The sequence below is a fragment of the Pempheris klunzingeri genome, chromosome 12, assembly GCF_042242105.1.
Source record: "Pempheris klunzingeri isolate RE-2024b chromosome 12, fPemKlu1.hap1, whole genome shotgun sequence".
Taxonomy (NCBI): Eukaryota; Metazoa; Chordata; class Actinopteri; order Acropomatiformes; family Pempheridae; genus Pempheris; species Pempheris klunzingeri.
Genome location: NC_092023.1, coordinates 6,772,116 through 7,033,116, shown reverse-complemented (window position 1 = coordinate 7,033,116; position 261,001 = coordinate 6,772,116). Strand labels below are relative to the sequence as shown.

General features: G+C 40.8%; 3 protein-coding genes across 4 annotated transcripts; 2 read left to right on the top strand and 1 right to left on the bottom strand.

The window, feature by feature from the left end:
* The first annotated feature begins 14,559 nt into the window (after positions 1–14,559).
* LOC139210926 (cGMP-dependent protein kinase 1) lies at positions 14,560–86,260 on the top strand. 2 transcript variants are annotated; one of them, XM_070841135.1, is made up of 18 exons: positions 14,560–14,886; positions 23,487–23,653; positions 38,595–38,708; positions 58,689–58,794; positions 61,572–61,635; positions 66,639–66,716; positions 68,496–68,590; positions 76,211–76,276; positions 78,218–78,292; positions 82,679–82,775; positions 82,893–83,032; positions 83,606–83,695; positions 83,936–84,077; positions 84,534–84,697; positions 84,889–85,011; positions 85,115–85,177; positions 85,284–85,350; positions 85,481–86,260. In XM_070841135.1, the coding sequence occupies exons 1-18, from the start codon at positions 14,630–14,632 to the stop codon at positions 85,577–85,579; spliced, it is 2,007 nt and encodes a 668-aa protein (XP_070697236.1). In that variant the 5' UTR covers positions 14,560–14,629; the 3' UTR covers positions 85,580–86,260. The 2 variants fall into 2 exon arrangements, with proteins under 2 accessions (XP_070697236.1, XP_070697235.1); XM_070841134.1 differs by lacking the exon at positions 14,560–14,886 and adding an exon at positions 17,936–18,462.
* Positions 86,261–90,078: 3,818 nt separating this feature from the next.
* On the top strand, positions 90,079–91,595 carry LOC139211175 (dickkopf-related protein 1-like). Its single transcript, XM_070841451.1, has 4 exons — positions 90,079–90,294; positions 90,420–90,564; positions 90,780–90,914; positions 91,034–91,595. The coding sequence occupies exons 1-4, from the start codon at positions 90,079–90,081 to the stop codon at positions 91,297–91,299; spliced, it is 762 nt and encodes a 253-aa protein (XP_070697552.1). The 3' UTR covers positions 91,300–91,595.
* A 31,518-nt stretch (positions 91,596–123,113) lies between these two features.
* LOC139210929 (protocadherin-15-like) lies at positions 123,114–255,366 on the bottom strand. Its single transcript, XM_070841140.1, has 36 exons — positions 255,276–255,366; positions 243,869–243,883; positions 242,661–242,726; positions 223,650–223,810; positions 221,483–221,638; positions 219,945–220,064; positions 219,707–219,817; positions 217,349–217,519; positions 213,977–214,085; positions 213,704–213,816; positions 209,427–209,633; positions 209,190–209,210; positions 207,021–207,155; positions 203,200–203,349; positions 201,627–201,820; positions 200,487–200,619; positions 200,186–200,265; positions 195,252–195,345; positions 189,647–189,775; positions 182,539–182,844; positions 180,485–180,715; positions 177,516–177,632; positions 174,342–174,482; positions 171,241–171,353; positions 155,537–155,646; positions 154,303–154,443; positions 150,299–150,426; positions 144,321–144,536; positions 143,008–143,096; positions 141,695–141,871; positions 139,088–139,306; positions 137,777–137,785; positions 136,421–136,540; positions 126,625–126,711; positions 125,520–125,550; positions 123,114–123,728 (listed from the first exon to the last, which is right to left on the bottom strand). Exons 1-36 carry the CDS (start codon positions 255,364–255,366, stop codon positions 123,114–123,116), a joined length of 5,106 nt encoding a protein of 1,701 aa, XP_070697241.1.
* Between the last annotated feature and the right edge of the window lie 5,635 nt (positions 255,367–261,001).

The following is a 261,001-nucleotide window of genomic DNA, read 5'->3' as shown; positions in this document are numbered from 1 at the left end:
GAGTACAAATGGAGTTTTGCCTATTAATGGATGGCTCTGAAAGTGGGTGGCATGAGAAAAAGGGATTAGGGTAATAAAACTGCCATGGTGTATACAATCGTGTCCTCGACTGCTGTCCTGATCCCCTCCTGTGCTTGTACTGGTGATAGTTAATGGACAAAAAGACACACACACACACACACACACACACACACACACACACACACACACACATTTAAATGCATGAAGTCCATTGATTGTCTAATGTCCTGTGAAGATTAATAATTTATCGGTTTGAACTTGATGAATTTCTCCATTTTCTCTCTGCGTTTTCAATCATTTTTGTGAGTGTTGTTTTTGGGTTGCATGTGAATGACAAAGCATTTCCTCCTCTGACTGATATCTACGGTATAATAGGTGATGTTGCTCGCCCTCATCAGAATATACTCAAATCTGCAATAACTTACTTTTTTGGCCTCTTGGGGGCAGCAGAAACACGTCCTCAACACAACATTGACAAATCATTCCTTTTTAAGTTGATACAGTGAACATATAGCAAACAGTTTAGCAGTTCAGCAGTTATGGGGGGGCCATTGTCTCTCATTTGGAGTCGTGCTTAATGGACATCTGATGAATGGAGTCCAAAATCAACTCTCTTTTAGCTCTGATTTTGGTCTCCACCAACCCCTGAGGGAAATATCGGGCTCTTTAGCTGCTGAACGCCTTACTGTGTTCACCGGCTTTTATTGTGACTGTCTGCTGGTAGTGTACAGTGGGTGTTTAGTGATTGATGCTAAGAAAATGATGCTATGAGAGCGATGAGTGTGAACCAAAACAGTAAAGAGAGCCAGACACTGACACAATGAACTTCAATGCTACGAACCTCCGTAAAGCCAAGTGGAGCTACAGATTAATTTAATAATTCTCTGTAGGTTCATCACTAGAGACCCCTATTCATACGGTCACACTGCTCATTGTTGTAAAAATGTTGACTATAAACATTTTCAGCAGCTTAATATTTTTTGTGCTGTTTCAGTCTACTTTGGATTAGAAGGACTGCAAAAAAAGAGTAAAACGGCAGCATTAAAAACATCACATCAGGAGTGAAATCAGCAGTGAAACAACACTACACAGACTGGAGGCCTCTTGTACAGAGAGATTTTCATTTCAAGTTTCCTCTCAAGAGACTTGATTTCGTCGAAGCACTCCAGGCCCAGAGCGAATATGGATGCTGCTACTGAAGACGGCAACAGCTGTAATGATGATAGTTATTTTCATCACTCACACCATTATCAGAGCTGGTGGGCTGTAATGCAACTCGGTCCACCATCAGGGCTCCACACACATCTCGAGAGGCCATGAAATGACCAGAGCTTAAAGAGGCCACCGTGTCATCCCCCCTGCGAGCCACTGAAGTTTGTTCTCGCTTCAGAGCTTGCTCATCTCGTCACGCTTTGTCAGTTGGGTGTCCCTACAGCTTCTGAGCACTTGAAACTGCTTTGCAGTTTTAGTCCATCTACCACTGGTGACTCAGTAGCTGGCAGTCATAACAGCCAACATGACAAGGTGGTGATTTTCAGTGGTGGAGGTCACCCCTAGGTCATGTCGCACTCTAAGAGGGTCTGAGGCTGAAAGTCAAACTGCAGCTCAGACTGTGCTGTTAATCTGGGAAATGGTACATGACTTTCCCTCCACTGCCTTTAACAGTCTTGGACCGAGTCCCTGGCTGAGCGGGAATCGTCTCAGTGAACAACATAGTGTGTGATGTAACATGTCAAAAGTCAACTTGAGCCAACTGAGGGGACGCTCTCGTAACTGATGGAAACAGTTTCTGTGCCATCTGTCGACAGTCCTTGCCACCAGTGCTGGCACAGCGGAACGAACAAATAGAGTCATACTCAGTCACGTCATTGCTCAACCTGCAAGGCCGATTGTCAACGCATCATCCTTGAACAGACACTTTGATCTGTGGCCGCTGAGTAGATTTATTTTTGTTGAAGGGATTCTGGAAATGGGCCATGTGGCCGACACGTTTGTGTGGGCAGATGGCAGAGTGAGTCCTGTCAGATCCTGGTAGTCAAAGTGTCATTTAGAGACCACACCACTGCTGAACTGTGACTTTACTGGCATCTATTGATCGCAGTAATATAGATTTACTTTGTCCACCTAGCTCAGTGACAATACTAATATATGACTTACTTTAAAGAGTAACGTACCACCAGGTTGAAGGAGGCAAGTCCCTCTGACGGACCTCTCTTTGACCACTTGGAGGCGACACAACAAGCTGTAGACACAACAGTGACATATTAATATGTTATATCTTAATAAGATGAAGTTGATATGACGAGCATGTTAGCAAGCAGTTGCTTATATCCAGCAGTTATGGAGCAACATCATTTGAGGTCATATCTCTGGCCACCTGAAAACTGTATGTTGAATGATCGCTCTCTTTTAGCTATGGTTTGGTCTCCACCAACTCCTGAGGGAAATACTTAGCTCTAAAACATAATCATTTGATCCACTGATCAAAAAATATTGATTAGAGCAGGTAGTGATTATACTCTTCATACTCTCACTCTATTGGTGGGCAGAGGGCCATCAGTAAAGGCCTGTAATGAAAAGTTAATGTGTCTAAACTCAGAAAATGTTCCTTTTTCCATCAGTAAATGTTGAGTCAGAAACCAGACCTGAACAGGCTCTGAAAGGCCCATCAGCAGGGAATCAATCAATACAGAATGATTTTGAAATATGGCTGCCAACTGCAACTTCGACTGAAGGCGTGCTTCCCTCCTCCTATGATGATTCTCAGCTGTGCAGCACTGATGATGTTTCTTGGCAGTCACTGTGTGCTCTTGCTTTGTATCCATCCTCGCTGTCTGACTGACTGCTGCACGTGGATCATTTTCAAACACCAAAAGCCTCAAAAAGTCACAGAGGCAGAGCTGCCTTTGATCTGAGATGTCATCGTGACTGTTTTTGTAGCTTTGGGATGGCATTTGGGCGCTATGACAGAAGAACAAAGCTTTGGCCAGCAGATGGGGAAACGGTGAAATGTCAGCAATAAGTTCAGACTGCAAAGTCTTATGCAGCAATGCGTGTGACTGTCATGTTAGTTCAGTAAGTTACAGCAGTACCAGGGACAAATTAATGACCATATATAAAAGTACTGGGGCTGTTAAAGCCAGAAAACCCTGCATGAAGTGTCCTTGAGCAAAATACTGGAGCACTACCCGCTTCATGAGTTGTTGTAATTCAGTGGAGCAGCAGAGCACATGGCTGAAGAGATCTCAAGCCACAGAACAATCTTCAAGACAACTGTTCTTACTAGCTGTGAGACTGCGGCCATGTCCACGTCTGTGTAAAAGAAGTGGACACAGCCATGTCGTGATGCCACCTGTTGGTTTGTGGTCTGCCGTTTTGAAGCCTTGATATTGGCTTTATGGTCGTCGTAATCTTGGTATTTTGGAGAGTGCCTTTGATTGATTAGCCACAATGTAGTCCTGATGTAAGCGTATCCTGCTTTATCTTTATCTCTAAATGGGGACCATCATTTACTACATGAACATCATGCTGTGTTAAAGAAGACTTGAAACCACCTACTGAGACCATAAAGAGTTTACTGAGGTAATAAATCAAATGAGAAGTAAGCTTATTTTGTCATAGACTTCCATTCATTCAGACTTCTTTTTGCAACCAACAGAGGTGCCCCCTATTGGCCATTAGAAAGAATGCAGGTTTAAGGCACTTCTGCATTTTGTCAACTCAATTCTGTCACAACCGTGCAAGAAGCAGCCATGAAACTGTGCAGGCTGAGTTCAGAGTTCATGGGTGGGAAGAGAAAGGGTTTCCCCACTTCACACCCCTGGCCAACATTCAGATCACTGTTTCTCAGTTTCAATGAGTTTTTCCTGTCCACTGATCCAGTGCAATCTAGATAACATTTAACCTTTATTGTAACAACTACCAACAGCAACTACCTTGATAAAACCTCCATAGTCTACACAGTCAACATAGTCAACATCTTTTTAAGACAATTACATCCTTACAAAATATTATTGGCGTAATAAACCTTTACTTGGATGTCCCTTATCCATGTGAGGATGGTTTGGCAGACTGAATTAATCTGTTCCACTGCACCACATACACCGATTTGTCACAGAATGTCTGAATCTGAATCTTTGATATTTAAAGGAGACTGAAAAGTAGAACCTGTAGAAGCAGGTTCAGTCACTGTTTCATCTTTATTGTATTTCTTAAAAGCTGATTTATGTATCTGAACCTTTCAAGTCCTTTGTGTTAAGTATTCATGCTTTTTAGACTGTGGGAACATTACCTTTTGCTCTGCTGTATGAGAGTAGGAAAGTGGTTGGTGTAACACAGTGGAGTTCAGATAAAAAGAAATATATAGGTTTGACATGGCTTAAAAGGCAATGGTAGAAATCAGGGAAACGCTGCAGACGAAATCTCTTCTGGATGATGAGTGTGTCCACTGAGTGATGCTGTTTGTCTTGATGAGCATGTACAAGGTCAATGGGTTTCCATAATGGAGACCTGCATGGCTGATTTACTGCAGCACACGCAAATGAAGAGTGATCACGCCTGCAACATGAAGACACGGGAGTGTTTCCCGGCAGCCATGCCTTGACTTTGAACCAGAACTCCTTCAGGCTGAGTCATCCACAAGTTTTTTTTTTCCCCACAGAGATATGCTCTCATCCAGAAAACATGGTCAGATTTTTTTTTAATGCATTTGCAAAGTTGTAAGGGTCTCTCTTAACTCAATGCTGGGTGAATATAATGTGTGCTGTTACGTAATACAGGCACAGAAGCATCCAAGCGTCTATGAAGAACGTCTTCCAGTTTCGGTTAATAATTCTCACACCAACTCTGCCGTGATAGCCGTGAAAGAGAAGGCCACTCAGCTCGTATATATTACATTAGCGAGCAGTTGCCTCTGGAGGCCTGTCCAGTTATTCTGGGTGAGCTCCTCTGGCGCCATGTGATGTCGATTGGAGATGAAGAGGGCGTCAGTGGCTACTAGGCAACTGCAATGCAGCGCAAATCAGCAACAACGCGAGAGGAGCTGCAGATAAGATCGCAATCTCTCCTAATATCTATCAGTCTTGTTTTTGTTATGCAAATTTGGAAATTATATTTGTACATAATTAACAGTGAGCCAGCTCCTTCTTGCTGGAGGATGGTTTCTTGAATTCGACATCAAAGCAGATCGGCACATTCAGCTGCCAAAGAAAATTAATGATGCTTTTTTTATCGCAGTCACTCAATCTTGGGAAAACACTCAGAACTCCTTTGGGCCGCACACTGACTCACGTCCATCTGAGTGAGACAACAATAAGAAAGAGACAAAGCGACGGAGAGAAAACAAAAGATGTTCCAATGTGGAGTTATCAAGGTGGTGGATGGGATCTCAGTGTGTGGATGTGACTGTGTGGGCATTTTTCTCACATTTTCCCACCGCGGGCTCAGAAGTGACAGCTGAGACAAGACACCGTTTCTCTCCTTCCCCCACTGTTCCCGCTCAGCCATGGGCAAATGTCAGTCAAAGACGTCAGCCTTTTATTTTGAGCTTTAACCGAATCATCTGCATCCATGGCATCTCTGGATGTTTGGTGTTGCACAGTATAATCTCTTCTCAGTGCTTTGTGTGTTGCTGTATATCTTAAAATGATCACTTTTCTTAATTTTCCTTGTTTATATTTTCAATTTAACCTCTTCTGCCTCTGCTGTTTCTATTATTTCACATATTACTGGACAGTGTTCACCAACACGTCCTGTAAGTGCTTCAAGACACTATTTTTACAGCACCTTCTCGTTATGGTGGCGGTAAATGGTTTCACAGTGAGTGGGGGGGGGGTTGTTAACCTTGTGTAGTTTGTTGACATGCTGCAGGTGGTGGCCTGTTGAATGTCCAGCTGAGCCAGGAATGTGGAGGCCCTTTGGGTGCTAGGCAGCTAGGATGAACCGTGCAGGCTGCAGAGGGTTCTCCTAAAGAGCTAATGCTAAATATGACAATATGACACATCTTCAAATCAACGTTTGCAATATAAAAGCACCATAATAGGTTTATCTGCAAACCAAAGATACAACCCGTCCAGGTCTTTAGTTCAGTGACAAGCGGAGGATGAGCATAATTGCAGCCAGCTCAGCTAGACCATCTGAGGACCCTTTCTTGTCGGGCCCTGGGGGTCTCCTACTGATTTATTGCCGTCCCTCTGACCGCCCGTGTCTATCTTTAGCCGCACAGACTTTTATGAGCTTGTTGAAGCGAAGGCGTGCTGTGGCTGTGTTGTCAGAGCTCGCTCCAGACGCTCCGACCGACCTCCGCCATGACTTGTCCTTCCATAGGTTGTGCAAAGCTTGCTTAGTTTGCTGGAAACCCTGCAGAGATAGGCATGTGCCAGAGGAATTCAGGGGTCCAGTGGCTGTGCTTTTAGACTTCTATAGCTCACAACTGCTACTGTCTTCCAGCTACAAAGTGGTAGTACATTTATATTTAAGTACATTTACGCGAGTATTTCCATTTCATCACAATTCATACTGGAAATATTGCACTTTTTACTCCACTACATTAATTTGTCATAGTGTAACTACACAGATTAGGATTTTTAACACGATTTTTAAAAAATAAATTACATTATCATACATTAAACTACTTGACAGGCTTTAAAACTAGAGTTGAAACTGAAACAAGACTCTATTCTGATAGTGATCAGATTTTTTTGTGTGCAAAATGACAAATATTTCATGGTTCTAGCCCTCAAACTGAGGCACCACTGCAGCTACATATAATCTCACCTTCTCCACATGCTAATCAGAACATAATATGAGGAGTTATTAACGTCTAAACATGGAGTCCTCTTGTTATAGGAGGAGGTGGCTGCTTTTAAGCACAGGTCGGGTCAGGGTTGGATTAATAAATATTCTGAGACTACACTCTGACAGCTCAGAGAGCTTTGAAGTGATTCAGGAACGTTTTCAGAGCAACATGGAGCAACAGGAGCAGTCAAAACCTTTCATCTCACTGAAGAGGTACCATGCTCTCTGTCAGACGCCGCCATTGGTCAGAATCCCAGCACGCCTCCTAATCATTCATTCATAATGCCCCCAGTGTTATAGAGGATCATTTAACCTACGTGTGTTCATCTGTGAGTACTCAACATTTAAACATTTAAACAAAAGCTTCATTTTTAACATTCTTGTTAACAGTCTACATGGATTTGGTGATATCAGTGCTAATCAATGTGGAGATGGTTTGACACCCATTTTGGCATTTCTTTATAAACAGGCTAGTTGAACATGAGATGAAGAATTTAGTTTTGAAGAATTTTGTGTAAAATGTTCCCAAACTGTGGAAGAAACCTCCAAGAGGAAATTCAACCAGCCAATTCAAAGACTTAGAAAACCTAGAAAACTCATCTAGTAATAATCAGCCTGCGTGTCTTCAGTAGTCGCCTGTTGTTGTTTTAAGATCTGTTCTTATATACTATTTATTGTTTGTGCACATTATTATTCCAAATTCTTGTTTTATCATTCCTAGTTTTAAGGTCTGTGCAAGTTTTTTTTCATTTTCATGTTTCTATTTGAGTAAAGTTGACTGCTGCATATCTACTACTCATTTTTATTGAGTTGGAAAATGGATTAAATCAACCATGAGCCTCCTGACATTTAGCTTTTGGAGAACATTTGTCTTGCCCCAGCTTCGTCTGGCTATTTTCTTTTCTTTTTTTTCGCTTGAGAGATACGCTTAAAGATAAATGAAACTTCATCTGAGCCACATAAAACATTTTTGCAGAATAAAGGGGTCATGGTGCCTTGTAAAAGCTTTACAGGAATTTCATTTTCATTTTTTAGAGAAACTTCTGTACAGAAAAAAAAAAATCTCAGTTCCAGTTCAAACAACAAAAAACATTTTTTCAACTGTCACAGATTTTTTTTTAATTATGAGACTCTGCCAAACAGTAGATATGTCAAATTACAGTAAATTTGGATGCACTTTTTGTGCAGGAGTTGCACAACCTCCACTGATCAGAGTGAAGTTTGTCAAACGCATATTATTGTTCTTAAATTTGGCTTTTTTCAATCATTATTACCAATATCAGTGACTGTACCTTTTATCATATATGAAATTATGAAAGAATAATCGATTTTTCATATTACCAACAGCTCATAATAAGAAGACTCTGTGCTGCATAATTGCCATTCAGCGTTTACAATTTTTTCCATTAATGGATATTTCTACCGATCAATGATGCATAGTTTTGCAGTAGAGGAAATACTTTTCTGTTCAGTAACCGTTCTAAAACTAAACTAAATCAAACAAACATAATTAGCTGTGTAAACATCATCCCAGACAGACCACATGCTGGGAGTGATTTTTCCACCACAAACTTCCTGGAAAAGAAGCTATTGTTTTGAAAACTGCTGTGCTTCTTTTTGGCCAAACATACTTCATCTCATCAGTCAGGTTGGGTAAAGCACAGCAAATATTTCAACGGCTCAAAAGCTGCTCAACTAAACAGTTGAGACGACCACTGAAGGGCTAAGAAAACAGCCTAAATCACCTCAATTGAATCATCTCATTGTATGTGAACGCTTTGTGCATACAGTCCCGTATCTATCTCCTGACCCTCACAGAGGAAAGCCTGGCATGTAGCCTCCATATGGTATGGTTTACACCGGGGGAGGAACGTGCTCTCTCAAACTAGCTTCCATTAAACGCATTCCTTGCAAACAGCCCGATAACGGCACGCTAGGAGGTCCGAGGTCTCCAGTGATGTGACTCATCACTCAGGTGTGTTTACAGCTTATTACGTAAGAGAAAGAGGCTTCTCAGGAGACAGACTGCCGCGCTTTGTAACACACGTTTCGAGCTCCAAGAAAAAGTCAAAACCACTCATCCTCTCGGGCGGTTATTCACTGCAAATGTGTCGCAGGTGACAACCTTTTCAAACATGCGCTTTCACCAACACAAACACACAGGAGAGGCGGAGATGGAGAGAGTGAGACCGTGTCCATGTACATGTGTGGGGCTGAGAGGCTTGAGGTGAGTTAGAGACATCAACAGGGTCATTTCATTTCACACTGAACCATCAATTACATCCCACCTCTACAGACTGTATTAGTTTGTTGCTTTAGTGCAGCGGCTGCACGGCCGGCTGGGGAGGAGAGGCGGCTGTTTGTTGTCTTTCAGCCTGAGAGTTATTCTCTACAACTTGTGTTACATATCTATTTTCATTCAATGCAGGCAGGGCTTTGACCATTACACTCTAGACGGGTATCAATACTGTGACTGGGAGCGTGCAGGAATTTTTCTTTACAGATATGGCAACAAATCTGATGACCCAAATGAACGGACTAAGATACACAACAAACCCAAGTTTGTCTGCAGAATGTGTAAATAAAACCTGATCTTCATCTTCATACTTTATTTACACGGACACAGCCGTCACATGCCTCACTGCACTTCAAGTAAACACGCGCAGGAAACAAAAAGGTAAACAGTTAAGATATATGTGACGACAGCATGTGTCGCTGCGCCTTGATGGTTCACTGTCAGACAGCTTGGGACGGGAGAGAAAAGAGAAACCTCTGTTACACCCAAAAATTATTGTAGGGGCAGAAAATAATCCTGTTCCGAGCGAGCGAGCGAGCACAGAGCGAGCATCTTCTCCAGAACAATTAGCTGATATGGGAGTGATATGGAGCGAGTTTGGAGGAATGATGGGCAGAGGGATAACAGCTCGTGATGATGTCTGTTTGTATGTCTTCTCCTGTTTCCGTGTGTTTATCCATGAAGCAAACACTTCCTGAGGCATGCGCTCGTCATGACTAGAGACTGAGACTGCGACAACAATGCCAAACAAAAATGTCCTGTCTTCTTGTCAGATGAACATTTTCTACTGGGACTTTGTTTGATACCATAAAAACAAAAAGAATTCATGAGTCATTTGATTGTTGATAGTAAGTAGAAATTAAATACCTGTTGTGTGCAAGGAATAAATATTCCAGTCTCCCAAATTGTTATTTTCACGTGCATTTCTGAGACAGAGCTCCATATGACTGTGGCCATTAAAACGTTAGTCACCCAGCACACCTGGAAGATGACGGGAACGCAGCATTCCTGCCAGTGACCCCTGACCGTCTGTTCACCTCTCTGACACATTTCTTCTCTCAGCAACACCAGAGCCTATTCTCACACTCACTGTCCTGTCATCTTTGGATCACGGTGCACCTTTTTTTTCATCACTTTCTTGTTCAAGCAGAGTTTAGGTCGGGCTGTGACGATAGCTGCATTACCTCAATACTGTGGTCATGTGACACAGACCACACAGGGATGAGCTCAGAACACCCATCGCTGCAAATTTTTCTTTTATATTTCAGTTTTTTTGCTGGTGCGTGCAGGATGGCCACGGCTTCACTTGGCTGATTCTTTGCTAAGGTGCTGGAAGCATAAAAACAGCAAAATGATGAAAAAGGTTTCCGCACTCTTAAACCTGTGCAGTGAATCACTTTAATAGCTAAGCTTTCGGCCTATCAGACCTCCATCAGAGCACACATGAAACAACAATGGACAGGCAGGTCCTGCCTGCCTGAAGGTCTGGTAGACCGAAAAGCTTAGCAATTAAAGTGATTCACTGCATAGATCGAAGTGTGCGTAAACCGTTCTCATCTGTTTTTTTGCTGGTGAAAGTTACAGGAGTGTGTATCAATTGTGATATACAAACATTGTCCTCATCATTGATTGATCCACTCTGTGCTAAAACACAGTTTCCATGCAGGTACTCCTGCTTGCTTCTACAAACTGGGAAAAGTCCATTAAACATATGGGAGATTTTCTTTTGTGTCTCCAGTTATTACCAGCTTGTATTACTCATGTTGTTTTTGAATAACAAAATCTATACCGTCACAGCTAAAGTGTTTATTGCTGAAGTAGTTGGAGGATGAAATGATCAGTAAACTGACTAAAAAAGACTAAAGTTTTTTGTAACTTACATCTTTGGGTTTTGAGCAAATGAGCAATTTAAAGAGGTCAAATTGTGATGGCATTTTTCATTATTTGGGTCATTTTATAGTTTTTTTTTAATGGATTATATGAATCAATTATTCATTGACAGCTGAAAGTGCTAAATCAAAGGCGACTGGGCTTCTTAAACGAGCAATGGGGGGCAGTGGAAACAAGCTGTGAGCACAGCACTGACATATTATCTTGTTGAACTGATATGGTGAATTTGTCAGCAAACTGATGTCTAATTAAACATCGAACAGCCCCATGCAAGCCCAATATTCACTCTGTTTGCAAAGTCACTACCTTTGTCTTTCTGCTATTTGGTGCTGGACGGTGGGTTTATCACACTTTACGCTTAAGCTCAGGTGAGCCATTGTTAATATGAAAATATCGATTTTAGGCGCTTCAAAGATAATTATTCTCTTCTTAGACAACCTACCACAAGTCCAGCTGCCTTTGGTCAGGAATCTTCAGACAGATTCGAGGATAGATTAATTAATAAATAATGAAAATAACAGTTAGTTGCAGAAAAGCTGAAATACACCCAATCCTCACCTATCTGGTTTTGACAGTACTAATGCAGGCAGGAAGGAAGTATCATTACTGCGTTTGCTAAGTCAATTTCCTGGGCTCTGGCTCGATCCATCTCCAGCATGAGCTGAGTGATCAATTTGCAGCTCTGGATATGATATCATGTTACAATGCGAGACTACATCGATGTAATGTGAAGTCGGCGTATTGATATTGCTGCTAAAGTGCAGGATTTGCTGTAGTTTTTTTTAACGGGACTGGAGAGGCTCAGAAATAGATTGCCTCGGGGTAAAGCATCTCTCTCCCGTCCTCGCCCCACTGATGTCTCTCTTTCTCTCTCTCCCTCTCACTTCGTCTTTCACCTCCTCCCAGCGCTCATCTCACCTCTCCTGGGATGGATGGCCCAGGCAGGCGGCCAGCTGGTGGCGTCTCACTGGGACGGCAGCAGACAAACCAAAAGCACAGTCAGATGTAGTATCAAAGGCATCAGGGGCTCAGAGGGGAAGATTCTCCAGAGACGTACACCTCTCCTACCACTGCACTTACAGTAATCCCCTCTACTGTTTCCATACGGGATGCTGGCATGATCGTGTTTGTGTGTCTGCTGGGATTTTAGCTTCGTGAATGGTTACATAAATCTTTGTATGCAAGTGTGTGCGTGGGTGATAATGATGTGCAAGCATATGTCTGGGTATACCCAAGATACCTCTCTCCATTTCTTCTCTGTGTGTATGTGTGTGATGTGTGTGTGTGTGAGTGAGTGAGTGTATTACAGGAAAACAGTGACTAATGTCTGCCCTCTTCGCTTCCGTAAGCTGATCTGTCCCTGAGGCGAACGAGAGGGCACCGGCTTTTCTCTGCCCAGAGGCGCTTTGGAAACACTGCAAAGGCAGCACATGAGCCCTTTATTAGAGCGCGACCAGACTCAGCAATTATGAACTCCATGGCGCTCCTGAATGACCACTCTTGCGCGCACTGAGCCTCTATCGCTGTGTGCCGTGAAGTTGACTTGGCTCCATTACCTAACCCACAACATCCAAGGGAGATGACCCATGTAGAGCTCAGACAACATGAGCTGAAACTGGAAGTGCAGCATTACTCGCTCTGTTTAAACATGGGGACGGTGGAGTGTGGAGGCAACACAGATGCACCTTTCAGGCCAGTGATGCTGGTGCAGTCATGGTGATGATGTATTAGGCCCATATAGGCACCGACAGAGGGTATTTATTGTGATAATAACACAAAATCAAATAAATTTTAATGAAGAACTGGCAATATTCTGCATCTTTTTGTCCAAATGCCCTTTTCTTGAACGTCATTAGCGCTTTTTTCCAGTGCAGCCATATTCTCCGAGGATATGGACATGGTCACAGAAGGTGACACTTAATTTACCACAGTCATAATGGGCACAGTTTCTGCTGCATACATAATTAATCAATCACTGTTTTCCACATTGATAACAGCACGACCCCGGCCCTCACCTTGTCTTTGAATGCTGATTTGCATTCACTTTAGTGCTGTGAAACATGTAACACACTCCCCGGGCTCAGAAACAGCAGTTAAGAAGTGGATCCAATGTGAACCACCACAATCTACACCTGATAGCGACAATTTACATGTCGTCACAAGTCGTATAATCAGTTGTGAACTGGGAACATGCTACTCCAAGATGCATTTGGAGAGGTCCAGTTTAAAGGGAGGAAGAAAATGTCCAACAATGTGTTTTGCTTTCCAGCAACAAGCATTCATCTCAGACCCGATAAGAGGTGGTTGGAATAATAAGAAGGCAAGCGGTAGACAAGGGTGAAGTATGTTGAACTACACCAGCAAGGGGAAGATCTGTTCACTCTATTTTTAACTCAGAATCTTAATGAAACATCCCCCTAGCGCCCATGAGCTCCCTTTTTTTTTTTTCCTCCCTTCAATGAATTCATTGAGTTGAAACAGACTTAGGCAGCAGAATGAAAAATGGTGCAGAGAAATGACTGGCTGGGTTCGGAGATTAATATTACAGAGACAAGTGATGATCTATTACTGAGCTCTCTGCGGTCTGCTCTGCATGCTGAGGATGAAAGTGATGAGCACTGTTGTTGCCAAAGTGTGTAATTACTGATTACACTAATCAGTTAGATAACACACTCCGAATGTGTTGTGTAATTAACTTTACTTTAAGTTGGATGCATACAGTTTTTTTATCTTCTGCAACTATGAATCATCCATTTTGTTCTGTGAAGTCTAGAATAATTTCATTACATACGCGTTTTTCATCAAACGGATGAATTTGACGTTTTGTTATTTTTTTGTGACCAAACTTTAATCAACTTTAATCCTTTAAAAGTCTGACGGATCAATCCAACAATCATCTTGATATAAAAAAGGTACAAATGCATGTTCCAAATACCCATGCCCATCCAGAACCCCAGAAGGTCATTAGCCTTGTAGGGAGATTACTTTCACTTCACTGATATGCGTTTAATCAATATATAAAATGTGACCATTGCAAACAAGCTGCAGCCCAGTCCACTCCAGCAAGTGAGGGACAATTGATTTTTACAATAGGTTAGGTCAGGGTGGTGATGCGGGTGTTTAACATTGTGCCTTTGTCGCTCAAAGGGGGCTGATAGACGGTAAACAAATATTTGACAGCAGCAGCAGCAGCAGCAGCACTGGGCTTCTTCTGAGGCGTGTTTGCTGTGTGAGAGGCGGTGAACTACAGGAGTTGTCTCGGCTCCTTAGTGCCCAGTTTGACGGCCTCCCTGCGTCCTCGGAGAGGAAGAGCTGCTGTAATTGGTTTCTCAATGAAGGATCATCATCAGCTCCCCGGAGGCTCGGTGGACTGTAGCGCAGCGCTGCTCTATCAATCGTCCGCTGGCCGGCTTTAAACACCGCTTTGCTCTTTTCCTTCTGAAATAAACAAGTGGGCAGTGAAGGGGACACTCGGAGCATCATCACCCTGCGCGTCTCGGGAGAGAGAGAGAAGGGGGGGGGGGGGAGATTTGTGTCCGTCCCCACGACGTGCGCGAGTGTGCTGGGAGTGAAATCGCTTCGTCCTCTTCGCGGAGAATCGCGGCAAAGTTTAACGCAGATTTCAACATGAGTGACCTGGAGGAGGACTTTGCCAAGATCATGCTGCTGAAGGAGGAGAGGATACGGGACTTGGAGAGGCGTCTGGCGGACAGGGAGGACGAGATTCAAGAGCTGAAGAGGAAATTACACAAATGTCAGTCTGTTCTGCCCAGCGCTCAACTTATTGGACCGAGGACCCGCAGGGCGCAGGGCATCTCCGCGGAACCGCAGACGCACCAGGACCTGTCAAGGCAGACCTTTCGGAAATATGCCAAGTCCGACTGGTAAGACTTTACTGTCCATGTGTCAGCTTTGTGTCTTGTGTTTTTCTTTTCTCTACCACATCCAAAATGTTTGCCATGAATGGTGTGAATCGACACTCTGTTATTATGAAGCACCACTCATCAGAAATGCGGTTGGAAATGAACGTGCATGTGCTGATTGTAACTCCACACACTCAAAACGGGCACTTCGGCGCACCGTGTGCTCGAAGCTCCTCTTTCTGTCTGTTTTCCACCTTTTCTTTCTTCTAAATGGGAGATGGAGACGTTTGTCATGAATGGACGAGTACTTTCATTCTTGGGGCCGATGACGCAGCTCCAAGGCGAGCTTCTGAAAGAGCTCCTAATTGATCGGATCCATCATGGCAGTCCCACGGGACTCAGACAGGAGGAAGTGCGATGCATTATTGGCTTTTAGTAGCTGGACGCTGAGGACCCGAAGTGCATGTCTGAGGATATTTAATACTCCATTAGAAAACGCTTTGTTTGACCATATGCTTCCTTCATCACCTTTAGGTGCTCGTTTTAGCCTCACAGTTTGGTGTTCCTGATTTTGCATGTTTCACCTGAGGCCTTTACCTGGTTAGTTAGTTAGTATCACACACTTTCACTTAGTTTAAGTCAGACACACACACACACACACACACACACACACACACACACACACACACACACACACACACACACACACACACACTGCTGACTGCTACTGGGGTTAATGTCATTAAGGTGGCTAGACAATTTCCAGTCTTCACTTGCATTAATAAACTGCAGGCAGGGCAGGTCCTCACTTACACTCATTAACTGATGCTCATTGTGCCTTCAAACAAGCACAAAAGACAACAAAAGAAGTAAAAACACTTGAGTGACATATGGTGTTTATGAATGACCCAGTTTCATTGAGAAATAATGACTAAGAAGCTGTTAGCCGGACTCAGACAGTCAAGTTGTACACCTTTCTATATGACCAGGGTTCATTCAGAAAATGGTCAAATTAAGTATCAGCTGATGAGGCATAATAAGTGGTTGCCTGGGCCCTTTGTGGACAAAAAGACTGATTGCATGTGGCCACACACCCTGTGCAGTGAAACGGAAGTAAACCTGTTTGCATTTGTAAAAGTACCTGTGAGGTGACGTGTTAGCTCTCGGTGCCATCGGCGTGTGCAGGAGGGTCCCACCTGTGCCGCCGTGGGGTCGGAGACGGCGTGACCCCCCCATTAGAGTCAGGACGTGGCACCAGCCGGCGGCCCGCCCCGCTCATCGGATTACCGCAGCATGGAGCAACGGATCCTGTTTCTATTGATCTGCATAGGAAAAGGGCTGAGCTGGATGGTTGGAGAGGTGAAATTTAAAGCGCAGAGGTGCTTTGAAGGACAGTGGGAGGGCCTTTTGATGATGGGAGGATGTGGGGACGCAACTCTGGCCTGGAAAGAGTGTAAATCTCCAGGCAACTGCAGTTTCCTGATATGAGGGAAACTTTGCTGCTGCTCAGGCTCGTCGTCCTGTGCCCTTCCCCTGACAGAGATAAAAGAAAATTTGATGGTTTTTAATTAGCTCAGAGGAGAAAGGCCGTCATGGCTTCATTAGAAGTTTGGATTTAGAGGGAAGCACAAGAAAACAAATCTTGAATGAATGAATGAAACTGACCTAAACAGACAACAGCTGCTATGTTTGTTGAGCAGATGCTCCTCACAGTTATATTATCTCTTTTAAAGTCTCATAAAAAGCTGTTTTATACTTCTTTCTCTTCCTCTCTGTGATGTCTGAAAACAAGTTTGGCACTGTTTGCTAAGCTGCCGTAGTACATGTGTTCCTGCACATGCCAGTATTTGTAACCAGTTGTTCATTACCACACAACACATTGCTCAGTCATCCACTAATACAAGTGTTGGCTCAATAACTGTTGGACGTTATTGGCTGCAGAGCACAGAGATGTCACCTTGTTGTTGTTTGCCCGAGTTGATGCTTTAAACCACCACAAGAGGGCAGCTGTGATCTTTTATGAGACTAACTGTGTCTCTCCGGGGTTGTTTATGTGCTTTTTGTTAGGAAAAAGATGCTTTTCAACACCACACCAAAAACACATATTGTAACATCCAACAAAGCATCTATGACCCCTCTTTTTGTCCTCGCCGCCAGCCTGTGACTCCCCATCCTCTCGGCACAGTAATTGTTATTTTAGCCTCAGTGACTCCTCATCCTATCAGATTGTCCTTAGCAGTTTATCCTCCTCTGAATTTGTCCAGAGCACGAGGCCAAATGCTGCTTGCTGCGCTTCAGATGACTCATTTGGATAATGTGGACGGAGACCAGCAGCTCCGTCCACACGCAACACAAGATTAGATGAGGAATGTGGCGCAGCTTTGGCCTTGTCAAATCATTTCTTGCCTGTAGCACCTTTAGGCCACTTGCTCAAAATGAATAGTTGTTGGACACAGATTTGGAAACAGAGAAGTTCATTCCTGTCCACTGTAACATACATCATACACCTACCAAAGTATCATTTGTGTTCAAATAGAACATTGGTGTTCACATTGTCAGATATTTTCTAAAATTGGACTTCTATCCATGTCCAACACAAACTACAGAAGCTCCTTCCCCATTAGATGAACAACGGGTTGTTTATTTTTACATAGAGGTTCATTAAGTTTCCATCACCTTCACTTTCCATTAAGGCCCCGGTGCTCATCTATTCGTAACTCAGCAGCCTCGGGGCGACTTGGTGAGGTATGATGACATGGTTCTCCGCGCAGTGGCTCTCTCACGCAGTCCATTATTCATGTGAGACGAGCGCGGCTCTCTCTGGAGTGGCAGACTGCATTGTGCCACAGATTCCTGTAGGCGCCCTTCTCGCCATGCGCTCTCTCCGGGTCGCAGCCTGACGCACTCGGGGAGGACGATCCTCCGCTGTCACACCGCCGAGGGAGGGAGGAAGAGAGACAGGAAGAGAGAGAGAGAGAGAGAGAGAGAGAGAGAGAGAGGGAGGGAGGGAGGGAGAGAGAGAGAGAGAGGGGGGACAAACTTTGCGTGGCTGTGACGCTTTCACCTTGGCAATCGCGGCAACTAGCGAACATACCTCCGCTTAAATTCCCAACATCCGCTGGTGACGGACAGCGGAGAGGAATCCCCCTCAGGAGAAACAGGGGCTGCACCCTCTGAAGCCGTTCATGCCGGATAAAGTTTACAGGCAGCGTGGTAGAGGAGAGAGGATAAAGACTCGGCTGCATACCTTTCGATAAACTTATCGGGAAGTCGCTCGTCGCCGCCAACTGAAATGGGCACCTTGCGCGACCTCCAGTACGCGCTCCAGGAGAAGATCGAGGAGCTGCGCCAGAGGGACGCGCTCATCGACGAGCTGGAACTGGAGCTCGACCAGAAGGACGAGCTTATACAGAAACTACAGAACGAGCTGGACAAATACCGCTCCGTGATCAAACCGGCAACCCAGCAGGTCCACAAGCAAAATGAGCTGCATGAGCAGCAGCGGACGAAGAGGCAGGCAATTTCGGCCGAACCCACTGCCTTCGACATCCAGGATCTTAGCCATGTCACCCTACCTTTCTACCCCAAAAGCCCACAGTAGGTGTCCAGATTACAAACGCATAACATGCACTTTTAATAATGGCTGTAATTACATTTAGCACAGGCTGCTGCGCTCCAGTACGAGCTAAGTCATCCTTTGTCACCTGTCTGATCTCTGTGCGTAATGTTACGTGTGGCGCAGCAGGTACGACACCTGTAGCACATATGGATGAGGTGACGCGCTCTAACACACACACACACACACACACACACAAACACACACACACACACACACACACACACTAGATATAAGGGAAATGTAACATGATGTCTTCAAGTATGACAATGACATAAAAGAAATACCAGAAGGGAACTGTCATCAGTAACAGTTATCAATAAAGTTACCAGGAGCCTGCTGATGAAAGGCTGAATATCAACAAGTCTGATCACTGGCCAACCGGAGGGACGGGTGAAATGTCACCCAGTGATGGTAAATTATAGGTTTACAGAGCTGGTGGTGGCAGCTCTGTGTTATGTACCAGTGCCTATTTTATACAAGCTGTGATTCTGTGACAGGCAGTACTAACAGGCTCTCTGTGTGTGTTTACCTTAAGATTTGTCCAGAGCGTCTCTCTCTCTCTCTCTCTCTCTCTCTCTCCTTTCCAAACTCTCAAGCAAACACCTCTTTCCTGCTCAACTTGCTCTGGAACATGAGGTCTGGCTCTCAAACTGATACTGGCACTAAAATAGCCCTCTGTTGTGAAATAATCCAGCTGTCTGATGGGTTTGAATTTAAAGGTTGCGTTATTATAAATCAATACACTTACCCCTCTGGTGGGCAAGAAGAATATCTACTCCTCATCCTGCCAGCACAGTAAAAAAAAAAAGAACAGAAATATTGAATATCATAGGTGCATTTTTAGAACCAAATCCAGCTTTGAAATGCATCATAGGAAGATAAGCAGAATGAAGTGATCAACTTTAAATTATTGGTAAATTACCTACTTTAAAATCCATTATAAGATGCGTTTCTATTCTAATGGTTATCGGACTTTGCAGAGAGATCAGCCGTGTCGGATGAACGTCTTTATTCTGTTCACATGCAAACAGACGAAGCTCTAAGAATTTCCTCGCAGAAGATTAATGAATGAAGGCGATTATTCATCTGAGCTGAAAATGGATATTTGTCTTTGTTGTACCTGTCAGCTCTGTGTGTTGGAAAGCACAAAGAAAACCTTCTCTTTTCTTGTGTGTGTTTTTGTTTTTTTTTGGATTTCTTTGTCTCAGTGTCGTAACTAAACGTGGGACCTTGGACACTGGCTTGGAATGACAGATGAGGAAAACACAACAGAGTGACCATTTCATTACGATAATCGTCTTCATTCTAAAGCTTCTGCCGCTCGTGCTTATATTTCCATTTAGAGATTTCCAAAAGAGGCTTTTAGAGAGACCTTGATGGGAAGTTTCTTATTATCAGGCTTTTCCAAAAATAACAAAATTTTCCTGCTTTTTGACATTTTGATGAAGAGTTTGATGTCTCGGCCTTTAAAGAGTTTCAATCATGTGTGGATTACGATGGGAAAAGGGTAGTTTGAGACTTGACATTGAGGTTGATGGGTGACAGCAGTTTTGAATGATTTCATTATTTCTGATGATAATCCTCACTGGATGGAAATTTTGGACGATGGAAGTGAAAACTCCTTCTTGCCAAGAGGCTGCTTGAACGTCCATCAAAGCCTCTCAGCTACAGCTTCAATTTTCCGCTGAGCGTCTGCCACACCTTTTCTCTCTCTCCGCTTGGCCGAGAGTGACACTTTGCTCAATACTTCTCTTCTAACATGCGCACACACACGAAAAATATTAAAAAGCAAACCGACTGCTGAATGCAAATGAAACGAGCGTGTGTGCGTGTGTCTCTTATTAGTTCAGCATTGTTATCATTATTCAGCTTGTTTGGACATCTGTGCTTCAGCAATTTGCAAACATTCACATATTTTTTCTTTATACGAAGCACGACTTTAAAATCCAAATTATTTTGTTTTTATGTGACTCCTCTAACTTTTGTTATTGCTCAACTGAGAACAGTGTTTTTCGTTTTTCCATGTTTAATAAGATATGCAAGTGCTCTCATGGGATAAAAACAGGTCCATTACGTTCTCATTTTGTTTTGGTTAGCGAAGAGTAGCGATAATGCCTGTTGGATCTGGCCAAGTGTTTATATTTTTCTTTCATTCTCACCCACTTTATCTTCTTTACAAGGCCCATAGAGCGTTCCTTACACATACGCTATCCATCCCTCTCCCTCCGGCAGCCTCTTATTTCCGTTAGCCTCTCCCACTTTTCTGCCACCCCTCTTCTTTTTTCCTCCTAAAAGAGCATATTTTCTCCTTTTAAGGAAAGCTGAACTTGCTCAGCCCCAAACTTCACTGGTGGATGAAGACAAATATATCATTCTCACAAAGTGGAGGAAGGCAGATGTTTTTTTAAGGGTCTGGTCGGAGGATATTGCTCAATGTTGCCATCGGAGGCTCAAGTCAGGGGTCCTGATCAGGGTGAAAGAGGCCAGTAATCTCCTGGTTGTAAATGTAACAGAAACAGGCTCAATGGGGCACATTTCTAGAGAAGTGGAGGTCAACTTTGGAAAATAATGCATTTCCAATTTGTTTCTGTTAGTGTAGTTAAACATACGTGGCATTCAGCTAGTTCTGCATGAAATGAAGCTTATTTTAAAGCATCTTGAACTCAGGAAGAATCACAAGATTCTATCTATTATTGTCTGATAAATAAATGAATTATGTTATCTATTAAATCACACCAAAAAATACCTCTACCAATTTGAGAGCTGTCAACATTCAATCTTACTCATCCTCTCCTCCTTGTGCAATCGCTGCTGAAAAATGAAGGAGGTTCGGGAGGCACAGTACACATCTGAACATAGATTGTGGGGTGTGAATATAAAAATAGGTGCAACACTTCAGCCTTATTTATTCAATTCCCCCAGGTGACTCTGGACGGGAGAATAAAGAATATCTAATCAGGTACAATAGGATCATGTTGGTTATTCTGTTGGAGTGGCGACTGCACTGTCTGAGGTACAAATAAGACAAAATGCCGAGACTTTGGACACTCCAAAAAGATCTCCACAAATGACAGGGGAGTTTGGGACAATGATGTAGGAATGGTACAGTGGCATATACATGTCTTTTCAGGGGAGAAATGCAACATCTGAGGATCTCTGACCTCCTACTGAGATGCACTTTGTGTAAAGGACTCATGCTAGTCAGATGTGTTTTCCATTAGATTGTGACTACTAGCTAATGCCGGTCTTTTGTAATTTAGTTCGTTACTTTTGTCAACAAATACCACTAGTGTCAGAAAGTAAAAGCTGAGCTGTTTGGGGATCCAAGGCCTTGAAACCCGGATTGAATTAAATTCATCAGACTCCTGAATGCAAAAAAAAACACATCATGAGAACCTCGTTACTGATATTCCAGCGTGCTATTTGAGACCCAAACTGAAACCCATTCAGCTGAAGGTGTAACACAGATGCGCTTGAAATCTGTAGATGGGTGGCCAGCAGGCCAAGGTTGAAATTTGTATTTATGTGCCAGCTGTGATAGCTGCAGAGATTGGCATCTCTCACAGTTTTTCATCTGAGGGAGCAACACTGTTTCTTCACAGATTCGATAATGTGTCTCAAGATTTGATGGAGACGCGTTCAAGTGACCTTAAAAGTGTGCCCTTGAAAAGAAGTAAGACTCGGGCTATAAAAAACATCACCACTGACAGACCAAAAACGCAGGCATGCGCATAACCCCTCAGTATATAAATCTAAAAAAAACCCTGGCACTGCTGATATTCTATGGTGTCAGAAAATTTAGTTTGAGTTGGTTTGTTCAGGACTTAGCTGCAGGCTGGCAGCAGGGCAGAGACGTCTATGTGAGGTGGGAGCACTGCTTCATAAATGCCTACCAGGTTATTTGCTCTTTTAGCTATAAGCTCCTCAGGTGAGCTTTCTGAAAAGGGCACCAAGCACAAAAAGCCAAGAGGCAGTTCACTAGTGCCGTTAAGTCCTTCTAACAGGGGCGAGAGTTTCTTATGAATCAGGGTATAAAAGCTTTACTTCTCGGCAGGAGGGAACTCCTTGTTAGATCAACCTTGATACATATTATTAACTTCATTCATCCAGTCGACACTGTCAAAATCAGCTACGCTGCGCTCTGGTGATGACAAGCTTCAGTGAATGACTGATCTTGACTCACTCGTTAGAATCAAGTCAGATTCCTGTCCCATCTCTTGACACTCGTCTTTGCGTCCGAGACGATAAGAGCGACGCTTAATTTGACGTTCTCAGCCGTCACTGCGTCTGGCCTTTGTTCCCCTGTCGTCACCACACGGAGAACAAATGTCTCTCTTCTGTCGATGGTACATCAAAAGCATCTGATGTGTGCACCTTGACTTAAATGATAATTTGACATAATGTCCTCTGTCACAATTTCATTTGCCCTGCGTTTGCTTTTAACCTGCCTGACAAAGTGCTCTTTCACCTGTACACCGAGCTGCACCTCGGCGGCTGCACATTATCTTTACAGTTAATTGCATTTCATCTTTTCCTTGCATAGTCATTGCAAAAAATCCTTATGTGTGGAGTGGCCTAATGACTCTGCAGCCTGAAGGCCAATTTGGCTTTCAGAAGTGCACCCATGAATGGAAACAATCAGCCTCCATTAGGCATGGATTTTGCTGTTTATTGACTTGTTCCAGCATCTGGAGGGAATAAAAAAAAGCTTCACACTGATGTCATTGAAATGAGGATATGTTTTTTGAAAAGCTACTGAGTGTGACTTTAATTGCCTTAGAAGTAAGAAACATGCACGTCTGTTGAACTGATCGACATCCTTCACTGGATTTTGTTTGAGGAGTGATGAATTTAGACTTTTGTTGTAATTTCTTTCTCTCATCTACCTCATCTTGTCATCCCACAATAAAGAACGGCACACAGGAATGTGTGTTTGTACAGGTCAGTGCATGAACAGTGTGTTTCACACTGTGATTCACACTGTGTTTCACCTTGTCTCCAGGTCCAAGGATCTGATCAAGGAGGCCATCTTGGACAATGATTTCATGAAGAACCTGGAGCTGTCGCAGATCCAAGAGATCGTGGACTGCATGTACCCTGTGGAGTATGGAAAGGACAGCTGTATCATTAAGGAGGGCGATGTGGGCTCACTGGTCTACGTCATGGAAGGTAAAAGCACACATGCACAGAGGTAGAATGCAGATCCTGTGGAAACACAAATCTATTCAAATGAGAACCAAAAGGTGTACGTGTAAACTATGTATGTCTTTTTAAAAAAGTTTTTAACTGGATCAGAAGGGGTGTGTCTGGAGAGCTTCAAAGGCACCATCATGACAAAGATGGAAAAGAACTCAAAGGGCATTATTGATGGGCTTCTGCAGGGAACTAAAACTCAAAACCATATCACTTAGCTGTAGGATTCACTCATGTCCAACTGGTTTTATTTTGTATGATGCTGTGTGCCCACTGAGTCCTTTCTGCTTCATTCTTTTTTAGCAGTATAATTTCAGCATGTGGCTTTTATTTTCATTTCACAACAGCACGACGCTAGCACTGATGAGATTTGTGAAAGGGCATTTTTGCTACATGATTTGTGTCACTACTGCTATAAAATGTTCAGAGAGCCATCATCCGTCCCTGACAATAGATTTGACCTCTGAGAAAATGGCTTCAGTCAATGCCTGCGCAATGTAACTTATCGTTTTATAGAGATGGACTTGGACATTCACAGACATAATACAAATTAAAATATAGAAATATAGGACGCAGAGATTACCATTATCGCTCACTCTCTCTCCTTTATAACTTGCACTTGACCTAAATCTAAACAACATGACGAGAGAGAAGAGAGTAAAGAAACTGAGAACCAATGAGCTTGTTGGTTGGCATATAGACAGTGGCATTTAAAGGTTATTATTTCACTAGGAGGAATGCCGATATTGATTGTTGCTGCTATTTCTCCATGCCGGCCACCTATTTCAATTATTAGGTTGGCGAGATATTTCCTAGATGCCCCATTCAGCAAAGCATTGTTAAAAAGAGAGCTGTGAGAAAGTGCAATAATGAGCAATTTTTATCAAACTAAGACAACAACACTACAGATCCATGAAAACATAATCTGGTCTCGGTTCTCTTCAAGCAGAGGCAGGTAGGATTTGTCACAGCTGAAAGGACTCCAGAGACGTGCAGCGTCTCTGTTTGGATGCCAGCAGAAGTGTTATGACTGCACTCTGTCTTCATCTGGTCTTAAATGAGTCGCTAAGTCTGAATTCAAAAACCTTTTGTGGTGCATCTTTGAACTATGACTCTATAGGTTATTGTGTTAGGTAGATATTGATAGATATGAACACTGCTGTCTTTGAAAAACAGACAAGTGTAATTCTATAAAGGTAACAAAAAGAAGAGGACAGACATATTTCTTAAACTGAACTTTTTGGCAGGGTGGCTCTAGAGATGACAATGCCGTCGGCCCACCACTTTTGTCCAGACTGAAATATCGTACAAATAGTGAATAGATGTGTTCAGAGGATGAATCCTACTGACTTTATGACCAAATACTTAACTGATACTAGTTGATATTAGCATTTCACAGAGCTGCTATTATGGCCTCACTTATTATACACACATTTTCTGCAGGTGTATTTATATTTTGCGGATAATGATTTGCTGACTGGTCCTGTACTTTTACTTAACCAAATATCTGACTACCTCATCTCTCACTGTTCATTTCCCTGTTGGAAGAGGACATCACTTTTTGCCCTTATCTGTAGACTGCAGAGATAAGTTGGATATGTAAAGAGGCTCACATGTAACTGGCTTGATGTAAATTAAATGCAAAACACAACCGGGGCCTGTACAACGATGACCTGAGACCATTTTTTTTTTTAAATTTGGGGAAATATTGTGCGCTGTAACAAAATCAGTGATTGTATTGTTAATTCACTGACGACCAGTGAAAGAAAAGAGAAACCACAACCATCATTAATGCATCAAAATGTTATGTTACAGTCCAAGAGTCGGGGAAGAAAACAGGGAAAATAAACAGGTGCAGTTTTCAAAGAAAGCCAGGGTGTGAATCTCCAGATGCTGAGCCGATGGTCTGATAATCTGTGGTCTTTAACTGAACGCCGGTCAACCTTTCTGTAGGTAACGAGTACAGTCGGTGTGACGAGGGCTGTGTGAAAACGATGGTACAAAAGGTGACTGGTGTCACGCTGACATGATGAAAAGGTTCCTACAGCCAAAAGTTATAAATCTATAAGAGATCTGTAAGAGAATTGTTGAGGGGCTTTGCGAGTTCCTCTTTGACAGTGATGAAGGATAGAGCTGTAGGGTAACTGGATAGAGGGGCTCCACTTTAATGGTGTTACGTCACCAATATCATACATTCGGCTTGCTCGCCCTGGACTCCTCTGGACGCCACTTTCTGTCCATTTTGTTTCTCTCTCTCCCACAGTGTCTCTTGCCTGCAGTTTTCACAGTATCTGTCCGTGGTCTTGGCTGTTTTGCATAAAAAAACCAAATGTTAAAAGCATTAGCCCAAGGGGTGATGACATTGTGCTAAGGTCTGTGAAAGCTCATCACAGTTTGTGGCTTTTTAATCCAAGCTGACAGGATGTCTGACTGGGCCATGCCATGTCAACCACACACTGTACATCATTTTCCTTGCAAATGAAGTGTTCACTGCTCAGGCAGTTGTGTCATTTCTTTTTGAGACTTGGCTGGCTAATCATTAAGGTTTTGCTATGGAGCAAACCGACTTTATCATGCATCATATAACCATAAGAGGCAATATAATTGCGGTCAACATTTTGATATAACATTTGGCGTAACTTATTTTCCCCTAGTGAGACTGATATTTCAGAGCCACAACCTCTTTGTTTAAAAAAACCACAGAGTTGGTAGCTTTTGTTTAAGAAGCACCTGATAATTAATTAATAATATATATAATTAATAATTAACTGATGAATACAGAACGGATTCCAGCACTGGCTTGCTGCTATGATGAGGCCATCTGTCTGGCCGTAGTTGCTATAATGAAAATTTCTTGTATTTTGGTTGCATCCGCTCGGCTGTAACTGACACCGGCCCTCTTTAAAATACTAATTGCAGCTGAGACAAAAGCCTACATTTCCATGGAGATGAGAGCGGACTTTGATTGGCTGTGTCATCCGCGAAGACCCATACAGGTGGCTAATGATGATAATAACAAGTATAATCACATCCAATTACTATCAAGTACTTCCTCGACAGTAAAACCCTCATGATTTCCTTCATAGTCGTCATTCAACTTAATCTAATGGAACTGTGGATGCTAACACAAATAGGTAGCTGTGCTTCAACCTATCCTCTAGGAATATTCTGCCGTAACAGTGTTACATGCTACAAGTAAGCTTGTTAAAGGTGTAAGTGAGCCTTTGAGAATGGAGATCTGATGATTAGTTTCAATGGCGTAAAACGCACTGAAAACTGGGCCGAGGCCAAAATGCAAGCGCATGAAGAGTTTAGTCTAATTGGCAATAAAATGGTGATCATCACTGCACTTGTCAGCTAGGGAGTTTTAAAATTACTCACAGTAAATGGTTTTGTGTTGTTAACCATAAAAAGCTCATGTTTAAAGTTTAAGAAGATCACGTGAGTTATGGTAAGTAACCCTGACCTGCCAAATCTGAAGCTCAGCTGGAGGCGGAAGTTTAAAAATGTTTATGCTAATGTCTTTTTTATGCTTATGTTTGACATAATGATCAATCTGCCGGTTCGTTCCTAAATTAATCAATTGATCATTTGGTAAACATAATGAAAGAAAAGAGTGAAAAACGGCCATCACAATTCCCACAGCCCAAGTCGACGTCCAAAACCCAAAGACAACAATTTACGTTCACAGAAGATCAAGATGCCAACAAATATTCCTATTTGAGAGGCTCGAAAAAAAATGGTTCAAATGATTAACTGATTCTCAAAATTGTCGCAGAACATTTTCCCTTGATTGACTAATTGATTATTTGACTAACTTTTAAATATTAGCCTTGCGGTGATTTTTGAACTGTACCTCTGCCTCTGCTCATACATAAATACAGCTTGTCACCTTTATGTGATAACAGGACATATTCCCCAGCCCTTTTAGGGAGACCTAGCTGTCTGCCCTCCTTGTATATTTTATTAGTTCTGCTAAACGTGCAGGGAGGGCATATAGAAAAGTAAGGAAAGTGAGGAAAAAGAGCAGTAACATTACAGTGTGACTCAGCTCTAAACCCCAACTGCTCACAGGACATTGACAGCTTCTTTGACAGGCTACTCCATTCAATGCAACCATTGATGCACTGTAGGCTGCTTCATTCAGGTGGATGTGTTAAGGAGATCTAAAAATACACCCAGGATTTGACATTTTCTCAACACAAATTGGATAGAGTCCCAATTATTTTGTTTGACCAGCTGTTAGGTGGAGCAAATACAATATTCTGACAGATGTCTCAGAGAAGACCTGAAGTTTGAAGTAAGGCTTAAATGTTATCCTTTGATGTCTGAATGTGACAGAAACTAACAATGTGATGTTTTGAGGCTTATGCTGAACCACTCCAGTCGTTTCCCTTTTCCTGCTGCTTTTACTGAGATATACCTTTGAATAACAATGAATGGCAATGTTTACCCACAGTGGCACCATACTAGTTTCTCTCTCAATGGGGAGCATTTGATGGTTTTTGACTCCTTATGACATGACACTCAGGATGTTTGGTAAATATGAATGTTCCTATTAAGCATCGAACACTGATTTGTGTGCATGCATCTCTAATCAAATTTAAACAACATGAGGAAATGAGAGGCACAGGTCTCTGTTTACATTTCATTTCATGGCATATTTTATCCTGTGATAATCCCTTTTAGCTTCTACTAGCACCATATCACCCCTCTGTCACCTTGTACTCCACCTTACAGGCTAAAACCTGACATGAAAACAGATCTTAAGAGCACCTTAACATTCACTTTATTTTTTTTTCATGCTTATTAGGGAAACGTCAGCCCTACTATAAAGTGTATTACCCCTTGACATAACTATCATCTTAACTAGTCTAGCAGCAGACTAAGTATCGAGCCAATTTCCAAAAGAATCTGTGAGAGTCAAAATGAATGAATGTCTCTGTCTGAGACTCTGACAGCAGTTACGGTTTAAAGGACTCATCCTCTCACTGTGCTGTAGGCTGGAGTCTTCAGAGAGATGCCCTCTGTGCTCACTGGTCAATGAGGCAGAGTAAAGGGAGATGGGCTTCTCTCTCATCTTTAGCAGAGCATAGAGATGTAATCAACTGGGGCGCCTGAGTGTGACTCAGTGTCATAGGTGTGACAGGACATGCCACGTTAAGAAAATTAGAAACACTATCTAACATTACTACAGCTTCTATTACCGCCACTCCTAGTACAACTACTACAGATATTTCTAAACTACTGGCTGGATTTTGTAATTATTATGATATATTTGCATATTAATAGGCTGTTATGAAAAAATAGAGAATGCACTGGGTGACAGAAACGTGAGTGCACAAATCCACTGCACTACATTGTTGCCTGGCAACTTAACTAATGCAGCTCTGCAAAGTAAAATGTTGAGGCTCACAGATTTTGGTTTGATTGGCCCGGGAGAATACAACATGTAGCCAACATTCATAACGACTGCTGCCTTTTGATTCCTGACAGCTCTGTACAGCAGCCATCTGTAGGTTAATAAAGAACCGTAACCCACTGCGGAGGCTCAGGCTCACCCTGTCTGCTGGAAAAGCATCTCAATATCCACTACTTGAGACTGAAATTGAATGCAACTCTATGCATGTGCGTGTCTGTTTATGTGTACTTATACAACATGGCATGCAGTACCATTATTAACATGGTTCAGTCACAAAGTTTATCTTCTTGGCGGCTATCGGCTTTCATGATAGCTCTAATGAGGTTCTCAGTGGAGGGTTATTAAGGCATCCTCAGGGGAAGAGGTGAGGGGGTCTGTAATTGGAATGACATTTAAACACTCTCCCTTGTTATCTCGCACAAACACGTCAAAAATAAGGGTCAGTGTTGGGTCATAGGTGTATCTGTCCGCTTAAAATGTGTCACACCGACCCCCCCCCTCCTCTCATAATGTAACAGAAGCAAGTGCAGAGACACTACAGTGACAAGGTTTCACAGCACTAAATGACATACGTTTTTCTATGCTGCTGTTGCCTTAAATGTCACAGATATATAACTTACACCTTTAGACATGTGTATGCCTACAGTGTGCGTATGTAATTATTTAAATTCACTCGACTGACGGCATTGTTGATGAATCAGGCATGAACAACCAGCGCTACATCAGAGATGGATTTTTTATTTATGAGCAGCAGTGTCAAGAGGAGAAAACATGAAGTCAAATTCACATTCACACTAAAATTCACACCGCTGCATCATATCCAGGTAGCTTATTTATTGGGTAAACATCTACCTGTATTTGCTAACATATAGCAGCCTAATGATGTGAAATACTTTTATCAAGAAGAATATAACTGTCATTTATGTGCAAATAGTGTGTATGCGTGTGTTGAAGCCTGATACTCTTACCTACGCTGAGTAGTGCACTGTCTGCCCTGAACACCAAGTGAAAATAGTCCTTCTCTGGCAAGTGTCTTTTCTCATTTGCCCTCTCCGCCTCCAAGTTGTTCCCTTTGTCGCTTTCTCTCTTTTGTTCTCTCACTTACTTAAACACACACACACACACACACACACACACACACATACAGATATGAGTTAGCACTTCAAAATGCTTAAATACTAGACCAGAGATGTGCTGTTCACTGCTCACATTTTACAGATTTTGACCCCAATCTGTCCTCTAGTCCTCCTACTTTTCCTCTACTGTATTCATCTTTTCTCTTTATTGCGCTTCACCTATCTGTCCATTTCATTCTGCTTTTCCCCCTTGTTTATATTGTCTGCCTTTTTTCGCCAATTGCCCCCTTTTGTTGTCTTTTCCTTCTCTCTGATTGGTGAGGTGCCGTTTGTTTTTTTCCCCTCTGAACTCGAGAATAAGAATTGATCCCCGTCCTCACTCCACAGACGCCAATGAATACACCTCAGAACAAGAATTAATGAGTAATTTGTGAATGATCCCTTTATCCCCTTTGTGGCTAACCCTGCTTTTGAGAGCTCCTCATCTGGAAAGATGATGAAAGCGAAAGAGTGTGTATGTGTGTGTTTGTGTGAGGAACGAAAGGCAGACAGACAAAAAGAGCTCATGAGCGTCATATGAGCTGAATGTTACATTTGAAACCCTTATTGTAGGTAAATATGAGCTGTACTGTGCTGCATGCATGCTGCTGTGGGGTGTGTGTGTCTCTATGTACCTGTGTGTGTGTGAGGAGTAGGTTTGGAGTAATGCTGAGAGTCTGCTGTGACTGGATAAGCTCTGTGTTTGCTGTGGTTCAGACTTGAGGATACAAGATAGGGCCACAGTAATCTGCTCTGCTACAGTGACGGACAAATCCCCCCCTCATCCGAGACGAACACGTGCACACCACACACACACACACACACACACACACACACACACACACACACACAGACACACACACACATACATGTACTGTATATATACAGGTGGAGTTACTGCAGAAATAAAGACAATGCTATACGCTCTGAACAACAATGTCACCTGAGGACAGTTTGACATATAGTCCGGTCTTGAAGGTTGATTCGTGTTCTTGGCTTTTATTGTAAACTTACATACTTGAAGAAGCCTGAGTTTAGTGAGCTTGTAAAGGCCAGTTCCATCAATCAGTGTCAGTAGAGTCAAGGTTTACAGGACTTGGAGCTAAGGCTTTCTTTTACATTTCTCTTCTCTCACTGCAGACTTTTTTATTGGGTCTCCTGAGTTAAAATTCATCTCTTTGATCTGTTTTTGAACTTTGATTGTGCCCGCTAAATACTCTAGCGTGGGGACTCTCAAAGTCCAAGTCACTGTTCTGATCTGATTTTGTGCGTATATGTGTGTATATGTGGAAGGATCATAGTGCTGTTGGATCTTAATTATCTCAACTTTCCAAAAATAAGAAAAATATTACTGTTTTAAGTTAGACAACAAAGCTTTTTTTGTCTAAAGCAGCTTGAAATGATTACATGAGTCAAGGAGGTTGAACAGCTCTCGGCACACGGAGCATGCAAGCCTTACACAATCAGAAGAAATGAAAAGATAGAAAAATAACCTTTTCAGCCCGCAATGACAGTACACAACATGGATCTGTGGACGGCAGTGTCGGTCAGTCCACCGCTTTGGTTCAGAGTGAAATATCTCAGCAACTAAAAGATGGATGGATTTCCCTGGAGATGGCTCCTCATGCCTGTTGTGATACAGCGGGCAACTGATATCAGAGCAGGTTGCAGAAATGAGGTCTATTACGGTTGTACTCGACATGCCATATTAATCTGTATTCTGGTTTTGAAGCTGTTTGATTAAGTCTGATCTAACTGCGAATTACAATGCTGTATTTTGGTCTGTGAATACAAAATGATCATTTTCACTGCCCCCTGCTCAGGCTATCAATCAGCCTGTCAACACAGCAGCTGTAATCAGCGTGTGATGACTGGGAGAGGAGCAGAGATGAAACTAGGCCTGTTATAATGTTTTAATAAAATCAAGAGATAGGAGAGGGGTTCCTGGTGACAGAGTTTAACTGTCGTGTCTCACCTCACATGTCCTATTACATCCAGTGAATGAAATTAACCACCAATATGAGGCCGAAAGGCTCTAAAAGTAGACATATGCTGCTACACTATGTTCCCTGTCTCCAAGGTAAAATGATGTAAAAAGGATGAAACCAGCTGTCCGCCATGTCCCGTCCGCAACACACTGTTTAGTGTCTTTACGTCTCACAAACCACTTGTGTAAGTGCAAGTGCAGTGTAATTTTCCACCGTGCCAATGGCAGGCAGCCCGGCGTGAGGGTGCCTGAGTTGAACTGAAAAAGATGTGAAGTGCTCTCATCTCAATTGATACGATGCTCGGCAGTGCTCACCATCAGGTGTCCTTCCTCGTCTCTCTCCCCCGCTGTCCCTCTGTTTCTCGTATCCTCTCTTCACGCTGCCTTTTTACATTTCTCACCCAACTCCTCCTTATGAGGTTTCTGTAATAAAAATGGCATACGTTTAAAAAGACAGCTTGATGTCAGCTAGTTTGCACTCAGATCCAACGCACAGAGCAGTGCATATATACAAAATGTTCTGCTCTGTAAAGGAATGGCAGCATCAGGGTTTCTTGTGAACGGAGGGCACTGAGTGCACTCCAGCCATCATAGCTGAAAGTTGTGCCACACTAGTCACTCAGGAAATTTTCAACTCAACTTTATTTTTAATCTTAAATGTACTCCTGTGCAGTTGTCACTCGGTTAAAGAAACGGAAGGAAGTTCTGATAGAAAACAGATGACATGACCACAACAACGACTAAAGTGATTCCCAAAGCGTCCTGAATCAGTGTTGATCACTCGCTTGCTTGAATGCAGGCAGTTGAAATATTTTGGTAGCACTACAACGTGATCATTAGTGGATTACAGTGAAGTACAAGAACTGCAATCTCCCTCCTCTTCCTTGGTAAGATTCCCGAAGCTGCAGAAGGCTACCCCGAAGTTTGTTGACAGAGAGCTGATAACAGCCAACAAGCATCGATTTTGGAGATTATACAGACGTGTTGCACTGTGGAACAAAGATGGATGACTCTAGGCAAACATCACACTGTCTTTATGTGTACAGGCTGCTACTTTCACAACATCACATGGCGAAATAGAGCAGGTGGTAGCTGATGGTATAGAAAATGCTCACAAATTCAACACAGTTAATTTGGTAGTTTTTTAGGCACACTTATCTTAAACTGATGCAGTCTAATATAACTGCCTACAATAAATCCAACCCTCATGATGGTTATAATGTAATCATTTTGAGGCTGCAGTTTGTAGTGTTGTTGTATTGTATTACATAATACAGACTGTTTCTATTGTTGTCACGTCAGCTGTTTAGCTACATCATAATGTGGTTAGAGTAGGTGGATAGCAGACGGCTGTAGCATATAGCACGGGTTGTTAGTAGCATCGGATTAAGCTGGTAGCTGTGACGGCAGAGCTGCACCCTGCTGCCGCCGCTTCAAAACGCGGAACACCAACATCACTGGGTGGCAGGTGCAAAAAATAACCATTCGCTGTCTGAAAATATCTAAACATTTGCATTCCACAAGTCAAAGACAACACATCTTTCATTCAAAGTCTATTGTCAACACCCTCTATCCCCGTTCATCATCCTGCTGCTTGTATTCTTTCAGCCAGCAGCGACAGATTCAGGGGTTCTCTGAGACAACAACACTCAGTTTGAGTTTTGAGTTACACAGAGATGCCGCAATGTCGCCGTAAAGAAGACTTGCAGTTAAACTGCCTATGCTTTTTTACGCTGGACCAAACAACGCCGGTGTAATGCTGCTCCACTGTGTGATTTTACATAGCATGTGGGCAACACAAGAGTCACGAAGGGCTATGACATGTATCACAACAGCGTCAGTGTATAGTGTAGTCCCAACCTGCCTCTTGGGACTGCTGTTTTTACACCAATGTTTATTCTGCTCTGTTACTACTTTTCTGCAGCTGGTTTCAAGGCAGAACAACAATAATCCTCCATTCTGTCTTAACACATTTTAGCACCGACGGTGAGGCAGAATAACAGCGCAACATTCCCACTTTGAAAAGGCAGCGTTAAAGCAGCTAATGTTTGTCATTTTCAGTGCAGGGCTGCTTTGAACCAATAAGTCTCATTCCCCTCCTGAGCCATCCTCCCTGATAAATAACAGTATTTATTTCTGCCGTTCCCTTTGTGTTTGGTCGCAGCCAAATTCAAACGTTAAAATTGTTAAATTAAGAGAAAAAGTCTGACTTGCTCGTGAATGCTGCTGCAGAACAACAGGTCTTACTGAACATGGCCATAGTTCTGAGATTAGCAGGAATTAGATGTTTTTAGATTTGAGTGATTTGATCAGTAGGCCTCAAACCCAAAGGTTTTGACATTCAGCCCTTTGAATATATTTTCACTGAATGTCAAATAGAGCACTGCATTTATCTTCGCCTATTTATTTATTTTCCTCCTCACTGTGGTGATTCATGTGTCTCATTTTTCATAACTGGGCAGCTATGAATATTTGTTCTGCTGAAAGTGTTTTTTGAGAGGTCACATTGTGAGCTTTGAAAAACAAGGTGAAAACAAATAACCGCTCAGGGCTGATGTACTATCAAAGACTACCATTTCAGGCCTATTTCAGTCACACTTTTGAATAGATTGCAATTTACAAGATGTTTCAAACAAACATCTTTTGATAAGACATAAAGAGCAGGTGATTTATAAACCCTGGAATTTTCTGAACCCATTTCAGTTGTTGAATAGATCCCATGCTGAGCATTGTTTCTCCCATGGATTTTCCTCCAACAAACAATCAAACTGTTGCTGTATCATTGCTGATGTGTCGACTTGACGGTTGTACCATCTACAACAGCCAACGGTAATTACCCAATCTTTTAGCTTTTGGGGGCAGGATGAAGCAATATTATACTTAATCTAGTATCAGTGTTTCTCCATTGCTTTAGTGGATAGAGATAGGACCGGGTAATCTGACCCTTGAGCAGTGACGGAAGAACAAGGCTTATCACGATGGGATTGTGGTTGTATGCTATCCCCTGGGGGATTTGAACTCCCCCACATCCTGTTTCTTGATGTCTGTTTTTCTGCTGCTTGAAAAACATAAAAACTATCAATGGAAGAAGAGGAGGAGGTATTAAACCGTATCCTGCGCCTGACCCCTGAAACTCAGCTTTATTTACAGACACAGGCTAATGGCCTTGCCGTGAAAGACTCCATGTGGACGTCAGCAGATGTCCTTTTCTCCGAATTCATTTGGGGGTAATTAAGAAACTTGTGTCACACATCTGCTTACAGAGGCACAATTGAGTAGACTTTTAAAAAACTGCGTTTATCTTTAATGGTGTTAATCGTGGCCATGGGGTTTTGTCTAAAAGACAGATATTTTAATGGCAATAGCTGATAATTTAGTCAGTTATCCTTCGGATCATAGATGACTATTTAAATCAATCTGTGAAGTCTTCAGCACTAGTGTGAGATAAAGTCATGCAGGGTTTTTTGATTTGGAACGCAGCCAGAATCACATCTGATGATCTTGAGCCAGAGGGTTGTCTGCACCGAGGTCTGTCCTGATGACCTGCTTTGTGGAACGCACCACTCTGTGCATTCAAATGATCGGCCATTAACACAGCTACACCGCCTCAGGGGAAGAAGACATGCTGTGATACACTGACAGTGAAATCCTAGTTAACATAACACAAAAGATATTTTATGAATTTTTAAGTTTTCAGTTCTTCCTCTTATCATTATTTTTATTTGCCTAGAGAAAGACAGTATACAGCTGTTGGCTCAAAGAGTATCAAATTGATATGAGATCGGCCGCCTGTTGAAGGAGTGTGTATTTGCCTGTTGTGTTATTTGAATAAGATCTGAATAGCATATGATATGTGAATGTCAAGTGACTTTGGAGCTACTTTAATAAATAAGTGCGATGAAAGCAGGTCCAAGACACAAAAATGGGAAATGAGCTAGACCCTGTGATGACGTATGTGGATGGAATCATGTGAACTTATAAATAACAGTTTCTTATAAAGAAAGAAAAAAAGACCATTTGTGAAATTCCAATAAGCTAATAATTGCACTACTTAATTTCCTAGTAATTCCCACAGAGCCTGTATTCAGTGAGTTTCAAAACAGGCACCGTGCTCTGACTGCTCACCTTTCTCAGGAATTAATTACATGTCCTACCACAGGAAATTATTAGCTCTGTCCATAGTGAGGCGTGACGTTTTTTTCTGTGTGGTTGTCTTTATCCCTCCATGAACCCATCCACAAGACGCTGCTGTTATTAAACCACAGGGCGCTTTTTCATTGCACTTAATGAAGTTCTGTGTCTTGTTTCCTTTCGAATAGGGCAGGAATAATCTGTACTGATACACACATACTGTATTGTATTTATTTCTATCTATCCATGACTGCACAGACCTAAAAGTGCATGTTGCCACCCTTTTGATGATGGATCAAAGCCTCCCAGCAACACTAATATGATATGGTGAAGCTCAATAGGCACTTCAAATGGGGTGTACAATTGATGACAGACAGCTCCCCCCTTCACTTCGAGATCAACATGAACCTTTGCTACACCTCATTAGATAAAGGCACCAAACACCGGGGCTCGTCTTAGGTCTTAACTTGCAGTTTTTGAATTGGATAAACATGGAAGCAATTGCGAAATTCTATAGCACCTATATTTAATAGTTTGGTATAAAGGGTCAGGAGTTTTAAGAGGTGACGAGTCACATCATCAACATCTCAGCACCTTTTACAAATCACAATTACTCTAGCACATATTTACTGGGCTCAATCGATTCTCACTGGCTGCTCTCCAGACTTGAATCTTGCAGTGAATTGAGCTCAATAATCATTGTCTTTATAGACTTTGCGCGACTGGATTGACACTACAAAACACATTTCAACTACGCTCAGTTCTTGTAACACTGAACAACTGCTCTGGTTAACAAGCATCAGGGGTTCCCTCTTCACTGAGAGAAATATTGAGGTATGTTTTCTATTTCATCCTCATGAAAGTGACAAACATCAGCTTGTTTTGGAGGAGTAGTAAACAGAAGGAAAAATACAAGAAACTACAGACCACAATAAATGTTTTATGTGTTTTTCTATGTGCGTTGAGAAGCAAACTTCAAATGCGTTGTTACTGTAAACGTCAAACGGACGTTTCTGAAAGCGAGTAGCCCGTGATTTTTTGTACCATTGTTATGAAATCTGAAAGCCTCTCAGTGAGAGATTTGAAAGAGAGTTTTGACGTGAGTATGTTTTTCAATCAATGTGAGACCGCTCTTGTGAATACTTAAGCTGACGATAATGAAAGATTCACAAGCGCTGCATTGTTAGAAATCGGAATGCAGCTTTTTAATGGCGGGACAACTTAATTCGTTTTTTGGATTTTCAACAATGTCGTTTAAGTGGAATGAGAGCAGAGTGCTGCTCCAACACAAAAGAAGGCTGTTGAGCAGGGCCAGTGAAAACAGCAGGGAAGTAAGATGGAGTAAGACTACACTAGAGTAAGACAGTAACATGGTGACACACTTAAAGAGCTGAGGATTTTCTCTGCTTGTGTTGTTTCATACTGGGTGTTTGTTGGTAATGTAATGTTAACCATGGTGAATAAAATGTATTGTTGTTCCAATAAGGTGGAAAAAAACTACAAAATGGTACATAATTAGTCATGAAACAGTTCTTTTTATTGAGGTGTTTTTTCCAAAGGGTTCACAGCCCTGTCTAACAAGATAACGAGTCAAACTGATTCCTTTGTGGATGACTTGCCGGCTCTTATCAACCTTCCCAATTTCATCAGGAGCCTAAAGGTGGTTTTAACTGTTTTCTTTGGGTTTTTATTCTCTGTAAATCAGAGTGATGGTCTGCTGGAGTGCTGAGTTTCTGAGAAACAAACATGAAAGAATATGAATTTATTGATGTAAATGGATGGGTACTTAGGCTCTTAATGGTCTGTGGTAAAATGTATGTTTATGTGTGTCTCTGCAACAGCATAATTCCAGCTTAAGTGCTTTTTTAGTATGCAGTTTTGTTAGCAAACACCTCTTGTTATTCCTTAAGTATCGCTCTTCATATGTCAGAAATAGTAGGTAATACTTTTCATATACACATTAACACATACACATTTTGTATATTGATGCACTGGCCGTAGTAGGAGGACAGTAAATTCCACATAGCAAAATAATATGGTTTTTTTCTAGCCCAGTGAGTCAAGAGCACTCTGTCTGGGTACCCAAAACAAAGCAAAAGCCCTCAGACACCTATCATCCACTCCATTTCATCACTGAAACTGTGTTTGCTATACACATTAAATGAGCAGAGGAGTCACACACTTGAGTAATCAGGTAGGAAAATAAATAATTTGAAAAGCATTAAGGTTAATGGTGTACCTGTATTTGTGTGCATGTTTCAGATGGGAAGGTGGAGGTGACGAAGGAGAGCCTGAAGCTCTGCACCATGGGGCCAGGGAAGGTGTTTGGAGAGCTGGCTATTCTCTACAACTGCACCAGGACTGCCACTGTCAAGAGTGAGTCTCCGCAGGCACCTGGAAAAACATCCAAAATGCTCACATGAGTCTGTGTTGAATGTCCATGTTCCCCAGGTGACAGATAATATCACCTGTTCACACACACACACACACACACATAGCTCCCTTTGTGTGGAGGATTAGAGGTCTTTCTGCCTGTAAGATATTAGTCCTACGTCGACACAGAGAGGGAGGGATCACACGATCACTGTATGAATGGGGAACACAGCGGTCAAGATGAAACACTACCCATCGCCGCTCAATGTTTTCACAACATTCTAGTTAAGTGGCTTGTGAGACCCCCAGTGAGCTGAATGTCAGGGCTTACTGCCTCTGCTCTTTCATGTGTCAAAGCTCCAGCTCTATGAAGGATGCACAGTGGGTGAGTAGGTGGTCTATCAGACTTGCAATTGAAATAGTCAGCCTAATGGAGAAAGGAAAGGAGACTGAGAAAGGGCAGGACAGATGGCGTACTACACACATTTGAAACCTAGTGTGTTAGTGCGTAGTGTGTGTGTCAGGATGAAAAATGTGTGTTTATGTGGAGCAGGAAGTGGGAAATAGCTGGAAATGTGTCTTTGAATAGAATAATAAACAGACAAAAGGTGAGATGAGATGACATGAGGTCTGGTGGGTGAAAGTGATTTTGTGCACAGAAACGCAGTTCAAATCAAAATCCATGAATGTAGGTCAGTGCTGTAGAGTGAGTGCTCCAGTTGTCACTAAAGAACATACTCCATCATAATTCTGTGTAATCACTATTGACCTGGTAAGTAATTCCACACACACCGTGAGCTGTTTGATTTTTCTCTGCTTTGGGATGAAAATCTATATTTGACCCAGGCATGAATGAATGCATGAAGGGCAGGGGGTCCCTCTGGGCCTGTAGACCAGCGGAGAGGAGGCCTGAGTTGAAGTATGAAGGAAACGCGGGTTGATGATGAAGGCTGTGGAAAGGTTGCATGGCCCTTGATGGCCCCCTTCATGTCCCGTGATCCCCCTACCACTGACCAGCCAACCTGAAGGAACTCCCAGCTTCCGTTACTATGGCAACAAGTGCCCACAGGGAGATGAGCCAACTCTTACGGGATAAAATATTCCCCTTCCCACAGGCGACAGACTGTCTGTCTTCTTCTTTTGTATATTCTTTTGCCTTCAACCAGCCCACCGGCCCGTACTTCCTGTCACGATCTTTTGAGGTATACGTCAGTACTTTGCTGGTGAGAGGGCTGCTTAATAAAAACTGCCTGGAACAGATGATGTAATTGTCTACATGGGAAGAAGTGTGTTTACAGCCTAGCAGGGTCACTGGTACCGTCTCTGAGTGTGACTGTCTTGTTTTAATGTATGTCTCTAAACACGAATGCACAGAGGGATTCAGCTGCCTCATTAAATATTAGAGGGGTGTCCAATGGAAATGTGCAACCACCTGACGAGCGTGCATATGGGGTTCAGCTTCTAATCATCCAATTAAATGTGATCTGTCTGTGGTGCTCTGTATGAGGACTTATCCTCAGTGTAATTGCAATTTACATTGCATGGTCTCCTAAGTCATATGCACGAGTAATTAAACCTTGACGGAATTTAGATGATGAACCTGTTATTGTAGACTCAGAGGAGCTCATCCATAAAACACACAGTATCCTCCCTCCATGCTTTAACTGCAAAGGTTACTCACAATATAATGACTTTATGGCTAACTTTGATAAAGAGATTATTAGTGCGTCACCTGCTATGAAAACTCAGAAAGAATTAAGAGCTGTTTTGTGAATGGCTCATTTAGAGAAAGTGTTTGCCGTCATAGTCAGACCAACTAAGAACTCAAAGCTTTTTCACCATAAAGTTTAGCTAGCTGACATACTAATGGCATTTTCGCCATTTCTTTGTTGTGGTGGAGTGTGCAGCTTTTTGTGTTATTTTACAATGAAACAGACCCAAATGTTTAAAATTTGAGCAGAATTTGGAAGTCAGCCCCAAAAATAGATTTAATTAGTTCCAAAGTAAAGTAAAATGAGCTTGAAATATTGTAGCAGCTGATTTTAACAGTGTTACAGCATATTTTATCCCATTTACTTTAAATTAGTGCGAACCATTTCAGTCCCAAAGCATACTTCCTGCATTTCCTATCTTCCAGGCATCATTTGAGTTCTATTCATTCACAGCCTTGAAACTGGCTTGATTTCAATAATTCATCACACACAAATCAATCTGCACTTACTACCGTCGTACAATACAGGGATAACATGACAGTAAAAAACAATGAGAGCAGACATATCGTCCACTAAGACAGATTGTCAATTACACACTTCATTTTTGATTCTCTGTACACTAGTGTATGAAAACCACAGTTAGGAAAATGGTTAGCAATAATGGAATGAGCAATATTTGTGATAGTGTCTAAAATAAGCAAAATCCCTGCTATAGTCTGTTAAATTACAATAACAACAAACAGAAAACACGGTAAAACCATTTTGATCCATTTTTAAAAACCTGTGTTGGATGATTTTATGTTGGAAACTGTTTTGTTTGGCAAAATATGCAAGCATTTGGATGAGACAAAATTTCAAGCTCTCCCAAATAATATGAGGATTAGTTGAATTTTGATTAATTTGTGCATTTCCATAATTGCAAATCCCTGGATTGACAGATGAGGATATTCATTTTCCATCAATCTTTGAGGTGATTTCATGCGTGAGCACTTGCTTGCATTCTCCCAAGAGGATCCTGTGAAGTAAGTTTTTTGTTGACTTGAGCATGTCGAGTAGCACTTAACTCCCAGGCTGTGTAGTGCTCCCAGCAAGCTCCACCAATCAATATGTTATGTTTAGTTTCTCGTCACAGACACTTAAGTGTAGAGTTATGGGCACGTTTGGGATTTGGCCCTGCCAACCTTTACAAATGAGGTGGGATTTGGCAGTCTAAGAGAAAAACTTTGCCAGCGATACAGCATACAAAAAAGCCTGTCATCAAATCCATATCACATCATTTTCACATGAGAACAATCGGGAGGTGATAAACACAGGACAGCAGTGACAGCAAAATGAGGAAGCCGCCTCAAGGTACGCGAGAGAAAAGTGGTATTTTTTGTCTGTGGACAAACATGAGCGAAGGACATTGACCTTCTGCTTTTCTGCTTTATAGCATCAAAATGTCACTGTCTTATGTAAACTTGGACTAGACAGCTTAACAGGATGCAATTCAGCAGACAGAAAGCTGTGTAGCAACTGACAGCGGTAAGCAAGACTGACAATTATCTGTCAATTATATTCTTGAATAATTGTTTGGTGTATAAAATATTGCAATTTTCTATGTTCAGTTTACAATGAGCTAAGTGATTAATGGATAACCAGAAGAGTTAATATGCTGTCGATTGATTCAACAATTAATTAATTGATCATTTTAGCACTACACATGGTTAAACACTAGTGCACTTTACTCTGTTGGCCCCATAATTCAATCTAAATTGACATTTTTTCTAAACTTACTTGCTCTAGATATTCAATCACAGAGCAGATGCTGTTTGCAGACCTCGCTAAATACTCTACAACGGAAAAATAGATCTTTGACAAAATAAAATCTTCCCTTTTTAAACTAAAATCATAGCTTTTAACTACATCCCAGGGTCTTTCTAAAACAATAACTAAAACTACTGTTTCCAAAGTCAAGAATGAAGTACAGACCCTTATTATTAGCAAATCAAAAGGTAAAAACAAAATTATGGCTCTAACACATACTATACCTGAACGTGACACTCACACACAGCACAAAAACATAAGGACTCTAAACAGGCATTGGGAATCCTGGCATTGTTTTGGACCAGAGTGAGGTCACTGCCAGTCACTACTAACATAATCAGTGAGACTGATTATCAATGTGTTCCATCTTAATGACAGTGGTGGAAAAAGCAGTCTCAGACGTCATTGCAGGAACCCAGCTGTGCTCTCAGTTGTAGTCATACCTAATGTACACGAATGCTTTCACATATGATTAGATCACTTTTCCAATAGCAATGTCATAATTCACTTTGAGAAGTTCTGGGCCACTTTGAACATTTAAAGGGAGAGGGGGGGGTTGGTGTTTTCCGGCAGGAGACACACGGGACACACATTTCTCTCTTTCTGTCAGTCTCTGTCACTCACTGTGTCACACACATACAGACACAATGTCGTACAGTGCAGTCGGGTTTGACAAGCATTTATTTGGATGATGATCAATGTCCAACATGGGCTGGCCATTTTTACACCAGCACGCCTACCCCTTCACGCACCCTTGCACATTGGAGAATTAGGTCTCCGTTTCAGCTGTTTAAAGGAGCGCGGCTCTGCAGGTATCAGAGAAAAACAAAAAATGGCTAACAAAATGGTAGTATTAAATTGACTGGAAACTAAATGACTGGGGATTAAAAACAACAGAGAGCTGTTGCATAGCAAACTTGTGTTTTGCAAACCAAACAAGCCACAGAGGAGTCAGCTCCTATAATGTTTTGGATGACCAGAGCGACTTATGCTGGTCAGAGTTAATAGCTTCATTTATGGATCGTAGTATAATTATTGCTGTAATCCTAGAAACTGCTTCATAATTGGGTGAAGATGATAATTGTTTTAGTTTTCTTCCAAATGCTTTTGAGAATTAACCTAGAATGAAAATAAACACACACTAGCGTGATGTTGATCTTTGTTGTATTTAGCCACAGTTACGAAGAGACTACCAGCTATGATATAACGTCTCATTTATGACACCATGGCACCAATAGTAATTGAGAATACATTCAAACTAGTTAGTCAGAGACGTCAAAACAAAAATATCTAGGGGAAATAAGAATCAATAGTGTTAAATAACATCCAGTTTAAAACAAGTTGCAAAAGAACACATTTGGAAGATATGACAGAAAATCCAAAGCATAAATATATCAGATGCTTATTGATGCCAACCAGTCTGTACATATACAATATATACTGTGCATCAGATATTAATCTCCAATTGACATTTACTTCCTCCTAATAATTCCCATTATTTGACATTTATATTCTATCTCCCCCAGCAAATGGGGACTTGAGATAAAAGTGAACACACAGGTCTTAATTAATATGATGGAAGATTTTCATTTCCCACGGAAGGGAGTCATCCAAGCCATGACTGAGCCTGTCCTTTAAGATTAAGGGCTCTATTTTCACAAGGATGCATGTTGGGTAATGGGACTTTGCAACATGCACCACTGATTCATTAAATGGATACAGAGCTCTTGCCGTCTTCCTGCCAGGTTATTTGTCCTTATGACTATTGTTTTTCTAGAACATGTGAATGAATTCAGTCGTCTGAGGTTCACCGACTGTCTTCCGAAAGCACCTTCTAACCCCTATAGACAGCACAGACATGCATAACTACATACTTTCTGATGTACGCACACTTGCTTACATTTTGACAGGTGCAATTTCATCTTCAAGGATGAAATATGACAGCTAGCAGAGGGCCAATACTTGGGCATCAGTATTCACACACACACACACACACACACACACACACACACACACACACCCACCCAAATGTATTACTAAAAACAGTGCTTTATATTACGGTATCACAGAGAGAAAATTACACCACAGAAGCAGCATTGTTCTTGAGGCGTCTGAAAATGGCCCCTGTGACAGAGTGATAGCTCAGCTGCATAAAAACCCTTCCTTCCGCTGGGAGTGAGCAAACAGTTGTCTGTCTAATCAGTCTGAGAGAAGATAATGTGCATGCGAGTGTGTGTAAATGTGTGAGCGTGTGTGTAGTAGACTACATCTGCTTAGTCTCAGGGATCGCCCTGTCCACACTGAGCGAACCTTGTTTTGGCAGAAAGAGATAAGTTACAGCTTTCACTCCTTGGAGAACCAGGCACCAAGTTAAACATTATGACTGGTGCGGAAGGCAGAGAATGGCAGCTTTTTTGCTGGGGACTCTCTGGTGTTTAAATAATAAAGCATGTTGCTTGTAAGAGAGTCGGTGTGCCCTCTAAGTCTGTTACTCTCGGGTCCGTACATAACAAAACATTCTTGCTTCATTTTAACATTTTTCACACGACTTAACACTGAAACACAAGATCACTTCGAGCCTTTGTTTGACCCAGGAGTGTGATTCCCCAACTCTAGTAACCTGTCTTGACCTCACACTCACTGGTGCAGAATACCAACCACCATCTATTTTCTTGGCCAGCAGAGAGCGGAAAAAAACAACAGCAATTAATAAAATTTGTTTTCAGTGCGATTAAGATCAAGTGAGTGCTGAATATAAAAGCACCCTCCTAACAAATGCCATTATTTCTGTGCCTTTTCAAGACTGGAAAGAGTACTTTCAATTTGCACTTTGAATATGGCAATTCCCTATAAATTCAGCTGCATATAATGTAGGAAAATATTGGAGGGAGTGTTAGTGCTGTCTTGCATTAAAGCTACAGTGTGTAGGATTTAGAAGGATCTTTCAGAAACTGACTATAATGTTATGTGTTCGTTCGCATTTAATCACTTATCACAATTGTTGTGTTTGCAATCTGCAACCTCACTTATGTCACTTAATCCTACACACTGGTCCTTTAAGTCTAATAATCATGAACTGTTAGTAGCCATGTTAGCTACATTTAGCATCAAAGCAAACAGCAGTATCTTGCTGATGATATAAGGCAAGCATAAGCATTAGTTAGCAGAAACTAGTATCTGTTTTGTGGCAGAATGAGCCATAAATGTTGCCATCCTTGGTTTACTACTCCCAGGGTGACACCCCCATTAAAACTATCCATGTCTGACTAGCCAGTTAATGCTGGAATTACAACAAATGACTTTATAAGTGATTTCACTGACATTAAAAACATTAGATTTCAGCCTGTCAGTGGATTCTTTTAGCATCTTACTTTTACCAGAGTGGAAAAAGTTTGATTATGATCGGTCTCTGATTAGTGAAGTCAATGATGTCTCACGTCTTATTTCCCGTAACGTTATCCACTTCTGTCTTTTTAAAGGCTTGTTTTTTTTTTGTACAGTTCAGCAGTTCATAAAACTCTCTCTCCTCGATTGTTTGCTTTAGCCAGACATAGCTCAGTCTTAACCCTTTCAGACCTGAGCGCTGCGTTTCAAATGAGTGCCTTGAAAAGTGGGTATTTTCTTAAGTTAATTTAAATGACACCAAAACTGGGGTATCCCAATGCATGAAATCTTATCTTACCTGATCAAGGTAACGGAGATTGTGAAACTGTCATTTCAGTGACCTTATTTTGAGGAGCATTAAAGAGAGTTATGTAACCTTGCTTCCTTCAACTAAGAAATGCATTTAAAATCAAGCCATTTTATCTAATGCTGCCATATTTAAAAGATCATCTAAGTGACATGACGAAGTGTCCTTGGTGTCCCTGGACCCATCTGAGGAGAAAGTTAATAGTAGCGTCATAAAGTCTCTGTATCCATGGGAAGATAACCTGAAAGCCCCATTCCATAGCCCTTCATGACCGAGACATTTACATTAAAGTTATGGCAACATTAAGCATTATATAGACACTGTCAATTTCATTGGATGTGAATAAAGTGCTATAATAAAGGGTAATAAAGGTGGTATTTAAGAAATATATCATGTTTTTTCACAAAGGCGTTGTGGGCAGCATGGTGGTGCACTGTTGCCTCACATCAAGCAGGTTGGCAGGTTTGCGGTTTGAGCCTTGAACCTCTCTGTGTGGAGTTTGCATGTTCTCCCCGTGCTTGCGTGGGTTTTCTCCAGGTACTCCGGCTTCCTCCCACAGTCCAAACACATGCAGGTTAGGTTAATTGGTAACTCTAAATTGCCCGTAGGTGTGAATGTGAGCGTGAATGGTTGTCTGTCACTATGTGTTGGCCATGTGATTGAAAGGCAACTAGTCTTGGATGTACCCCACCTCTCGCCCAAAGTCAGCTGGGATTGGCTCCAGCCTCCACGTGACCCTGAAGGATAACACAACTGATCAATTGATGGATTGATGGATGGGTGGATGGATGGATGGATGGATTGCACTGTTGTAATTTCATCTTCTTTAAAAGATCTTATTATAGTCTTCTAGTGTACGATAGGCGAATTATTTGTGGTGCGAGCTCAAGTGATGGTACAGTCAGAAGAAAACAGTATGTGTTTCTCCAACTTGACACATGTCAAGTTAAAGAAGCATGTAGTCATTATTTTTTTTAATTTGAGAGATTAATTTCACAGATGTAAGCCTGCCTCAATGAATATCAAATTTTGAAATATCTGAAGAACATTGCTTCATAAAAGGTAGAGTGTTCCTTCAAATTTAGCAGCTGTTTTATGTTTATCAAAAGAACACCATGCAGATTGAAAACCCATACTTAACAGAAACAACATATAATATTCATTGTTGTGAACCAAGGGTGGTTATATGAGGACCTGAGCACCATCATTAGGCAAGGCAGGGCTGTGTGGAGCTGGAGATAAGGGCTCTTAGCATCAGGAAAGAGAGTGCACCCTGAATAAGGAACACAGAGGCACCACCTACTGTGCTGCTTAAGCTACTCATCATAATTAGAGGTGCAACCAAAAGCAGGAAAATGACAGACTGGTGAGGGAGACATACAAATGTGCTATGCAAATGCAAAAAACGAGAGAAATGGCAAATGGACTGTGCAGTCTTTGTAAGCATAGTACATCAGAATTATGACAAGCAATTAGACAAGAAGAGAAATGGCAATAACACATCTGAAAATGCACAACAGAAAGAAAAAGAACTTTAAAGAATAAAAAAGCTCATAAATTGTCGTTTCATTTGCTGTGACTGAAATGTCCATCATGTTTTGTTGCAAAAGTTAAGGCAGTATCATTCTCTCTTCATTATCTTGTTCTGATGTGTGCAAGGGCTCAGGAGAACTGCATTGCCATGGGACGTGGGATTTCATTGGATAACTGAAAAAAAAAAATGCAGAAACAGTGACGGAGAGAAGAAGACAGAAAGAAAAGAGTGGCTTTGGTAGATAGAATTCCAGCGGGACAGAACGGGGAAAAATCTTCTCTATTTCCATGGCTGCCATGGTAACACTGTTGCCAGAGAGCAGCAAGAAATGTGGTGGTAATATGGTGATGGCGGCAGGGTAGCTCTCACCCAGCTGTTTAAAGTCATGGTTGGTCACTGTGTGCAAGAATGTGCCTATAACTTGACAGTGTGGCTTGTTTTAGTTGGATGAAGGCATCTGAATTTTTATGTGCTTATGTGTGTAAGTGCATGTGCTACAGGTTGTCCCAGTGTGAGTGTGTGTGTGTTTGTATGTGTGCCAGTGTGTTTCGTCAGAGGGCCCCTGCTGCTGCTGTTGTCCTGATTCTCAGTTGGAGCGCAGGTGTGAGCCCAGAGCTAGCGGCTCTTCTGGGGCTCCAGATGACTTGAAAGGTTAAAACAACCAGAGAGAGGAAACCTCAGCCCGCTGTAATATACAGCAGTCAGTCAGTAAGAAAACAACCCTGCAGGTGTAGCTTTACAACAACTGCTTTCATTGGCGTGTTTTTTGCTAATAGTCTCATGTGATGATATGCACAGACTAATCATATGACTGTGAATTTTGCCCTGGGAGAATGTCAGCTAACTTAGAGAGTGCTGTGTATTGATTATTTTGTCTTTCTAACGGTTTCGTATTATAATGGAGACATTTGCACTGCTTGCCTTTTTAAATACAGTTTTATGACACATTTGCATTAAAAAGGTGAAGCTGTACCTCAGTATCAGTGGGGGAATGTGGCTCAGGAAGCTTTGTGGGCCTGAATTTCCCCTGATGAAGATGATGAACAGCATCACTTCAAGCCTTGAAAACTACAAATTAACTCAAAACTTGCTGCTTATTCACCCTTTCACCTAACACACAGTTTCACAGTGTAACACTTGCACTTATACACATACGCACTCCACTCTTAATTACTTATTTAGCAACTTAGAATAACAAAACACATTTATATTGACAATAATGAATAATGCTGCTGAATCAGCAGATGTGAGTTTCTCTGATACCAGAGAATAAAACATAGTAACCTTCAATGACACGCATGTAAATATTTTACAGCCTTCGAATTTCTGAACATGCACAGGGCCGATTATCAAGTCCATTGCTCCTCCTACCAGGGGTGCAGTACTTGGTGCAACTACAGATTACATACTCTCTCCTTGAGCTAAAAACAGCACATAGATGCGAAGACAAATGAAGTTCACAAACGGTGTGTATACATGTTGATATATAACCTACTCTTCAAGCGTGAATGACACTAAAATTCGACAACACGTTAGGCTAATTTACGAGTATCACAAAAGTCTTTGTAAACAAGTTCCCTAGTGAGTGACTGACAGCTGACTGACTGAGCAAGAAGTCATTTACAAACAATTAAATCTTGTTTTTCTTTTTAATGTGTGAATAACAACAATCAGAAACACAATACATGAGCTGTACATGATTACGGGTTTTCAACTTATGTCAGCAATAAATGTCAAGTTTTTCTTTATATTCATATATGGTAATAAGAAACAAATAAATGAAATCGATGATCAGAGTTAGAAGAAGACAATACAGTGCTTTGTATATATTTATGTATCAGTTTCATTTTATAGTTAAAGCTGGATGACCTTTAAAGGTTTTTACTGGAAGAAACGATGACATATATGTCAAATATGACACAATGGCAGTAATTACAAATAAAAAAAGATAAGACATCATAAAGAAGAGTTAGACTGAAAGAAATGTAAAAATTAATCAGCTCAGTAAGAAGAAAGCTTGTATAGAAAGTTAGTGGTAGTCCTCAGGCAGTAAAGCCTTTTTCCCCCCAATGGTGTAAACTGCCACAAAACAGCTTTAAGAAATGAAGTATCAACAAATAACAGTCCAGCAAGGGTATTTAGAATGTAGATAAACGATACCTGTCAATGTCAGAGATCTGTTTAAAGAGTGGATGTATTAAGTAAAGGATAAAGTACAGTGAGCTGGTCATTATTGCAAAACAAACACCTACCTAAATCATCCTGGGTCGTTTTGCACTAATGATCTGCTTGCTGTACATTATCCCGCTAATTACGCAGCTTCCTTCAAAAGAATTTGATACAAAATACTGACGTTAAAATGATTTTATTGATTAATCAATGATTTTATTGCTTCTGCTATCCATATTAACCGCCTGATGTGCATGCCAGCAGTCTGCTATACAGAAATAACAGACTGCAGGATGCCGTAATTGACCCATCTGAATCGAGAATTAAACAAAGCCATGTAATAATGCCAGTTAAACTGCTGTGGATCAGTACTACTATTGGTTGCTACTAGCAACAGTATGTTACACCGAGACCAACTGCTGCTGGAAGAATAATAACAGTGTACTGTACATAGGATGACCAGTAAGACGATGGTAGCAGAAACTGGAGTTAAGACAAATATTAAGGGACACAGACTCTTATGTAATCATGGATTATGTAATCATGTAGTTTTAATTTATTGGTTAGATGTTATAATATTTGAATATCTGTTTCCCTGAACAGAGGGAGACATTTATAATCTCTGGGCCACTCATTACTTCGATTAATATTTGCATGATTATACATCTTTCCCTCTTATAATGAACAGTTTCTAAATGGATTTCACAGAAACAGAACTGAATGTAGAACTCCTGCAGCGTAAAGAGGCCTCTTGTCAGAATAATTGCCACTTTTTGAAAAAAAGAAAAGATGAGAGGCATACAGACATATACAGTGATGACTATGTGCACACATGCTGGCAGTCAGTCAGTATCTCAGTCAGTCAGTCAGTCAGACAGTATCTCAGTCAGTCAGTCAGTATCTCAGTCAGTCAGTCAGTATCTCAGTCAGTCAGTATCTCAGTCAGTCAGTCACAAAACAAATGTATTCACCACATCCTGTCAAAGCAGAATGAAAACTATCATTCTGCCTTTGCTCTATATTTTTGAATGCAGAGATTTTATGTTTTCGCCTCAGCGGGTTGCAAAACATTAGCTTTGACTGACAGAAATTCAACAAGTTAGGTCTGTTTCTTCTTCTTGTCCAAAAAAGAAAATACTAATATGTTTGTAGTCACTTTAGTGTAGAAAGCATGGTCAACTCATTCAGTAGGTTATTATCTTGTTGCAGTGTATGTATATTGTAAATCTGACACTGTGTGGTACATGGTTTTGCATTATTCTCAGGATATTCAACTGCCTTACAAATCAATAATATGGCAGATTTCAATGTGGAGTTTGTGCAGACCACAGAACCAGCTATATAGAGAAATGCACAACCTCATACAACCTGGACCAAGGACTTAAAATAACTCACTTGTTGATGAATAGCAATCACACTTAATTTCCTCCATTTGATTTTCTACATCCGGGCAGACTGATCTCACCAGGTTATTCAAACTAATTTCCTCTGTAGCAAATAGTTTCTGTTTAACTGTCTATAATGACGAGGACAATAATTAAAATCTATCTCACAAACCAACGAAAAAGCAATTTATGCTGAAAAGGTAATTTTTTAATTGGGGTTGGGTGGTGCAGCGGGAGCAGACAGCACAGACGTTTCTATTATTCCCCGAACACAGAAGCAGTTGTCCTTACCATTGATGTCATCAGCTCAGGTAGCAGCGCTTCCATCCTGACACCGTGAAATGAAATCTGTGTAGAAAAGATGAGATGAATTGCTTTTAATGAAAAACATTTTGAACAAAAGTGAGGATCCTGTTCAAAATGTATAATGCTAATAGAACGTTAACAGAGTTCCCTCTGATTTTCGTTAACACATTTTTCTTTTTTTTTTTCTTATTCATTCATTACAATACGTCTACTATTCATTAAGTGCTTTTTTCTTCTTGACCTTTGACCTGTGACCCCCTGACCCATCACTGTTTGTTGTGGTGAAACATATATCATTGGAGAGGCTGTCACTGTGAATCTACATTAAAAGGACCATGAAGACTTCAAGGTCCAAATGAAGATATGCACAATGCGTGGTATTTCACCATGTAATTTGTTTCCCAAATTTACCCCCTTAATTACAATGCTTACATATTTGTCTGCAAATGTGTTTTTGCTGTTATTATTAGTATATTTTCCCCTGCTGCATTCCCCCTCTGCTTTTTCCAGACTTGCATTTCAAACCCAAACAGTAAACTTAAAAAAAAAAAAAAAAAGCTTAGGTAATGGCAAATGCAAACGGCCTTTGTTGTGACAATACCATCCAATATGACAGACAGACAGCACATTCAGTTTAGAGAAGCTGCTGCTTGAATGACTACGATGAGTCAGATGAGGTCCAGTGTTTACTGCTTTGCTTCAGGTATGAATAACATTAGCAAATCTACCGTCGCAAATCTAACTTAAGATGGACCACTCTCTTTTCAGGATAATGGAATACTTATTTAAACTGACCAAACTCCAGTCTTCTAAATGTGTGCATGTTTATGATAAACCTCCAAACAAGATCAGCTATAATTGATGAATAAAGGTTGGGAGTGAGGTTTGTTGATGTTACAGAGATGAGTGGTCAATGGTATTTTTATCTTTGGACTCTCTAAAACAGAGAAAGCTAAAAGCACACTTTTAGGGATACTGCTACTCAATCAGCCTCTGACAGGAATAAGACAGAAAGGTAACGAGAATATCCTGTCCATGCTCACTGTTAGATTTATGTGTTTAAATATTATGACTCCCACGTGTCATTTTTAATGCCCGACATTGTTGGACATAGATGGTTTTGAAATAAAACCCCTTTTATATCCCCACAGCCGAAACAGAAACAGCAATTGAATGTTTTATTCTCGAAAAAACAAAGCACGGGTTATCCTCTGTGCTCAGTAGAACGAGGCGTGGGTGAGCGCTGTGGATGGGTGGCGGGTGGCGGGTGGGATGGCGTTCAGTTCCGATCAATCTCAAGCAACTGCTGCTCCAAGCCCATGGAGTCCTGTCTCCAACGTGGGGCGAGCATTGGCAGAACTGGCAGCTGGAGACGGCATCTGATTAAGCCAGCTAGTTTTCTCTGGTGGGATTCGCCGAGATGTGAAAGCTGTCAGAAGAGCACACGCTACCACCCTAACTACTAACATGCAACGCTCCAGTTCACAACAAATCATGTAAATCAAAGGTTGCTGTTCTGTAGTGTAGAAATATCAGCAATTTATTACACATTTCAGCTACTGCCAAACATGACTCAGTGTATCTGTTTTCTTTCTTATGTTCCTTTAAGCCTCAATACAAATAAACATAGTTCCATTATTATGAAGAGAATTCCTCTAATGTTTTCCTTTTTTTTTTTTAAGGCTCTCTCCGAAATGGACACAGTCTGGTGTAAATGACCTGTCCTGCTTTCTCACGCTCTAAAGAGCTCATCCAGATGTAATCAGACTTGGCTGATGTTATTAATGACTTAGGGGGAAAGGAGATTACACTCCTCCACCCTGCAGCCCTGACAGCATGGCTCTCCAAACGCTTTCCATAACAACACATGTAGGAAGCCTCGATGGAGTGGAGCTCACGTGACTGTGTGATTTCAAGTGTGTTTGTAGCTCTGCGTGCTCTGTGTGTGTGTCTCTCTCAGAGTCAGCGAGAAGAGAATGGTTCATTTTCTCATTTTCTTAGATATTACAGGAAAGGAAAGAGGGGTGCTTTTAGGAGAAAATGTTGATGAGAAGAATTACAGATTTGACAGTGGGGAAAGTTTCTGGCATGATGGTGAAAATTCAAATGCCCTCAATCAAAAAACATTACAACAGTATTCCAGAGTGAAAATTCTTATGGTGGATGCTCTCACTAATTAGTTTGGAGACACTACTCTGTCTCTCAGAGCTGTACTACCCCAGGTTAATCATGTACGAGTGCGAAACCGATAATTCATAGTCGAGAACGTCCTAATAACCAATACAGCACTAAAGACACATGGTGATTAATATTTCCAGGGTTTTCAAACACATTTTCTTTGCTGTGTGACAATGATTTGATTACCAGCATGGTTGTGAAAGTGGGATAGAAGGATGAAAAGAAATCACAACTGTAGACACGGGTGAGAAATTAGCAACAGCTACCAGCCAAATGCTGATAAAATGTGAAAAAGGCTGGTCGATTTCAGACAAAAAAAAATACTTAAAATACTGATTTACTACAGAGTGGCAGAATTTGAACATTTCTCCGTTAATTTTTCCCCATTATAAACCATGCTGTGAATAGTAGTATAGCAGTATAGTGTGAAAACACATATCTTCTGTTCTGATATTATTATGATATTATTTTCTTCTTCTAGAAGGCAGGCAAATGATAAACGCATTTCGCCTGCATCTATTAGACAGATGACCGAGGAGTGAGAGAGAAAGCTTATTTCAGAAGTTGGCAGTGCATTTTAATGAGTTGAAACTATGTTGCAAACAAATATAATTCCTGTCATTAAGGTATACAAGTTTCCTTGCACACTTCACTGCTTGAGACTCTGGTCTAATCTTCATTTAAGCACCACTTTCATGTAGCCCTGTGGTGCTTTTGGAAAGGAAGGTGGATTTTCTACAGTGCAAGTAGCAGATGCTTTATACGTCAGCTGAATCATCATTGGCCAGACGTAGACCAGTTTGAGTCATTTTAAACCTCCACTAAAACTCATGGCACTCACAACAGAAATCAAGATTACAGTCGCAGTAACGCACAAGTTTTGATGTTTCCAAACCCCCACGCTGTCTGGATGTAAATTGGCATGACCGGAGTGCAGAGAAGAAATGTTGTTGATCTCATCCTATAGTTATATAATTTAATGAGCAAAAATTAGATTACAAGAACAAACACACATGCAGCATTTGCATAATGCCCTTGGCTGAAATCCAGTTACAATGAATGATGACTGAGGCGAATAAATGAGTGATTCCTTCCACTGCGTACATGTCCTGTCCTGCATTCAATCTCAATGGCAAGGGGGTAATGGCAATGGCCCCAGGTTTAAACACAGATCCTTGCTTTTGGGGCCAAGCATGCCAAGGGAGCTAGGTGCCAATTTTTCACAATCAACACTATTGATCTATTATTGCAAAAAATTGGGAGAAATTGAGGGGTGACTGATTACAATCACTGCATCAAAGAGAAGGAAGGAAAGGAGGAGCACAAGCAAATGATAATGACAACATGCTCTGCTGTGGGCATGGCTATGAATAACCATCCTTTATTCTGAGGTGGGATTACATTCATTTAGAGGAGCTTTCAGGGGCAAAGAAAAAATATCTGTTAAACCGTTGGCACCAGGGAGTAAATTTAACAAGTTATAATACAAATGTATATCAATTAACACACTTTATATAGACATACAAAACCCTGCCACTGTAAAGTTTGAAGGGACTACCATATTGTGATATTTGAGATACAATGAATGGTAAAGTGCAGCACACAGGGCACACTGGTTGGTACATTTCGAGAGGTCAATTTTGCACAAAAGCAGCAATTTATCACATTTGCTCCCCAGATCAGCACATTCTGACTACTGTGCTAATAGCTACTTTTTCCATCTGTATGACAGCATGTATGCTACAAGTATCAATTTGACATATGTGGCACTGAAATCATTTTTTCTGCATTTTCTTACCTTCTTGAAAGAGAATGGATGCATGCATTTTAAACTTTTCAGTTATATAAAGCTTTATATATAAAAAGCTATATATGTTCACAGGCTAAGACTGTGGCAAAGTAACACTAATTAATTCAATACATTTGTCATGTGCTGCATATGATGAACATCACATGAAGTGGGTTACAATATTACAGCAGTTGAATGTGATCTGGAGCAACTGGTCTTCACTATGCTCAATAACAAATTATCTCAAAGGTGGTACTTGTTGTCTGGCCTTTATCAAATGGCATTAATTTGCACAGGTCTTTTTTGACTTTCTCCTGTGCACAGTTCACACATGTTACATATATTTACAGTCCACTGTGACTGTGACTGTTAAGGCCTAATTAATCATCCTACTGGGACAGCACACTGCCCAATTCATCAAAACCTTTCACAGACAACATCCTTGCAGCACTGCCCCGGGTGTTATGTCGATTCAGAAAGCTGTGGAACTAATGGTCAGCAACCCATAAGCATTAGGACATTCATCTCATCCTCACTACAGGATAACTAGGTCCCTGAGTCACACTGCAATTTAGTCAAGCCTCGAATAATACGTTTACCTACTGCAGTGCGCTGCAGGCTCTCTACATATCTTATTTCCCAGTGCCTCATGCTCCCACTCTCTTTCCAAGCACTGCACACTGCATAGTGGGCAACAATGACTAACCTCCCACTCTTGTTGCTTCAGGGTCAAATTAGAAGGCTACTCTAATAATTTCTCTCTAGACCTATCTCTATTGACAAGTTTTGTTGGGTCTGCAGTCTATCCTGGAGTAATTTGTCCACATCACCCCTACAGAAATATCCTGTTTGATTGGATAAAACATAAATACATCCAGGCATTGTTGGAATTTTTTTTTTTTTTTAAATAATGCATTTGGAAAGCTTGCAAGGATGAGGAATTCAAAATATTGTGGAGTCAGTTTTAAAATCCACTGTGTTGACAGCATTTCAGTGTATGGTTTTATATTTTTCCTTTGCGTGCCTGAAGATTGCTCAATGTTTTTGTGCATATGTGTATATGTGTGTGCACACAGCAGCATGTGTGTATTTAAATGTAGAACTACATACTTGTGTGTATCTGTGTGCATCATGTACAGCATGTGTATTTCTGTGTGTATCTCATATCTGTGCGTGCATGTACAGGATGTCTGCATAGCTGTGTATCCACACATCTGTGTGTATACATTTTTATGTCATGCTGTGTGTTTTGAGGTTCCAGCACCAAGAAAATGTTTCTGACTAAAAACAGTGTCAGACTGCGTAATGAGGGCATTTCTCCCGTGGTTTGGCCTTATTTTAATATGCTGTCAAACTCTTGTGCTGCAGAGAAAGATTTGTGGAAGAGCATTCACTCGCTCATGTATGTGCATAAAAATCTGGAGTATATGTGTTTGTAGGTTACCACTGGTATGTATTTTTGTGTAACTGCTTGCTCCTGAAGCTTCATTTAAAGTATTTGCCAGGTTCATCTCTAACTTTAACCCTCAACTGGTCAGTCGTCTACATTAGCCGTTATCCTAAAGTTATCCTACCAAAAAGCCATTCTAAACACTGTAAGATATTGCCTTGAAGAAATGACAAATGCAAAAATATCCTCCCTCTCATGAGGTAACCTGCTCACACGGATAGAAACAAAGGTTGGTGTGCTCTATGTGTGATTAAGTGGGCATTACACTGACTAAGTATCATGTACATATATAACATTATTGGTGTATGCTCATTAAACTGCAGATCTAGACCCAGCAATCAAATGCAGTGGTGCCGTCCTGTAGCCAAGTCTGCGCTGTGACTTCACTGTTGACGACCTATAATCAATAACTAGCACTTTGTTTTTTTAACAAAAATCGAATTTATCTTTAAAACTCTGTGAAGGGGTGTCACACTGGGAAGATGAGATGAGCTCTGGCAACAGACACACAATCAGACCATGTAGACCGACTCTTATCTGATGACTTTTTTTCTAATATTACTACATGTCCCTGTGGCTAAAAGACTCCCTGGGGATCTCCAGATTTGTTTTGGGGTCAGACTATGGATTCTCTCCATCTTTTTTCTTATTACTCTCACAGTCTACTGTAAAACTGCACAAATGAAACACTCAAGTTGAAATAAGGTCCTTTCTTGCAGAACATAATGATACTGGCAATTGTAAGAAACACCAAAGTTATTTTGAAATAATTATCCCCAAACTGCTACTACCAAAGCGAAGCACTGAATTCTGGAGGTTGCTTTACAATGTGATTCAGCCAAATTAAATATGAGGTTTTGACATTTTTCTAATTAAGTTTCGACCCCAACAACCCAATTCATTCTATGATGAGGGGTTGTAAATAGAATGACATTCAGGTGTGGGTTAGAGGTCCATTGCTCTAATGAGAACCCACATGGCTTTAGTCCACTTGATTTTCTTCACAGCAGAGATCTGCTGAGGTGAAACATATTCTGACCAAAAGTGACTACAGAGGACCCAAGAGAAAGAGCTGCTGAGGCTCAAAACACTGGGAATGTCAAGACCCAGGCCTCCATCAATCAACAGCCCAGCATAAAAATGAAAAAAGAAGACAAGACAAGATTAAACATGAGATTTTAGACAGGCCATCTTTGGAGGACTGGGTATTCTGCAAAGATTGCTGCAATGCTATATTTAAACGAGAAAAAAAACAAAAACAACTCCATACCACCATAAATGCATACCACCATTGTAATGATTGTAATCATTGAAAGAACAATTAATTCCAAATTATTCCAGGAAATTGTACAAAATACCAGGGTAGCTGTTTGTGATTTGACTTAAACATTCGTCACAGTTTGATAATTGCCTTTAACACGCAGAGCAATCAGTAACTCAAGGGCTTTAACTAATAAAAACAAAGGTTGGCATAGTAAAGTTAGATTCCTGACCTTAAAGCAATTAAAATGCTGTAGCATGACTTGAAGCAAGCCACCCATGCAAGCTATTTGAAAAACACCAATTAACTCCAGCTGGTGAGTAAAGAGTAATTGTCCGCAATTCCTCCCGTTTGCTGAGCAGGCCTGATCAGCAGCTACAGAAAACATTTGAATGACAGTTATTGGTGCTACAAGAGTAGGTAAACCTAAAAGATCACAGGCTTTTCCACCTGACCTGTGATTTCAGTAAGGTTTTAGTTTAAATTCACTCATAAATGTCACATGCCATGACGTGTCTTCCCACATTTCAAGTTCAATATCAAACACTTAAAAAGTGTATATGATATCCACTACGTTCATATCATACATACAACACTGTTGCGGGGCATACATAATGCGTAAATATGCTGTTTTATTATTCAGATTGCCTGAGGGTAAAAACTGTCTTTCACAACATTGCTTACGTGTCTCCTTCTTTCCAGCTCTAACAAATGTGAAGCTGTGGGCCATTGACCGACAATGTTTTCAGACGATCATGATGAGGACGGGTCTCATCAAGCACACGGAGTATATGGAGTTTCTAAAAAGGTGAGGATGCAGGGTAAATTGCCCCACAGTGACAGACAAATAGCCTGGGTAGGGCTTTGATCTGAAATCCAATGAATGAATTAACAAAATGAATTCGGGTGAATATGTGTGAGCCGTTTGTCACAGGATTCCATACTCCTCATTTTTGCCAAAAAATTGTCTTCAGCACTAATTGCTGGTGCGTCACTGCAGGGGTCATTCATCCCACTTTAAAATACCTTGAACCAATCATCTTTCTTTAATGTCCCTATCTGTATCAGGGAGCACTACTCCCCTACTGCTTCTCTATAGAAAAGCTTATTATCACTTAAAAGGCCTGCATGGAGCATAGGATAAAAGAAAGTCTCATCAAAAGACAGAGAGAGAGAGCAGTGAATGTTGAATTACCATTATAGTAGAAATCTCTGCCATTCCCTTTCTCTGTTCGACTTTCCTGTAAGCCACTTTGGTCTTCATCAAGCCAATTATGAAAATGATATCACATCTTCCCTGTATTACAGGGGCCAATCCATTTTGACCCAATTCTGTTTCAGGGCCGATATTGGAAGTTGCTCCTATGTCTTGTCCCTCCCTCTCACATGTGCACTCCGATGTATTTATGTGTGTGTTTAAAGTTCCCAAGTGATCATTTCTACTGAAGAAAACCTCATGAACGACTATGAACATGATCAGATTCTGACACAACTTGCCAGAGTTGTTATCGTTGGACATAGCACATAGAAAACCAGATTTTCTCTAGACATTACAAGCAAATCCTCATAACTTAACTACAAAATCAGTTGTATGCCATAATAATTCAAAATGACACATTTCACCATTTCAAAAATGTGTCCTAAATGTGACCTTTAAAGTAAAGGCACAGCTGTATGTGGAAAATTAAACAAATTGGTTAAGGATAGGGCAACATGGGTAAAAGTAACCACTGTTTACTGTGATGTCAGAGTCACGTGGACATAATGACAAATGTTGTCGTTTGTCTAGTGGGGACAGTCAAGAGGTCAGTCACAATAAGGCAAATTCAGCCATTTCTGTACAGTACCCTGTCAACATGAAGAAAGACTTTAAGATATCTACATCTCTACGGCACCAAAAATATGTTTCCAACCAGATGAAAAACACTCTATTAATCTTGACTGAAGCTATTTTAGTAATGTCTTTGACCAAAAAAAGACAAAAACATTTGCTATCTCTTGCTGAGTGCACGAGCGTGTACTGTACGGCATCTCAGGGGCCCTTGCATAACAGTCCAGCAGATAAGTAAATATTTAATAGTACGTATTGCTTGGTTTGAGCTCACGCTGTGTGTCTGGGGTATCTAGTGAGGAAACCAGAGATTTATAGCAACATTTGTTAATTCACAATATGTAAATAATTACAATGCTGTTTTATTTCCAAGAGTCAGATCTAATAAAAGTGCAGTATTGAGCGTAAGAACACGTGCTCATCCCTGTGAGTCTTCTACCCACTCTTTAACTGCTGTCAAATTATATATTTGCGCTCACAAGTTGTGGAGGTGGAGCACAAATGAAAAACTCACCAAGAAATCCCACATTGTACTACATATGAGGAATGAGTGCACTTGTGAAGGCTTTAACTCACACTCTGGGAAGAGTAAAAGCAAGGGTAGTATCTAATAAATTGTCAGACATCACCTACAAAATGTGCATTGCTGTGAATTGATATTACTCGGTTGATATACTCAACCCTCTGCCCTTTTACTTTAGGTAGGTGCTATAAGGCATAGAATAAAAACAGAGACATCCAGCGATTTGCCAAAAGGCATGGGGAATGAGCACTGGAAAATGTTAGTCAAATTCAGGTTTTTCTGGGTGTTTACAAGATAAACATGGAAATTGTCAGAGGTTATCTTATGCTTTACTCACAATCACACAGCGCCATATAAATGATGTTTAAAATGACCAAAAAAAAAACTCATTAGTAAAACCACACTTCCCCATTGGCCTTGTATAATCAATTAATGTGATGTAACACAATTAAGCTGCTGCATTGTAAATTTACTACAACAGAGGCTTTTTGCTTGTGTCAACAGCTTCACAGCTCAAGGGATTGGAAACTCCATATGTTTCAAGCAGAGTAGGGTCATCTGTTCACTGCCTAGCTGATTAGTTAGTGCCTCTGTAGAAGAAGCAGTGACAGGGCCTGAGGTTGGGGGGCTGAGACAAGATGGTTCAGATTACTGTAATAAAGCTTTGAAAATGAGGGGGAGAGGGAGATGGAGAACAGAGAGACAGAGAGAGAGATGATATGGGGAGATAAGTCCTTTGTGCGGCTACACGGGTTGTTTTCTCTCCTCCTTGATAAACATTTGGCCAGTTTTATTTAGTAGGCTTGATAACAGGCAGATAGCCTCCATTGAAGCTGCCGGGAACCAAACGGAACAAACATTAGAGCCTCATACTGGTGCATTCACCCTTAGGATCTGACGGCCTGCTGTGTAACTAGACACGTTGCCCAGTTTGTGCTGAAATATTTACATACATATACTGTAATACACTGTACAGGCCATCTCCCTTAGCATAATATTTTTTTAATGTGTTGTTGTTCCCTATATGTATGTCATTCATTTCAGATCACAGGCCTGCTTTAATTCTGGTGAACTGTTTCAAAGCCAGTATATATGCTGAGCTGCCAGCTACACAGCTGTCTACATCTTTTTTTAATCTGACAACCGCAAAGGCTCAATCAGTGATACATTTAGTATGTATGAACTTATCTATTCCTTTATCTGAATGCTATTTTTTTCCTTTCTCCTGCAGCGTCCCCACATTCCACGGTCTGCAGGAGGATATTCTGAGCAAGCTTGCCGATGTCCTTGAGGAGGTGAGTGCCTTGCTCCATGTGATATCTGCAGCACAAAGCCTACGCCACACATCGTAATAGATTTCCATGAGTTCTGTTACTGCAGTCAGAGGAGGGAGCCAGAGGGGGCATGAAGGCACATACCACATAATGCATATAGACAATTGAGATTTTTTTGGGAGGTTTAATGAAACAAAGTGTTGACTATTGGGATTTCAGAGCAGCTATTGCGCTTTAGTATGTGCAGAGTGTGGTGATCCAACGGTGAACCAAATGGTCCATTTACCGATGAAGTGTTTTTCAAACCTGGTCCTGGGCCAAATGAATGGGTCGACATCAAGCTCTGCAGAAGCCTGATAACAGCCCATTCATTTAAATCTGGTGTGTTGGAAGAGGGAAACATCTAAAAACATGAAGGGAACAGGACCAAGCTTCAGAAACACTGTACGAACTAACAGTTAGGTCCTGTTCATGCCTGGCATTGTTCCATGTGTCTCGGGTTATCTGCTCACAAGCGGACATGTGCCTGGAGTGACCACTTGTGGTCACACATAAGCACATACATCAGTTGTACAAACATTTATGAGTGTGAATATTTTATTTAAAATAATTTAACATTTTAAAAAACAGCAGTCTCTCCTCTATTCAAACAAGGGCTCCGTTTTAAAAGTCTGCGCTTGCGTGCAACAATATCACAGCATCACTTCTGTTTAACATTATTATCCCATCTTTAATATCACAATCCAAATCATATCCATAAAGTTGACTACTCTGATGGAGTGCAGAGCAAAGTTTTGGTGAGCAGGCATATGGAGAATGGAGATCTGTGCTAATTAACAGGGCTCAGGATGCAGACATGCCACATCTCTATATGCAAAGTAAGATGCAAATTCTTGCCACCTACATATATAAATATATGTGGAAATCTGACATCAGAGTCAGTGCATTTCATCCACTCCATCTACAAGAATCTCTTGATGCTGTTTTACATACAGACGTTGTACGCCGTAGGTACCACTTGTGATCGGATGAGGCAAGACACGTGTTAATGCCAGGTCTTAGTATCATGAACCTGCTGCCAGAAGCCATTTCAGCTTTCAAAGGGAATCAGACAATCTAAGCAATCTGAGACACGTTGCAATACATTTTATTTAATGTTGTTGGTGACAAACATTTTGACATAATGTCATAGAAACCTAGGTTCAGCACATTCTCTTCATAGAAAATCATTTTTTTTGTAAACCATTTTCCATTGTGCATCCATAGTTTTCCATTCATTTCTGCAGATGTGGTAATCACCCCATTATTAATATTTGCTCGAGTGTAATCCATCAAAGTGAGCAAAATAATTCTAGACTTCCATTATTATAATGTGGTGATACGGTGAAATAGCTGCACTGCATTATCTCATACAACAACGAAAATGAATACAGACTCAATGTTTACGGTGATGAACTACAAAACTCTATATTTCTAGAGTCTGATAATAGATTTTTGCTGAACAAACGGAACAAATGGAAACCAATGGCTGCCCGGAAGGCAGAAAAATACATATAAAAACACGACATGCATTTTTACGTTTAGCAAAATGAAACATGAAAAGTCACTGGTATGTTTTTCTTACTGCAGTTTTGCAGAATGTTCTCCTCACACCGGTGAGAGACTGCATTTTGTGCCTCAGTGTCACATTTTCTGACCATCTGCACACTTCTTTGATGTTTTCTCCAGCATAATTTAGTTATGCAAACACATTCTCATTTACACTTTTGATGTGTGTTGTTAACATTGAGGTTTTCAGTATGTTGAACTGCACTCAAATATGGCTGCTTTCTATTTCAATGTCTATGAGTGTGTCTGTGCAATCATTTATGTAACTATGAGAAATTAGATCCAGATCCTTTTGCTGTAAAGAAAGGATAAAGAAAGACATTCATTACGCAGACCTAGGAACTCAGACTTACCCTGAGGAATGAAGTGACCATGTAGGGTTTACACGGGTTTCGGGCTGGAGTTTCTAGTTGTGCAGCCTGCAAAAAATGATGAAGATGACGATTGTTACTCTTAAGAACCAGACATATTTTAAATCTGCTACTATTTACTCTTTTAATACTGATATGACAACAAAGATGGAAGCACACTCAAATCTTCATTAACTTTGTGTAAAGATTTTTGTTTCCCTGGTTGCAAAGTGTAAAATGGCATAAAGGCTTCATGGTTCAAGCAATACAAATTGACAAAACAAATCGATTTATTCATACAGCATGAAAAAGCTGTGCTAAAACATCATAATCAAGGATAAACTACATACCAGAAACAGCAGGGGAGGTCCGCCTGTGTACACTCGTGAGGCTGGACAGTCAAATAGGAAACAGAAAATCAGTGTAAAAGCTACAATAGCTAACAGCTCGCTAACTTCATTTTAGGCTCATAATATTCAACTAAGCATTAATATGACATTGCTTGGGACGTCCTTGGTGTCTCTATGTAACTTTGCCTGATTTTATCAGCGTCAAAATCAAGATTTGCTTCCTCACTCTTCGTAAACAGACCGCCGCCACAAAAATGGAAACACCTGCTTTTAGCTTGTGGCTAATGCTAGCTAACATTTTAACCGTAAAGTTAAGCTAACGTTTTTAAGCTAACGTTAGCGTTACCAAGCTAACATTCTAACCGTAAAGTTAAGCTAACATTTTAAGCTAACGTTAGCGTTACCAATGGGGTAATAATGTCTGTAATGTTTTGGTGGTGATACCTTTTATACTAAGTCCTCTTTGTAGTTTTCAAGCTGAGGCGAGCGCACCTGTTCACGGTAATATTTCACATCCACTGTCTAAATATGGAAGAACGAGTCACATTATTAGTACCGACTAGCGTTATCCTAGCTAGCTTGATTATAATTAGCCTACACTTGTTGTAGTACTGTTAATTTGGACTGTGGTGATTCTTGATGTCCACGTTACGTGATGGAGCTTTAAATCGTGGATGGTTTATTTAAATGGATGGTCAGCAGCATGTTTTAGTTCTTGCCCAGATTTCTTGCATCCTTGGCCGCAATCACATGTATACATGTATGTGCTAAATAATCATCATGCTAGAGGGATCTTTTGTACTGTGTTCGTTTTATTTGTTGTGTAAGCTTAAGGTTACATAAGGATGAGCAAAATCAAAGCAGTGCTTTCATTTGACACTGACATGCCATTCACATTTTAGGCACCATGCAGTTAGTTGTCTGTTCCATAACACAGTATTTCACTTCCACCCTCACTGGCTGGAACATTTCTTCAGGTGGTTGATGTAAAGTATTGACAATACTGCAATCACCTTACAAGATCAGCTTTAGAATAAAGGGGTCAGTAGGGTGACAGTGAAACTCAAGAGAAGCAGTTTAATTCAGCACGGGGTTGGGATTATTGAAGGACAGGGGAATAAAGAAAAAGAAAGCTATAACAACCTGTATGGCGAAGGACGACTCCATCAAGGTAAAGAAAGATGCTGTGGGAAAGCATGTTGGCATGAGGAGGCTGCAAACGATGGCACCCACAGCATAGCACAGTGTCAGTGGCTGTATTGGAAAGTGTAAAGGGTGCTGTGGCGAATGGAAGATGACAAAAAGTAGTTTAACAAATTTTATTTTAAGATTTTTTTTGTCAGCACGTAAAAACAAGCCTGTGTGATGATAAATGATGCACCTGCAGTGACCCACAGTCTTATACCAACTTCACATTCCCATGATCAATGTTTGAAAGGTGCAAACTGTTTTGCCAGCAACTAAAATAATGAGATAATCATTTAGAGTTGTTGCTGGACAAGATGTGTGTGTGTGTGTGTGTGAGCTGAGAGAGTAGTAATGTTAAGCCTGTGATTATGATTTGTTCAGCGTGACCTTCTAGACGTGCCTGTAAATGTACTCTGATTAATGTGTTTGCACTATTGGCTGAGGGAGATGTTGGTAATGGGTAGTTAATTGAATTTGTGTCTATAAGCTTCATAGACAAATCAATTGGCAAACTTGAAATTGATGCTAAAATAATTAAAACCTCTAAACAATTGGTTTTATTCACTTCTTTGCTGTCATTGGTTGCATTGGTTTGTGGAGGTGACAGTGTGGTGTTGCATGGTGTTTTGACTCCAAGGTTGCTCCTGTTTTTGAAAATAAGTTTTTATTTTTATTCTATGTGGAAAAACGCTATAGCTTGGTGGTGCTGGGTCACATAACGGTTGAATCCATCAGGCTGTCCTATGTTTTGTCCTCTACTATAATTGATCATTTTGGTCTGCGATTGATTTTTTTATTAGATAGATCTAGCTAGTTTTCTTCTGTTTTCCATTTCTTCAAAGACATGCATGAGAGATGGCATTACATTATATAAATAAATAAACCTGACCTGAAGATGTCAGTTACCTTTCCAGTGTGAGAATAAAAACCTGGTAAATGCAGTGTGGAATCTGCTCTTGATCTAGCAGAAAATGTTGAACTTTATCCTGCACCGAAGGTTATTTTCAACACAAGGTGTGAATGTGTGTGTTTTTTCTATCTCTGTTAGTCTTGTGACTGCTGACCAATATGGAGCATAGCCTATTCAATGCATGCTAGGATTGGCTCGAGCTCCCACAACCCTCAATAGGATTACTGCTATGAAAAATAGATTGATGGATGGATATCCTGTATTAATTTTACCCTTGGAAAGGAGCTGTGATTTTTACCTCAGATTTGATGCAGTAGCATTCCTTTATTTACTCATTTTCTTTGCCTGCTTATTCATACTCAAGGTTACAGTGCATAGTCAAGCAAGCAGTGGGTGGAAGACAGCTTGGCAGTCTTTGGTATTAACAAGAAAAGCCATTTAATTTTGATTTATCTCACTACACCCAATTAAGCCTTTCGTATGAAGAGCACATTTTTGTCTCTGGTCATAGAGTCTCCCTCCCAGTGTGAGAAAGGGGACAAAAGAGGGAAATCATAATGTGCCTGAATAACACTTCTCTTGTCCTCTCTTCTATTTTCTTCTCTTCTTTTTTGACAGACGCATTATGGAGACGGAGAGTACATCATCAGACAGGGGGCTAGAGGAGACACCTTCTTCATCATCAGTAAGGGAAAGGTAAGAACTCTGCCTCTAGCCACCCACCACCCAAATAACACACAACACAGGGTATCATGATACAGATGGCATACATGGCATAAAAGACACCTGTCTTTGAAGCAAAGTGGTAGTATTTTTGGGAGGAAGTTGGTTGTCATCCATCATCTTGAGATAGGGGAAAGGAGAGACGTAAGCGCCGCCTCTTTCATCAGCTCTTGCAGCCGCAGTGGGAGCATCTAGAAACGAGAGGAGTCACTTTCGTTTCACCTTTCTGCCATAAACACTGGCTCTCACACTGTGCACAAATGACACACCTTCCCATGCAGCATCAACGCCGTTGAAAGGCTTTCATGTGCATGCATCCATTCATCCATTGTCTATACCGCTTATCCTTCAGGGTCGCAGGGGGGGGGCTGGAGCCAATCCCAGCTGACTTTGGGTGAGAGGCACGTGGCTTAAACATAGAGATAGACAGCCATTCCTGCTCACACTCACACCTACGGGCAATTAACAGTGACCAGTTAACTTAACCTGCATGTCTTTGGCCTGCGGGACGAAGCCGGAGTATCCGGAAACAACCAACGCAATCACGGGGAGAGCATGCAAACTCCACACAGAAAAACAGGGCTAACCACCCCACCACCGTTGCTGCCCCATGTGCATGTATGATTAACGTATTTTGAGTTCCTCCACCTGCCACCTCTCCTCCTCTCATCATCATTATGTACATTTGTCAACAACATAATTTTCAGGCTTAACTGTCTCTTAAATCCACAAAAGGTAAGATTTAAATATGTCTTGCTAAAGATGCAGGAATGGGATAATCAGAGTGTGCACACACATATCCAGGATGCAGGCGTCATTGTAAAAGATGAAGATGAATGTTTCCTGCTGTTTTTTTTGTTTGTTTGTTTTTTTTTTTACTTTCCTGCACCTGACCCCAAACAGTTGCAGCCCACTTCAAGGTCAGCACAACTACATCACAAACAAATGCGCTCAGGGACATGGAAGCAGACACACACATCCATACACACACACACACACACACACACACACACACACACACACTCCTGACCTTATCAATGCTTTCGGCTTGGCTGTTCCCACATTTCTCGCTTTGTCTCTATCTAAACTACAGACAGTGCACTTTGTCTGGAGGACATTCCACCAAATTTAGGCATCCCACAACACACGCACAATCTGCCCTTTGGTCTACAAGGTCTATAAGTCCCTCTGCTTCCTCTCTTTGCTCCCATGTCATGATATTAGATCATGAATAGGTGCAGACAGCTTCACAGTGTGCTGGTGCTGGATACGCTGCTGCTGCTGCGGAGCTGACTAATGGATGAAGACGAAAGCCTTCACTAGGCAAAACAACAGTTTCCATCCGCTTCCTCTAAAATCTATTTAAGTGCCATCACTTTGATTGGTAAAGTCTACCAGCGCAACACAGTGCCATCACTCACATGTCATCTGGCTAATGAAGTGGCTAGATGCTGCACAGAGATGGCAGTCCCCTGTTCTGTAACAGACTACCCATGTACAGAGATATCTGCCACACCAGTGCTTCTCCTCTCTTTGCAAGACAGTTTAAATAGTTGTCTGTTTCTTTTGGAACCATCTCTAAATGAAATGTATCCCTTTCAAATGAAACCTTCTCTCCCTTACCCGCCACTTCACTTCAACCTTACTTCATACTGTTACACGTCACACTTTTTTTTTCCTTCTTGTTCCATCTTCCTCCCTGTCACACAACTGTTCACACCTTCTCCTCCTGAATTTCTATTCTTTTGCCAGGTTAATGTGACCAGGGAAGACTTGCCCAATGGAGAGCCTGTATACCTGCGCAGCCTCGGGAAAGGAGACTGGTTTGGGGAGAAAGCACTGCAAGGGTAAGATTGCCCCTGATAACACTGCCTCCTTCCATTTAAATCTCCTTTTCTTCCACTGTCTTTGTCACCGTCACCCACTTCCCCTCTAATTTTCACTGGCAACCTGTCTTTAATACCCTTCCTCTTACGCTTAACAAGCAGCTATGCTTTCTAATTTTCTATCATTCAGCCTCCAGCTTTTATCTGTCCCTATTTTTTTCCGCCATTCACTCTTCTTTAGAGGCGTGATAACATGCTAGATGTTTGGAGAAGCTGAATGCTACAAAACTTCGGGCTTCATTTACTGTTCTCGTCTGACACTTTTGTGAGATGTGACACAAAAATTCTATCTCTGAACCAAAGAAAGCTTATTAAATTTGAGCTGATCAGACAGACAGAGTCTAAATGGTCGTAGAAATCAAAATGTTTTTTATTAAGTTTTATTCTGCATAAATACATTTTGAGCAGTACTTTTTGAAGAATTGGTTATGGAATCATATTGCTCGCTGATATTATATAAACAGCATGAATATCTGAAGATGCAGCTGTTTGAACACAACAAACCCCTTTGCAGAAAGTACAAATGAGAGCATGTAGAATTACTGTGACATGCTCTTCTCTCTCAAACTCTGTTTATTGCCCAAATGTAAAGACAAAAGTGAATCGCTCACTACCACATGCTAGTGACAGCCTAACTTTGCTATATTTTCCACACAGCTATGCCACACAGAAAAGAAACTACAGTGAAAACATCATTTATTGTGAGTGGACTATAAGTGGTGTTATATGCTCATCTGATGTGCTCTCAGCTGAGGACTCATTTCATTAAGGCAATATTATCTATCCGCTTCTTATATTCTTTCTTGTCTTCTCACTTCCTTGTCTTGTCATGATGTCAGGGACATCTTCTTTCTGTCCTTGACTTTAATGCTTTTATTTTATTTTACATTTGTAGTAAATATGTGAGACATAGGCTCACACAGTGCAGATGTTTGTAACTCTTGGGATGGTTCGTGCTTGACTTGACTGCTCCAGGAACGTCCTCTCGACGTACTGAGGCAAGTTTGACGTAACCAGGCTGAATATACTGTAAGGATCAATTGATTCACGGCCACTGCTGATATTCAGTGCCGTCTAAGTCGCAAATCACAAATACTTTAACTGAAATAACACCTCAGTGTAATAAAATATTTCATTGTAATAAAAAAAGTTTTATATGGCTTCTGGCACAAAAGACCTTTGCCCTGAAGCGATGTTTTTATCTTGCTGTTTGTCTTGTTATGAATATATGCCTCCATGGACAGTATATTACAAAAAATAGAGGTAGGCTAGAGATAGAAACTAGTCTGAAGGGTATTATGGCTGGATAGGGGTCAGATAAAAACAGAGAAACGGAGAACATATGTACCCATACCTGTACATGCATGCACATAACCCACAGTGTCGTCATGAAAAAAGTGGAGATGTCACCATCTTGTGGCAGCTATATGTGAGCGCCACCTCAAATTAGCTCCCAAGCCCTTGACAATCATACGTCAAGAGCATATAATAAACACTTGAATAAGAGACTTCAAGCTCGTCTAAAGCAGTATCCTGTGAAAAGAAGATACCAGCTTATGAGCTGTCAAAACACATTGTAAGCCATTATTTTTAATTCAAGAAAGAACACTCTAGATGTGATGTTTGAGCGACAGCTGGAATTTCTCAGATGGCTGGGCTTTCCCTACATGTTAAAGCTAATAACGATAGGATATAAAATATGACAGACCATTAAAATGCATGCGTGATATGTGAGACATGGTAAGCTTGATCTCGAAGCAGTGGGAGGAGAGGGCTGTTCCAAATAGAAACTTGATCCTTTTACACTAATGACGCGCAAAAAGCGTGCTGTTTGATGAATGAGAGCCTGACACAAAGTCCTGATTTATAATGGATTGAGCAGCTGTGCTACTTTTGTGTCGAGCTATTTATATTTTCCAGAAATGTGGTTTCTTTCTTGTAAGTGCTGTTGAAATTACCTGTAAGGAAGAAATCTATTATCATGCCGATGATGTACATGCGCACACATATACACGTACTTCATGATACTCATTAAGAATATATGATTTACCACGTATGTATTTACGTCAGAGCGTTTGTAGTGTTTCCAGGAATAAACCTTCAAGTGGTGTGCGCTTTTGAAAAGCTCTTCAAAGCATCTTCAAGAGTGCCACGCACTTAGTTCAATCAAGAAAACCTTATCTTTTCCACATCCTACGAAAACAAAGTGCTCTCCACACTTCTGCATCTTTTTGGTATTGTTATCATATGATGCCACAAACGCCTTTTGTTTTGGAGTGTCCTGAGCGAGACTACACCTTTGATGGCCAAGCATATCCCCAAATTTAAATGATTGAGATGCTGGCTATCTTCGAACCAGGCTTTTGATCTAGAGGGCTCTTCTGCGGGCCCATCTATCTAATTAGAAGTTAACTATGTGTCCTCGCTCATGAAACTCAATAGCCCCTACTCAAAGGCTACTCTGTCCATCTGAAGACGTTCCCTTTGATCTGTGAGAACAACGTATTTACAAATCAAAGTCTGTTCTCCTGCCAGCCATAATGGTTTGTTAGAGGTTGTGTGAGTGTGTGCGTATGGTGTGTGCATGCGCGCATTAAAGCAGCTGAAGAAATATCAGGTCGCATGTTTTCTCTAAGGGTTGTGTAACACGACAATATGTGTCCTATCCTAATAGGTGGGTGTTACAGGAAAAGATAAAACTGTTGTTTGGACATAGCCAACGAAATATCTCATGTCAGATTCTTCCTGTTGTGGTGGAGTGTGAACTTTCAGTTGAGGTGTAGATCCATCAAGAGCACAGACAATGTGTGCCCTGACCTCCTCTCCCAAGTGTATTGTGTGTGTGTATTTGTAGAGGTGTTTCTATAGAGGATGACAGATTGTTAGTGAAAAATGTGTGATGTCACTGGCAGAGATGTGATTGATGTCCGTGTCAGGACACTTTCAGACCAGCAACAGCTCCTCTGGTAAATCACATGGAGACGTTGTGTTGTGGGCATGTTACCACAGATACCGGTGAGATGATGAAACAAACCAGGAAGTCCAATTTGAAGGTTTAGCAGATACCAACATGACACAGTAGTTTTTACTCATTTGTGGCATGGCTTCACAGATCTGGAAAGTTAACTCCACATCACAAGTTTCTCTGTCTGCCTGTCCATCACTTTGGTCCAGACTGAAATATCTTATTGGGTGTCTTATTGCCCTAAAAGATTTGACAGACTTTGATGTTTTCAAGATGATGTGTCCTGATGAGTCAAGTGATCCTCTGACTTTTCCTGTAGCACCACCATGAGATTCATATTTGTAGTTTTGAGTGAAATGTCTCAACTGTTGGATGGATTGCCGTGACCTTAATACACATACTCATGCCCACTATATGTATCACAGTGGTGATCCCTTCATTTTTCATCTAGTGCCATCATCAAGTCAATTTCTTAAATTTGTCCCGTACTTGTAAAAATGACTTGCCCATCAGCCTTAGCTGTACTTTTTGTTTTGTGCTAAATGGCTATCTCAGCATGCACATAAACATTATACCTGCTAAGCATCAGTATGGAAATATTGTCAGCACGTTAACATTTAGCTCAGCCTTTAGTCCGGCCTAACGGAGCCGATAGCACGACTTCAGAGCCGGTCTGTATGCTTACACATATATTCTTTGGCCAGTGCAGTGCATTTTTAGATGGCACTGCACAGTGCTGCTGTAGAATTGGAGCCAGAATCAACCTTTTTGCTGTTTTTTCCCCAGAGTTTGCTACGATGGTGCCCATACTGAACCAACACAGTGGTCTCATTGAAATGCCCGTGGGTCTGAATGGAGCTTTGTATGATCATCACTCAGTTCGCTCCAAACCATACCCCAGTCTTTTAATAGCTCATCACACATGAATCAAAACATTCATTTCTGCCATTTCTCTGCAAATCTATATATTTTAGATACCACTACTTTATAGACTGAAGCCATTTCTTATTTTATACAGCCACTGCTCTCAGTTCATACCACCATAGTATAAAAATCAACTACTAAAGATTTCAAGCTTTTGTTTTTTAGAATGCTTGAGAAGTACTTTTTCAAAGTGAATCCCATGGACTTTGGAGGTATACAGTTGTTGTGCGGTTATGAACAGGGACTGTTCCTTCAGAGTTTCCCACAGGCCAAACATTTATTTTAGGTGTTGGAGTAGGCGGGGGGGGCTGAAAACAGCATTAAGCATCAAGAGTCAGCTGCAGCTAGAGCCCTGAATTCACAAAATATTTCACAAGTGTGTACCATTCTGCCAGACGGTTCTGTCAACTCCATGTCCAACAGTGAGGAATAATAAATACAAACACTGCCACAAATGGTTTATTTTTGGGTATGCCACTAGAATAAATGTTATACATAAACAATACTGACTCGTAGTTAGTGTGTTTGTGCTAAGCTCAGATATCTGAGGCTTGATAGTAACCTTTATTTTTTTCACATTGTTTTGTTGTTCTACCAACATAGCTTGTGACTGAAATAATGTTCAGCAACTAACACTCAAATCTTGGATGTTGGAGCTTAAAAAGAAAATAACGTGAATGCACTGATTAAAAGACACTTTTAGAGCATTCTTAGTTTTTATAAACTGAAGCAGGTGGCTGCCTGGAATAGTGGGTAAATATATTCATAAATGTAAAAATGCATGGTATGCCTTGGAAAGTGGTCCTACTCCGCAGTTATGTGGAAAAATGCACAATTTGTAGTTAATGGGGAAAAGCTGCACAAACACTGGCACATTCACTTACTGAAGAGCTTTAATACCAACCTGTGAAGTTGCATATACAGCCATCCAGGCCCACCTGAATACCTCTCAGTTACAGAAGCGAAGCACAAACCGTTGGCCGCTTGCCCCAGTCCTGACCAAAGCTTTGCATCCCTGACTGCAGCCCATGCAGCCCTGTAGCTACTGCCGCGCTCTCAGCCTCCAACCCTGTACGTTATTTTCATAACCCCCTTCCCAGGACACCAGATCACTGTCCAATTACCAGGTTCATTTCAACTATTTACTGGAAATCAACACCACAGGCTCCCTTCTGTGTAAGTCCAAAGGACATTCCAGACACAGCACGCAGCTGCTTTTAGTGCATCTGTGCTTGAGCATGTGCGTGCTTGCGTATCTGTTTTCCAGTGCAAGTCTTGTTGCACTTCAATTAACAAGCGCGGGGCCATCTTTGGCTTAGTGGAAGTCTTACGTTCAGCAGTGTGCAAATTAATCATCCTGGCAGATATTGTTTAGCGATTGTGTTTCACTCAGAACATCGCTAGTATCAACGCAATGGCACTCTAAGTTGTTTGCCTCAGCTACAGTTGAGCAGCAGGGGACAGGTGTAACAAGCTGCTCTCTAATATAAAACCCTTGAGGTCTCTTAAGGATGACTCATGCTTATGTAAACACTATTTCAATATCGAGCAACGTGTTGTGTTGTTTTGTTGTATCACCATGGTTAGTAAGTGACACAAACACTGTACAGTTCCTTTGATGAGACAGTTGAACTCATGTAACAGATTGTGTTGCTGAAGTTGTAGCTCATTATCACAGATGAGAAAACTGATGCATGTCTGCCTGATGCGTAGGTTTCTATTTTAATATCTATCAATCAATCAAGTTTTATCTATATAGCGCCAATTCATAACAAGTGTTATCTCAAGATGCTTTCCATAAAGAGCAGGTCTAGACCAAACTCTTAAGTTAAGGGATTTAAGTTAACTTAAATTAAGAGAGACCCAAGAATTCAAAATTAAGGATTCAAGAATCCTCACATGAGCAGGCATCAGGTTTTAGGCAACAGTGGCGAAATAATCTAAAACTAAAATCTTGGGTTAAAGTTGAAATAAAAATAATTCTAAATTGTTTAAATCCTTTAATATTTGAATTATTGATGCATGACTGCTTAACATTTTGAATGAAGATCTACTAACTGAGATGCATTGTGCTGGGTCCTTGATACATCCAGTATATGTTCCAGCTAGAAGCAAAAAGAGGGAGGTAAATGGAGAAAGAGGGGCGATAACTTCTGAAAAGTGACTCGACAGCTGGCGGATTGTCACTGGCAAATTCACTCCTGGCACACCAGAGTGTCACATTTGTGCCTCAGCAGCCCTTCACAATGCAAATTAACTCCCTATTCAACTTCTAAGTAACCATCACATTAAACCTATGTTATGAGTGTTTCTTATGATTCCCTTTATGAATTGGACAAATCCAAAAATCTCATCTTTTCTCTCAATGAGAATTCACTCTCACTGACTGCCTTTCACAGAGACTGTTTCCTGAGCTAATTATCATATAATCAATCAAACCACAGTGTCTTTATCCAAACTGGGGTGTTCTTTAACCCATTAATCTGGTTATGAATACTGTAAACATGCGTATTTAAATGATGTTGAATGCTGTTGTTGCCAAACAGAAGAACAGGTGGAGCAGTGGTTGCCAGATTATTGTGTTAAGAGTATGAATGCAGGTCATAGGAGATTATCAGAGGTGAATGAAATACTGTATGTGCTATGCTAGCTAGAGGGCTCCGATGTTCGTCTGTTAATAGATCCTCAGCCTCTGACAAACACTGCCTTCCTCTCCTCCGCTCTCTCCTCCTCACCTTTCAAAAGTTGTTGTTCCCCCTACCAGCTGTGACCTTTATTCAAAGGGGTCAGCAGAAAGTGTGAGGCCGAGTGTGTGTCTGTCCATGTGGGAGTTTGTGTATGAGGAGGGAGGGTTGCGCATGTGTGTGTTTGGAAGAGGGAAGGCAGAGGGAGTTGACATTGCACGAGTAGGAATTGTCACCTCAGCTCATTGAAATAGGTTGCCACATGTCTGCGTTCAGATCAGAGTGATTGTCAGACACCGTCGACTGAATTGAATCAATTCTTTTCAAATCTAGAACAGAGACTGCTTTAGCTTTTTATTTGCTCCCCTTTGGATATTAAATTCATCCAAAGTCTGATCTTTTTTTTTTTTCTTTTTCAAAATATGTGGTATGAAATTACCTGCTTAGAAGACATCCCCTGAAGAATTTCCTGTCTTTTTGCAATATTTCAGCGTTAAAGTGTGTAACCCCACACTTGGATTGGAGATTTGTATACAAGTACTACAAGCGTGTCTTTTGTTGGAGGGCTGCCCTGGGCAGTGCACTGGTTCAGAGTCAGAGCCTATCGCTGTGGGACTCTGTGTGCAGAAATCCTTTTGCAGTGAAGGATGGATTCTTGGGATACAGACTCAGAGGATTCATGTGATTGGGGCGACTCTTCTGTAGAAGCGTCATCATCAGAGGAAGATGAACTTGATGTCAAATATAATAAAGAGTAATGCCAATCATGCAGTGATGTGTGTTGCCTGTTGAGAGTGAAGTTTTCGTTGTGTGTCGGTGCCATTTATGGAGTAAATGAAATTCATTAAGACATAACTGATGTACATGAGTTTAGTTTTAACTGCTTCCATCATCACAACTCCGATAAAGCATTTGATTAATGATATGATTTGATTACAGCGTGTGATCATGTCATAGATGTGCCAATTTTACCTCTGTGTGAATGTGTCGTATGCTCTTTTTGTCCAGGGAGGACATCAGGACGGCCAACGTCATTGCAGCAGAAGCAGTCACCTGTCTAGTCATCGATAGAGAGTGAGTATCAATAAAATTAATCCTCACAGAGCATAAAAATCCTTTTCTTTCTTTAGCATTAAAAAGAAAAATACATTTGGCCAGTGGTACATGAGCCCAGTGGCTGAATGAAAGAATGTCTGCCTGTATGCAAAAGTAGCCCACAAATTCTGCTTTGCTCACTATATACAAGTGCTTCTTTTACTGAGACATCAACATGAACCTTCTTCTCCTCCTTTGTGGATGACCATTGCACACGTTTAGACATTTCATGGAAATGTCAAATATATCCAATAAATTGAAATTCAAATAAGTTCAAACAAATTCAATAAATAAACTTTGCTAGCAAAGCTTCAAAACAACTAAAGTAAAAAAAAAAATTTGATTTATGTAAGGGTTATTTTTTCACTGATGTTTGGAGGACATTAAAAAAAGATTAATTTGGTCTTTATACCAATCTCATCAGTGCTTTATTACAATGTTTATTCATATGATAAAAACGTTCTATACTTCCAAAGAAGTTCATATCGGGTCACAGGCTCTGAGCATCTCCGTCTCTAGCATTAAGTCATGTAGTGAGATCAGAGAGACAGATTGATAAATGGGCGTGGGGGTGGGAGGTCAATGGTATCAGCTTACCCAGGGCCTCCCTCTGGCCTCAGGGAACATGGCAGGCACAAATGGGCCATCCTCAAAGCGAGCAGCAGGGATAGTGAGTGAGTCATCCAGCACAGGTGATTACCACAGCCTTTCACTCTGCCTGCTTTAGAAGCAGCTAATGCTGTCATAGCCCACAAATCTAGCTCAGTCTATGTGTAAGTCACCCAGCCAGGCCAAATCGGTGCAAATGCCAGGTTGTTAGTGTTTAAAACTTTCCCGTGTGCATTTATTAATTTTCCGTATGTCCATGTATGTGTGAGGCGTCAACAGTGCAGCTTAAGAGTCAAAATAAGGATAATTGCAGGACCTGTGCTGGAGAAAAGGGAAGAGATAGACAGTGGGAAAGAAGTGAGGAATAAATACAAGAGGCAGGGAGTCACTGACTGAGGGCAGGAGACACTGTAAGCAGCCAAACATTTAAAGAGAAGCTCAGAAACGGTCCCAGCTCACAGTCATTATGCTCTCAACAGGAGAAAACACAAGATGTGTTCATCTTCTGGCTGACAGCTTGATGAGCCTTGTATGAAATCTCTGTTAGCTGTTCTTCCAGGTTATTGGAATCTCTTTTTACAGAGGGCCATTCTTTAGAGAGAAATGAGCTGGAGTAATTATTTTTTTTATGTACCAGATCTCCTCTTAAGTGCCACTTAAGAGGATTTTATTTCAGCAAGTAAGCATATTAATGTAGCTTATTATCCTCCACTTCACCCCCCATTGTAATCTTTCTTTAACTTTCATAGCATCTGTAGTTATACAAACAATGATTAATTAATTTCTGATATATCCAGTGAGGACATTATTTTATTATTGCAGCCTGAAAATAACTCGGTTGCATTATTCTTTTTAGTTATATAACTTTACTGACATAATACTAAAAGAATAGAAAATATCCTCATTGGGATTTTGTATCTGATGATAACATACCCATAATATTCACTAACTTTTTTCCTTCAATGAAAAACATCATGCACAGCCTCTAAAATTCCCACTAAACCCCCGCCTGCTATCATAGTACTTTACACCTTTTCAGGGTAGCTCTGTCCTCTCGTCCGCTCTCAGTGTTTTTAGAGGCTTGTCTCTAAAAGCAGACTGCTGAATATTTAATAGTAACTGGCGCTGTTTTTATGACAGTGTGGCCATATTGTACCAGATTCTTGTACGGCTCGCCGGGAGTGTACAAACTGCTTCACATCCTTTAACCATAAGCTGTTCAATCATTACACACTGTGAGTGGAGAACTCAGAAAAGATCTCAGAAAAGTTTGATGGTGTGCTGTTTTAACATTTACTGCCTGTGTTGCAGTTCATTCAAGCACCTGATCGGAGGCTTGGAGGACGTGTCCAGTAAAGGCCACGAGGATGCTGATGCCAAAGCCAAGTAAGACAATTAGAAATGTATTAATTTGCAGGGAGTTAATTAAAAAAACCCACTGAGCAAATGTATCCTATCGCTTTGGGCTTTGGACATGACTTTTATTTTGTTTGTCTTTTCTTTTCTAATTTCGCAGCCTCAGTAACCTTTTAAAACATTGTGCCATGTCGTGACCAGCTGTAACATTTCAGAAAGAGATGCGCTCTCAGCCAGCCATAGATGCATCGCGCCTGTAGGTCTGTTGCGTAACCGCACAATACCCGTGTGGCAGGCCAGAAAGCAGAGGCTATGACCTCCGCCTCTATTTGTGGAGGAATTAATATGTACTCTATTTATTGTTGCCATGGAAACAAGAGAATAACACTGTAGAAGGCACCTTGGCAATGAGGTGGGCATCTTGGGATAAAGGCAGCTACATATTGGTATAATCTGATACCTCGCTCGCTTGGTGCTGTGGTGTGAGTGAAGGTGAGGAGAAACAGGAACCCGGTAATGACAGATTACAGCGAGCAAGGGAGCAGGGACAGCTTATCGCCACGGAGAGAGATGCACTGTAGATAGATGGACGGAGTGAGGAGAGACGGCGAGAGAGCCAGATGGGTGACAAATCAGACTAGACTTGTGTCTGATGCTTTGGATTTCTGGCCGACTGCAGACATGTCAGCTAGTGTCAGTCATGTTCTGCAAGTTAGCGGAGTTTAGTCACCAAAGAGCAGAACATAACACTAGTTACTGTGTTGGACAGAGACGCTGAGGGAAGAGAGGCGACAGGTATAAAGGAGAGTGCAGTGGCTCGCCTCTGGCATTCAGCCCTGGCTAGATTCCCCTTATGGCTCACTACCACTGATGAGTGTTCTGCCAGCAGATGTGTGTGATATTGGCAGTGTGCTGTTCTCTAACCCCTTCTTCCCATCACTAGGTCTTTAGGGGAGCTACTTTAAGATTGATTTTATGAAAATGAGCAACAAATTATGCCTCTGCATGGCTATTACTCATAACCTTATCATCAACCTCATTCTCTCCAGAGCTGAATCTCCTCGCTCCCTCTGCTCCCTGAAATCTGTCACATCAAAGCGGTTCTCACCCTGATTAAGGTAGCTTTCCCTGTCGTATGCTGTGTTTATATCGTCTCTCGCTGGCGCTCCCCACCCAGCAGAGCCTATTTGTTTCTTGGTGAGGAAAGCCTGAGTCAGATTCCCACGGTGATGGAAACTATCTCTAATTGGTCACAGCGGATAAGCACCACGCAGCAGTATTGTAACTATACAGCAAACTACAGCTGCTCTCTGTGAGGGTGACAGGTCTGAGGTTCTTCAAAGGCTGCCTCCCTGCCACGTGCTATACACACACATTGCTTTTGATCAAGCTGCTGCTTTTCTCCGCAGGAGGGGCTTTCACACTACACAATGCAAAGCGAATACATCCAGCTCTGTTGTAATCTTATTCTCACATTTCTGCACAAATGTAAGCATTCTATTTAGTGGCAGGTGAACCTAATGCAGGTAACCTAACCTGCATGTCTTTGGACTGTGGGAGGAGGCCGGAATAAGGAGAGAATCAACAAAAGCACATAACATACAATAGACTTCTTGTCTATAAACCACACAAAGAAAGCCTCCAAGTTCAAACTGCAAACCAGCTGGTCGGCAGATTCAAACCTGGAACCTTCTTGGTGTGAGGCGTCCTGGTGGTCTATGGGTTGAAGCTCTGACTCTGAACTGAGATTCCTCCGGTTTGCATCCAGTCAGGGAGCTTGTTGCATGTGATTCCTGCACTCCCCCCCCCTCATGCCCCGTCATCTATACTACTGACTGTTTACAAAGGCATAAAATGTCTACAATAATAATAAGAATTAAAGAAATTCTGTTTCCTGGTACTCAGATTGAACAAGTAATTGAGATTATCCTCTGATAGGTCAACAGCTGCTTTCATTTTATGTTCTGTCATGAAATTAGTCTAATTTTCCTTCCAAATTAAAGTATCTAAAATATGACTTCATCAAACTTGCTGTTTTGAGTATGAATAATTTACTTCCCACTTACTGCCGGTCAGAGCCCGTCCGGCAAGAAACCTCTTTGATTGAAGATGGATGAGAAAAAATGAGCGAGTATGGAGCAGCACGCCCCACGTCTATTGAGCAGCTGTAGGAGTTCAATAACCAGGAATCACTGAATAGAAGTGGCATTTAATGAGTCAACTCTGTGGTCAGACATACTGTCCTCTCCTCTCTCCTGAGGTCAGAAGAACCGGAGCAAAGGAAATGAAGATAATAACACACACACACACACACACTCTCACATGTACACCCACACACTTGGGCACATGGGAATTGCATCATTTTTTATGATCTCATCCATTCTCTGATACACATTATCACCCACTGGGGTGCTACTTGACCCGCAGTGGAAAACGTTGTATTGCAGGGCTAGTGCTGGATTTGTAACAGAAATAAGTAACGTGCCATTTCAGCCTCATAGAAGGGGCCTCAAAATACATGTACTATTTAACTGACCAGGATGACATTACAGTGTTGGATGTAGCTGAGCTCTGTGTTAGTTTTCATTCAAGGTCATGATTTAGACGTCTATTTAGGGAGGATGTATGGTTCCAGTCCCTCTGGGATTGCTCACCAGTATCATATTCCATCTACTGCTTGAGTCATGGACATACACGTGTAGTGTACTTCTTATACAGATTTTTCTTTTTTCAGATGAGTATTGTTTGTTGCTTTCATCACATCAACTATTCACTGACTTGTGTGTTCGGTTGAGACAGAGTGATGGAAAGTGTTTTTGGTGAGACAAAACTAATTATTAAAACTATTTTTAATGGCAGTGGATTGATAACATTACCATCTGTTTACAGGGTTGTCCTATTTTATTTGCTGAAAGATGGGTTGATTCTTCCATTGCCTTCTTAAAAAAAATAGCCTCATTTTGTGGCTCAGCCTTCAAAGGCACACTTTAGTCCATCAGCTCAAAGTATTTACTCCTCACCTTGATGCTCCTAATGGAACAATGCTGCCATCTGCTGGTCAATTGTTATTATTACTATGAAACCTCGTAAAAGACCTGCATAATGTAAAATGATCCGCTCACTCCTGGGTCCTTCACATCTTCAAATAATTTGCGAGGATTTCTTCATTAACAGGACCCAAACACCTCATGTCCTCACCTCATAGATTTTGTGTGCAGATGTCTGATGTGTGTGCACGTGCTGGTCACCCTGATATTATTAATAACTCTGTCCCACATGCAGCAGTTCATGTGCTCTCGGTTACTTCTTTCCATCCTTTTGTTAAGCAGAGAGCATTTTGGGATTTGGAGTGTTTTCTTGGCCGGCTTCCAGGCGATGGGAGGGGAGAAAAAGATGAAAGGATCACCTGTAAATCTTACATGCTAGTAGTAGTGACCTTATATACACAAATAAACAGCGAGTGTCCTAGTAACCTGACGTGTTTCTGAGAAACACTGTGCTCAGTGACCTGCCAACACGTGGTGCCACTGTGCCAACAGGCATGCAGCTTAGAGAAAAGGTTTAATTGTTCCCACTTGTGAGTAACTGATGTCTTTTGTGGATCTGATGGACTAAAATTCTCTTTTGACATTACAAATGACCACATAAGGTAAAATGTATTTATCACATTCTGACCGTGAACAGTACACAGAACATTGTTTAAATGTTTTGTAAATAAATGTAACCCCTGCTGCTCCATGAAAGAAGACGACTTATCTTCCTTTTAGGGGTATTTTTTGTTCAATATCTGTTATTGGCAGATAGCTGTACTGTTGTTGTGCGAGAAAAGGCCTGACGTTGAGGCGATAGTCTGTTCTGAGTGACCCAGAAAGGGCTGCCCAGGCTCAGATCTGTCCTAAGCCCACTGATCCAGAGACTGAGCTGATGAAACTCTGTCTGGATCAAACAATAACCAAAGAAGACACGGGGCATCTGGGGATAAGGGGTGGACACGTGGAAACAATCTTCGCTGCCAGCGTGTGCAGGTCTGCAGTGGCATGTTGGGGTGTTCGGTGGCAGCTGAGTAGTGAGCAGCTCGTGTGACGGATGTCCCGTCTTTGCTCTGTCCTATCAAGAGTGAGAACATACTGGGGACAGATAGTCTGTGTTCAAAGAGAGGTCACGGTGATTTGCCGGTGGGCTGGACTCAAACACATCCTGTTCACATGTTCACATTTCTATTCTCCACATCCTCAATAACATCCTTGATAGATTACTATGACTTAAATCCTCTAAGATTTGCAAACAAATAGACTGAAGGAGAGACGGATATTTTGTCTCAGGTTGTTGAAAGTGGATTATCTCTTCTTTCATCCTTCATCTCATCTCTAATCCTGTTCCCATTCTGCCTTTTTTCCCCTTTCCCCGGCACCACAGGTATGAAGCAGAAAATGCGTTTTTCTTCAATCTCAACCTAGCCGATTTCAACATCATCGACACTCTGGGCGTTGGTGGCTTTGGTCGTGTTGAGCTGGTAGGGGACATTGCACTGTGACAGTGAAATGGGTGATTTATTACACGTCTGTGCAGGTTCATGTGCAGACCAGGCTGACCTGCGTATTTGTGTTTCTTTATTTCTGTCACTCTGCAGGTTCAGCTCAAGAGTGATGAGGACAAAACCTTCGCTATGAAGATCCTGAAGAAGCGGCACATTGTCGACACAAGACAGCAAGAGCACATTCGTTCAGAGAAACTCATCATGCAGGAGGCCCACTCTGACTTCATTGTTAGGTACGACTGCTGAACGGCTTCACTGACAGACAATAGAAACAGTCTACTGTATACGCTGTACATACTATATGGCCCTGATCACCAAAACGTTCTTTGAGGAGCTTGTATGTTCTCTCCTCTATACACGATACACGATCATAATAGATCCGTGTAATTGAAAAGGTTCTGACTTCTTTTGACCCTGAAATAAAATAGTAAGGGCCCTTGAGTTTTACAATACATATAATGTATATGTACACAATGTCAAAGTTGTTGTCCCTGTAAGCTCCAAATAAATAAAGCTGTTCATTCATTTGGATAGGAAAACTCTAAACGAAACAAAAACATATGGCTCTATACTGACCACATACTGTGTTTAAAATAGATAACTGAGGTATTTTTGATCAAAAATGGCTTCCCTAAACAGCTGGAGATTGTATTTGTGTTAATTAGATAATTACATTCCAAAGCCTAAAGCAAAGCATAAAGGTGCTTTAACTGATGCACATTTCGAACTAAACATCCATCAAATATTTTTACATTTAAAAGTTTTTAATAACAAGTTTGGAACATCATCCACTTTTGTGTTTTCAGACTCTATAGAACATTCAAGGACAGCAAGTACCTCTACATGTTGATGGAAGCTTGTTTAGGAGGAGAGCTGTGGACCATTCTTCGAGACCGGTAAGCTTTATTTCACCAGGATATCAGATATAACTGAATATGTTCGCGGTGTCATATTTCTGTTCATGCCAGTGATACAAAGAGTAAGTATGATGACATGTTGAGAGCTGCAGTTCTAGTAATAATTCTAAAACCTCAAGTTTTTGAGCCATGTTTTGAGAAAAGGTGTTTTTGCTGAACTAGTGCAGTTGTCTACCACACAGTTCACAGGTCGGCTCTGTTGTCCTGCTGTCTTTCCAGGGGTTCTTTTGAGGACTCGACCACCAGGTTTTACACAGCTTGTGTGGTGGAGGCCTTCGCCTACCTGCATTCCAAAGGAATCATCTACAGAGACCTCAAACCAGAGAACCTTATATTGGACCACAGGGGCTATGCCAAACTGGTAGGTAAACTGGAGATCAATAAGTGATTACCACCCAAAAACCTTCTGAATCACATTTTCTGTCTGTTGTGACAGTCCGAAATGCTGCAGATAAGAGAAATCAACTCTTTCTATGATGCTACATTTGAACATTTGGCCCATGTTGGTTGTAAATAAAAGGATAATCATAGTATAAAGAAAAGTAAATAATTGCGGTTGGGTTCTGTGTTTGTGTTTTTGTGGTACGTCATTCCTTTCTCTCCTCACACAGAAACACATTTGTAGATTTTGGCAAAGCAGCAACCAGCTGCTCAACTCTTTCTATCCATCATGCCAAAGCATTAAGATACGACTGTAAAATTGAAATCCATGATTACATGAATACGATCATATTCATTCTTATATCATTATAGAATGATTATGATCCAAGAAAAATACAGACAGTTCCTCAACTGCGTCTGACTGTGTTTTCCTCAGGTTGACTTTGGCTTTGCCAAGAAGATCGGGTTTGGGAAGAAGACGTGGACTTTCTGTGGGACGCCAGAGTATGTAGCACCAGAGATCATTCTGAACAAGGGCCACGACATCTCAGCTGACTACTGGTCTCTAGGAATCCTCATGTTTGAGCTCTTAACTGGCAGGTACACACAAGCCCGGGCATGTCCATACAACAAATATCTTCAGTTTGCCTGAAAGACTTTCCTGAAAAAGAAGTGACCATCAAACGTGACAGTTCAGCGCACTAGCACACCGCTGAACGCAGCCACTTTATTAAAACTCTTCCATCCTAATGCGTTTTTCATTCAAGACTAAAATCTTTGCCTCTATGCAGCCCTCCATTCTCTGGCCCTGATCCCATGAAAACCTACAACATCATCCTGAGAGGCATCGACATGATCGAATTTCCAAAGAAAATTACCAAAAATGCTGCCAACCTAATCAAAAAGCTATGCAGGTGTGAATATGGTTGCTTTCAACAGTTTAAACTCTTGAGTCGTTCACTTGCCTGGTCTGTATGCTGATTCATCATATATGTTGTTTTTTTTCCTCTACTGCAGGGATAATCCTTCTGAACGACTGGGAAACTTGAAAAATGGTGTCAAAGACATCCAAAAGCACAAGTAAGCATGCCTATAAATGTACATAATCCTCTTATTTATTCACTTCTCGTCACAGTATAATTTTGCAGTAAAACATAATGAGGAAGTGATGCTGTTTTTCCTTCAGATGGTTCGAGGGCTTTAACTGGGAGGGCTTGAAGAAGGGGACATTGACGCCTCCTATTATCCCTAATGTAAGTGCACACTGCCGATAGCCTCACTCCTTACAATTTTCTTTCTAGTTGCTTTTTTTGTTAGTCTCATTCTCATTTGCTGTTTGCTTGTTCTGTCTTTCTGTGAATTACTCTTCTGCCTTTCTACCAGGTCACATCAGCAGTCGACACAAGTAACTTCGACAGCTTCCCAGAGGACAACGAGGACCCTCCTCCTGACGACAACTCCGGCTGGGACGGTGATTTTTGAAGCCCTCCTCTTCCCATAAAACCATCAGAAACTCTTCTTTTGCTGGCTTGGGGGCAATCTCGAGGACATGGATGTGTTGTAAAAAAAAAAAAAAACTGCTTTAAAAATGAAAGAGAGCAAATGGAAAAGAAGATAAATGGATGGATGGCAAACCCTCTGGGTCACCGATATGCCTTTATTTCACTGTGGCTCTGGATCAAGCATTTATAATGGGACTGCTGTAGCACTTCTTCAGTGTTGTCTTACACTCGGCTCTAAAGGCAAAGAAAGTGCAGGGATACACGCATATACACAAAATACAACAGGCTGGTGATGGAGCCAGGCTTTCCCATGTAACAGGGAAAGATGTTTGGTGGGTGAATGCTCAATAGTCTGTCTTTAGTTTTGGTTCAAGGATAATTATGAGTGTGATGATGGACTCCTCAAAAAGAGGAGGCTGATGATTGATTGTTTTGTTTGTTTCTTCACAATTGGTGAATTATTTGGTGGACTTTGGGAGGGTAAAAGATGTTACTGCAGTCGCTCCCTGGTTTTTGACCTGCAGCTCCTTGCTGCAATCTCCGATACTTTCCAGAGATCAAGACACTACAGTTTGCAAGTAAAACTGGTATCAAGTGCTCAAGACTAACCTGAATGTCACTGATTTTCTTCTTATTTAATATCCATATGGCATACAGCATGTACGGTTTTACAAGCTACATTCTCACACATGAACACAACCCGGACTAAAATCAAATACCAAGTACACTTTATATAAGATTAATCTACCTTGAAAAGCACAAGCACTGTGCATTCAGTGGAAAGAGTTGTGACTCTAAGTGCCCTGCTTAAAATTTAATGAATCACAAACTGACGCACACAAAATGTCAGCTAGTATTCCTATGAAGCAATGTGTTATTATGCACTTAAGACCATTAACTGGGAAAATCAGCAGTTACAGCTCATTTTAAGCTTCGGTTACTGAAGTCACACTTTTTTTCGTTCTTTAAAATGCTTTCAGTCACGCATACGAATGCTTCTCTACTCACACTCTTCTTCATTTTGTTTTCAAATCACCCAAATGCCTCGTCCTCTGTTTCGCTCCTGTATAGTTCTGACATAACTGTGAACATGGTTTCAATGTCTTTGGTGCTGTTATTGATAAATTATAATGAGCGACGGTGAGAAGACAGTACTGGTTATTGTTTTTGTATAGTAGTTTTTTTTTTGTGCTTGATTTCTTTGTAACGTACTTGACTTCCTTCCTTAGAAAATTGGAGACTTGTGTCAATTTGTAAATTTGAGTGAAGATTTGTTTTATATCACTTAACACCATGTTACGTAGTGCTAAGTAATGTTCTCCAGGTTTTTAAACAGGTTTCACCATGTTAAGTTCAATAACTATCCAAACAACCATTGGAGGCAAAATTCACCACATTCACATTATCTTGACTTACCATCATCATCATCATCATCATCATCATCACCATAATCACATATGGAAATGATAGAACGTCTCCTAGAGACAGATGGCGAAAGAGAAAAAGGAGACTATGCTTTGTGAAACAACTTTGACCACTAGCACCACGATCTCACACCCAGCCCATCACCTCACATCCAAGAATCAGAACATAAAATCAGAAGAAATGCAAGTGCCTTAAATCAATGGCATACAAAATTAACATCACGAGTCCTTTCCGATGCTGCATGAACACATATACACCTCAACACTTATGTGTCCTCTTAGATGGCTGCTTCTCATCCTTTGCTATACCTAATAAATACATTTATCACTGTGGACAGAATTTCTAGTCATTTGCTGGAAGACAAAACTCTATGGAATAAATTCCCTGCTTACACTTTTGACATATCTCACAGGAACATTTATTAAGAGCAAAACGATACAATTCTGTCATATCTGATGTGGCTGCAATGACATGCTGTTCTCTACAAATCTGATATGGTACGTAATGAAGTCATCCACAGCTGGCCTGATAAAAAAAAAAAAGTGAACAATAAATCACCCGTCACCTTTGGAGCATTTAGAGATGGCAAGAATGATTTGCAGTGTCGAACACTTCACAAACACACAAATGATATTATTGTTTACCACTGTTGACAATCTTTGATGGTACGATAGCATCGATCACCATCATCCCAATTCTCATTTTATTGTTTGGCTTGAATAAAGCCGAACAGCTCGACTCATATTTCATTCCACGGAAGCCGAACAGTCTGACACGCTTACATTTATATCATATAAATCATCGAATAATGTTGACAGGAAGCTAAAATGAGAAGAATCTTACTTCTGTGGGCAAACCATGAGCATTTTACTGTACTGAGGGCAGGTTACGTTTATCACAATGCCTTATGTATGCCATCACTTTACAAACCACTGGTTTTGAGTCTTATATTGACGCCTTCTGCAATGTTACCCGATATCTGCCTTGTGTTATGTTGTTTATTCTGCTGTAAATTGATTTTGAGTGCCACATGTAAGATTTTTAAAATTATAGAGTAAAAACAATACTTTTGAGTGGTGTTTGTCTCTTAGTTATTTGAGATTGGATTGGAAGCGCGTGCTGTGGAGTTTGCAGTAGTTGCCACAGGAGGGAGCTGCAGGTAAGACAGCCACCTCAGCCTGAAGTGAGCTGGTTAAGGTCGCCTGAGATCTAATAATCAGCCCTGGAGTTAATGTCATCCACTTAGATGATTCAGCTTCTCTGGTCTCAGTGTTATTCGCACAACAAATCTGTTTGGGGGGACAGGAGAATGGCTTCAGCCATAACAACAGGGTGACACTTCTGCCACATCAAAGGGGATCAAAGTGCATCAAAGGAGCTCACCTTACCAGCACTGACATTTAGTAAAGTGGGGATAAAAGCTGTACTTCAAAAGATATACAGCAATTCAAACGAGCAAAGTGCTACAGTGTGTTTGTCAGGTGTCTATGGCGCATCTCTCTCTCATGCGCGCACACACACACACACACACACACACACACACACACACACACACACACACACACACGCTCATCCTCACACTCAAACGTGTGCTACGTGACCAGCAGATGACGTCCGAGTGCCAAGATGTCTTCAGAGAAACTAAAGGGCTCGTTTTCATCACGCATTTCAGCACCTGTAACCTTTTTCCTCAGACGCATAAACGCATTTCACAAATTACAGATCGAGGACAAATATTCATGTTGATTTCGACTGTTTATTGGAAAAATGTGCCACTATCTGGCTTTGGCTGCCAGACTGAAGCCTAATACACATTTTTAAGGCTCGATTTGAATATTATTCCCCCGAGGATGAACATTCCTCGCGGTGGAGGAGCCCAAAAGGGTCAGAAAGCAGGACAGAACAGAGCTGCCTTTAATCTCAAAGTGCCAGTCAACCCTGAAAGGCCTCGCCACGGAAGTCCATTAATTGGGTAAACTTTTCACACCCCTTAATGGTCTGCATATCCTACACATTGATGTCCGCCACTGGTGTAATCAAGCACACTTTGGAGGGTAATTGCCCCCTTTGCAATCAGAAGGATCAAATGAAGTAGTTAATCGACGCAAGTAACTTCAATCACTGTCTCCACGCAGCCAAAGGGCAGCAGGCTGCTTGAATGTCAAAGAAAGAGGATCAGCTTTTTTTATAAGGAAGGCTAACGGAGTTTATGGGGAAAGAAAATTCCTACAATGTGAGGAACAAAATGTGCTACCACATTTAGTAGAATGGTGATTTGCTCTTTTAGAATAGTATCAAAGTCATTATAATAAAACAGCTAATAGTGACTGTTAAAGTGTTGGCTTCAGTGTGTTTGGAAAAACAAAGGGATTTTGATCATTTGAATAAGTTACCAAAAAAAAAGAAGTTATTTTGTCTCATGTAGAGTTTTTTTTAAAGAGGTTAACAGGTTAATTAATATCACACTATAATATATCTATAGTGTGGCGAGTCTATCAGTGTTAGTATCTAGAATAAATAACACGACTGGTGGATTTTAACACAATTTACTCTTCTTTTTAAGAAAAAAATACATTTCAGAGAATAACCTGCATAATATCTTCGCTGTTTTTCATTTAAAGTGTGATTTTGATGCTGACTTTATTGGGTAAGTCCTGACAATAAGTCCTGGCTAGTTTATTTCCACTAAGCGATGGGCATTCAGACGGACTTGGCAGGTCATTATCATCACACAAACATTGTGAAACGCGGTCCTGTGCAGGGAGAATAGATGGCCATTTCCGTACAGTGGGGCTCTCTTTGAAATTCCACCCCTCCGCCTTTGTTGTGCACAGCGAGGGGCGGGAAGACAAACAGGTCCACATGTATAAAGAGATCATCCCAGGACTGAGAGGCAGGAGGCTTCGAAAGCATCGTGCCGAAACTCTCTGGAAACTTTGGGATTCAGTACTCAAGGCCGCTCTGGACTTTGTCACTCGGTCACTTTTCCAGCTTAAACAGAGGGGATTTTTTTTCCGCGTGTTTGCAGCACAACAGAGTTTTAAGGGGAGAATCATGCAGATACCGTCCGCGCATCGCTTCTTGGCTGTGTATCTCACGCTGTTTGGATACCTTGGGGATGTTTACACGGGGACTGTCCTGATGAACTCCAACGCCATCAAAAACCTACCCGGTGTCTCGGGTAGCAAAGGAGCAGACACTGTCAGCCCGAGTCCGCGCACCTCTCCCTCCGGTAGCATGGGACACAAATCACCGCCAGACACCTTGCAGGTAATTCCCGTGCGTAAAAGTCAACTCCGTGCGCCATGACAAAAGTTGCGTTTCTGTAAGTTTGCTAAGTAATACTCTAGTGCTTCAATGACAAGCGGTCTGTTTGTTTTTTTCTTGAATTATAGCAGTCAGGTGTTTGTACATATGATGAAGACTGCGGAGGTGATGAATACTGCAACGACGCCCGAGGCGCCTGCCTGCCCTGCCGAAAGAGCCGGAAGCGTTGCGCACGGGACTCCATGTGTTGCGCAGGAAACCGCTGCAGCAACGGTGAGCAGAGGCATCCCGTTTGAAATGAATACCGATATTTATTAAGTTGCTGATGATATTTTGATTGCTGGGAAAAGTCACGCTATCCTAATGTCTGCACGTTTACTGATATCCATTCATTCTAATGTATACATCCAAGGCGGATGACTTATTGTCTGCTGTGGTAAATACAGAACCTAAATGCATCTCTTTCCTTCACTCTTGGACCTTTGTAGGTGTGTGTCAGGCAAATGACATAGATGGTACAGATGCATCCATCATCACTGGCTGGCACAAACAAAACAACACTATGGAGCATCATGTCAAAAGGCCTCCCACTGCCCATGGCCATCAGCCTCAAGCTGTGAAAGGTGAGTGTCCTGTTAGGATTATCAGTCTTACTTAGGTTCATGCAAAACCATCATAAGTTTTCAGCGAGGTCTGTTTCATCTAACATATTTTCATCTCTTTCTCTTCCTTCCATCTCCAGGCCAAGAGGGGGATACTTGCCTGAGATCTGCAGACTGCTCCGAGGGTCTGTGCTGCGCCAGACACTTCTGGTCCCGCATCTGTAAGCCTGTGCTGACGGAGGGCCAGGTGTGTACGCGCCACCGCAGAAAAGGCACCCATGGCTTGGAGCTGTTCCAGCGCTGCGACTGTGGTGATGGCATGGCATGCCGACCAGAGAAAGGAGAGCGAGACCACAGTGTCAGCAGGACTGCAGCCCGGAACCTACACACCTGTCAGAGGCGCTGACACAAACGTGTGGACACACACACACACACACACACACACACAGACACCCACTCAGCAAACCCAACAAATCAGTCACATACACTGACAAACACTTCTCCGCCTTGCATACACCTGAGATGCTGACACACACACATAGACACCCAACACCTAAGACATTCTTTCCTGCCAAAGTTGCTGACACAAACGACACCCGGAAGGATAGACATGATTTCTGGAAAAGTGATACATCCCGAGGGATTCAACAGTGCTAAACGGACTGATCCAATTCCACATCAAAAGATGAGGAGTCAGAAGTTAGGAAGTGACATTTCAGAAATCTTGGGAAGATCAATTTATGTTGTTGGTAATGGCAGAGCTGTTTTGTTTCTCTTTTTATGGAACTTCAAGCCTCAGTTATTGCAGTAAATTACTGTATTGTAAATATTACCCAGTAGGTGGCACTTACTTGAGCTATTGAATTCTGTCAACACCAGTATTATAGCCATGGTGCATGCATTGTAAATATGTTGTATATTATATGTTTTATAAGCAAATGTTATATATAGAAAATATGGAATATATTTGTTTTATTAAATACTTATGATAACCTCATTCCTTCTATTTGCACCTCTTATTTTTTGCGATATCTCATCTATTGTATGACAAAAACAAAAGAAATGTCTTTTGGAAAATTGTTTCAGTGAGTTTTCCCTCAGTGTATATAAATTCTCCTGCAGTCGTTAGGCTCTAAATTATTTAGTCCAGATATTCACTGACTGGTTGGTACTGACGGTAAATGTTTTTGGATAAATAACAATGACCCCCCTGTGCAGAGCAAGAGTTATTTGAATAATTACTCAGGGGTTTTTAACTCGTAGCCTAGTCTTCACAAATCGGTGGTTGAGGTTGAGTGGATAGTTTAAATGTTTGGCCCAGATATGCCTCTCAAAACTCATTACACACATTTGCAGAACTATGTGCCAGCACACACTCAGAGAAAACATTCTTACAACAAACATACAAGTCTAATGAGTCATCACTGGAGCCTCAACAGGCCACATCCTGCTCTGGAAGCAGAGGACGGTCCATCAGACCTATGTCATCAGACAAACACTAAAAACAGGACAGGATGCCACAGTATCAAATGATAACTGCAAAGAGGTAATAACAAAGTATGTGTGTCCTGGCGAGTGTTTGCCACCTAACCCTTTGGTGTTGCTGGCTAGTTTCTAATTATAACTTCCCTGCCTTCATGTGCCACAGAGCAGATAGTTAGCTATCCAAACTAAAGCCTCTAATTACTTCATCTTACTCAATCTACACATGGATTCATGAAATGAGGTGCACCGCAGCACCTACGTTTCTGTGATGCAACTAAAAAAAAAGGATCTTGGCTCTCAGTCCGTCCAATTGCACAGCACACCCCATTTCCTGGCTGTTGTGCAATAGATGTGCTCTAATGTGTAGGCTATGAATCCACCCAAATACACCTTGGTGCCTGTAATTAGACCTGTTAAGATTAGAAGATGGTGAGGAAATTACTGTACTTTCTGCTTGATTTTCGTGTCAGATCAAAAGGAACGCAAGACACTCTTGATATCTGACCAAGCCAGATAACCTTTTTATCTGTTTGCATTCATAGACGTGTATTTGCAGTTTGAGGAAGACAAGGTGAGGTTTACTCTGGCTGTCACTGAAAAAGCAAGTAAGGCCATTTACTCAAGTGCTGCACTTTCTCTCGGGTACTTGTACTTTACTTGAATGTTTCCCTTTTATGCTACCTTATACTTCTACTTCACTACATTTTGGAGGGAAGCATTGTAATTTTTACTCCATTACATTTATTTGACAGCTAATTTGTAGATAAAGCTTTTTAAAAAGCTATAACGAGCCTATAAAACACAAAGCATTGGTGTAACAGCACAATAAACTACATAACAGTAAGAATAATAGTTAAAAAATGCTATTTAAATATTAAATCATCAGAAATAATTTTGCTGACTTAAAAATAGCATTGAAATTAAAGTTTGAATACAAGCATTTCATTTGTAATGGAGTATTTTTACATTGTAGTACTTATTGACAAGGAGGTAGGCAGACATACAGAGAGACACACTGCACTTAAACAATTTAGTGTCCATTCTTCAGAGTAATTAAGAGTAATGGGAGCATTGTCAGCAGCACAGTATACCATGCAGCCTCAGCCAAGTCATGTTTGTGGGGGTCCTGGAATCCGTATTTGTGTGTGAGCCTGTCATCATTACTCCAACCACAGACTAACACAGGCCACAGGCATGTGTCCTAACTCAAGGAGGGCCAGGGTGTGTGTGTGTGTGTGTGTGTGTGTGTGTTTGTGTGTTTGTGTGCTTGTGTGTGTGTGCAGCCACGGCACATTTAGTGGACTCCAGCAACAACAATAGCATCCACGTTAACAGACGCAATCAAGTCCCCACATGTCACCTCATAGCTATTACATGTATGCAAATATGTAACCACACACCCATACTAATTCACACGCCCTTATAGGGGCAAATCTTGGGGTGTGAGAGGTTTGGACTAAAAACATACTCGCCCACACACTGACAACCCAACAAACAACATTTGGTGTTGTCAAACCACAATAATGAATCAGGATTTCCACTGACTGATCATGTCCACAAACTGGAAACAAGTAACTACAGCAACAACTTTTACCTTGACAACACACACGCTTGCTACAATAAATGAAACTACTAGTTAACACATGTAAAGTTTGTTGTCTTTCATTCCGCTTCTTATGTGTATTTTATGTGCATCGCCCAATCTTTAATTCAAAGTATATTCCGATCCAGCTGGATTGATATTCATGGAGTGAAGTGTATTATGGTAACCCCTAATGGGCAATAAAACCCAGAACTTATTTGTTTATACTGCAGTCTTAAAATCTGCTATCTCCCTTCACATCTGAGGGCTACAATAAAGCTTTTCTCTGCTCCAGTATCTGGCGTATCTGCCATTGTTATTCTAACATTTCTGCCAAACACCCTTGACAGACAGCCCTGAGTTAACAAACTCATGAGTGAACCATCAGAGATGAAAGGGTAAAGAAACAAGGCAGTGTACACAGAGGCAATGCATGTTATTTTGTCAGATGAAAGAGACGGCATACTTCTGGAATGAGCATTCGGATCAAAACCAAGCTCTTATGTAAACAAAATTTCACAGGGAGGTGTCAAACTTCTCGGTGCTGGCAGTGATCACTTCATAGGGATGAAGCACAATGCTCACTATTCATCTTTGTGGGATGACAATCTGCCTGATTGGGCAATAAGGGGAAATCTCCCTGTCCTTGGGAAATAATAATTAAACAAAGGACAACTCATTCAGCACAATGCGCTGAGTGTGTGAATGCAGGTGAAGAACAGGTTTGCTCTGCTCATTTAACTTCAGGGTGATGTCAACACAACACTGGAAACAAGGGGTTTCACAGAGCAAGATGATGACGTACTGTACTTTGATTGGGTCTTATGTTACATTCCAGGTAATTCACCAGCGACAATTGTTCTCACTCACCTCCTATGTGTTAGCATATCGTATTTCACCTCTTGGGCTCTCTTTCCGTCTATTTCTCTATCTTTTGCAGTGGATTTGGGGCCAATTTAAAGGCAGTGAGATGAGAAGATCACCATCACTCATGAAAGTAAGGATTTTGGCTTCGATTCGTTTAGCGTAAAGGCTGCAGCAGCGGTCTGGCTCTGGCTACGTGACATGAGTCTACAAACCTAGAATAGAGAATAGAATAGAGTTTATTGCCATTTGCACGAGTAGGAACAGGTACAGTGGAATTCTTTGTGCTTTTCTCTGAGTCAACTTTGTAAGAAAAAAAAAAACATATAGGGGGATTTACATGTTGGGGCTATTTCTTGACAAAAAAACTTCACCTATTTGGCAAGCACTTCTGTGCAGCATCTCCGGCTACAGTGTAGTTTGTTGCCAGCCACAGCCTGTAAGCACAGGTTTTGTTTTTGTCAGGCACAGTGGCATCAAATCTGATGATGATGACGACCAGTACTTTAGGTTGCAGCACTGCAGTCACTGTGCCAGCTCTGATTCGTCAAGAGAGAGGCTCATACCAAACACAATTAGACATTTTTACAGTTTTTTAGTGTGGATTGAACATAAAAGAAACAAGGTGTTGATAAGTGAGCTTTACATGTGCCGGTTTGGTTTCTCACCCAGACTTGCTGAACTAGGCTAAACATGTTCAGGTTCTAGATTCGTGCTTAAAGCAGTAGTTTGATATTTTGGTTAATATACTTATCCAATTTTTTCTTCTAACTCAGGAGTAAGTGTATTTTGGGAAATACTCTTCTTTACATTTCCACTTAATCAGAGGACTGTGTGTGGGGCTTTTCATGTGACGACCACGGGGCCCAGCCTGTCTCTCAATGCTACCCGAGGAACAGAGCTAAGACACTGGGTTCAATCACCAGGGGAGGCTCACAAACGCCTGGTTTGATCCATCCTGGTGTTCCTTCCATCTGCAGCCGACACCTCCTCTGTGGTCTCAGGTCCCTCTCTGATGATGTCATACCACGTCTGAGTCTCCATTTACCACATGAAGGAAACTCCACTGCCCTGACTTCAGCTGTGAAGGCCCGTGCTTGGTAAGTGTGTTGGGCTAAAACAGAAACAAGTGGTCGTATTATGTTGCGTAAGCTGCCTGTTACAGCAACACTGTATGAAAGCTCAAGTAAAGAGATACCTGACCACAATATCCTGTGTTTTGCTATGCTCTGTTGCCCTCTGGACTCATGTTTATTTTCCCATTGCTACTGGCTTTTTCAGCAAAGCTGGTAGTGGCAGGACTGGAGGAGCATGTAGGCGCTTCAGTTCATCCTCCACCACCTGTATCCTTCAGGTGGATTTCCCTCACTCTCTCCAGTTTCTTCATGTGCAACATATCCAAATGCTTACACAGCTGTGACCAATTTAGTGCAAACAAACAATCTGCCCATTGTTTATACAAATAATATACCAATATGCCATGTCTGCCCGCTCTGCCAGACAAGCAGGGAGTGAACAGATGCACCAAGAGTAGGGGCACAGTTACAGCTGGGAATAAAAATGCCTACTCTTCATTATGGTTGGTCCTGAAGCTTGCTGCTGGCGGCCTGGGGCTGGGGCTAGGACAAGGGCCAGCGCCAGAGCTGGCTCAGCTCCTGGCTGCTATGTTAAGTCTGCCTCCGCCACAACCACATTGCGCAAAGCTGCTTCACACATATAATTTACTCATTATTCACAAAGTTTTCGAAGAAGTCAAAAAAAAAATATTGCAGAGTGAGAGAGTTGGTGGAAAACTAACATGGCCCGAGTTGCTATTCAGTAGAAAATAATGTTATATCCAGTTATATAACACTGAAAGATGGCAGGCTTATGGAGTCACAGTCAATTAGCACAGCTGATTGAATAGGGGTGACCGCAGAAACCTTATATTTTGAAAAATACCTTATAGTACTGGGGAGAGATGGTTTAGCCAATGATTGGCAAACCCCAGTATGAGGGGATGCCATCAGTAGGCATTGCTGGTTACCATGCCCAATCCAGTATGCTCAGAGCAGACAGACTGCTTTTTATGAGGGGCAGGAAATAGGTGTCTCTGAGCCCTCGGTTCATTTCATAAAGCATCCTCAACAGGAGATGAGTCTGTCTGCCTGAGACATGAACTAATATCCCTGTGCTTCAGCAGGAGCATCAAAAGCCCTGAATGTTGTGTAATGGCACACCTTTACTCAACAGGGAAGCATCCTATCAGACAATGGCACAGTAATGGCCCCAGTGGTTCAACCATTGTCCCATTAACAGTCATCAGGCCTTAATCAGGGCTTTTTTGGCACTTGCCACCTCCTTTCATGCCATCTCATCCCCCCAGTCCATCTCCTCTCCTTCATCACTCAAACTCTTTAATGTCCCTGCTTGTTTTCCATCCTTTCAAAAACAGTCCTTAACCCCACCAAAGAAAATGGCTGATGCGCAATCTCATTTGTGTTGGGACTTTGCAAAGATGGAGGTAATAGAATGAAAAGGAGGAGGCCGCAGCTTTGATCTCTCTGGGGGGCAAATGGATTGGATTGTCTTGCCCCTGCTGGTGGGGCTAAGCTGAGGACAGTGTGAGTCCCAGGGGGTCATATCAAAGGTAGTTATCTTCAGAGGATCTTCTCAGTGGCACATTAGTACGCTATCTAAATGTTGATTTGTTCACACCAACATCTAAGGAACCCTAAATGAGCAGACAAAAGGAAACACCCAGTGAATGTAAATGAGCACAACGGTCAAGTTCGCCTCTTTCTAGATGTGTGTATAGCTCGTCTCCTCCTCAGTGCCAGCGTTTACTATTAAACCTGTCCCAAATGGACAAGTTATAAAGTCTTGATGTTAATTCCAAACAGCATATTTTCCACAAATTACAGACTAAAATCTGACGACTTATGCACTGCCTGGTTCTTCCACTCAGGGGACCAAACCTTAATAGCGCAGCTTGCTCATTGTCTATGTTGTGGGTAAGGAAATGATTGGGAACACCCTATAGCCTCAGCAAACAGCCATGTTGAGGTTGCTGACTGTGTGTGTGTTCCTCCGTTGTGGGTGGGAAACATCATATTACTGTCACTCTCACAGCTGACATTTAGAGAAAGGTATAAATCACACACACACACACACACACACACACACACACACACACACACACACACACACACACACACACACACACACACACACACACACACACACACACACACACACACTCACCCCAGCACCCACTGTAAGCCACAGCCTGAGACAAAGAATTAAGTTTATCGTGCATGACATCTTTTCCCCTAATTTGATCAACTGTGGACATCGAAAGGGTCCGTTCACAAATAACCCTGCTGGTACAAACCACAAACTACATATGCATCTGCTGGAGAGAGCCAGTGTTGTATTTAACAACAACCATGAAACCGACAGAAACAGAGAAAAGAATAGGTGAGCATTTTTGAATGAAAGGATATGTAAAAGGGGAAAAAATAACGTTTGTTTTGTTTTTTTGTTTTACAGTTGATGGACTCAAATCACTCAATAATATTTAAATCAGTCAATCATTAATTAATTATAATATGACTGCCAAGAGCTCTCAACCTGCAGCGTTCTTCACCAGTAATACAGAAGTCAAAGGATACATTTCCATATGCATTATTCCGCAGGCTGCCAGGCTTTTTTGAGTGAATTCTCAGCAATAACCATAAAAGAAGGAAAATTAGACTCCGTGCCTGGTGTCACTGTTTGCCATTCTCCGAGTGCATGGCCCAAATGTGGGATTGCAAATAAGCATCTCTATTTTAAGGGACTTTAAGACCAGTAGCACCCGTCTGGGTCAATCCATATCATTAGAAACAGCTCCAGAGATGAACAAATTCGAATATAATTCTGGTCTTTAAGCATATAGCACCATGAAATCAAAGCCAAGCCTAAAACCTCCCTCTATCCTTGGTGTTATTTTTGAATCTCTTCTGAAATTTGGGTTGACATGTTGATAGAAAATGCCCACTACTTTGGTTATCTTGCATGTCAAATGTCCAAGTCAGCACATTCCCGAGGGGTTTGAATTGCGCTCAGAAGCCTCAATCTAACCCCCCGTGACTGAAATGTACATTTGAGCCCTTATTTATGCTCAGTCATTAACCATGCTAGCTGTCTTTTAGGCTCTTTTCCCTGCTTTTGGCTGTTGGTAAATATTTGCTAGACGGAGATTGCATTCCAAATTGGTACTCCAATGTCTCCTTTGCATAATAGTTGTTGTGAAAGCATCTATTGTCTCATTTAAACTAACCACATAGTGTATTTTGGTGATGTCGGCAAGGGTTGGCTGCTCCACAACTCTAATTAGCATTCCTTCCAGATAAAACAATGATCACTTGAATACGACTGAGCTAAGCTTGCAGGAAGTGATCTAAAGAGCTGATAGGAACCCGTGATTACCAAGCAACTAACTCCAGTCCTCCATGCATAATGTTTTAATTCAACATCACCCCCCGCCACCCCATTTTGTCCCATCACTAATCTTGTCTTAAGTTATCTTCAAACTACCGCTTTTCCCTGCGGCTACAGGCCTTATCATTTATTGATTATGTCTCTTAGATTAAAGGACCTGCTTTCATTTCCACAAGAATGTGCCCCACTCTTTGTGTCCATCTGGAAACATTTGCCGGACAGATGGGTTATTTTCCCCTCTAGAAAAGGTCCCACTGGTCAGAAAGGGATTCACAGGGACTTGGTAAGTAATGGTGCTGTTGATATCCAACTGTTGCTCATTTTGAAGTCTGACTTCAAGGTGATCACTATTTGACCATTAATGGCAATGAAAAACACACAAGAAAAAAAACATGACAACATGGGAAAAAAAGTCACGACAACGACATAGTGAAGCCGAGAATCTCAACATTAATCACATGAGCCAGCTTTACAACAAGTCATCTTAAATCCTCCAGACAATTCAGGACTGTCAAATGGCTGCATAATACTACCTCAAACCCCCTCAAGCCTCCCAGACTTAATTCCATATGCTGAGAAGCCGAATTGCCTGAATGTGGGTTACACACAAATGACGGACATTTTGTCTTGGGGTAAGTACTAATATGCCACTGTTGTTGCCCAGGCTGCCTGTATCTGGGTTTTGGTTTAAATGTTGGGTTTACTCTCCCTGGGCTGTGTGGTTTGCAGCAGCTTAATCACAAAGCCACAAGCATCTCAGCCATTTTGATAGGAGCCAAACAGGGAAGGCTTCGTATGTAACACTGTTTTCGCTAGTGCTACATATAGCAGCCTTTTCTGCAGAGTCAGCGGGGCAGCTAAATTGAAATAGTTCATGTTGACAAATTGAAAATGGGCAAATAAAATGAAAATAAACTTGGGGCAGTTATGGACTGTAAAATGTTGTTGGATTGTAAATCTAATGAGCAAGAGCCTGAGAACATTTCAAAAGAGTTCAGTGATTTTTTTTTAGTCTACTTGGACTGAAAATATTAGATAGTAAAAACATTATTTTCAGAACCTCGAGATGAGTGATGCTAACACTGCACTACATATGATGTTCCTGTTTACTATGTTGATTGGGCAGTTTCTTCTTGTTTTCTTGCTTAGAGCAATGGAGTCGGTGGCAACAACTGGAGCATCTGGAGACGGTTTCCAGATCAGTTTCAGGATTGGAATAGAAGATGGGTAAGAAACCAAAGCATGGCTTCAAGATTAAAGAGAATAAAGAGATAAAAGATCTTTGATTGGACAACAAGAACCACAAGCTTCTGTGCGATAAGACAGATCACCGGCAGCATTACGCTTATCAGTCCGAGACAGCTTCTTAAGCATTCAAGCGTCTTGATGACATATAATATTTCCCAGCACACAGGTGTTTACACTCCTCTTTATACTCCTCCACCTTGTTTACAAAAACAGCAGCATTACAAAAGAATTTAAAGAAAAGTTACAGGCGAGGAGGCAATTAACGCCTGTGTACCACGTCGAGTGCCCCGGCTCACTACTAATGGTTTGGGCCGAGTTTCAAGCCTGCTTTTTATTGAGCGTTCTGCTTGTGAGACGTCCAAATGTAGCCACAAGGGAGGTTTTAGAAACATTGGAGACACAGAGGCTTTTTTGTTGTGCTGTACTTGTAATTTACAATCAAACCGATGGACTTGCTACTGTTGACTCCCACGGTGCGATCACATAAACTTAGATTTTTAACTTGGTGCACGGTGGATGTTGTGCAGGAGCTGCATTCAGCATAGTGCCAAGTTTGGCCCTCAGATATGCAGTTTTTCCACAAAGGAGAAACGCTGATTCATTAAAAAAAAAAAAAAAACTAATCAGTGGTGCATTTATGATAAAGCATCAGTAAAGTTATTTTCATTTTAGTTGAAGTCATTTTGAGGAGCTTTGAGCTTGTTTGAAAGGTGCTATGAAATACAGAATTATTACTACTGTTTTAAATCCAGTTCAAAAATGACATCTCTCATGTTTGAAATCTCTCCTCATTTCACCGCATGCATTTCTCAGCTCAGCCCCTCTTTTCTCCTAAAATGTTGTGTATCACTGATCCTCTCATCTCTGCTTCTCCTTTTCTTCCCTTAGTCCCTCTGATCTGTCACACACATTGCGAGGAAGCTAACCCCTGCTCCTCAGAGATCTGTGAGTACATCGCGAGGAATGTGTGTCCTTCCTGACATTACAACGCTCTTTATCAACTAACAAGGGGAGTGGGAGGGGAGCGGGGAGGAAGAGAGGAGGATGTTAAGATGTTTGGGCGCTGGAAAAAAAAGAGAGCTCTTTGTGGCCCCTTATCTGACAGGATATGAAGCAACTCAATGGCTTTGGCATTTGGCAAAATAGCTTCCTTCAATGGGCATTCACTACAAGAGGCATCCCCTGACATGAGGCCACATATGTCTGAGCAGCTGAGAGAGAGAGAGAGAGAGAGAGAATTTCAGGAAGAGAAAAGACAGCCGGAGGGTGTTTTAGAAGTTCCGTATTTTGTTAATTGCCCACGATAAGATGCAGCAATTTGCCGGTAGTTGTGATGATTATCAATGGCAGCAATTTAACAGATGTTGGTGCCCTGTTCGAGCTTTTAAACACATCAGTCTTTCCAGCGCTGACTAAAGGACAACTCTGACAAAATTCTGGCACAGCTCTACGAGCAGAAGAGCCAAATTTAACTCACTAAAGGGCACTTGAAGTTCTTCTTACATGCACAAAACACACTCACACACACGCACGCCACAGCTTCTGAGTATTATTTTTGTTAATAGGATCTAAGGGGACATCGTTTTCCTGATGTGGTGTAATTGAAGCTGCTGTATTAAAGGGTTGTGTTCCTCTCCTGCTGCTGAGACACAAAGTAATGCAAACGCCATCCCAGTTATTAACCCAGGAAGTCCCCACGGTGCACTGCACTCTAATGAGAGAGGCCGATACGTATTTTATTTATTTTTTTTCGGTTAGATGTTGCCCTTTCGACCCCTGTGAAGCTCATCCAGTGCTCAGTGGTCCACCTCTCTCTCTCTCTCTCTGTGACATACTTACAAGAAGAGACAGTCCAAAAGTTCCCAAACTGTCCCTTTTTCATCTATTTAAACCATTTTCTCACTGATCAAATTGATAAAAATGAGAAAAATATTGTATTTTTTCTACTTTTGGGACGGTAAATATTCGACAGCGTAAGGAAATAAAACTTAAATGCAGGTTTCAACCCCTTGAGCTACCCGTCACCTGATCGGGAGCTTTACCTTTTGAACTTCATGAGAAAGATACACAACAGATTTGCTGTCTTCGGGATTAGCCATGTCATCTCAGACAAACACGTTTATACCATCTCATTATAGGGTTAGAACACGATTTGTATTTGTATGCCCATTCAGTCATTTAGTTACACTTTAATATGAAAATGTTCACACTTTTCTCTGCCTTCCTTCTCTTTGGCCACAAAACGCACAACATTTTGATTAGTTATATTTGTGGGTTTACTCTGAGTTTTGTTTTTTTTTAATTAACTGCACACACACAAAAAATTCCATTCATTAAGAATTGACGTTTTAATTTGCCAACAATTGCAGATAAATCTAATTGGCGCTGCCCACACCCCACACTCAACACAATAGGCCTTCTTGTCACAACACAACAGCTCCTTGTCTTTAAACAAATGAACACTAATGCATCTTAATGTCGTTGAAATTACAACCCCATGTTGCCCGAGGGTAATTTCTGAAAGGGATTCTTCTTGTTTTTCTTGATCTCACAGGACATCTGGAGTTTCCCATAATGCACTATTTATTGGCCTTTTCTCCATTTTTCACCTGATTGCCTATGTTTCATACCGTGTACCTCCAGAGGAATGCCATCACTGTTGTGTATCCAAAGAAGAGATTAGCTCTACAGCACTCAAAACACTCCTGATTTTCTCACACTGGGCAAAAACCAGCCAAAGTTCTGTTGTCTCCTTTGCTTTTATGTAGGACTTTGAGCTCTGACGGACGTATAATATCATTTACAGTCAAAATCAGGGGTGGTCTTTCCCGGTGTTAACAGCTCACCCTGCTTTGTGTCCCACTGATTCCAAAAGACCGGATTTTTCTCAGGCTGTTGAACGTTCACTGAATGGTTTAATTGCAAGCAGACTCAAAGAGATGGATATTTGAATCATGCTGAGGAAAATATGCCTCCATCTGGATCTGATAAGCTCATAAATGAATGCCATCTGATGCTGATTTTACACTTTACACTTCAAACAATTACATTAATTCCAGGGCACCTACAATACTATGACTGTGGAGTAAAAAGGCACTAATCACAGGGTAGGCCGCGGTTAGAAAATATGCAGTTTCATGTTGCGAATACATTTTACTACAAAAGAATAGAAATCAAATGAATGAAATCGGGCCTCTTTATAAGTGAGAACCAATTGGCTTTATCACAGGGATGGATGGTCTTGTGCACAGAGAAAAGGGACTAATGGGGTTCCAGTTTTTAAACACCAAAACAGTTTTTAACCAGTGTTTGGAAACAACAAAAACATTTGCCAAAAGATCTGCTGCAATCCCTGACTCAGTAACATTTACGCACCAATAGCTTTTATCACAAGAGTTCACGAAATATGTGTCAAAACAGGTTGCAGAGGAAGCATGAATCTATAATTATATAGATGGTATAATTACGAATCAAGCACGTATACAATTCATGGTATAATTATGAACCTCTGCAGTTATAAGCCACTAATGGGAACTGGGAGTGAGGAGTTATTCAACACGCAGACAGCGAATTACTGTGTAGGCCTCGTTAATTGGTTATGCCCCCAGTTTACACCAAGAGCGTGATAAGTTTGGCAGATTTATGGGGCAGCAGCACACGTACACAACACCGGTGTTTTCAAGAGGCAGATTTATTTTGGTATCTTTCAACTGTGTTTACCAGAATAGGTATGACAGAAGTGTGACCGAGGTATTGACCACATAGCACAGGGAATTTGGCTCACGCTGAAGAGATGACACTGATAGCTGTGAATTTTTGCAACAAATGAGAATGATAGCATCTGCCACCGTGTGTGATACTGATACTTTCACACATGATAAGATGAAAAAAGCAGCCATGCAAAAACAGCCAAACGATTAGCTTTGTGGTAGTAGAAAAGAAAAAAAAAAAGCGTTCGGATCACCAAAGCAGCTCGGTTTTGTATGGAAACAACTGTGGCTGGATGTTTGGTTCTCATGGAAGCCACATGACAGGGAGGTCATGAGAGAGACAGCAGGCCCGGCACTGTGTGCGATCTCACCACACTCGTTCCCCACCGCACTTTTGATGTTTCCCTCCTCAGCTTTTATCATTGCTCCTCAAGAGACCCCTACTCTCACTGTCAGGAAAGCAGATGCGCGCACACACACACACTCTCTCACTCACACACTCACACACACACACACACCCTGTTCCATCTGAGAATAAGCTTGGCTGCTGCCACCCATTTCCAGCTTCACAAAACTATTTTAACAAGCAGAGAAATCATTTAGCGGACACTTTCCTGGATCATAAAATACCAAATGATGGCTTTGGGATCCTGTGCTTTTATTGATCTGCGTCCTCCGATCAAATGTATACTTCCTGGGCCAGGCCTGGTCAGCTTGGAAGAGAGGAAACGGGGTGGGGGAGGAGGGTGCGTATGGTGGGAGATCAAGTAGGGGGTGCTCATGTGAGGCTGAAATATGATCCGGAGCCTGTGTCGCATTAGCCTTAACGGCCGTGTGGCAGACGCACTGGCACCACAGAGCGGAGAAGACGGGTGGTGGTGGAGGAGGAGGAGGAGGAGGAGGAGGAGGAGGAGGAGGAGGACTAGGAGGAAGACGAGGGAGGCAAATCGCCGGACACCCCGGTGCAGGAGAAGTATGTGGAGCTAAGGCAGAAGGAAGGAATGTCATCATCCCTACTTGAAGGTTTTCTGGCACCTTCCCCAAAAAAAGAAACAACAGAGACGGAGAATAATGCTTATCCATTGATCTCAATCACCTTTGTACCCACAGCACACACATCATCACACATCCCCTGTCAGCCTGTCATCCCACAGGGTCACGGTCAAGCTGGCGCTCCCTCTCTCAGTGTGTCATGTTGTCTCTCTCCTGCTCTGTAATTTCCTTTTTTTCCCTCTCCTCTTTCCCGGAAAGAATGTGTCTCCTGTCGCTCCACCAGTGTCAGGGGTCTAAACAGGCCATTTTGCTGTCTGACTCAGTTACGGAGTCCCAGAGGTGCCTGAAGGATTCCAAGAATTCCAGCTTTTGCACCCACAACTGTGACGCCACCTGAGGGAATGCCATAGAGATCATACCAGACACATCCTGTACATACTCAGGATTCATCTTCCAGCTGCAACATGACTCCCCGTTTCATGTTGAAATTAAGATCAGGGTGAAAAACACACAAACTGCATATGAAGCATGTCTCTGAGTGGAGTGTGGTTTAAAACGCTCTCGCTGTGCACATGCATGACTGTGAATGGAAGACAGGGTGATGATGACAGAGAGGATGAAGGAGCAAGAGAGGCAGAGGGAGCAAGAGAGGAAAGGAGAGACAGAGCCAGAGTGAGAAGAGTGGAGGGGGTAATGACTAGGTCTGCTCAGGACAGAGGAGGCGACAGAGGGGGAAGCGTCTCCGATCGTCTCCTCGTGGCTCCTCTTTGGCGTCTGTGATCCTCGGACCCTTCACGCAATCTCCCTTATTACAAGGCTTCCCCTCTCCACACGGGCACCACTACAAAATGGAGCAATTACATTTAATTAGGCTGCAGAGGGTAGCTAGCCTGCCCCATCCCAAAACCTCAGAGAAGTGTAGACTTCAGGTAACACAACGGTCGGGGAGAACTTCAAAGAGATGCAAAATTACAGCACCATTAGTGGAGCCACCACAGAACTGCTGTGAAGCCAGGGAATCATTTGACCCAGAGAGGTAGATTCAAAGGAGTTAAAACTGAAAAGCAGAGCAGTGGAGACAAAAACATCTCAACAGTCAAAGATTAAGGGGCAGACTGAGCACTTCTCTAAACATTGTTTGTGTTGTACGGGAGACCTGAAAAATTAAGGAGTCTTTACAATGCCTATTAGTTATCCCAGAGCCCTCTAGCCTTTGTGGAAGGATGCTCCTTTGGGCCATGTCAAACATTTTGTGGTTTTATATAAGAAAGATATGTTTTGTTCCAAGACAAACAGACTGGGATTAAGTGTCCTAATAAGACATTCAGACTGTCCTAGAAAGATGATATGTGAGGCAATCCCACTTTATCTGCCTGCTGTTTGTAGCGCTGCATTTTGGCTCACAGAGGGCATGATGGCCCTAAAAATTTTATTGATGCTGACTCACTAGGCCTCCAACCAGAGTGGAAAATTCTGACTTAAATGCTGGTAGATTTCCCTCAGAGACAGAAGGACTCTGTTTAAATGCACAACATCCACACAGGTGAGCTAACAAACACAAATGACTCATTTTGCATTTTTCCAATTTTTCCTGTTGGTTGTAATGCAATTAAGAGGACTCGGTCAAGTGATGAGTCGGGGCTTTTTGCTAACACACAAATTAAAGGAAAAACCAGCATAAATGAGCAGAGAAACACGACACATGCAGATGCTTCTATACAGCACAAAGGGCCTCTGTATGATATTTTTTACTCTCTCATTTTGTCACTTCTTCCATTAATGTCTTAAGAGAAAACACAAGCAGCCCAAGCCTGGCAGTTACATGTCTTGCAGTGACCACATGGTATCTCTGCTGCCCTCCCAACCCAGACGTATAGTTATTTTTCTCTAGGTGCGGGTCAGCCACAGCTCATTGTGGCACAACACCTTACCAGGACACCTAACGTTGGCAATTTGTCACCCATCTGTACATTATTTCATGAGCACAAATCATAGATTTGTCTTCCCATGTTCGTGGCTGCTCGTCTGATTTTCTGCCGCTGAAGCGTTCTTTCGCACCCGTTAATGTGTCCCTTGTAGTTAACTGCGACTCTATAAAGAAAGGGCCAGGCCTTTTTTCCCCACCACAAATTAGTCTCATGCTGCGTCATGATTTACTGTCTCCGTTATAGTAATCACAACCAGATCTGCGCTCACCGTAGACTACAACCGACTGCTGGAAACTTTGACAGACAGCCAGTCGTAGCCTACTGTTGTCGCCTGTATCACCAGACCTCTGGGTATGAAAGAAATGTGAGCTATAATTCAGTGACTGCGCTGACGGTTACCACAATGTTCAAATACATTTACCCAGTGAATTTAATATCTTGTTTTCTTCATGTGGTCAACTAGAATTAGTGATTTAAGTAGCATTTCTTATAAAATACGGGACAGAAATAATCGTAAAATAAGTAAATGGATACTTCAACTGAAATAAAAAAGACTACATGGAAAATATTGGGGTATATAACAAGCAAACTGGAACATTCAAGTTAATTGGGTAGGGATACTGAAGAGAACAAAGTAGTCCCTCGTAATAACCAATAATATTCCAACTAGACCTAAAAGGAAAAATACAGTAAGGGCAGCACATTTTCAGCACATGACAGATAAAAATTTCAAAGAGCCATTTATTTTGGGTTGTGGGCTCTAACAATGCCATAATCCAACACAAAAACACATCAATTAAATGCTCCAGCAGGAACCTACATCTAAACATGAAAGTGAGATCCTCGTTCTCACAAGGGTTGCATGTGTGTAACTTCGAGCTGTTACAGTCGCAGAAGGAAATGTTGATGTAAGGCGCGGATCACAGCGTAGCGCAAACCTTTTGAGTTCAAGGTGACATCGTGTCTCGCTCGTGCGTCCCGCGCGCAGCCTGCTGTGGCTCGATCGTGACGACAACGTGATAAGACCAAAAGCATTCCGGCGTACGTCAGCCGCTATCTGAATGAGGCCTGCTTCCACTTCAGACATCACGAATCTCTCTTTAGAGAGAACTTAAATGCAGTGTCCGAGTCTGTTGATGGGTGCAGCCAGTACAGTAGATAGAGTGAGAGATATAAATCTTTGGATAAGAAAGAGACACAAATAGATGAGAAGCCAGTGAAGTGAAACAAAGATGGGAGCAGTATCTTGTCTCTGAACGGTTCATGGAACACATCATGATATGAGGCATGTGGTGCCCAGCTGCGTTTAGCCCGAAGCAAGTCGAGTTCTTCCTGGTAAAATATATTGCTGCAATAAAGGTGTTCCAGGATTGCTTCTATGAGGATAAACACATATATTCTGCTGTATGAAACGACAGGGCAAAATCTATAAAACAGATCACCCAGACCAATGCAGAGAGCCAATATATAGAGAAAAATAAAGTGGGCAATGTCAGGTGATCAAAGCTAAGTTGAAGGTAAAATTTTAAAATTTAAAGATATGAATTTCTCCGGGGGTTAGCTCCCAGAGCCAAACATCCAAACAACGTCTGGCATGTTCCCCCCACAATACATTCCTGAATGCAAGCAGACATCTAACCGCTTCTACAGCTGAGAGAGCGTGCTGGCGCTCACTCATCTATGCAGGCATGTCATTGGTCACATGTGCATGGCATTAACAAAGACACAAACAAGGCAGGGGTGTACCACAACCCTATGATTAGGCTGATTTATGAAGATGTCAGAATGGACTCCACAAAAATATGATCCACTTTCCCTAAAAAGCTAAATGGATGAGCATTTAATCTAGCGGCCTCTCTTGGTGACATCAAATCGCTCTGAATTATGGAGGCCACTATGTTCTTTAACGCCATGGCACAGTTTGAAAGGAAGCCTAAATTTGAAAGGAACTCACATTTAAATATACATTTTACAAAATAACAAATCATTAAGGCCACAGAGGTCGTAAAAATGTAGGAATCTTCATCGCTGCTGTAGTGCCCTAACAATGACATCCCGCCTTGACAAAGAGGCCTGACTGCAGCTCTCCATCACATCACCGATCAATGAAATCTAGACAGACACAAAATACACTGCGGGCAGCATTGCCACGAGGCCCTACTGTATCATAAATCACCATTGAGACCACCATGCTCCCAAACCACACCAGGCTTAGATTTAGGCCACTCCTAATGGGAATCACTTATGCTCAAACCCCTGTAAATGATTAAGAGCTGAGGTCATGAGTGACATTTTACATGTCGACAGTCTCCTCTCTTTAAACAGTTTTCAGTTGCTAAAATTTCTGCCTCACTTTACCCCGATATTGAGGAGTTACTTTCTCCGAGAGATCCGAGAACTTGCCTCTTATAGCTGTCCAACACTCTGAAGCCTGACTTTCATTCCCGGAAAAACTGTCATTCCTTTTGCCACATTTTAGCCACATTCAGAGATGTGCAATTTGGTTTTGTGTCAATATACATCACTGCAGGATCATATCCAGTCCTACCTCTCAACACCTCTGCTCTTTCTACCCACAAACTGTGAGAGGTACCAACACTAGCTGTGATTGGCCAAATTTAGACGCACTGCTCCCTGGGAACCGGGGACCATACAGATTGCATAACTCTCCCTCTCAAGAGGTCTCTCTTTATTTCTTTTTCTCCCTTGTCCTCCTTTCAGTAAACACCTCTACTTTGACAGGAGTGGCAATTTTCATCTCACTGATTGAAGAGTAAAGCTGCTGCTGGTCCGCCACACAGACTCCTGCCCTGCCCTGCCTTGCTCCCTCTCTCACTTTGTGCTATCAGTCATTTAAAAGAACCTCCCCCATAATCTTAATCCTTCAAGTCTCAAGGCCCCTTAAGAACTGAGTCTGAGCCTTCAGTGGCTCCTCTAGCCTGTTTTCATTTGCTCTTGACTTACAAAGCAGCAAAAGCAGCACAATTTTAACTTATAAAAACCTCTTCAGTCACAAAGCTATTTTTCCAGGAGCACGCACAAATCCCCACGCGCAAGCTAATAAGTATATTTAGACTCATGGACAACAAACAAAACTTTACTAACTCAACCTTTAATGGGTTGACCGCCTGCAATAACACAAAGACCCACTTCATTTCTCCTCTCTTAATCTGCCAGTAGCCTGTCCCTTTAATAGCACTGCTTAATTGTAATGACTGTGTCTGTTTGTCTTGGGATGAATGAGGCTCTTGGATAGGAGGGAGGCGGCAGGCCTAGACCACAGCAGCAAGGCTGGGCAGTGGTGACGACTAACAGCTCATCAGCATTGGAGACGGAGGGCACCTCATCAAAGACTAAATCAACGAAACTGTCCCCCCACAGATTAGAGCCACGAGTGGCCGAAGCCTTGAAGCAATGACTTTGGATAATCTTAACCTCACCAAAGCTTTAACTAATATGAAGAGAAAACACAAAACTAACCACAGATTGTGTCTAGACGGAGCCTTAATCTACTCTGATGACTTATTCTAAGAACTTGCGGATGAGGATATTGACATCACTCGTCTAGTTTAGGAAGAAGATTACACATAGAGCCACACAAGTAAAATGTAGACATAAGCTTATGTGAAAAAGCTCAAAAATGTACTTACACAGCACTTTTTAAACCATTATAGAATATACCAAGCACTAGAATAAGCAAATGTACATAACAAATGTACACCATAAAATCAAGGTTGATGGACGGTTCTATAAAAGCATCTCGGCAAAAAGTAGTTTTAAAAGGACACACAACAGCCACCTTTGAGCTTCTTCATTTCAAAGACTTGTAGCCCTGGCAGCAAAAAGAGATTGGGTCTTTGACTTGAGAGTGGCGATTAAAGACATGCTTCAGGAGCCAAATGCTCTGTGATATAGTTTAGCTTCAGAACCATTCGAGCCATGTAGGTGATTAGCAACATCTTGAAATTAACTCTAAACTGAGGTGACTCGCTATAAGAGCCAGCTGGGTTCGAATTGGAACAACGATCTACTTTGGGCTGGATCATTAATTTAATGTTATTAGTTATCTGAACGCATACGTCAGGATGAAATCTGTAAGTACTTTTCATTAATGAGGACCGATATGTTTGAGTGAATGAAAAAAAAGTACATGTAAATAAGGTTGTATTAAACTTAATGTGGCGAAAATGATAATATTAGTTCAGTATTACGATAATGCCAGATGCTTTTCAGGACAAATATTGGCCTGTGTGATTGTACAACATAAGCAGCCTTTGCCAGTGGTCGGAGGAGGCGGAATGAATATGACTTTGCTTTAAATACTATATTTGTTTAGATGGACAGGAGAGCAGCCACAAAATAATAATTAGCTCTAAGGATAACTCCAGACTGCAGCATTCATTATGGCATGTGATGATAACACTATGTGTGATGAGAGGAGAAAAACAACTTGTCTCCTTTGCATTTCCCCCGCTGCCTCAGTTGATGTTCCTGCATGATGAAAGCATCCCATAATCCCCCTGGAATGACAGTGGACAAAACATGGATAAGAGCGGGGAGGAAATTGCAGTACAAACAGCCTGATGAGTGCCAGAGACACGGCCCAATGAGTATGGTCTGATCTGTGTTTGCACAGGACCGAAGCATGCAGATTGAAGCTCAAAGCCCGTGTGTGTGTGTGTGTGTGTGTGTGTGTGTTGTATTGAGCAACAAGTTGAGGTTGGGGTAGCAACAGAGAGCGAGGCCAACAGGTGATTCAGGAGAAGATTCCTCTGCAGAGTTGGATTCCCATGGGATTTGTGGCCAACTTTGCCTGTTTCCTCTCATAGATCCCAGAGGTGCGATCAGAATGACTTTAACTAAGATCTGTTGTGGATTATTGACAGGTAGAATCTGACTCACAATAAACATCTCTTTTTTTCACATGAATTGAGCAAGGCACAAGGTTTTGGATGATAATCTTTTCTTCCTCCCAGAAAGCGTCTAATTGCATTGGCTGGCAAGCCCACACAGAATGGTATGCAGTTATGAATGGTGTGTTTACGCAGGTCGTTTTTATGTGAAGTGTATGTTTGCTCTCATATTGCATATAATTTGCCCAATAACACTCACATCTGCTATTAACTTACCACAAAGTTACTTCAGGCAAAAACACAAGCGATTAACTCTTTGTTTTCTAGTCTGGGCGGCAATGAAATATTAAAAACAACAACAACAACAACATCAAAAAGACACTGCATTGCTTTTTTTTTCTGCTCTAGAAATGAAATTGTAGGGTTAGAATTAAAAATTCAGATTTCGTGGTGCGCAGACATCATGCTAAACTGCTGTTTTTGGAGCTTTAAATGTAACCAGCCATCTAGTGGCTATTCAGACTATTCCAGACACCACAGACACAGATATTAAAAAGACATTCACATCCAAAATCATTGTCAGAGCAGCTTTAATAGGTGGAAGTGTCTATTCCCATGCTCGCATTGTCCCTCCACACACAGCCATGGCTAAATCAGTGGCGCCACAGCCACAGAAGCAGGTAGTAATAAGGCCCTGGATGGTGGCCCATAGATGTGTTAGCTGATGTGTTACTCAGAGGGCCCCTATGAAAAGACCCCAGGCGCCTATCCCAATGCCTGTCTCCACAGCACTAAGCGACCATTAGGCTGGATTTAAAGGGCAAGACATTTAGGCTGCTGTCATCTTGTGTCAGTCCACCACAGGGACTGCGCCGTGGTTAAACAGGCTCGTAAATAAACACCACACGCATACAGGCAGGGAGCTGGGCTGTGGTGCTGCTGCTGCTGGTGGTGGGGGAGCCGACCGCAGGCTTGGACCAAGGCTCCTCTCAACGCCCCTCTCCCCACCCCTGCCAGCAGCTCCATGAATTGCCAGCGCCAACCTTCAACTTCATCAGTCATCGACCAGACTGACGGCTCCCTACACAGTCGCTTTGTCCCCGTCCTGCCTTCTCTCCTCCATCTTTCTTTCTCTTCCTCTCCCACACACACACACACACACACACACACACACACACTCACTCCTTGCATCTTTCTCACACTGTCCCCTGGCTCTGCTCAGAGGCAACACTACCACCACGGTGGTGGCGACAGCAGTGATGGAAAATCTGAGGGCTTCTTTCTGAGCAGCCCTGGGGTCCCACCACCCCTCCCCTCTCTGCTCCTCACCCTCTGTCTCTCCCCTGTCTGTCTTCTTCTGGAGTGAGGACCACACAGATGTTCCAAACCACATCCAAGCAGTCTGGCTGTGATGAGCACATTTGCACACAGAGTGTAAGCTAACAATCTGCCAACAGCCAAAATGTGTCTGACTATGGCCTAGCACTAATCTTTGTCTAAGACAACGGCCACTGGAACTAAAATTGAAGCTGCTTACGTAACTCTGGTAGACTTACTGGGAGACACACACATAATGGCAAATTATCACATGGAATAGGCGATGAGCTGTTGCTCTGGAAACACGGTGAGCAACTTAATAGCTCTGGGTTGCATGTTGAAGGCTCTCAACTGTCAGCACTAATGTTTTGATCATCAAAAATAACACCAAGTATAACTCTGTTTGCAGAAAGGCTTGCACCTGAAATCACTCAAGAAATTAATATACCGAGCGAGAAAGCCATGGATTAAGAATGTATTACAGTCAGGAACAGCTTAGATGGTGTGATTTAGTCAAACTCCAGCAAATAAAGAGGAATATAATAAGAGTTACTGAATGCCACGTCCTCTTTGAGTAATCAGCCATCTTTACCAGCCTCACAGACATCAATGCAAGTATGTCTCAGCCCCTGTCATTTAAAACAGCTACTGTTTTAATGCACCAAAAACTAGTCAAACCCCTCAATTACTCTTCATGTGAATACTGTGTGTGTGTGTGTGTCTCTGTGTGAGTGTGAGTGTGAGTGAGTGTGTGTGTGTGTGGTGCGCATACTCATCTGAAGTCTGTGGTTTGGTATGGTTTGGCGGGTGTGGGAAAGTGTGGTTAGAGCTACACTCACACAAATAGCGGTTTTCAGTGTGAGCAGACAGTGAAATTCTCATTTTAAGACAACAACACAGTGTGTACCTCCAGGCTCGCCAATGGCCAAACCGCACAATGTTTAAATCATTTTGGCTTAATTGCTTTTTAACAAGGCTCCCTACTGCGTTGACATTATACATTAACACTGTGGGTGCTGAAAGCTTGCAGTCTGACAAGTCTGGCCACGTACAGCTGCGTCTGACTAAGAATAACACAAGACAGAGCTTTTTGTGAAAAACTCCACTATGTGCTGTTTGTAAAATCAAGAACAATGAGAGCAGAAAAAAAAAAACTCCAAAAAGCATTAAATTATATTTTTATGCTTCAAAAGCTATCAAAATCTTTTTTTTTCTTTACATAGTGGCTTCACGTCTGGGAATAATGTCTCCACTGTGTCTAATAGACAGAGCTCTCATTTCAGACTTGCACTGCTGGCAGATATAGGATGAGATATGATCTGACCTTGTATCCAGTGATAGAGCGGCGCATGATACATGGTACAAACACAGGACTACCAGTCATAAACCCCTTCATTAGGAGAGCCAGACAGTGTGGAGCATGTATTTTACTACACACCCAACATTTCGGATAGAATATAACCTTTGGGCGGGATGTTGGAGGACTGGGCTCACTAAGCTGCACTGTGTGTGTGTGTGTGTGTGTGTGTGTGTGTGTGTGTGTCTGTGTGTATGTATGACCTGTCTGTCAGTTAAACCTTACTTTGGGTTTTGAGTACATTTCCAAAATAACAATGTGCAGCATAGAAATTATAAAGCACTCAAGATGTACAATATATAGTTATGGAAACCTAAAAACATCTGAGATGGCTTCTGAAATGGCATTAAGTCAGATGGCACACGCTTTGTACACACGACTGTCGACGAAGGTATAGAAATGTCAAAACAAAACATTCTGAGACATCCTAATATCCTCGAATTAGTCTGAAAGCAGGTCCCCAGATAGCTCTGGCTGCGGTCATCGGGCGCCTATTTTGGAGAGGCACAGTCTTAAATAGCTGCAGGAAATGAGGAGATGATGATGGACTTGAATCTCCTCTCTGCCTAAGCACTGCTCTCTGAAAATAGGAGTGATCTGTTGTCCTCTACATGCCAGAAAGAAGAAGAAAATAATCAGATCGAATGACATGTTAACTAATTAGGCAGGCAGGAGCAGCAACGTGTAATTGATGTAAACAGTTTCATCACGGCCATATTTACATAGAGCAAAAGCATAAAAACGCAGCTAATTTGATAAATATTTGAGTAATATTCAATGAACTGCCTCAAAAACAATCAAATAAAACTGTCAGCAACACGAAGGAAAGTGTAGTTCAGAAAGACTAAAATGTGACTTTCAGTGAGTTCAGTCAAACAACTACTTTGTTATTAGCATTTCCATCTTCCTGTTTTAGAGAATTATCACTGCCATTAGATACACTTCCTCACTTAGAGGAGTAATAAACCCACACAAAATAAATAACCAGCCATGCTGCAGGGCCTCTGAGGTCCAAAGAGAGTAAAAGTTGAATATATTATCTTTAATTTCCACTCCTCTTTAGAAGCCATTTACATCACTTCATTTGCCTTCTCATCTCACAGGAAGATGTCAAGCCACAGTCAGTCGGTGAGTTTCAAGCGCCATCTTGTGGCCATATGTGGACAACATCTGTGTTCAAATGAGGCTAAAAATGCATCATGAATTAATTAAATGGTTTCCCGGCACTCAGGGCATGTTCAAGGCAAACATCAGATGATGTTTTCTTTCATTTCCATTTCATTTCATTGGTTTTACTTTTTTTCTGGTTTTATTCCAGTAGGAAATGTTGAAAATACATGGCTGATATATGCAAATCTCTGCATTAGTCAATTTTCTTTGCGCAAATTCATCACAGAGTAAAAAGTTGCTAAAATGACAGCTAGACACTGGTTTATGTAACAGTGACTAATGTGTCTGGACGCAAATGAAATCCCCATTTTTAAGTCATCACAATATTCATTGTCACCTCCCTGCTGCCTCTCTTTTTTTATGGTGAGAAAATCAAATGCTTTGCAAATATATTCAGAATGAATGACAACAGCAACACCCAGTGACTGAGAGATAACAACCATTTCATAGTTATGATATTTAGTAATTTAACTTCTCTCCCCAAGGGGAAAAAGCCAAAGTAAATACTAGTTAATCATCAGAAACGATTAAATAAAAAAGTGCATTAAATGATGCAAGGCCTGCACGGGAATAACTCACATAACATGCTTTTTTTTTTTTTCTGCAAATTTTTGCTTTAACAATGAAGTCTAACTCTTTGTGTTCTTGCTGGCAATTTCTCAATGTGCCTTTCTTTCAGATGCTCCCACTGGGCCATGCACGGATTCCAAAAGTTATTCTCAGTTGGCTTCTCCTGTTATCTCTCCGATCGGAGTTTCGACTCCACTGCACTCCAGAGGAAATTTAATTAGCAAGCAGTGATGTGCTGAAATGTGAAGAAGTTGGGTTAAGTGCAATCTTAACAGGTGGCTGAGCTGCAGGGCAAAACTGGAAAGGTGAGAGCCAAATTGATCACCGGTGAAAATAGTGGCCTCTGGGTCCCCCGAAGAGAATTTGCAGAATGTTTATGAATTGGACCTAAGTGTGGTTAATCGAGTTATGGCCAATGGGGAAGCTTTGACTAATTTAGCATCGATCAGGAAAGGCCAAAGCTCGAACAAAAAAAACATCACTTGTCAGCAGGATTAATGAACTATCAAGAGCTGCAACAACATCAGAGCTCGATAAGTGTCTCAGCTGTGTAAGCAATACAGAAAGGCACAAGAACAATACATTACAGTATGTAACTTCATCAGCCAGTAATGAAGCGGGAAGGACAGCACATACCAGTGTCTTTGCTCTTTATCTTGAGTATAACATAACTGATCAGTACGTCTTGTTTAAGCACCAGGATTCTATTTATCTATTTATTTTCTTTAATCCTGAAGCGGCATTGAAGGCGAAAGGGCAAGGCAAGAATTTCATTGTGCAGTGAAAGTTGTTTTTATCTGTACATATGACAATAAAACGACTGAATTGAATTGAATATTTATACAGTAAGACAAAACCTCTATTCCACCTCACCAAATATCCCGGTCTCGTCCCTGTTGGCTGTAAGCATTGCAACGTACTCTACGACCCATGAGCTTCCCACTCCACTGAGCAGACCTGATCTAGTTTAATGAGTAAAAAGCCAGAGTTCACTGAATAACCAAAATAACGACACACCAGATGTATGGCATGAGCAGTAATTTCACCAGTAGCGGTGCACGATCACAAAACAAACAACTCACCGCCTCAGTATTTGAGCTCAGGATTACAAAATGTATGGTAACATTGAATAAATAAATGTGTGACCCCTAATTTTAAGACTGACGTAAGGAAGTGGGTGATTTTACTTTGGAGTGAGATTCTGGAGGGAACGAAAAGTCCTGCCCTCCAGGTCTGAGCATGCAACAAGCAATGGTGACGGATAGGTATTATGAGGAGTTTCTCCTGCCTCCGTTGGGGATTTGTGATAATCTCCTTTAGAATGAGTCATGGGTAGATTATCATATTGCTTGCTGTAGGCCAGGATATCCTATATAGGCTATGCTAATAGGTGAAACTCAGGAGGCTTGCCTGTGGACTAGGAATGAGAACGGTGCTTACCTGAACCTGGGAAACACATTCCTGAACGAGTGGAAACGGCATTAATTTATTATCCCCTCCTTCTGTGCACATAGAAATTCAATCTGCATGCTTGTGTTCAGCTATCAAACATCTCTTTACACACTATGACATGCAGTATTTACATGTGATAAAAGTGTGGCTGCAGTATTTGCTTTTTCACACACACTTATGAGCAAAGATCAACAAACATGGGCGCATAAATCAAAAAGTCATTTTAATACTGTGTCTACGCGGTGCATGATAATGCAAAGACAAGAGGAGATCTCCATGACTTGTTTCATTCTATATGCAGTCAATGGCGCATTTCTTTATGTATAGGATATGCCAGGCCTCCATGGCTTTTGAATCATCCGTGATTACAGCCTGAGAATAACTAATGTGCGTGTTCTTTTTTTCTTTGGACGATCTGACAGCACGGCACAGAAAATGGCTCCAAAACCTGAGATCAAAACATTGCTAAAATGTGATTATAAAAGAAGTTTTACTCTTCGCAATACCATCATAAGCACGTAAGAGTAACTTCTTAGACTCTTGTGTTGGGCATGCTCTCCAAACCATAAATTCTCTGACATCAAATGCGATAAGATGGCATGAGAAATGTGTTCTTTCAATGCCAGCTGGGAATCAATAATTCCACAGCGCTAATACATATCAGCCTACTGGCACTTGTCTATTTGAAAAAAAGTCTGAACCCAATTTCTATTGAGCTTATGTTCCCATTTTCCATTCAATATAAAAGTTTCATTACAAGGCAATTTAATATTGATGCCTGTCTGTGAAGTTGCTCCCACTTCTTCTTCCTGTCAAATTGAATGTTAACATATCAGGAGCTATGTGGCTTTATCTGCTGCAGCAATTACTGTTACTACTGTACGTCCTCAGCAAGCCAATGAATTTGTTCACTTGTCAGGCGTATCTGAATGCATGCATGAGCTCGTTGCACTGATTAAACTAAGGCCGTGGAACAAGGCCTCAACAGGCCAATTAGAATAAGCAAACTGTCACAAGGTAGCAAAGAGACAGAGCGTGACCCTGCACCATTGTTTGGTTCATACATTGCACTACAAACTTTGCAGACTCCACGGTATAAGAATAATCACCCTCCATAAAGCCTACTTAGATTTATGAATCTCTCTGAAGAACAGCAGTATTTCTATCCATGATTTATATCCACACATCTATTAGAGAAATACTGCCGCAGAAAATGACTTCATTTATAAGCAAACTTTGACTGAACCTGTTTTGGAGGATGTATAAATACATTTAAATGAACCCTGAGGTGAGGATTATATGATACAGTGGTAAAAAAAATACAGCCAAATACTTGAGATTTCTTTGATCACTTCATGAAACTGAATTTCTACATATCTGGTTTACTATGAAATCCAGATCACTGTCATCATAACAATTCAGAGACGCTAAAACTGAAGGTAAGGTATGGTAAAATGTAGTCACTGCGACTATTACAGATGTCATCCCTTTGTTCAGACCATCACAACCATCAATGGTCTACACAATGCAACATCGTCTTAACTGAAGGTCACAGGAACACAATCTGAAAAAAGAATTACACAGAAAATAAAAGTATGTGGAGTGTTTTGAGGGTAAAATGGCAATAGTCTGGCAATAAAGGGAAGTTAATGTTACCAATGAGTCAGTTATTCATTTCTTGCATTTGCCGCGATAACAAGCTAAATGTAATACAATAAGATAATACATGTCTGAGGCAATTGAGGAGAGAGAGAACATCCTGCATGACTTTTACATGACAAAATATCATTCAGTCCCATTTCTATAAAGACTATCTGGCAGATGGTAATTATATCTGTGCATATCACATCTCAAATACCATATCAATATCTTTTAGGATGTCTTTCAGCAGAATTGTTCACTGAGAGAATCAGTTGCCTACATCCCATTTAATACACTTTAGCCATTTTCTTTCCACGACAGGAGCTTTTAGCATCTTGGAAAAGGTTTTATCACCATGTGTTAGTGGACCATATCTTGAAACTGCTTCGTCTTGCTTTGTGGCTCATATAAGTTTGAGACTGGAGTGATTTCTATAAACTTAATGCCCCCCCAAATTTTATCCTCTTTTATTCAATTCTAACCTGTCTTTTATTGGGTTTAGATGCATTAATTAACTCCATTTCATCCCACTTATATGTACCCATTCAAGATTATGATGACTGTTGGTTTCTGAAGATCACAAAAAATTCGATCTTTGCATTGGTGCAAACGATCAGTTTTTGACAGACAACCTTTCTGTCGTGACACTGAATGATACTTTCTGTAGGTGTGCAACATTTCATCATATTTAGACAGTCTTGTATGAAATGCAAATGACAAATAAATCCAGAGGAGACACTGCGTTGTGGGATCTCTCTAGCCAAAATTCATTATCACAGGGATATGTCCATTCTTGATGCTGTAATTTAATCTACTAAGTGAAATGATCAGGGCGAAGAGTAAAAAAGGCTTAGAATATAATCCTGTGACAGACATGCTCTGTAGAAGCGCTCTCATTATTTGTTAGGTGAGCTTTAATCCAATTCATTGGGAGGGTATTCCACAAAGAGATTGCTGAGGTTTGTCCTTGTGCTTGAGAAGAGGAGGGCACTGATGCATTTTATATCTACTGCTAATTATTTTCTTTCTGGTTAAGAATCTTTTTTTAGGATATGCTTTCTTTTAAGGGTATTCTTAAATAGTTCATACGGCATAAGTTTAGTGATATTGGGTCCTATCTGCACGTCACACACATAGCAGTTCAAAAAAGGCACAACTGACAGTTAAAACGGGCTCATCTTCTTGTTTTTCAGCAGGTCTTCCACTTTTTCTTTTTCCATTAGCGTAGTACAGAGGTGTGTTTTGATTCTTTAGGACACCGGGCGTGTTGTGGTGGGAACCAGGCTCCCTCCTGACCTATTTACTGAGCTTTTCAAACCTCTTCACTCTGGCATTCAGCTCGTGTTCCTTTCTGAACTTCAGCATCCAAAGTGCTCTGTGAACTTGATTGGCATCTTCACGGTTTGATTGACTGCAGGACACTTTTTGTAAATGTCATTCTGGATGCGTTAGATCTGTCAATCTCTGATAAACCAAGAAACAAATGAAGAGAATGTGCTTGAGATTTCCACTGCCTTTTGCCTTTTTGGTTACAATCACTGCCATCTTTAAAAACACGATTTTTTCTTCTTCTTTTTTTTTTTGCAGTTTGTGCTGACAGGTGAGAAAGTGGGCTCAGGAAGACTGTCAGTTTCTCAGACTTCCCCACATGCTCCCTGCTGCTTTTCAGAGATACAGTAGCTATCCATATCCCCATGTTTGGTGACCTGTCACTGCTCTTCTTCAGAGTGAAAGCCCACTGCACAGGGAAGGCCTCATTCTGACAGACCTCTCTCTGCAGACATTGTATTTTTTATCAGCTTACTGCTGAGTTTCACTGCTGTGTGCTGCCTTGTACTGAACTTTCATCCCCATTATCCAATTCAAGGACTCTATTTTAATAACCTGCAACAGTCTTCACATTGTTGTAAAGGCACAAAATGATGTACTTAATTTTTTCAAAATTAAATATATTCCCTAAATATTTGTGTGAGCAACTATTAACATTATCTGTTTTGCTAAAACACCTTGACACTGAGCGGAGAGAGTAGTGGCAGAAATAGTCATGACTGCAATTATGCTTCACATAACACATTAAAATAGGTTAGATGTCCTGGTTGGGAGTAAGTGGTTGCCTCAAGCGAGGGAGCTAAAGTATCCCGGGATCTTGCTCAAAATTGTGGTTAAACTGTTAAAATATGATGGACAGATGGATTTGTGCGACATCTGCAGTAATGCGGGTGTTGTACCAGACCATTGCAGCGAAGGGGAAGATGAACCAGAGGGCCAAGCTCTTCATTTACCAGTCTCTCTATGCTCCAAATCTCAACTATGGTCATGAGCTTTGGGAAATGACTGAAAGAACGGCGCAGTTTCCTCCACAGGGTGTCTGGACTCAGCCTTAGACGTAGGGTGAGCAGCTTGGGCAGCCAGCTGAGGTGGTTCGGGCCTCAGGTCAGGATGCCTCCTGGCGCCTGCCCTTATAGGTCTTCTGGGCACGTCCAACTGGGAGGGGACCTTGGGGCAGACCCAGAACCTGCTGGAGGGATTATACATCTCATCTGGCCTGGGAACGCCTCAGGGTTCCCCAAGAGGAGCTGAAATTGTTTCCTGGGACAAGGATGTCTTTAACCTGTTGCCCCCGTGACCCGACCCCGGATGAGCGGAAGAAAATGGATGGATGGAGATCTTTGTGGTTGAATCTGGTCATTTTTAGTAGACCTTTTACCTGATGTGCAGCCCTGATGTGTCATTTAATAAATGATCATGAACAGAGGGAATCTGCATGATGTAAAGGGGTTGAAAATACCACATTCTGTAGTTTAAAAATGACATAGTATTATAAAAACACTATAATCATACTGTTATTACTACTGTTATTTCACTGTTGAAATACAGCCATGACAGGCATGTAGGTATTATGTCTTTAATGTCATATGTTAGATTCTCCATCTCTGTTAGATACAAAATAGACAAAAATAATTTTATATATTTTTCAGAAATTTTCAAAAACATTGTCAAGTGATCACAACATAAAATAATCAATGACAATCTTAATTATTTGCAAGTAAAATGCTATTAGCAAAATAAGTTTCTTTTACTTAATCATAGACTATATAATCACAATTTCTTCATATATTCACCATAATTTCTCTGTAAATATCTTTAACATCATAGTGAAATGAATGACAATCTCTTTCTGGTCCATTTCAGGATTAAAAAAAAAAAACTGAGGCTGAGATAAGAAAGCAAAACATAGAATTGCTCCATAAAAGAGGCCCATCTTCTGTGTTGAATATAGAGTTAAAATTACAGTCAAGGACGGTTCACATAAAATTTCATATTTCTTTGAGGCACTCATTGCCTTGCAGCTCTACGTTCCCATCTGTGGTAGCCCTGTCGGTGAAGAATGCTTGGTACAAGTAAGCTTTAACATATTATGGTTAAATAAAATTTGACTTTAAGAGTAATCATCTGTCGGGGACAGTGATCGGAGCTTATCCAGCTGAGGCACACAATCTTTTTTTTAATAATAATTTTCTAAACAAAAGCAACATGATAAAGATAGGAACATAACAAAAACGAAATTATTTTTCTGCATGGTCAGTCAGAGTTTTGTCATTGGTATGTGCAGGCTGTTCCAGGGTCCCATCCATAACTCCTCCTCGTCTGATAATGTGTGGTCACTGTGGGACTCCAGTGTCTCCCTACTGTCCTTGTGGTTGTCAACAGAAGTCTCTTGCTCCTCATTGACACACGGGCCACTGCTGTTTCTGTCAATCAAGGCCTTAACAATATTGGTTTTGGACCCAAAACTTCTAAGATCTGTGAAGGTGGATCCCAGGGAGCCACAGGAGGACCTGGTGTTGAGGTTGACGTCCACGTTAGCGGGAACGCATGTACCTGTTCCATTTTCTGTGTTGTCTCCCGTACCCTCAATGCTAATAATAGGAGGGGGTTCTTCATGGGTCACACCCAACTTGTCTAGTTTTTTAAAATGCTTACCAAGCCGGCACGGAGAGCCCACCTTCAAGTTGTTTGGGTGGGGTGGTCGCCTAGTTCGGACGATAGTGCCATTCTGTGCGAGGTAGATGTTCCCGTTGATGTTGCTGTGGCTGTTGGGGAGACGGTTTCGCTGGGTCTCTGTGGTGCTCTCCTCTCCTGTGGAGCTGGTCTCGTTCTCCCGATCTACCACCAGCTTAATCCGCTTCTTTTTCCCAGGCTGCAGAAGGCAGAGGTAGTCAGTGTTAATACAGGTTTGTTTTTCAGAAAAGAACAGCATTTGCAAGTTTCTCTCGAGAAAGTACAGCAAACAGCAGCACTACAGACAGATGGATTCTACACCAGGTATCAAATTTCTTGCCATAATAATAATTATTTCATTGTCTCCGTTCCCCAGAAAAATCTTTGCAGAATTTATGGTGTTTGAAAAAAAAAAAAGTGTATCATGTACTGAAACAAATGTGCCATCCTCAAGCCTGGTTAATGCTACCAAAGAAATATTGAAATCCAACCGTAAAATGCTGTTAATATAGTGATGCAACTGTGCACTTTTAAGAAGAATTGTTCTATAAAGGACTATTAACTCTGACACAATCTGAAACAAGAACTTCAGAAAAAGTTAATGATCAAGTATTTATGGCGAGAAATCTCTGTTTTCTGGAATGAAATAATTTCAATGGAAAATATTCAGTCAAAGCAGATAAGTACTGGAACATGCAAAATCTCACAGCAGAAACAAGAGAATAATAGTTAAGTTTACAGTTACGATAAAACTAAAGGCATAGAAGCACACTCAGAACACATCAAAGGGACGAATAAGTCAAAGATGTAAGAAAGAGAGCAAAACTCTGATATTTTGCAGCAGAATAAGGGTAAATGAGAAAAAAGTGGACGTTTGAAACACTCTGTAGTGGAAAGCAATATTTCTTCACTCCCATGCAAGGGTAATTGATTTTATTCACTCTTACTTCACAGTGGACAATATATCTCTCTAGAAGGCTGTTGAGGTTCTCTCAGAGTCTGAATCAGCATCTGTCGCTTCGGTTTCTCCTGAGTCCCTTGACGCATTGCCAGACTCTGATCCAGAGCCACTGCTTGAAGATTTGTCAGAGGAGATGGCGTCCTCGTCCACCTCAGTGATGGGGGACAGTCCTCCGTATGTCTCTACAGAGGTGTTACTGATGCTTTTGATTTCTGAGCTGTAAGGGGGAGCAGCGTAGGGGGCGGAGGGCCCAGAGTCTTCGGACGCTACGCTGGATTTTGTAGACGATGCTTCATCACTGACCTCGCTGGCTGACTGTTTGCTCTCATCAGCGGCCTCAGATTCTTCCTCATCCTCTTCTTCACTCTCCTCTGCGATTGTGTCCTCAGATCCACGGCTCATGGTGGACTTTTGGGAACGCCGGCTGCCACTGGCGGACCGGGAACTAGCTGAACTCTGGTCTTTCATCTGACTGCTGGCTGAAGACCCCCCGCCAGACTCTGACCCAGACGTTTTCCTCTGGCTGGACCCACGAGACGAAGACCCTTCAATTTCTGACCCTGACCCTGACTCCGACTCGCTGGCTGTCCCGGTCCCTGACTCGGCCTCACTGACCTCTTCACTGGATTTCTCTGAGGTTACTGCGCTTCCTGATGATCTTGTTCTCTGTGACGACTTAACACTTGAACCAGACAACGATGCAGCACTGCTAGCGGTACCACTGCCACTCTCACTTGCACTTTCACTTCTGGTACCACTCCCGCTCCCACTGCCACTGCCACTGCCACTGCCACTGCCACTGCCACTGCCACTGCCACTGCCACTGCCACTGCCACTGCCACTGCCACTGCCGCTCCCACTGCCACTGCCACTGCCACTCCCGCTCCCACTGCCACTGCCACTGCCGCTCCCGCTCCCGCTCCCACTGCCACTCTCGCCTGAAGCACTGCTTCCCTTGCTGGCCTCAGTAGCTGATGATCTCATGGAAGAACGGGCAGAGGACCCACTTTCTTTTGTGCTCCCTGAAGCCTCTTCCTCCTCAGACTCTTCATCTGAGTCTCTCTCTGTACCTGAACCCTTTTCTGTGCTCGTTTCCTTCTCTGTTGCCGTGCCTGTTCCGGATTCTGTTTCCTTCTCGGACTCAGAGTCTTTCTCCGACTCACTGACAGATTCCTTCTCTGTCTCTTCTTCTTCAGATTTGGACTTGCTTTCCTCATCAGAATCCCCCGGCTCTTCATCAGGCTCTTCCTCTGAGTCCACAGTGCTTTCGTTGGCGTCGTCCCTGTCTAAATCTACTTTCAGATAATCTTTGTCAACACTGCTTTTCTCTGAGGATTCGTCATCAGAGCCTTTCTCCTTACTGCTCCCACTTCCACCTGCTTCTGGCTCACTTTCTGTCACACTAATAGATACTTTAGACTTCCGTTCATCCTCAGTGGCTACTTGTGAGGCCTCCTCATCTCTCTCGCTGCCTGTTGCTGAGCCACGACTCACACTACTCTGTGACTTCCTCCGGATCTGCAACTTGTTGCCTAAGTTGATTTTCTTCAAAACTTTGCCAAGCCGGCTGCGGGCATCAGACTTGCTGTCTATTGGTCCCGCAAGTGCTGGTCCATCAGTTAGACTCTCCTGGCTGTCAATACGGCGGGCTGACATCAGTTTGGCGTAATCCTTGTCCTTCTTCCCGGCACCAAACATCTTGAACATCTTGGCCTTCTTCCATGGAGATGGGCCAGAAGGACCAGGCTGTTCTCCCTTGCTGGCTGCCAGGAGTTTGCTGAGTTTCATGACAGACTTCAGTTTCTTGGCAGCCTTAGAAGGCTCCTCTGCTGGCTCAGCTTGTTCGATTTCATCCTCTGGCGGCATGTCCCTAAATGCAACCCTCTTGGGTGGACCTCCACCCTGCATGCGTCCACGGCCCCTGCCTCTGCCTCTGCCCCGGCCCTAAGACAGTCATATTTAATTTAGCAACCTTTTTGTGATGATAAAGGCGCAGTGCTGGAGTGTCAGATAGGGCTGACACTGCTGTTTCAATAATACACTAGACACACAACCTATTAAGGCAACAATTATTGACATTATCACTGAGATTGAGGAAGGTAATACCTCAGGGCCATGAGGACTGTAGTAATACCCATCATCCTCCATGATCACCTCTCCATATTCATCATACATGGGCGTTATCAGCCTCCTCCGACTGCCGTACTGAGGAAGGTCATACCTGGGAACAAGATTCACACAAAATTACTGTGAGTTATTTGACCATTTGCTTATAGTTCCTATAGTAATTCCTGAAGTAAACTAGACAGCATCAGCAACAATGACTTCATGATCATTAACTTTAAAAAATGTATTAATCTACATGCTGTATGATAGAAATCCATGAATAAATGTATTACTTGAATATGTCCAGGCTGTAATGTCATTGTCAGAAACTTAAAAAGACACATTTTTTCCTCTTTGTAATTCTTCCCATTTTTCATAATTTTAATTCCATCATCTGAATTTCCCTCTATTATATCAAACCGGCACCATTCATAACTGCGTTTGATCTTTTTTTTTTTGGCAAAATCTCCAATCTCCAAACAGATAGGCAGTAATTGCAGTGGTGATTTGCTGCTCTTCCTACAAATTTGGAGGGATATAATGGAGAGAAAAAAACCATGCAAGGGCTAAAAGAGCTTTTCCAAAAAGAAATCATTGTGGAGGACATATTTGCTGATGTTTGTCAAGGAGTGACTGAATTACAAGAATGTTAAAACTGAAATGGGAACCTGTGGAGTAATAAGTAATGCCTAAAAGCCTATTAAAACACTTATAAAATGAGGCTGCATAACTCAACTCTTATGCAGTTTTTTTAATTCCAGAGTATGTGCGACTGCACAGTTTTCATCAGGAGTGTTAAATGATACTATCTATCCAACCAAATTCCCTACTAAAGAAAACATAATGTATACTTATAGTATCTTCTGGGGGTTGAGAGCCTAAAGGAAAGAGGCTGCAATCTAAGCATCACCACCAAACAGCGTCTGAACATATGAGGGTGCCTCTGAGGACAACACAGTGTGGCGATTGCTGGATTAAAAGCTTGATCGCTGTTTAAATGTGCTCCTCAATGCAAATAGTGACAGATCAAAGGCATCCCGCTTTAGTGATAATACACTCATTGGCAATAGCAGCTTTTACAATAAACTTTGTGACATGCCATTAAAATATAATTACAGCCAATCAAGGCCGATGTGATTCAGACATAGCAAGCAACAGCTGAGGTAATTAGAGTTAGTAAAGATGACAGGTAGGCCGGTGAGTAACCACAGAGGCAATTACAACGCTTCATTTCAATATGGACAGTTTTTTAACATTTGTCAGATTCCTTTTAAACGATTTAAGCTCGTGAGGTGCCAAAGCTTCTCCCTGTTTTAATAAACTTGCAGCATAAATCCCCAGAGTGGTGCAAGTCACCTGCCATAGAGCAGGAGCGTTTAATGAATAACAATTTCTCAGCAGCTGTTACAGCTTTGAGTTCCATGTATTTCCTCTTCAGACCATATGGGCGATGTAACAGGCAAGTCAAAACACCCTCTATCCATTAAACCATGGGAAAACACTTTCACACTCTCAGGTGCCGACTCATGGCAGCATAATTGATCCCATTTAATGGGAGTCTAGAGGGTAACCGCCTGGATAGTATGTACTACTGAAGGGGCAGCAGAAGTTATGCTCATCATTTTATTCTGGACTTAAATATGCTGTCTTCACCCCAAGGACCAAAGTAGAGCTGGAAGGCAAGGTCAAGATAAATAAGTCTTAATGATGTAATTTTTTAACTTTAAATGAACCGATGGAGATCAGTTCCATGGATTAGAGCGAGATGGATGAGACATGAGACGGTCAGTGGGGTGCATGCTCACCCTTGGTCGTAATTATAGTAGTCCTGTGCGTAGTAGTCCTGGCCTGGGTCGATACCTGACTCCATGGACAGTTCCTGCATTTCAGAGGGCAAAGAGAGAAATTACTCAGCACTCCTTGGAGAAAGACATAAGAAGAAGAGCAGCAGCAGCAGCAGCAGCATACAGGGTGAGTATACAGCAGTATGACTACAATCCCTGTGAATTAAGAAAAGCAGGAGTGTTTCTACCTCAGGTCTCAGAAGAGATGGCCTCAGCAGTTGCTGTTGCTGCCAAAGATTAGTACAGAAGAAGGATAAGGTAATGGAAGGAAGGGATGGTCAGGAGAGACACAAACATCACGAAAAGTTCACTCTAGATTTCAGATCTAAAGCCAGAAAATGCAGGCCTCTCTTATGTTTATTGCTAAGTCCATGTTATACACCTAAGGGGGAGCAAGGTACCGACTGATGGAAAAAAAGAAAGGAAAGAGTGGGAAGACGTCAAGCAAGCAATGGAAAAGTGCGTGTGGATGATGACAGTTAGCATATTATTTGAAGGGGGACACAAAAATGACTTTAATTTCAAACATTGTCAAACAGAGCTACTTTGTTTGGTCCCTAATTATGTTTTTTTGCAACAGAGGAGAAAAAAACCCATTCAAATGCTTATCTATGATTTGACAGGAACATTGTAGAAAACAACAGACTTTCAGATCAAACCTAAACTGTAATGTCAGTGTCAGAAGTGCTATCACCGGGATCTCATCTTAATCTCATTCAGTGTTTCCCATCAAGCGAGTTGTAGATAAGAATAATAGGATATAAGCTGCCTCAAGCTTCCTTGACAGTGACAAAATGTCTCAGCACAACAATAAGGTAAAAACACATCACAACAGGAATGCTTACCTGTCTGCCGTAGCCTCGCCTGCTGTGTGCCGCAGAAAGGAGGGAATAAGACAAATAATGAATATGGATTGGCAGCAACATTTCAAGTGCTTTCAGATAAATGAAATGGTAAGTCTACTGGACTAACACGTCTATATTCTGCTGACCAATGATGAAATTGCAGCTTTACTTACTGTGCATTTTCATGTGTTAAATTACAGAGTTGCAGATCTCAGATCAGTTTTGAAAAAGGGTGCCTAAGGCCACAATGTTATCATGCTGGTGAGGGCTGTTTTTCCCCCCGTTATCTCATCCAAACAGGGAGAAGAAAAGATACAACAAATGCAAATATCAAAAAGGCTTGGAAGATTTGAATTTGAAAAAAAGTGTGTTTGTACAGACATATCTGGAGCATCTCCTTACAGATTTGAAAAGGACATTGTGATTCAGGGAGGAATTACTGACTCAAAAAACGTTAATAAAATTGTTTTTTGTTATCACTTCATAATTTTCTCTCAACAGACAGCAGTGTTTTTTTTATTAGCTAAATTAAGGTAGGTAAATCTTAGGAATTTCACTCTATCAGGCAAATACAAAACAACTCAGAGCTGCTCCTGCACTGAGGACAACAGTGCATCTGCAGTGCGTTTAGTACAAGTCAGTGAGAAACGGCAAGTAATGCAGCAGCCTGACTGAAACCGCCAGGTTCACAAGCATACAACTGTAACCTGTCTGGGCCCATAAATAATGACGACTTTCACACTCAGATATATGGCCAAGCAATGATGTGAGCTTCCTCTGGAGAGCTGTAATCTGTTATTATGGGCAGGGATCAGGGGACAGGGGCGAGCCATATGGCCACACCTCCCAGGCAGAGTGGATGATGGGAGTGGGATCTGATGGATGACCTGTTGGCTTGGCTGCTGGCTACTGCTGCTTCATGTAACATCAAGAAAAATGGCCCAGTGGACAGAAGCCATAGGAAGTTTGCACAAGAGGGGACTTGTGGGAAGATAGGTGATAAGATAATATTGTAGAAAAAGAGCTGAGAGAGGTGAGCTCAGAATTACAAGAGCTGAATACTTAAGAACCCAGGGTGTTTTATCTATAGCAGCAACATGATCTTGGCTTCACAAATAACCGGCTATACTTTTTTCATTGCATATTTTTCTACTGTCACAAACAACCTTAACCAGCAAAACAAAGTTATCCAACCCATTACAGCAAAACTCAGTTAAAGGAATGTTTGAGCTTGAGGATTAGATAAGATGTATACCACTCTTATGTGGTAAATATGAAGCTACAATCAGCTGCCGATAAGCTTAGCTTAACATTAAGGGCTCTGTCAAAAGGTAACAATCCATCTACCAGCACCTCTAAACTTACTAATTAACATGTTATATTATGCTTATTTAATCCATTGAAAATCAAAACGTCAAAACAGCAAGCTGTGGCTTTATGGGAGGTTATGTGCTGGACTATTTCTTGGCCAGGCATAACCCCTCCGAAAAGCAAAACTTTTACATTTCAATTTTTGTATGGATTAAACAAACAAGATATAATGTGTTCAATAATGTCCTTTTAGATGTGCTGGTAGGCAGATTTTTCCTCTGGATGAAACCAGGCAAGCAAATTTCCCTGTTTTTTCTGCTAAGCTAAGCAAACCAGCTACTGACTAGCTTCATATTTGCTGTAAAGACGTGAGAGTGGTTTTGGTATAAAAGAAAATGAAAGAAATAAAGTTTAGAACTACTTTGATTATTCAAAGTAATGTAAACATTTTAATTGTGCTACTGCACTGAGTATCAGTCGGAGCACAAAAGAGTTTGATAAATCCAGTTGTAAAAATGTAATTACCTACTTACTGTTCTTTGGGTTAAAAAACAGCATGTTAGCTGCTAGCCTTTTTGAAAAAGAGATTACCCCATGTAGTGAACATGGAATACAGAATTAGCAGGTTTTCGATCCGCTCATCAGAGCAATGTGTGATGAATCAAACATTACATTGCTGTGGAAGGTAGCAGGAACAGAAGTCGAATTGCAATGAGTATAAAGAAGGTAATAGAATCTCCCGAGCACCACAAGGAGAGATTATCAAGAAGAGGCCGAGGATTGAAAAGTATTAGGGCTAACTACAGGGGTACAGGAAGTGAGGGAGAGAAACAGAGACAAATGAGAAAGACAGAAGGTCAGAAAGATGGAGGGGAAAGGAGAGGGTAACAGCAGTTGACAGTCCCATGGGCAGCGGCCCTGGTTAACGATTGATTGCTTCTCTAATTAGCCTTTTCCAGTGTGCAGCTGAACATCACAGTGACTACTTTATCATGCTGGGGGGATCTCTGCACACATGTGAATAGACAGGTCCCCCGAGGTTGGCTTTCTTCATTCTACATGAGCCTGCTGGAGAACCCAGTAGATGTATTTTCACAGCTGATTCTTCAGCGTTTTCACTGAGAGGTGCCTGGCCCTGTCGTATCTCCATTCAACTCCATTGCATATTAAATGAAAGGATTTCCCAGTGCTTGCCTTAGCAGAATATCCAATAAGTGTTATTTAATTTAAATATTTCTAGATTTGATTTTGTTTGTCTGTACATTGTACACTGGTGTTTCTCTTCTCACTGTGTAAAGTTTATACATCACATCATTGTGTGTATTTCCAAATTAAATACCTGAAAATAATTTCATATTTTATGCGAGCTTAAGTCACCTCAACAACTTTCTGAATATGTTTCGCCAGCGAATCAACTCTGAAGCTTATTTCACAGGATTTGCATATCTTTGGAAAATTTGAACTGTTAGGGTAATTTTCCCTCATTTGAAAAGTCACCTAATGTTATTATTTTTTCTTTTGCCTAATTTTGATTCTGCACGAAGCAACAGCATCCTGCATTTTCATGCTCTTATCTCTGCGAAGACGTGAAAGCACAAATTTAAAATCAGCAATATGCAGCCAGCAAATGGTGGGGACACAGACCCCAGGGTGTGGGATTTATATATTTTGGTGTTTAGTGTAATTTAATTAAAATAGCATTGGTTATGGAATGTTAATGTTAAGATTATGAACTAAAATAACATACGTATGGAATGATGATTGACTAATCTGGTAACTCATGGGTATATTTAACACCATTATAGATCTCATAGCAGTTCAGATCATTGAAACATGCACATAAACTGATACTGTATATGCAAATCTCCTTTATGTTCTAATGCAAGCCTGTAAGCATATTGTACAGTCAATGTGGCAAAGCTGAGTACATTTCTTGGTAGGGGACTCTAAAATTTGATTTCCACACATAATAAATCAAGTAAAAAAGCATTTTGTCTCTGACAAATCCTCGGAATTCTTTGGACTTAGCTAAAGCTTATATAAAATACTACCAAGTGTGCAAAAAAAAAGTATTTAGAAACAACAGACACCAACAGGCATGGAGATGAATACAAATTGAAATAATGAAAGTATGGAGACAAAGAGAAAAAAGTCATAAGATTGTGGACTGAGAGGAAAACTGTTCACTGGGCTCAGCAGTGTTTGGGCTGTCTGAGTTCAGTTGGCTTGTTGGCTGAGCCTCAGCTGCCATGTTCAATTGACTCGCTCCATTTTCAGTACAGTTCATACTTGTTGAGTTGATTTGGACTGCAGAGCTGGAGTTTGTTGTATTTGGCGTGCTCTGCTCATCACAGGGATCAGAGCTTTGTGGTTTGTTAGCACCCTCTGATTCCTCAGCCACTTGTGGTTTCTTGTTAAACTTGGGCACCTTGCGATTTTTGTCTACTTGGCTGTACAGGTTGGCAACAGACCTCTCTATGTCGGCTAGATTCTGGATGCTTTTCAGGATCCCTTTAAGCTCCTTCCTCCCGCCGTCAGTTTGTGATGGCTCTGGAGGAGGTGGGAGTTTCCGCTCTGAAACGGGGCGAAGCGAGGACACGGGCGGCAAAGTGGTTGGAACAAACTGGACGACTGGGCGCGACTGATCGCTGGGTGAGGGAGGGGGAGGAAGAGGTGGTGGAGGTGGGGGAGCAAGATGTTTATTGACAGGAGGAGGGGGCGGAGGAGGAGGTGGGGGCTTAGGGGGATATTGAGGTTTGTGAAGGTAGGAGGGTGAAGGTGGAGAAGAAAGTGGGCTAGCAGGAGGAGATGTGCGTGGGGAAGGTGGATGTGCCCTCTGTGGGGGAGGAGGCGGTGGATTATCTGGTGGGTCTGGTATGACTTCCACAGTGATCTGACAGGGCTGAACTGTCATGTAGTTGGAGATGCTGGAGCTGAACCTCCTGAGGAGAGGTGGAGTTGGTTGCTGGCTACCCAGAGGCCGTGACGTCTCTCCCTTATTAATGATAATGCTGGGGGGCACATCCCTTCCCACGGAAGTGGGGCTGTAGGAGTAATCCATGATAGAAAGAAGGGTTTCCGAGGTCACCTCCAGCATGTCATCACTGTCTCTATCCCTGACAAGGATTGAAGTTAGGGAGGCATGCGAGTCTCTGTTTTGCGTGAGGGCTCCTTCCTGGAGGGCCTGTTGCTCAAACTGCCTGGCCTTGTCACGGACCGACTTGGTCTCTGTGCTGCCACTCAAGCGAAGCGCGTCTGAACTCTCTGGCCTTCGCCGTCCTCTCATGGCTGCTTCGAGCATCTGCAGTTCCCAAACGTCCGGGTTCATGAGAGCTTGCCTCCTTGGCACCTCGTAACTGTGTGGCCCTCCGTGAGCAGGCATTGACCGGACGCACTCTGGCCCCGCTGGGTGGGAAGGAGAACCGGAGACCCGTTTTTCATTTGGACTCTCCCCTCGTGCAAAGATGTTAGGGCTGCTGAGGGGACTGTTGTCACTGTAGACAGGGTTATGAGTGGTGAGTGGGTTGTAGTCAGAGAAGAAGGTCACGTTGCTCCCTGATTTGGGCAAGTTGACATGCAATGCTCCGTTGCCGCGGGCTGCAATGGCGCGACAGGCAAAGGTGCTAAGAATCCTCTGATGTTCAGCCTCCTGAATGACAGACTTTTTAGCCCTGTCCCGGTGAAAGGTGGAGGTGAAGAAGAAAAAAAGGCTTGAAACAGGTAAAGATTGATAGTTGAAGGGTGAGCAAAGCAAAGAAAAAAGGCGAAAGCAGCAGAAAATAACAATATTTGGTCCTGATTATGACTCTAAGTAGTGTGACTGCTGCTCAGATTTGTAGAGGTGAATTTAAGAAAGCAAGTGGTTTATACACTTGAATAGAATATGGTTCAGTTTTCAACTGTGTTTTGAACGTCTGCACAAAATACACCAACAAACATATGTCCATATTTTGTGGCAAATCAAATGAAAAAAGAGAACTATTTAAAATCAATGCTTAAAAATCACATAGTTGATGCAGTTAACTGTTGAAATAGTAAAATATGATGCCAACAGATATATTGGACTTTGGTCCAAACAAACAATATACAATATAAATAACCCACATCATCCCATATTGGATATATTAGTGCAATCAGTCACAGCACTAAGAGATGTGAAAGTACAGGCGACAGAATGCAAAAGCAGAGGATTGCCTGATGGTAACTGGGAGAGGAAGCAGCTCTAGTGATACCTACTGGAGTGCAGTACGTCTAAACAAAGGGAGCTTCACTTTTCCTGACATGATGGAAGTAAAATGGTTTCACTAAGCTTACAAAACTACTAAACTTTGTAACTGCTACCACGTCACCGAGGTCATTTAACAAAACAGGTGTTGCCAATTAAAAATGTATTTACATATATGTCTTAATATCATATATACATATACGCTCAGCAAATGCTATAAGCAAGAGGGGAAATGAACGAGCTGCTCCTCAGCTATATTTACAAATAATTTCATATTCATAAATCTCATCCGTCATAAATTTTGGGATTACTTACTGCAGTCTGAATCCAGAGAGACAGAGGAATAGAAATGATGGAGAAGACAGAAACACAGACAAATGGTAAGATGACTAAAGCAGAAATGTCAAAGTTATGGATGAAGTGTAAACTCAAGGGTGTGTCAACTTTTTGCGTTTTGAGGGTAAATACCATACTGATTTATTTGCTGTGTGCATCTGAGAGACAGTCGGAACACACACACACACACACAAACCACAGCCTACCTTTCTGCATAAAAAACTTTGTGTTTTACACATGTAGTTTCACAGTGTTTTAATGGGGTTGTTTATAAGGCCAACTCCTCTTGTTCCTACGGCAGACTGGAAAATAATCCTCAAATAAACAACGCTCGGCTACGATACAATCCCCATGAGAGCTTTTCTCCTGCTACTGAATCAAAAGCTTCTTGTTGTTGTTGAGTATTGGTCAACATCTGTTGTAAACATTGCAAAAGCTCTTTACAGCTTGCCATTAAATTTCAATTTTCTTTCTTTTTTATTTTAGCTGTAATTGTGATGCTAGTGGCAGTATTACTTTAACATGCTGTAAATCAAAATTATTAAACCCAGCAGGTCAGCAGTTTCAATTGAATCTCATTTAATCCATAAGCATTAACATTTCATTATGGATTCAGGGAAATATTTTATATGAAAGGTGAAATGCGATTGTGCCGATGGCAAAACATTGGAAAAGGAAAGCTCAGGAAGCATTCAATGTAGGTATTAATCAAAGGAGGATTTAAGGTAATTTATGACAAAATCAATTTTAAGCACAGGCCAGATTCTGATATGGGTCCATCTCCAGTAAATTATGCAGTATTTTATGAACTTAAACGCACTCTTACCTTGAGAGAGGGTCATGCAAAAATGCATACAAAGTCAAATTAGAAATACATAAATGAGCTAAAGCGTAATCACCAGCTGTGCTGTGGCATACAGTGTGGTTTTCAGACATCTAAAATGGATCATGGTTAGGAAGCCAAAGAGCAGAGAGATCTATTGTTGCAGCTGCTCATAAGTCTAAAGCAGCAGGTAGATGTCTAAGGTCAACACGCAGAGCTGTGAGCGGTCATTTTTTGGAAAGAGGGGTGATATGATTGTGAACGGCTGGTGTGAAAAGCAGGAAAATACCAAAGCAGCAGTACTAGCATTCCACCTGAAAGCATTTCTTCTGAGTTTGGATCTGAAATTCAAAGAAACCTGCAGAGCAAGATAGATTACCTGCTTATCATGGAAACAGGTGGGATGGGAGATAGACAATAAAGGGTCAGGGTTGACTCACATGCTGCTGTCGCCCAACTCTTCATAGAGGTTAGCAGTGGGAGCACCCGCTGGAGGTGCCTTCCCTCCTGGTGGTAAAGCCATTTGAATCCTGGCAGTTTTGGCACACTCTGCCTGTCGCCTGTGCAAAGTGTTAACATTTACAGTCACCAAGACATGTGTATGTAGTGCTCATGCAAAAAGACATGCAGAAAAAGCAAAACTCATAGTTACATAGTCATACTACATACTACAAACTCAACATACAAAAAAAAAAAATCAACCCAAAATACCAGTCTTTGTTTCTTTAACATTTAAAGTCGTTAAGTACTACTCCTTCCTAGAACAGTGTGGTTAAAAAGTGAGTAGAAGTCAGGTGCTTCACTTATGCATGAAGTCTCTACCATGAATTAACAATGTGTTTTCTCGAAGCATTTTAGTGAAAAAGAGGCAAATGCAGTAACCGGTGGTAAAACTAAAGATACTGTAATGTTCGCTCATGTCTGAAGAGATATTGGGGATAAGAGAAGAACCTGGTATTGTGGGATGACACACAGATAGCATCTACTCTTATTTTATGTAGACACAAAGCTGCATTAAGCTTTTTTTGACTGTTAACGCCTGAAAAGAGATTCCAAAACAAACTTACAGCGATGAGCCTTGATACATGATTTTAATTCAACTATGAACTATATCAGTATGATTGAATTGCTTATGTGCTAGCAAACAAATTACAGGCACCATGGTTATCGCATACAGAGTTGTCAGAGTTGTCAGAGTCGCCCACTTCAGCACTCTAATTGTTTACTCTGAAAGCTGCAAGTGTTGATTCTCAGTGTGATTGGCAGTGCTAGCAATCCTTCCACCTTTAAAGGAGGCATTTGTTTCAGAATCAATATCTTAAGTATTGCTTAACTGGAAATTTGAACATGAAAACAACACAAGCCCATGCACAATGTAGTCCTGTAACTCAGACTCGCCTTTGAGGTTTATAAAGACAACCAAAGATACCTGCAACTCTCATAGACTACACTACACTAATTAATATGACATCTTAGTATATTAGTGTAGAATTATGAGTGTTGTTGACTTTTGCTTGATTTTCCTTTGAGTTTAATCAGATTTTGCACATGATGAGAAACCGCTCTGCTAAATTAAACATTCCCTCTGTAACCTACAAGATGAATCAGTGCTTTATGTTGTTTCGCTTGATACACTTCAAAAAGGTGGAATTAGCTTGCATGTATATCTTCACACATTCAACTCATCTTTGAAAAACTAATGAATAATGAAGATGAAAGGAACTGTACTTTTCACAGACACTTCAAGCTATGAAAAAGTGATCACTTGTACAACATGAATAAAAGTAATTACTTACTCTTTGAACCTGTTGATAGTTTTTGATTCACAGGAAAGCAGAGGAGACAGGAAGAGAGAGAGATAAGGGACAAAAGATGAATAATTACATCATTTGGTTAGACTGTAACTGTAATATATTCAATGTTGGGGGGACTTTTTAAACGGCAGACAGGAGAAAACTTTCTGTTATTCCCTCCGTTTTCTAAACTAAGTGGGAAGCACTCAAGCCTCCAGCAGTGACTGCAGGGCTACATGCAAAAGTGGCCATTGCTTTTTACTTAAGTGAATCTTCCATGCTTCATGTCACCATTACTTACACCAAGATTAAATTATTCCACATGAAAAATCTGATTCATGTATTAATTATCATATTCATTCCCAAATTTAGGCCAAAATGAGTTATGTTGACACGCAGAAATGAGAAAATGATTCCCTAAATCATTTCATTTTACCAAAGTAATGTCGCCACCAAGCCATCTGCTATGACAGTTTCTTGTGTCAGGTCTAATGTCACCATCAACAGCCTTCTGCAGTGTGTTTCGTCTGTGCATTTGCGTAAGGACAAGCACACAGCCCATCTGCTGTGAATAAACATTTCCTTGACATCACTATTTTGAGAACACTTGCTGCATACCAACAATTAAAGAGGGTAAGAACCTGACTCTTGCCAACCAAGAGTTCAATGCCTTTATACAAAAAGCATTTTTGTAAACTGCAAAGTGCGTGTGTGTGGATGAGAGAGATAAAGCAAGCAAGACAGAGAGCACTGTTTACTGTGTGTGTGTGTGTGTGTCAGGCAGAGATGATTAAGTAGCGTGAAGACGCACTGTGACGGTCACAATTGGCTATAGATATTTGTCACAAATGAGTGTTAATTAATCTGCTTTCACAGAGCATGAGCAGGGAGATTAGCCCAGCAGAGTGCGCAGTCAGCATGTCTGATGAGAGAGAGGGAGAGAGAGAGAGAGATAGAGATATGGAGAGGGAGACACACACACACACACACACACACATACACACACACAAAGGCTGCAACCAAGTAAGAAGTGTTCTCACTTTATCTTACATACTTGACAAATACACTTTTCAACAACGCTGTTTGTGGTTTCGCTGGTGCTATTCTAACAGGCCACAGGGTATAGGATATAAACGATGGTTTACAATCCAACAATACCTGATTTGTCTGTGAGGAGCAAACATTTTAGACAAAACAGAAGAAAACACGATATCTCCCGAGACGGTCTGCTTAATTAAAATGTATCTCCCTCTTAATTTTATGACAACCAGTTAAAGATGATTAATTACAGAAGCAAGAGGCGAGATTACTCACTGTTTGTAGGTGACCATGACGATGAGGATGGCAGGGATGCAGCAGAGGATGATGATGATGGCCAGGGCAAGGAGAGCTCCCTCCGTGTAGCCCACAGCCTGGGCAGCTTTTTTCACACTGGCCACAATGTCTGGAGAGCGGATCTCGAGGATCCGGCCCCCCTCGCCCAGGTGCGGTTGGAACTCCTTGTTGATTTCCAGCACATTCCCATCGAGAAATCTGTGATTTCAAACGTACAATGAGAACAGGAAAAGAAATTTTTTAGCAAAAAAGATGAGATTTTCTAGCAGCATGATGGGTGAGTTAGTCATTTTGACCTTGCAAACTCTTGAATATCATCCGTATCTTAAAGTGGCTAAAATCGATATTTTTATAGATAGATAGATTAGCCTTTATTTATCCCACAGTGGGGAAATTCACAGTCAGCAGCAGTTCACACATACTGGATAAAAGTATAGTAACAATGAATCAAATGACAATGTAAAATTGATTGATTTTTTTTTTATAACCCTGGAGCTAATTTTTCAGTGCTTTCTGAGTAGTTTCAGCTCACTGCAGGATGTTCAGCCTGCAACTTTACTGTTCAGCAGGCACCTGCTAAAAACCAGAACAATGTACACTTTCCTGCTCAGCACCAAATGGCAGACAGACACAGTTAACGACTAGCTGGTGAACATAGTGGAACATTTAGAAGCTAAAGAACCAAATATTTTCCACAGACTTTGGCGGAGACTAAAAATGAGAGAATGTCAATCTGTAATTGCTGGATGTGTAAATAAGCAGTGGTTTGCTACCAAGTTTGCAACTTAAATGGCGACGATACGTCAGCGTTGTGTTTGCAACATGTTTCCACCATCACCAAGTGGATAAAAAATATCTAATTTGCAGAGGGACAAGTATTTCAAGGTCAGTGGAATCTGGTAATTTAGATCAGACTCTGAATGACTCTGCACACTGCTCATAGAAATGTATTGCTACCTTGCAAATGATTTGTCAAAAGGAGTATTAAAAAATAAATGAAATACTTAGTGTGCCCTTTCTACCAAGACGATTGATTCACTTCAGTTACAGACCTATGGCAGACTTTACATCAAGCACTTACAAGCAAACCTTTCTCTGGTGTTCCTGTGTTATTGTGTAAGAATAACTAGAGTGGCTTTCAAACATTCAGCATCATGAGAGTGAGCCACTGTCACATCCACTTATTCTCATTTTAGTTTTTCATATAGGTGAACAAATGAGTGGAGATGAAGGTTATCAACCTTTCTTTCCGGCAACCTATCCTCTTGAAAGCTCAAATGGTAGGGAGTGTTTTATTCAGTGTGGCATTTGGGCTGTTTCATGCACTCACTATGTTACCTTTTTTTTCCTCCCTCTTAAATATGACAGCAAAGTCACAGACATATGACCTGCAATTACCCAGAAACATTTTCAGACATGCATTGCATGCACAAAAAATCTTAAATGATTTTCATGATATTATCTTTTTCTTAGGAAGGAGATTCGTATTAAGGCAGGGATGTGGCACGCCTCTTTTAAAATTAGCTCGGCTTTCTCAAAAGCTGCCGTTTGCAATAACGCAGATAACCACTAGTTTTGGTTAGAAAAGGCTGTTTTTATGACACAAGTGCCACCCTTTTCACGGCTCCAGCCTCAATCCCCTACTTAAAAAACGGTTGAGGCACAGTCAAGGACACCGAGATAATGTCTATAGATTAATTCGGTACATACACAAAGCACCTCTAAATGTCATTCGAGTGGAGCATTTCCAAATGAGCTGAAATTGTCACAATCTCATTCCAAAGAGAAGGGGGCAGGCGTCTTAGGAGCCACAGACGAACCAGAATTGGCAGTTACCATGGATAAGGACATAAAGACAGAGGATGGTGTCAGATTGCTCAATATGAGGCAAGTAGAACAGCAAATTAGTGGGGAGTGAAGGGGACAGCTCAGATGGGGGGGAGGGTTCCTATTGATGGGCAAACCACATGCTGTGATGGAGTTGCCATTTTTAAGATTAGTGTGTGATTAGCTTGACAGAGGGGCTACCATGAGAAAGGTGAGTGCCAGCTAAAGCCAAGGTCCTTTTTCCTTCTGACGAGAGGTAAAAGTGTCTTGTAAGCAACTTTTCTGTGTTGCTTTAATAGCATGCGAGCAATATTTCTCAGTGTCTTGGATTTTAGCACACAGAAATCTCTATGTCCCCAAACAAAAGGAGTAAAATGTATTCCTGGCATATCTCCAGGCTCTGGGAACAGACACCAGTATGACGAGTTGATGGACTGACTGAAATACTCCCTTGCTGTCCCTCCCTAAACTCGCCTTTTTCTCCCTTGAAGCTGCCCCTTTTCTATGACATATGACAGATGCGGTGCAACAGTAGGATAATCAAAGTCTTATAAAGAAAGTGAAAGAAGAGAAAAAAATGTAGACACTGTAGAGGAGAAAGCCAAGGGGGACCTGAGAAAGAGTCATTTGCTGACTCACAGTATGGCCTGAGGGTAAAGAGAGACTATGGGGAAAACATGCAGCAAAGCAGGGACATTAGGACATCAGTTGAAACCAAATGGTGGACTTTACTTCTCGTAATAAAATTCACCCACTCACTTGAAGAGCTCCTGGCGCGAAATGGCCCTGTTTGTGAGCGGGTCAATGGCATACACCATCAGGTCCGATTTACTATAGTCCTCTAATTCATAGCCATCACCATGACGACGTGGCCCGATGGACTCGACAATCACCTTGGCACCTGGAATCTGGTCCTGGACGTGGCGCTCCAAAATACTGAAATGAGCGCAAAACCACAAAGTCAAACTTATATAAAGAAAGCAATGAAGGCATAAATACTAAAAAAGCAGTTAATGTCTATGTAAGCCAAATCCAGGTTCACTTTAGGTCAAACCATTTCTGGCACCTCTGTGCCCAAAGCAATATGAGAGCCCCCAATCTTAAGTACTCCACTCTGGCAATGATTGTCCCACTGGGCAGCAGTTTTCCTCTCCATACTGGGCTCTTGGCAAAGCAGGGCTCTGATAATCCGTTTCAGGCAGGGAGAAATCCACACCTCAAATTACAGCCAATAAAGGAAAGTCTTGCCGTCTGCCTTTGCCAAGGTGGATGAACAGTATGAGCACTCAGGTAAAATGGTCCTGGATCATCACCAGCACTGTGCGAAATTGGAGACCTCTCAAATGACATCACTGCAAAGAGCTTAACATGACTAATGTGTGTATTTTTCAGCCTAAGGAGCAGTGTTACTTGTACAGGAGGGACACAGCAAGCTCCTGAAAAACAACTATTAATGCCCATTTGCCTCTCAGATTGACTAATTAGACTTAACACTGGGTCCAAAGAGCTGTAGAAAGATGCTTCATGGATCTCATCTCATTAATTAATTTGGTTCTAGGTAAAGAGACTGAAGAAGATGTGCTCAGCTGTCTCATTGGCTAATTCTTAATTGATTAACAAGACTACAATAACAAGACGGTTAACAAATAACAAGGTTTATGTAACATTCATTTTGCTACAGTTGAATATTACATGTCACTTCATTCCTTTAGAAATAATCTCATAGGCAAAACAAGGTGCCACCTTGAAGTTGACATCATATCGCAGTGGGCAAAGCACTGGACAACAAAGTATAATTAATTTTTCAGTGTCAAATCTACCTTGAATCAATAAACAAAAAAAATACATGAGGGCAAGGAAATGTACTGGAAAACAATATGTATCATGTACAGGAGTGGTGCAAGAGAATATTTTTGTCTACTTCAGCTTCTTACTACACAGTAGGCTGCCTTATAAAGAAATAACACAAAAATGTTCTCCTTGCATTATGCTAACACAGATAGTGGTTTCTTCTTATTTAACAGTAGGCTAATAGTTTTACTTCCATAGCTCAATCATGTGAAGTATCTTACTTAATGAGCTGCTCCTTTTTCTCTTCCACTAAAGTGGGTGGGACAGTGGACACAACGACTTGCATGTCCAACGCGTTGACTACAGAAACCTGAGAGAGAGTTGGATGGAGGCAAAGAGAGAAATAAGAAGACAGAAGACAGAACAGACAGCAGAAAAAAAAGGTAATTCACATCATACTGTGAGTTTGGTTAGCTCGTTGAAATGGTTCTTTCGGTGGACCAACCGAGACCCTCTAATTGGCTGCTTGTGTTTGTGCCACACAGCAAACTTAACAGGACCTAATTCTGATGCTGCAGTTAAGTGCACAGGCAACAGCCTCTGTGCTCTCGAGCCAAATCTCCCATGCGGCTCCTGTGAAATTAGGTTTCCCCTTGAAAATTAACGAGCACCATGGTTAAGCACTCGCTGCTCTCTCATATCCAGGCAATGTCCCAGACCCTCCTTCTGTCTCGTTAGAAGCTTGTTAGCCAGACATATTTCACTGAAACGAAAAAAAAGCCTGCCCACAGTCGGGAAAGATAAGCATTGAACTGGGGGCAAAGCCGAGCCCAATATCAGCGGGTGTGGAGGAAATTATTGGGAAAAGGAAATGCACACAGATATGAGACACACATTCAGACAAAAACACAGACACACACACACACGAACAAAGACAGATGTACAGAAAATACAGAGTTAATACACATGGCTGAAAGAAAGAGTTTAATTAAATGATCAGCCAGTGGCAGATGCCACATGTTGAGGGTCCTGTGCCTACTGTGAATGATTCATTAGACTGCAACCAAAACATTTAGCACTGAATAAACAAAAAAAAACATAATCTAGGCTAATAATGAACAAATTAATATGAAGAAAACAGAGCAGAGGTTTCTCTAAAATGAATAAATCCAAATTCTAACATACTGATCATGCTAGTTTGTGAGCTTTAGAGGTGCTGCTAGATAGATTTTGTTACATTTAGACAGAGCCAGGCTAGTTGTTTCACACTGTTTCTAGTCTTTATGCTAAGTTAAGATAACTGGCTACTCCTCTAGAGCCACAGAAGACATTGTTTTCACAGCAGCACTCCCCAATGACTACTAAATTGAATTTGACATGTACATTAGTGGAATGGCACTTAAATAAGGCTCTCCTGTATCAATGAATGGTAGACAGGTGACAAACCTATTTCACACTTCAAAGCACCAATGCTCACAATGTGCAATCAATATACCACTACTGTGCAGGTGACATGCAAGTCAAGTATTAACTGATATATACTGATCATTACAAACCTACACACACTACAAAAAGCACAATACTGGATACTCACCACCACTTCGGCACTGCTGCTGAGACCAATTCCATAGTCGTCTGTAGCAATAACTTCAAACGTGAAGTAGGATCTGCGCATGTTTCGAAACATGATGGCCGACTTGATGATACCTGTGTAGGTCTCGATGACAAAGCTGTCCTGGCCCTCTGCTGTGGGTGGGATAATCAGGCGGTATGCCATCTCACTGTAATTCCCAGTGTCCTTATCATTGGCCTAAAACACACGTAGCACACCAAGTTAGACTAAACAGTGTGTTACATTCTAAAAAAATAAAAGAGAAAAAGAAAGAAAGATAAAAATACTCATTGAGAGAACAAAAAATGATGATGTCAGTACAGCCTGAGCCATCGTCCACTGACCACAGCTTGAGATCTTGACCTTGATGGTGGCTATTTGGTTTCAAGCATACTGCACCTCTGGCCACTTCCCAATCAGTGACATCACAGAGCATATTTTGTCTTTGACAGCAGATGTCAAACACCTGCTGTGACATCGGTGAAATGGGCCAGCCGAGCAATGTGCTTCAAAGTCTAAACAGAAAGTACTGCAGATGGAGTTTTCTTCCTAATGTGGTTCAGTGTTGACTTAACTCCAATATTCCCTCTTGGTGCATTTCTGTTATTTATCACATAATCATTCTGCAGCCATGTTATTAAATTTTCTTATGAAAAACAGACCACCAACTGGAGTTTTTTTTTCTTGGGGGTAGCATTGCCTTTAGTGCATCCATGATTTGTTGCCATGGTGTCAAGTTATGTTGTCTAATGCTGTCAAAACCACTGATGGAGGACCATTATAACGTTATGTTGGACCACAACTCATCATCACATCAAACTGAAACAGAAGATGAATGAGTGGAGCTTTTAAGTGATGCCCTCCTACTGGCAGACATATTTGCTCATAATTCTTGTCTATGCAGGTGTTCCGTAAAAGTAGCTGACAAGAGGGAAAAGAGCGGCAGCTGGAGGCTCATAAGTTATCTCTACCTCAAGTGGTTTGGCTCACACTGTTGCAGCTTTAACCATTGTTACACACTGTAAAATGCTAAAGAGAAGTCATGGTTCCCTTACTTTATTTATTTATTTTTTTACCACTTTGGGGCAGTGTAATCAAGCTGTGAGCATGACATTGACAAATCACCACCTTTGTTTTGGTCTCTACCAACTCCTGGGGGAGATATCAGGCTCGTTAGCTGCTAAATTCGCCACCGTGTTCACCAGTTCACTAACTTTGTCTGGTCTGGTGTACAAGTGGGCTGCTGCGACTGACAACAACGCTGTAAAAGCTTGCTATAATTCCCTGTAGGTGTGCCACTAAAAGCCTTAACATTTGACATATTGTTATTATAAAAATATAGATCATTAAACAACATAGCATTTACAAAGATCATAATCTGCATGAAGCTTGTCAAACGTCATAGACAAAACCACAGAATTCTTGACCTCTGAGGCACGAGTTCTGACGGGCCACTGATCTCACACACAGGCATCAATTTTCAGAGTGCTTGTCTGTACCGAGTGACACTGATAAATGGGGGCAATCTCTTGTTTTTTCTCCAGCTATTGGCAAAGGAGGTGATGAGGAGCAAGGTCCCAATGGATGGGCTGCATAAATCAGCAGAGTGACATATCCTCATTGGGTAAAGGCAAATTTACCAAATACACACAACAGCATTATCTTTGTAGGACAAAGTTGTTATGGACACTCAAGGAAAACTGTCACCGAGTGGGGTTTGTTTGCAAGTAATAAACTGTGGGCACCCCCCTTATTGTTTAAAAATTTTCATTGAGCCTAAAAAATAAGGCTGAGCAGTGAAGGGGGAGCTGAGAAAAAGCGATTGTCATTTGGCTGCCAATGAATCTAATTACTCACTGATTAAAAAACAGGGTCAAGTAAGTGTCAGGAGCAGAGTGCAATCATGTCATCAGACTTTTCCTCTAACCCGCACACTTCTACTTTGTTAATGAATATTTTTCACTTAACTTTTCCAATCCACTGAAATGAGACTTCAGCAGCAAATAAGGTAAACCTGTCTGGGACTGCAAAATTCATTTAGTTACACAAAGAAGTTTCCCAGTTACAGCTTAGAGCTATTTGTGACTATATTAAGTGACTACATTATTTCTGCCAAGGAGAGAAATAGCAGAAGGTCAGAAGTGTCAGAATATGCCAAATGTTGATGATATTTCTAATGATTATCTCCCAAGAAAGGGGCGCTCCGCTTCATTACTAATTAAGTCAAGTACAAACGCTTCACACCAGCCACACTTCAGAGCAGCTAGGGCCCCCGGGATATTATAGATAGCACTTGACCCATAATTCTACACTTTGGTGTCTGTTCCAAGCTAAAGGAAAGGCAGAAAGGGGATTCCAGTTTGGTGAAGCCACTGCACAGTGTTCAATCGATGATTCACTATTCAGGGTCTCCTCTTGAGTCCACATAAAATGGGTTTTATGCATTTAGAGGACTTGGGCAATGGGCATAGTTAATCAGCCATTACTTTAAAATCATCTCCACAGAAAAAGATGATTTTACTGTGCATTCCCTATCTGAAAACTACAATAACTTCCATCCCTTTTTCAGGTTTGTTTGTGCATAATTTACACGCACTTAAGGTCTTCTCAGACATAATGACATTAATACCGCCTGCATCACATTTACCTGCGTTAGTTCTTGGGTCCTGGTATTGTGCGTGATGATCCACGTGATGAATCCTCAGTGTGGCATGTTGGGACACTTAAATGTACCTGATCCACTGTTAATGTTATTAATTAAACCTGCATTTTTCCTAATATGACAAGAGAAAATATCTGCTCATTGAGGATCTGCTTTGAATATGCTTTTATAGTACAACTGGTAGACTGAGTTACATTAACCTCTAATCCATCTCACAAACAAAGTCCAGAATCACTTATGAGATTGGTTACCAGTGGCACATGACATATGGGATTCCGTATGAGGCAGTGGACATTTCTACAATTTTTGTGAAATGTATTTTAATTTGCTACTATATTTACATCTGTTTATTTGTTTTCCCTCAGACAATGTTATCTGGTTATGCTCAGGTGACTTTTTGTAGGCCTCAGACATACAAAATTGAGCCAGTAACTGTAACAGTAATTAATTGGGAATGCTTCATTTCCAGCGTTATCACAAGACCCTGTGAACAGAGCAGCTTTAAACACTGAACTTTAGTTGGAGATTCATTTCATTTTAATGACAATAAAGGTCTGTTTTGTTGTGTTTCTTGTCTTGGGAAACATTAATAGCATTAATTTATTTGTTAAGTTAAATCAAATCAAATCAAACTTCATATACATAAAGTATCAGTATATGTAAAAGCTGACAATGATCTACAACACTCTTTTGCGAAATCTGATAAAATTGTTAATGCTTTTCGATAATTTCATTACTTTGATAGGTATCTCCTACTGTCTCTGCACCTCTCCTGCAATCACAGTCTTATAAATACATGCTCACCTCATGTGTGTTAATGCTGTCAAAAGCAGTAAAGGATGATTCACATAGCTTTACAAAGTTGTTGAGGAATATAAGCTCATTTGCCGCAGTTAAAGCAACCCAGAATTTATTTATTTTTTTATTCCTGTCTTCTTACTTTTAGACAGCGGCACATTTCTTGTCTATTTTGTTAGTGAGGACAGGGATATGAGATGAGTGACAGCTTGGTAAAGCTTTCTGCAGCTTTACTTTACTGTTTTGACAGATTTTCCCAAGGTCAGAAATACTGGTTGTGAATCTCCCTTTGTGATCTTTACACTCCTCAATTTGCCTGCTTGATACTACACCTACTTTGTTTCTTAATCATTCTCTAGACACCACTGGCTTTTGTCCAGTGTCCATTATGCTGTAAATAGCCCCCATGTTTCTGGCAAGGTCCCAGTTTAATTTAAACTGGCAACAGTTCCTCCCAATTACATTTTTCTTTCTATTAAGGACACAGTGTATGCACACTTATATACACTTATATATATACTATAAATATTTGAGAGAGTGTAAGAGAAACATATAATATTACTAACTGTGTTGTTGGTCAGTGCTGTGTTGTGTGCAACCGAGTGACACACAGTTCAAATTACAATTCATACCCAGCATAATAGACTTGAACCCAAGAGTTTGACTAAACCCCACCAAACAGATGCAGGGCAATAAAAGACAGGCGGCTTCTTTCTATCATTAAGTGGATGATGTGATGATACTCAGCTAAAAATCTGGTTCAAGGTACAGGTTAGATGTCCAACCAGACGGATCTTCTATTAAGGAATAGATTTTCAGTTTCCTTCAGCTAAATTGCAACAAAATAGAAGTCCTGATTATTGACACTGATTGTACAACAGTGTACACAAAGTCATACTATGGGGAATAAAAAAAGTGAAAAACACCAATACACACCAAGTTACAAACTAATCTGCACAGTATGTGTTGTGCTCGCCCCGTCACCATTACTGTGGTGGTTATTGCGCTAAGAGAATTTCGTACCCCTCAATTTGCTGCTAGATACCACGACAGCAATGATGGCTCATTATCTTCTACCTACGACAACAACTACTTGATGAATCTCAATTTAGGTCAATTGTTTTGTCCTGCCTGACAACAACCTTAAAAAAAGTTGTCGTCTGAAAAACTGCATTTTTTTCTCCAAAATGTTGCAACAAAGCCCACACGTAAAACCACAGGCGTGCCCTGCTCTAGCTTCACTTCACAGACTCCCTGTGTACAAATGCAGGACACAGAACTCATTAACTTGTAAATTGCATGTAAGACTATCTGCAATCAACACTTGTGAACACTTAACACCATACTGTGGCCTAAAAGGTCATCTGACTGGGGATAAATGGTCTATATAACTTCAAGGCTGAGGCTAACTAAATGACCGCTGGGACCATGGGCTCTGAAGCATTCTTTCCATTACTGGGTTGTAAAAGCACTGTTACCATGGTCACTCTACACAAACAAAAGTCAAATAAACACACACACACACACACACGCTCAATATTGTTAAATGTATTAATGCACCATGCTTTAGTGTATGCAGGTAGTCCTATCCCTTCCTTTGTACAACCTAGAAGGCAAAACCGAGTGCACAAAAAGTTGGCTAGTGCTCACTGCACCATTTGCTGATGCTCGTAAACTCACTGCTTTGAGCGTATGGTAATAACGGAATGTGATGAATATATCAACATTTCTACCAGCACTGATTGTCTCTCATCCGGACTATTCTAGTTGGATAGTAGGACAATGGAGAGGCTTAACAAGACTGGCAATAAAAAGCAACCTGAGACTAATGGTGAGGAAAAAAAAAGGAGGAGGACATGTCTCCTCCATCAGCAGTGGAAATTCTTCCCTTGCATGGCTGCATATACTGCACACTTCAATTATGACAAAAAACTAGAAACATAAACACAACCAAACATCCTACATCCTGAAACCTTCACAAATCTGTTTTCATAACATCCTCTATATTCATACACAAATGCATGACTGTATGTCAGCTGTAGAGGAGGCAATCAAGGTAGGCACTGCAGCCACTGGTTGTTGAGGAACACAAACCTTGGTATACACAATCCCAACCGACACGTACTGAAGATTGACATACCATGTAGTACACAGGATGACAAAGTGAGGTCTTAGCAGAGCAGGCTGATAATCAGACAGGATGTCCTGCCATGCTTTTGTGAACATACTAGGATTACACTGCTCATCTCACTCTGATCACACCTGCTTATGGACAAAGCAGACAGTGGGCTGAGTGAAACTGAGGGAGAGATGAAGCCAGCGATAGAGGAGGAGATTAAATTGTGTTGCAGAGAGCAGATCGGATGAATTCTTCCACCATGGCTGCAGGGTAAGTGTTGAAATGGGAGCAGAATCAGGTGCTTCAGTTTCTGCCCGTTTTAGTGTATGCTGACATAAAAAACCCCAACAAAAACAAAGACCAGACGTGTTGTTTTCTTACCACTATCTTGAGCACAGAGCTGAAGATCTTGGTGTCTTCTGTCACGCCGCCAATGTAGAGCTTCCTAGTGAAGATGGGAGGGTGGTCATTCTCATCCTGCACCTCAATGAACACCTTGGCTGTGTTGGCTGCAAAAAGCAGATGGCACCAAAATGCATTAAAATACGGTCACTCATTTTTCTCAGCTCAGTCACAAACACACAGCATCTAACTCCAGTCTGTGTACTTTAATGTACCTATTAAAGCATCTGATAATCCGCGGCACCCTCACAAAATAAGAAGTGGGGCACACAAGCCCAGAAAGTTTATATCATCGCAGCTGCTAGCTGGTGAATAAACACATCTCTGAAGTCATCCAAACTGACACTGATCAAATGTTGCGTAATTTAGCCTCAAAATTGTCACATCAGTATGATTTTTTTCATGGTCATCAGCTGGTCCACAACTTCAAAAGCGAGCTTTAAATCATTTCCGAGAATATTTTGCAAGTTATTCATCACTGAAAACATCACAGTACGTTTTCAAATAAGATCCCACTGGCTAGTCATCACCAATTTTAGATAAAGTAGTACTTGTGTAGTTTTTATCATCTGAAGATGGGTGGTTTGACCAGTTTTTAAATCAATTTGATCTATTTTGCAATTGAGTAGTCACAGTTCACTAGCTTTTGAAATCTGACTGAAAATAGTTTGTGTTTTTGTTTGGTTTCCTTTTGACTGAAAGTGGACTGAGTTTAGGAGAGCCCTTCTTCATTAAGGAGTCATTTTGAGCTACACTGTAATAACTATTTGAAGTGGATTTGTAATTGCATGCTGGAAAGAGAAACACGTTCCTTTAGTCCCAACTCAACCCTTTCTTATGAAGCAGTGTGGGAAGCTATTTTGGTGAAGCTGACAACTTTTAGTCAATAGTGAGGAGGTTAATTTTGTTTTGATTACAGCAAATACTGTGATTTGAGAGAAATTGAGTCTGAAGTATGGTGATGACTCCTCTCTCGCTGGTCCTAATAAGTAGATCAGGAAAACAACTGAGCCAGTTTGCCTTCTGTTTACTAGCCAATTAGTGATAACACTCACACTCTCAGTGAAATATGGCTCTGTGAAATAATAAAAACGATGATGAAATCTTGCCTTCTATGCCATTATTTTTAAGTGAGGTTTACCTCGCATCATTTATTGTAGAGAAGTTTGTTTTCTCCACAACTTGTACACGACAATACCATCAATAAAACGCTCTGAAAGTTTAATGGACGAGCGGCTTGCACATTATTGGGAAGAATAATTTGAAGGACATCCAATAAGCAGCAGGAGACACTGTAGGAAAGAAATGGGGAAAGTGTGCAGATTCACTGGGCCTTTTGTGAGGCTTTTGAAAAACAAAAAAAAACATGCAGTACCTTTAAAAAGGAAATGCACATTCTGACTGTAAACACTTTCTCCACTAATTTGTCACAGTTACAGCTACAGTATGCAATGTGCAGCATAAATATGTACAGTGCAAAATCCTTCCAACACTGCAGTTTAAGTAAAAAATATGCGGTGTCAAGGATCATTTTTCTTCTGGCGGCATACAGAAATCTTAAGTCATGTGGCATTGGAGTTAAGGATGCACCAGGGGAATTACACAAACAAAAACACAGCACATCAAATTATGGGCACAAAAGCTGGAGTGTGAGCCACTACAGAGAGCGGACTCCAGGGGATGGGAAAGAGGTCTGCTGAGTTTCTCTTGCCTCTCTCTCTTTGTTTAAAGTGGCCATACTCCATCCTCAGAGTATCAGGACATAAAAACATAAATACAGTCTCTTACCCCCTCCTCTCTCTTCACACTGCATGAGAGACGAGAGAAACATGAAGAGGAAGGAGTGCCGCTAATGCAGAATAAGCTTGAGTATGCCTCAGAGTGCAATTCCATTAAGAAAATATTCTAATTAAGGCTTGTCTTACTCTCGATTATTATATGTGCGCGTGTTCATATGAATGTCAGAGTATGTATGGATGTGTGAATACTGACCATGTGTGAACATATACAGTGCAATCAAATCAGGCCAGCATTGCTCTGATAATTTAAACTCAATAAAGATTCATTAATGAGAAGAAAGATATCATGTCATGGAGCCCTGATCTGCATTGCAATAATAGAAGGGAGACAAGTGAGGAAAGAAACGATTGCTCCGCACTCTGCCAAAAGCCAATGTCAGCCTGTGGATGCCAGGGAAGCTCTCTCCCTGCTGAGAGAGAGTCCTCGACTTTACATCCATCAGATAAGAGAAGTGTGTGTGTGTGTGTGTGTGTGTGTGTGTGTGTGCGCGCGGCTGGGTATTGTCTACTTGTAATTGCTGTCATTAGTATGTGAGAGACACACAGTGCAAAAAGGAGAGAGGCAGGTAAAGCAGGTTATTGATTATTCATTGGTAGCTCAAATGGATGGGATGAAAGAGTGAGGCATGAACCCGACTTGCTGTTTGCACTTCATCCATCATTATACTAAACTTTTGTCGGTAAACTGTCCACAAACAAGTCTAATAATATTCCAGCTGAAGCAAGGCCATCAAAGGGCTCAGTCTGAGGGTCTCAGTATGCTTCAAACAAAGTGCTGTGTCCCAGACCTACTTTCTCACAATGTATGTAACTTTCTGAAACAGACATTCTGACAATCATGCCCGCTTTATGCAGCAATTGGCCAGATATGAGAGTAAAGTACATTTGAACTTCTCACTCAAGCTTTCTTCATGTACTTGCATCAGTTTTTGCGTGTACAACTGTGAAGCCAGATCACTAATGCCTTTGAGGAGAGACAATATGCACCATTATTCCCATTTCTGCGACTACAAAGACATGGAAAAGACACTGAATTCCCAGAGAGGGATCAGGATGGCAGTGGGATGCAGGCAGGCGGAGACTGCGACAGCAGGCTTTTAGCCCCACCTCCCAGGCTGGCACGTTGTACGAGCTAGTTTGTTTCAAGCACACTGAAGAACCAGGAATAATGGGAACACACAGGAGTTGCATTAATTGAAAGTTTCCAATGATTAATGTTTTGTCACCCACCCTTGCTGATATTATTGGACTCACATATGTGTACACACATACACATATATTACATACATGTGTATTATACTGCAATCAAGCAGTAAATGGTGAATACAAAACTACTGCCCTGCAGGTGGAACAGGGAGTGGTCAAATAGTATCCACATTTCAAAAATACTGAGTAATTCCATGCATTAATCATGTACAATTATTATTATCTCATCTTAGCCCAAATAAATGCCATAGACAAACAAGCAGACAACAAATCATCAGCAATGCAGATTTTGGAAATGCAGCTGCAGGACTGGACAGGAAAACCACCAAATACAGTGTGCTGTTTTTCAATTTTAAATCAGCTCGATGTTGAATGGAGTGTGAAGGTGGATCACCAATCACAGGCTGCAGCAAATCTGCCACCAATTATACAAATGGATCAGTGTAGAGACCGTGACACAATGTTTTCCTTGTTTGCATCCACATCTGCAGCCTCACAGTGTAGGGAACATAAAAATAGATTTCAGATGTAACAAGTGTGTCATAATAGCACTGCAATTAACCAGAACATGGAGCTTCTATGGCAGCCTGGACTTTTGCAGTCATTTTAACAGCACATCTGATGATGCTAATGCACAATTATGATGCTCTGGCGAGAGAGAGTGTTTAGTATTTCTGCGACATTTGACTTTTTTCTTTAGCATGGTGCTTGTGAAGCAGAATTAAGCTTGTGATAATCCACACATATGTACAAATATATGATGCAAAACAGCTCTATGTAATTGCGGCAAACATGAAAATAAATATGAAGCTTAAAAATAGGCTGTGATAGAATTATTACAACTGAATTTAATCATAATCTGTCACAGTGAGGGATTATGATTAAATATAAATGCAACACCTGGAATCCTATGAAACATAATTTCTACAACACGACTCAGCCTCCACATTCACCCATTTATTGGCTGCTATTACTTACTTTTAGAAGGCACACGCAGGTTGGACATCACAATCAACATAGAGTCTGCTTGGACCCGGAGGACGTAGCTTGTTATATTTTCATAATCCAGAAGTTTAGCCGTGGAGATGACGCCTGTCCTGTTGTTCACCTGAAAATGACCTGGAACCAAACAAAATCAGACTAAGACATGGGTCAAAATAAGGACTGATGCACTCGTTAGTTGCTCAGTTAAGCCCATTTTTCAAACTACACAGTGGTCTGATCAGATGTATGTGGCCTGGCTTTGTTTGAGGGTATAACAACTGAATGCATTTATACAGCTATTATTTCACGTTTTTCTTCATAGCCAATTGGTTCTTAAGTGTAGACTTAACACCTCTTACACATCGAACCTGCAACAAGAACAATAGAGAAAAAGAGCAGTTGTTGGAAATCTAATAGAGGCTGCCTAAATGATGGATTTTAAAACTTTTTTGTAGCTGAATCACTGTTTGATTGGAGCACTGACATGGGGAATAGCAAAGAAATGCATTTGGCAGATTTTTTCCCCTTTTACTGGCATTGAAAGATTCAAGAAAAATCTCCTCTGTGGCTAAGTAAAAAGGTCATGCTCCAGAACGCTTTTAGTTTCCTTCTACACGCCTCGCTCTCCTCAGCTCACAGGTACGTTTCCTACTTTTGGCTTAAACACCTGCGCAAACCTCAAACCCGCCTCATGTTCTCTCTCTCTCTCTCTCTCTCTCTCTCTCTCCCAGGGTGTAATCATTCTCTTCAGACTTTGAAGAGAAATCTAAAGCTGCAAGTATTGTATGTCAAAATTGCCTTCTGTACTTCAAGACAAAGACGTGACAAACAGCACTTGTGGTAATGACGTAAATCCTGTAATTTTCAACACAATGTGAAAGCTTTTTAAAATCTCATTCAACACATTGTGATGATACCAAAAAACACATATTTCTTTTCAAATGTCTTTACTGTGATGAAAATGTGGTCCGTGCAGTTGTCAGAGAAAAGGCTTTGTATAAGTTGACACACTGGCATAAAAGCATCTTTGCTTCGTCTACGGAAATAAACAAAAAAAACAGGCTACTCTGCCCTTCAAACACAAAGCCTGTGTCATAGTTTGTGTAAGTGTGTTTGGCAGGAGTGTTGGGAAACAAAATGTATTGTGCTGGAAAGGAAAAAAACCATTCACTTTGTATTCAGTTTGTATATTGTAGGCTTAATTAACTGTATGGTCTGGAGCACATACCGTCTTCATTTCCTGCTACTATAGAGTAGAAGATGGTTTGATTGATAGCAGCAGCTAGAATTGACCCCACTGGTGTGCCAATTGGAGCCAGCTCACTAACTGGAGGAAACCTGGAAAGACATAGCAGACAAATCATAAGACAAATGGTGTTAAGACTTGAGAGATCAATGATGCTGATTGACATAGGGGTTAAGATCACTGGTACAGTACATAAAGGATGAAGACGAATACAAAGGTTGTCATAAAAGATACAGTATATTTACATACATTCTACGAAAAATGAAAAAGCTCATGCCAATCATTGAATTTGCAATTAAAGCATGAAAAATATTTTGTAGGACTAGGAATGTGATGGTGTAAAAGCTCGGTAAACAATGAAACCATTTTTTACAACAATTTAGCAGCAGGTTTAGTGTTTATTCTGTATATACTGTATTTATTATTTTACTCTATTTATTTATTTCTTTGCCTCTAAAAAAAATTCATTGTCTGAGTGAGAGTCTTGTTATTATTATTACTGTGTATTACAGGATACATATTTAAAAAAGAACAACTCATAGCACCTGAATGCCACTGTTACATAATAGCCACTTATTGTTTCAGTTATTTTGTTTTGCTTTTGCTTCTTTTGTCGTTGCTTTTGGTAGTTTTACTGTTCACTCTATCTCAAAACTCCACATAACAATACAGCACTTTTTTTTCTCCCTGGTAAATGAATAAGTAAACAATTTCCCTTTAAGGGAGCACAATCTAGTTTGTTAAAAAAAAAAAAACCCCGACATAAATAAATAATCCACAACTACTTGAACTGATGCCAAATCTCCCAACATACCCAATAATAACTTAGTAGTGAGGATAAGAACAGTCAAAAGACTGTGGATTAGTTGTATCAGTAGCAGCGATGCAGGCTTTTTATCTGAGCATAGCGGTAAGAACAGGGCTGAGCCATTGACAAAGCTCTCATTTTTCTGCTCGGTCTTTGCTTTGACCCTTCAGCTATGGTCACAAGCTTTGGGTAGAGACTGCCAGAATGAGACTGAAGATTCAAGCGGCTGAGATGAGGTTTCCTATGAGGTGGCTGGTCTCACTGAATGTGATGAAGAAAAAAGAAAATGGCTATGGAGCCGGTGCTCCTTTTTACTGAAGGTAACCAGCTAAGAATGATGAAGGGGGGGGGGGGTGCTGCATTCAAACTTGTTTAGATTGCTCTGCTGGTCCCGTTGTAACTTACCCTGCCCAGGACAAGCTGTTCTCAGAGTAAAATATAAAGAAAAAAATGAACTGAATAATAAAAATGCTGATATTTTTAGTGTTGGGAGTTTTAAAAAGCTGTTTTTTTTACTTGCTAATATATTTATTAATTCATAAAATTCTTTGGATGTGATGGTTTCTGAGACAGACCTTTTCACCCAAAAACTGACAGACTTTCATTATCAGATAAAAAAAAAAATCCAAACAAAAGATTTGATAGTAAATGCAGCATGAATTGTTCTGTGAACACATCTGAGTGTTTTTCCACTGATAAGTGAGACTATGTAGCAGCTAATGACTATGCTTGACTACCAGGCGTACAAGAGGGTAATCATATCCAGCAGATATGATTGTCACCACGCTCCACAGAAATTACAGCTGCCATAAATAGCAGGGAACCCTGTCTTGGCGGTGTGTCGGTGAGGGCTGATTTAAGCTGATAATGTCATCTCACTGTGACGCCCTCTTTTGATACTGTGACTGCTTTTTCGCTGTGTGTGTATGTGTTTGGGCACGCATGGTGCTATGCCTTCCTTTGCAGATTTCATTCAAAGTGTGACTATTATACACAGCAGCAGGAAGAAATCTGGGACAATGTTGTGGGAGTAATAACCACACCATAAATCAGCCAGATTCTGTTATACAGCCAATGCCAGTGTTAAAGGGTACTTTTGGAAGTAGATGCTTGGCAATTTAGAATTTGGCAAGTTTTAAGCTGGATGTGATTAGTTGCCTCCAGTCCATGTTTCTAACATGTTACTCAATGCTTACATCTCTCTAAACTTTGCTGACCCTTTAGTTCCAAAACATTTTACAACATGAATAATAAAATCATCTCAAGAACGAAAACAGCCTATGTTTCCCTTCAGGCTTTATTGTTAGTATCTCTCCTTCACAGGATTGCAGTTGAGGTTCCACAAAGAGGATTGGACCAATTTTCTAGGGTGAAGATGAAGAGTAGGAAGAACGTAGTTTGCCCCGGCACAGAGAAGTGTGTTTGTTGAAAGGATACACAGGTACAGAGACATTAAATGACACTGACTTCACCACTCACTGGAGGAAAACAACGCACTCAGTAACTTTTTAGACAGTTGGCAGGTATAACAGTCACAATAGAATGTGTTCTCACATCTCTCAAAGTTTCAGAGGCAAACAAAAGTTCAAAAAGTACATTCTTGAAGGACACAGAGTAAAAAAGATCTGCCTATCCATCCTGAGGGCTACAGTTAGCATCTCTGGGGACAAACAATCCCCAAGGACATGTACAGCTGAAAATAATTGTGGAAAGTACGAGCCATTCTCCTGGACAAAGGATGATAGAGCACGTCATCCTGAGAGAAAATATTATCGAGTGTATGCATATTAAAGGTCCAGCTCTATCTCTGCTGTCTGCACTGTATCGGTTCATCCTCAGGTGGGACACACCTTCGGCACTTAATTAGCCCGGATCAAACTAATTAAACACTTCATAGTTTATGCACACACTGAAAAACAGGTTTGCCAAATGAAGCCAATAATAATTAATAATTCCTTTTTTTATATAATGTTTTATATAATGTTCTCTGTTTAACATATCATTTATTTAAAAAGCAATTTCCCCCTGGGGATTATTAAGTAATTCTGATTATTTCCTGTTGGCTGTTTATTTGACATTACTCAAGTCATCCAGCCTTTATGCTTTGTCTAATGTCTCCTTATTCCCTTTCTGCAGCACGCTGCCATGGTTACTGTTCAACAACCAATTATATCCAATCATACTGCTTTCATTAAACATGCCCCCTCCTATACCCGCAACCTCAGCCTCAACCTCTTTGCACCTTCACTGGTCATCTGACTGTGACCGCCAGCCTGTATCACATCCTCCTCACCAGTTACACATTACCCAGGGGTCCTCCAACCTCATTCAGTATGCTGTAATGAAATGACTGAACTGCATGTGCTCATGAAAAACCTTTTGTGAAATCCTTTTACAATTAATACAGTGCCCTTATTGACACATGAGTAATGTGTTGTTTGGATAATGCTAAATGACTTAGGTTCAATTTCCCTCTAGGTGCACTGTTGTACTGTCACTGAATAATTGCTGTCTCTGTGGCATCCAGGCGCAAGAGGCAACACCATGCTCCGCAGTGATGGGAACCAATTCATTAACGTGGCCTTCACATAAGTAGATTATCTGTACCTGCTCAGGAAAGGGTCGACGGAAACACAGAGGCAAGCCCTTGAACAACGGGAGCACGGAGAGATGCAGCACAGCCCAACATGTGACTCTAAATCAGTCACATAAATGTGACATTCATCGGAACCAAGGGTGAGACAACAAAGGCTGTCACTGAATGTACTGTATGTGCCATCCCTTTTAATACACTGTTCAGCAGCCTATTGTTTGTTCTGGAGATTAACAGCCCAGAAGTGAGGAGGTCATTGGCGAGATGAGACTGTTTTCAAAAGCATTTGCAACTCTCTTGCTCCTACGTAGCTGTGGCTAAGACAAATGCATATTTCACACATAAACCCTATTTACAATGCAAGTTAATGAGCACAGATTCAACCGGCGTGTGACTATTCAAAGCACATTACGTACCTGCTGTATGTATAGACCTCTGCTCGAGGTCGGGCCATTATAACAGTACTTTAAGTGGTTGTTGCAATATTGTTCTGACACATGGAATAGTTATCAGTGAGGATGATGTGAATAGGTATAATTTTTTGTTGGTTCCCTATTCTTTTGGTCAGTGGACGCAACAGTTGTGCAAAATATCACCTTTGTCATCCCTATTGTTACTCCTGTCTGCTGTACTTACAAATGTGCCAACCATTTAATGTGAAAACCAGGTAGTATCAGCCTCATGTGTAGCATTTGTGAGGCCTGAAGCTGAGTTTTCTGCTCAGCCCATTCATGGCTGTGGCTGCAGCCAGAAAAACACATTTGGCCCTCAGTGTGGTGCCTGAGTGAAACTGAGGTGGAGGAAAGCACCAACCACGTAGGTGGTGAGAACCTCCAATGAAAACAGAAATACCCCCAACATACTACGTTTTGAGCCATGCTGTGCTGTCAGTGACAAAATTACACTCAGCGTCACCACCAGACTCCAAATAAATTGTAATAAAAGAGAAAAAAAAATCCATCTAGTAAAAGGCAATGAGCCTCACTGTGTCAACTTGAATTACTGCCTAATGAACACTAGCTGTTCATGAGAGGGTACGCATTATTAACATAATCAATGCCTCCAAATTGCTATTTAAGGTGACTTGTGCCTCTCCATTTGTGGCAAATTTCATTCACGAAGATGGTACCCAAGAGTAACAGAGTGCTGCAGGAAATCAACAGATGAAACATAACACATGTAGTGAATAGATTGACAAGAAGTTAGATGCTGAAAAATGAGCTTCTAAAGCAAAATGGTCCATGATGGGAGGAAGTCAAGTGGGTGTGACAGTCACAAAGTTAGATGACAGAATATTATACAGTAGGTAATGTAACACTGTGGAAAAGAGGCTGTTCCCCAAGAGAGTCTATCAAACCTGATTTAACTGTTGGAATGAGATAATTTCCTGCACTACACTACACTTCAGTAGCTGCCATACCAAAATATGCCAAAAAAAATCATTAAACACACAAAAAAAAATACAAATAAAAAAATGCTATGGTGAATTTTCAAGTTATTTAGTTTTAATTACGTTTATTTCTTATTTAATCTCTGAGTTCTATATGTTAGATAAATAGATTAAGGCATTACAATTCTTTGTGCCCCATAGTCTGGAGCTGGGCTGGACAACCTGCGCTGGTCCATTCATAGGTTTTCCTTGGGTTGTTCTTTGAGTGTGAGTGGGGTATGAAAGGGTGTTTGGAGCTAGCACCGGGCTGCGTGGTGTGATTGCCAGGAAGAGGCAGAGCTGACATATTATCACTTCCCTACAAAGTGGGTCTGCCTGAGGGTTGTAACCTGCTGAGAAATGCCAAGGGGGGTGTGAAGGTGTGTGAAATGTGCAGATTAGTATAAAGGTGCAACCATGTATAGACAGACAGGATGACAGAAAGGTTATATACAGTTGATACTGATAAGAGACAGACAAATATAAGGGCTGACTGAAGGACAACTAGACAGTAATATGTACTGTAGGCACATAAAGTGTGTGTAATGACGGTCTAAACTGCTACTAAAGCACAAGGACTAATAACAGAATAATTAAGTGGAGGAAGCTATGAGCTGATATACTGAGACTTGAAGATACCAGAGAGGGTAAAAAGGTGGTGTATTCAGAGTCAAGTATTAGGCAAATTCAAAGTGTCAATTATGGATAGTGCAATACCATTTACTTTAGAGCAGGGCCAAAGCCACTTTTCATTTCTTTCATATTCAGATGAGGAAAAATCTGAGTGAGAGAGAGAGAAAGAGAGAGAGAGAGAGAGAGAGAGAGAAAGGGAAGATGTTGTCATGTCTACAGGCAGCAGCAGAGAGGCCTGGTGTCAACATGAGAGAGGGTGAATGGAACGCCACTGAGAAGTGCGGGCGGCACACAGGTGTCAGCGAGCACTCTGCCCCAGGGCCAATGACGGAGTGATGCTTACGAGACAAGGCAGAGGCGTATAAACCATCGTCGCGCGCCACAGGGGCTGCTGTTACCGTGTCGACTCTCTTTCTACATCGCCTTCCTCCTCTATTCACGCGTTGCATCACCGAGTGAGAAAGCGGTGGCGGACACACTATGCGCTACAGTGGGTGACCTCGCCGAGCGCAAGTCTGTGCTAAAGTCTGTGTTCTTCAGGTGGATATGTAAATGCAGTGCGGCATAAAGGTCTTGATGAAAGAAAAAGGCAAACATGAGTCATTTAACTGTAATGTGCTCACTAGAAAACATCATCATTAACAGAATGTCTATAAATATGCACTTGCAAATGGGCTGCAGCGCACTTCTGCCTGACTGCTGATGGTGGTATTACGCTGCACATTTTGTTCAGCAATTATGAATCAGCCTAATTTGATGACTATTTAGGTGGATATGTGCTTGAGAGTTTGTTAGTTAGCTGTTATGTCACCCTGGTGTTAACTTGTTTGTTCCTGCCTGGAAGCAAATGTGGAGAGTGACAAACAGGGACTCCTCTGACTTGAACTTAATTACACATGGGGAATGCATTTCAGCTCCTTCTCGTACACACAAGCAGACCAAAAGGAAAAACACTGCTGTAAATCCAGAGCTCATGTTCTCTATTAAGACCAAAGTTCTAACCGATTTTGACAGCCAAGGCAAAGTCAGCTTAGTCACACATCACGATTTACACAGGAAATAGCCTTTTAAACTGAATCTTATTATAGGTTTTCAGATTTCATTAGCATATTCAACGTTTATTTAACGAAATGACCAGCTGAACCCTTCAGGATCGAATTTAATCACAGCATCCAAGTTCCAGATGTTGGAAACTGTATTGTATGGTGATAATCTAAGCCAGTATACTGTTTTAGAATATGTAAGCACTGTATTGTGTACAATCTGCTCTGCTCTCAGATTCCTAAACTTGCAGGCCATTGAAATCAAAGTTCACACTGAGATAAAGAGTGTATCATCGCTCATTCAGCGTAATATTGCTTGAGCTGTAGTGTGTTCGGCAAGACTAAACAGGGACAGAGAAGTTGTGGAGAGAAAGGTAAACGAAAAACGGAGATAAAAAGAGTTATTACTAGATCCTATAAACACTCAAGATATTCAAAAGGTTTTGGAAAATAGTGCAGGGTCTGACATCCAGAGTGATGCAAAGCTATTTCATTGGGCAATAGATAATTCTCCCTCTCCATCTAGAACATACAATATGCCACTGCCACTGAGGAAAAAAAAAAAAAAGCACACCCAACACCAGTGAATGCAACATCCAACTGGGCCACAGTGGCATGAAGGGTACTGCATTAATGCTGCCTGTCAGAAAGTACAGATTAAATTGGATTAACACATCATAAAGGATGCAGGAGCACACAGCCTCCACAAGAGATATGTGCTGCCCACTAAAATACAAAACTGCTATTCAAATAACTGTCAACATTATAATACAGACTAGAGTGTTGGTTGTAAATAAAATCTATCAAAAGGTAAGACTGAATTCTGACGTTATATATTGAAAACTCTTTACATGACACATGTGCATTGCAGTGCAGGGTTAGTCTTGTATGTGTATGCGTGAGGCAATTTCAAGCAATAAAAGATAGTTACAATGAAATCTGTTCACGGAGGGGACTATCCAGATAAGAAGGGTCAGTGTCAGTGGAAAGTCTCGCTGCTGTTGAATCGTCATTGGCATCTGTATTGTGAAGGTGGCAGAAAATCTAAAAGCAGATATGTCAACTCAGAACCTCAGCACACAAAGCTAACTGCATGGCCACAACATTTAACGACAAACATTCCAGGAGCAAAAACATGGCAGGCAGTGAAGACTAGATATATGCTTTCACTGAAGAATACACGCATTTTACTACACAGCACAACAAACAAAATCTCTTACGTTTTGCTCAGTGCTGAGCTATTTCTTCTCTTGAATTATCTTAGGACTTCTTGCACCTTAGCATTTATTGGGGTTACCCCCTCTAAAGTATGCACTGATAGACCAAAAGCAATTTCTGACTGCTAGAAGGTAATTTCTCAATCTTTATCTAATGACCATTAACAGCACAACAGTAAATAAACAGAAGATATCCACATTGAAAGCCTCTGACACAGTCTTAATGCATCTACTTCACAAGTCCATTTGACAGGAAAGCTATGTCTGTGTAACTTAAGCAATAGAGAAGGCCAACTCTTCTCTTTTGAGAGAGAATTCATTTAAATGTGATATGGAAATATAGTCTTTGTGAATAGTAGTGAATAATCACTAACTAAATTGTGGTACACGAGGAAGGGTTTAATTTAGATGTAGAACTGATTGCAGTAATTATTGTGTCAATTTCAAATGGCAATGTATGTTTAGATAATTATTGAGACGCTAACAGAAGGCAACAACCCCCGTTGTTAAAGGAGGTTTCAAAGTCATTCTGCATCAAATGCTCATCTCCTTTTTATAAATTAAGTGTAAATGTATAATACTAGCTTCCCAGCATTGCACAGCTTATGCAAAATGTGAAAGCCCTGCAGCTTCTATTCCCGAGCTACTTCTATTCAAAACTACTATAGCGCTTTTATCTTCACCAATCGAGGCTTCCTGAAACTCTTAAAATGTGAACAATTCATCACCTCCCCCAGCAAATGCTCTTTCAGTTGTAAACCATATTCAGCACTAGCTGATATAACCACATACTGTTTATGAGCAGCTGACTCACACTTTCAAAAGAGGATTTAGCAACAAAATTCTCTGGTGCTAACAAACATTTCAGAAATCCAGCACCTCTGACATGAAGTAAAGCAAGTACTCATATTAAAGTATCATGTTCTATAAAACAAGGAAAAGTTTTTTTACAACCCCTCGCCTTGTCATGTTCCTCCCTCTGATCACTTATCTTGCCACACCAGACACAACATTTCTTTTGTATTCACAGTGAGCCATGAGTTCCAGAAGAAAGAAAGGGGCTTCAATCAAAAATCTTCTGGAGGGCAAGATGGAAAATGTAAGCAAACCTGGAGAAACAACATTTACTGTGCAGCCAGAGAGTGGTCCCACTCTTTGCCAGCGTAGCCATGTCAGCCCACAGGACATCACTTCACATATCATCCTCTGGGTCATTTAACACACAAGAGGAGATCTGGCCAGCGAATGTTTGGATGCCGGTGGATGAGTGTGCTGTTCAAACTGGGCCAGCTGTTGAAGCTTGCAATGTGATATCGCACGGTGCCATGTAGGTACTCATGCCATCCTGCATGTTTTATTGGCAAATTACTGCTCCTGCCCAAATGATCTATTCTACCACACAAAGACCTGGAGGCCTGACCCACAAACATTAGTACCTCTCATAAATATAAGTTACGTAAATTGTGACTGGCTATCACAAATTACAGAAATCATTTTTAAATGTTCCAGTGAGGGCCCAGTCACGTCTGTTATGCCACATTCACGTCTTATGGGATGAACGATAGAAATGAGAAAGAAAAACCTGCGAGCGTTCGCATCATCAAGATGATTGTATTATTACAGAGAAGATCATGTGAAGATAAAAATACAGTGCACTAACATTATGACAGCATTATCCATATCCATTACCGCCCTCCTCTGTTTTGTGTTCATTGTCTGGTCAGACAAGAAAAAAATATTCCTCATTTGTCTCTTTTGTTAGTCACTCATCTCAGTTACTCATGCCTGAAGCTCATTCTCTGATTTGGACCTCAATTCATATGGGAAAAAACAGCTAAAGCATTATTTTGCGTTGTTAACAGCATTAAATGTGCTTATATTCAAGTTAAGTGGCGTCTTTGACACTGGCATTGAAATTTGGGTAAATAAAACCCTCTAATTGCACTTTTCCCTCATATCTCCTCTGTTGTCTTGCCCTTGTTCTGTTCAAATTTGCTAAATTAAAGAGGAAAAAACAACTTGCATGCCACAGAAATGAAGCAACAGTGAGAACAGAATGTCAGATGTAAGAGGAGCACTTTCATTTGTATCAAAGCTTATACAACATCCCGTGCAGTAATGTCTTGCATAACCATCATTCTCAGTAATGTAGAATAATGGGACAGCTGACCTTTTGAGCTGACCAAACACTTGAAATCCAAATGCAAACAGCATAATTATTTATTCAGCACCATGCGCTGGTTTGTATCCATACATACTGTTTATAGATACTGATAATTATCTGGAAAGTTAGTGTGAACCTCACCTAATGATAGGTCATACTGCTTTTCTTCCCTGGCTTTCAGCATCGACCTTTAGCTGATATTTGGGATGTGTGCAATGAGTGTGACTTGGCGACTGTTAGACAGCCAAGTGATTGCTGCCTACTTAGCAGAGACAAGTAAAAGGTCAGTGTGTGGTCAAGTCCTCGAGCTTAGAGGTTCAAGGCTCCGGGCAGCAGACTCACACCTGCGGCTGAAAATCAATCGTGCACTTCGTAAGTATGAAAGCACATAGGAGGATGGAATGATAGATAAATGGATGAATAGACAGAAACAGAGCGGGTCGAGGTTGCCTTTTTAAATGTGGGTTTGCAGTGAGGCATTGACCACAGTGTGTGGGAGAGCTCACTGTAGGGATTCACAGCTAACCCTTTAAATGCCTGGCAATGAACACAGATGAGAAGGCTGTTAGCACTTCTATCACTTGTATACACGTCTGGCATAACAACAGTTGCAAGAAGGCTGCCAATTAAAGAGCCTTATGCTATGAAAGCATGTAATGTGCCTAATCATGTAAGAATTACAGCCTAGTCTGAATTGGAAATGTGATATGGATGGATGTTTTTAAAATGATAAATGCTATTTTCCTCCAATTGATGGTGAGCACAGGGTTGACTTGTTCTCTTCCATTTCAATTCTTCTAAAATGAGCAGCAGTGGTTTTGTGGAATATAATATTTCTCTAATTTGATAAATTATTTATTGTTTTTTGATTAGTGGCTTGCGGTTGTGTTATCCAGTGTGACTGGCTACAGGATATACATCCTCCTCAGGTACTGTGCAGCCATTTGTGAGTCAGACAGCTGAGAACATTAAACCAGTGGCGACACTGTGGTCAAACATCCATAAAAGAATTACTCAGGCAGTGTCTATGGTCTGTAAATGTCAAGAAATTGCAGAAAAGAGACGTGATGTTCTGCAGTTTGAGCTAATACCACTCACATTCACATTAATGACCAGAGGAACAATTTATAATAGTGTGATAGAATGGTAGTGGTAGTAATAGTGAAGCAAATGTGGAACCAAATAATGTTTATACAGTATACATGTGTGCATGGCGCAGCAAACTAAAATGCCTACACAGTAATTTCAGCATTCTGTCCCAAAATGTATAATTAGAGGCAAGGCAAGCATAAGTAATGACAGCATGTTGTTGATTGTAGTAATACTCCATGTTGACACTGTTTACGTAACGAAACAGTATAAATAACAGCATCGCTCAATAATGGGTTGTAGTGCTCTTCTCATGATTGTCAGACTGCTTAATAATGCAACAGGTATGGAACATCATCTGCCGTCTGTGACAGCACAAAACTGCTGTAAAGAAAATAAATGATTGCATGACATGTCACTCCCACATGATATTCTCTTCAATCAGTAAGAAAACCAACTAGCAGGTATTGTAAGGGTCTATCAAATTGACTAAATAAACACCTACTTCTTATGATACACACACACATACACACACAGTATATTAAACGAAATCATAGATGTTTATATTCTGACATTGGGGTCAAATGAGGTTAAAGTACAGTAACACATAAATAATAGAAATAATAAAATGACTTTATGCAGAAAAATTCAAAATACCCACACAGACAGAAATTCACCCACTCGCTGGGGAGAAAATGAAGTCTTCTGACTGTACAGTGAGGAAAGCAGCAAAGGGAAGACAAAGTGAGAAACTGACAGAGAGATATAAGCTGAGAGGAAAAACTCAGGGGATCTCGGGGCTTGGGAATTGGGGGAGTGAAAGGAGGAGGAGAGCAAAATGACATACTCCGAAACGGTGAGGCAAAAGTCTCATGTGATTTAGAGTAGATTTAGAAGGGGAAGCGCTGTGGGGGAGATAAGCAGCATGGAAAACTGCGCGGACCGCAGGTTTGCAACACCAGGCCAGAGAAGTAGCCTCAGTACAAGAGCGAGGATTCACACAGCGGGGACCATGTTAGACAGCGAGTTACCCCTCCTCATCTCCAGTCACACACACAGGGGAAAATAAATATTCATTCCCTTCCCTTGTGCCCAGCGCTAAAGACTTCCCCAAAGGGCTGTGTCTGTGAAGCCCATGTAAAAAAGCATTTGACAGCAGTTTAATGATAGGTCTCCAATTTTTTTCCACCCCAAAAAATCTGTCCAAAACATAATGTCTTTGTTTATGCACATTAGCTATAATTAATTCATATTTACTGTGAAACCACAGACAGAAATCCCAAAAGCCAATCATAAACTACAAAATTAGTTAAAGCTGCATTGTCTAGAAAAACTGCAGTTTTCAGGCCTGAATAGAGAAATGTTGCCTACATGCAGAAGATGTGTTGCCGTGCAATTAAAAACTTGTTTGACAAAGCCTGTGGGTGGACTACTAAGGGGGACGATTTCAGATGTTTCACAATTTTTTACAAAGTTTTATATCTAACAGGATCAAACTGAGGGATGCTACATGAAGTGGGTGCAAGGACAGTAAAGAACCTATACCTGATATGGAGGAAATTACAGCTAGTCTTATTTTTGAAGGAGGAGGCAAATTAATTGCAGATTTGGTGAATAGACATTCAGGGGCTGCTGACATTGGAGGGTTTGTCAGCCTCTCAACAGCAGCAAATATGGCACGAGCATTATTATTGTTTGTTGGCAATGATGCTAGAGAAGAAGGACTGCCTTGTTTTTCTCAGTTCAAAATTATAGATGCAAAGTCTCTCTTTACGGATGTCATATTGCACCTTGAGGTTTGCTCTTCACCACCTGCATTCAGCTTTTTGACACTTTTTTTATTATTACTATTACCAGCATTGCATTTCTTCATGGTGTTTTTTCCATTGACTACCAGAGTCTACCTCTGCCTTAGTGGGGGCAGGGACATCAATAACATTCGGAAAAAAAAAAAAAAGAAGTGGGCAGAAAAAAACAGTTTAAGAGAGACAGAAAGAAACAGGGTTTGGAGAAAAACATCAACAAAAGCAATCAAAATAAAGAAATATGATGATGATGACAGTTATGACTCTTTACAAAAGTTTTACCTTCGCTGCAGCAGATGATGCAGCTATCAAGGCCCTGAAGACTACCAGAAAATTCCTCCCAATAAACAAGGAGATTATAGGATCAATAACTTATCACCTGCTCTCTGTGAGTCGTTGGTACGACTTATTTTGGAGGCCACACACTGGGCAGGTGAGATTAGTGGACTGCTGTAAAAATATTAGATATAGATACAATATTCAAAATACTAGTCACAGCCATAGAGTTTGGTGTGTTTCTGTCCGGATATAGACAAAAACAGTTTGCAATAAATATTTCTATTTAAGTGTTTTAACTTATGAATTGTGTGGGCAACTTTCTGGCCACTTGACGGATGTTAGTTTCATATTGATTCTCATACTTGGCCCACCAACTTCTGAGAAAAGTATCTTGTCTTTCTTATTCTCCTTTTTTAAAAAACTTTCACCATGTATTGATTAGTCCATGCTGGCCAGGTAGTGGACACATAGTGCTGTTTTATATGGGTTGCTTCGTGGTTGATGAGGGCGGTTAGACTCACATACTCTACTTGTGGTCTGAAGAGCTAAAACAGTGAGTTATAAGGCATAAAGCAGTGTACGGCTGAACAGCACTGCTTTGGTATTAATACCAGCGATATTGCTTAATTCAGGTTTAGAAATAATTTTGGATTGGTTAATCCGATAATTGTGAAAGAAGATAAACGTTTGTATTACTACAGAAACAACATAAGGTGTTTAGCTGAAACCTTGTGAAAAGAAAGTGGCAACGTGCTGCTACAGTAACAACTCCAGCATAAGTCATTTATTTTAGCGAACAATGACTGGGAGCTCCTCATTTCCCTCTGACAGATGGAGGGGACCAACCATAAAACAGGAGCAGAAATCATTAAGTCAGATAAAGCCCTGCAGAGTTGCTTTAATTGTGTGCTCTGGAGCTGTAGGCATAGCTTACCTGATTGCTGCTATAACTAACTGCCTTTACAGAGACAGACGAGATCTTCTGTGGACGTTTAGAGGGTGATTTGTGTTCAGAAGGTTCCTCGGGGAGAGGATGATGGGGAGAGATAGAGAGGCGAGGAATGAGGAGACAGTTCATATCGCAGAGCGAGCAGATTGGACACTCTCCGCTGGAGAGAACCTTTCCAGCAGGAGAGACTTGAGCACCTGGCTAATGCTTTCATGGCTCACAATTTACAGCAGGCCCGCCACTGTGCATGGTTAGCATTGTCAATGTGTCACCCTACAGAGGTCTGCACCTATGGTCCCGACCTTCTGTGAGCGCACCGCACAAAGCGGCCATTCAAAGTGTTAATCAATTGTCTTTCAACGGCCATGCTGCTGCGCTTCTGCATCAATCATTGAATAAAGCTGAACAACAGGAGAGCGTGAGCTCACACACAAAGTGCTGGATTACAATGGATGTATTAAATGCACACACACTCATCTGTACGAGAAAAAGTACGCACACACACACACACACACACACAACCAGGCACACATTCACAAAAAGCAGTGAGATGGGCAGAAAGACAAGCCTGTGCACAAACAAAGATACACACACCTAAAGTGATATGTTGACAGGTTGGGCTGGACTTAGAGTACCTGTCTTATGCATAAAGGCATATCAAATTCTGTTACAGAAGATAGTCTGCCAAGACTCCCTATTTTGACTGACATACAAGCTTGTAAATCAATCCACTTAAAACAAGCTTGACTCTAAGCGCCCAGAGACTGCATTGTGCCAGTCAACTTTGCCATCAGATCTTGAAGCTTCACAGTCGGTCTAGGATCTCCCGATCTCCCCGCAGACAGGTACCTACTGCAGCACAACATCCCATACTGCTACTGTTAATGCTAGTGCTCGCTCATCATGGAAGATTTTTCAAAGCAGGAATGTTAATAATCCATGTTTATTTTAAATTATATATAACTTCTTGGCCTCCTCCTGGATCACCCTAACATCAGTACTGACAAACTCTACCCAGCCCCAGTACAGCCGTATATATATATCGCATGTGTAGCAGGCACTCATCTAAGAGCAGTATAGATTATGTTCCCTCATCCCATATCCAACTTTGCCAGTCTAAACACTTAATCTTGTCAAAAGAGACCCTTAATAAACTCAAAGGGAAGCCCTGCTTTGCCCTCAGAGAGAAACAAATGTGGTTTACAGCAGTTATGATCTGCAGCATCTACCCCGAAGCCCTAATGCATATTTATACACAAGACTCATTAATCAGTCATGAATGGAAAAGAGAGCACGATAAAGATGGAGACACAGAATCAAAACTGGGGCCACTTAACTGAGAATTGACAACCAGAGCACAATAATGCGCGGATAGCTATCGTTATTACAAAATAATAAATGCATGAGGTACAGCCACTTCACAGTCATTTGCGGCAATTCAAGGTAGAATATATAATTTACCAAGTGATAAAATATTAATCAAAATATTACTGAAGCTGAATGGAAGATGTGACCACAGATGTAAATGTGTGCCAATGTGTTCTTAGTATACCATGTCCATTTCCTCCAGCTTTTTTCACTCTCTCTTCCTGTCTGGTGCTGTTGCCTAAGCTGCTCTTTGATGTGTGAATTTACAGGCAGAGGCAGCTGCATTAACAGTGTGTCACAGAGACAAACCTGTACTCTTCCTGGGTGAAGATTGGGATGCGGGAAGGCTGAAGGACAGTGATCTCCACCAGAGTACTGTTAGACTTCACCGGCTCCCCATTGTCATAGGCTATCACAAACAACTGCAGTGGGCAAGAGAACACACATAAGCAACACATGAATGCAAATGCAAGCACAAAAGTATGTTTTTCATTTTCTTTTACGACACTGCTACTCACTACACAAATAATTTCCTTTTTGAGGTTGCCAGCCAGTTTCTGTAGACATGTTCGGCATCCTAATAAAGACTGACTGGCAAAATAGGATCTGGTGAGCAGCCTGCAAAGCTCCCAGAGAGCGAGTATGAATGTAATGATCTTCATTCATAGACTGTGAAGAATGCTACTGGAGGGGGGGGGGGGGCAAAGAGGGAGCGATAGACAGGAAGAGAATAATGACAGACAAATGTTTAAAGGAGCAGAGGAAGAAAAAACACAGGGAAAAAAAAGGGATGTAGAGGAACACAGACAACATGGGAATGTAAGCGATAGATCTCCATTAGCACCTGGTCCTCTGTTCACAGCTACAGATGTGCCTATAAGGTCACATTAAAGGGGTAATTTGGATTGTTTGAAATGGGGTTGTATGATGTATTATCTGTTGCCAGTGTATCACCACCAGTAGATGCACCCCTGCTCAGTTTTGAGGAGCAGACAGTGGCACAGTTGCTAAGCAAACTACTACTATGGACTTGTGTATGCTACATTTAGAATATTTTCACCACTTTACATTGCTGTCAGACAGCCCTTTCAATTGGGAACTGAAGCCATCTCTTCCGCTCATGCAAAAACAGTAATTTAATGTTGCAGAAATGAGTTGCTATTCAAGTACAATCTCCATCACTTGGTTTGTTTGTGTTTGTTGTTGTGTGACTTTGGTCCTTCAAATGGGTAGTTCTGATCTGAAATAACATGCACAGCACAGTGATCTCCTGTGTTCTGTGAGGTAAAATTACTATTTTTGTCAATGGAGTCTGGTGGCTTTGAAGTGAAAGAGGAGAAAGAGAGAACGGCTTCGATTGTGCGTTGAAAGGGCTGTCTGACAACAATGTAAAGTGGTGAAAATATTGTAATATAGCATACTCTTAAACTGGTGGCTAAAATAACATTCTGCTGCCACCCTCCACAGCAGTACATTGCTTAGCATCTGTACTGCGACACCTGCCACATTTTATTGTAGCTAATATACTAACTGTGGATAAGTACCTCATACAACCTCACTTCAAATAATCCAAACTATCCCTTCAACTCTTTATGTGAACACCTGGGAGAGAAATTGTTCAAACACACAAGAGAAGCAGTGAGATGATCACTGAGACAATTCAGGAAACAGTAATATGCCCTAAAAAATATTCTTCCATTTTAGAAAAATCAGTATGCACAAATCCGACTCGCTGATCTTCACTGCAACTTAAATCGCTAAATCATGCAAGAGATCAGCTATGACAAGTAACTTGCGTCTCTGCAGTGTAAAATAACTATTATTCACATCCTTATATTTGTATATAGAAGGATGATCATCGATATAATAGCTTTATCATCAATTGTACTTCTCAGTGACACCGACATGATGATGATCATCAACTTACAACATGTAAAAATTTTAAAAGCAAAGAATTTTGTACACACTCCAACTTGAAACTTTAAAGTCTCTCCAGCATTATAAAACCTGGGTCCCATTTTTACATATTTTGGCTTTGAAATGAATGGTAGTTACAAGAGCTTTTGGAACTGCTCCAGTAGCCGGCAGCTGAGAATGGGCAGTGAACGGGCTTTAGCAGCTGCATTGTAATCCCTCAGGGCAATTGCTCCCAATCAAGGCACATACACTAGAAATGCTTGTTCAGATTGTGTCTGACAGCTTTATGGAAAAGACACCTACAGAGAAAGACCTGTAAGATCCTTTTTGTTTGGCCAGAAGTAGTTGTTGTATTGCCCTATTCAAACCCACCAGCTTTAATGGTCATTTTACCTTGCCAAAACACTGGAGTAGCTCGTCTAATGCTTCCTCGATCGGTTAGTTTGCTGGTGTTTTTGTGTGTTACAAAATGCTGTGTTGGATCCGAACTAATAGTTTAAAATCCCAAAGTCACACAATAACACAAACAAACTAACTGAGATGTAATGAGCCATAGGTAGACCACCAACTCCAGCCGTTTGTCTCAACTGTCAATTGAGTCTGATGGCTGTGAGCCGACCGATATAACAGCTATTTATGATTAAACATAAAGGATCTTATAGGTCTATCTCTGTAGGGATCATTTCTGTTCTGTTGTCAGACACAAATAACAATCTGAGCCTGTCAGTGGTAAAAACAAACACTTTTAGTGGATGTTCTTTGATCTCGCACAATTGCGCTGAAGGATTACATTTGAGCCATGGTAGCTCATCGACCACCTGTTCTTGGTGATCTACTGGACTATTTCCAAATGTTTTTGTACCTACGGGTCACTTAGAACTCAAAATATGTAACAACTAGGGCAGAGGTTTAAAAATACCAGACTTATCCTTTAGTTAAGAAAAGATGAATTTGTTTTTTTTTTAAATTAAAATCAAGCAAATCTAGCTTACTTTATTAGGCAGAGTGCTGAAGTCATGCTTGCATTAGCTGATTGGCGTCAGCTATTTCATTCATGCTTCAGTCAATTGCTCTTTCACCTGCTGATTACTGATGTCCAATGGTAATTATGCAGGTGCACAGCGATGCCATTACAACCTGACGCTTCTCACTGTCACTCTGCTGATATGCTGAAGCCAACGCTGTTTGCTGCCACATCCCTCCACCCACCCCAACCTGCTTCTCATGTGCTATATTTTTGCTACTGTTGATTTATCTCAGATTGCACGTTCATGTATGTGCTTATTTAGAATGGATTAACTTTGATTTGAGCAGATCTTTCTCTACCAATTACAGCTGTATACTCATTCATTATAATAACAATAATAATAATATAATAATTTCTGGACATGCTCTACATGTCTTAACAACAGAATAACATCAATGTCATGGAAGCGACACATCGACATTACAAGCAGCTGAAGCAGCGCATGACCATAACCACAGCCACTCACCTTGAAGGTGACACTGGGTTCTTCATTTAGGTTGACCTTAGTGATGATCCTTCCAGTTTCCTCTTCCACATCAAAGATGCTGCCACTGTACGGTGACCTCTCCAGGTCCACTCTGTAGCGGACAAAACTGGCCGGAGTACCCTGGAGGAAGGAAGAACATGAACCACAATCCAATAACAATCCACTTATCTAAAACCTTTCACATTTTTCGATGAAGCCATGAAGATGGAGAGAGGGTGCGCCAAAGTAATTAGGTAAAATGTATTAAAGTCATACCAATGCAGCAACAGTGTTTGCTAAGATATACAATTCTGTTATTGTTACATTCGATTGTTTCATGATTCATCATGCGACAGAGCTGAAGTGGTTTAAGTAAGAAAAGGTTGCTCTTCTCTCTTTGCAACCTAAAAATTACCATTATGTCTTGCTCTTCTCTCTCCTCATCAGCCAAATATAAACTCACTGTTATTCATTGATTCAGACCTCTTCCCTTGCATTTGGAATAAAAAAAACTTCTCCATTAAACTCACCCCTCTAGTCTCCAAAGTAACACACTTTCATTAGTGAGAGCCTGGACTTTAATATGACCCTTTGATTAAGATTAATCATGGTCACTGATTACTAATCATCTCTGTTTTTCCAGTTCCATCCCTTTGGACATCAAATTCCGTCTGATTTTTAATAAGCTTTTTGAAGGTGTGCTCCCTTGCCTGCACTGATTTTTCTCCCCAGGGACGGGGTAAAACCTGGGGCTTGAGTGAGGTAAATCCTATAGTAGCAGTGGATCCCTCGGGAAGCCCACTCACACAAATGTGTGTCGAAGGGGTTGCAAAACTATCCAAGTGAATTCACTAAGGGGATTCTCAGAAAAAAGGGCTTCATCTCTAAAAGCTCTTCAGTTTGTTTTCTAACATGTAATGGAATAGAGGGCAGGATCATTGATAATAATAATAATAAGAAAAAAAACCACCTCCCCCAGAGGAATCTAATACAGTGGCTTCAACAGCAAGACCTCTACAGTGATGGCAGCATAGATGGCCAAAGTGGTTTGCTCAAGGATAAACTTACAGTGAAGTCAAGTTAACAATAGCAGCGATCTTCTGGCTTTTGTTGTGATCACTTGTATAACTAGTTGTCCTTTTAGCATTGAATGAGCTAGCACAGTCATACAACTCATTTTGTTAGGGTTGTGAAATGTTTACTGACTGATTTGATTCGTAAGCGAGTGGTGAGGAAATGTGAATCTCTAAAAACTGTGGACTTTCTCTGCTGGGAAGAACAACACTGCAGAAGAAAGAGAAACTTTCATTTTCAGTCACAAATGAAAGACAAATATTGCGCTGATGCATAAAGCTTCTTACTGGAACATTTGTCTCCATGGTGATCTCTCATTCAGGGTGATATTAACGCTGACGTTATGGGGTTGAGTGACATCAAGACAGTGACGGGCCAAAAAGACAGTCACCTCTTAAAAACTAATACTTTTCCCAAGATACAGGTGGAGAGATATCATGCCATCTCTCCAAAATGTAAATAAAAAAAGTATAAGAGCAGAAATGGTCTGTAACGTCATAACCTTCACACAAAATGTGCATGGCTCATGTTTGCCACATCAAGACTACAACCCAGAGCCAGTCTTTTTCTCTCTCTCTTTCTTTGTGTGTGCAGGTTTTCATGAACTTGTGTAATAGAGAGAGAGAATGCGTGTGTGCACACACGTGTGTGTATTTAGCAAGCAGTAGACTAAGCTCTGTTCCACCAGAGGTGTCTATGACAGGCATCCTGTCAATAAAATGCTTTGAGCTCCCAAATCCAGGTCAATAAGAGACTGGGTTAGTCGGCTCCTGTTAGGAAACCTAATCCCTCTGTCTGTCAAACCACTTTGCCGAGTCACTCCCATGTCTCACACACTGCCAATGTGCTCACCGTAACGTAATGATGATTCCCTACCTATTATTTGTGTTTCAGCACTGCAGGATATTTTCTACTGTACACAACATCTCTATAACAATGGCTCAGGGTAAAATCCTGCATGTGGGGGGAAAAAGGCAGACGTGGTGGTGGGGGGCAGGAAAAGCAGGACAGAGAAGTGAAGTGTACGGCAGTCATTCTGGTGCTCTGGAGATGCTTTACCACCCACAGCTGGGACTGACAGGCATCCGTATCTCTCAGTGTTTATCTGTTGAAAAGAGTACACAAGCTCACGCAGCCCTGGTGAGATCCCACCAGCAGGAGGGCCACTAATGACAAGCATCAAGTCCGGCCATACACAACTTCTCTGACAAACAATTTCAGACCTGGAAGCAACTAGGGCAAGGCGAGGTGGTCACTGGGGGATTCCTATTCCCTTTTTCATGGTGAAAAATTGAACGTAAACAAAAAGACTCCATGTGTTATAAGAGAAAACTTTGGTTAGGTGAAGTTTCTATAAAGAACAAACCCTCTGTAGCACAACCAAAAACAAAGAGAGGATGCGAGCTAGTACACTGCTGACTCACCAAGTGCAATAAAATATTAAGGTGGGTGGTACTGCCAGTAAAAGAAGTTCAGATGAGGTGAAACATGGAACCAAACATTCTCAGGACTTGCACTATCCTAAATATACATGTTATGTCTCTGACAGACTCAAAGCCCCCCTACCCAAAAAAAAAAGTTTTCCATTTCTTCTCTGTTGCCTCCACTTAGTCATACAATTTCTAGTCTCAACAGGGTGTCTCAATTTCTCTTCTGCATTGTGTAATTTTGTTCTTTGGTTTGAAGATTTCGAAAAGAAAAAAACCTTTGTCTCTCTAGTCCCAGGAGAAACGGCTCAGATATAGTAAGGTGAAGGAGTCTGAGGAAACATATCGCTGTCTGAGGTAACTGGTAGATGACTCATACAGGTGATGATAAACAAGACCTCCTTACAATAAAATCAGAGCACTGTAGCTCTAATGAGAGCATCAAAGTCAGTGAAAACATCTTTATCATGCATTGTGTCAAATGTTAGGGCTGAAATTGCCTGATAACATAGTTGAAGCATGTTACAATCATCTTTCATTCTTTTCTTCATCTTTGCTACCTTTGCTAAAGACAAAGATGGAGTCAACTTTAAAATGTATCCACCAATGTTGGATACATTGCATACTTTCTTATATTGATTTGAAATGTGACACAGTTTTCTTTTATACTCACTGGAGGGTCTTGGTCTTCAGCAAAAACAGTTGTGATGACTGTTCCTTTCTCTGCATTAGGTGCCACCATGCCCCTGTACAGGTCTTGTCTAAAGATGGGGGAGAAGTCGTTCATGTCCTAAAAACAAAAACAGATTCCATAAATGTAGGTGTATCAGTTATGTATTGGTGATATTTGATAACTGTTGCTGACTGTCACTTAAACTTTATACATAAAGTGTCAAACATAATTGGGTCAGGACAGTGTAAAATGTTCAGTTACGTTCCTCTACTACTACTTTTGCTGATGCTGACTGCGTGTTGAATGAGTAATATTGTAGCAGTGCAGATTTTGCAGCTGCTGCTTTGTTTGATTTCAGCTAACACTTTGTTAGTGTGGATTCAGGCAAATTTTCCCACTGCAGTAACTCACCATGCTCCAGGCTTTGTTCATGAACCCAAGCATCTGTGCATCTGAGCTAAATGTGAGCACATAAAAGCACACGCACATATACTGTAATCACGCCGTTACAGATGAAAAGAATCCATCCATATTCTAAATTTAGCCAATGAGAATCTTAACATACAAACTACTGTGGCTGGCTACTTAAAACTAAAAATGATGCTGAGTAAACTGAACTAATAAAACATTAAAATTCTTCATGTATTGGTGTTGAATTGCAACATTTAATTGCACAGTGACAAACTTCTAATACTGCTGCTGTGAAGTTAAATGCTTCATAATGAATTCATTTTCCTTTGTGTTCGTGCTTTGGTGTGTTTATCCATACTAATAAACATTCCGGTCTACACTACCTGATGATGGCGTGTAGGCTTGTTGTCACTGCCAATTAAGACGTCAGAAATAAGAGCTAATTGCTGTTCAGTGTGTTAATGTTTTGAATGGTTACAAGCAACATATATTTGAATAAGTGTTTTATTCTCACTCACAACGGAGCTGGAATCTGAAGGACACTTCAGACCCGCTAAATTTACATCAGGTTAAGAAGACAACTATGAAAGAGGTTTTCTGACTTACTTCGATGCACAGTCTGACATTTAATAGGAGTGTTTTCAATGTAATTTCGCTGGCTGGAAAACTAAATATTGTTTTTAACCAAGCAATAACCATACAGACATGAACAACGATAGTCCTGCGACATCAGACTGAATGAGAGGGCTGGTTATTAAAATACAAATACCATAACAATATAGCAAAAACATCATATGGTATCTAAAAGAAATTCTTATCTTTACAACAACAAGACTGATGTGAGATGTTGCTGCCTTCTTATCCCATCTTTTCTCTCGACACTTAAGGTGATGAAACAGTGATATAGTTCCCCAAGAATACATGTGGGAACTTAACATCACCACTACTCAAAATCCTCTCCGAAAATAATGCACAGCACGAGCTTTATGGGCCTGCAAAAAGCAAGATCTTGTTAACTGTACATCCCATGCATTGCTTTGTGAGAATGAGAACTCGGTAAGCGATTCACAGATCTCTACGGAATAGCTTAGCTCTGTAGTGTAACTGCTGGAGCCTGATCTTCCTTTCTCTTGACTTTTCTCTTTACTTTCCACTGTTTTGGCTGAGCCACGGGCAACAGTAAGTGTTCTACAAACTCGGAGGTGGAGGGCAGCCTCCCTTTGATCTATACACAGGTTCAGTGTGTCCTAGCAGACAAACTATGATCCAGTTCTTGCTTTGAACAACAAAGCCTGATTCTTGTGTAGCAAATGTTCAAGTTGCATGCACATTCGCGTTTGCTGTAAACATGCATGTACCACGTGTGCATACAAATACAGTACTGTTCCATACACACGCGCCCTCACATATCCGTCGAAAAACACACACAAGTTGTCTGTCTCACATTTCTGATGTACAAGAACAGAGGAAAAAAGTTTGGGAGACTCATTCGTAACACCGTGACACGCAGGACACTCAACCCATCACTGCAAGGCATCCGACGAAAGAGACAATGACAAAACAATACAAGGGGAAATCAAACACGAGCGACTTCAAATAGCCCTCTGGAGGTGTTATATGAGGAAAGAAGTGGAATCACTGAAATCAGCTCCATCTCTAGTCCCAGAGAAGCCAGCGTGAATCCATTAGGCTCATTCTAATTCGTGTCTGACATTTCAAATGGCAGAGTTTGGTTTGATATCAGTGGCTGTGCAATGCCTTATCCTTTCAAACACAGGTCCTGGGTGACAGCACAAACACTGCAACACAGCTTGTCCTTATCGGAGGGACAAACTCATTCTACAGGTCTGCAGACCATGCGGAGAACCTGCTTCCATAAGCTTAAGAACTTCCTCCCATTCAGTGTAATATAGGGAGCTTAATTCTGCAGACTTTGATACAGTCGCTATGGATGGACTGAATTCAAACACAGAGATAAATGTGAATGTCGACATTTTGAGGTGCAGAATTACTCACCGAGCAAAAAAACAAGCACACATTAACACACAAACCCTCACATGTACACATATGAATAGTATCACAACACAAGGCGTATAATCCTTCCATTGGGATTCAGCCGGTAATCTCTTGAGGGGTTGAAAAGCAAATACAAGCTCCTGATAACCTGATATAATTGCTGTCACAAAGCTAATGAGTAATTCAGATCTGGAACAGAAACACCTATCCATCAAATTCTCTTTGTCCTGGTGATGTTATGAAGAGATGCAGGTCAGAAGGCCAAAACAATGTTTTACAACGGAAATGCATTTAGCTTCCGTGCTAAAGAGCAATAGAGTAAATTTCAAATCACAAAAGCAGCACAGATAAAGTACTGTACAATATGTCTCCAATCCACTTTTGGTATGTGGCTTATGGAGCTATTATTACTGTAAAACTCTGCTAATGACTCACCACATATTCACTGCCAGTGCTGCAGCTCCTGGGGGACAATGAGAATGGATGGAAGGAGAATAGACCAGTGGGAGGTGGTGGTGGACTGACTATCCGGGGGCTCTTACCGTGATGCGAACCGTGACAGTAGCTTGCCCTGGGGGCACGATCCCTCCTTGGTCGACAGCTTCCACCTGGAAAGTGTAAGAGGCCCCCATGCCCATAGCTGCCAGGTCTTCAAAGTCCAGGGTCTGCAGCACAGCTAACTCCCCCGTGACAGGGTTCAGAGAGAACAGCTGTCTGGCCGATTCAGTCTTGATCCGATATGTGACATTGGAGAAGAGGTCTGAGTCCACCGCCTATCAGAGAGAAGGGATTGAGCAGAAAAAACAATTACAGAACCATAAAACACAACGGAGGACATGTGTGGAGAAAAAGTGGGGTGATGAGAGGAAAGAGAGGAAGAGCCACGTATATTTTCAAAACGGGTTAACTTACATATACAGAGACATATAAGCACTGTGGACAATGAATATTAATGTTTCTATTTTAATTCAGCATTTTTATGCTGCAGGGGATACTTACATCAATCATTAATAAGTTCTGATTAAACTAAACCACTAAGGAGAGGTTAAGTTGGTCCTCATTGCATAAAATCAAAACTCTCAAAGTAGATATAATTTGCAAAGGCTACTGCAAAAGGAGACGGTTAAATACAGTATATGGCTGCTGAAACACATGTTGTTGGTTGGATGCATCCTCCACACACAGGAACAAACACAATATTCACTGACAAAAAAAAAAGACAAAATACATTTAGGTATAAGTAGGTTTAGAGGCCAGCAGGTTTCAAGCCGCACAACTCTTCCTTCCCTTTCTCAGAGCCTATCTTGCTAACTCACTTTTGCTCTTTAGGTGTCTTACCAGCCACCTCCATCCGTTTAGTGTTGAGGTGACGTTGTCTAGGAGATTAATGGTGTCACAGTGCCACTGTCACTCTCACCAGTCACTCTCAACCCTCACCCTCATTTCTTGCTTTATCCCTCTCTGGGAAATGTCACTCACAATATGCCAGCAATTACTTGCTCCTCCGCTTTGTGTTTGCTCTTCATGCACATAGTTTCCCTATACTTCACTTCCGTGCAAACACATGCACCTACAGTTCTGTGAAAAAAAGTATGTTCTCCCTTCCTGATTTTCCTCTATTTTTATATATATGTCACACTTAATTTTTTTAGATCTTGAAAGAAAACTGAATATAAGACCAAACAATCTAAGTAAATATAAACTATAGTTTTCAAAATAAATAAAAGTAATCAAACACTTATATTGTGTGTGAAAAAGTAATTGCCATCCTAATATTAACTGGTTGCGCCACATTTAGCTATCGTGGCAAGCTGTGCTTCTTGTTGATATCTTTTAGTCAACTTAGCATTTCATCGCTTCTATATTTAAATTATGTTTAGATTCAACAGGGCCGGCAGTAATTTAGCCTGATTGTGTCTCGACTAATTGAACCCAATTATCAATCCAATTTGGTTCATTGGATGAATGAGTCACTGAGGAGGAGACTTTTTCACATAGTGTCAGTCGGTGTTGGATAACCTTTTTCCTTAACCTTTACTTTATCATTTATAACTGAATCTTATATCCAATGTTGTTTGATGATCTGAAACAATTAAATGTGGAAAATAAGCCAAAAAAATGAATCAGGAAGGTGACAAATACTGTTTCACGGCACCGGATCTCTGCTGGTGCTGAATCGAAGACTTTTTCCACCATGTTGAAAAGTTTGTCAACATTAGTGGAGCATTATATTAATATTTGTCAGGACTTGTGGAAAAATATCCTCTTCTCTACGTTATTGATTTGAAAAGCTAGCTTTAAGTCTTATTTGCTTTGAGTCTAAAAATGCCCAAAGTGCTGTCATGACGGGAGAAAAACATGTTTCTTTTCTTCTGTGTACACTTCTGCCTACGTAAATATTTCCAATCTGTACGCCTTTGACATTTTAAACACTAAATTGCCTGCACTTGAAGTTAAAAGATGCTAAAAGCCTGTTAATACAGCTGTTCTGTCAAGAACCCATACATCATTGTATACATGGAGACGGGAGACATTTTGGGATGGAGAGAGGGAAAGAAAACATCATGTCAAAAAAACATAAGAAAGGAGTACTTACGCTTAGCGTCAGGACCACAGTTCCAACAGGGCTGTTCTCAGGTACGTTCACCACATAAGTTTGCTGGGAGAAGACGGGGCTGTTGTCATCGATATCCGTGACCTGGATTAAGAGGGTCAAGGTTGTCCGCCGTGGATCCACTGCCCCATCTGACGCCTCTACCACCAGGTCATATTGACTCCTCAGCTCCCGGTCAAGAGGCCCTCTTGTGTAGATGCTGCCATTAGCGCTGATTGAGAACAAGTCAGGATGATTCACGATCCGGTAGCGTACCTGGCCATTAATCCCTGCATCTGGATCTGTGGCCTGGGGAGACAGCAAATGATCAGGGGGGCTCCGTTATATATTCTATTTGTTTACTCACTGTATGAATATAAGAAGAAACGTTTCCCATGCATAGTCGATATCTGGGCAGCCAACTTTAATTAACTGCCCCCCCGCAAGTATTTAGTTTGACCAGAGTTTGGGTGATCTAACGTCTGACATTTGCGGTTTTTGCTGATGTAGTTTTCAAACAATAACCATTCAATGCTGCCAAGCTCCCAAGGCAAGTTAGTGAACGACAATGACCGTAATTTATTGCACAAGCATATCTGTTTGATTCTTGGCCTGTGCACAGAGAGACCGTGTGAAATATAGCCTGGATAATCTGATGGAAGTATAATAGTCAGCTAATGTTGCAGTGGCCATTATCTTACAGATGGCTGAGAGAATTTGTATGCTGAAAAAACTATGAGTTAGTGGGCTTGCCAAACGAAACGTCAATGAAAAGTCATCAATAAACCCTTTTCCCTCATAATGCTACTGAAGTAAACTGGCAACCCATGGGAAACACCGAGAAACAATTTACATGTGTCAATAATAGCAAAGAGAGATACATTCATTGAATTATGGTATATGAAATAAATAAAATGAAATGCAGAGGTATTTTCCTTTGGGCATCTATTACATGATCCATTGGAGCTTATCTCAATGCCTTACATATTTACAGAGGCTTCAAATGCAAAGCTATGTATGCTACAGTGCCAAAACAGCTCTCATACGTTTGAGTCTTGTTTCCTGTTCTTCATATTGAGATTAGAGTCTTTGTCAAAGACTCATCATAGTAATCATTCAATCCATCAAACTAAATGAAATGGTCAGAGTAATTAAGAGCTTAGAAGAGGCACGTGGTACTACTCTGTGGTGCAAGGCTAAAATAAGTTAGCTGCTTTACAAATTTTAATTCCCGTGTGGATTTGACAGGTCATTATTATGCCTGTGTATATACATATGTGCACGTGTGCGTGTGTGTGTGTTCACACTCCAACAGACAGGAGGAGGGAGAGGGAGAGACAAAAATAACAGGGGAAGATCAAGCCACAATTCATCTGTCTATTTGAGAATAATTTCCCAACCTCAGTGCAAGAAAGGACGAGGCAACAAGAAGAGGGAAAAAGAGCCCTTTGAGAAACAGTGAAAGAGGGAGGTACCCACAGTTACGCACAGTTTGTTTTACATGTGCCTGACAAATGGACCTTTGCATTAAAGGTTCAGAATATTAGTATAGCATTAAACAACTATTTGCTATGTAAAAATACAGTGGAGTAATGGAAACCTGAGCCGAGAATGAAGTCAAACTCCCTCTGCATGTGTTGTAATCCAATCTTGTCTGTCTTTTGTTTTGGTAGCAAGGATGGCTGTGCGTGCATGTGAGTCTGTGAATCTTCCTGTGACAATAAGCTCCTGAGCTTAAGACAGTAACACAAAAGGTTAGAGAGGTTGTCAGTTGACTGTTGTGTTCACAATGCATGAGAAAGAATATGATACCCAGCTGCGGAGGCACGGTGGCGGCAGGGTGAGGCACACGTTTGTTTTGGTGTGAGATGCTGAGATATCATAGAGAACCTTGAAGTTTTTGCAAAATGGAGTAAAGCACTTCACGACAATGTGTGTATATGGATCACTTCTTTAATGCGGTGGTTCCATAGCAAACATTCACACTGCTCCTTGCCTTGTAAGAGCTGTAATTGGTTCACAGCCAAAAAAGTTTAATATACTTGCATGTGTCTGTAGCGTTAAATGGACAACGTACCGTATGTGTCCCACATGAGCTGCACCAGATATTGGCAGACAGTCATGGGCGGTCATGTCAATGCTTCGCCTTGGTGCAGACTTTAATGCCTTTGGTTTGTATGCCAAAGGTCACCCAAATTATTTGGCTATAAGGCACTAGTGTCTAAATCCTAGCTTGTGTCTTATATGTAGGAATCTTTCACAAAGTTAGTGATATTAACAGGCTTTGGACTGTGAGCTAGTGGACAGGATGTGTACATTGATTGTGGGAGAGTCAGAGCCTCCTGCAGGTGCCGGTGTCTGCAGCACAAAAAGCAGCTTGAGCATGTGGCTGCTGTCTTAGAAAAACGTGCCCACGCAAACTTCTAATATAGGTAACAGAAATATGTCCCTCCATTGTGTGCTGCTGGCCTGTGCCCATTTTATTTTGCTTTTGCATTAACAAAAAGAGCACATTCATTTTGCTTTGAATGATTAATGCTGAACCTAAACTTTAGTCTGAATTGCCCACTTACACTGTAGTCAGAATGATGTCTCACTACACCCTCGGCACAGAATTTTAAAACATAAAATTAATCACTCATGCCATCCTCTGTATGCATACTAACCAAGTGAAATGCAGCATAGCAGTGATTGCAAATGTCTTAGTTAGGAGCAGGATAAAACCATAAAACTCCCTTTATCGAGGAATCTGCAAAAAAAAAAAATAAAAAAAATGGCGCTATGTTCAACAGCCTCTCCAATTAGTAACAATTCTACATGGTGCTTCAATGATGTGTCTGATGCGATGCTAATCAATTTGTCCTCCAGTCATTTGCATGATCAGATTATGGCTCCCCGTTATGAGTAAACAGAATAGGCTTGTACTCTGTAGGGTGTGTCAGTCACAGAACAAATGGCTATTAGCACAACCAGCGATGCTGTCAATTGTGATAACCTAGTAAGTCATCTCCAGTCTATGTGAGTCTATGTAAAAATAACAACAGGTGGGAAGCAGTTCCAATTACTGTAATCCAAAATGCTTTGGGGCGAGCATTAAGCTACTTAACAGCATTATGCATTTGCATTGCAGTCATCTTCACCGTTGGCATTTGCCTGAAGCCTTGTGTTTGGCTACATTATCATTCCCTTTCTGCAGGTAAATTCAAAATGAACAGAGAAACACAAATAGCAGCTTAATTCAAGCAGCCTGCATCTCATCCATTCCTTCATCTGTCACTTGACTCTTACTTGGCGTGTCACATGACAGTGAGCTGTAGGCTACTGTTCTGACAGGGACAACATTTGCTCAATAAAACTGCCTTGTAACAGACATGCACTTGCACATAAAGCTCCTAAAGAAGATCAACATCACAAGACTGACTCACTGAAAGAGAGCTAACAGTTACAGAACATTCCTCAGCCAATGAGAACGGATGATGAAACATATTAAGCTGAGGAAGTTAAGAGATGATGCTCTGGCTCCACAACTTTTTGCTTTTCCCGTTTCCTCTTTCATCATTGGCATGCGGAGTTCAGAAAGTCGTCAATGTCAGGTGTGTCCCCCTGTGTGCGAACTCGACAGATCAGAGCACCGGCATCTCTTCCCTGCTCACGATCCTTTTGTTATTAACTTAGATGAACTCTATTACTGGTTAGCCAGCCATTCAACATTTGGTCTTCCTTCTTTGATGCAACGTCAAATTGACCAAAGTTTCTTGCTGTACATTTCTATATTTTTATCCCTCTTAAATGCCTGCAATGAGTGACTGAGACTAAGTGAAAGTTTTTTTTAAAAAAAGTGACAAAAGGGCATTTTCATATACATTATACGAAGTTATTGGCATTTAGGCTCTAAATGTCAGATGTTTTTAATGCTTAAACGGGGTAATTTCTTAAACTAAGAGCCCAAAGCTATTATAAAGTATGAGCAATGTATCTCTTAAGCACACTACCTACAAGTTAAGTTACATTTATGCAACTGAAGCTTTCATCCATTCCAGCCTGTGTATACAACATTGCAAGAATTTATCAATTATGCTGAATCGCTTCAAGTGCTACAGTTTTGAAACACATTGAGTGACACTTCCCATTACAAAAACAAATGTATTATCTATACATTTTTTCCTTTTGAAGCCTGATGCTGAAGGGCATGGTCTCCTCTAATACTGTGCAATGAGCAGGATCTCTTAAAATGCATGCATGTGCTCCTTGCATAAAAAATTACAAAAAGCTGTCTCTCTACCATGAAAGGATTAAGCAAAGGAGACAAACCAGAAAGAAGCTGTAAAGGAGATATTAAAGACAGGCTGCAGGAGGACAAAAAAGTACTGGTTTGTAATTTAAAGGCATTGTAGCTGTTTTGGTGTGTGTGTCTATATACACTTGCCTTCAACTGTGATATCTGCATCCAGCTTCCACCATGTCATGAAATGTAAAGTTTTACCCAAAGTGTTTCTAATTTAATTAACAAAGACATACTTTTTTTTATTCCACCTTTTAACTGAGGAAACACAAAGTGCTTTACAAAAAGCATAAAAAAATCCATTAAAATAACATTTAAAATGACAATAAAAAGGAAGATAAATTAACATAGAATAAATGAAATAAGAATAAAATGAATTCTGGACAAAAGGACAAGAGCAGCTTCAGTGTAGCAATAAAGTAATCCTACAAAGGCAGAGGAAAATATAGTTTTTAATTTAGATTCTAGATTTAAAGTGAATAAAGTTTTCATTAGTGTGAAGAATAGACAGTAAATGCAGCCTCGCCACATTTGTTTCTGACTCTTGGCACTACCAGATGAGTGCTTCTTCGAGATCTGAGAAACCTATTGGGTTTTTATTTTTCAAGCATATCACGGATGTATTTGTGACATAAGTGATTAAGTCATTCACAAAATAAAAGCAGCTCTTTCAAAACTATTCTAAGACTACCTGGAGGCCAGTGAAGAGTAGGCGTAATGTGCTCTGTTCTCCTCATTTTTGTTAGAAATCTAGCAGCAGCACCTTGAATGGGCTGCAGTTTTTTGGTTTTAGGAAAGACCAGCTAACAGACTATGGCAACAGTGCATTCAGCATGAGATGAAGGCATAAATGAGGACATGGCACCTCTAATTTGTGCTATTTGTTTAGATGACAGGCAGAAATGCCAAGCAGGTAGAACTACCTGTGCTTACATCTAGATGATAAAAGTACTTGGTATTTTTTCTTTACTGCCCTTAGGATTAAAATAAGTAATAACTATTTTCTCCTTGTTGTGATCACATTCACTTGATTACTTGCTCTAAGCATTGACACAGTAAGTCTGCAAGAGCAAATTGTTTTGAAGAAAAAGAAAGTAAAACTGTTGTCTGCAAAGCTATAGTGACAAATCTTATTGTTGGACAGGATTTTGCTTAAACATAACAAGTCAGGCAAAAAAGGGCATTTCCAGTCAACCATCAGCGAAATATCCAATGTGACAAAAAAGTGAAACTGACATGTCCAATTCATGGTACTGTCACGTCATCTAATCTGTTATAATATGTAGTCTGTGTTTGAGAGATTGCGCCCGTTTCCTGAAATTTTAGAAAGGAAAACAAAAAAGGCCCCCATCCCTTCTTGATCAGCTACAACAAGCTAAGCAGTAGCCTCTCTATGTGCGTGTGCATGGAAAGCAGGATTGTGTCGAGCTAAGTACTTTAATGTACTTTTCTTTCAGTCGGGAAGGCACAGCCTCAGCTCAGGTTGGAAAAGTGCCAGCTGAGAAAACCTTGCAATGCAGGACAGAGAGAGACAGAGAGACGGTGTGGTGGTGGTGGTGGTGGGGGGGGCGGCTCTAGCTGCTGGCTGCGTTTGTGAGGAAACACTTGGGAGCTAGACTGATGGTAGCTTTACCTCATGCAAGCACCAAGCTTCCTTCTCATGTCCTTTTGTCTTACTTCACAGTTCATAAATTTGCAACATTTTCTGGTAGTCCATTTTAATACCCGCTGAAAAATGAGAACGTAATGGGATGCCAAATGTTGAAAGCATATATCCTGAAAGGTGACATATGACTGATACGAGAGTGCCCGTTTATCCTCTGTAACATTTTCATTTGCACAAGCGATTGCAAGGACACGATAAGGATATAGCGCAGCCATAAATACTCTAATCGCAATTTACTTCACAAAATCATTTCGATTTTTAATTGCTCTAAATTCAAAGTCTTTCGTATCACCCTAAAAGGAAGACAAGAATGAACATATATTTTGAGATATCAACACCTACCATCAAGATGCAGATGATGTACAAAGCAAATGTGTAGAGGTATATCTTGTCCAAAATACAGTGATATATCAAACAGCGTAACTCACTAACCCAAGAGTCACCCAATCTACTGCACATGTTCGTTAGATTGGGTGACTCACTATCAAATTAATCACATTCATTTATTATCAAACTTAATTATCTCACTGTGGACCATAATTATTCCATTTCATTTTTCTGCATCAAACGCAGACCAAATCATTTTATATATATTTATATATTTCATATTACAAAGATACAGTCTGATTTTTCTTTAATAGGCACCAAACCCACCTGCACATCCCCCACAATGTCTCCTGGTAACATTAACCAAAACTCATTTATTGCCTTCACTGCCACTTTGTAAGCATGTATGGTATGTGCATACTCACAGAGGATGTCTCCTGTCGTTATTCCATGATTAATCCACTGACAAACATCAGGCCAATTAATCTACAACAGTAATTGGAAAAGTCTGGCTGCTCAGCAGTGCTGAACCAAGCCAGGCAACAGGGATGCAGCTCTGGGTGACAAATCTGTCCAACATCGACCATGTTGGAAAACGCAGGGCAATTTTTTGAATGGATAACAACAATTAGGGCTGAGAAACATTTGTGACTCAGTGGTCTGTGCAATTTATGAGGAACGACATGTGGATGTTCAACAGTGGAAGGAAGGAATGTTATCTACTGTGGAAGGCAAAAAAAAGGGCATATGCGATGCCTCTCAATGTTGATGAAACAGCAGCTTATTAATTTCACAAGAACAACAAGGCCACCTGTCTCGTAAAATGTCACACTTACCACGACTTGTCCTACGAACCAATTAGCCTCTTCTTCTCTGACAGTAAAATTTGTGGGCATGGTAAGGTCAAACTCAGGGTCATTATCGTTCACATCAGTGACGACTATGTTCACTGTAGTGGTGGATGTCTGAAAAAGAAAGAGGAAAAACACATTTAGGACCATGAATACAGCATAAACCACAGAAACACTATAATAAACTTTGATAAAATCATATGGCTAATATGTGGAGCCAACCTTTTAATTGAAAATAACAATGTGATTGGCTTGGAAAATGAGATTCTGTGTGTTCAAGTAGTAATTATAAAAGTATTAGAATGAAACATTGCTGACTGCTAAAAAAACCTGCTGATAACAAATGATGACGTTAACAAACAGGTCAGATTAGCAGCTGTGGTTTTATGTTTGGGAACATTAACTTTCATGATGCATAAAAAGGTTCCCAGCTACCAGACAATAGTAGAACAAAAGTCAAACAGGAACAATACTAATGGGCAAATAGATGAGGCCCAAATACGAAGCCGTTGTTGCTGTGAGAATCTGATAATTAAAGACAAAATCTGTAAATTTCAGAAAAAAATGACACAGATTCTAGCTTTGGTATGCAGTAAATATGAGGAAGTTAGTAGGTACTGCCAACTGAGCACAGCCAGGTTTCTCCCAGAAAACTGATAAGCAAAATAGGCCTCTGCTACAATATGCTGCAGCAAAGTGCACTATTGAACTCATAAATAATTCCCAGTTTAAGGAAACGTCAAAAATCATCCCATTAAATAAACCATAGCTCTACCCTAAATGTAAAAAAAAAAAGTGTTTTCAAATGTCACGTTGGTGGTCAAACTACTGGTGGTTGGTGATGGTGATGGTTTTCAGTTGTGAGTGGGAAAAGTAGTCTCTGGCAGAATGTTCAAATTTTAGCTGTGTGTATTCATACACTGAGAAGCACTAATGGTGGTTATCAAGAACAAAGTGTACAAGGTTGTAAGACTGGAAGCATCAAATCAGATGCATCACGGCTTCTGTCCTCTGATTTTACACTTTTATTTCACTTTTATAGCAAAGGTTGGACATACCAAGCATGCACAATTCACTTACTCAACTAATTTATATCAACGCTGCCACTTTTAATGGCATTAGAGGATCTCATAGTCATAGACTAAATTTTCCTCATATTTTCAATAAATTGAATTATGTTTGTGTACGTTTTGTATAATGTTCAGTATTATGATTTGGTTTTGTTTGCTCTCAAACCTCACTGGACAAACCCAATTCCCCTCAGCATCATTTAAGCATTTACAGTACCAATATATACCAATGTACTGCCATTAACCTTCAAACAATGACACAGTGCACACACCTACAGCACTCCTATAAATCAACATGATAAAATTGCTGAACACACGCAATCTATAATCTCTCAGTGCGCTGGGATGAAGCTGTATGCAAATTATGGTGTAAATGGTCTCCTTTGGGGGAGGAAGGATGGGTGGGTTGTGGGAGGAGTTGGCCTCTCCGAGATAAAATACTTCCCAGAAGACAGCTGTTTGAAGTTGCCCTGGCAGATGAGACACTAAGCAGCACGTCATGAAGGAAATGACCTACTTAATGTCACCTTCATCTCACTGTCTGTTGGGAATTCCTTCAGCGTTATTGTTTTCTTTGTTCTGTTTTATGAGAGATACATGATCATACCTTTCATGGACAAAGTTAATGCTGAGAACCATCACACTCCACGCCTCTTTTGCTCTTTCGCTACTAAAACGAGGATACGCGACTTGTGTAACACGAGGACGCAGCTCACCATCGGCGTGGTGATAGAATCTTTAACAGAAGTCCTGAAGCTAATTAGTGTCTCCATCCTGGCGTGGGTGTTCTTATCAAAGCCAAAAATCCTACATCTACAACCACGACTGTGATTAATGAGCAGCTATTATTTATTTAGCAGAAAAATAGATGGAGCTCTGTGATCTTGATCTGTCCTCGCTAACTGCAAGATCCAGAGGTGGCTGATGGTGCCTTGAGTGACGACCCTGACCAGACCACGCTGCAGGGACTGATGTGATCAGACTCCTGTAGTCAGAGTCATGAAGTCCTTCAATGGAGAGAAGAACAACATCCCTGGGTGAGTGTTTGGGATCTCGGTCTGCTTGGCAGTTATGAATACGGCTTGCATGGTTGAGTGCACAAATTCTGAGTTGGTCACATTGATTAGCACAATTTGTTAAAATTGAACAAGTATTATGAACAATCTTTGTGTGTGCATGTGTGTGTGTGCAGATCTGATTATATTCAAAGAGAAGTAGCACAGGGGGGCTTGCTTCGCTCCTTCTCTCAGGTTCCTATGGTTACCTAAGTTCTAGGCTGATCACACATCCAAATCCCTGGTGTCCCCCCTTTTTTCTTCGTCACTTTCTCCTTTCTTTCCTTTTCTTTCCTCTCCTCCTGTGCTTATTCTGATCCTTTCCCTGTCTCCAACCTATCTCGCAGTACTTTGTCTTGCTGAATGAGTTTCTCACCTCCGCCCTGGTGCAACCCTTTATCTCTCTCCCTTATTCAACTTTCGTCCTGTTGTGACAACGTGTCTTCCAAGCTGTGACATTTAGCACGCACGAGTCAGCCAGTAATTTACTCTGCGGACAAGACATTTCACACACAGACACACACACTACACAGGTAAACGCTGTCAGAGTGTACAATCTGTCCATCAATGTTACGACAAAGACCACCAACTGTAAGCGGTTACCTCGCTCTGTGAGATGAAGCCCCATGTTTCTTTATTTGTTCTTTTGTCCATGACCCTGTCGCTGTCCATCTCCCCTGCCCCCTGCACTCTAACTGTTACACACTGTTCTCCCTTTTTTTACTCCTACAGTTCTGGGGCACTCACAAATTCTGGGACACACCAGTGGCACATATGCTTCTTATATTGCTCCACTTGACCAACACATATAGTCTGCCAATTGATGAAAAGGACCTGTAGTTCTGAGTGTTTATGCGTGTGCAGGTGAGAGGGGGGCGATCAACATCACTCCTGTGACAGCTCATCAGCTAATGTTCATTACCCATCACACACCGCATCTCAAAAAGGAAACCACATTTCACCTCTGCCTGGAACAGAGACAGCTGCAATACGTGAGCCAACTGAGGTGAAGTCCAATTAAATTAAGATGGTTTAGATGATTATCAGCTCTCGATGGGAAATGGAGCAGCCAGAATTCACTCTCTGTTATGGTGTCTAGTGTTGTCTTGGCTCAGTTAGACAAAAGTCTCAAATACTCATGATGATTGTATTGGCAGCAGTTTTTTTAAGAGGCACTTTATCAATTTTAACTATTAAAGATTGAATTTACTAGTTTATGGTTAGCACTGCTCAGCTAAAAAAAAGTAGTATGATCTCTTCCGTAGAGAGGTTTGTCAAGTTTGGGAGGATAACTCTGATGATGTCACAGTCATGTCATCAGGATTACCACAGCTTGGATTTAGACACTGTACAGTATTTCGTGAAACAGATGTTACAAAGTAACATAAGGCAATATAAATAAGTAAGATAAATTATAATAAAATAAGTAGTAAGAAAGATAAGTAATGTCCCATATTATACAAAAGGAACTTTTTTTCATGTTTTTTCAACATAAATATGTGTATCTAGTGTGCCCAGAGAGAGATTTACGTCCCTGTATGATGTCATAAGGAGAGGATCTATTGATCATGTGACCTCCCCCAGCCCTTCAGCAAGCCGACTGTCCCCTACCACTGAAAACCTCCTAAATACACCTGAATATATGCCATTGTTTTTTCCTAAATAACGCCAGCTCCTGATAATAAAAAGATGTAGAAGGGTAAGCAGCATACTGCTGGTTCTAAAACAGAGCGTTCAAACAGAAGCTGAAAACAGCTGCAGCAGACGTGTCTGTGCGAGGGAACATAATGCGCTTTTGAACATTAAACCATATAAATCTGTTCTAGTAGGACATCCAAACACAAGTATGAACTTTAAAATGAGCAGCATATGTGACATTTAAAACAGAACAGCACAAAAATATATCAATAACAAATGAAAACAAAAATGAAACCAACATAACAGAAAACTAGTTAAGTGGTAAAATAAAGCGGATGCGGATATTGTAATTGCTACAGGAAGGACATTCCAGAGTTTATGGGCCCTGACCCTTTTGGTCACAAAATTGAACCTGGGGGCAGCAAGAAGTAGCTGTATTTACTGACAAGAGGGGTCTAATTAAAAGATGCTATCAGCTGCATCATGAAACATGTGGGATCCATTCTTTATGGAGCTTGACCCCTATTAGGAAGTGAAAGTTTGGATGTTTCTGCCTCTTCTGCCTCGATCTTGAACAGTCTTCTTTCTAAGAGTAACCTAATGTCATGGAAGCTAAATATCAAATCAACAGAGTACTCTTAAGAATTAGCCTTGCACGTGGGATGGCAAGAGTCCAAACAACTGTGTGTGCTGATATTTGGAAAACTCAACAGTAAAATGCAACACTAGTGCTTCTTTCCACTGGTTTGCAGCTACAGTATGTCCATGCACTGAATTTGCTCTTGTTCTTATTCTTGATCCATTTCAGTGAACGCTGCCCATTCACTTCACCTAAAGCATTGTTATCTTAAGACAAACAGCACGATTTCTGTAGAGCAAAACCGCTTTGATAGCTCAAACTATCTGGAGGCAAAATACAAAGCAACAGATATGCGAAATATTCTTTTGATAGTTGCACAATTTTAACAGCAGCTGTATACATTGATTTACACTGCAAACAGTGACGCTAAAAGTCTTTTTTCAATGGCATTTGTGAATCAGAGAGGAACTTACATCAAGGTTAAGCAAAGTCATGAAACTATGATTTAACTGTATAAGTACTTATATGAGCAGGCAGCCCTGTTTGGAACAAAGAAGTGTTTGGAACAAAGCAGTAGTAATTGTTCTATTTTCCTATCTTCCAATCTTCCAAATGTGGTTAGCCACTTTATGTACAGTATGTTTTAATAAAGCTAATTGTTATCCAAACTTGACAATTGTGATTGGGTCATGGTCATGTTTCATTACACATTACTATATTATTTTTAATATCACAATCCAAATCATCTCTGTAGTGTCATCTTCTCTTATGGAGTAAAGTTTTGGTGAGCAGGCATATGGAGAGTGGAGATGCTGGGGTGGAAAAAGAGACATTAAGGATTTGAAATTCAATCGTCTCTCGTGCTGGTTAACAGGGCTCAGTGGGCGGACATGCCACTCCACCAGAAACACCTCTAAAAGCACAGACGGATGCAGAAATCTGTTACAATGACCTCAATATTGACATAGGAAAAAGCAATTGTCGATCATCCCGACTCCCACTGTTACCACACATTTTATGAAAATGTGTCAAAATCTCAGGGTATTAAACTCAGTGACTTCAAATCCACTTTTATATTTTCCAGGCTAATGAAGCACTTGGGTTCAGTGATCCAAATTTCCGAGCTAATACGAGCTGATAAGCTTGTATGAGAAGATCTTATTTGAACCTAATGTGCTCAAAATGTTTAAGGATCGTCATCCCTGAAGAATTAAGCCAATAGTTTAGTAAAAAGGGTTGTGCCTCACCCCTCCAGGGTTGCCGTCGGAGGCTGTGACAATCAGACGGTACTGGTCTGTGGTCTCTCTGTCCAGAGGCTTTCCCAGGAGTAGAAGGCCAATCCTGTCGAGAGGGGTCAGAGAAGTCACCGGTATTACTATCACACACAAACAACTAGACATTAATAACACACGGCTTTGTGTAGTCAGGTTCCTGCATGGCTTGTTTGTATCATATGAAGAAGAGATCATCGATTTAAAGTGATTTGTTCAGAGATGTTGAATACTTCAGTGCTGATTCAAAAGAGGGTGATGGAGAAGGCTGCACTTCAGTTTATTTATTTCCAGATTAGACAGTTTGATAAAACATGTTCGATGAAAGAGGTGGATGAGTTCGCAGCGAAGAGCAGGTGGCATTTTAAGAGCTCACACTCTGTCTTACTCCATCTCTCCCCGCCTCTTGATCCCAAAGCACAGACAGAAAGATTCATGTTTTCTCGACAATGACTGCAGCAGACATGGCGGCCCTCCCGCTAGTTCACAAGGTATAATTTGGCACTCTGGCATTCCAAACACAAAGTGTGGATGCATTCCCGAGCAAAACACTGAATTATCTTTGTTTGCACACACACAGGCACACAAGACACGCGAGCGCTGGTGCAGACACACACACCCACAGCAAGCACAAAACAATTTCACAGCCACACTCAGGAGAGGCTCTGCCAGAACCATAAATGGAAGGAAAGACGAATGCATCTGAACGCACAGCTAGATTAATGCCCATTGAGATTCCCTGCCGTCCCCTTGCTCCTTCACGTTTCTAATTTAAAGCTCCTTTGGCCAAACAGTCCAAGCAGAACCTGACCGCTACTTCTTTCCTGCCTCTCCGGCCCACAACCGTCACACTATAGAGCCTCATCTTAAAATCTGACAGGCAAATTACTGAAACCCAGATTAACATTGTCTATTTCTCTGCGCACTTTCCCCAAGTTATGGTGAACACATTGCTTTGAATTCAATCTCCCTGATGATTGGTGGTTCAAAAGGGGCTGCACACCGCCACTCCCTGGCAACTGTGCTCATGTTTATTTATACATAAGCACGAGAGCAGATATAGCCCTCTCTGTGTTCAATGAAGCTAAAAGTGGAGGAAGCTTTGATGTGAATACGATAATGAAGATATACAGTGATAATTGACATAATTACAGAGACAATGATGGTGATCTTGATGAGAATGACAAACATTAGAATGATTAATAGCACTTAGCCTCCCCTTAGCTTGGGGAGTTTATTCCTTACTACAGCTGGAGTGCTGAGCTACACTTGAGCGGACGGGTCTGAGAGGTTCACTGATCATGTGTGATAGCATCCTGCCTTCTCTCCCCAGACACCACAAATGAAAAGATGTTGTCAGACAGACATGATGCTGTTAACAGCAGTGTCTAGAGCGACAGTGATCCAGGTTAGAGGCTATCCATCCCAGTCACACGGAGTCAGCTGATCTTTCATTCTGCTCAGTCCGTGTCTCTATATAGTGAATTGATGTACTTGATGTACAGGATGTTAGTTCCAGGTGGCATGCATGTTTTACCTAAGTCTGGCTAGTTGAGGTGTAAACGTGCATCACAACTTAAACCATAAAAAAGTTATAAATATTTACCTAAATATTGATTTCAGACTTGAATAGAATAATAATAATGTTTTGTATCTATTCATTCAGAACTGGCTCTGCAGTGTTTGGTTTTGTAGAGTAATAAAAAAAGGCACCTTCTCCAGGTCTCTCTTTCAATTTCAGTTTCAATTTCACTTTGAAGCAAGACAAATGACAATGCCAACTGGAACACAAAGGTCACCAGGAGGCACTGCAAAAAAACTCAAGTATCCTCTTGGCCTCAAAGTTCGGTTTTTGTTACTTTGTGATAGAGATCTTAGGAAAAAAAATAAAATAAAAAAATAATATATATATATACACACATATATATATACATATATATATATACACACACATATATATATACATATATATATATATACACACACACACACACACACATATATATATATATACACACACACACACACACACACACACACTACTACTATTAAGAATAATACTGAATACAGTATGTAGTGTATTGGAGATTTCAAAGTTGAAATGAACTTTTCAGTATCTGTGTTTGTAATGGTTTCAAACACATACACCTGTATCAATAGGTCTGTGAACAGCTACTATCAGCTGAAGTCCATTCAGTTATTCAGTGGCTCATCAGGATGTTCCTGCAGTAGATTTCCGGCACTTGATTATATCTTCCATCTAGTTCCAAACCACTGCTGACCCTAATATTCAACGTTTGTGTAGGAATATGTGACACATTTCAACTTACCATTAGTCCCACCAGAGCTGGGACTTCAGTAGGAATGCTAGAGACTTGTTTATGATGTGTTACACTGTGATCATGCACTGCCAGTTAACATGCCTTGACTGAATGCTCTCGCTATAGCGCCTGGGTCACTGATTCAAGGCTGCATCCTCCTCACTAACATAATGGTGAGTGAATCTGAAGAATTTCCACCTCCCTCAGGGGAACCTGCCCCACTTATAGGGAGTTATAGACTGGAGAGCTCATTATTCATAATAGCTGGATTGAACCAGCCCCATATGTAGCCTGAATATGAACATGCAGCAATGCAAAAATGTCTTCACTGAATCATACTGGAACTCTGAAGGGTTGAAAAATGAGAGCTTGAAGTAGGGCTCTGTATATTGCACACTCATCAAGCATACCAGCTAATCATTCTTTGATTCATCATATGCTTTATCAGCACATGCTTGAAAATATTATATTGCTGAGAGCTTGTGATGTGATTGTAATATTCCCACAGAGGGAATGTACTAAAGGAGAATATGTGTATCCATTTCAGCAAGATTTCTGTCACATCTGGTTTGAGATATTACAGTGGCATCTGCAACAAGAGCAGTCTCCTGTTGTTTGTCACCATATGTCACTGTGTTTTAGCTTACCCTAACCACTACAAAACCACTGAGTAAACATCTCTCAATAAAACATACAATCAGTGGAGCAAGTTAAGAGTAAACAAATGACAGGGATGTAGTCCTGCAATACAGCTTGTCCTTGCATAGGTGGGAGACTGAGGATGTGGACAAGAGAGGCTTTAATCAATTGGTGAGAAATGTGTCTGACAGGGTCTTGCATTTTCAGTCTCCCCACATCTCCTTTCTCCATATTTGCTAGTTAAGGGATGGTAAAAAGCACTGACCACTTAGATATTTCATGCCCATGCCTTGCTCCCTAAGAGTGGTCGAGTGAGGAGGGTTTTTCAAATGCTGATATTGATCTTGAGAGGTAAGGTATGATATCTGGGGTCCTTTTGTTGTCTATGAATATTTGGTATCTTTTATGTTGTCTCCTCTCAGACAGCAGAGAGGCTGAGGAGGAGACAGAGCTGGAGAGAAAGAGGAGAGCACGTGAGTGGCACCTTTCTCCAGCCATCAAATAAAGTTTTGTTGTGCATGATTATTTCCACAGAGTTTACAAGTTAGCTCTGCTTATCAGCTTCTGGTAGCTCTGACCTAATTGGCCCGGCATGGTATAAATTCAGGTCTCTCATTGTTGTCTTTTACCTTAAATAGTAGGTATACATTTAAGGTAAAATTTCATGATATATGAAAGGGACTTGTCCATTTTGCCTCTTCATACCACTGAGCATATAACAGTGTTTTGAAATTATTTCATGCATTAAAAAAAGAGAACTATGCATCTTGGTTCCGTATGTTGGTCTAAGTCAGTCTAGTTTATCTTTGGTCACACCTGGAGTTTGCTTGACATTTTCCTGAATCCATATTCCTCATTTGTTTGCACTCTTTTTACCCAAGCCTTACCCTAATATGCTTTATTTGCCGTTTTGTTTGTCCATCGTGTTGTTTTACTATTTCTGTCCCCTGAACATCTATAGCACATGTCTATCTATCCTGGTAGAAGGACTCCTATGTTACTTTTCCTCAGGTTTGGGTTACACACACAGAATAGACTTGACTTGGACATAAATAACGACCCGAGGCAGCTAATGATGGTAAATAGGTGGGCTTTTCAACTTGGTCCATTGGGATTTTTGATGGTGCCAACAGGCAGCGCCAGTGTTCACAAAACAAAGTCATATATTGACTAATATATCAGCCAAAACCAATAATTGGCATCTAGCCCTTATCATAACAACTGCACATCCCTGCTCCCCTTATTCCTTCTTCCCTATCACCATTGCTCGCTCTGGCAGTCTATGTCATCAGAGGGAGGCTAATAATGATCAGTCAGTCCCTGCCTGGTTTGTCTGAAGGGCCTCTTCCATGCTCATCACAGTGAAAGAAAGAATACTGTTTCTCAACACGGCACAAAACTTTATCAAAGACTTTCATAGCCGAGGGTCTCTTAGGTAATACATTCAATAAAGTTTTGATAAACCAGTGACACACTTTGTTGTTCAGAAATCTCAATAAACTCTCAAAATGATATCAGCATTTGAAGAGTGCCCTTGCATATCTATAGCAAGGAACTTGTTATGTGAGGAGGACTGCAATCTAGAAAAGCATTTTGCATCCATCCATTTATCATATAGCTTACTGTGTACAGCAGCATTGAGAGAGAGGCGGGTCACATCATATACACACAAACACATTTACTATTCGCAGTCTCCAGTTCACTTACAGTAACCTGCATGTCATTGAAATCCCATGCACACACAAGACAAACATGCAAACGCTACAAAATTTCCTATTCCTATTTTAATTTCAAAATAATTTGGTCAAAAACACTTTTGAGGAAAAGGCTATTGATCGGTAACTTACTAGCCTTTTCATTCATCAACACATCTACACAACCATCCTTCCATCTCAAGTAGGCATTAATGTGAATACCTTATGTCTGTGCTTGAAAAAGATCTTGACTTACGTTTCAGAGAGGTTGAAGACCATCAAGGAATCCCCGCTCAGAATGCGGTATGTGATTGGGTCGTTTTCTCTGTCTGTAGCCTGAGTGAAGGAAAAGAGCAGCAGGATCTTGAAGATTGTACAGTACCACTGAAGCAGAAGTCTATGAGATATGAAAGTTGAGCAACAAGGATGCTGGACTAGAAAGAACGTGAAAAAATTGAATAACATAATACCTTCACAACGTACTAAAGATGAAAGACGAATTTTCCCCTTTTCTTTTCTGCACGTGCCTTGTGTGTATTTGCACGTTAGTGACTCACCTGCAGATTGAGCAGAATAGCTCCTATCCTCATGGCCTCGCTGATTTCCAGGTTGTATGTGAGGAGAGGGAAGCGTGGGGGGCTCTGGTTGTTGGGCGGCAAAACCTCAATATACACTGTAGTGATAGAGCTCCTGGCAGAAAGAAAAGCATACATCAGCCCACTGTCAGCTCCGTTTCTCCTTGACAGCCTGTTGAGCCGTACTCAAGTACCTTGCCCACAGCACAGTAAAAATATTCATGATATACTTTACAATCCAATATGAAAGCTATCAAAGCGTGTGGTGTTTTAACTGCAAAAAAGACGAATTTGTTTTGTATTTTGTATTTGTATGATTTTTTTTTTTTAGAGATATTACTTTTTATACATATTATTAAGTGTCAAACACAATTTAGGTCGTTCATTCATGATTTGTGCCTTTCATTAATGATTGAGAGAAAAATTAGCTTGCTTAAAATCAGCTTGCTTCTTCTCAGTTGAATGAATATGAATATGGGCCTGACTGCTTTGATTATTTATTCAATCAGTTTCAGACATCTTTTGTTGAACTGCTATTAAAGGCGCATATGCCCTAACTTACAGCCATTTTGAACAGTATATTGTATCATTATGTCTATCTGTAGCTCATTTACTTGGTGGAATCAAAGTGGCCATCTATTCCACCCCAAAGCACAATGTCTTACACTTTTGCTTTAGAAAAGAAATAATCCATTGCTTTTTAATCTCAAGATAAAGACGAGACAATGTATGAAACATTTCATACTAGAATCTCTGTTAGATTCTTCATAGCAGCTCAAAATTGTTATTTCTCCGTAATTCAGCTCAAAGAAGACTTTCTGTGGCATTCAGAAGTTAACTTGTGAATCACAGTGAGCACATATTGAATTAAGACTCGCAAAACAATGCATGCTGGTAGTTCCCCTGTAACCTCGAAGAGACTTAAAAATGAAACTGATTGTATGCATAAGTTCTGAAACAACTTGGAAACAAATGTGCTCTTCATAAAAAAGTAATGAACTTCACATCACATTAATCTCTTTGAAATTCTAAACCTTCATTCTACTGATGCAGAAATTGTTTAATGTTCAAAGAAATCAAAGACAGCTGACATACTTTGGGTAAAAAGCTATTGAGCAGTACCTTCTCTGTATTTCTGGTGCATTGTCAGAGGCCTTGACTGTCAACGCGTAAGATCTTCCCACAGTTAAAGTGACACCAGGCGCCACAGTGATGCGTCCAGTGCGATTACTAATGATGAAGTGTCCCTGATCACCAGCCAGTATCTCATAGGTCACCAGACCATTTAGTCCGTCATCAGCATCTGCTGCTGTTAACTGGGAGAACAGAGGGAGAGAAAGAGACATATACACATTATACAAGTAATATGTTTGTCGTTTTACAGGGGTAGATCTGCACAGGTGCCAGAAACATGCTTACTCAACCATTCACATATCCACACATCTAATGGATGCATGACCTTTACTTCATGTATAAATAGAAAAAATGAAATGACATGGTACTGTCGTTGCAATCTGACGTTTTCTGCTGGCTGAAAACTCCTTTCCCTTAGTGACTGTAGTTTCGTGACATCAATGGTCAAGAAACATTGGATTGGATGGAATTAATTCCATGCTACCTTTCATAAAACATTGGATTACAAAGTTGTGGAAAGACAGCTGCTGAGTTTTTTTGGGAAGCATAATGTAAAAATATCATTACTTGCATACTCTCTTATCAAATTAATTAAGCAGCCACTATTTCCTTCAAGCCAATTATTTAGGGCAACCCGCTGCTTGTAATTATGAGCCCTCATGGTGTATTTGGCTTCATATCTTTAAGGCCATGAAACTTTAATCCATGCTGCCCAGGCCTCCTTTTTCATGCTCCTAACGTTGGAGCAAAAGCTGGTGCATCAAATAAGCAGCAGCATCCTCAGGGGGCATGTGGCTCTCATGAACGGCTTATAAAAATCGGTTAAGCGGTCATACCAGACACTCTGTGACCCCTGGCCTCATTTCAGGGAGGGCGAAACGGTTGGTTTTAAAGACAGATTAAACTTGACCTTTTCAGCGTCTGACATTTTTTGGAGTGGCTGTGCTGAGAGGACAGATCAACTGAAAGACGAAAAGATCATGCTCCAACTACCAAATAAGAGACATGGAAATGATGGCACTGCCCACATTATTAGATGTGCACTGATGCTTGCTTTAGTTGGCATTAGAATGTGTATATGGGTGTACGTAAAGAAAAATCCTAACCTTTAAAGCCAATGCACTAATGAAATCAAAGAAACAACAACCCTAACCCTAATCCATGAAATTAATCAAAATATTTTCATTTAAATCCTTTTTATGCAAGGGGATATAATGATAAATGGTCATCATTGATGCCAACCGCAGTGACTTAACTACATTCACGATAGCAGCTGATCTACTGACTAAGGTTTCCCAGGCCTGTGCACTGAAGATGGAGAGAAACATTCTCTCCGACTTGTCTGTCATGACTGCAGATGAGACGAAGGGAACTGTTCCAGGGGTTTGCCTGTCAACACAATGCACTGGATTGTTGTGGTTATTTGCTTTGAGCATGAAAGAACGTGTGTGAGGGAGATTCTGTGTGAAGGGGACAGAGACGGAGGCGTAAAGCAGAGTGCCAGAGCAAGAGACCAAAGAGAAAGGGAGAAAGGCGAGAGAATGATTGCTGGATTGATTACCTGCAGGACCGTCTCTCCTGGCAGCATGTCGGTGAAGACGTCAACGCTGTAGGAGACCTCTGCAAACGTGGGCGTATTGTCATTGGCATCAATGACCAGGATGTTGACAGTAACTGGACTACTCTGCTGGACGCCATCAGATGCCACCATCTGTAAACACAAGAAAGAGAAATAAGTATTGCAGCTTTAATCTACTTGTCGAAATAAATCACGGATTATTTATTTTATTTATTCAGGTTTATGCTTTCGGGATTGTTTTTCTCTGATAAGACAACATGTCAAGCTTCAACATATTTCTACCAACACAATGAAGTCCCTTACACTTTGCCTTTGTATATGTTCATTTTTTATTCCCTTAATGTGAGAAAAGCCTTTCAGATCAGAAGATAGAGCTTGGTAGAAAACTTGCCGAAAGGACAGTCTGCAAACTGAGCAAACTGCATGCTTATTTGACTCTGGCAGCTCTGATCTCCAGTACTTGGCAAGGGAGAAAGAAAATGGACTGAGCAAAACAACAAATTAAGTGTAGGAGAATGAAAATCTTAACACAAACTGTGACAGCAACAAGAAACACGTGCTGAAATGGAAATGACACTTGCTGGTTACACTGTACACTTTACAAGACGATGCCTTTAATAGCAGCTTAACATTCACAGTGAAAGTGTCATACAGAAACACATGATAACATATACAACAGCAGCTATTTTCTTTCCTATCAAACAGTGTTTCTGATCTCCAGCCAGCACTGGGAGAGAGAAGCCAGACATTTTTTGGGAGGGAAAGAATATTTGGACTTACTGAGTCATCAAAACTGAATGTATAGACATTACACACTTACACGCGTTTGGCACAACAGCACGTCTCATGTCGACGGATGTAAACAATGTAATGTCTGCTGCTGTTGCTTCCTCTCACACATGCAATTAGAGTCAGAACTGAAATAAAGCATAATTATCTAAATTGCATCTGTGTGCTCTCTCTTCTTCCAGTCCAGGATACACAGATGAATTATAAAATTGACTTAATTATAGCATTTACGCAAAGACATGTTTTTCTCTCTGGGTTGATGTGATTTGTTACTCTTGGTGCAATGCGGACCCGCCCAAAAACTAAAGCTGGGTGCGCCATGTACGCCCCCCAAAAGCCTGCCTCAGGAGCCCGAGTGTTTACCTACACTTATGTGCAGCCTATGGGCTGAGCACCATATAGCCAATTCAGTACAGTTAAATCCAGCTGGCTTTATTGCCACAAAAGTTTTGGAAACAATCAAAAGCATCAAAAATAAAATGAAATAAAATAAAAGTGATAACAGTCCTTGATGACACAGAAGTGCCATGTACCCCTGGATACATATACTGATTTCTTTAACTAATACTATGTAATATTTAGACACAATGGCAGGTTGTGAAATGCAGATTTTGTCCACAAAAATCTATCACTTTCATGTCCATGAATGCTTGTTACACTGCACCTACACAGGCTGCATTGTGAAAGCAGGTTGTCTAGAGCAATGTACAAAAATATGATTGATGCGCTTACTGTGAGAGGTGGATCAAACCCTGATCCAAGCGTGGACTAGGAATGTGCCAGTATCAAATTTTCATGCTACGGTCATTGTGACCACACATAAGCAGGTGGCAATTGGAGTTTTTACACAATAATGTATGTTGCAAGGTTAGGTCATTATAAATACATCTGCCTCTTCACCAGGAAATAAGCATCATCTTTTATTCTGGATGAGAACAGTGATGACGAGGATTTTCCAGAGATGGGGAGGACAATGCTGCTGATGATCCTGGAAATGAATTTCTCTCCTACATCTGCTTTTGAATGCAGAAACCGTTCTGAAGATCTAAGGGGGGCCATGGAAATCTAAAAATACACTGTACTGAACAGTCGCCGCTGCAAAGTGGAGGCTCACTGTCAGCTTTCACTGTAATGTGTAGTCAGAATGGATCCTGAGCATAGAAGCTTTTTTAGCGCTTCTGTTTAAGAAATAAAACCAGCATTTGAGGTCCTCATATCACAAACCACAAAGAAAACCATAATGGACATTAATGGAAGCAGAAAAAACTGTGCATGCACAGCTAAAAATAAATATCAATGCACACACAGTAAGCATATCAAACTATCATAAACTGCTGATGCTGATGTCCAAAGCAACCCTTTATGTACCCAACCAAACCCAGAATTAAACCTCAAAGTCTATAGGGAACCAAGTCATCCCTGTTCACAAACTCCTACACTCTCCGTGGAACCGTTCCCATAAAGCTCACTGTTGGTTTGCGGATGCTGTCTAATCCAGGAGAATCCACCAGGATAGAAAGAGCTACTGTAATGTGTTTTCCAAGATGCTGCCATTGCTCTGAGCAGTTAAAGCATATTTGTTAAATAAGGCAGTTGACGTCAGTGTAACAGCAGTAAAACAGACACTTTAACAGATACTTAAATGGACTAATGTCACCATACAGTAAGAGGATTAAAAAACATCATAAAGATTATGAGGAACACACTTCAGAATGCTAATGGAACATGAAGGTAGTTGTGCTCTTCAGTGAGACTGAACCATTAAAATGAAAAGATTAGAGTCACAGCAAAATACACTCTGTATACATCTCTTGAAAACAACACTTTGACATTTAGGGAAAACATTTCTTCGCCTTCTTTCCAAGAGTTAGGTGAGAAGATCCTTACGTCTGTTTTTGTATGGATTAAACACACGAGATATAACATGGTAGGTGGATTTTGTTACCTTTCAACTAAGGCAGGCAAGCTATTTTTCAACTCTCCCATATTTTTTAGTAAGCTACCACCAGCTGCTTGCTGTAGCTTCATATTTTATGACTGACATGCAAGTGGTGACATGTGATTTTTTTTCATCTAACTATCAGCAAGGAAGCAAATCAGCATATTTCCAAAAATGTCTAACTTTAAAATTGGTAAAATATACAGTAGGTTATTATTTTGCAATACCAAACCAATACAACGTCACAATCACAACTTTTGTCTTGATTGCTTACTTTTTGTAAAATCATTTGAGTGAGTGTTTTAATGATTTGTAACCAAGTTTTATTTTTTATGTAGCCTTTAACAGTAATACATGTAATTGAAGTCTGTGGTGGCTGAGAGAGCTGAAGGCACTGCAACTTAAGAACCACAACTAAATCGATAAAATAAAAAACAACTTATGACAACACATAAGCAACATAAGAAGTAGCACAGCAAAAACATCCATCTGTAAATACAGAGGACACAAGGAGATAGATATCTACTAACTACTAACACAATCTAAGTTTTCAAGGTACACTAAAAACGGGTGAGCATGCTAGCAATTAGACACATATAGCCAATACCTCCAATAATATTCAGAATGTTCAGGCTAAAATTAATATAATTAGCTAAGATAATTATTTTAAAAAATCACTGCTGTATTCATCACTTTATAATGCCGCCCAGAAGTCCTCATAATGCTGTGCTGTATACGTGCTTGGTCAATGTAACTTATTTGTTTCCCCCCCCTTTTAACATGGCATAAAGGTTCTATTTTCTCAACTGAACGTACAAAACTATAAATCCGATGTTCCTTCTGTGTGCATCTGAATCTAGATTAGCAAAGTGAACAAACTTTAAGGTTACTTCGCTGTTATTTGACCGATGATAAAGGTCACATTGCTCTAAAAGCGTCAGGTTAGCTTTATGTCTAGAAGTGCGTCTTATATAGACATGACCTGTGACTTCTATTAATATACACAGAGTAGGGGATGTAGGCCACAGGGCTTTAGTGCTGTCTTGCAAATAGCTAACGTGAGTCTGAGGCCTACCATGAAAGTATATGCCATCTGCTTCTCCCGGTCCACAGGTTTGATGAGTGTCAGGTAGCGGATTATCCCAGTTGGGGTCAGGCTGAAGATCGTGGTGTAGCCATCCAAGGTAATCTTCACCATGGGGTCTTTCGTCTTCCAACAGAAAGTCATACAAATAGAAACATGTTACCATGGTGACATGAGTGTCTCATCAGTTTTTTCCAAGACTGCAGCTGTACAGCAAATTTTGAACAACCAAAGAGTTAAAAAAGTAATCTCCTGGCCGGTCTCTCATCCATCTTAAGAAAACAGTAGAGAGGGGGCTGAGGATGGAACCAGAAACTAATGTCTTTTTCATATTATTGTATCAATAACAGAAGGAACAGAGGAAATGACTTATTGCCTTAGTTCCTTTGTGGGGAACAATTATTGACCGTATTAAGACATCAAAAATATCTGTTTTACAGCTTTTGTTTCAGCTGTCTAGATGCTCAATAAGCTGAAAAGTATTATTTTAAAAAGAGCCATTTGCCAAAGATGTGTCATTTCTGCTGTAGCTCAGCAGTGTCAAAAAAAAAAAAACAACCCGGAGTATAATGTGGTCCACTGCTGCGAGTCGGCTTCGATTCACGCCCATCAATGAGTGCTCTTAAGAGTTTGGTAAACATTAGGACTGGGTGGCTTATTGATTTTGTTATCTCTGTTTCCACTCCACTTTGATTTGTTAATCCTGTCCAAATACTAGGTAAAGGGATATTTTGAAAGATGAACTAAACACAGTAGCCATTTGTTTTGGCTGTGTGTCTACCTCTGTGTTCACCCATTTGAATCTAAATCTAAATATAAAGTAAAATAAATATAAATATTAATATAAAGTGTTTAAAGCGTTCTCCAATGTCGGTGGGGGGTGAACTCACACAAACATGCACCCAAACAATCACGCAATTTGTTAATTGTGTAACACACATATGTCCAAGCGCTCCAATCATCCAACTAATCAAACAAGAATCAATTCATAAAACAAGGTCTTTTGAACGAGTAAAGTTGGCATTCAAAGGGAACAACTGCATAAGTTTGGATATAAGCAAACCACAGCAAACACATCCATCTGCATATAAAGAAAGAACACAGCACAGCAAAACACTCCACACAGATACTCCCATTAGGATACAAAAGTCAGTGCATCAGCTAAATTAACCTACACACACCCATCATCACCAGAGATGTGCTTAGTATTTAATTCGCCATTTCTGCTGTTGTGAACACACTAAAAAGCTCACAGTTTCGTTTTTCTCTTCAAAATAGAGTTGGAAAGTTGATTATAGAATGTCTCCAGCAGTGATGAGTGCTCTCAGTTTGTTTTTACTTTTAACAAAATGGTACACGAACTAACAGTGGGGATGTCCCGAGTCAGTTTGCATAATAGGAATCAAGCGAATCATGACTTCTTTTAATTGGCTATAAAAAGCTTATCGCCTTCTGATCCTTTGTTTATTGCGACTTATTGGCACTCCGTGAATGGCAACTGTCAAAGCTGCCCAATTTCAATATATTACAAAGCGCTGGAACCACTTTCTAACACATAGCTTTGCAGGCAAACATATATCAGTTTGGTCTAATGATAACTGACATTTTCCCACAATGGCAAAGCGAGTATTTTCAGGTGCACCAAACAAACAAGTTTAACCTTCAGCATTCTGTTACGAGTAGAGATGAAGAGAAGTTTTTGAGATTCTGTCTTCTTCCTCCCTTCTTGCCTCAGCAGCTCCACACTGGCATACCTCTTTCCCAAATTATTACAATACTACAATACAATGCCATACAAAATATTGCAAGAAACCAATTAAAGCTGTGTTAGGTTTAGTGCAGAACTGTTAAAACATCCAAAGCTCTTAACTGAATTGGCTTTACGAATAGACTGATGACGTAGGCCTACTGTTAGCTATCAAAAGTGCACAGTGTGCTGCATGAGCTGTATTATGCAGGAAAATATAAATATTGGATTAACTTTGGTAACAGAAGATATCTAATATTAAAAAGGACTCACATCAGAGATTAGGAACAAGAAACTTGATCGGAACATCCCTATACTACAGTTGTGTGTCTGTGTGTGTGTGTGTGTGTGTGTGTGTGTGTGTGTGTGTGTGTGTGTGCGTCATTGGAACCAAAAGCACCCCCTTTACCTACAGGTGTATCACCAGGGGCCAGCTACAACAGGGACAAAAATACAGTGGGAAAATGATGCATGAATGGGTTACTTCCAGTTAGGACACAACACAAACACATGAATAAATGTGGACCTTTAATCAATGTTTACTCAGTGCACTACAGGTTCTTTGTGTTTGTGTGCACACATGCATGGGTGGACGTGTGTTAAGTGAAGGCAACGGTGAGCACAGGCTGATAAAGCCGTTTTCTTCCTACCTCCTCAATGTCATTGTCCAAAGCGATGATTCCCAGGGGGGCAGTGAGGTTGGCACTGGCTGAGATGGTCGTACCGACTGGGGAGGACTCACTCACATAGCCCTGGTAGGTGTCGGACTGGAAATACGGTGACTGGTTGTTTTCATCCAGGATTTCAATAATGAGGTCAGCATAGGCTGGGAGGGGGTGACCGTTGTCCTGTTCAGCCTGAAAATGAAGAAGAAAAAACCAACAAGAGAGAAAGAAAGTCTTAGTCAGCGTGTCAAATATCAACAAACTTTTAAAAACGTATAATAAACTGAAAACCAATCTGCTGGAAATTTATTAAGAAGAACTAATAATGAATTGGATGATGAGAGTAACACCCTCAAGAGTTATGCCGTCCCAAATCTCATTCAGGCGCAGGGACAGAAAGGCGTAATTTCTCTGAGTGTCATTTCAACTACAAAAAGCTACATTGATTAAATTTAATCAGGGGTCCACTTAGAATTAGGCCTTTGTAATTACCAGGGCACTTAACGCAAATACCATCATTTATAGGAGAGAGAGTAATTAGTGGCTCTTGCTACTCCGTCAAATGAGTGACCAATGATGGGAGGAAGCTCAACGGAAATATTAATGGCTAAGTCAGTGCCAGAACTAAACAATTAACTATTAAACGAGTGTAGGCTACAAGCATTTGTTTCATGTTTGGTCTGTTTTCATTGCTGATTGTGAAAACTTTACAGATCTAAATTGTGTGTGTTTCTGTACATGGTTGTTTTGCATGAAAACTCAAATTAACTGTAGAAAAGTCCGAAATAATGCATTCCCAATTGCCACTTCTTCATCTCTTGGGCGTGTTAAATATCATTCTCCAAAAGCAGACATGCAGCATCCAGCCACAGAGCAAAACCCAATTAAATGTCACCTTCGAGGTCTGCTGAAGACAACAATATGGTGATAAATAATAAAACTGCTGAATCAGGAATGTTCTCAAAAAATCCCATTCCAACTACATGAAATCAATAGACTTTCTTAATCTATAAAATATAACAAAGAACTAGAACATGCAGTGTAACTAGCAATAAAACATGTTACATCATAAGTTACACATAAATCCCTAGAGCTGTAAACTCTCCCAAAAAGCTTGAGTAAAATTGGTGAAAATGACTCAAAATCAGTTCATATTTGTGTCACACACAGTGGAACACGCGCCGTTCTCTATCACACAATCCCCAGAATTTAAACATTGCTTCTCCTTCATTTTCCAGCACAGTTGGTGGGTGACATGACTGCATAAGTAACGCAATGCATTACCACAAATTAAAATGGGTGTTATTCAAACTGTATAAAAATCTAAAGAAGCTGTACTTTAACCCAAGTTGTGTCTGACACCAGCACAATGAGACCAAACTAAATGAATGTGGTCTGGTCAGGCTGTCACTGCAATATTTCCCCTCCTAAGTACATATGTCACTATTGGCTCCCACACTGGGATGCTTCAGAAACATTAAGGCTTTGAAAATACAGATGGAGAGGGGGAGTGAGGCGACATCAGTTTAAGCCATGACCTGGAACAAATTCTGCACATTAGCTCAATTTCACTGGGCTTGTGTTGCAGTGTGCTGATTGTAACAGGAGAAAATAGTTAAATGGTAAAGTACAGGAGCCAAAAAACTCTTGTTTATCATCTTGTTTGTGTATCCCATGATGCAGACCCCCGTTACACACTCTTTGCAGTTTTGGCACATCCAATTGAGTTTCACACCTGTTTTTATTGCCATCATTATGTCATACCAGACTATCTCTCCCTCACGTCTTTTTCCCTTATCTGAGTGATAATAAAGAATACCCACACTGCTCTGACCCAAAGATCCAATCTGCTCACACAAACACCTGAAGGAAAAGTGCTGTCATTGACAGACGAAGTGTGTATGCCTGTGTGTGTGTGTTCTTTCTTTTTCCTCAATGTTCACACACACACGCTTTTTTCTCAGAGGGAGAAAAGATGGGATGTAGAATTACAACATTCCCTGGTGATTTAGCTCTTTAGCGGTGTCCCTATTTCTGGGAGGCAGTGCTAAATGACCTGCGCTCCACTGCTACAACACACAGGCCTGCAGGAGATTCACCGCTACCAAAAGTCACTGTTTATCACTCAGTCTTGATTCTCTTGTCCTGACTCCATCATCCTTAAAGTTTCATACTGTATCTCTTTGCCTTCTTTTCTCTATTTAACCAGATATTTTCTCTCCATCTCCATCTGCCTTCATCATTTGTCTTCATTTCATCCTAGTCAGCTCGGTGAATACAGCACCATCAAGATCAATCATGACTTTTTTTCTAAAACATGCTTGAGATGCTGCACCATATTCCACCATTGGCTTTTTTATATCTCCTAAAGCATTGGCTATGTGCACCACATAATGTGCTGCATCACAGCACTCTCAAGATACCAAAGTCTAATTCTCACTTTCTTGCCCCTCTGAGTCCTTAAGCAATGGTTCCTCCCCCTCTCCACGTCTTTGAGGTAGATAAGGCTCCCCATCCACCTCCACACAAATCTTTCTATCTATCTTGGACCTATCCTGTTCCTCTTTTGAAATATCTCCCTTCGTCTATCTGTGCACAATTCTCCCGAAGACATGCAAAATGTATCTTATATGACCTGTCCCCCCTCCCCTCCTTCTTGTTGGGGAAATCAGCTCTTCCTCTCATCTCTTCGCTCTCCAGATATTCCCGTAAACAGCAGGTTATGCAGTGCTCAGACATGTCTAGAGGTTAGTGATGGGTGGACGGAAAGTTCATCTGCTCTGCTGCTTTACACCAGGAGGACTGAGGCAATCCCAGACTCTGCTCTAAATTAGGATTCATGAGGGTGCAGCAGTATATCCTCCTCCTAAGTCCATAAATCATAACATCTTTTTCACCCCCATCTCCAACGCAGCTAAAGATAAGGTTAATGGCCTTCAGGACCGGGGTTATCTAGGTGGAGCAGGTAACGGTGCATGCTTAAATTATTAAAATGAGTTAAACTTGATGTGGCACAAGCACATTCAAAATATGAGCACCGAACTGAGGTGTTTAATTAAAGTAATTAAATGTGGCCACAGCAGGAGAACCAATATTTTATGTGGGCTAAACTCTGATAAAGATAATCAAGTGCCATCACTTTCAGGAAATGCAGAGTTCACATCAGGCAGTACACTATAATGCCAAAATCTGTGCAGAGCGGCACACTCACAGCTTGTGTGTGGTGTACTGTGGTGTACCTCCATTGTTTTGGGGAAACTGGACCACCTCACATTGTGTATTAATCTATTCACATTAGACATTTTTTTGATATTTATGTGATAGTTATATAGTCATTGGTTTTGGGCTTCATTCATCTGTTACTCTCCGACTTGAGTCTCTGGACATAATTTTTCTTATTAAAGGCAGTTCACATCACTGTACAGATAGATGACACACAATAGCTTTATATGTAATGATAATATCTACATTGTTTGACCAATAACATTTTCACTGGGGTGTAGATAAGCTGTTTTACAGGGTATTGTAAGTGGATCAAACATCAAACATCCAGCTAAAGCGAGACAATAAAAAAAAAGTGTGTGCAAGGGTGCGAGACAGCGAGACGTATTTATCAAGTAGTTAAAGTTCTCAAACTCACTGGACACATGATAAAACCACGGTCAATTCTTTTACAGAGTTTTCTCTCCACTGTCCCACATTTCAAATACTTTTCCACACAATACACACTTTGCTTAACTATGACACATGTTGTCCATTTGTAGACAGTGATCCACCTGCAGAGATCTCATTGCAAATTGTATTGACGTATTTATGACACTTGTTTCCATGACTTTTCCAAAACCTTTTGGGAATTCATGTTTACCAAAACTATTCCTGGCCTGGAAAACATAATGTTCGAATTCCATGACTTTTCCAGGTTTTTCATGTCCATACAAATCCTGTAAATGATTTTGTTATTTCATGCATGTTTTTTGTTGTTGTTGTTTTTTTAACCAGCCTTGCACCATTTTATTATTGATTATTGACATGATTATTGCCATTCAAGATGGGTCTATTTAATTTAGCCTGCTCATGGTGTGGCCTTACATTACATTTCACTGAACAGTTGTGTGGTGGGTGACAGTTTCAATAAAGAGGCTTGACATTACACTTGACATCAGTATCGGTGATATTGTACACGTTTTAAAATAGAACTAACAATAAGTCCCATAATGCAACAGTTAAGAAGCAAATAAGCCAAGTTAAATTTTATTGTTTACCTTGATGATGAGGGTGAACCTTTGATACAAGTCCCTGCTGATAGGCTGCAGAACACGCAGCTCTGCAGTGGTTCTATTCAGGGTGAAATACTCTGAATATGTGACTGGATGACCTGTAATAAAGAGAAAGAACATTCACAGATTTGGATTCAGTGCACTTTATTGTACCATCCAGAAAACCGGAATGAACGTTCAGAAGTCAGGTCAGAGCATAGTGACCGGGCCAAAGAAGATAAAATGTGTAAAATCAATGAAGATACGTGATGAACCTACCAACCAGGATGTAGTAAAGAATACCAGGTCTGTCCGATGGGGGCTGTATGTTTCTGTCCATGTCTACTGCCTTGATAGCAGGCGTCACATTCAGTGGGTTCAGTTTGCTCTGGGGGAGTCAATCAACAACACAGAAAGATAATCAGGGGCAAAGCCATTCATTTTTTGTTGATTGTGTAGTTGCAAAGATACCTTCTCTAAAAATAACTTTGAGTTCATCATTATGCAGCGACATGAATGACAATGTCTTATGAAACAGAATATTCTAATAAATAATCTGCTCTGGAAAACAGATTTTCTGCACTGGATAGTAAAATTTTGCCTGCTGTATAATCTTATATGAGCTGTTGTATATAACTTGTAACTCCTCTCTTGTCGTCCTCCTCCAAGTTAAAAACAGTATTCTCAGTAGAGAAGCATGCCTGGACTCCTTTCCTGGCCCATTAAACTGTTTTCTGCTTTTAAAGGGCACAAGAGGAGCTGCTGTGACTGGGCATGCTTTAAGCTCGCCCCAGCTCCACCTGCTGATATTGTATTCCTCTTAATAATGTTTCTGCCTCAGCCCGTGCATATTGTGCTGTGCTGTGATGTGTTGTGCTGTGCTGTGCTGTGCTAAGAGACGCTAAGAAGCTGCAACCACGTGTATTTTTCCCACACTTGTGCTTTTAGTTACAATCAACCTCATTCTCAGGATAAGGCAGTGGGTGTTTTACTCATTGTATTGCAGTCTCATCATATCTAAAAAGGCTGCCACCACTGAATATTAAAAGAAAATAAAAAAAAGATTTCTCATATCCAATTCAAGAACCAAATTTCTGATGGAGGGCAGTGCCTTCGTAGTCATAATCCATAGCACACTGGCCAATTATTAGATTATTTAGTTAATAAGCCAGTGCTATTAGATGAATTCCTCATCAGCATGCTTCCAAATATGCCTGAAAGAGTTTCGTATCAAGGCTAATCTGTTTGTGGTGCTGTAGGCTGCTTTTCCTGCTCGTGCATACTCAGACACCATCAGCACTAATTATCCTGCACCACCTCTTCACTTTTGCACCAACATATGGCTAAGTGAGAATATGTTTAGCACATCACATTTATGAATACCTCTACTCATGCAAAATGCCTCCACACGGCTGATACAGTACTGTATGTATGCTAAGAGGCCTGTGCTAAACTTCCTTAGTGTAGACACATGGCACATGGCTAACAGCTCTCTGGCAGGAAGAATCCCTCCCCGAGGGGGTATATTTATATCCCTCAGCTCTGGAGTAATCCTTACACCCCTCCCTAACCAGCCCTCTCGCTTTTACAATGTCTGGAGGTGCGCTAAATCAAATCCCCCTGGCTCTGCACAATGATGATTAGCTATAATACCCTCCTCCAGCAGTCATTATCCAGGGGACTCCACAGCCCACATTATATCCCCCCAGGGCAAAAAATAAATACAGATCAACTTAATAATGCTTGTCTAGCCATTGTGATTAATTACAATACACTCATCAATTATGAGAAGACAAATCTCCCCGTGGACAGATATGTTAGCATAATGGTTACACTGCAGAATGGAGAAAAATCAGACACCAGCAAAAAACTGACTGAACACTGTAAAGCTAATGTAGGCCATTCCTAAAAAAATAATAAAATGAAATTGGATGCTGTTTAAGGAATGTAAAAGGATGAGAGCAGAAGGTAAATGTTATGAAACAGACCCAGTACACCAGCAATACTTTGGAGAGACTGTAAATGTATACAGGAGACCTTCCACTGAGAGTTAATTAACGGTGTACATACAGTAAAAATAAATGTGACATCACTGTATCATCAGGCTATATTGGTGCAACTTTCTGGGGGGATAAAGCCGTGCAATGTTTAGAGGAGGAGAAGCAGGAGGACAGGGAGAGAGGCCTACATTTTTTCACACTAATGAAAAAGCTTTGGTTTGTGTAGCCGGTGCTCCCAGGTCCTGCATACTTAGCAGTCTGCAAACCTTTTATCATAAATTATACATTACATGGGCAAACTCCAAATGGAAAGTCTGGACAAACAACTGTGACTGACTAGGGCTGCTCCCATTCAACTACAGCTACATATACACATGGTTATACATTTATTTTATCACTCCTTTTCTCTGTAAGCCTCAATCCATAACCTGATTTTCTCAACCAATCTATATAGCTACCATTCTGTCCATTCTGTTATTGCAGGCTTCTCTTTCTAGTCTCTGTCTCACTCCAATTTAATTCATTTCAGTTAAGCTTGAAATGTGTCAACCCAGTGCACTTGCTGTCTTTTCCCAACACTGCATCAGAGCCGTATTCTCAGCTAAGTGGAACTCATGTCATCAGGCTCAAGTTTGTGGCACTGATGAAATGAGATAAAGTTGGTTTGTCAACCTACAATTAACAACAACACCACAGAAACAAAAGACCATGGCATTTATTTGTAAAGCAATTCAATAACGCTTTGACATTACAGTAGTTCATTCACATTCACCACAAACACCTCATGGAAGGTGTGCAGTGCAAATAATCACACTGGCAGGTCTACAACATATAAGACTTTTAATGGTTAAGTGCTAACAACACAGACAGCATTAACACCTTTGCTATTTAGAGTGTCTAGCTCCCACCTCTTGCGCTGCGTCTTCGGACTGTGGGAGGGAAGCAGAGCTCCAGGATGACACGCATGTCACAACACAGAAAGGAGCTAGGTCGAGATTCAAATCGTACTGCTCTGACACATCACAATGCCGAACCCAACCTGTCCAGTAAATCCAATCAAATCAAATCCAGACAGCTCTGGTCCTATTCAGTTCAATATGGTTCAATCGAATACAGTCTAGACTAGACTGCTGTCTGCAGTCAATGTCAATGAGAAGACAGATAAACTGTTTATAGATATACAAAGAAATTCTATTGGTACATCACTTATTCTCTCCACCTTAGGCTGTTTATCTGAGCTGCCACATCTCTCTCCCTCTCTATTTTTCTTGCTTCTTTGAACTCCAGTGGTGTCATCCCAGGTCAACTAAGCCTTCAGCTCTAATTGCTGGTCCAACAGACCAGAAAATGCCCCTGGAATTACCATGCTGAGACAGAACAGCAAAGCCTGGTCTGCCTCTAGGTGTGAAGGCAAAAATAAAGTGTAAGCATGGCAAATAACAATATGTTTACCGTGTATACATGCAGCATGAATGTATCACAAATCTGAATTGTGTGGCACGTTGCAAATGCACACAGCAAATGACAAAAAAAAACAAACTGAAATGCATGAAAATACAAATATACGCACATCATTAACAGGAGGAATTCTGTCAAAATGACCTTGTGGAGCAGCAATGTATTCACACTTGCCTGTCTGCCTGGTTCTTACCGGCTCAGTGAATTCAGGGATAGCAACACGGTAGGTGAGGGGGTTGCAGTCTCGGGTGTTGTTCACCAAAACACAAGGCAGGAACATGGGACCCAGGTCGTCTCCATCCAGAACGTCAACTGTCAGAGTTGTGGTAGCGGTTCGTCTGTTGGGGGGGTATGGAGCACGGTCCTAGAGGATGAACAAATGCTTTTAATTTCAATCTTCAGACTCCCAGACGATTTGCTGCTTTGTGCACTGAGGCTACACACTGCTCAAGCTAAAATCAATATAACATGTTAAAACAATGACATATCTCTGCAGCTGTTCTTCATTTGTTTGGCTGTGGAAAAGGGTGCTGGAGCAAATTTTCTAACTGAAGTATTTTCTGCAGTTAAAAAAAGCGACCTAGTAACATTTTTTAAAACACTGCACCAATAACAGGTGAGCTAAGGAAAATTTTAACATGATTTCATGACAAGAGACCATGGGCACTGCTAAATGGTATATTTGTTATCTTAAAGAAGACATATTATGCAAAATGCCTTTTCAACATGAATGTGTGTCACAAGTGTGTCTACAAACCCTTAAACTACGAGAATAGACCATCCTATCTCTTAATCTCCTGTTCAATCTTCCAGTAAATACATGTAAAAATGCTCTGTTTAGTTTTGGCCCAAACTGTGATGTCACACCCAGGGATCTGTTGATCACATGACCTTGTTCAGCATAAGTATGTTGCTTGGCTAATGTGTTTCCCCTGCGGCAACAGAAGAGCTGAGGTAGGAGTTATTGTGAGGTCCCACTTGTCCGTGTACATGTTGGAACATGTTCATGTACATGTTGAAAGCGGTGATGTTATGATCATCAGAGCAGTTCAAATCCTTTTTCAGACAATATTTCTTGGCAAATAAAACAGACACCACAAATAAATGCCAAAACCACTGTGTGTGACACCTAGCACATGATTAGGATTTTCTTGGAGCTGTTATCCTGAAAAATTCTCCCTTGTGGTACTGTTGCTTCCTATAGTGGTGCCCAGAAAAGTAAGGAAGACAGCACTTCAAAGATTGGTGTTGCCAAAGTAATTGAACTCTTGACACAAGCAGCCCAGAGTTCTAGTAAATGCCATCACCATGTCTTCTTTTTTCTCTACTCTGACGTCCTCTTGCAAGAGAAAATGAAATCTCCGTGGAGGAACTCTTGCCAGGCTAAAGGGTTGAGTCTTCTGCTCCCTCATGCAGGAAATGGAGAGAATAGGAGATGGGCTGACTGCAAAATTATTATCTGTCCTGCTGTACTATACCTCTTCCATTTTCTTGTATAGAGAGTAATATTCGACCACTACTTATAAGGGTAAGTGATAATGCAATCAGCTCTCCGGAGGTTGTTTTGTAAAGAGGTTCTGTATATTGAGGCTTAGCTTTCAAACAACGAGGCTTTGAGACACCATGCATTGTCTATATACTTATGGGGAACTCTCAGATCTCAGCCTGGGTGTTTCTCTAATTGAAATCAAATTCTTGGCCAGTGGCTTTGCAGTGGCCCTTGGTCAACAGACATTTGCTGCCTAATGGCTGAGGGTAAGCACCAGGGAAAGAGCATGAAAATTCATTATAATTCACACTGGCATCATTTGGATTACTTGACTTACAATATTTTCTTAGTCATGTTGCCCCATGAGAGCGGGAAGAAAAATGCCCTCTGTGAAGTAAAATCCATAATTAACAACAACTCTGATATGCTAAGTTGCTCTGGTATATAAAGACTAGAACAGTTATCTCAGCTTCAATTGCTCTTAATTAGTTATAAGGTAAATGTAAGTTGAACAAATTGTCCGTGTAATGTCCTAACAGTGTCTGCCAATTGATGAATTACTAATTACAAAGAATCACTCTTATTATTGCTATAACTGAAAATGAAATGATGACAAGATTTTTGAAAAAAGATCTTAACAACAGACAGACCTTAAAACCGCACCCAGGAACATACATTATCCAGTGTAAAGAATGATCACACTGAAGAAGCAAACGATTTATTTTGTGTTCAAAACATCTGCCCCCTTACATAACTGCCAAATCTGAAATATTGTGAAAACACTGTTACTCTCTATGGACAAAACAGGCCAGGTCCCTCATTGCTCAAAGTCCATGCTCGAAATGAATCATCACAGCTGCTGTCACTGAATGTAAAGCACATCTTAAGACATCTGTTTAGTGGCATTAAGAGTTATTCACCATCAAAGGCAATGCTGAGGTAGATAACCTCAAACAAAATGCACAAATCAAGCCTATTAATACAATTTCAATACTGATTCCCTTACGGGTCTTAACACCTGCATTCAAAAGTAACTGTGCTTGTGCAGATTAGCTCACTTACATTGGCTTGGACCAAAACCAGGTAGCGAGTTCTCTCCTCATAGTTTAGCCGCTCTGCAAGAGTAATGTGCCCTGAAAGGGTGTTTGCAACACTCACTGTACCGTTAGATACCTGAAAGAAAGAGAGAGCCGATATGATAAAACAGAAAGAAAAGTGGATGTGAGCAATAAGTCTTGATTGTTGAAGAAATTTACAATGGTGTAGAGGGTATTTATCATGGCGTGACTTGTCCATATACCGGGTCATTGGCGTTGTAAAGGATGCTGTATTCTATATGTCCATTGGGCCCATCGTCAATGTCCGTAGCTCCATTATTTCCTGAGAAGCCAGTAAAAATGGTCGTTCCAACTGGTGTGAGCTACAAAAAAATATGAGAGGGGGAAAAAGAGAAGTCAACAGCTCGAAAAGTCTCCTGTGAACACAACATCTACTTTTAGCAGAGAGCTCATGCATGTAGCTATTACTGTTGCCACTCTACCCTATTAGTATACAAAAAGGAAAAAAAAAATCAAAAAGAGAAAATGTTGCAGTCAGCAGTAGTCTGAGGGCTTACACACACTGCTGACAGAATAACAAAAAGTAAGTATGAGAACCGCTGCCGTTCCCCAGAGCCCCCAGCAAAGTCCACAGGACCAGGCAGCGGGCAGGAGAGCTTGTACAGAGGAGAAGCTGACAGCAATGTAGAATGACTCACTATACTGTTGGGACAGCTGCATATGACTATGATAACACACTGTGACAGGAGCTTCGAACATGCAATGTACACAAAATGTGAACAGCAGAAAGAAAAGCCGTGGTTGTGTAGAACTCAGCAGGGGATCATCTCTTAATCTCAAAACACATGACTGGAAAGTCAAATAACTCGATAAATTGTCTTGAATCACTGCAAGTGATGCAGGTTTGGTTTTGAAAAGAAAATTTGTCCTGTTAGGTGCTCACTGGACCTGTAGGGTTTTCTTTAATTGTGATGATTATAAAGACAAAGCGTCCTTTTGAAATCAACCTGAGCATTTATACAGTATGTATATACAGTATATAAAACACAGTCTCTCCAAGCAGTCTGACGTAAATTGTTTGCTTATACAAGTCTCTTAAAAGCCTCCCTTCATACTTATTTATGCATATTGTATTGGTCTATATATATACTCCCCTTCCCTATTTGTGGGTCATTACAGGCCTCTTTGATGACATATATGAACAAGAGTCATGCAGCGGTGAGAGTATGGAAAGAGTTCTTCACATGGTCAGCAATTTCATATAGTATATCCATCAGATGTATATAACTGAGCGCAGAGCAGGCTGCAACAAATATTCCCAAATGCTCTCCTGACCTGCCAGTTTCGCATGAATACATATGGTGTCGAATGCTCAAACAAAAGGGGAAAAGCACTGGGTGTGATTAAAAATGCACCTATACACAATCATTGTAAAATACAAAGATATTTTAAGGTAAGTTTAAGTTGAGTCAATAACTTCGTTTGACACCAATTGGGCTCAGATGCAAAGTAACCCTCGGAAGTGTGGGGTTTGAGAATTTCAGACTTTGGCAACCCCACAGGGAGTGGGGAGCAATGCAGGCCATCTTTTCTTGGGGATGGGACCCAAGGATACGAAATAGATGAATGAGTTGAAACCAATACAAGGGCTGCACGGATTTTCACAGGGATTGGCTGAACAAAACAAAAACTTGTGTAATCAGAATAATTTGTAAAATGCTACAACATGGCTTAATGTCTTGCTTGATTTACAGACCAACAACAGGAATTGCTCCCATACCTCATTTACTGCAACATAGTAGCGTGGCTGCTGAAAGCGCGGGGTGTTGTCATTCCTGTCCCTCACAACAATCCTCACCTCGTGCAAAATGACAGTACCAACCAGCTCATTGGTGCACTGGACCTGAACCACAATGGTGGTGATGTAGTTGGGGGGCTGAGAGAGAGAAAATAAAGACATATCATTTTTCAAATACCTCGAGTAAACAACATATTTTACAATAGAGGTTGTTGTACATGCTCTGATTCACTTTTTTTCCAACATACAGTCCTATAGTTGACTGCTGTCACAATAAGCTATTGCAATTCTTTTTCTTTCCCCAACAATACACAACCAAATAATATGCACAATTGACGCTCAAAGCAAAAAGAAAGAAGGGAAAGAGGCTTTGTTTGTTTACCAGCATCCATCAGGGTTGTCATGAAGACCAGTTTACTTAAACCTATTTTTTTCTTCATAGACATTATCCTGACATCAAATTCATCCAGTTGGAATATACTTCAGTGTGGATGAAAAAAAAGAAACAGTCAACTAGAATTGCATTTCAGTCCTTTATTTTGCCTGTATTGTATTGCCATAAACAAATAATGGCTTTTCTTTTTTTTATTTCAAGCTGGACAGTGAAGCCTGATTTAGCTTTTGGAATATTACGTTTAATAAATTATTCAAATTTCTGATCAAATGAAGAGCTGTGTGCTTTGTGCCATGTTCTGTTCAAATGTATCTTGGACAGCAGCAGCTTGTCCCGCTGCCACCACTACAGCTCAGACATCATCTGAATGTAGAAACAAGGACGGCCCTGCCCCATCGTTTAATGCTGCTTGGCTTGCGCTCTCCTTCCCCTCTCTGTTTCTTACTTGCAAAGGTTTTACCATCATGTGCTCCTCCACTTGGATTTCTCCTGTTACCTGGCCATATTTCTGAGGTATTCCCATTAGTAGGTTAACATCCAGCTTACTCCCCTTATTCCAACATACTTCAAAAACAGTTTCTTTCCCACAGCAGGCGTAACACTTATTAACACCTATTGCTCACATCCTGCACTGTACCATTTATACTGATCTATATTCGCTGCAGGTTTACTGGATACCCTGGAGAAATGTACTGAACATATTACATACAGACACAGTGCCTGTATTTATTAATTCACTTCCTATATTTAGTGCTAGTGGATGAATTAGCATGCTACACTGAAACAACTCTGTTACAACATTTCAGTGTAAATTCAGTATCTTTTCTCTTTTTAGCTTAAGAACAGTGGAAAAACATCATGAATTCAAATTAGTTATTGAGATGAAGGAGCAACAGGGTAATGGTAGAGATTAAACTGTGTCAAACGTGTAAAATGCTAATTTAGGTTGTCTCGCATGACAAGTTTGATTTATCATCTTCTGTTCACTGTTTGTAAGCAAGAAAGATGACAAAGGACTGCTTAAAGGCTATCAGTCCGTCCATCCGTCCATCCATACATGCTAATCTGCATTAAAAAACCTGCCCTTATTCCAGTTTTAAGAAACCCGGATATGCTGGATAAACTAATAGAAATAATAGATAGAGAACTGACTCCTGACTGTATGAAAACATACTGCGTGTTTGTATAAAACACTTGATTATGACCATAAGATTGGTTAACACAGGACAGAATTATCTTGTGTAATATCTGTTCACACTACTTTTCCTGGGTTTCTTTACCTAAATACTATTCTCTAATCCACAAAGGAGCCCAAGAGGGGAAGCTATGTATTCATAAATGATGAAAATATCCATCCATCCTTCCACTGTCTATTCCGCTTATCTTTAAGGGTCACGGGGGGGGGGGGCGGAGCCCATCCCAGCTGACATTGGCAGTGAGGCAAGGTACACCTGAGACTGGTAACCAGTCAATCACAGGGCTGACATATAGAGACAAACAACCATTCATGCTCACTCTCACACCTACGGGCAATTTAGAGCCACCAATTAACCTGACATACATGTCTTTGGATTGTGGGAGGAAGGCGGAGCCCTCGGTGAAAAGCCACGCAAGCACAGGGAGAACATGCAAACTCCACACAGAGGAGTGTGGAGCCCCAGGTGCAAACTGCAATATTTATACTGCTGAATTTACTTTAAAATACAATTATCCTGATTTCTTACTAGTTATCACAATCCTCAGTCCCGTACTCACATCCCTGTCCAGAACGCGTCCGGTGCTGTTGAGGTAGAGCCTCTGTCGTGTTGGTTCCAGTATCACCCAGTAGTCATAGTTGTCCAGCAACGTCAGCGAGATGGTTCTGCCTGGGTCTTGGGCTCTGCCGTTTATCTGCATGTTTTCCACTAAAACTGTACCTGTGAAGCCAAGAAAAGTCTCCGTTTAATAAAAGGCCCTCTTGCAGAAGGACAGTCACGATCACTTTTATATTCTTAATCCATGTTAAGAAGTCGGTTTGGCGCAGAGTTAATGAAACATTACATGTTTTTTTTTTTTTCAATAGACTTGTGTTACCTGTTGACAAAGTGTTTTGGACTTAAAAAATACTGAAAAGCACAGGCACTGGAAGATGAAGGTCACGTAATGCGACTATAAAATGAGTCATATTACTTCAACTGGACAAATAATCAAAATGGAATAAGCACATTTTTGTTGACTATAATGTCCCCATGAAGCATAATACTTATTTGGATGAAGGTTTTATAACATCTGTAGCAGCAAAGTTTTTCTGCATCACATCCCCTTATTTTGTATGGTTTGGTAAAACAGAAAAAATAAAACATGATTTTGACCACTCAACAACAGCCTGAGAAGACTGTGGAAATACTGCCTCAGATCTCTTTAAACTATTCTACATTAAATGTGCGAAAATCTATAAAAAATGCTAATTATCATCCTCGAGGGCTCCAACACTTTCTGGTTGATATTCTGCAGCTTTTAATCAGTGACTGATTAAACTTTGCCATAGAAATCCTCTGAGACGACCCTCCCAAAGTCTGTTAAATCTGAGGATTGCTTGACTTCTAAGTGGCCAAATTAGTAGATTTATGAAATAACATTTGGTTCACTGAAATCCAAGAAGAACCATGGTGAGGTATTTTAATTGAGATCAACATTGCAAAAAGGAATTTAAAGTTATACTTCAGTCTCAGTGAAAGTCCCCAAGTATAGAAAACAAACGTTTCAAAAGAAAATATTTAAAAAGTTGGATACATACATGCAAATTTACATTATTCATACACACAAATATCTAGAGAAAAAGTAAGAAAATATGTAAGAAAAAGTAAAAATATTGTTACACTGCTGATCGAGATATTGCAGTCACTTTAATGGATGGTGAACATAGATGGAGGTTGCAGAGCATCAGTTTGGATCTAATCTTTCTTACTGAAACATTCTCGATTGGTAGCTTAGAATTTCCTCTCTAGTCTAATAAATCAAATCCAATTTAATATCATTCACGATGATGTGACACATACATCTTGGTTTGTAGTGTGTAGATTAACCAATGGAAATATCAAATTCAGAAGGATGACACAGACTAAAAAAGAAAACAAAACACATGATTCTATGGGCTATTTATGATTCAATGGCTGAAGTAAAGGGAATAACTGATTTAAATCTGTATCACCTTCATATAAGAAGGTATCCTGTGCATAAAGATACATATCTGAGCGGTGTGAGATGCACACCCTCACACAACATGGTAATTGTCTTCTGACTATCACACACTTTCATTTTCATCTCCTGTTAGTGATAGCTCATTACTGAAAATATGAGTCCATGAGAGGAATGTGAGAAGAGGAGAATACTGCAGAAAGAATGTGAATGTGCTCATTTAAGTTTCACTGTTTACGCTTGTTAATACTTTAACATGGCGTGCCTCAGTTAGTAGAAAGTGTGGAGCAGGTTTTTGTATTGCATTGCTGGCTCCCCTCTCCATTTCACCTTAAGTAATCTCCTTTGCATTCAACACATTTCACATGTACAGTGATTAACCATACGCCTAAAGTGAGCTGATGCTTGATCAAAGCACACTATGCTCGCCAAAACGTGAGTTTAGTTTCAGGCTGGTAAACATCACCATATGTGGATTTTGATAGATTGTAGATACTAAAAGCATTAGACATGCCTCGCCAATCTATCAGCTGTAAAACCTAAGGGGGTGGTGGTATTTTATTGGGCTTTTTAATTACTGTCCATAACATCTTGTATTTTGTCCTTTCATAAAGCAGATTTATTCACTTTACAGAGTCACTCAGATACTCAAGAAGGAGCACATCTGGAGGTGTGATGGAGATGCTTGCCTCAAAATTATAATATACACTGCTGCATTTTTAAGCTACTATTAATGACTGTGGTCCCTGTTTGCAGCAGCCGGGGGTTTGATCCATTTGTGTGTTGTAATCAGCAGGACCTATAATTATCTGTCTCACTTGGGCTAAACTCTATCTGAAAAATGGATCTTCTGAGAATTTAATTTAAAAGTCAAAAGACCACCCTGTTACTGGTTCATTAATCTAAAACACAGCTTTTAATAAATATATTTGCCTCAGTAACTTGAGTGGTGAGCTACATCTTTTTGGAACTTTCTGGTCGTAAATTACACCGCTGATAATATTACAAGGGAGGACACAGAGACGCCCGTGTCTTTCTCAAGTTAATTGAACTTCAGCTTTTCTGCTGTGACAGCCAATATTCCTACTCCTCTCTCAGTCACACAGCAAAGTTGTTGTCCTCATCAGTCAAGAGGATGCTATAGACCCAGATCAGACTATAGATCAGACATATGCAAGCAGAGATACCTAATGTTCCACCATGTTCCACTGTGTGTACATTTCAGGGTCATCTTTGGTCAGAGGTGCTTTTGATCTGAGGCTTATAGTGGACTAACCCCACATGGGTGTGAACTCCAGGCCTGAGCCCAGCGTTCAGCTACCATTGGTCAATCTGTGGCACATAGCTCACTTCCTAGTTCTTTCTCTTTTCTCCTCTTGAGACTCTTGACCTCCTCACCTCTGAAGAAACCCTCAGCTGCCAGCTGATCAATTTTCTGCCCTGTGTTCTTCACAATGAGACACACTTTCTTCATGGAAGCAACACAAAATTCTGCCTGAACAAGGCAGAGAGCACAGAGAAGCTAACTAACAAGGACCAAAGAAGTGCGGTTTCCTCCAATTTGCAATCAGAACACTACACAAAAAAGACTCTTGACATCTGAACCACACACTTTTTCTAGCCTCACTTATTTAATGCCGGCTAGCAAAGTAGCAGACCAAAGGAACGCTTTTTTCCTGTAAAGATTGGTAATGTGGTTATAGCTTAGCATTAGCACTGTTTGCACAGCTAAGCCCAGCCATTTTAACCATGTTAAAGTACATGTATGGATTTGCTTTAATGCATTCAATGAGTTTGATTGTTGTGATGTGTTGTTAAAGCTGAGGTTCGTTCACACAGACACAGGGTCCCAGCAGCCTTGTACAGTCATTTTGATGCTGCCATCTTCGTTGTTGTCTTGTCACATGGTCTGAGCTGAGCCGCCATCTTCCCTATTTTGCATTCATTCATTCACTCACTCACTTGCTCACTCATGCTGGTCTCTGGTAGTATTGTATATGTGTGAATACTGCCATTCTCTACAATGCAAAGAACTCCAGAATACTTCAACTTTAATTCCTATCAATGTGGTAATTTTTTATGTGGTTATTAAGTTAATTATTAACCATAGTTCCAAATTGATAGCTTTGTATGTTAAATTAGATTTAATCAATTAAATGAGTTGGACCTAATGTAAATGAAGTACTATTAATTAATACAATTATTTCTGATACTTATGGTATTAATGACCTGTTTGGAATATAATTAGGGTTATAACTTCATTTCATTTGTTCTGGTCATAGTAACTACAGAAAAAACTAAATCAAAATGCTGTACTATTACTATTTTTCACAGTGGTTCCAGGGGGTATGCAAGAGTAAAAACTGTTCACTCAAAACTGAATTAAAATTGCAACAAGACAATTGTTGTTTCCAAAGGTCAATGAAACAACTTTGAGCATGCATGTAGAGATTCGGGTATGTTGTTGAAGGATGGGGGATGAAAAATAACTTTGAGAAAATTGCTGCAAATTATGCCCTGATAGCACCTCTCTAAGAGCTGCACGATATATATTGACAGCAATTTCAGTTGTAACAGGTGTTCTCTTCAATCATTCTTCCCCTTTCTTTTAACGCGCCTTTTTAAACCTCTGAAAAAGTTTGTACTTGTTCCAAGTGTTTTACACAATTTTGAACCCATGTCAAAGATCTTTTTTTCAGGTAAGAGCTCAGACGGAAATTGTTGCAGATCAGTTGCTGACATTTATGAGTAAGAACCCAATTTCTGAAAAGTCAACCAATGATAGAAATCCTTTTCAAGTTTTGATACATCGGCATGCAACGTTGGATACAGTTGCAATATTGCTTAGCAGACTTGGCAAGCACTTGGGGGCCATTACCTCTCCGGCAAAACTTTTAGGGGAGGCCTGAGTGACGGTATAGGTCACTCAATCAGGCTCTTCAATTCTAAATCCATATATACATGCTGCCCCCTCAACATCTAATCATAATGTCTGCTTCCACCGTTGTGTGGATGATACAGATTTACTTGGGCTATGACAGTACAAATGTGCTGTGCCCACAGCTGCCTCTACGACATCCATTACTGCTGCTGTTCAATGCCAGAAAATCTTGAGATCCTCATAACTGACCATATCCCTTCATTTCTAAGCTCTCTATCCCATTTTGTTACCCAACACGGCACACATTCAGTATGAATAAACTGAGAGCCAGTTGTCCAATCTTGCTTCTTTTAACTCAGGAATAGAAAAGATTGAGCATTCCTCACAAACAAACTTGTAGACTGTTATTTGTGTCTTTGGAATGTCCCATCTGGATTATTGTAATTCCCCTTCATCCAGAAATGGTTAGAAGTTTCTTGTTGGCACTGAAATAAGAGCATATCACCACTATCCTGGCATCGCTTCACTGATTAATATTTTTTAGAAGTGATTTTAGGCTCTTACTGATTACTTTTAAAGCACAGAGGGGCCTCTATGTGTACCAGCTTTCTGGCTGGAATCCTGTGAAGTTCCTATTTTGGATGTTTCAAAGTCTACAGCCTGAAGACCATTTGCAATTCAGGTGCCTAAACCCTTGAATGAGATGACTTAGGAGATCATGGCCCAGTTTCCTGATAGTGAAAAAGACCACTTCTACCAACAACTTCAAAATCTTAAAGGCATTTGGTCAAGCGCTACTTCAAGGCGAGTGCACGTGCAAGAGTGTTAAGAACCTGTGAAGTCTGCAATTCGCTGCGACTACACCTTTCTCCATCGCAGTCCTGTGCAGTCATGACTGTAGCGCCATGGCAGCGCATCATTTCTGTCTGAGCAACGGTGTCTGACATCTATGACTAAGATATTTAAAAAACTGAACGTGTCTATGTCCTTACAATGAGTGGTGGTCAAGCAATAGTTATGGAAAGTAGAGCACACTTACAATGCAGTCAAATTAAGACTAGAGGGTATTTATCTCAACCCTCGCAAAAGTTTCTCTAAAAAATTGTTCTGCTAAAAAAACAACATATTCTGATTTGTTTAAGTTTACTCACCAGCTATCGTGTGATTTCTGTGCCCACGTATTGACTCTTCATCTCACTCGAGCAGAGACTCTCATAAATACATGCAGTACAAACATGCGCAAGCTGTTAAGGGGCCCACTGTGCCACATACATTGCCACCACAATTAAAACATGTGTATTATAGCCGCCCCAAATGAGCAGGGATGTAATATCACTTCCATCTTAGCACTCCAAATGCTTGATAACCTCTAATTACTTTTGATATAATTTGACATGAAAAACAGCTGTCTGTTTATGCATTTTTGCCAAAGTAAACTAGAGTCAAAGAGACAAAGGAAAAAAGCTGCAGCTGTTTCATTTAGTAAACAGGGATTCCAAGAAGTGTTTTGAGAAACTGTGTCAGAGCAATCTCTTCCTCTGGTGAAAAAGTGCTTTTTTTTACAACTGCCTTTCATACTGGGTGAGATGTTAGTCATACATATGTGCATGCTGAGCTAATATGGAGCACTAAGCATCATTTTGTCAATACAGACCACAAAATCAACACGCTTCCATCCTCCAAAATTGAGTCAATTTCTGCCTGGGTGACAATATTAACCATTTAGCAGGCAGGTAATTTGCCAAAAAAGTAACCCAAATACAAAGATTTCTTGACTGAAAAATATATACATATAAAGATCACTGTGATTCAAGAGTGTAATGATGTCAAACCTACTCTCAAGTTGCTGCAAGTGTCTACTAAATAACATGTTTAAACCACATACTGTGCCCAGTGTTACATAACTCAGCATCATATACATTTCAGTATCTTTAGGGATCATTATCATCAAGAAAGGTCTTAAAGCACGTATGCATACATGCATACAAAAGATAGAAAACCTGTATACTTATAATAGAAAAGGGTCAGACTGACATTAGCCCTGCATTAATTCCCAACAAAGAGTGCTCTGGCAACGACGCAGGGTCGTCCGACCAAAAGTTGGACCTGGCTTACCGCACAGCATGTCGTCGGCCAAGACACTGCAGTGACATATCAAATTGTACTTTGTGATGTGAATGGTGATGTGAATGGTGATGTGAATGGTGTGTTTCTAAATCAAAAACCTGTGCAATGTGTCGGTGTCTGATAAGCTTTCATACTCATGACTGAAACCAAACTAATGAACTAACTAACTAACTAACTAACTCATATTGCCACCTATAGATTCACATCACTAGCATTGCTATAAATGGCTATTCATGAAGTACATATTGTACAAAAATCTAAATGCTAATTAAGAAACTTCTGATTACACAATTACTGCAGTCATGCCTAGATGACAGATACTAGCCCACTCCAAAATAACTAAGTAACACATCACACATAAACATAAAAGCACTCAAAAGCACACCAGTTTCTTTAATTACTTTCAGCACCAGGAACTATTGTCTGCCTACATCCTCTCATAATGTTGCACAATCTTAAGCTGCTGTTTCCAAAGCAGTGCCTCACGCCACATGTTTAAAAGGTTGGAAAAAGGAACCTCTTAGGCTGGTTGCCAATTTTTTTGGCTACTGCTACCTGTTCCCACACAGATTTGTGTCTCCAGCTCTCTGTGGTGATAAATTGTACTTGTTGTTAAGGGTGGTTGGTTTTAGTGAAACGTATTTTCAGTATTTTCAGTCTCCATAAATGAAGATGACAGAAGATCAATTTTATATGTTCTACTACGAGTATAAACTGTAGGTACAAGTGTGTTTGTTTTAACCTGTTTGTTTCAAATGCAGCTGCCTACATCAACAGCTTGAGTTGAAGACATTTCACACATTAGCAAACAAATCAAAAAATAGTTTTGATTTCAAGACCCAGTTTGAATCTAATGACAGAAGTGAGAATGTTGGAGTCTCAACTCGTAAAATTAAAAATAGAACTTGTACTGCATGGTAACAGAACACAAATAAGACTAACGTGCAAATCAATGTGACACATAATTACTTAATCTAGAGTACCAAACACGTGCCATATATTCCAGAAGATTCAATTTCTCTTGATGTAACAATAATATTCCTTTTGACAGTGAAAGAAGCAATTTAGTCCTGCAAATTAAGTCTTACAGTGCAACAACACATGGTTCAAACCATCATGCAGGTCTATACATCACATGATCACAACTGTGTTTTCATCATTGGAAATCCATGCTATGATGTAAATTTGAAAAGTAACCGAACGACGTCTTGGGATTTCCAAGAGAGACAGATGCCTGCTTTGCTGATGGTGAAAGAAATGATGGAGAATACAGATGTGCACCTGTTACCGTAACACATCTGAGCCTGGAGTCAGCGCTTCATATTGGGAGTTTCAACGGATGGAATAATGTAGAACAGGTAGACTCTGCTGCCAAAAATCTGATGCTTACAATAAGCAATTATTCTCTGAAAACATGTAAAAAAAAAAATTCTGTTATCACGCCCTCAGCACATGATGGTCACATTATACGACTTTTGGAAAGGATGTAATACATTAGCATATGCCCTTGATCGGGTCACACAATATAGTGTACATGTCAGTGGATTGTACATCATTGGTTTTGCACATGGCATCATCCAGGGTTACTTATAATGACTACGCCTAGCAGTGCAAGACCATCATCTACTCCCTAAAAGCCCTTGAAACAGGTCAAAACCTTTAAAGAAGAAACTCCATGCCAGCATAGAAAGAGCATTCATTACCTGAGTAACATGAAACGGTATATAAGAAGAGAATATACAGCTTGGGTATATGATACAAATACTAGATAGCCTTGGCTCTGTCAACACCGCTACAGCGATTTGTCTTCAAGTATTCAAACACATTTTAAGCACATAAACAGCACGGTATGTATTTAAAAGCTATGTTAAAGAGGGTGCTCCAATGCTTTGAATAATACTCACTGTTCAGAATTAGTAGATTCACATGGCTGTTTGTAGCAATTCATGTATTATATTTTCCATCAAGAGTTAAGGATAGTGTTGTTAACATTTGTTACGACTTATTGTTAAGATTTGAATGTAAGTTTAAAGTGTGCATCACAGTAATTCTGATGTGAAACTGCACAGTCCTTCAGTCAATAATATTCACCAGTATTTGTCCTGCAGGAAGCCAAATATCTCTGTGGGAAAATCAGAAAATTGGGGCATCATATAAAGTGCCTCATATAAAGTGACGCTGCATGATGCTGGATTGTTTGCAGCGGGCTCAGTCAGGATCTGAATCTTATATAAATGCAGTCGATCCGAAGCTGAAATTTCAAGAACCAAGCTTTTCATCAAGATGTTATCCTGAATTACAGCCTGGAGCTACTCCAATGATAATGAGTGAGTGACTTTGTGTATTCCTTGAGCGTTAGCATGAAAAAGGTGTCCTGGATATTGGAACTGCCTGCTTCGCCGTCATTTCTAAGCAATTCTCTGTGCATCTGTACACTGGAAAAACATCAGAGATGGGGCAAACTCATCTCTCTTTTTTCCAGCTCTGGGAGTAAATGATGGAGATTCATCAGTACAGCCCAAACAGCTGAAGGGCATAGGTATAACATTCAGTTTTTTTTAATTCTGACAGCTAGATTTAATCCAGGCAGTGTTTCCTGATCATGTTCAATGACGTATATCAATATTTCTTGAAATACTGAGCAATTTGAAGTTCAAACATTTGTAATCTAAATATGTACATATTTTGACAGAAAATGCATCATTTTCCAAGACAAATACACTTAAAGATTCTGTTGGATTCATACTGACTGTCCCATGAGGACAAAAATAGCTATATGTGACACATTTGGCGAGCGCTTCAGCGTAGTATGTAATACCCATATTCAAAACTAAATATGAGGTTTGCTTGCGACTGAATACTTTGCAGTCGCTTAATTCCTTTTCACTGTCTCTACTTGGTGTCAAACCCGAAGTGAGTGAGACCATTCTGATTGGTTTGAAGTCACATCACAGCCTCTGTTAGTCAAACAGTCTCAATGCTTTTAACAATGCAAGCTCATTAAAAATAAAACTTCATTCATCCACAAGCAACACATTCATTGTCAGTTTTCTGCACTAAAGTAAGTTCATAAATATTATGTGACTGAGAGACAAGGTTTCCTTAATTGGGGTGTAAAACATTAGGAGAAACCTGGTTCACACAGCTAGAATTCAGATTTCTTGGCCACTGGGTACGTTTTGTGTAAAGAAAAAAACTGGTCTCTATCACCACACAGCCTGTCCACCCTCAAGCTGAGGTGTCACATACAGTATCACTAATGCGCTTTAAGTATTCCAGCCTCTGTTCAAAAATGTAAGTACCATGGGGCATAAATCTCATTACTGACCAAACCTGGGTTTTATACTAACTAGGTTACTGTAGTGCATGTTAACTCCAATTTGCTGCCTGAACCGGATTTCTCCCAACAAAGTGGTTTCTTGTGTGCATGTTAAGTTTTTTTTTTAAAGAAAATGGCTCCCTAAAACCAGAAGGCATCACTGCATCTCCCAGCCTACCTGCCTGGCAGTCCATTTGGCCTTACTTCTAACTAAGTAGGAGGACTGTCTGATTACTGTGCAAGCCGAATATAATATACATTATTGTCCAAAATGATGGCGCCATAGGGAAAGTATCACAAAAAGATTCGGCCAGAAGGGGACTTGAAAGTCTGTACTGAAAAATGGATCCAATAGCTGTTATGACATTGCGCCCAAAAACATAAATGTCAATGTCATGGTGGCACTAGAGGAAAAGTCAGAGTCAAAAGATCACCTAAGTCATCATCCTCAAAATATAAATATCTATAAAAAATAAAAGTTGGTGCTGGATTAGAAGTTAGGGGAATTGTTGGGACTACACATGCCTGTACAAAATGTAATGGCAGTCCATCCAGTACTGCCGATAAACATTGCCATCCTTAGGGCAAACGCAGTTAACAATAGGTCTTAAAGGTCAGCAAACTCCCACAGCCATTCCACACTAACTAGAGGACACACTAGAGGAGAAACTGACAAACAGAGGCAGAAGTAGATCGGTTTAAGGTAACTGCAGGATTAGTGGGTTAATCCTTGAACAACTCAATGAATCTCAGTGTGAGTGTGTGTGAACGGGTGAATCAGAGGCAAAAGCCCTTTGTGCTACAAAGGTTGAAAAGTGCTATATCAGTGCAGTCCATTTACCATTCTCACTTTAGAAACATGGCTGAGTCAAAAATAAAAGTAGGAGTGTGTCCATCATATCCATACCCAATACAATCTCCACAGGGACCTTTCTATTGTTAAACAGCACATATTTTATTCTGCTTGCAAATTCATATTGCTTAAAAATTAGATCCAAACACGAAATATGAATGACCAATTATGTTAATGTCTGTTCATCTTAATGTGAGGATTAAACTAATCCATGATCTCATTACAATATGCTGGAAATTAATTGGTGAATGATCCGTATCTTATTAACAAAGGAATGCAAATGATCAGCTAACAAACACAAACAAATCCAACAATACAGAAAAAGATTCAGATGTTTTCTTATAAAAATATTTCCCATTTGTATTTTAAAGTAAAGAAATAAGCTATAAGAGCGAGCACACACCTAAATACACAAATGTGCATTTCCCTACAATTTATCATTGATTTACTACCTTCCTTCAATATACTGTAGACACAAAAAAAATCCATCAATAACTCCTACAAGTTGTGGAATAATGTAGAATCTACAATCAATATTTCATAATAAGCAAAAACAGAGCAAAAAACTGTGGCTCTTTCGGTTGACAGTGAGCTGTGTAAGAGTTTAAACTCTACATGGTTTTGACTAATGTTATTTTATTGCAGTGTTAACAATTATGGGCCAGAAAATGCCAACAGCTTTGAAATTGCCTTAAGTGTCATTACGATGTCCACAAACTTGGCGTCATTGTTTTCGGCGGAACAGCACAAGGATCTCTCTACTGATGGTGCCATCAGTGCAGTGTCTGCTCTGCAGCTTTGGGGGAGAAAAACTCCTTGATTGTCAAGTGACTTAAAAAGGTTTTTAATAAAAATATCACAGTTTTGTGTGTTTGTGGCGTTGCCCATGCAGAGACAGACAAGTTACTTTTTACATATTGCAGTGACTTGTCTATGCCACAGTACAGTGGGAAAAACTAGCAACTCTCATTCTGCTCTATAGTCTCTTCACGTACATTGGGGGAGATGCTGCAGTGGAAGAACACAGGGATTCCCTTAGAGAGATGTGAATAAAAAAGAAAAACACATATTCAATGATGACACTATTAATCTAAGATGACAATCTCTCCATATTCTGAGGAAAACCGGCTGAATAATGCAGTGAGGGCTGTGTGCTCAAACCACGACCAGCACTCATAAAAAGGGTATTTCTCCTCACCTTTAAAAAACTCTGGTGAGAGGAAACGTAATTGTTGGGAGACTTTAGTGCAGACCATTTACTTAACATGTTATCGCCTCTGATCATGCATAAAGTAAAAACACATTAAGTCAGTTTCCATTGATATTTAGGTGAGAATCCAAAGATGTTCATGCAAATGATCATATAGTGCAAAGCAACACATGAAAGACCTGTTTTACAGTGTAATGAAGATAAACAATGGATGCAATTATGCTGACCGTTTATCTACCCAACATTCTGTAATTGCAGCCTTTATTTGCACATCAAACACTAAAATATGTACTCCACTTCTAAAGAAAACAACACAATTAGCATGTACAGTAGTCAAATTAGGGGTAAATTAAAGGGGAGGTACAGACTCTTGCAGGCCATAAATCTGATAAAAACAGACCTTCAGAGATTACCATAAATCATGTTATATAAAAACAATGTTAGGTGCATAAATCATACAAAAAATTAGATGTTGTATTGAGGTAGTCGTAATCTAGTGTATGTGGTATATAACTGAGCCTCACTGCATGTCCCACCCTCCTGTTTTGGTCTCTAATCCACAAGGAGCAGGTGTTGTGCACTAATCCCTGCCTTTCAGCTACACTCTAATTATATATTGATGACCTAGCAATCATCACAACTGGACGTGAGCATAGAATTAAATAGAGTGTGCGTGTGTGTGTGCGTGTGTGTGTGTGTGCATGAGACATCAGATGAGAGAGAGAGAAACCTAATCAGACATCTGCATCAATCTTTTTTTTTTGTGGAGTATACAAACAAAAGCAACATGTTCCCTCTCACATATCACTCATTCACACGCATACTCTGTAACTGTACACGGAAACAGCACAAACACACAGCCTTTGCAAATCCTCGAATGCAGTCACACCGAACAGCAGTGCTTATGTTTGCCTGACTGACAAACTCACAGCTTCGTAAAACCTAATTGGCTCCATTCCAATTTGCCTAAATGTTTTTTCTCTCCTGTTAGGCTGCAATTATTAAGCAGAGCAGTAACGTCTAAAGTCCTTATCAAAAAAATAAAGCCAACTTGTGATAATATAACATAATTTCAATATGGTTTTTCAAATTTAAGCTGTTTAACATCAACCCACTCACCAAACAGAATGCAATGGAAAATATATTAGACATAAAAAGAGCGTATTTAATGTTTAATGCCAACGATTTTGGAGTTTAGAAAAGAACATCCCCCAACAACCAGGCAGTCAAGGCTTAGGGCTCAAGTGCTCGGATCAGGGTAGGGGTTAGGTCAGAATTAGCTGGGGTAAGAGGTTTGTACACAAGCACTAGTGATGGGCAATATGTCCAATAAATCAAATTAATTAGAATTACTGGTTTTGCATGATGCAGACAATGTCTGGATTATAAAAATCAGTGATTTAAATGTGCATAAAAGGTTATTTTCTGTCAAAAAGTAATGTAAATTATATACATATCATAGCTGGGGTTGGGTACTGTTCCATTTGAACCTTTAACTAAAACCATTACTTTTACCTGAAATTCAGTACTGGTAGCAAACATTATCTTTACTTTACACTCTTTTTAATAACAAATATGTCATTTAATTAGTAAAAAATAAGCTTCAAACTTCAACAAGTCGGTATTGTTATTCATTCAAAAAAAATGTTCTGTTCACACCACAAAAAATAAAACTCTTCCCTACCAACCTCTCCCCTCCCAAACCCATCCTTACAACCTCCAGCCTGTCACAGTCTGTCACCACAGCATGAGAGCACTATCGCGTGTGTCTTGAAGGAAGCACGTGGTATCTTCCTTATCGGCGCTGGATGAAGGCATGCTAACGTTAGCTGCGGCAGCTGTGGGGGGCCTTGGCTTTCGGGCCACCAAACACAGTAACATTACATTCCTCAGCTTTTAGATATGTTTAGTGCTTGACCAGGTGTTTCCTCAGATTAGACGTACTGCCCAAGCCAGCTTTGCATTTCACATTACAAATACTGCAGCCAGGGTTGCCTGCATCGAATTTTGAAAAGTGTACCAACACTTTGAGCTGCTTTCGGCTCGCCATTGCTATGACTGTGGTGGACCTAAACAAGCTGCAGGGATGACGTAGTCTTGCCTTCTCTCCCACCCTGATGTGCTCTCTCACCAGTTTAATAAACATGAATCAGTACTTGGTAGTTTCAACATAATCCAGGTAGCAACCCTTAAAAGTTCTAGTTCTAGTTTGGTACTTAACCTTCATCATAGCTCACTACATCAGCTGTGTTGAGTCACAACAGAACGGTAAAAGGTGACATAGGTAGCCGCACTATTCCTTTCTGTGCTTTTGGCCTAAACAGATGTGTATGTACACAGTGAGACTGTCCACAGGCTGCAGGAAATGGACTCTACAAGAAGCATGCATGCCTTTGAATAGCAGAGGTTTGATTTGTTATTTTCATATCCAAGTGATTTTCTTTTCAGGTTTTTCCCCAAGATGCACATCTTTTCACCTAGAAGTTATATTTCCTGGGCACCAACTCAAAAGCAGCTGGGTGGCCAACAGTTAGTTAATTAATTTCACTTGTGGAAAATGATGGAGTAATACGCCTTGTTCTTCTCTTCAAACAGGGATCAAGACTTTTGCACCCCACTTGGCAGAGGCGTTACAAATTATGCCCTCACTATTTGAACAGGGCTACACTGAAAGTCCCATACATCAATTTGCTCCCCTGCTGACAACTACTATTGTTTGAAACTAGTGGAATTCAAGACTTCAGGTGTTTGAAGATTCATCATAGTGAGGTATAGTGCTACATCCTTGGAGGAGTCTAAATGGAGTGTTATTCCACTGTAGGGCCAGCCTTGGAGGAAAGGTTACTGCCTTCCAGGTGCAACTAATGGAGTACAAATTACAGACTAAGGTGCGTCTGAAGAAGTTCAGTTTAATTCGGAGACCTATCTGTAAATGTGAACAATATATTAAATCTGAAAAATCCTAAAAAGAAGCATAGCAAAGAATTTCACTGCTGATTTTAATCACCTGACCATATTAAGGTCTCTGCAGGTGCAAAAAAATGAATCGTGTATCATATAGTGCTAATGAAAAGACTACACCAAGTTCCGACAGTGGGCTAGATGCTGTGTCTGGAAGCAAAGGAAAAAAAAAGAAAAGAAAAGCAGACATAAAGGAAGGCTTTCATGTTAATGTAAAAGAATGAAGCAACAGAGGGTATGGTGAACTAATGACAAGCTTGGTGGAGAGAAGCAGTGTAAGGGATTGAATTAACTTTAAGGAGAGAAACTAATGAGTCCGTGGTGGCTGAGAAAAACACTCACGTAGTCTGGCTTATCTCATTAATTGTTTAAACCTGCTAACATATTTAACACTTTCTACAGCTGCCTCCAAGCCCTTTGAATCCTGGAGGCAGACCAGTGGACACAGACTGGTATTTTCCTCAGAGGGAAAGCCTGCACCACTCTATAAGAACTAGTCATCCTGGATAAGATGAGACCTTTAAACAGAGTCCACGGTATTTAACATCTGCAGCGTATGTTTTCTATGTTTGCCATCATTTCAGCTCTGTGAAATCCTTTAATGTTGTGTTAAAGCTGCTCTGTGGCCAGTTGCCTTGGGTCTAAAAACAGAAGCACAAAGCCTAAACACAACATACCAATAAGGTGTTAAAAGAGTAGGGTTGCCAACGGAGCAGAGAAAACAGCTGAAACTCAGCAGAAGTTTTAAGTGACGCAGTGTATTCATAGTTCGTTCATTCAGTCTCCATACAGACTCTGGCGCAGTAGTCACTTCATTTTTCTATCAGACGAGCATTGTGTGGTTGACTTTGGTGCATTTGCGAGGTGAGCATGAAGACACATAGGCCGGACGAGGATATTGTTTCCTCCCAAAAGACTGTACTTTCCATACATGAATGACTGGTATGAGTGAATAATATGATGAATACTTGTACCAATGAAAGAGGATAAAGTTATGGAGTGCTTTTGTTGGAGTGCCACTCTCATATAAAATTTTCATCACTATCTTATTCAAATGAAGAGATATTTTTCCATGAATCCACCATAGATAACAATGAAGGCAATATAAAATGAAATGAGACTGGACTTAAATTACCATCTCTCATTCTGCGCTGTGTTATTCAATAGGTCACAGTAACAGCTTGTGGTGCTAATGTGAAGTTTTTATCATCTTTCTTTCTCACAGTTTCAAGACTGGCGATGACTTTAGCCTTAATGGGAGGCTTACGATGAATCTATCAAAGAGCTTGTCACAGCAATTACTGTCTAGGTACATCGCAGCAGATACAGGTTGAAGTTGGACTACTGCCCAGGCCAGTAGTTGCGATGGACTCGCATTTTTACTTGCAAGAAAAATTAAAACATTAAACAGTTTTATAAATTAATATAATTCTCAAATGGACGAAAAAATATACATGTATTCGGCTCATCTGAAGAGAACAAATTGGCCTGTGGGTACACCTAATTCCTGCTGTAGTTACTGTACTGTAGAGTTACTGTACTAATGAGAGGGAGCCCTTCCAATGGGTGCAGCATTGCATTCCCCTACCACTGGTGAATAAGTGTATCCAGCCGGTTATGTTTAAGGTCAAGCATGCATTTTAGTGACTGATGAGATTAGTTGCATCATCAGCCCATGGAGGATTTTGACTGTGATTGCCTCATTCACTTAAATGTCCGCATTTATCAGCACTTAGAGTGAATCTACCTTGGCAGCTACACCACATAAAGGAATACTACACTGACTTCTGTTTAATAAAGCCCTTCAGCAACACTCATTTCTGATTTCCTATAAGCTGTAGCTCAATATGCAGGGGGTTAAGAGGATGCTCGCGCGCTTCAGGCAACCATTGATACAAATCATGAATTTGCAGAGACAAGATAAAAGCTAGGAGACAGCATCCTCATTTATAGACACATGGATTTTGGGAAGCTTTCTGTCAATGAGAAAACACACTCAGTCTCTCCTCCCCCTCCCCACACATCCAGCTGCCCCTATGAGATAGAAATCTCTTCAATCTGATTAACTGCTTTTGGATTTAGCTCACAGGCTGAATAAGCAAAGGTGCCCACAGAAAACAACTTTTGTCTTCCCAATAGAGATCTACTATGCAAGTGAGTGAGACTTTATGTGTTGTGTCTGGCACCTGTCAGTGGGTCTGCAGAAGCAGCAGCTTGGATAAATTAAACATGTTACGCTTCATTTGAGCAACTGGGTTGCTATCCCCTCATGACTTGTTTCTCTAAAGTGAAAAGCTCCAAGAATAAAACACAGCAAGCTGAAACGAACAAAAAAGCTGGAACCAAGAAAATTGGGTTATTTCACAATGTCTGTGCCAAAGTCTATTGTCCATACTGAATCAAATATAATTCCATCCGAGACAATCAATGAAGGAGCTGCTGATAAAATATAGAACCTTGACAGTTGCAAATGTTATCGTGTTTCTGAGTCGCACACCTCTTCAACAGGGAACCCTACACTTCCTTGGCTCTTTGGACTGATGTTAAGTTTGTTCTTCTGAGGGGCCATGGGAAAAAAAGATTATACATTTATTTGTTTGTCTATCTTTTCTGACCTCGACCAAACAAAGCCAGACAGACACGTAATTATGTTGTTTGCTTTCCCCTTCACTAATATGAATGAATATAAAGGCAAATGCCCAAAAAAGATGGAATCTTATTATGTGTCATTTGTATGGCTTCTGTGTGACAGCGGAGAAGAGATGAAATACATTTAGAAGGATAATTGCTTTGGTCAGTAACGATGGGTTGTATGTTTTACATTCCATTATGGGCAGGATGGGCTCTGGGCTGTTTCATCAAGGAGAGATAAATAAAAGGACGGTAGAGCCAGAAGAGACCCATATCCCAGGTAAATGAGTGCTTTATGAGGAAGATTAGTGCAAATCCCTCACATACAGAGCGACGGCACATGTGGGGTGAGGGAGGCTTTTGGATGCAGGCTTGGCTACCTCCATCTCACACATTCCCCTTGCAATCGATCAAAGCCCCAAATCACAGCTGCGCACGTAGGGAGGAAAGAGTAGGTGAGACAGGATGACAACCTGAATTGGAGGCTACTGCAGTGACAAATGGGGGCCTAATCTGACACACAGCCACCCAATCATACTTTTGGGATACAAATGTGCACATACGGTGTATGCATATGTGCACATACACACAATTTTTCACTCAGAGACACATGACCACCCACAAAGCAGTGCCCAGAGGATAGCAGAGACGTGGAGCATCTGTGAAATAATATTCTGATTGTACAAACAGGCTCTGGATTTTATCTTCAGCAAGAGCTGCTCATTAAACTCTATTAACCTGTAGTACTAATATCTGCAGGGAGAACTGAGCGAGACAAACGCACACCTGCTCCATTTAGGGAAATGCATTTCTCATTCCTAAATGAACGTATAGCTCCTCCCCAAGCAGCAGTCAGCACTCCCTTTCGCATACACGCACACATTCACACAAGCACAATCAGTCGTCAACAAAACACAGATGGCAGATCTTCAACACTCATAGCAAAGAACCCCGAGAAGAACAGGGAGGAAAACTAGAGAGAGCAGAGAAGTGGGTGCAGGTGATGGAGAGGCCACAAGGAAATCAGGAAGGAAGAGAGAAGGAGGATCAGAATACTTTCGACTGACCCACTCGAGTGCTGCATGTCTGCTCTGTGCATCAGTGATTGCTGTACTGCTGTTGCACAGGTATACCAAAGTAAAGACAACCCGTGTAGGGAGCAGACTACTCATTACTGGAGCCCCATGTTACGTTTCTATGCCAAACACCATCTGTATTCTGTCTCTCTCTCTCTCACACTCACACCTCCGCTTTACCCTGGGAAAGCAGAACAAATATACATACCAAGAACAACCAGAATTTATTTATCTTTAAAATGCAATCAAAATGACAATCCAATATGTCTGACAAAACATCTCCTATAACCAACCTGCCCCAAGAGCCATCAGCTGAGTGAGTGCTGCACTCTATTACACTACAACAAGTCCCAAAAGGGGAAGTATTAATATGTATTGCTTTGCCAAAGAAAAATTCACTGTAATACAGAAACAATCCCAACAGCATAATCCATACCATTCAAGTTCAAAAGCATTTACAATACTGGAATACAGAATGAAGTGCAGCAAAGATAAGAAAGGAGAGTAGGTGGGCAACTGTTTGGTACATACCGTTGGGGCTCTCCTCATCAATGGTCACTATGGTTGCAGGGGGGCCTGGCCGGGACAGCTTACACTCTGCGTACGCAAAAACAAAAAGCAAATTAAAATAAAATAAACTCAATTCCTTTTGTTTTAAATAATTTACTTTGCAATCCTAATAATATACTGTGCCTCATGGCAGCTTATGAAAATGACTGTATACGCATAAAATACAAGAATTGCAAATAGCTTTAGTTTGAAGCTATACTGAGTTGATATGTGGCAGTGGTGGAAAGTAACAAAGCACATTTACTCCACTTAAGTAATTTTATTTGATGTGATTTTATATACTACTACATTTCAGAAGTAGATATTGTATTTTTTATTTCATTACATATTTCATTACATTTTTTTCAGATTAAGATTTCACATTTTAAACAATAAGTTTAGAAAATACAATGCACTGTTATTGTTAATAGTGTTTCTAAACTTTTTTGGCTTGTGACTATAGAAAAAACAGTGTCTATTTAGGGCTACTAATCCTATTTCAGATGTTTTAGCAGTTCCACCAAAGCCACATTTGGCTTTTAAACTTTTTAGATAATTTGAATATTAAATGGATGATGCCTGATGTACAGTATTGTCTAAATATAGCAGACAGAAATGCCAGAACAAGATTGTAAAAAAACAGTGTAAATATTTTATTGGTTTCACAAAATACACCTCAAAATGTTGCTGCAGTGTCTTTCTGTCATGGCATAAGCTGTCACACTGACACATCTTTTTATAGTTGGTGGCATCAATGACTGCTACTGCACAAACTTCAACAGGGATGGATTGTTGGATACAGACACCAGACAAACAGGGTGGTCAAAGCATGTGGCAACACCATAAGCAGAGCACAGACGAGAGCCACATCACAGATGGAGGTCACAGCAGCTAGATGGTACGAGCACATGGGACACAGGTAATGGCAGCTTGAGAGACAGCGCCAGATGGGGCAGCAGGAGAGGTGGAGAGGAGGAGATAGGAGGAAGGGAGGTGTCTGGTGTAGAGGAAGAGGCGCCGCAAAGCACCACGCTCTGCAGCTGATGTGAGGAAAGCTCAGGATTGAATGCCTCTCAATAGGGAAGAGAGAGGGGGAGATAGTGAGAATAAGGCAGAGGGTGGTGGTGGGGGAGAATATAGGAATGTAATAAAACAAAAGGAAAACGGACAACAGATGTTTGCCTTCTTACCCTCATACTGCCAGTCTGAAGGGGTTAGTGGAGCCAAAGGGAAGCAGAGCAGAAGCATGGAAGACAAGAAAAGCATGAAACAGTTGGCTGAGGAACAGCTCTGATGTTAGGAAAGGAGAAAAAAGATCATTATAAAAAGAACAGATATTAGAAAATAGGGAAAAAGAGAGACAGTTTCAGGAAGGATTTACTGTTGAACCACACAGTTTTTACAAATATGGCCAGCGGATCTCCTCTTGCTGTGAGTAGCTTGCGGCCTGACATTATTCCACAAGAGAGGTAGTGAGGCGCATTACAAATATGAATCAATTTAAAAACTGAAACACTATCTGACTATACCAAGTGGCATCATGTGTTCCGGAAAAGGAAAAACAGCATGAAAGCGCAGTGGAACCCACACGCAAGTTATTCAGCATCTCCTCATATCTCTCTTTTACTAAATCGCTCTGCCTCCATCTTGTCAGATATTGAATCTCAAGCAGCTTGCCGTCAGGTGGTTTCAGCTTACATTACATGTAATCAGAGACAGAGTGGGAAGAAAAGACACTTGGTCAATGACACCACATCAACAGTCAGCACTATAGGGTTTCACACACGCCTTCTGTTGCCTGACTTCAGTTGTGCAATTACACACCTGTTGCCACAAAATAGTGGATAGTTTTCTTCTTAAATATGCATGCCCCAGAGCCTTCACTAATGTGGTAGTTAAAAAGTGCATACTAATCAGAGCTAAAAACCTCAGGATGTGATGTTTTTGCATTTTTAATCATGGCTGTTTCCAAAGTGCACACAATAATTAGTAATGAAATGGCAATAAGATCCTGAGGCTACACAGTAGTATTTCATGCAAATCAATGACTACATTCTCATCTTCTTGTTTCTTCAAATTTACACCATGATCTGGACATTTTTATGCAGAGTTTATGTAGAGATTGACATCTATGCAAAGTATCTCATTTTGCTCCATATGTGACTTGCTCTGTGAAAATCCTCTCAGAACAAGACAATAAATTGAGAAGCATAGACCGTCTTCTCTAATCTAAAATCCTTGAGGAATAATTATCAAAACATACCCATCTTGTACAGCTAATTCCTAAGGTGCACTCACTGTTCATTTTAAGAGTTCTATGATTTTATACCAATTAGAAAAGCTGTACCTATCTGCTGAAGAAATAGCAGGATGAGGGTTTCCTTTAATAGTGACAAAATGAACAGAGCAAGTGGGTCACACCTCGCAATCGGAGACATAAACAACAAGCAACATCAAAATAAGTATGCAAATCGGCTCTGAGAGAATATACTGCGTGTGAAGTAGAAAGAGTGCGCACATTTGTGTGTGTGTGTGTGAGTGTGTGGAATAAAAGTTAGTTGCATTCGTTTTGAGAAGCTTTTTAAGGGATCACAGGCAGTCTGCTTTGTTAGTTTTGCATATGTGTGTTCTGGCACAAATGTGTGTGTGTGTGTGTGTGTGTGTGTGCGTTTGTGTGGGTGCAAATGCGTGCATGACTGCATGTGTGTTTGTGTGTGTGTAGCTTTAAGTGGTAGTCGTGGCAGTAGGAGAGAAAGATATGAAGAATCTCCTTTGAAGACAAAAAGCAGAACCAAGCAGAGATAAAGAACAGAGCTTCCATTTGCTGTGCTAACGGTCCTATATTGCGATCAGAGCACTAAACATATGTTGCACTGGGGAAGTACGGCACACGCATAGACATGCATATGAATACAAACACATACACACAAGCCTGAAGCAACAAAGCAAAGTTCACTATGAAACTGAAATGATCCCAACCTCTTGCCAAATTTACATCTTTTAGCAGCAGGTGATAATTTGTAATGACATTCTACGCCAAGGTTTCCTCCAATTAAAAGGCCTCAGAACAATTATCCCTCTCCTGAAGGACTCTAGATAATAAAGCAGGATGTAAACATACAGAGAGTAAACACTCATGTTTCAAAACTGTTTACAGCATGGATGAATCCACTTATCTGGAAGACCATGATCAATACTAAAAAGCTACATACTTGATCTTGGAAGAAAGGATGGTAGGAGAACCAGAGATAATTTGTTGCAGCAGAAGAGTGGAGCTTCAAACTGCAGAACCAAGCTTTTCGTATAATACAATGGAAATGTTGTTTAACAATAGAAAGCAGAAGAGTGGGATACAGACAGTTCATGATGCAGCTCAGGGAGTGGGATGTGCAGCAAAATGGGGATCTCACTTACCGAAGTCTGCAGATTTTCACAAAGACAGTTCAACACACTTGGGATTGTGCACATTTTTTTTTCTTTTTAAAAGTAACCAGATTCATAGAATGTATGTGCCTCTTATCACCTTCCTGGGTAAAATGTTCTGGTTGTGTTGCCAAACGGCTGCTGAATGCTTGAAGTACTGTGTAGGTATGAAGAAAGCACTTAACACACATTATTATATTGGAAAGAGCTGGAAAGGGCCTTGGTGTAGATACAAATCAATACCATTACGAAGGAGACAGCTCGCGGTTTCACTTCATGTGAGGAAACAAATATTCTACATTCTTCACTTTCATTCCTGCGACCTGGATTTCAGGTCAGTACATCAATAATGTAGTGACATGGAGTAGTTCTGTAAACTATACAGAAACAGGAACTGCTCATCGTACATCTGTTCATCGTTCACCTACATGTCAATGGTGTAATAATATGCTGTTTGATTGGCCGCTAAACACTGCTAGCATAGTTACCAGCAGTAGCCTACAGAAGTAATGTGGGGGTGTAAATTATTTTGAGTGGCATTTCTAAAGAGGGTCAATCAGGATCTCTTGGTTATCGTTAAATGTACACATAATAATGGCAAGACAAGCAGGAAATACCATTGACTGTAAATGAGCGACAGACTGAAGTGGGCTTGGTTGGTATAGCTGGCTGCCTCACAAGAGACTGACGTCACTTTTGACTTTTGTGATATTTAAGCACCTATAACATATGAGATGATCAGCATATTCACAGCCAAATGGTTTAGGAGGAAAACCCAGACAAGATATTTAAGTAACATTGTTTGATGTTCAGGATATATATTTTGCATCACCAAGGGAAAAGACTTCAAAGACAATATTTTGATTAAACTTATGTTTTATCTCTGCAGGAGCTGTGCAGACTAACTTTGGTTTGTTGGCATCAAGTTGGCTTCACATGGGAGAGGGGTATAAAAAGAGTGGAATCAACTGCAAACAACAAATGCAACAAGCAGCATTCAGTCACTGATAAGTAATCAGGGCACTGTACACTTCAGAGGCCTAATCCAAAGACAATCAAAATCTTCTCATTTTGAAGTCGGGGTAATTCGCTCTCACCTAAAGAGATCTTCTCACTAATCAACCTAACAATGTTGACTTGAAGCCGTAAAACTTCAATTACAAGATGATTGCTGCCCGTCTCACAGAGGAATCAGGTGGAAAAAATAGAAGCAAGTAACCTTCAATCAATTTGTAGAACACTTGCGAGTGAACACAACATTTTTTTTGCAAAAAAAATCTTGCAAAACCATGACACCTGACAAAAGGATAAAGGGCTGAACAGCATTTTTCCGACAACAATTAATGGTTGGTTACAGTCACATGTTCCCTTTTAAACAGCAATTCTTTAACACTTTTAAATACACTCTGCCTTAGACTGATTCTAACATTTCGCAGTGATCTACAGTGATAATGACTATGAATCACAGTATCTAACAGTCTTGAGATTCACCTTGGCATATGCAGTGGTAGGAATAATGTAATAGTCAACTTGAACAGGTTTTTTTAGAGAATGCAAAACATGATGTTCTGGTATTGGAGAAAATGAAAGCTTTCATATGCACAACAGTGATTGTATGGATTTTTTTCTACACATAATTCTTTCATCCAACTTTTCAATTGAGACTGTTTGAGATGCAGACTACCTCATAAGCAATTCAAGTCTTTACAAGGCAGCTCATCGACCGCTATATCACTGGAGCGACAAGGCAGTGGCAAGATGAATTCTGCTCACTGACATTTCGTTTCAAGAGGCATTTTTTACCTGCCACTCCATTCAATACCCTGTGCTTTCCTGTGGCTTCATCTGCAAAAGTACCTATTTAGCAACCAATAAATCAAACTACTGCTCTCTGGGAAAGGAGAAAAAAAAAGACTTTAAAAGACAACTAACCTGGCAAGCACTATGGTCAAGAAGGTTACACTGTCTCGATCAATCTGGCACATCTCTAAAACAAACCTACAAAGAATCAGAGGCATCTTATTTAGATAACTAAGACTTGTAAATCTGTTCACATTTGCACACAGCAGGGAAACAAACGTGTCCTCTCTACATGTGGGAAGCCACTCATTTAAAATATCAAAGGAAAGAGAGTGAAAAAATAGAAGGGCAGGGAAACAGAGATTCTAGAGAAAAGGCAGAAGCAACGAAGAGGAAAGAGGAACTCATTCCTCATCCTTTAAAGGGATGGCAACCTGCCAACTCAACACAAGGTTCCTCTTATCATCAAATGTCTCATACTATATGTAGATATGCAACCATAAATGCTTCTGCCCTTTCATATAAATATCAGGCCGAATATGATGTTAAGAAAATGTCTAACAGAGCCTATGGAAAGCTCCTCCAGCAAGGACGGCAAAATGTAGATGAGGTCATTTTTCTTCATCTTTAGCCACGACACCAGAGGTCCACACAAGGGAGGAATGTCTGCTGACCTCTGGTTTGACCAGCACCTGCTTAAAAACTTCAAGGTTGGAGGTTAGAGCTATGACTAATCTAGAGTGGCAGGCAGTCCAGAGCATGGATGAATGGAGACAGAGCAAAAAGGGACAGTGTTTTAACTTCCCAATTGGATTGATCGAGTTTATTTTGCATGGTTCCATGTCTAGTGGGGCAGAGGGACATGATGGGACAGGGCCAGTCTGGCCTGGAAAAAGACAGTGAGACATACAAAGTGCAGCTGTCCAGTGACACATGTTGCCAGGTAAGGGCTGCTCATGGGCAGACTGCAGGTCTAAACAGATGAGCAGTCTGTGTTATAGTAAGGCGGCTGGCGCCAGTTGTCCGCGGGGGGTGCCTGTCAAAACTGTGCATTACAGTTCACATCATACAGTAAAGGTCTCGTCTTGCTCTGAGTGTATTCCACTAGTCATATCTTTGTCATGTCTCACAGTCTTTCAGTCTTTGTATGCACGATTTTTGCAGTTTTTGTTTTAGACTTTATAATGTTTCTTAAGTGAATGTGTATTAGATATGTATATAGTAATGCAGGAAGTGCAAAAACCTTCAAATTAATGTGTTCCAAGACACATTCTCAACAAAAAATAAATATTATTTGCCTCACAAAGGCAGTACTTATTGTCCGGTATTATATTTTATTGTATTATAATGTAGAGGTGTTTCTTACATATACATTTCATTACAGATGACATTGACTGTTGATGCCCGTTGATTGCTGCTGAAGTACGAATAATTTTCAATCTTTTATATGGAAAGATATTAAGAACTTTAAAGAGAAAAAAAATAACTTACTTGTCACCAAACTGTAATTGCCATCTTTATACGATGTGCGTTCTTTTTTAACACTTAACTAATTATATCAAATTATTATTATTATTATGATAACATAAACTAAATAAAATCAACCATCAATAATACACCATTTACAACAAGCAAAAGCTCTAAATTTCTATCTCTACTTTATACTCAGTGCGCAAGCAACATGTGTAAGCTAAATATATACCCAAAGCTCCAACTTGTCATCTTCACTTCAATACAGTTCATATTGACCAAATCCACACTTGTCCAGTTCGTAAAGCCCTCAAACTTGTCTCCAATGTATCTCAGCATTGATCTGCTGCAGTTCCTTTTAGTATAAAGTATTTATCACAGTAAAACTAGCGCTACACTTCATGTCGTTTTATTAGTTTGCTCGTGAATCTTTTGTGATTTACTGGTTAGTATGTCACTATAGCATTCACTGAGTGCCGTCACAGCTGAAACAGGTTGTTATAGAACATGTACTATTGATTATCCAAGCACTAAACATTTCCAAGAACATAACAAAGCAGACCTTTCAGTCTTATTAGTCAAAGGTATTGGTTATTTTTTATCTTTGCTTGGTTTGTGGACTGCCGTTTTGAAGACTGCTGTTAGTGTTTCCAGAATCACCATCTTGATTTTGGAGCCAGATGTGACGTCTACGTTTTTTCCCCCTACCTCTGACAGGCTAGGCTTATTTATGACCTGCCTCTGATTGATTAGACACAAGGTAATCTCACACTAAAGCATCTATTTTACTTTAAATGGGACCATAATTTACAAAATGAACCTCATGCTGTATCGAACAAGACTTGAAACTAGTGACTGAGACCATAAAGTCATTAGGAAAATGCTGACTGAGGTGTCAAATCCAGTGAGAAGTGAGGTCATTTTCTCATAGACTTCCATACAACTGGACTTCTTTTTGCAACCAATGGAGTCAACTTCTATTAGCCTTTAGAAGGGATGCAGGTTTAAGGTTATGCACTTCTGCATTGCCTTCATTTTTCAGACCCAGAAGCTGCATCCATTTCTTTTATACAGTCTATGGTTGAATGGAAGAAGTAACTGATCAATACAGAAAGAAAAACTTGGAATGTGCATTGTCTGAATGTGTGTGATTGCTGCAAGATGTTGCTACTGTGGTTACTGATGCTGCAGCTCCAAGATTTATTATTAGCCAAAAAGTCTTAATGCTTGCATGCAGCAATCACTACCAATTAAATTCACAGGAAATTTCACCCAAATGTATAGTACAGTACAGGAAATAAATATGGTGCCTCACTGGAGTTGCTAACATTTCAAATGCAATTTAGATGCAATGCAATGAATCACTTGTTCTTGAAAACACTGTGATTGTGAATGTCATCTGGTTATATAGACTGTCAAACCATACAGAAGAAATGTTACATATTAGCTGATTATTTTAAATCATGCTTGAGAAGTCATTTTAAATACAAGAGCTACAAATTTGGCAACAGTTTGGTGTGTGAAAGTAACAGTGAATTTATCCCTGATTATGTACAATTAAACCCATTCTTACCATGAACTTTATTCCTCACAAACACAGCAGTAACACAATAGTAATATGCATTTCCAAATGTGCAAGGAAACGGAAGCCAAGTATCTGAATGGTGAAAAGATTGTTGCCTCTTTGATCTCATGCCACTGCACTTCCCCAAGACAACAGATCTAAAGAAATTACAAACCAATAAGGATTGTAGCAGCTAACAATCCAAGAATTTAAACCCAATTCAATGTGAAACAGCTCTCGGGAATCTGAGTATTTTGTGTTTTGTGAATAACGAAACCTCTGGATCCCCACACCCCAATACATGCACTGTAGACATTCAGCCATTCACCATTCCCTTATTTGAGAGGGAAAGAAAAACAGAAAAAAACAGCTAAATCGATGTAGAGACAGACAGTGCTGTGTGTTCTTCTTTCAGCGTGTCTATCTTTGGCACAAGGAATACAATCACCTCCTCTGTCTGTCCCCTTCTCTCTCTCTCTAAATCTCTCATCATTAGAAGTATGGGTCTCTCTGTGGGGCTTCTTGCTGTAATTGTGTGCATGTTTGCTTATTTTTAAGGGTCACAAGTGGGAAGGGATATGTCGAAATAAAATGGAAATGGGCAGCAGTGAAAAACCAAAAGGTGTGTGGGGGGGTGTAGGAGCGGTCGTGGCTGTAACAGCGGTGAAGGATGTCAAAGAGATAGAGATGGAAATGAATTCTTGCAGCATCATGTAAATCATTAGTGGCTGATAATGGAAAAGTGAAGGAGATTACTTTGCCGATGTGTAATCCCCTGCAGAAGCCCCCCCCTCCCCGACTCTTCTTCAGACTTCTCCTCATTGCTGCCTCTTTGTCTCTCTGTGGGGTTAATCACACAGGCAGGAGGGCAAAGGTTGCAATCACACTACTAGTGAACAGTCCAGCACACACACGCTCACATACTGAGCTCCAGTATGGGCCTGTTGGTACAGACCCCAGGCAGCATGGGGCCCAGTCTTACCAAGAGTGCACTCCTCCCTTCTTGTGCTGCCCAGAGTCTGATTACAGCCTACTGGCGGGCAGATTAAAACCCCCTTCCCCCTGTCACTCTGCTGCTCCCCCACTCCACAGGCTTCTGCTGCAGCCAGACACAGTCTGCACATCTGGCCCCTAATCAGACAATCCCAAAAATAGACAAACAATTGTGGGTCAGAATGGATGTGCAGATGGGAAGAGAGGGAGAAAGAGGGAAGAGAGGCAGAGAGATGGAAATAGTGGGATAGAGGTAGGCTTATGTCACATGGCAGAAGTTTCCACAGGCATATAAATTAATCCTTACCTCACCACACACACAACCACAGAGACACACATTTACGACTGAGCATGTTTGTGTGTGGGTGCGTGAGTGTGCATACATACATTTGCCTGACATCTGGATTTAGAGATGGAGGGATTTAGAGGTATGGACAGTGTGCATCTGTCCGATCTGCTTTGGATTGAAGTTTGTCCTTTCATAACCATTTGCTAAACTGCCAGGCAAGCTAGTCTCCCCTGATGCAAGGATCGATGAGGTAAACTGCGGACTACGGTGAAGTGGTTCTGCAGCCAGATGATGCTTGCTAAAGAGAAGAACTTGAAAGAATGACACACTGAGGAGAGGATTGCTAATGAGAAATGAAAGCAGCAAAGGTGTTAAGGAAAGGAATTAAGGGTTAGAATACTGGGGAAACGTGAAAGGAGAAATGGAGGAGAGAAACAGAAAGACAACATCCTTTCTTAATGGCTGCCTCCTAATGGCTGAGGCTAATTGATTGTTGTCCTGACCGGAGCAGAGATTTTTAACTTTACAGTTGTTATTATTATTATTATATGCTATTTTTCATGGTGAATTTACTATTAACAAGTCATTACAGAAATCAGTCACAGTCACTATAGCACAGTAGTTCATAAATACGTCTTTGATAGACAATATATTATGAGAGATCGCTGCATGAATGCATTCATATGAGGAGGAACAATAACACTGAATATTTTGATGCTTTTTCAACTTTAATTAATTGATTAGTTGAAGAAATCCTAATGTTTGTCATGATCAGGCCTATTTTCTCACATCGTGTCCACAGCCACATTAATCAGACGCCTGAAATTCATAACGTCTCCCTGCTAATCAAATAAAGACTTGAAAGATACTGTGATGTCTGCTGGAAATCGTTATAAGCATTAGTCCACAGCTCAGTGCCATCTAAACATGTCGGGTTGCCATTTTCATTTGATAGACAGACAACAAACAAGTTGACAGAGCCAAAAGCCAAGGGCGCCTTGAGGTGGGCAGAGCAGGGAGATTTACGAGTGAGAAGATGAGGGATGTGGTGTTGAGGGAGGTGAAAATCCCTGCTCAAACCAAGTTCATCCCTGGGTGACACTGAACGGTGACGGGAGGCAACAACAGCATCCACAGTCACCCTCACCCTTCAAACCACAACAACTCTGTCTCACCATCTGCTCCCTCATCACTATGACACTGTGGGTCATTTGCTGGCAGACTCTGATCCAATCAGAGCTCATTTGTGCGCAGGGTAACTATCACTAATTCCTAGCTGCCCTTTGTAATTATTTCTGTCTGCAAGTCAAATTACGGCTGTGGCCACATCCATAGCATATTCAAACCATCGCCCTATCCCCCCCACCCCTTTGTGACATAGTCATATGACAATGTCAGGATGTCAGTGTGAATGTCATTTGATGGTCCATTAATGTGCCTTGTTGTTGTTGTTTTGGGAGTATATTTATAATAAAACAACAGCAGTAGTAGAAGTTTGTATCTATCTATCTATCTATCTATCTATCTATAAACTTTCATATGTCATGCTCCACTGGAGTTTTCCATGACAACAACTGAACTTTCTGCACTATGATCTGAATCTTACAAGAAGATGGTGGGACAGTTAAACAACATTTGCTCAGGCGAACACAAGTTCTTTGAAGCAGAGATTAATTTTACCTCAAAATCAGTGATTAATGAAGCTCTGATAAATGCACTCTGAAAGTGAGTAATACCTTTGTGTACTAATGCCATCACAAGTTGTAAAAGAAATTACCCGAAAAAAACCATATTCAATAGGACTGTTCTTGAGTTCCACTGCTGTTATGTGTTGTTGTGTGTTGAGTGAGGAAATCACTGACCCAAAACATATCAATTAACGCGTTCAAAGCCTCAGAGCGAGACTTCATCCAAAAAGGAATACACACACACACTGGCTCACCTTTAAAGGCTCAGTCAGTAATAAAGCCATTTCTCTACTGAAATGACATACAAACCAGGAAGCAAACCTCTCAAAATAAAATCTTAATTCAAATGACAGTAAGCAGAGATTATACTCTTATCTAAAAATGCCTTTACATTAGTGAACTTGTCAAGGAAGGCTGGGAAGCAGCAAAGGGATAAAAAGAAAGAGGGAAATAGTATTGGGATCTTAAAATTGACCCAAATTATGCGCAAATATTTCCACACTGGAGGGGGGTTGAAGCATGCCTGTGCATGTGCAGCTTCCCCTCAGCACCATCTTTAAAGACCTGACAATCTTATACAACTGAAATTCACTTTTAACTGGAATGTGCTACAAAGTCAGTCAGTTGAGACTATTAAGGCTAAGATTCACTCTGTAATGTGGGAACTTAAACATGAAACTACATGGAGAAGCCTCTTAGCACCATCAGTGAACTGTGTAGGAAGAAAGCTGGATTTACACCCACTGTTCAAATAATGTCTTTTGAAAAACATGTAAAATTGAAAGGGACGGCAGTGAAAATACCGTGAAAGGAGTTACTTGAACTGAACCATTATGCACATTGTTGAGAGCTCACCTCACTGCAATGTTTTTACAGTCCTGCTCTATTTCAATTAACTCTCCCTTTATGTGAAAACTATGTAATAAAGTCTATAATTTATTTTACTGAAGGCACAATGATCCTTACCATCCATAAACACAACATTGCATTACTGTATTTGTGCTAATAGACTAATGCAGCTAAGTGAGTGGCAGGAATATATAAACAACAATATTTGTAAGACTTTTCAGACAGCATTCACATCACAGAACCTTGAAGAGATGAAAACTCTTTACCAAACAAAATATGTTGTAGGAACATTTTAGCATTTTAGAGTTTACACTAAATGGTCAACACTTCAATTTGGCACATCATTTATCCATAACCATGGTGTTATGGTGTTGTACTTTTCCACCACGCTGGTCTTCTGACAGTGAAATGAAACATTGCCTTTTCCACATTACAAGCTTCCTTTTGGCAGTGCAGCAACAGTTAAATAAATGAAGAAGGGGAGACATGAGGGTGTTTGCCTCGGTGCTGGCTGCTCATACCTTCTGTGTCCTGGCCCCAGCTGTGGGTTAGCAAAGACAGGATTGCCATTCCTGTCCCCAGCCATCTGACGAGCCACCACCCCCGTCGCATCTTCTGTCAAGCCTTATTGCCTGCCCACCTGGACAAAAAAAAAACAGGAGAGGGGATTTTTCATCCATGTCTCGGCAGCTTTAGCACTCACGCATGCACAGCTGTGACCGACAGACACGCACACAGACACACATGTCCATCCCCCTACGTCATTACTGTTACAGTAGGTCAATCATTTTAAAGAACACATTCGTTTCACAATCAAATTTTGTTTAAAGTAAATAACATCATCTATTGCCTTGTCAGCCTCAATGTTTGCTGTTACTTCTGGATTACACCAAAATTGTCAGCGAGTATATCAGTGTTGGAAATCGTGATTTGCTCAAGAGTCTATTTTAGCTGAAACATTTCCTGACTTTTCCTTCGAGGATTCAGAGCATGTTTGTTTGGATGTTTGGTGTGCCACCAATGGGAGCACCACCGACCTCAAAAGGTTAGCTCAGATGAACACCGGTCACCCCCTTTCTCAATAAATCTGTCTTGTTAACCACTACAGGGATGCGTCCACATGACAGGTTAGTGTTGTGACTCCAGATAGCTAAACTAACTGACAAATTAGCTGACGCGTGCATCTGCTGCAAAGCTTGACTGGGTCGTGCGGATGAACTGAAACAAGAGCAGTGCACTTAATTTTGGTAGAAATATGACTGAATACAAACATGAATCAATACACTCAGAGTAATGCATCATGATACAAATGATGTTTGAGAAGCTTCTCTCAAAGTTTTGACTCCAGCCTTAAACATAAAATGGACTCCATTTCAACTGTGATAACTGTAAGCGGACCTCAGCCTCCACTCTTGTTGGAAAAAGCGAATGAAAAGCTGTTCAAATCCCCTCTCTTAGTCTACAGGGGGTGAATATTTTATATAGAAAAGAACAAATTGATTTCAGGTGGAATTTTAACATCTTTTCTAGAAGTTATAACCTTGTACCACCACAATTACAAGACAGCAGCACCTTAAAATCTGTATAAGCTCCAGTGTTTCCTATATGCTCGTTCAGTAGTGGTGCACCGCCGCTGCTAAAATCCTCCCTCTCTTCATTCTGCAAAAGATATCTATGTAGCGTAGCGAGTGTGTGGTTAAGCGGGTGTGAACAGCGAGTGGCACAAAGGGACGGTGAATGCGAGCAGAGCTGAGGAAAAGGTTAGCAGTAAGTTGTCAGCCTGGCAGTAAATGTACAGTATAGATACACTGTCAGTTAATAAATGTTGCAGCTTCTCAAGACTAAGAAAACTCTAGTCTTGTGTGAAGAGGGTGAGCCCTAGCAATCATCATTTCTGACAACAGGCTGTTAGCCGAGCAAGAGAGGCCAACAGGAATGCTCGGTTTGTTTGGCTCCTATGTAACGTCTATAAATTCAGGAAGTCCCATTAATTACTTAACTTAGCTGCATGATATTATTACCTACTTATCCAATGTACATCAGGTACAATCAGGTAAAGTCTAACCTACAACTGTGTTTTGAAAAAGACCACGTCTGTCCTGATCACAGCTTATCAGAGAGAAATCCAAGAATTTACAAAAATACCCTTTTCAGGTGATTATGAAAATCCCTGAATATCAGTTTAAAGGATGAGGCCAGTGATATTCTATATCTGTCTTGCCATCAACAAATCCCAGGAAAAAACCCACATATAATGAACTGATCAGACTAAATACAGTATTGCCTGTGGAGCTAAAGCCCGACAAAACTAATTCATCTGTTCCATAGAGTTCCATTGTTTTCAAAAAATCTTGAACATGTAAATGAGTCTCTCTGTTGCGCTGGAAGACATGTTCCTTCATTACGATGAACCTCTGCACTGTAGTTCATTTTTCGATATTCATTTCTACAGATTTCCTCTGGTCATTACTGTGTTTAATTGTACCGTAAGTACTTAGGCCTCAAGAGCCCGTCTGGTGCCGACAGACATAGAAGCCTCCTAATATGTGCCATGTGTGCGTGCTCTCAATCCATTGCTGGGAAAACACTAAGCTCCATATATTATGATGGTGCCTGACAGACAAGATTTACAGTAAATACGCCTATTCAGGCTCTAGTGGAAATCACAAGCAAAGCAGTGCGAACAGATTGTATGTTGAGCCTGTGCATCGCACACGCAAATCCACAGCACAAAGTCTCCACTCTGAGCTAGAGGAAGGCAAGATGTCAGTACGAGGAATAGAAGTTTTTTTTTTTTTAGCTTCTATCTGTCTGAGCTATTTGATGTCACACCTTCCTCACAAGGCTTATTCTCAGAGCAGGCGATAAGCTGTGAAATCAGCTTTCTTGGCATATGCTAAAGGGACAGGAGGGGACTCACAAGCATCAACACTATCATATCAAAGCATATTTGACTAAATCAAAATCTCTAACTTGTACCATCAGCATTTCTATGTCCGTAGGAGTAATTTCTCCCTCTTTTTCACTCAGTTTCTCATTGTACAGTATGCATTTACAAACTTGCTTTCTTACAAATCTGTGCAGACGTACACCAAGCACATTATACCCCACTGAACCCAGCACACCAAACAAGAGACATCTTGCATGAACACCCTGTGGACAACAGGAGACAGCTGTGTTCTCTTCTCTTACACTGCAACAACAGGAGTGATTTCACACTGGTTTCCAATTCTCTCACTGCCTTCTCATCTCTCCCGCTCCCACTGGTATTCCCTTTTGAAGCAGATTTGATTTCCCACATTCGTACATCTATCTCTCTTAAGGAGGGTTGAGTAAGATTGCTTTGATCCCTTTCACAAGAGAAAACTCAGACCTGCACAACCAGCCACCCTGAAGAGGAAAGCTTTTTCTCTCAACAGCTTCCTGCAAATCTCCCCTTGGTTGACATGGGAACGCTGTATCTCATTTACATAGGCTAACAACGATGTTCCTTCAAACTTAATGAACAGAGAAACGGAAGAGAATGCTGACAGAGTGCTACGAGAAAAGTGGCTCCAATACTCCGTTTCCAGCGCAGTCCTCACTCACATCATCAACAGATATCTGTATTTTCAGCAACAATATAATGCTTTGATGAAACTCTTTAGAACAACGGTTCAATTCCACCCTGCTCTAGTTTAATGCATATTGTACAACAACACCGTCCGAGTTAAGTGGCTCTACTGAATAAATATGTTTACAGATGTGTTTATACAGTGTCTCTGCCATCATATCTCTTTGGTGAAGAGGAAAGGTGATTAAACTTATGATGCAGGGGGTGGTTAAGAAAGAACAGGTGGTGTTAGGTAAGAGTAAGGTGAGGTGAATGAAGCAATCACAGTTATGGATTACACAGAGAGTGAAGATGCAATTCTTTATCCTCTAAGTGCAGGAGCTTTGTGCTCCCTAGAAGAAGGAAAAAAAAAAAAGAAATAGCTCGTCTCTCTCTTTCTTTCTCTGTCCATGTTCCTTCGATCGCCTCTCATCCGGGATCGAGTTCTTTCTCCATCTCTTCCTGTCCATATGCTTTGGTGTTGACAGACTGGCAGAGATGTCTCGATAACAGACACAACTTCTTACTAACTCTTTAAGACCAAACATGTCTGCAGGAGCAGAAAACATATTATCAATATGTTAACTATGCTGTACATGATTAAACTCAGTCATACAGTCAAAGAAAGAGAAGTACTGGAATATCACTAAAGGTTTATTCGTGAGTTTGGTTAAAAAAGTTGCAAAAATAAAATAAAACAGGTACAAATCAATTGCTAATTTGTACTGCTCACTGGCCAAGATGAACAATTCAATTTCAATTTCACAATCACATCAATATACCATCAAGAAGGAAATTTATTTTCTGAGCAGTTTTGTCAAAAAATGTCAAGACAGTCTTGACGTTTTTGCTCCGTGCTATAATTTAGTTTTTGGAGCAAAGAAGTGAGAAATCCACTTAAAAGTGAAAACACTAGTCTTCCAGTTCATGCGACTAATATTAGGCAGACTTGTAAGCGGAGGTACTGTCAAGTTGCTCCAACATGTGTGTCATCGCACCGGAGCATCAAAGCAGCAGAGCACCGTCAGTAGCACAGTTTCATCTCCATGCCTATTTGACTGCTAACAGCGGTGCCATTAGTCTCTGAGGTGAGAAGGAGTTCAATCACTATGTACTGTGAGCTTTTGGGTCTTTCTGACAAAAAAAACAAGTTAAACCCAGGTTGGGCTGGAAAAACACAAAACATGCATGCATGATCGAGACGTCTTCTAAGGTAAATACTTGTGGTTTAAAAAGTGTACCTACACAGATAAAAGCTCTACATAATCAGCAGCAACATGTTTCGTTTATGTGTAGGCTGTATGAAACTGTGCAGAGCGGATTTGTCTCCATGAACTGTTTTGCCTGTTTTATGCCAAAGTATGTCTGTTCAGTTCTAAAAAAATAGCTGAAATTGCCACACCGAACATCTGTGATGGCGACCACTCAAGCAGTGAAGTAATGACACTTTGCTGTTGTTTTCCAGCTGTTAGGTAGACGCGTGGATGTTGCTTCTCTTTGATAGCTGACAGTGGAGGACTTTCGAATGGGTCAGTTAGCTTTGTAACAGCACTGTGAACCGTTACCTTGCATAGCAGACCAAAACTGACCAAGATTTACTCACATAATCTGACTCATGTGCCACTTCAAAAACCTCTCATCTTGACCGTTGCATATTTATATTATTCTAAATACTAATGCTGGGCTCTATGGTTGAAATCATTTTCAGACTCTGTTTACAAAGATATTCACGGACAGATATAAATCTTAAAAAAAACTGAAGAACTGTGCCCCATTGCATTATGGGGTGCCCCTATGCATTACACAAGATCAGACTCTTCATATGAGTAAAAAAAAAAACCTGCCAATAATTTTAATGCCAGTGTGTTGCCTTTACTTTGCACTTTGTTGTGGTGTCATCACCAAGATAGGTGCGCCCTAACATGCACAGTCAGAGGAGGGTCTAAAACCACTTTAAATGTGCCAGCTACACAATCTACTGTAGTTTATTAGGCACAGGGAGCTAAAACAAATGCAGGCTAATACAACAGTCCTGCAATAAATACAACCTATGAAAGTTATACCATTCAGTTTTTGTTGTAACTGCTTTAGAGAGGTGTTGAACTAACTGTCTGATCATTCTGAAGGCTGCAGTTTGTGGTGCTGTTGAATTGTACCGCAACTGAGTGCAACATTGTGCAGCAAAGTGCCTCATATGCTAGCTGTCGGAGACAGCCATTTGTCAAAAGATTTGACTTCCTCATCCATCTTTTATCAGCCTCCTCCCCTTAATGCAGGCAATGAAAATTACAGACTCATCAGTGTGACAAAAGCACCAAATTACATCTTGAGTGGCTCCTCCCCATCCCCATTTACAGTACAGGGCAGTGTCATCTGATTGATCAAGTTCACCAAATGAAAAACAATGCACTAGAAATCACGCAGAGACCCAAGGCATAAAACCAGGGGGATGTCAGCAGTAGATGGGCTCATAATTTAAATCAGTGTACTCTGTTTTACCCATAATGCCACAGCGTTCACACAAACTGCAACGCAATGAGTATTTGTTTAAGCACCATGTTTACAACCTTATTACATCCTAATTAGAATGATAATAGCAGCAAACTGTCCTATAATATTCATATTTACAACACCCTCAGGCAACACTTTCTGCTC

Bases quoted from the DNA above. Each gene is read 5' to 3' on its own strand.
- LOC139210926 (XM_070841134.1), top strand. From the start codon at position 18,158: ATGGGCACCTTGCGCGACCTCCAGTACGCGCTCCAGGAGAAGATCGAG. The intron at 18,463-23,486 runs GTAGGTGTCCAG...CCTTGTCTCCAG, and splicing joins TTCTACCCCAAAAGCCCACA to GTCCAAGGATCTGATCAAGG. The intron at 23,654-38,594 runs GTAAAAGCACAC...TGCATGTTTCAG, and splicing joins ACTGGTCTACGTCATGGAAG to ATGGGAAGGTGGAGGTGACG.
- LOC139211175 (XM_070841451.1), top strand. From the start codon at position 90,079: ATGCAGATACCGTCCGCGCATCGCTTCTTGGCTGTGTATCTCACGCTG. The intron at 90,565-90,779 runs GTGAGCAGAGGC...GGACCTTTGTAG, and splicing joins AGGAAACCGCTGCAGCAACG to GTGTGTGTCAGGCAAATGAC. The intron at 90,915-91,033 runs GTGAGTGTCCTG...TTCCATCTCCAG, and splicing joins TCAGCCTCAAGCTGTGAAAG to GCCAAGAGGGGGATACTTGC.
- LOC139210929 (XM_070841140.1), bottom strand. From the start codon at position 255,366: ATGCGACGGGGGTGGTGGCTCGTCAGATGGCTGGGGACAGGAATGGCA. The intron at 207,156-209,189 runs GTAGGTAAAGGG...TTCTGTTGGAAG, and splicing joins TGGCCCCTGGTGATACACCT to ACGAAAGACCCCATGGTGAA. The intron at 177,633-180,484 runs GTAAGAGCCCCC...TTTTGTTTTTAG, and splicing joins CTGTCACGGTTCGCATCACG to GACATGAACGACTTCTCCCC.